This window comes from Jatropha curcas, chromosome 3 (genome assembly GCF_041381405.1).
Source record: "Jatropha curcas cultivar XTBG-Jc1 chromosome 3, XTBG_Jcur_1.0, whole genome shotgun sequence".
NCBI classification, from domain to species: Eukaryota; Viridiplantae; Streptophyta; class Magnoliopsida; order Malpighiales; family Euphorbiaceae; genus Jatropha; species Jatropha curcas.
In genome coordinates this window covers 28,364,607-28,586,070 of record NC_143153.1, presented here as the reverse complement: position 1 = coordinate 28,586,070, position 221,464 = coordinate 28,364,607, and the positions used below count along the sequence as shown (strand labels likewise).

Genomic DNA, 221,464 nt, shown 5'->3' with positions numbered 1-221,464 from the left:
CAGGATGCTGTTTTAATTCTACCTTGAGTAATGGGTTTTTCAGCATTATTCCCTGCTTTGATGATAAAATATTAATGGAACCAAAGATTTACCAACCGAAAGGCTGATTATTAAGGTAAAGGATTTTATTTGGATGGTATGAGCCTGTTGTGCCATGCACATCAACCTTTCTAATATGTTCATCCTTTTATCTTTTTTCCACGTTCTGCTCTCCTTCCAGCTCAATTGGATAATATTTTCCTTTGTTATTTTGTATTGGTAGGTTATTCTACATTGCCATGTTAAGCAACTCTGTTGTCAAAACAAAGGGGTAAAGATATATGTAAACTAAATAGAATGAGCAAATACATCACATTTTAAATTGCATATTGTCTTTTCTTGTAATGCCTTCTTGTTTTGGATTCTATATTTCTATGTCATCTTTGATTCTTTTGGCAATTACTTTGCAGCACTGTGATATCCCTTCTACTTTTCCTTTACTCTCTGCTGCCTATGTGTATGCCACAGGCATTAGTATCACTTATCTGCATACTGCTTCATTTTTAATTATCTAAAACTTAATACTTTCATCCGGAGTAGGTTTCGTAAGTTCTGAACCTTTCCTGCATCTGTTTTGTGGCTGTGTTCCTGTTTAGGTTTTACATTTGAAGCCAACAATGGAAGTCTTAAATCCTTGAACATTGGTTTCAGGAATCTGCAAATTGGATCCAGAAAAGGTAAAATAGCCTTAACCCCCTGTTTAGTGTAAATGATTTGAAATATAAAATTCATGTAGAAATAGTAATATTTGGTTCAGTTAAAATTGAACTCCATGAAGTTGAATTGATGAGAATGAAATGTGCTTCTTTTTAATTCATAAAAGTTCTGAAAACATGAAATTTCAAATGAATTACACATATTTTCGGAATTCACTTATACCAACATACTACCATATTTTCAAGGGTAGCTGAATTTTTCTTCTTGTATTAATACTTCCAATACTTGTGACTGTATTGTGATACAAAATTAGCATCGCTTGCAGGCCAAAGCTGCAAATTGCTGTTCCTGCACCAAAATTGGTCAGAAGGTGCTACTGGACAGGGGCAGATCCCACTGAAAGGAATTCTACGAACATCATCAGGTTCTTGTATAAAAAAAATAAAAAAAAAGGAAAAATATAGGTTAGCGATGAATTTATGAATGAGCTTTTCAGTTTATTTTTCATGTACAGTGGTTATCTATCTATAATATATATAAAAGTACGAATGGGGACATTGGATTCTTAAAATGTCCTGTGAACTTTTAATTTTATTAGTTGATTAAAAATGTAATTAAGGATAATTTAGTCCTATTCTAATTAAGAAATTTTAATTTTATTGTATTTTATTAATTGATTTAGTTTCATTTTAATTAGAAAACTTTTAATTTATTGATTTATACATTATATTAAAAATATCGTTTAGTCTTATTCTAATTAGGAAATTTTTAATTTCATTGACTAAAAAATTAAAATAAGATATAATAATATAAAATAATTTTTAGATGTTTAAATAGACTAATACCTACACGTATTAGTACACTAGAAAACGAAAAAATAAAAAATAAAAATCTTTTAATTCACTTGTATTGATCCTAATTGTTAAATTATACAAGAAACGGAAAAAAAAGAAGAAGTTATTATTATTTCTTTTAAAGAAAATCATTAAGAAATATTAAATATCAACTAAATATATAGGAATATTAAATCAATTAGGAATCTTAATATTAATCTAATTGACCTAAAATCTCATTATAAATAGGCCCTTTAGAGCTGATTGAGAGAACAAATGTTGAGAGAAAGCAAACATTACCTCAGAGGATCAAATGACTGTGATTTTCTCAAAATAGTTGGAATTTTCAGTTAATAAATTTGAATAATGTAAGTGTATTTCGTCTCTTGGAATTCTAATGATTCACTATTTTTTATTTCTTTTATTTTATTTTATTAATTGATTTTCTTCTTCAATTTTTCACATTATAAATTTGTTATTGTTTGTGAAAAAGTTTAGAATATTTGTTATTATTTTATTTTATTAACTATAGGTACGCATATTAATAGCTTGGAATAATTCTATTAATGTGTTTATGCATATTAATTTAAAATTGACTAATTTAATATAAACTACACTTCAAAAATAAAGATATAATGAAACACACTATTATTTACTATTATTTGTTAAGTAACATATTATAAGATTTATTTATTGTTTGATGAAATAATATACAATAAGTTCAAAATGAAAATATTTTTTCCTGGATAGTAAATATTAAAAAAGGAAAATTCCAACATGACACACACTGTATAAAAAAATAAAACTTTTTTTTTTTTTTAATCATTCATTTATATTCATAATCAAATATCTTTCTATTGGACATAACACATTCAGAAGATTGCATTTTGTAAAAATTTCTCAATCCTTAAGGTGGAAATATAAAAATCCACAAAAATTAGCCTTAAATAAAAAAGCATTTTTATTTATTTTGTAAGCAAAAACTAACACAAGATATACCAATTTACATAAGAAAAGCCCTAAATTTTCAATATTTTTAGGCCAGAAATATGAAAACCGTTAAAATGAAGGAAATATGCAGTCTCAATTTCTAAAGTTCACATATACAATCAACATTCAACCATCAAAATTAGAGTTGAATTCTCCAATTAAGAACTGCACAGGTAGAAAAAATAAGTAAACATAGATTTATATATAGCAATCCATAGATTCTAACCAGAAAAAAAACAAAAGAATAAGAACAAAGAAGATAAGTTACAAATAATTTTACAAGGATCGGTTCCAATAATGTTATTAATAATAAAGTTTATTATACATTTTACTTTTTTAGAATAATATATCAATTTTAATAATATATCTTGTTGTTTTTTCTTAAAAAGTTATAGAATTATTGAATTTTTTGCTATTAAAAACTAATTATTATGAATTATTTAAAATCTAAATTTATAAATTTACCCTAAATTGTTTTATCACATTATAAATTTAGAACCTATTGTGCTCTTAACTTCAAAGTTATTATCTATCTCACATCCTCTCAATTTCAAAATGATATGGGTGCTTATAAGTCCATATTCATGGACGGATACATTGATTTTGCTAATTCAAATCGAACGGTGATGTAAAACCAGACTATTTTGCATACAAAGTGAAGAATAGAAAATTAAAGTATTATTTTAATTATTAAATACTATTCCAATCCATAAATATAAATTATTAAAAATAATTTTTTTTAAATTATAAAAATAATTCATTAATTTAATTAAATTATTTTTAAAAATAATTGAAATTAATTATCATATCTTTTAAGGGTAAAATTGAAAAATTTTATTAATTACTGTTAAATTTTTCACAACCAAATCGTATTTGTAGAAACAAAATTATTATATTATGGAGACATGAGGTAATAAAATAATCCTCCTCCAGACTGGGCTTTTTGGATGCTGATCACGTCGAGGTCATTTGGCCCAGTGTTGTATAATGTGTAATTCCCTCCTTTTTAAAAGAAAAAAACAAAATACTAACATTTAATAATTCAAGTGCCCACGATCCAAAATGCAGGAGCACCGCACCGCCGCCGAGGTTGTCGTATCATATCGATCGTGACACATCACATCATTTGATTGAGATGAAAAACTTAAATATAAAATTAAATATTACAAATCATATCACAGGACCTTGGCTCGCTGGGTTCCTCGTTAGTTCTACTTCTACATATGACACGATACGAAGCTATGAGATACAGGGTAACACCAATAATCCGCCATGACTGAACCTAAAAGGCTTCATGTAGCTTTCTTTCCATGGCTAGCATTCGGCCATATGATCCCATTCCTCGAACTCGCCAAACGCATAGCCCAGAAGGGTCACAAAATCTCTTTTCTATCTACTCCTAGAAACATTCAACGTTTGCCAAAAATCCCTCCAAATTTATCATCCAATATAAATTTCATAAGCCTTCCCTTACCTCAGGTTGACAATCTCCCCCCTGACTTAGTAAAATTGGTTATGGTTGAGGAGGAAGGAAAATTGTATAGAGAGAATGCAAAAGAGATGTCGAAGTTATTTGCACATAAAGAACTACATGACCGTTATATTGACCAATTCGTTGAGCTTCTACAAACTCACCGAGTTGGGTGTACTGAGTCCCCGGTTTTCGAATTATTCCGGTGAATTGGGAGGGGCAATATGTGCTTGTATTTAGTGTGCAAGAGTCAATAATAATGAGAAACATATGCCGCAAGGAATTGGATTAATATAAATTGTTTTAATTAATAAAGTAAAGATAAAATAATTGATTGTTTTTCTTTTTTTTTAAAAGAAAAAAGAGGAAAAAAATGAATTGTTTAGCAATAAAATCAAATTTTCCCAGACTCCCAGATTGGTAGGTTTGTGCAAAATAATAGTTTTTAGTAATTTAGTGCTTTAAATTGATTCTTTTACTTTTCCACAGGTTGGTCTCTAAATTATCCTCCAACTGGCAAAGTTTCATTTTGCAAAGATTTGTCCCTACCTTCAATTAAAACAAGGCCATTTTAGTATTTTCAATCTGCTAAAGGATATTTTTTGATACAATATCAACCGCGACTAGACCAAAGTTTTGCTTATCATGATTTTCATTTTTCGATATAAGGATTTTCTACAAGCAGCTTGTAGGCTTCTACATTTGTCCTCTGTTCACCATGAATGAACCTAAAAAGCTCCATATTGTTCTGTTTCCATGGCTAGCGTTTGGTCATATAATCCCATTCCTCGAGCTCGCCAAGCTTTTAGCCAAAAGAGGTCACAAAATCTCCTTTATTTCTACCCCTAAAAACATCCAGCGTTTGCCCAAAATCCCTCCAAATTTAGCAAACCTTGTCCATTTAGTAACCCTCACTTTACCTTCTGAAGACCATCTCCCTCCTAATTCAGAGGCCACCACTGACATTCCCACGCACAAGGTTCCATACCTCAAGAAAGCCTACGATAACCTGCAATGCCCTCTGCTTCAGTTTCTAGAAACTTCTACTCCTGATTGGATTATTTACGACTTCGCACCTTTCTGGTTACCTCGTATTACGGCCGATCTCGGAATCTCAAGTGCCTTTTTCAGTATTTATGGTGGTTGGTCTCTAACCTTTTTTGGATCATCATCGGCCATGATTAACGGTGATGATCTACGGACTCAGCCAGAGGACTTCACCGTTCCACCTAAGTGGGTTCCGTTTCCCTCAAAAGTCGCGTTTCGGTTACATGAGGCAAAGAAAGCGTTGAGTCATGTTCAGGTGAATGATTCGGGTTGCTCCGATATGTTTCGTTTGGGTTCAGTAATGGCAGGTTGTGATGTTATAGCTATACGGAGCTGCTTCGAGTTGGAGGGTGACTTTTTAAGGCTTGTCGAACAGCTTCACGGCAAGCCTACGCTTCCAACAGGTCTGTTACCACCTTCAGATCCCGATGTCAATGGTGAAGAAGACGAGACGTGGCGTATAATCAGTCAATGGTTAAACAGTCAAAACAAAGGATCTGTTGTTTACATAGCATTCGGGAGCGAGGTGGAAGTGAGTCAACAGGAATTAACTGAGTTGGCATTTGGTTTAGAGTTATCAGGACTTCCCTTCTTTTGGACTTTAAGGATAAAAGATAACTCACTCGGACTGCCGAATGAATTTGAGGAGCGAGTCCAGGGACGTGGGCTAGTGTGGAAAACTTGGGTACCTCAACTCAGAATTCTGAGTCATGAATCGGTTGGTGGGATTTTGACTCACTGTGGTTATAGTTCAATTATAGAAGCACTCTATTTTGGACGAGCTTTGATTATGCTGCCCATTGCTCTGGACCAAGGGTTAATTGCTAGAGTTTTTGAAGAAAAGAAGGTTGGTGTAGAAATAACCAGAGATGAGCAAGATGGGTCTTTTACAAGGGACTCGGTGGCTGAGTCATTGAGGTTGGTTATGGTTGATAAGGAAGGAAAAGAATACAGAGATGCTGCAAAGGAGATGAGGGAGTTATTAGCAGATAAAGATCTCCATGACAGATACGTAGATCGTTTTGTTGAGTTGCTGCAACATCATCGAGTTACTTGTAATTTAAATTGACTCAGTTCTTTGAACGATTTCTTCATGACTCAGCAGTAAACAGGGGCTTCATGGTCGAATACTGTACCAGTCTATAATGTGGATTTTTTTTGGTAGAAAAAAAAATTATTTAGTTCCTATGGTTTGCAACAATTGCACGAATTGTTTGTTGTATTATTTATGCTAAAAAGCAAAAGTTTTTTTTTAATAACATGATTAATGTATTTATGCTTTTAACATATTATTTTTTTATTCCCGTGAAATTAATTATTTATATTATCAATAAAATTACTTTTAACATAAATAAGTATAGTGGGAAAGGAAAAATGATTTTTTTTACTATAGAGAATAAGACGATGGACTTGAATTTCAAAATACCATTATATGGTGAAAAAAAATTCTCTTTTACGACTTCTTCCATACAATTAAGACATTCTACCACTAAACCATTTCAAATATTTATTATTTAAGAGGCATATATATATATATATATATATATATATATTATTTTATAACAATATCTTTATTTCTAAATTTCAATACAATAAATTTTACTTGTTGGCTCTCAAATTTATTTAAAAACTGTATTTGGTATTTGTAATAATAATACTTGAACAATTTCAAAAACAAAAATATTGTTCTATCTTAAATATATCGATTTATAAGGTGTAATGCATAATTTTGGTGGTAAAGTATCATCGTTTCTCCTATAGCCTGAACTTTACTGGAGTTACATCAAGATTCTGTAATAACAAATCCTTTATGCCCCTCCCCAAAATGTAAAAAAGAGGAAAAACACACGCGCCATGACGTGGATCGATCAATAACACATCTAATCCACGTAAGATGAAAACTAATGACCGAATAAAAAAATAAAAATAAAATTTACAAAATGATGACTGAAAAAAAAAAAAAAAAAGATGTTGTTTTTGTTAATCTGCTTTCTTTCCAGAGATCGTTCATCAATCTACTTTCTTTCATTGTGCATAAAGAGCAACATAGAACTGGTGAGGCAACGGTTAGAAGCAATCGGAAATTTAGAGTGACCAGATAACTCATTGCAGCAAGTTAGGAGAAAAAAAGATTTCCTCCTTTCACTATTGGTTCTTTCACACATTTCATCAAACATCTTCCTTGCATTAGAAATTTTTTGTTGCAAGAACCTTAAAAATGAAAAATCCTTATTTATATAAACATCACAATCCAAACCATACTTCACAATCTTTAGCTCAAGAAATTGATTAAAAGAAGAAAATAGAAAATAAAAAAATATATATGAGAGAAGAAAATCACAATATGTAGAGTCCAAAAGAGATGAGAATCTACAGTTTGACAAAATCTGAGACTCTCCGTTTGTTTTGGTTTCTTCAACCAATAACTTTCTATTTTATTCTTCTTTTTCATCTCTCTCTTTCAGTCTCTACTTCCTCCGTAATTTTCTATTTCTAATATTGATGTTTTTTGCTTATATTTCTAATAAAACTTGAACCTGAAACACAGAACTCTGACTTATCATAATCATAAGCCAACAGTTGCTCAAGCTTCTGAATCCCTTCACATTTGTTGCCATTTTCGAATCGATTTTAGTTGGAGAAACAAAATCAGTTGAGAGAGAGAGAGGGATTGACGTCGTTCCTGGGTTTGATTTTGAAGAGAGAAAATTGGTAAAGAAACTCCTTAAGCTATTTGACAATAACAACTGTTGATCTCGCCACGTTGGACATTCATTGACTGAGAAAATTAGTCCTTACTGTCCCAAACGCTACGCTCTTCTTATTCTACGCGAGGGGCATGGTTACTAAGAATTCGTTAGTATAGGGTAGAGGTGGTCCAAATCTGGTTTTTGAAACCAGAACCCCGAACAGGTCGGAATCGATGAGAATTGGAACTGGAACCTGAATCGGGTCGAATTGAAATTTGAATCGGTCCGAACCGATTCGATTCTGGTTCCACTAGCTTTGGAACCGTGAACCGAGGTTCTAGTTCCATCTAAAATCGGCCAGAACCGTAGGAAAATCGGCCAGACAATCGTCGATTTTGGAACCGTTGAGGAACTAAAACCAGAATTAGAACTATTCGGTTCCAAACCATAACTGAAACCATTAATTTTTTTGTTCGATTCAGGAACCGTGACTACCCTTAGCATAGGGTCGCTACGATAGAATCCCGCAAAGTTCAGGAGGCTACTAAGAGAAACGGTGATAGTTTAGAAGTAAAATTATGCGTTAAGCCTGATTTATAATATTTCTTAAAGCTTCTTTGGTGGAGGATGGAGATAAAAAAGAAGTAGCTAAGTAAATTGATATGTATCTAGATAAACGAAAAAAAAATATATATTTACTAGATTATATATTTTTAAAATTTAAATTTTTCAGTATGGATATCTTTTTAAATTATAAATTTAAGCTTATCTCGATGAAAATTTTGTCCAAAATTTACCACGTATCCCTCCATAAAAATTAAATGTAAATTTTATTTATTTACTTTAATGCAATGCCTAAAGGCCTCAATAAATATTTTATATTTGAATTATTAATTCATGTAATTATAATACATTATTATATTTGCTCCATAATTTGAGCAAACTATTACTTGGTCTATAAATAATCTCACATTTGTGAAAGTTCTAGTGTTATATTTATAGATTTTTTTAGATATAATAAGTTTTTTCTCAATTTTAATCTTTATAAATGATAAACACTAATTGCTATAATTTTTAAAAATCTCTCACTTTATTACAAATAAGGATAATATATTAATTTATTTAATAATTTATTATAAATTTATACAAATTAAATGGTTTGTTGAAGGGACGAAAAAAGCAGATGAGAGAGTATTTAATGAACATTACTACAAAAAGTTGTCCTTTCTTGAAGTAGGCCATACTGGACTATGATTTTGATCGTTGTACTTTCTTTTTTTGAAAAGTACAATAGGATTTTTGTAATTACCAAATACAGTTAATTTATCTTTATCTTTTTTTTTTAACAGAGTAAAATATTTTTATGATTTATTTCTGTTAAATTATAAAATTTTTCATTTAATTTTTATATTTTTTCTATAATATAAAATAACAAAATATATATATTTTTTAAAAACACGGGATATTATAGTTTTATTTTTCGAATCATAAAGTTGTCATTTCTTAAAGTATTTAAATATTTTTTTCTGTTAAGTACAATAATATTTCTTATTAACTTAATAGAAAAGATGAAAAAATGGACAAAAATACCTAACAATATAACGGAAGTAAAATACAGAGATAAATTGATATATATTTTGAAAAAGATAAGGACAAATAATTTATTTCGTAAACCACGAGTAACGTAACGTAATTTTCCCTTTTTTTTTTTTTTTGGTAAAAGTTTAGATTATTATAATTATAAAACATGTCATTATTGTTTTTCTTTTCATATTTGGTAATTGATACTAACCAATCAATTTTAATTGCTTTTATAATTATTATTTGATTTTAAGTTTGATAATTAGGCCATATTCTGCGACAGCATTTAAAGTAGTATTAATTTTTGATAGGATTAAAATATTATCTTAATTAATTATGACATTCAATAATACAATATCTGCACTGGAGTTTAGAGTATAAAACGTTATCTTCATTAACGTTTAACGTTTTATAATTTCTTTATGACACTTATACATATTACTCGTCTTTACCTTATTCCTTGCTTTCCTATCATTTTTTATCATTTTATATTAAACAACTAATCAAGTAGTTATTTGTACCGAGCGCTTTTATTTCTAATCCCCTATATAATCATTAACCTCTGAGAACTAATATTTAGCAATTAACTACTAATAAAACAGCTGACAGCTATCAAAACAGTTAATAACTATTAAAACATTTAAATTTATCGACCATTAATTTGAATCCGCGCACTCAACATAGTTGAATCAAATTCAAAATTGACCCATTGCAACTTTGCTCTAATATAGACATAACAGCCTCTTTTAGGGTTATTACTTGACGATAATGATTTTGTCAATATCAATATAAATTATTTTTCCCATCAATTTCAAAACGTGAAAAAAATATAATTATAAAATATATTTTATAGGTAAATTATTAACCACTCCACTCCAATTAAAATTTATATTAAATTCATATGTGTGAACGCACTAATATTCCGCTAATATTTTATAGTATTAAATTTGGAGAAAATCAAATGCTACATCCTCAACAAGTTTTCGGAGTTATTACGTGTTTTGTTTATCATCGTGTAGCAATAATTTAAACTTAAATATATATTTGCTTTTAATATTTTTTTTAAACGCAGTCTCTCTCTCTCTCTTTTGCCGTTCAAATTAGAACATCTAAATTTATCGACCATTAATTTGAATCCGCGCACTCAACATAGTTGAATCAAATTCAAAATTGACCCATTGCAACTTTGCTCTAATATAGACATAACAGCCTCTTTTAGGGTCATTACTTGATGATAATGATTTTTTCAATATCAGTATAAATTATTTTTCCCATCAATTTCAAAACGTGAAAAAATATAATTATAAAATATATTTTATAGGTAAATTATTAACCACTCCACTCCAATTAAAATTTATATTAAATTCATGTGTGTGAGCGCACTAATATTCTGCTAATATTTTATAGTATTAAATTTGGAGAAAATCAAATGCTACATCATCAACAAGTTTTCGGAGTTATTATGTATTTGGTTTATCATCGTGTAGCAATAATTTAAACTTAAATATATATTTGCTTTTAATAATTTTTTTTAACCGCAGCCTCTCTCTCCCTTTCGCCATTAAAATTTTTTTCCTTCTCTCTATTAAAACACAAAATCAAGCGTGTAGATGTGAGGATGGGCTTATTCTTGTCTCTTGTGATAACTAGTCCTCAAATTTTAGGACTCTTTAGTTTTGTTATAACTTTTTATATTTTTTTTAAATAAATTACAGATATATGACTATTCTGGCACAGATTCATGTTATTTATGTTTCTGCTATTGCTTGTGTTTTATCTCCATTTTGTGTGGAGTTTATGATCTCTCTATTTTATATAGAGTTTTGTTTTGTTGTTGGCATTTGTTTGGTTTATTTGGATTGGTTTCAATTTGTGGAGAATTTTTCATTTATATGATGATCTCGTCTTTTGGAACTTGGTTGTGTGGCTTGTTCCTCTATTGAATTTAATGGTTTAAATCCTCTATGCTTGTCATAACCAACTAATTCATAGATAATTATGCCATGTACAGAAGATTCGGAGAGTTCATCTAATCAATCACTTTTGAAGATCTATTTATTTTCTTCAAGTTCATCTTCTATTTTTTTATTAGAATTTCTTATTAGATCAGTAAACAATAATTATTTTATAGTTTTTATTTTATATCTGGTTTTCAAGAGAAGGGTCATGTCTTCCCTTTAATATTTGTATTAATACTAATATTATCTTCAATAAATACATATATATTTGCTTTTGCTAAACAAAAAGAAAAACAATATTTGTTAATTCTCTTGTTTGTTTACAAAAAGGGAGTGTTATTTTCAGTGTAGAAAATTATTAATATTAAGAGTTAAATTTATCATTTGAACAAAATTTCCGATTTTTATTTATTTTTCTCATCTCATTTTATCTTTTTGTTCTTTTTAGGGCAATACTATTGCAATTAGACTCAATTTGACCCAGTCCATCCTAATAAATTTAAAAATATAATGAATTGAGTTACATCAATCATCTTTATAATTTAAGATGATTGAATTGGATTATGAATTCCCAAGCTAATGAATTTTAAAGACTTGTCTCTTTATCTTCCAAGTTCATACATATTTTAAACAAGGCAATAGTGATGACTTTCCTCTTTCTCAAAGTCATTAGATCATATAGACCAGCGCGATAATTAGAGATGTGCAATCAATCGATTTTATTTGATTTTAATCAAACCTATAAATCTAGAATTGAAATAATTATTCTAAAATGTATTAAAATCAAGCTATGTATAAAAATCAAATTGAATTGATTGTTTTAGTCGACCTAATTTGAATTTTGGATAAAATAAATTTATTTTCTATAATCAAAATGAAAACTAAATAAGAAATCATGACCAAATCATAGTGGTTATTCTGATAACCGAATTGGAAAACTAAACAAGATCGATTGAATCAGAACCTATGTGGTATTAGAATTTGTTAGGATATCGACTCTGATACCAGTTGTTGGGCATCAGCTCTGATACCACTTGTTAGGATATCGACTCTGATACCAATTTGTTGGGCATCAGTTCTGATACCACTTATTGGGCCCTTTCAACCAATTAAGAGAAAATAATTACGGCAGCGGAATAATAGAAATGGGACACACAGAAATTTACGTGGTTCACCCTCAACTCTTTTAGGGCTACGTCCACGGGACAAACTCCGAATCATTCTTCCACTATTAAAAATAGTAGGTACACAAAGAGAATAATACAAAAATAGTGACACTCAAAGTGTTTCCCAAAAACACCCCAAAATAATCCTCACTATTTTTCTCTCCCAGTTTTAGGAAACTCATCCTAAAACTATAACACTCTCGTTTGCTACATTTTCTCTTTCTTTCTTCTGTGTGTGTTGTGCGTTCTGCCTCTACCTCTATTTATAGGCAGGTTAACGCGTAGGAATGCCGTGTACAACTCTTTCAAGTTGCACCGCCCATGTGCAGCAATTCAAAACCATCACTGTTGAACTAGCTGCTCCTATTTTTTTTCTTACTTTCACACATGTGGATCCCATTTAAGTGGGCACACCACAACAATTCTCCCCCTGCACACTTAAGTGGGAACATTAGCCATATTCTCCATCATCCCTGCAGCTATCCGACAGTATTCAAACTTTTCCTTTGAAAGAATCTTCGTCAACATGACTGATCCATTTTCTCCTGTATGGATCTTCTCAAGCTGTAACAGCTTCATCTCCAACACATCCCTGATCTAGTGATAGAATGGAAGGAGGAATTCTTTCCAAGGTGAATTGAGCTTTGACTGTCACGACACGGCTCCCCCTGCAGCTATAATCTATTAGATCTGCCCACCATCTTGTACCGCCGCTACAACTTTGCGGGACACGCCGCCCGATCTCCTTTTGTCGGGAAGACTTTCGACACAAGGCACCACCTGCAGATCTTTTTTCGATACAGCCACCATTTCTTCCTTCTCTCCATCCGTAGAAGGGCATTCTCCTGTGACAACCATAATTTCTTGGCTCTTCGATCTTTATACCAAGAATCTCCTTTGCTGGTCCCAAGTCTCTCATGCAAAGACTTACTAGATTTTTTCTTCAAGCTAGAATTCCGACCAACAGTCACCATATCAAACACATAGAGCAAAAACAATGTAGTCATCATCAGAGAATAAAAACACAGTGATCTGAAGTAGTCTTTCTGTAGCCATGCTCCCCCATAATAGACTCAAATTTCTTGTACCACTGTCTCAGTGCCTGCTTCAAGCCGTACAAGCTCTTCTTCAGTTTGCAAACACAATCCTCTTTTTCTACGAAATCCTCTGGCAGCTCCATGTATATTTCTTCTTCCAAATCTCCATTTAGGAAGGTAGTCTTTCCATCCATTTGCTCGATTTCCAGTTCAAAACTGGTGGCCATTCCGAGCACTGTCTGAATGGATGTCATTTTCACAACCAGTCTAGCTTTGACTCGTGGTTGGGAGCTGTGTTCTTCCTGCTTGATCCTGAACACCCACTTGTTCTTCAAAGCTTTCTTGCCTTTAGGCAACTTCACCAGCTCAAATGTTTCATCCTCATGCAAGGACCTCATTTCATCTTGCATGGCTTCAATCCAGTTCCTCTTGTGTTCATTTTCTATAGCTTCTTCAAAGCTTTCAGGTTCTCCCCCGTCAGTCGTCAGTACATACTCATTGACTGGATATCTAGTAGATGGTTGTCAGACTGTACTAGATCTTCTTAATGTTTGAGAACCTTCTGGAGCTGGTGGCTGAACATGAACACCACAATCTTCATCTGGTTCATTTTCATTAGGAACTTCTGGATTTTCTAACTCTGACACTTGTTCTTATGGAACTTTTTCTTCATCTCCAATTTGTTTGCGTTCTATTGGAGGGACTCTCTGTATGTCTGTTGAGTCTTCATCAGATCTATTGGCACTCTGCTTCAATATCTTCAATAGTCTGATATTCAACAAATACAGTATCACGATTTCTTATAATCATCTTCTGGATTAGGTCATAAAACTTTATAGCCAAATTGGTCTTGGCCATAAGCAATGAATACACACTGTCTAGTCTTAACATCAAGTTTAGACCGTTCATCCTTCGGGATATGCACGAAGGCTTTGCAACCAAACACCCGCAAATGATCATAGGAAACATCCTTTCCTGATCATACTCTTTCTGGAGTATCATACTGTAGAGGGAAACAGAGTGAACGGCGAACTACTGTGAGTAACGCTTCACCCTAAATTTTTAGACAACTTTGCATGTGAGAGTAAACATCTGACTCTCTCCATCAAAGTTCTGTTCATCCTCTCAGCCACACTCTTTAGTTGAGGCATCTTGGGAGGTGTCGTTTGATGTCGAATGCCATGCTCTTTGCAGAAAGCATCAAATGGCCCAGTGTATTCTCCACCATTATCTGTCCTGATACACTTCAGCTTCTTACCTGTCTGTCTCTCAACCAGGTTTAGAAGACTTCAATGTGTATACCCAAGTCTTCCTAGAATGGTAATCGATAAATATCACAAAATATCGATTTCCACCATATGACATTGTCAATGGTCCACACAAATATGAATAAATCAGATCTAATACATTCTTCATTCTAGAAGGAGGGGTAATCTTGAAAGCTACTCTGTTTTGCTTTCCCGCCATACAATCAGGACACTTGTCTAGGTGAACTTCATCCAATCCAGGTAGTACATTCTTTCTTGCCAGAGTTTTCTTACTCATGTGGCGTAGTCGTTTTATGCCATAATTCAACTGTACTGTCATTCTCTGCTACACTCAAAGTGTCTTGGGAGAGTTTCGCATGCATCACGTACAGCTTTCGGTCTTTAGCTACCACAAATGAACCTTTTGTGAGCTTCCACTGACCATTTCCGAAGGTGCTACAGAAACCTTCATCATCAAATCTGCCAACCGAGATTTGGACGCATGCTTAAAAGCCCATTCCTCATCAGTCTTGTCTTCCGGTTTAGTTCAACTAAACACGGGCAAATGCATTCTGATTACTATAAGGAGATCTCTCATTTCTCCATATACGCCATTTAGACTGATCATTTTGCTTGTCCATTTTGACTTGTGCAGAATATCATCACCAACATAAATCGTATACGTGAACAGTAGTATACGTGAATAGTGACCATGAATAGTAACAGTATACTCGAATAGTAACTGTATGCATGAATAGTAACTGTACACGTGAATAGTACTATGCGTAAATAGTACTGGGCTTAATAGTGACAGGCTCAGCAACAGTAACGCCAATAGTAACTATTCACCATCAACCACGAGTTACTATTTTACTATTCATTACTAAGTCGATTCTGCAACGTCTTTCCGAGCGGACAGCACCAACAGACTCGTCGTAATTTTCTCTTCATCGTGGTATATTTATTTTCAAAATATATCCACGGATCCGGTACAGCTATCTGACCAGCTAGACCTGCCGAAACCTTCGGCTCTGATACCACTTTGTTAGGATATCGACTCTGATACCAGTTGTTGGGCATCAGCTCTGATACCACTTGTTAGGATATCGACTCTGAAACCAATTTGTTGGGCATCAGTTCTGATACCACTTATTGGGCCCTTTCAACCAATTAAGAGAAAATAATTACGGCAGCGGAATAATAGAAATGGGACACACAGAAATTTACGTGGTTCACCCTCAACTCTTTTAGGGCTACGTCCACGGGACAAACTCCGAATCATTCTTCCACTATTAAAAATAGTAGGTACACAAAGAGAATAATACAAAAATAGTGACACTCAAAGTGTTTCCCAAAAACACCCCAAAATAATCCTCACTATTTTTCTCTCCCAGTTTTAGGAAACTCATCCTAAAACTATAACACTCTCGTTTGCTACATTTTCTCTTTCTTTCTTCTGTGTGTGTTGTGCGTTCTGCCTCTGCCTCTATTTATAGGCAGGTTAACGCGTAGGAATGCCGCGTACAACTCTTTCAAGTTGCACCGCCCATGTGCAGCAATTCAAAACCATCACTGTTGAACTAGCTGCTCCTATTTTTTTTCTTACTTTCACACATGTGGATCCCATTTAAGTGGGCACACCACAACAGAATTTGAGTGAAAGAACAAAAAAAGGTGAGAAAAGAAAGGGAAAATAAATGAAAAGAGCAATTTTGATATAAATAAAATAGATTTGAGAAATTAGGTGAGCTAATGGGAAAGTTTAGTAAAATTAAGAAATATTTTATTATATTTTAGATGATTTAATTATATTTTTAATACTATGGAAAAATCATAAACAACAAATAAAAGTTGATAGATGAATAATAAATTTATTAATTCTTGCATTGGTGATACTTACCATAAGAGGATATTCTAGAATTAGTTGATGTATTCATAATTAATCTATAAAATGTTCTAAAATAAATTTATCATTGCAATCAAAATTGACAAGACGAGCATATCAAAATATAGTCTAGTGATAAGTGCATATACGATCCAGTAATAAATTTGAATTTGAATTCATCTCCCTCGATGTTAAAAAAAAAAAGTTAGTAACGCGAAAGAAATCCATGTCTTTATCAAATGGATTTATTCTATTAAATTATGTTTAGCAAATCTTTGATAGATTAAACTTATAGATAAAGTTAATTAAAAAAAATAAAATAAAACAATCACACTTCACTTCTTTTCATATAGAAAAACTCATCAAATCTTAAAAGTAATATCAAACCCACTCATATTATAGAGGTGTATGACATATGACTTCCACCCACTCATATTAATTAATTTCTTAATTTTCTTTTTCGTATGTCTTAAATTATTCGTTCACGATTGCAGGCTCTTTCAATCCTGGCTAGCGGGTCTTATTTTCTTTTTTATAAGTAAATAATATTTAAAATTTATTATTTTATTATTGTTTAATATGTTTCTTTTTCAATAATATGTTAGTTAAACTACTAGTTTATCACTAATAAAATCTTGATTTAAAAAATTAATATATTAACGTTTGATCTTCCACTTATACCTTAGCTAATTGTCTTGTTTATTCGATAAATAACTTGTAATTTTGTTAATACTTTGGTCTTTTGATCAAAATTGTCTCTATTAACTATCAATTGACTGAGAAATTGATCTCTAATTTATATTCTTGCTAACTATGAAGTCCCTAATTTATTGTTTTCATTAACACTTTGGTTCCTATGTCTTGCACTTTTTGTTTTAATTTTGCTATAATTTCAAAATTGGAATGAATTGAAAAAATAAAAACATTAATTATGAGACCCAATCCTGCTACATGAATTAATTTAATGCACATAATAAAAATAATTTAAAAAAAACACTGTGTTTGCATAAAAATCCTATAGTTGACATTCTCGCTTCTTCTTTGTTGGATCTATTCAAAGATTTTGGTACCAAAGGTGAGTATTCACTCTTCTATAAACATAATACCAAAATGTGATTAGAATTTCGCTTCTAGAATTTTATGCAACTTATCATTTAATATTATCTGAAAAATAATCATATAATATTTAATGAAGATTAAAAAAAAAATTCAATATGTTCCCAAGAAAATATCATCTGACAATTTTTCATGTTTTCCTTCTTATTTTAGGTTAATATGGCCTTGATGCAGCAAAAGAAAGGGTTGATGCAGCAAAAACGTTTGGAGCGAGATTAGTCTTGGAAGCAGCAACTAGGAAATGGGAAAACCAAAGCAATCAATGTGGAGGCTTTCTCTCGTACACTTCCTGTGTATTTAAGCTCACTGTCTAGGATAATTTTATAATGGTGTATTTTGTTTGGTGAGGACTGATGTGGGAGGAGGGGATGAAAGTATTCAGCGTTACCTTCAAAAGCTTGTCTACAATTGAGGAGGAAAATGAAGGGAATATAAAAGAAAGAAAAATTTATAACATAGTTGTGTTGGACTGCAAAGTTTTCCTTAGATAAGGTGCAAGTTATAGTGTAAGATAAACTCATTTAAGTTTTAATAGTTTTCTGATCTGATCTTTGTGATTATTCTCATTTGCTTCTTCACAGGATGCTGTTTTAATTCTACCTTGAGTAATGGGTTTTTCAGCATTATTCCCTGCTTTGATGATAAAATATTAATGGAACCAAAGATTTACCAACCTAAAGGCTGATTATTAAGGTAAAGGATTTTATTTGGATGGTATGAGCCTGTTGTGCCATGCACATCAACCTTTCTAATATGTTCATCCTTTTATCTTTTTTCCACGTTCTGCTCTCCTTCCAGCTCAATTGGATAATATTTTCCTTTGTTATTTTGTATTGGTAGGTTATTCTACATTGCCATGTTAAGCAACTCTGTTGTCAAAACAAAGGGGTAAAGATATATGTAAACTAAATAGAATGAGCAAATACATCACATTTTAAATTGCATATTGTCTTTTCTTGTAATGCCTTCTTGTTTTGGATTCTATATTTCTATGTCATCTTTGATTCTTTTGGCAATTACTTTGCAGCACCGTGATATCCCTTCTACTTTTCCTTTACTCTCTGCTGCCTATGTGTATGCCACAGGCATTAGTATCACTTATCTGCATACTGCTTCATTTTTAATTATCTAAAACTTAATACTTTCATCCGGAGTAGGTTTCGTAAGTTCTGAACCTTTCCTGCATCTGTTTTGTGGCTGTGTTCCTGTTTAGGTTTTACATTTGAAGCCAACAATGGAAGTCTTAAATCCTTGAACATTGGTTTCAGGAATCTGCAAATTGGATCCAGAAAAGGTAAAATAGCCTTAACCCTCTGTTTAGTGTAAATGATTTGAAATATAAAATTCATGTAGAAATAGTAATATTTGGTTCAGTTAAAATTGAACTCCATGAAGTTGAATTGATGAGAATGAGATGTGCTTCTTTTTAATTCATAAAAGTCCTGAAAACATGAAATTTCAAATGAATTACACATATTTTCGGAATTCACTTATACCAACATACTACCATATTTTCAAGGGTAACTGAATTTTTCTTCTTGTATTAATACTTCCAATACTTGTGACTGTATTGTGATACAAAATTAGCATCGCTTGCAGGCCAAAGCTGCAAATTGCTGTTCCTGCACCAAAATTGGTCAGAAGGTGCTACTGGACAGGGGCAGATCCCACTGAAAGGAATTCTACGAACATCATCAGGTTCTTGTATAAAAAAAATAAAAAAAAAAAAGGAAAAATATAGGTTAGCGATGAATTTATGAATGAGCTGTTCAGTTTATTTTTCATGTATAGTGGTTATCTATCTATAATATATATAAAAGTACGAATGGGGACATTGGATTCTTAAAATGTCCTGTGGACTTTTAATTTTATTAGTTGATTAAAAATGTAATTAAGGATAATTTAGTCCTATTCTAATTAAGAAATTTTAATTTTATTGTATTTTATTAATTGATTTAGTTTCATTTTAATTAGAAAACTTTTAATTTATTGATTTATACATTATATTAAAAATATCGTTTAGTCTTATTCTAATTAGGAAATTTTTAATTTCATTGACTAAAAAATTAAAATAAGATATAATAATATAAAATAATTTTTAGATGTTTAAATAGACTAATACCTACACGTATTAGTACACTAGAAAACGAAAAAATAAAAAATAAAAATCTTTTAATTCACTTGTATTGATCCTAATTGTTAAATTATACAAGAAACGGAAAAAAAAGAAGAAGTTATTATTATTTCTTTTAAAGAAAATCATTAAGAAATATTAAATATCAACTAAATATATAGGAATATTAAATCAATTAGGAATCTTAATATTAATCTAATTGACCTAAAATCTCATTATAAATAGGCCCTTTAGAGCTGATTGAGAGAACAAATGTTGAGAGAAAGCAAACATTACCTCAGAGGATCAAATGACTGTGATTTTCTCAAAATAGTTGGAATTTTCAGTTAATAAATTTGAATAATGTAAGTGTATTTCGTCTCTTGGAATTCTAATGATTCACTATTTTTTATTTCTTTTATTTTATTTTATTAATTGATTTTCTTCTTCAATTTTTCACATTATAAATTTGTTATTTTTTGTGAAAAAGTTTAGAATTAGGTTTAACTATAGGTATGTTGAGAGAATTTTAATAGTTTGGAATAATTCTATTAATGTGTTTATGCATATTAATTTAAAACTGACTAATTTAATATAAACTACACTTCAAAAATAATGAAACACACTATTATTTACTATTATTTGTTAAGTAACATATTATAAGATTTATTGTTTGATGAAATAATATACAATAATCTTATTAATTAAAAATATTAATTCTGATTAGGAATTAGATTTCAAACTAAATTACCATTGATATATTGAATTGAACTCTTAACACTAGGCTCTGCGGATGTCCATGTACATACAAGACATGTTGAATTTTTGAGTTTTTTTTTTTTTTTTTAAGTTCAATATTCATCGTAATCGCGGAGGTATTAATTATTTTACTCTTAATATTCTAATTAAATTTTATTGTTTAGTAATAAATATAAGTTTGTTTGTTTTTTATAGATTATATTTAGTTCTTGTAACTTTTTTTTCTCAAGTTTTTACATATTTTTGAATTAGACGACCTAATTATTATTATTTTTTAGTTTTAGCATTGCAATCGTGTTTTGGTACCTTTTAGATTCATAAAGGACAAATATTAAAGAATAAAAAAAATTAATTTAAGCATATAAAATAAATGTACCTTGTTTCATATATTCTATTTAACATTTTAATTAATTAAGTTTATTTAATATTTTAATTAATTAAGCTTCTAGATTGACAAAAATATCATTAAGAGCTTTAATTTTATTGGTTGAAAAATAAAAACAGTTTAATTTTGATTGGTTATGTCAATTTTCTATTTAAATCTAAATTCTATTAAGGAGAATGGGGGAGAGAAACACTGGGTTCCTAAACATCCCTATCAAGTTTATGTATTAACAAAAGTATCATTAAAAACTTTAATTTTATTGGTGGAAAAATAAAGGTAGTTTAATTTTAATTGTTTATATTAATTTATTAAAGTTTCATAAAGAAATATTATAAACAACCTTATTTGATTTATAATATTTTATTATTATTATTATTATTATGTTATTTTTCATCAACATTAAACTGATAACAATCAGTATTATAGGGAGTAAACTTAGATGTTGCAAATCAAATCATATAAAACAAAATCATAAAGCAAAAAGATAATGTAGCTTTCAAGATTTGGGTCCGCCGTCCGGATCATGATTTTCCTTTATTTTTTACAACAAATACACATAAATTCAAAATGAAAATACTTTTTCCTAGATAGTAAATATTAAAAAAGGAAAATTTTAACATGACACACTGTATGAAAAAAATAATTTTTTAAAAATCACTCATTTATATTCACAATCAAATATCTTTCTATTTAAAACACATCTAGAAGATTGTATTCAGTAAAAATTTCTCAATCCTTAAGGTAGGAATATAAAAATCGACAAAAATTAGCCTTAAATAAGAAAGCATTTTTATTTATTTTGTAAGCAAAAACTAACACAAGATATACCAATTTACATAAGAAAAACCCTAAATTTTCAATATTTTTAGGCTAAAAATATGAAAACCGATAAAAATTAGATAAAAATAAAAGAAATATGCAGTCTCAATTTCGAAAGTTCACATATATACAATCAACATTCAACCATCAAAATTAGAGTTGAATTCTCCAATTAAGAACTGCACAGGTAGAAAAAATAAGTAAACATAGATTTATATATAGCAATCTATAGATTCTAACCAGAAAAAAACAAAAGAATAAGAACAAAGAAGATAAGTTACAAATAATTTTACAAGGATCGGTCCCAATAATGTTATTAATAATAATTTTTATTATACATTTTACTTTTTTTATAATAATATATCAATTTTAATAATATATCTTGTTGTTTTTTCTTAAAAAGTTATATAATTATTGAATTTTTGGCTATTAAAAACTAATTATTATGAATTATTTAAAATCTAAATTTATAAAATTACCCTAAATTGTTTTGGTCACATTATAAATTTAGGACCTGTTGTGCTCTTAACGTCAAAGTTTATTATCTATATCACATCCTCTCAATTTCAAAATGATATGGGTGCTTATAAGTCCATATTCATGGACGGAGACATTGATTTTACTAATTCAAATCTGATATAAAACCTGTCTATTTTGCATACAAAGTGAAGAATAGAAAATTAAAGTATTATTTTAATTATTAAATACTCTTTCGATCCATAAATATAAATTATTAAAATAATTTTTTAAAATTATAAAAATAATTCATTAATTTAATTAAATTATTTTTTAAAAAATTGAAATTAATTATCATATCTTTTACGGGTAAAATTGAAAAATTTTATTAATTACTGTTAGATTTTTCACAACCAATCGTATTTGTAGAAACAAAATTATTATATTATGGAGACATGAAGTAATAAAATAATCCTCCTCCAGACTAGGCTTTTTGGATGCTGATCACGTCGAGGTCATTTGGTCCAGTGTTATACAATATGTAATTCCCTCCTTTTTAAAAGAAAAAATAAAATACTAACATTTAATAATTCAAGGGCCCACGATCCAAAATGCAGGAGCACCGCACCGCCACCGAGGTTGTTGTATGATGTATCATAGTCGATCATGACACATCACATCATTTGATTGAGATGAAAGACTTAAATATAAAATTAAATATTACAAATTATATCACAGGACTTTGGCTCGCTGGGTTCCTCGTTAGTCCTACTTCTATATATGACACGGTACGAAGCTATGAAATGCAGAGTAACACCAATAATCCGCCATGACTGAACCTAAAAGGCTTCATGTAGCTTTCTTTCCATGGCTAGCATTCGGCCATATGATCCCATTCCTCGAACTCGCCAAACGCATAGCCCAGAAGGGTCACAAAATCTCTTTTCTATCTACTCCTAGAAACATTCAACGTTTGCCAAAAATCCCTCCAAATTTATCATCCAATATAAATTTCATAAGCCTTCCCTTACCTCAGGTTGACAATCTCCCCCCTGATGCAGAGGCCACCATAGACTTACCCTTCGATAAAATTCGATACCTTAGAATGGCCTATGATAGCCTAAAAGACCCTCTGGTTCAATTTTTAGAAACTTCCACTCCAAATTGGGTGATTTACGACTGTTTCCCTTACTGGTTACCTCCTATTCTGGCCGATCTTGGGATCTCCAGTGCCTTTTTTTAGTATTTTCGGTGGTTGGACTTTAACTTTCTGGGCATCACCGTCATTGGCCATGATTGACGGCGATGATTCAAGATTTCATCCAGAAGACTTCACTGTCCCTCCTAAATGGATCCCGTTTCCCTCGAAAGTCGCATATCGACTCCATGAAGCAAAGAGAATTCCCCATCGTTTCGAGGTAGACAAGTCAGGTATTCCCAAACACATATTTCGATCATCAGTTAGTTCAGTAATGGCGAGTAGTGATATTATAGCTCTTCGGAGCTGTTTCGAGCTAGAAGCTGATTTTTTAAGACTTGTTAGAGAGCTTCATGGTAAGCCTGTGTTTCCAGTAGGTCTACTGCCACCTTTAACTCTAGATGGCAATGGTGATGAAGATGATACGTGGCTTAAAATCCGAGATTGGCTAGACAAGCAAGAAAAAGGGTCTGTAGTATACATAGCATTTGGAAGCGAAGTGGATTTGAGTCAGAACGAGTTCACTGAGTTGGCACTCGGCTTAGAGCTATCAGGTTTGCCATTCTTTTGGGCTTCAAGGAAACGGAACGATTACTCGGCGGAGTTGCCAGATGGGTTCGAGGAGCGAGTTGAAGGACGTGGAATGTTTTGGACGAGTTGGGTACCTCAACCAAGAATCCTGAGTCATGAATCTGTTGGAGGGTTTTTGACTCATTGTGGTTTTAGTTCAATTATAGATGCTCTATATTCTGGACGTGCTTTGATTATGTTGCCTATTACTTTTGACCACGGTTTAATTGCTAGGGTTTTTGAAGACAAGAAAGTCGGTGTAGAGATAACAAGAGATGAGGAAGATGGGTCTTATACAAGGGACTCGGTGGCTGACTCAGTGAAATTGGTTATGGTTGAGGAGGAAGGAAAATTGTATAGAGAGAATGCAAAACAGATGTCGAAGTTATTTGCAAATGAAGAACTACATGATCGTTATATTGACCAATTCGTTGAGCTTCTACAAACTCACCGAGTTGGGTGCACTGAGTCCCCGGTTTTCTAATTATTCCGGTGAATTGGGAGGGGCAGCATGTGCCTGTATTTAGTGTGCAAGAGTCGATAATAATGAGATACATATGCTGCTAGGAACTGTATTAATATAAATTGTTTTAATTAATAAAGTAAATATAAAATAATTTGATTGTTTTTCTTTTAAAAAAAAAGGAGGAAAAAAATTAATTGCTTAGCAATTAAATCAAATTTTCCCAGACTCCCAGATTGGTAGGTTTGTGCAAAATAATGGTTTTTACTAATATAGTGCTTTAAGTACTAATTGTTTTTTTAATTGAAAAATAGATTTGGTTCAAACACTCTTAATTGATTCTCATACTTTTCCACAGGTTGGTCTCTAAATTATCCTCCAACTGGTAAAGTTTCATTTTGCAAAGTTTTGTCCCTACCTTCAATTAAAACAAGGCCATTTTAGTATTTTCACTCCTGCTAAAGGATATTTTTTGATACAATATCAGCCACGATTAGCCCAAGGTTTTGCTCATCATGATTTTCATTTTTCAATATAGGGATTTTCTACAAGCAGCTTGTAGGCTTCTACATTGGTCCTCTGTTAACCATGAATGAACATAAAAAGCTCCATATTGCTCTGTTTCCATGGTTAGCGTTTGGTCATATAATCCCATTCCTCGAGCTCGCCAAGCTTTTAGCCAAAAGAGGTCACAAAATCTCCTTTATTTCTACCCCTAAAAACATCCATCGTTTGCCCAAAATCCCTCCAAATTTAGCAAACCTTGTCCATTTAGTGACCCTCACTTTACCTTCTGAGGACCATCTCCCCCCTAATTCAGAGGCCACCACTGACATTCCCACGCACAAGGTTCCATACCTCAAGAAAGCCTACGATAACCTGCAATGCCCTCTGCTTCAGTTTCTAGAAACTTCTACTCCTGATTGGATTATTTACGACTTCGCACCTTTCTGGCTACCTCGTATTACGGCCGATCTCGGAATCTCAAGTGCCTTTTTCAGTATTTATGGTGGTTGGACTCTAACATTTTTTGGATCATCTTCGGCCATGATTAACGGTGATGATCTACGGACTCAGCCAGAGGACTTCACCGTTCCACCTAAGTGGGTTCCGTTTCCCTCAAAAGTCGCTTTTCGGTTACATGAGGCAAAGAAAGCGTTGAGTCATGTTCAGGTGAATGATTCGGGTTGCTCCGATATGTTTCGTTCGGGTTCAGTAATGGCAGGTTGTGATGTTATAGCTATACGGAGCTGCTTCGAGTTGGAGGGTGACTTTTTAAGGCTTGTCGAACAGCTTAACGGCAAGCCTACGCTTCCAATAGGTCTGTTACCACCTTCAGATCCGGATGTCAATGGTGAAGAAGACGAGACGTGGCGTATAATCAGTCAATGGTTAAACAGTCAAAACAAAGGATCTGTGGTTTACATAGCATTCGGGAGCGAGGTGGAAGTGAGTCAACAAGAATTAACTGAGTTGGCATTTGGTTTAGAGTTATCAGGACTTCCCTTCTTTTGGACTTTAAGGATAAAGATAACTCACTCGGACTGCCGAATGAATTTGAGGAGCGAGTCCAGGGACGTGGGCTAGTGTGGAAAACTTGGGTACCTCAACTCAGAATTCTGAGTCATGAATCGGTTGGTGGGATTTTGACTCACTGTGGTTATAGTTCAATTCTAGAAGCACTCTATTTTGGACGAGCTTTGATTATGCTGCCCATTGCTCTGGACCAAGGGTTAATTGCTAGAGTTTTTGAAGAAAAGAAGGTTGGTGTAGAAATAACCAGAGATGAGCAAGATGGGTCTTTTACAAGGGACTCGGTAGCTGAGTCATTGAGGTTGGTTATGGTTGATAAGGAAGGAAAAGAATACAGAGATGCTGCAAAGGAGATGAGGGAGTTATTAGCAGATAAAGATCTCCATGACAGATACGTAGATCGTTTTGTTGAGTTGCTGCAACATCATCGAGTTACTTGTAATTTAAATTGACTCAATTCTTGGAACGATTTCTTCATGACTCAGCAGTAAACAGGGGCTTCATGGTCGAATACTGTACCAGTCTATAATGTGGATTTTTTTTGGTAGAAAAAAAAATTATTTAGTTCCTATGGTTTGCAACAATTGCACGAATTGTTTGTTGTATTATTTATGCTAAAAAGCAAAAGTTTTTTTTTAATAACATGATTAATGTATTTATGCTTTTAACATATTATTTTTTTATTCCCGTGAAATTAATTATTTATATTACCAATAAAATTACTTTTAACATAAATAAGTATAATGGGAAAGGGAAAATGATTTTTTTCACTAGAGAAAATAAGAGGATGGACTTGAATTTCAAAATACCATTACATCGTGAAAAAAAAAAAAAAGTCTTTCATGATTTCTTCGTACAATTAAGACATTCTACCACTAAATCATTTCAAATATTTATTATTTAAAAGGCATATATATATATATATAATTAAATAAATTTATAAATTATAAATAAATAAAATAAAAATATTGTTAGATAGATATATAAAACCATATTTATAAGGAAAAATTATGGTAAATAAGTGTATTGGAGTAAATATTTTTATAATTATTATTTTGATATAGTTAACTATGTAATTTTCTAGGGCTCATGTCTGGAATAATTAACTCAGGTTGACAGTTTGTTCCCATTAGTGATTTTATCAGAGATTGAACTCTTATCCTTAAAAAGATGGTATCAGCTGTCGATTCTTCATAAGTAAAAAAAAAAACATTCCCTTTTTAGTTTCATTACAAAATAACAGTGCAGAGGGCAGCAATCTAGTTATGAGAATGTGAGCTGTCAATCATTTTCAAGGTCCATCGATCCGAATTTGAATATCAGTACATAAACCTAAGGGGACCTTTCTCTTCTTTTTGAAATGAACATACGGTGCTATCTCTGCTCATTAATAACACAAGATCATCGACTTGCTCGCTAATAAGCCAACTGTATAGATAAGGCTTAATAGTTACATTCTGTTATATTTTGATATGTATTTAGCTGTGCTTTCATTTATTTCTTGTAACAGAATTATAAAGAGATAATTGTGTATAAATATTAAACATAATGGAACAGTAAAGTATCTTTCTGCTTCCTATCTTTGTGCCACACTTTTATGGTATCAGAGCCAAAAACCTATTAGGTTTTTATTTTAGATCTCCACTTATTTTTCTCTTCAATGGCTTCCCCTTCAAACTTGCCAAATATTGTTCATTCCTCTGGAAGAACACTTGTGTCCTTTAATTCAACTCAATTTCCTCTGAAATTGACTCAGCAAAATTACCCTACCTGGCGTGCTCAAGTCATGCCTGTTTTCAAGGGTTATAATCTGATGGGATATGTTGATGGTTCTTTCCCATGTCCTGCTTGAATCATACGTCAAGGTGAAAAGGATGAGGTTAATACTGATCATGATTTTTGGGTCTGTCAAGATCAATTAATCTTGGCTGCAATTATTGCATCAACAAGCTTTACAGCAATGCATCTTGTATCCTCTGCTTCCACATCTGCTGATGCGTGGGAGAAAATTCGAGTCTCTTGTGCAAACCGTAATGCAACACGTACGGATATTATCCCTTCGTGATACACTTTCTACTTTCAAAAGAGAGTCAAGACCTGTGGCTGAGTATTTACAGACTGTGAAGGCCATCTCTGAAGATCTTTCTTTGTCTGGAAGTCCAGTTTTTGATATTGATCTGGTCATACATGTATTGAATGGAGTTGGACCAGAATTCCGTGATATTTCAGTAGCGGTAAGAGCTCGTGATTCTATTATCTCTTTCGTAGAGTTACAGGAAAAGTTAATGGCTCATGAACTTTATTTGAAGAAAATTGATTCTTCATATGTTACGATGCCAATCACTGCACATAATGTTAGGCGAGGGCCATACTCTAGACAGAATGTTCAAACATCATAGGGCTTTTCGAATGATAGGTTTGCTACTTCAGGTGGTTCTCGGTTCTTGACTGAGACAAATTCACGGTCTACAAAGGGAGCTGGTAATTCGAAAATATTGTGTCAAATTTGTGAACGGCCTGGTCACATTGCCAAACAATGCTTGCGAGCAAAAGATTTTTTCAAGGATCATTTTCCACAACCAAAGGCAAACAATGTTGTTGCCAATGATAGACAAAGCTGGGTCATGGATACAGGAGCTAAGCATCATGTCACTAATGATTTGCAAAATCTCTCACTTCATGCTCCCTACGAAGGCCTTGATGAACTTCATTTAACAGATGGTACAGGTTTGAGAATTACACATGTTGGGTCTAAATCATTATCTTTTCCTTCGAAAACTTGTTCCTTAATTGAAGTTATATTTGTTCCTCGTTCAAAAGAGAATTTAATTTCTATCTCTGCTTTTTGTCTAGCCAATAATTTTTCAATTGAATTCTTTTTTGATTGTTTCCTTGTCAAGGATCTGTCCACGGGGGAGATAATCACAAAGGGATGCATTAAGGATTCTCTATATCGTCTCTCATCCATTTCGAAAGGTCAATCATCATTTCCATTTGCAGCTCAGTCTTCTGTTCGTGAGTCTTCTTTTGTTTGGCATCAGCGTCTTGGTCATCCAGCTACCAGAATTAGTCATTATGTTTTGTCTCAATTTCGTTTATCTGAGTCATTTAACAGCGTTGATTGTCATTCCTGTTTATGTAATAAAAGTCACAGACTTGCCTTTGGTGTTTCATCGCTTAAAAGTTCAAAACCATTAGAATTGTTATATTCTAATTTGTGGGGACCTGCCCCTGTGCAATCCTTTGATGGATTTAAGTATTATTTGATTTTTGTCGACCATTTTTCAAAGTATATTTGGTTTTATCCTCTTAAGGCTAAATCGAATGTTGCTTCAGTGTTTCCAACTTTCCAAAAGCTTGTTGAAAATATGTTTGGTACTAAAATTATATCTATTTATACAGATGGGGGGGGGGGGGAGAGTATATTGCCTTAAGGAAAATGTTTCAAAACCATGGAATTTCTCATTTACAAACGCCTCCTCATACACCTCAGCATAATGGAGCTGCTGAGCGTCGTCATAGGCATGTAGTAGAAACTGGATTAACATTGTTGCAGTCCGCTTCTTTATCATTTGAATTTTGGACTTATGCTTTTCAAGTTGCTGTTTATCTCATAAATAGGCTGCCAACACCAGTGCTTAACATGTCTTCTCCTTTCTTTAAGCTTTTTCAATAGCAACCTAATTATACTAAGCTTAGAATATTTGGCTGCCTCTGTTACCTGTATTTAAGGCCATATACTCGCAATAAATTTGAAGCTAAATCACAACTGTAACGCCCTGATTTTTCTGTGTCTAAAATAATAGTTTTACCGGTCTGTGAATAGTACCACCGGTCTGTGAATAGTACCATCAGCCCGGGAATAAGTATTATTTTGGTCCGGAAAAATTACTATTTATGTTTTATATTTTATTTAACATTTTTGGAGCATGTATGCATGGTTTTTATGGATAGAAAGTAAGTAAGGAATATTTTTGGAGAATTTAGATAATTAGTGAATAGTGAATTATAGTGTTATATTAAGTAAGGAAATTTGAGCAATTATTTTTATGGAGGAAATTTGAGAAATTATTTTTATGGAATAAATTAGAGAGTTTTGTGGAGATAAATAATATTTTGAAGGAATTTAATTGGAGAATATTTGGAGCAAAGACCAAAACACCCTCCAATTTTGGGAAAAGACCAAAATACCCTTTAGTTGCTTTATATGTCAACTCCTCAATTATTGAGCAACACTTTCTCTTCTTCTTCTCCTCCATTTCCAACGCCAACTTCCTCTCTTCTTCTTCTCTTTGTTTTTCTTCACTTCCTACTCACTAAATCCACCAAATCTTTTCCACCCAACTTGATTTAAGTTATTAATCCTAGAGATTAAAGCTTGAGAAGTGATTTTTGGTGAATTATTTCAAGAAATTTGGAGATTCTCTACTTGAGCCAAAGGTTGGAGAAACCTCTACCATGGAGTTAAGGCAAGTTAGGGCTTAGAAAGCTTTCATTTAAGCTTGCTAAAGCTTATTTTTAAGGTTAGTGTTCATAAACACACTTACCTTACTCAAATTTTTGATTTTGTGCCTTTATGCAATCATGTGTATATTTTGGGATTTTGTATGAAATAATTGATTTGTTGAATTTTGGTTGCAATAATATGCTCTTGGGTGATGTTTGATGAGTACTTATTATGTGGTAGACATTGCTACCTTGTACCTTTGTTGTTCATGTTCTTTTCATGGTTGAAGAAAACTGAAGTTGGGAAAAACGGGTTATTGAGTGAGATTAAGGACCATTTTTCGATCCTTTCTAGTTTCCATTGGTGTCTGAGTCCTTCATGAAAGTTGTAGGTCTACTTCTTAGCTTTCCAACCCATCCTCTTGTGTCCAATTTGGATATATATAGCTCAACTTATGGCTAAAACACCTAAACTGACTCTGTTATGACGGGCTACATGCATCACTGACTTGATTGCCCATTTTGACCACTATAATGGCAAGATTGTGTTCTGAGTTCTTCATGAGAGTTGTTGCCCTGTGTCTTGAGACTTCTCCGGTTTTGGATTGAATTAATTTGAGTGTTTGGTTAAGGAGTAATTCAATAAACATTGGACTTGGTTCTGCTGAATCAGGTCTGGACTGTTGGTCTGTGTTCCTAGCTTTTGTTTGCTACCTTGCAGATTGATCTGGGCTATGATCCCTTCATAACATTTGTATAATTTTGTCTTAGCTTTCTAATGAATCTGATTTCGTTCCATTTGGAGACCTATAATTCATGTTATGTCTTAAAAACCCTGCAAAGGTCAAGGTTATTTTAATGCTGGAAATTTCCTATGTCTTAAATCATAGGTTTATTTGGATAAGGGTATGTATGAAGCATGTGTGATGAAGTTCTCTTGATTATTTGTATATTTTAGGATTTATTTGACAAAACTAAGACAAGTTTGACTAGTGTTATTATGGATATGTTTAAATGGATATAAATGGGTTGGAAATTTCGGGAAAGAGTGTGGAATTGGCTTAGATAATGCATGATGAGGGTTGAAATGAATACTTTGGTGCATAAGAGTTATCTTAGCATGCTTGATTGGAGAAGGAAATTCCTCCCCTTGGTTTTCATTAAGAGGTCAAACCACCTTAGGGTAATAATGTTTACTTAATTGTTTTATATATGTGAAATATGTATGAATATTTTGATAACTTTCATATGTTTAGAGTTTTAAAAAAATGGGTATTTAAGGTGTAGGTGCTTTGAATTTTGAATAAGGAAAGTATGATTTTATATGATAAGAAATTTCTTATGATAAATTTTATTATGATTTTAAGAAAGTTTTAAAAGAAAAGGAATTTATGAGAAATTTCCTTTATTAAGTAATTACGTATAAGTATGAAATTTTTATGAGTTAAGTTCTAAAGTAAGCTTACATTATGAATTTAAGAAGACTAAAGAATAAGACAAGTTTTATGAGAAGTGTTATGAATTAAGAATTAAAACAAGGATTTTGGGCTCTAATATACTTGGTGTGAATTTGATGCGTGATTTGAATTTATGTATGATGAGCATGCTCGGCATCTGATGCCATTATGATAAGAAGTTATGATCATATGCTAGGCACGTGGGTGTCTTATGTTAGGGCGGACGCGCTCTATATGTTATGAAAAGGTTGGCGACCTAAGGCCATTATGAATAAGTTATGAAAACCTATCTGCTTCTCTTTCTCCTAAGTGTATGCGAGCCCTTGAAAAATATTTTTAAGGCACTTGAATGAATGAGAGTATATTATTTCAACAAACCTTAGTTTGGAAATTTATGATTATGTTATCAAATGAATTTTCAAAGCATAATATTTCGGTACATGGTTTTAAAAATAAATAGTATATGTATTGATATAATAAATGTTTAAGTAAAGGATTTATGGTATAAAAGAATTAAATTATATATGTTATTCATTAGAAGTTTATTTGATATTTCTTTTTCTATAAATGTAAATGTATGCTCTTTTGATGAAAATTTATATTTTAAGTGTGTTGCCAGTGCAACATTGGTAAGTTTGTCATTTATGAGCACCACTGAGTTTTATACTCAGCGCGTTGATTTTTATCACGCGCAGGTTTGTCACGACCCATTTCCATGGACCGGACCGACACTAGGACCTGGGTGGGCTTAAGGCCCCCGAAGCCCGTAGTAAGCCTATATTATGCAAATCTCATTTACTATTCATAACTGTGGATACAGGCCCAATAATTTATTTCAATTATGTATCACTAGTACAGTTCATCTACAACCCACTAGAATACAATTGCGGAACTCTACCTGAACATTTACATCATCATTTATTTATCGTTTACAGTCTTCTATACTTATGTCTCAACTCCATAGGATTTTTCTTTCTTCTATTACCTGGAAAAAACAAAAAAAAAGGTAGGCAGGGGTGAGCGCCAAACTCAATGAGTAGGGTTAGATAACCCTCTCACCCCACACAATCATACAGATGCTAAAATATTTTTATTTGTTTATCGATTAAATTTATGATCATGCAGTGTCACACAAATGGCAATACAATAGCAACCACAATTATTATCACCTTCATATAATCACATCACGTGGAAATTAGTCAGTGGCACCACCTAAAACCCCAACGAGCCGTCCTCACACATGGCTCGCCCTCTCATACATGTGCACCAGGGAGCCGACCCCCATACGGCCAACTGGTCTAATCCTCCCTGACCAGTCCTCTCATTGTTTTTCCATTCTCTCTCTCTCTCTTTTTTTTTTTTTTTTAAAAAAAAAATGCCAACAAGAGTAAACCCGGTGGTCTCCATCCAATCTAGATTATCAAGTGCTCACAACAGGAGGCCACCCTGCGGGCCACAATCAAATCTAGATCATCAAGTGCGCAACAACAAGAAGCCATCTTGTGGTTTTCTATATAATCCATATCATCAGGTGCACACGGGGGCGCCGATCTCCCATTTACCCGGCTGACGGTCAAATTCATATCATATCATATTCAGGATCCATATCACATAGACCGTCCTCACAAACCCATGGTGGTCCACTTCATCCCAATTCCACACAAACAAGGCACAGCAATATCACATTACAGGTAATCAAGCATTATTTAATATCAACAAATAGTGCATCACAATATAGCAATAATGCATGATAACATTTAGCCGTGAATGCATGAATGCAGGCGGATGACGCGAATTATCTAACACTACTCACAGTTCTTTATTGTCCTTTAAAGGACTGTCTTTATAGCCACATGCTTCCAGCTTTTGTCCTCACATTTTGGTATTCTATAAACCTTTAAAATAAACAAGAAAATTCTAAATAAGAATTTTAATTCAAAAACTTATATTTCACATTCATTTATTTATTTCGGTTACCGGTCATTTAATTCACTTGTTATATACGCATATATATATCTGGGTCTTCTCATTCTAAATTTTTTTTACGTAATCTACTCTCGATATTAATTTCAATTTTTATTTTTTTCTACCGAACTCTATTTTACTTTCTACCGAAATTTATTTTATTTTTCTACCGAAATTTATTTTATTTTTCTACCGAAATTTCGGCAGCATCTCCCCTAAAAATTGGACTATTCACCTGTTAAAATATCAACAGTTCATCAAATATTTCAAACCACACAGCCCATCCATCGGGCAATCAATCAAGTTAATTTTTTCCCATCCTCCATATTTTCCATATCAACATAAATTTATAAATGTTTCTTTAATTCTATATATCATCATTTCCTAACAATTTATTTATTACACGAATTTAATTTTAATTATTCAAGTAATTTTTATTAATCAATGGATCAACACTAAATTAAATTAATTTAGTAGATCTAACCAAGTTAAATTCATTTAACTAATCAAAATTGCTAAATCAAATTAATTAAGCAAGATTACTAAAATCGATTTAATTCACTTAAATTACTAAAATCAAATTAATCAACTAAATTATTAAAATTAAACTAACATGACTAAATTTAATTAACTACCATGAATAAAATTAAATTAATTAACGAAAATGCATTTAAATTAATTTATACCCCAAATATAATTTTTTTGTCGAATTTCTGCTAGATCGGAAATTTCCACGCGTGCTGGATCGGAGAGCAGTGGCTGTTGGTGGTCGGAGGCGCGCTGGAGCGGCGGCTAGGCGGTGGCGATGGCGCGACGCTTGCCCGACCGAAGGCAGAGGGAGGTTGGGTCTGCTCGTGCCGCGCGATCTGACCCAGGAAGCTGGCGGAGGTGCTGCGACGTGGAGTGACTGGACGTGGCGCTGGAGCTGCATGCGGTGGCGCTCGGTGGTCGATCGCCTCTGCTGGAGCGACTGGAACACAACGCCGACGCATATCCAAGGAAGAAGAAAGGAAAAGGAAAGAGAGAAGAGAAAGAAGAAGAAGAAGAAGAAGAAGAAGAAGAAGGAGGGAGGGGAGGTGGAGGAGGAGCGGCGCTGCTCCTTGCATGCGCGAAGAAGAAGAGAGAAAAAAATAAAAAGAAAGGGAGTGATTCTAGAGGTTTCAAGGCCATTCCGGTTCGATTCGAACCGGTTTGGTCCAACTCAATGATTTAGCTCGATTCTTATTTGATTTGTAGGTTTTTCACTTGGTTTTCAGATTATCCGTGTGGTTTTCGAAAAATCGCTTTGATTCCCGAGTTTGGTTTGATTTAATTTAATTATTTAGTTAGGTTAGAAAACATTCCCTTCATTTACTCAATAATAATAAAAATAGTAACAGTAATAATATTTGATTTTAGTTTATATACCAATTACATACATAATCGTATATTTAAAATCAATTACTAATTTGTATCCTATTTTACTTCATCAAAATTTTAAGCATTGTCCAATCGAAAATCCCGAATAATCCGTTTTGGGCTTGGGCCCAATTCAAATTTGGACTCAAAGTTAAAATTGCTCGATCGTAACAACCCATACTATCAAAAATTCAGATTTTTGATTTAATAAAAATTCCAAAGTTTTGAAAATAAAAATTCGGGGTATTTCAATCTCCCCCCCTTAAGACAATTCGTCCTCGAATTGAATCTAGTGGGAAAGAATAAGAATGGATGCATGGGAAATTTTAAAGTTGCAAGAAGTTGCTTCCAATACCAAAGAGACAGCTCAAAAGCGAAAATACATATCGAGAAAACAAAGTGAGTGGGGGTATTCTGATTGTACTTCTACCGCCAATTATTATATTTAGAATAAAATTTCGTTCAAGCTACATAGTACCACCTAGTTAAAGCTTATTTATTTTCATTTGAAAATTAATTTATTGCGCATTCTTTTACGAAAACCAATTATGTAATTTACACAAGGCAAAACAATTTGACATTCGATTTATTTATAAGAAGAATTGATTCATTTAATTTACATATGTTATGACTAAATCGTTTACTAATTAAGGTTGAAAAATTGTTATTTTAATCCAAAATTTTAAAAAAAATTCTCTTGTAATGTTCGTTGTCTATAATATCGCAGGGTTATTCGAACTCACTTTATCAGTTCTTTTTATACAAGTTCTATTCTTATAATATTTTTATGGTACACTAGTGCAATTATTTAAATAGTTCATTTACTAAGGACATCCCTGCACTATTAGTTTTCTTACTCTATATGGATTCCCACATTTTTTTTATTTAACCGACCGTCCCTCCGTCTAATGCTTATTCCTTAAATTATCTTCACATTTATCATTAAAAGTTGACTTTTATAATAACCTCTAATTTCACTTATGTTGCTTATTAATTCATCCCAAGGATATTGAAGCATACTTGTTAAGTATTCCATCCAATTAGTTTCTTTATACTACGAATCATGATTTTTTCACAACGTATCCTATTACTATTGTTTCAATCTAATCTTTATTATTTTCTTAAGTCCCGATCTAACGCTTTCTTACAATTTCGACATCACACCAATTAAGAAAACATCAATAACTCAATTTCTTTCACCCAACTCTGCGTCAACTAAATAATTTATTTGTTTCCATATGAAAGTTCAGTGTATACTTTATTTATGAAATAATAGCAAGGTCCTACTCCACATTTATAATACATAAGCTAATTGTTAAATTGTCCATCCAAGTTTTAAAATATAGTATCAATTTATCTATCTCATCTTTTGTTATTTATGTCTAGCAAGGTATTTACAACTTCCTTAAATTTATCCATTTAACCTTACCATTTCTAGTTTCTCAGGTTAGCACACTGCCACCTGTTGTTATCATCTCAACCTCAACTAATAACTGTACATTTCACTAATTTAACCTCTTGAAGTTTAATTGTTTAATCCATTAATGGGTTGTTTACATCTACTACTGTTATCATTTTCAGATAGCCCCCTAATCAATTTAAGTCAAAGCATTGTCTCATAGAAGAGTCAACTTCGAATATTCTTTTTCTTTACCGACAACCATCCTGTCAGGATTTAAATTAATTAATTTTAATATTTATCGAAGACTTCGGAGAAATTAATTTCCTCATGTTTCAATTGTACTTTATTAACATGTCTTTTAACTCCAAAACATCCCCTAAAGTTGCATAATTTTCTTATGATCTAGCAACTACCCAAAACTTCAAATTTAAATATCATGACTCTCTAGTTCTGATTTGTCACAAGTCATTATAGTCTAAAAGGCATAATACTAAAAATTACAGTTCTTAACGTATTTATCTTTAAATTTTTATTGATTTCTATTTCTTATTTTGAGAAAATTTCTGCCTCATCAGATTCACTTGTACTAATAGTCTACAATACTAGCTATCTCTTGTGCATTTCATCGAATGTGTGTACCAACTAAGGAGTTTTGAGTAATTTAAGAATCCTCATTTATTAATACTCCCACTATACATTGTTTCACTGACAGATTAATCGTTTATTCAAAATTCGACTAATGAGTTGACGACTACACTCTAGGTCGACCATCCTATGGGTAACTGACCATTACAGACAATTTCAAAATAATTTTCCTTTTCCACTGTTAAAAATATCGGCATGTCGCTCATATATAACTTTGAAATTCTTATAATAGAAATTTGCATTTCACTTTTATTTCCTTCAAAAACCAGTATCAATGGTAATATAAAATATTTTCGAAAAGTTTGAAAATCAACACCCATTGTATTTTCTAAAATCTTTTTGTATTTAACACAAAAATGAATTGTCTATCTCCACGAGGACAGTCCTCAACTCATCTAGTTCCAGTCTACTATTACATATTTCATCCCTAAATAATCCTCTTAAACCAAAAATATTCTAATCTCCATTATTACTATTCCTTTCTCTATTATTAGTCTGTCAAATAGACTGGTCCACACCTTAAATTTTTTCCAAAAGTTATTTTCATTAGTGATTTATTATTTATATTTATATTTTATTATAATTATTATTATTATTATCTTATCTTTATTTATTTAGTCATTTATTTTAGCATCATTTTTTTTTCTTATGCATATTTCTTACATCTGAATTTTGCTTCTTTCCCAATTTGTTTCTAATTATTTATTCTAGTATTTCACAGTAGATAAATTAATTGACCATATTATCATCATCGATTTTACTACCATTTAGCATCCCTTAGTTTTATCCAAGTTCTTTAGATTTTTTTTTCTTTTATCCTCCATATCTTCTTAGTGTACCCAATCTCATTTAAGTCTTATCGTAAAAGAGCTTAATTATGGGTACATGAATCGTAAAACCAGCATTCTACACGAAATGGAATTCCATCCTAGGGTCATTGCTTCTTAAATGTCCTTAGTCTAATTCTTCAATCTCTACTTCAGTATGAGTTATCTTTGACCTTTATCCCTTTCCAAATGTTATTAAATCTTTATTTCATTCTATTTAGCACCTCGATCTAATTTTCGTCCTTAATTCTTTAAAGTAGATTTTATATAAGTTTTCTTATAAGTAACTTAGATTAATAAATGATATTAGTCCTTTCTACAGAACTCTCTACCTAGATACATCCAATTACCTTAATTTATTAAGTTTGTTTTCCTATAGCATGCATGTTTCTTTCCATTTGAATTTTATGTATTGTTTATTTATTTTTTATATATATACTCCGATTAATTCATTCCGGATTTATAATTTAAAGTTATTCATCATCTTCTACATTCCTTTTATTATAATAGATTCACGAACTTAGTCTAGCACATTAAGTATCCTACATGTGCTAGGATCTTAATTAGATAATGTCTAATAAATTTCTTACAAACTAAACTTTCACCTTATAAATTTTTTTTTTTTTTTCTACCAACTATCCCTTACATACACACTAGTTACATAAGTCTATTAACGATTCAATCTAATTGCTCATTTTATTATAATAGATTCATAATTATTTTATAGCTTATAATTATTTCTATTAACTATTAGCCCATCCTTTCCATTTAAAATAAGTTTTTTTTTTTTTTTTTTAAATTCAAACTTTTGCCCAATTATTCACTAGCCACTTTTGATTTTACTTAAAAGTACTACAATCTTACCCGTCGTACTAATTTCTCCAAAGGAAATTTTTACATGCTTCTTTATTATGTCCAGTTATTCTGCCTCACCTCAATATGACATATCCAGTTAACATTATTTTCTTTCACATAATTAATTCACCTTTTTCTCTTTTATATTGTTTTAATTATTCCATCTAAATTCTACATGTCAACATCCACCTCAATCAATACCTTTAATTATCCTTAGACACAATTTATCGTTTCTACATCTGATTCTTTTTAATTATGCCTCTAGGTCTCTATTCTCCTTAATGTTATACTTTAAATAATTTACAAATTTTCTCTTTTTACATCCTTAAATTTCGCCTCAGTTAATTGAGGATTTCTTGTCTAGTATGATTATTTGTCCTAAATCCTCCTTTTCTAACCCTTAATTTAATTTAAATTACAATTTCCACTTTTTATTACCTAACCGTAACATTTCTAGAATTTAATCTATATCTTAATTGAAATTTTCATTCAAATTCATATTCTATACCATTTATTATTAATTTATCAGTATCAATTTCTGTATGCCTAATTTAGTCCTCGGGATAGACAATAAAATAAATCAAACATGTAATCCTTGTAAATCATTTAAATTCTAAAATCAAACAAATTTTGACATGCCGACAGAATAATAAAACCAAGCAATTAATTGAAACTTCACAATAAAAACGAGTTCCAATACGCAAATAATCAAACATTTTTTTTTTCTCAAATCATATTTTAAATAAACTCACGTTCTTATTGTCTTTAAAACTCCCAATTCTTTTCTAAACAATTTCAAATAATTTTTGAAGCAGTGTCTTTTGTCGAATCAAGGTGTACTGGGTGATCAGGCCATTACACCAATTTCCAACTGATCTTCTGCTTCAAAATAGATGGAGGGGATTTAGCAAAACTCAAAGTATTTATTTTATAAACGTCAGTTACCCAGACCTATTTATAATTTCCTATTATTTATGTCCCTTTAGTTCTCATCCTAAATTTCATACAGATTTCCTTCCATTCTCGTGCACGATGCGTCCACCGGCACTAAAATGGAATTCAATCCAGACTACAGCTCCTTTGTTGGTTACGGCCGATCCCAACATAGGAGTCCTATACTTCTTTTCCTATGTTCCGCAATTGATTCCTAAGGCCTAACTTATGCTCTGATACCAACTTTGTCACGACCCATTTCCATGGACCGGACCGGCACTAGGACTTGGGTGGGCTTAAGGCCCCCAAAGCCCGTAGTAAGCCTATATTATGCAAATCTCATTTACTATTCATAACTGTGGATACAGGCCCAATAATTTATTTCAATTATGTATCACTAGTACAGTTCATCTACAACCCACTAGAATACAATTGCGGAACTCTACCTGTACATTTACATCATCATTTATTTATCGTTTACAGTCTTCTATATTTATGTCTCAACTCCATAGGATTTTTCTTTCTTCTATTACCTGGAAAAAAAAAATAGGTAGGCAGGGGTGAGCGCCAAACTCAATGAGTAGGGTTAGATAACCCTCTCACCCCACACAATCATACAGATGCTAAAATATTTTTATTTGTTTATCGATTAAATTTATGATCATGCAGTGTCACACAAATGGCAATACAACAGCAACCATAATTATTATCACCTTCATATAATCACATCACGTGGAAATTAGTCAGTGGCACCACCTAAAACCCCAACGAGCCGTCCTCACACATGGCTCGCCCTCTCATACATGTGCACCAGGGAGCCGACCCCCATACGGCCAACTGGTCTAATCCTCCCTAACCAGTCCTCTCATTGTTTTTTCATTCTCTCTCTCTCTCTCTTTTTTTTTTTTTTTAAAAAAAAAATGCCAACAGGAGGCAACCCGGTGGTCTCCATCCAATCTAGATCATCAAGTGCTCACAACAGGAGGCCACCCTGCGGGCCACAATCAAATCTAGATCATCAGGTGCGCAACAACAAAAAGTCATCCTGTGGTTTTCTATATAATCCATATCATCAGGTGCACACGGGGGCGCCGATCTCCCATTTACCCGGCTGACGGTCAAATTCATATCATATCATATTCAGGATCCATATCACATAGACCGTCCTCACAAACCCATGGTGGTCCACTTCATCCCAATTCCACACAAACAAGGCACAGCAATATCACATCACAGGTAATCAAGCATTATTTAATATCAACAAATAGTGCATCACAATATAGCAATAATGCATGATAACATTTAGCCGTGAATGCATGAATGCAGGCGGATGACGCGAATTATCTAACACTACTCACAGTTCTTTATTGTCCTTTAAAGGACTGTCTTTATAGCCACATGCTTCCAGCTTTTGTCCTTGCATTTTGGTATTCTATAAACCTTTAAAATAAACAAGAAAATTCTAAATAAGAATTTTAATTCAAAAACTTATATTTCACATTCATTTATTTATTTCGGTTACCGGTCATTTAATTCACTTGTTATATACGCATATATATATCTGGGTCTTCTCATTCTAAATTTTTTTTACGTAATCTACTCTCGATATTAATTTCAATTTTTATTTTTTTTCTACCGAACTCTATTTTACTTTCTACCGAAATTTATTTTATTTTTCTACCGAAATTTATTTTATTTTTCTACCGAAATTTCGGCAGCATCTCCCCTAAAAATTGGACTATTCACCTGTTAAAATATCAACAGTTCATCAAATATTTCAAACCACACAGCCCATCCATCGGGCAATCAATCAAGTCAATTTTTTCCCATCCTCCATATTTTCCATATCAACATAAATTTATAAATGTTTCTTTAATTCTATATATCATCATTTCCTAACAATTTATTTATTACACGAATTTAATTTTAATTATTCAAGTAATTTTTATTAATCAATGGATCAACACTAAATTAAATTAATTTAGTAGATCTAACCAAATTAAATTCATTTAACTAATCAAAATTGCTAAATCAAATTAATTAAGCAAGATTACTAAAATCGATTTAATTCACTAAAATTACTAAAATCAAATTAATCAACTAAATTATTAAAATTAAACTAACATGACTAAATTTAATTAACTACCATGAATAAAATTAAATTAATTAACGAAAATGCATTTAAATTAATTTATACCCCAAATATAATTTTTTTGTCAAATTTCTGCTAGATCGGAAATTTCCACGCGTGCCGGATCGGAGAGCAGTGGCTGTTGGTGGTCGGAGGCGCGCTGGAGCGGCGGCTAGGCAGTGGCGATGGCGCGACGCTTGCCCGACCGAAGGCAGAGGGAGGTTGGGTCTGCTCGTGCCGCGCGATCTGACCCAGGAAGTTGGCGGAGGCGCTGCGACGTGGAGCGACTGGACGTGGCGCTGGAGCTGCGTGCGGTGGCGCTCGGTGGTTGATCGCCTCTGCTGGAGCGGCTGGAACACAACGCCGACGCATATCCAAGGAAGAAGAAAGGAAAAGGAAAGAAAGAAGAGAAAGAAGAAGAAGAAGAAGAAGAAGAAGAAGAAAAAGGAGGGAGGGGAGGTGGAGGAGGAGCGGCGTTGCTCCTTGCATGCGCGAAGAAGAAGAGAGAAAAAAATAAAAAGAAAGGGAGTGATTCTAGAGGTTTCAAGGCCATTCCGGTTCGATTCGAACCGGTTTGGTCCAACTCAATGATTTAGCTCGATTCTTATTTGATTTGTAGGTTTTTCACTTGGTTTTCAAATTATCCGTGTGGTTTTCGAAAAATCGCTTTGATTCCCGAGTTTGGTTTGATTTAATTTAATTATTTAGTTAGGTTAGAAAACATTCCCTTCATTTACTCAATAATAATAAAAATAGTAACAGTAATAATATTTGATTTTAGTTTATATACCAATTACATACATAATCGTATATTTAAAATCAATTACTAATTTGTATCCTATTTTACTTCATCAAAATTTTAAGCATTGTCCAATCGAAAATCCCGAATAATCCGTTTTGGGCTTGGGCCCAATTCAAATTTGGACTCAAAGTTAAAATTGCTCGATCGTAACAACCCATACTATCAAAAATTCAGATTTTTGATTTAATAAAAATTCCAAAGTTTTGAAAATAAAAATTCGGGGTATTTCAAGGTTGAAGTCCGTGGTTGCTATTTGAAGATCAGAAGAGTAGCTTCAGACCAGAAGCGACTATTTTAGTAGTGGTAGAATTAGTTTGATGTACTTAAGAATCATGGCATGTATAATTATTACATTTTCGAATATTATGCTATTTGAATTATAACTTAAGCATGTAATAATAAATTATTTTGGTGTATATATTTGGAGATAAGCATGAGATTTTATTTAATGTTTGGATATAAAATATGTTTAAGATAGTTGGTATGATTACGAACATAAGGACTTGATATATATATATATATATATATATATATAATGAATGCATTTAATTGATGATCATTAAAATGCTATTGAGGGTTTCTATAGTTATGAAAGTATAGAAGTGTTGTTGTGTTGCTATGGTGATTACTGGAGTTTGCTGGGGGTTTAGAGTTTAAAATTGGGAGTGTTTTGTATTCACATGTTTGGCGAGCTCGGTTTTTAAAGGGAAACTCTTGTAGTTTTGCTGTAGGATTTTTCCTAAATTGTTTTTATAAGTTATATATATATATTTCAAAAAACAAATTGAAAAAAAAAAATTACTCGCTAAACTTGTCAATACTTAATCACTTCTAATTCATAATCTAATTTTATGATTTATGTTAGGACGGTGTCTCCGGCACCGAATGTGGCATCCGCCGTCGGGTCTTTTAGGATTGGGTGGCGGGTGTTACAACAACCATGTATATTTTTGGGTTATTCTCTACACCAAAGTGCTTACCTATGTTATGAACCACAAAGTTAGAAAGTTTATGTGTCTAGGCATGTTGTTTTTGTAGAAGGGAAATTTCCAGGTGAGCATTTTAAGAAGGAGAGTTTAGATATCAATACTTGGTATAATGTTCATGGGTCTTCTGTTGCTATTAACAATGAGAATTCTGGGTTTGTAGGTGATAAAACGGAAGGGTCAGACGGTTCTAATTTTATCCCTTTCCAACTGGCAGCATTTCAGCCTAGGGTTTCAAATGAAATATCACTTCAAAATTCCTCTGCTTCATCATTCTCTAGTCCCTCAGTGTCTATTTCGACAAATTTGCAATTAGTCCAAACTGCGTCTTCGTTATCTCCTTCTTCTATTGAGTCCACAGAATCAATCAAAAGATCATCTTCATCTTTTCCCATTGTTTCTGATCAATCAACTCCAAATGTTTCTGAGTCTCCTATTTGAACTCATCCTATGGTCACTAGGTCCCAGGACAATATTTTCAAACCAAAACGCCTAAACTCTGTTACAAATTATCCTCTTCCTCTATCTATAGAACCAACATGTGTATCTCAGGCACCGAAGATTCTAGAATGGCAGCAGGCAATGTCTTCTGAGTTTGATGCTTTAATGACTAACGGGACTTGGATCCTTGTTCCCCCTTGCAGTGGTCAGAATTTAATAGGATGCAAATGGGTTTTTCGTGTCAAGAAGAATCCGGATGGGTCGATTTCAAAGTACAAAGCGAGACTGGTGGCTAAAGGATATAATCAGTGTCTAGGAGTAGATTTCGATGAAACATTCAGTCCAGTTTCAAAGCCTGCCACAATTCGAATAATTTTGGCCCTTGCAGTCTCGAACAATTGGAGCATTTGTCAATTGGACGTTAACAATGCGTTCCTTCATGGACCTCTGCAAGAAACGGTATTTATGAAACAACCCTCTGGCTTTGTTAATCCTGAAAAACCTACTTATATATGCAAACTGGTGAAGGCCTTGTATGGGCTTCGTCAAGCTCCACGAGCCTGGTATTAAGCTTTGAAAGAATGTGCAATTCATTTTGGTTTTGAGCAGTCAAAGAGTGATAATTCTCTGTTTATTTTTCGAGGAGGGAAAGATATTTGTTATTTTTTGGTTTATGTGGATGATTTATTGTTAACTGGAAATTACTCCAAGGTCATCCAGTTGTTTATTCAGAAATTGGCTACGCGATTCTCATTGAAGGAACTGCAGCAGTTAAGTTTGTTCTTGGGAATTGATATTCAGAAAACATCAGCTGGGTTGTTCCTTTCTCAGCACCATTATATCTGCAAGTTATTAACGGAAGCAAACATGGAAGGTTCCAAGCCAATATCCACACCATTTGCAACTTCAACTGTTTAGTCCAAAAATACTTCCAAATCTCGGGAGGTCAATCCATCTGAATACAGAAAGGTGATAGGAGCTCTACAATATCTAACTTGGACAAGACCAGATATTTACTTCTGTGTTAATCGTTTGTCTCAGTTCATGCAAAGTCCAACTGAACATCACTGGGATGCTCTTAAGAGGTTGCTATGTTATCTCAAAGCTACATTCGATTATGGAATATTAATAAGGCCTCAGTCTTCATTTGTATTTCATGCCTTCTCCGATATGGATTGGGCTGGTGATTCCTCTGATAGGATCTCAACAACAGGTTACATATTATACCTTGAAACAGTTCCAATTTCGTGGACTTCTAGGAAGCAAAAAGCAGTAGCTCGCTCGTCGACGGAAGTTGAATATCGAGCTGTTGCATCCGCAGCTTCAGAGGTAATTTGGACTAGTTCGTTATTGTCTGAGATGGGAATTAATGTTCCACAGCCAGTGCTTTATTGTGATAATATATCAACTACGTATCCTTGTCATAATCCTGTTTATCACTCTCGGATGAAGCATATTGAGATTGATTTACATTTTGTCAGAGATCTTGTGCAAAAGAAACAATTATGAATTGCTCATGTTTCGTCAAAAGATCAGTCAGCTGATCTTCTGACAAAACCTTTATCAAAGACTGTATTTATCAAAAACCGGTTCAAGATTGGTGTTTGTAATCGAACCCCAATCTTGCGGGAGAGTAATAAGCCAACTGTATAGATAAGGCTTAGTAGTTGCATTCTGTTATACTTTGATATGTATTTAGCTGTGCTTTCATTTATCTCTTGTAACAGAATTATAGAGAGATAGTTGTGTATAAATATTAAACATAATGGAACAGTAAAGTATCTTTCTGCTTCTATCTTTGTGCCACACTTTTACTCGCAAGTTAAATTGACTCATAATTTCCATGAATGAATAGGACCATACAGCCATGCACCACAAAGTTTTCAGCAGAGCTGGGTTATACATATGAACTCTGTACTTTATTTTATCAATAATTACATATTAGAAAATTATGTGTGTCTTGTTACCAGTTCAAATATGATCCCGACATCTCAGATTCTTAGGTAACATAGGCTAAGTTGAAATTGAATGATAATTCTGTTAGTATTAACAAACTAGAAATTAATGTATATTCATAATTTAGGGCAACCTGTTGGTTCCTTATCATGAGCTTGTAATAAGTACTCATAACCCATCTCCAATGAGAAAAAGAAAATAAGTATCACAGCACATGAAACCAATGAAAATTTAATCCTATATGCTATCTTAATAACCTTCCATATCTCCTTTTCAAAGCAATCTTAAAATCTTTAAATTAATTTCATAACACTATGACTAGATTTGGTGAACATAATATAATTAAATAAATTTGTAATATGGGATTTCGAACCAGCATCAAATGAACGCCATCGTCTTACTTATCTAGTTTCCGAAGGGTAGTCAAATATGGGTTTCCATTGCCATCAGTCACCGCCACCACTTGCTTGAGTCGTCAACATGGGGCTATCGTTTCTCTGTTGAGAAGATGAGCTGTTGAAATCCTTCTCTTGTGTAAATAAATATCAAATCATCACCATTAAATTCATCTTTGTTATTACTTTCTTTTGATCAACAAAATGAGAAGAAAGAGACAGAGAAAAATGCTATTCTAAAAAATAAAATTATAAACGGAGAACAAAAACCGTAACACAAGATCTTTTTTGGCAGGCAAGAACCAAAAAGATAACATATGGTCTGATTGTGGAGAGTGGATTTGAACCCACGCCCTTTCGGACCAGAACCTTAATCTGGCGCCTTAGACCAACTCGGCCATCTCCACATAAACATCAAATGGTCTTTTTTATAGCGGTCCAAAAAATATAATCTGTAATACAAGTCAAAACCCCATAATTTATAAAGGCGTGTCCAGATATAGACCTCACTGTTACGCGCAGAATCGCTGTACATACCAGCATAACTAATTGCAGTTTTTGAAACCACATAGTAGGGCACTATTATATCACTAAACTCTAGTTGCTTTCCAAGGAGCTACGATGCACAGACACGCAAACGGTAAAACGGAAAAATACGGAAACCAACACGGAAAACGGTATTTTAAAAAAATATAAGAAAAGGAAATATGGGAAAACTTATAAATATAAAAAAATATAGAGTTTATTTATAAAATTTAAAATGTAGGAATAAATATAAAAATAATTTAGAAAGAGTATATTTATAATTTTTAAAAGACAATCAATTTATAAGTTCCATGCTCAATAAGGAAAAAAGAAAACAAAATATTTAAATATCAAAATGGAAAAAAACAATGAAATTCTGCTAAATTTTTGAATTTAAAATCTGATTTTTTTAATACAAAAAACGTTTTAGAGAGAGAAAACGGACATTCAATTTTCAGTATTTATGAAAATGGACCCGACACGATTCTAAACCGTTTTCAGATATTTTCATTTCGAAAGCGTGGAAACGTCAAGTTTCTCCCCTTTCCGTGCATAACAGCCAAGGAGTGAGAGATTGGCAAAACTAGTAAATTTTTATTATTTTGTAAATAATTATTTTATAGAAAATAATTAGTTTTTACGGAATATTAAAAATATTATAAATTATTATATATTTAAAAATAAATTTACCATTAAAATTTAATTGTCTTGATTTTCCTTCTTCAGAGGCCTTGCCTCGAATTATAAATATTTTTTCCGTCTAAAAATAAAATTAAAAGATTAAAACATTTAATATATCCAGATTGACTCGTCTAAATCGATCAAATAAAATTAATAAAAAATAAATTTTTAATAAAATGAATATATTTCTCACCTATTTTAAAATAAAATAAAATAATGACAATATTTAGAATTATTTATTTTTATTAATAATCCATGGAATAATCCATAGACGGAATCTAAACAAACCCAATCTAAATTTATCATCATCCCTACTCGAGTAGTTTTATCTTCGATCTCGCCACTTGTACTTTCCTAAATAAAATATGGTGTTAGCTGCTTAGTGCTACGTGTAAGTGCAAGAGAAAATGGATCCATGCATGAGCAATTGCACGTGATTACGTTGGCTTGGAAGTTTCTCAATAGAGGCTGAGCTTCCACCTATTACTTCATTTGCCGTTACCTCTAGCTACTTCTATATATGTATTGATAGGATACAAAGCAATGACTGCAAAGTAACACCAACAATCCACTATGACTGAACCTAAAAAGCTTCATGTAGCTTTCTTTCCATGGCTAGCATTCGGCCATATGATCCCATTCCTTGAACTCGCCAAACACATAGCTCAAAAGGGTCACAAAGTCTCTTTCATATCTACTCCTGGAAATATTCAACGCTTGCCAAAAATCCCTCCAAATTTAACATCCAATATGAATTTCATAAGCCTTTCCTTACCTCAGGTAGACAATCTTCCCCCTGATGCAGAGGCCACCATAGACTTACCTTTCAGTCAAGTTCCATACCTTAAATTGGCCTATGATAGCCTAAAAGATCCTTTGCTTCACTTTTTAAAAACTTCTACTCCAAATTGGGTGATTTACGACTTTTTCCCTTACTGGTTACCTTCTATTTTGGCCGATCTCGGGATCTCCGGTGCATTTTTTAGTATTGCTGGTGGTTGGACTATAACTTCCTTTGCTTCACCGTTATCAGCCATGATTAACTGCCGTGATTCAAGAACTCGGCCAGAAGATTAATTTCACTGTCCCTCCTAAATGGATCCCATTTCCCTCGAAAGTCGCGTATCGACTCTATGAAGCGAAGAGAACTCTCCGTCATTACGAGGTTGACAATTCAGGTACTTCCGATGGATTTCGAGTAAGTACGGTGATGGCGGGTTGTGATATTGTAGCTATTCGAAGTTGTTTCGAGCTAGAAGCTGATTTTTTAGGGCTTGTCGGAGAGCTTCATGGTAAGCCTGTGTTTCCAGTGGGTCTACTGCCACAGTTAACTCTAGATGGCAATGGTGATGAAGATGATACGTGGCTTAAAATCAGAGATTGGCTTGACGAGCAAAAAAAAGGGCCTGTCGTATACATAGCATTTGGAAGCGAAGTTGATTTGAATCAGCGCGAGTTCACTGAGTTGGCACTCGGCTTAGAGTTATCAGGGTTGCCATTCTTTTGGGCCATAAGGAAACGGGACGATAACAAGGTCGAGTTACCAGATGGGTTCGAGGAGCGAGTTAAAGGACGTGGACTGGTTTGGACGAGTTGGGTACCTCAACCAAGAATTCTGAGTCATGAATCGATTGGAGGGTTTTTGACTCATTGTGGTTATAGTTCAATTATAGATGCGCTTTATTTTGGATGTGCCTTGATTATGTTGCCTATTGCTTTTGACCATGGACTAATTGCTAGAGTTTTTAAAGATAAGAAAGTCGGTGTAGAAGTAACGAGACAGGAGGATGATGGGTCTTTTACCAGGGACTCGGTGGCTGACTCAGTGAGATTGATTATGGTTGACGAGGAAGGAAAATTGTACAGAGAGAACGCAAAAGAGATGAGCAAGTTATTTGCAGATAAAGAATTACAAGACCGTTATATTAATAAATTTGTTGAGTTTCTACAAACTCAGCGAGTTGGGCGGTCCGACTCACCACTTTCTGAATGATTTTTTTTTTTTTTTTGAACGGTAAAAATTCAGTTTTTGAATGATTTCGGTGCGTAGGAAACGTTTATGATAAATGTGTGTGTATTTATTTTCCAAAAAAAAAAAAAAAAGAAGTGTGTATTTAGTATTTAGTGTGGAAGAGTCGACAATAATGAAATATACATGTAATGTACATGATACCAGTGGTGAAGCTATGGCACTTAAATGAAAAATTCAATCAATCATTCACCTTTAGCCACGTCACCAAATCTTGAGATCAATATTTTTAAAATCAATTGGATTATATAATTTAATTCTTCAACTTTGTTTATAGTTTCTTAAATTTTAAAGTCAGATTTTAATTTTTGGACACTTTCAACTTTGATATTTGTAATAACCTCACACTTCTTTACATAATTAATAATAATTTTTAAAATTTTTAGCTTTTTTATGTACAATATTGCTTTGTAATATAGTTAATATAGCTTTAATATAATAATTTTTATATTTTTGACATCAAATATCAAATAATTTGCTTATAATGGTGCATAAATGGTGACATTCATCAAACCAATTAAAAAAATTTTAAAATATTATTGTTTATTTTCTTTCTTGGTATATAATCATAAATATTTTTGTTTAAACTAAATCTATTTATGATACATAAATTTTAATTAGGTGGCAAATTAAAGCTATCTAAATAAAATAACAAAAACAAATGTGCAAATAAAATTAAAAAGAAAAATTTTCCTTAAGCATATCTGTAAAGAAATAAAGCAAATGTACTATATAGGCTAGAAGTCTGTATTTTCAATTACTGTGAACTCTATTTTCTTGATTTATGTAGGATTCTATCAAGATTTCACTTATGTAACTATATATATGTAGCTGCTTCTCATCAATAATATATACACTCTTGTATTATCTCTTTATTCTTCATTTATTTTTCTATCTAATTTTATATTATTTTATAACAATATCTTTATTTCTAAATTTCAATACAATAAATTTTAGCTCTCAAATTTATTTAAAAACCGTATTTGGTATTGATAATAATAATACTTGAACAATTTCAAAAATAAAAATATTGTTCTATCTTAAATATATTGATTTATAAGGTCTAATGCATAATTTTGCTTTTGAATTATCATCGTTTCTCCTACTAGCCTCCGAATTTTACAGTGATTCTATTACGATTACGAAATAACAATTCCTTTACACTCGTCCCCAAAATGTAAAAAAAAAGGAAAAACATGCGCGGGATGACGTGTACTGATCAATAATAACACATCTAATCCACGTGGATGAAAAATAATGACTGAATAAAAAAATAAAAATAAAATTAACAAAATGATGACTGAAAAAAAAAAAAAAAAAAAAAGCTGAACATCATTTGGATGTGCCGAGGCTATATTATATGGGCTTAGGCCTTTTGATGGCTGTCATTTTCTGGGCTATTTGGATAGACTCAGATCTTTTCATGTAGGAGATGGATGGGCTCGGATCCTTTGCATTCTTTCATGTGAGGAGCCAACTTTAACGGGCTTTGAATTTGGATATATCCTGTGGGACTTCTTGCATTTGGGCTTGCTTTGATGATGGGTAGGCTTGTTGTGCTTTGGCCCTTCTGTGGGCTTTCATCCAAACAGGCCCGAGTCTTCATTTTTAGAACTTTCTTTGTGATGGTTCATGTAGGCTTGGGTCTTTCATTCGGGCCCTATTGGGGCACCCTGTGGGCCAGCGCATATAAGCTTGGGCTTTCTTAACGTGGCTCATCGGACGACTCAGTACATGGATGTCACGAGTCTATTAAAAATAAATGTTGTTTTTGTTAATCTGCTTTCTTTCCAGAGATCGTTCATCAATCTACTTTCTTTCATTGTGCATAAAGAGCAACATAGAACTGGTGAGGCAACGGTTAGAAGCAATGGGAAAGTTAGAGTGACCAGATAACTCATTGCAGCAAAGTAGGAGAAAAAAAGATTTCCTCTAGAAATTTTTTGTTGCAGGAACCGTAAAAACGAAAAATCCTTATTTATATAAACATTACAATCCAAACCATACTTTACAATCTTTAGCTCAAGAAATTGATTAAAAGAAGAAAATAGAAAATAAAAAATATATATATGAGAGAAGAAAATCACAATATGTAGAGTCCAAAAGAGACGAGAATCTACAGTTTGACAAAATCTGAGACTCTCCGTTTGTTTTGGTTTCTTCAACCAATAGCTTTTTATTTTCTTCTTCTTTTTCATCTCTCTCTTTCAGTCTCTACTTCCTCCGTAATTTTCTATCTCTAATATTGATGTTTTTTGCTTATATTTCTAATAAGACTTGAACCAGAAACACAAAACTCTGACTTATCATAATCATAAGCCAACAGTTGCTCAAGCTTCTTAATCCCTTCGCATTTGTTGCCATTTTCGAATCCATTTTAGTTGGAGAAACAAAATCAGTTGAGAGAGAGAGAGGGATTGACGTCGTTCCTGGGTTTGATTTTGAAGAGAGAAAATTGATAAAGAAACTCCTTAAGCTATTTGACAATAACAACTGTTGATCTCGCCACGTTGGACATTCATTGACTGAGAAAATTAGTCCTTACTCTCCCGAACGCAATTGACGTTCTTCTTATTCTACGCCAGGGGCATGGTTAGTGAAAAATTTGTTAGTATAGGGTAGGGGTGGTCCAAATCTGGTTTTTGGAACTAGAACTGTCAGTTCCGAACAGGTCGGAATTGATGGCAACTGAAATTGGAACCTGAATCGATCCTAATCGAAATCAGAACCGATTCGAACTAGTTCTGTTCTGGTTCCACCAGTTTTGGAACCGTGAACCGGGGTTCCAGTTCCAGTCGGAACCAAAGGTTCTAGTTTCGCCTAAAATCGGTCGGAACCGTCTGAAACAGGCTGGAGAACCGGCCACAATCGTCGATTTTGGAACCGTTGAGGAACCAGAACCGGAACTAGAACTGTTCGGTTCCAAACCGTAACTGAAACCGTTAATTTTTTGTTCAATTCTGGAACCGTGGCCACCCTTAGTATAGGGTCACTACGATAGAATCCCGCAAAGTTCAGGAGGCTACTTGGAGAAACGATGATAGTTTAGGAGTAAAATTATGCATTAAGCCTGATTTATAATATCTCTTAAACCTTCTTTGGTGGAGGATGGAGATAAAAAAGACGTAGCTAAGTAAAATGATGTGTATGTAGATAAATGAAAAAAAAAAGTATATTTACTAGATTATATATTTTTAAATTTTTAAATTTTCAGTATGGATATCTTTTAAAATTATAAATTTAAGCTTATCTCAGATGAAAATTTTGTCCAAAATTTACCACATATCCCTCCATAAAAATTAAATGTAAATTTTATTTATTTACTTTAATGCTATGCCTAAAGCCTCAATAAATATTTTATATTTGAAATATTAATTCATGTAATTATAAACTAGCAAAATACTAAACACGTGCCATGTTCTTTTAGTTCATATAATTATGAATAGCAAATGCTAACCACGAATTATCTTTCTATATATGAAATCAGACAACAATATCACATTTTAGGTTTCATAAAATCCATGAAAAAATTTTATTTCAGGATGAGCATGCCCCATGTGCTGCATGCATGCGGCTCCGCCCGTGTGTTTAAAGTCTTTCCCACCACACTTGCTGCTGTCATTAAACTAAAAAGTGTACCTGCCGCCCCGTCATTTGGCCCTTATAATATAATATAATAAATATAGAGGGTCCCACAATTTCATTTTAACAATTTCATTTTTCTCTCTCTTCTCAACATAAACACCCTGCAATAAATATAGAAAAAGACCATAAATTTAATTTCATAAAAATATGAAAAAGTAAACAGATTTGAGAATTGAAATGAACATCAGTTTGATTTAGAAAGCCTCATAAAAATCAACATCTTCTAAAAATCCATCTCCTTCATCACCTGCTCAGTTCTCATGAAAACAAAAGGCATAAGTGATAAAATAGAAAATCGATTCTGATTATTAAAATCACTCAAGTGCTATCATTTGTGTCTTCTTCGCCATTCTAGCAACTGGTATTGCTCAGGATTTCTCTTTCTTCTTCCTCCGACTGCTCCGTCATATTGGGCATTTCCTGTCTTCTATTTGCGTCATAGTTCATGTATTAAATCTCATATTTACCCTCTAATTTGAATTGTATTACAAATGAAGTGTGTATTATACTACATGGAGTATATCTAACACAACTGACTTTGGGGCGCACAGAAATTATAAACAATAGTTCGCCCCTGACATTTGCTTTGGTACACACAGATGTATAATAAATAAAGTCTATTTAAACGCTGAGGGTTGCGAAGTACATGAAAACCAAGAAATTCACCATGACTGAAACTAAAAAGCTTCATGTTGCTTTATTTCCATGGCTAGCATTTGGCCATATAATCCCTTATCTTAAGGTAGCCAAACACATAGCCCAGAAGGGTCACAAAATCTCCTTTATATCTACTCCTAGAAATATTCAACGTTTGCCAAAAATCCCTCCAAATTTATCATCCGATATACATTTCATAAGCCTTCCCTTACCTCAGGTAGACAATCTTCCCCCTCATGCAGAGGCCACCATGGATATACCTACCAACAAAACTCCTTACCTTAAAATAGCTTATGATGGGCTAAAAGAACCCTTGTTTCAGTTTTTAAAAACTTCTGCTCCAGATTGGATCATTTACGATTTTGCCGCTCACTGGCTACCTCCGATCACTTCAGATCTTGGCATTTCTAGTGCCTATTTAAGTATTTTCTCCGCTTGGACAATAACTTTCCTGGCATCGTCATCGTCGGCCTTGATTAACGGTGATGATGAACGGACTCGACCGGAGGGTTTCACTGTCCCTCCTAAGTGGGTACCATTTCCCTCCAAAGTTGCGTATCGGATTCATGAGGCAAAAAGAGCTTTTGAACATTTCGAAGTAAATGATTCGGGTTTATCCGATATGTATCGTCTAGGTACAGTAATGGCGGCAGTCGATGTACTTGCTGTAAGGAGCTGCTTCGAGCTAGAAGCTGATCATTTAAAGCTTTTTGAACAACTTCACGGTAAGCCTGTGCTTCCAATTGGCCTACTTCCGCCGTCAGATCTGGATGTTACAGGTGGCGATGATGAAACGTGGCTTAAAATCTGTGGCTGGCTAGACAAGCAAAACAAAGGATCTGTCATATACATAGCATTTGGAAGTGAGTCGGAAGTGAATCAAAAAGATCTGAATGAATTGGCACTTGGATTAGAGCTATCAGGATTGCCATTCTTTTGGACTCTAAGGAAGCAAGGTAACTCGTTCGAGTTACCGGACGGATTTGAAGAGAGAGTGAAAGGACGTGGAATAGTGTGGACGAGTTGGGTACCTCAACTCAGAATTCTAGGGCATGAGTCGGTTGGCGGGTTTTTGACTCACTGCGGCTTCAGTTCAATTATAGAGGCACTTAATTTTGGACTCGCATTGATTTTGTTTCCCGTCTCAATTGACCAAGGGTTAAATGCCAGGGTTTTGGAAGAGAAGAAGTTGGGGGTAGAAGTAAAAAGAAATGAGCAAGACGGATCGTTTACAAAGGAATCGTTGGCCGAGTCACTGATGCTGGTTATGGATAACGAGAAAGGAAAATTATATAGAGAAAGTGCTAACGAGATGAGGAAGTTAATTACAAATAGAGATGTTCATAATGGATGCATAGACCAGTTTATTGAGTTTCTACAAACTCACCGAGTTGGGAGTAGGGAGTAACTTGGTGATACATTCTCACGCGGACAGTTGGTGTCCTTGGTGTATGAATTCACACATGTGCTAATTTCGAAACCAAGAATCGTTATGTATGTAAGAGCATATCGATTGCTAACGAGTTGTGAAATAAAAGCGGCTGTAGCTGACGTGTTGTGAAATAAAAGGTAAAAATAATAACGTAGTTGATTATCTATTTATAAATAATAATTTTAAAAAAAATTATTCTGATGCATTAGTTTTAAAATTATTATCTTTTTTTCTCACTTTTCTGAGTTTAAAATTTAATATGTAACTAATCATCAAAAAACAATAAATATTAATATTGCATAAAAGACTCTCTAAAAATAAAAAGTATAATATACAATGTTTATTAATCTTTCCAAGCTTGATATTAGTTCCTGATTGTTTTTTGTAATTACCGGTTGGCAGTAGGCTATTTAAAGACTAACAGCTTTGTTGAATAAACACCAGTTCAGTTGTCTTCTACTTCTTTTCTAGGGTCTTCTCTTTGTCTAAACATACTGGGCTTTTTGTAACAGGAATCCCGTATATGTCCTTTTCTACTGAGCTGCATACGTAGAGTAATGGCCCCAGTATTTTATTGGTTAAAAAATAAAAATAATTTAATTTTAATTGGCTATGTCAATTTTCTATTTGAATTTAAATTCTATTAAGAAGAATGGGGAAGAGAAAACAATGAGTTCCTAAACATCCCTATCAAGTTTATGTATTAAAAAAAAAACCATTAAAAACTTTAACTTTATTGGTGGAAAAATAAATATAGTTTAATTTTAATTGGTTATGTTAATTTATTAAATTTTCATAAAGAAATATTATAAACAATCGTATTCCATTTATGATATTTTATTATTATTATTATTATTATTATTATTTTGTTATTTTTTATCAACATTAACTGATAGCAATCAGTATTATAGGGAGTAAACTTAGATGTTGCAAATCAAATCATATAAAACAAAATCATAAAGCAAAAAGATAATGTATCTTTCAAGATTTGGGTCCGCTGTCTGGATCATGATTTTACTTTATTTTTTACAATAAATATACATTATTTTTTACAACAAATACACATAAGTTCAAAATGAAAATACTTTTTCCTGGATAGTAAATATTAAAAAAGGAAAATTCCAACATGACACACACTGTATGAAAAAAAATAAAACTTTGTTTAATCACTCATTTATATTCATAATCAAATATCTTTCTATTGGATATAACACACCCAAAAGATTGCATTTAGTAAAAATTTCTCGATCCTTAAGGTAGTAATATAAAAATCAACAAAAATTAGCCTTAAATAAAAAAAGCATTTTTATTTATTTTGTAAGCAAAAACTAATATAAGATATACCAATTTACATAAGAAAAGCCCTAAATTTTCAATATTTTTAGGCCAGAAATATGAAAACCGATAAAAATAAAAGAAATATGCAGTCTCAATTTCGAAAGTTCACATATATACAATCAACATTCAACCATCAAAATTAGAGTTAAATTCTCCAATTAAGAACTGCACAGGTAGAAAAAATAAGTAAACATAGATTTATATATAGCAAAACTATAGATTCTAGAGTTTGGGGTTCTAACAAGAAAAAACAAAAGAATAAGAACAAAGAAGATAAGTTACAAATAATTTTATAAGGATCGGTCCCAATAATATTATTAATAATAATTTTTATTATACATTTTACTTTTTTAGAATAATATATCAATTTTAATAATGTATCTTGTTGTTTTTTTCTTAAAAAGTTATATAATTATTGAATTTTTGGCTATTAAAAACTAATTATTATGAATTATTTAAAATCTAAATTTATAAATTTACCCTAAATTGTTTTGTCATATTATAAATATAGGACCTATTGTGCTCATAACGTCAAAGTTTATTATCTATCTCACATCCTCTCAATTTCAAAATGATATGGGTGCTTATAAGTCCATATTCATGGACGGAGACATTGATTTTACTAATTCAAATCCAACGGTGATGTAAAACCAGTCTATTTTGCATACAAAGTGAAGAATAGAAAATTAAAGTATTATTTTAATTATTAAATACTCTTTCAATCCATAAATATAAATTATTAAAATAATTTTTTAAAATTATAAAAATAATTCATTAATTTAATTAAATTATTTTTTAAAAAATTGAAATTAATTATCATATCTTTTACGGGTAAAATTGAAAAATTTTATTAATTACTGTTAGATTTTTCACAACCAATCGTATTTGTAGAAACAAAATTATTATATTATGGAGACATGAAGTAATAAAATAATCCTCCTCCAGACTAGGCTTTTTGGATGCTGATCACGTCGAGGTCATTTGGTCCAGTGTTATACAATATGTAATTCCCTCCTTTTTAAAAGAAAAAATAAAATACTAACATTTAATAATTCAAGGGCCCACGATCCAAAATGCAGGAGCACCGCACCGCCACCGAGGTTGTTGTATGATGTATCATAGTCGATCATGACACATCACATCATTTGATTGAGATGAAAGACTTAAATATAAAATTAAATATTACAAATTATATCACAGGACTTTGGCTCGCTGGGTTCCTCGTTAGTCCTACTTCTATATATGACACGGTACGAAGCTATGAAATGCAGAGTAACACCAATAATCCGCCATGACTGAACCTAAAAGGCTTCATGTAGCTTTCTTTCCATGGCTAGCATTCGGCCATATGATCCCATTCCTCGAACTCGCCAAACGCATAGCCCAGAAGGGTCACAAAATCTCTTTTCTATCTACTCCTAGAAACATTCAACGTTTGCCAAAAATCCCTCCAAATTTATCATCCAATATAAATTTCATAAGCCTTCCCTTACCTCAGGTTGACAATCTCCCCCCTGATGCAGAGGCCACCATAGACTTACCCTTCGATAAAATTCGATACCTTAGAATGGCCTATGATAGCCTAAAAGACCCTCTGGTTCAATTTTTAGAAACTTCCACTCCAAATTGGGTGATTTACGACTGTTTCCCTTACTGGTTACCTCCTATTCTGGCCGATCTTGGGATCTCCAGTGCCTTTTTTTAGTATTTTCGGTGGTTGGACTTTAACTTTCTGGGCATCACCGTCATTGGCCATGATTGACGGCGATGATTCAAGATTTCATCCAGAAGACTTCACTGTCCCTCCTAAATGGATCCCGTTTCCCTCGAAAGTCGCATATCGACTCCATGAAGCAAAGAGAATTCCCCATCGTTTCGAGGTAGACAATTCAGGTATTCTCAAACACATATTTGGATCATTAGTTCGTTCAGTAATGGCGAGTAGTGATATTATAGCTATTAGGAGCTGTTTCGAGCTAGAAGCTGATTTTTTAAGACTTGTTAGAGAGCTTCATGGTAAGCCTGTGTTTCCAGTAGGTCTACTGCCACCTTTAACTCTAGATGGCAATGGTGATGAAGATGATACGTGGCTTAAAATCCGAGATTGGCTAGACAAGCAAGAAAAAGGGTCTGTAGTATACATAGCATTTGGAAGCGAAGTGGATTTGAGTCAGAACGAGTTCACTGAGTTGTAAGCTCAGTAAAAGAGTTTACAAGGGACTCGGTGGCTGACTCGGTGAAATTGGTTATGGTTGAGGAGGAAGGAAAATTGTATAGAGAGAATGCAAAAGAGATGTCGAAGTTATTTGCAAATAAAGAACTACATGACCGTTATATTGACCAATTCGTTGAGCTTCTACAAACTCACCGAGTTGGGTGCACCGAGTCCCCGGTTATCGAATGATTCCGGTGAATTGGGAGCCGCAATATGAGCTTGTATTCAGTGTGCAAGAGTCAATAATAATGAGATACATATGCTGCTAGGAATTGTATTAATATAAATTGTTTTAATTAATAAAGTAAATATAAAATAATTTGATTGTTTTTCTTTTAAAAAAAAAAAAAAAAAAAAAAGAGGAGGAAAAAAATTAATTGTTTAGCAATTAAATCAAAATTTCCCAGATTCCCAGATTGGTAGGTTTGTGCAAAATAGTAGTTTTGTGCATCATGACAATTTTTCTTTAAGTACTAATTGATTTTTTAATTGAAAAATAGATTTGGTTCAACCACTCTTAATTGATTCTTTTACTTTTCCACAGGTTGGTCTCTAAATTATCCTCCAACTGGTAAAGTTTCATTTTGCTAAGATTTGTCCCTACCTTCAATTAAAACAAGGCCATTTTAGTATTTTCACTCCTGCTAAAGCATATTTTTTGATACAATGTCAACCGCGATTAGCCCAAAGTTTTGCTTATCATGATTTTCATTTTTCAATATAGGGATTTTCTACAAGCAGCTTGTAGGCTTCTTCATTAGTCCTCTGTTCACCATGAATGAACATAAAAAGCTCCATATTGCTCTGTTTCCATGGCTAGCGTTTGGTCATATAATCCCATTCCTCGAGCTCGCCAAGCTTTTAGCCAAAAGAGGTCACAAAATCTCCTTTATTTCTACCCCTAAAAACATCCAGCGTTTGCCCAAAATCCCTCCAAATTTAGCAAACCTTGTCCATTTAGTAACCCTCACTTTACCTTCTGAAGACCATCTCCCCCCTAATTCAGAGGCTACCACTGACATTCCCACGCACAAGGTTCCATACCTCAAGAAAGCCTACGATAACCTGCAATGCCCTCTGCTTCAGTTTCTAGAAACTTCTACTCCTGATTGGATTATTTACGACTTCGCACCTTTCTGGTTACCTCGTATTACGGCCGATCTCGGAATCTCAAGTGCCTTTTTCAGTATTTATGGTGGTTGGAGTCTAACCTTTTTTGGATCATCATCGGCCATGATTAACGGTGATGATCTACGGACTCAGCCAGAGGACTTCACCGTTCCACCTAAGTGGGTTCCGTTTCCCTCAAAAGTCGCGTTTCGGTTACATGAGGCAAAGAAAGCGTTGAGTCATGTTCAGGTGAATGATTCGGGTTGCTCCGATATGTCTCGTTTGGGTTCAGTAATGGCAGGTTGTGATGTTATAGCTATACGGAGCTGCTTCGAGTTGGAGGGTGACTTTTTAAGGCTTGTCGAACAGCTTCACGGCAAGCCTACGCTTCCAATAGGTCTGTTACCACCTTCAGATCCGGATGTCAATGGTGAAGAAGACGAGACGTGGCGTATAATCAGTCAATGGTTAAACAGTCAAAACAAAGGATCTGTGGTTTACATAGCATTCGGGAGCGAGGTGGAAGTGAGTCAACAGGAATTAACTGAGTTGGCATTTGGTTTAGAGTTATCAGGACTTCCCTTCTTTTGGACTTTAAGGATAAAAGATAACTCACTCCGACTGCCAAATGAATTTGAGGAGCGAGTCCAGGGACGTGGGCTAGTGTGGAAAACTTGGGTACCTCAACTCAGAATTCTGAGTCATGAATCGGTTGGTGGGATTTTGACTCACTGTGGTTATAGTTCAATTATAGAAGCACTCTATTTTGGACGAGCTTTGATTATGCTGCCCATTGCTCTGGACCAAGGGTTAATTGCTAGAGTTTTTGAAGAAAAGAAGGTTGGTGTAGAAATAACCAGAGATGAGCAAGATGGGTCTTTTACAAGGGACTCGGTGGCTGAGTCATTGAGGTTGGTTATGGTTGATAAGGAAGGAAAAGAATACAGAGATGCTGCAAAGGAGATGAGGGAGTTATTAGCAGATAAAGATCTCCATGACAGATACGTAGATCGTTTTGTTGAGTTGCTGCAACATCATCGAGTTACTTGTAATTTAAATTGACTCAGTTCTTTGAACGATTTCTTCATGACTCAGCAGTAAACTGGGGCTTCATGGTCGAATAGTGTACCAGTCTATAATGTGGATTTTTTTTTTGCTAGAAAAAAAATTATTTAGTTCCTATGGTTTGCAATAATTGCACAATTTGTTTGTTGTATTATTTATGCTAAAAAGCAAAAGTTTTTTTTTTTTAATAATATGATTAATGTATTTATGCTTTTAACATATTATTTTTTTATTCCCGTGAAATTAATTATTTATATTATCAATAAAATTAATTTTAACATAAATAAGTATAATGGGAAAGGGAAAATGATTTTTTTTTTACTAGAGAATAAGATGATGACTTAAATTTCAAAATACCATTACATCGTGAAAAAGAAATTGTCTTTAATGACTTCTTGCGTACAATTAAGACATTTTACCACTAAACCACTTCAAACATTTATTATTTAAAAGGTATATATATATATATATAAAATTAAATTAATTTATAAATTATAAATAAATGAAATAAAAATATTGTTCGATAGATATATAAAACCATATTTATAAGAAAAAATTATGGTAAATAAGTGTATTGGAGTAAATATTTTTATAATTATTATTTTGATATAGTTAACTATGTAATTGTCTAGGGCTGATGTCTGGAATAATTAACTCAGGTTGACAGTTTGTTCCCATGAGTGTTGTTATCAGAGATTGAACTCTTATCCTTAAAAAGATGGTATCAGCTGTCAATTCTTCATAACTTAAAAAAACAAACATTCCCTTTTTAGTTTCATTACAAAATAACAGTGCAGAGGGCAGCAATCTAGTTATGAGAATGTGAGTTGTCAATCATTTTCAAGGTCCATTGCTCTGAATCTGAATATAAGTACGTAAACCTAAGGGGACCTTTCTCTTCTTGTTGAAATAAATATACGGTGCTATCTCTGCTCATTAATAACACAAGATCATCGACTTGCTCGCAAGTTGAATTGACTCATAATTTCCATGAATGAATAGGACCATACAGCCATGCGCCACAAAGTTTTCAGCAGAGCAGGGTCATACATATGAACTCTTTACTTTATTTTATCAATAATTATATATTAGAAAATTATGTGTGTCTTATTAACAGTTCAAATATGATTCCGACATCTCAGATTCTTAGGTAACATAGGCTAAGTTGAAATAGAATGATAATTCTGTTAGTATTAACAAACTAGAAATTAATGTATGTTCATAATTTAGGGCAATCTGTTGGTTCCTTATCATGAGCTTGTAATAAGTACTCATAAACCATCTCCAATGAGAAAAAGAAAATAAGTATCGCAGCACATGAAACCAATGAAAATTTAATCCTATATGCTATCTTAATAATCTTCCATATCTCCTTTTCAAAGCAATCTTAAAATCTTAAAATTAATTTCACAACACTATGAGTAGATTTGGTGAACATAATATAATTAAAGAAACTTGTAATATGGGATCTCGAGCCAGCATCAAATGAACGCCATCGTCTTGCTTCTCTAGTTTCCGAAGGGTATTCAAATATGGGTTTCCATTGCCATCAGTCACCGCCACCACTTGCTCAATTCGTCAACATGGGGCTACCGTTTCTCTGTTGAGAAGATGAGCTGTTGAAATCCTTCTCTTGTGTAAATAAATATCAAAGCATCACCATTAAATTCATCTTTGTTATTACTTTCTTTTGATCAACAAAATGAGAAGCGAAAGAGACAGAGAAAAATGCGATTCTAAAAAATGAAAGTATAAAGGAAGACAGAAAATTGGTAAACAAAATCAGTTGAGAGAGAGAGAGAGGGATTGACGTCGTTCCTGGGTTTGATTTTGAAGACAGAAAATTGGTAAAGAAACTCCTTAAGCTATTTGACAATAACAACGGTTGATCTCGCCACGTTGGACATTCATTGACTGAGAAAATTAGTCCTTACTCTCCCAAACGCGATTGACGCTCTTCTTGCGAGGGACATGGTCACTAAAGAATTTATTATTACTGAAGAACTGGGGTTCTAGTTTCAGTCGGACCCAACGGTTTTAGTTTCGTATAGGGTCAATACGATAGAACTGTTAATTTTTGGTTTCAAACCGAAATTAGAATTGTTCAATTTCAAACCGTAACCGGAACTGTTAATTTTTAGTTCGATTTCGAAACCGTTGGTTTTGGAACCGTGGCCACCCTTAATATAAGGTCACTACGATAGAATCCCACAAAGTTCAAGAGGCTACCAGGAGAAATGGTAATAGTTTAAAAGTAAAATTACGCGTTAAGCCTGATTTATAATATTTATTAAAGCTTCTTTGGTGGAGGATGGAGATAGAAAAGAGGTAGCTAAGTAAAATGATGTGTATCTGGATAAATGAAAAATATATATATATATATATATATATATTTACTAGATTATATATTTTTAAATTTTAAATTTTTCAATATGGATATCTTTTAAAATTATAATTTTAAGCTTATCTTGATGAAAATTTTGTCCAAAATTTACCACATATCCCTCCACAAAAATTAAATGTAAAATTTATTTATTTACTTTAATGCTATGCTTAAAGCCTCAATAAATATTTTATATTTGAATCATAAACGAGCAAAATAGTAAACACGTGCCATGTTCTTTTAGTCCATATAATTATGAATAGCAAATGCTAACCACGAATTATCTTTCTATATATGGAATCAGAGAACAATATCATTTTAGGCTTCATCAAATCCATGAAAATTTTTTATTTCGGGATGAGCATGCCCTATGTGCTGCATGCGGCTCCGCCCGTGTGTTTAAAGTCTTTCCCACCACACTTGTGGCTGTGATTAAACTAAAAAGTGTTTCTGCCTTGATACGAAACACAAGATGAATTTTTTAAAGGGCTTGTGTAAATATAATATAATATCAAAAATATAGAGGGTCCCACAAGTAAAAAAGGTCGGCAATCAATCGTATTGCCAATCATCTCATGCCTGGTCCACATGTGCAGTGTCCACTGCTGACTTATCCACCGCAGGAGCATAATCATCTCCGCCAATCATGCCCTCTGAAACATCTTTATCTCCTGTCTTATTCGAATTTTGAAAGCTTCTGCCATTAGTGGCTTTTCCAAAACCGTCACCATGAGCAGGTTTTGAGTCGCCTTAAAAGTCTTTCCCGCCACACTTGATAAGCGGTTGTGATTAAACTAAAAAGTGTACCTGCCTTATACGAAACACAAGATGAATTTTTTAAAGGGCAGTGATACACAGTTCGAGTCGCCCGGTCATTTGGTCCTTATAATATAATATAATAAATATAGAGGGTCCCACAAGTAAAAAAGGTCGGCAATCAATCGTATTGAAGTGAAAAGGGTAATAGTGTAAATATAATCCATAGCATCTCATATACCCCTGTTTCAGACTTCCACAATCTCCAGCTTCCTTCTATGTGTGTTCATATTGATCTGCAGCATCTCTAACTTCTGTTTTTCTATCTCAAATACCTCTTCCTCCGATCCATGTATGTGACAATTTTCTTAATTCTTAATTGATGTTATTATAATTATTATTTCAAGTTTAATAGAAGAAAAAGAAGTTTTTATATTTTGAGAGACCTTTGAACCTTTAATCTTTTCCATCTATGGTTCCAGTCTATCTTAACATGCAGCATCTCTTCCTTCTTTTAACAATTTCATTTTCTCTCTCTTGTCAAACATAAACACCCTGCAATAGATATAGAAAAGACCATAAATTTAATTTCATAAAAATATGAAAAAGTAAAGAGATTTGAGAATTGAAATGAACATCAGTTTGATTTAGAAAGCCTCGTAAAAATCAACGTCTTCTAAAAATCCATCTCCTTCATCGCCTGCTCAGTTCTCATGAAAACAAAAGGCATAAGTGATAAAATAGAAAATCGACTCTGATTATTAAAATCACTCAAGTGCTATCATTTGTGTCTTCTTCGCCATTCTAGCAACTGGTATTGCTCAGGATTTCTCTTTCTTCTTCCTCCGACTGCTCCGTCATATTGGGCATTTCCAGTCTTCTATTTGCGTCAAAGTTCATGTATTAAATCTCATATTTGCCCTCTAATTTGAATTGTATTACAAATGAAGTGTGTATTATACTACATGGAGTATATCTAACACAACTGACTTTGGGGCCCACAGAAATTATAAACAATAGCTCGCCCCTGACATTTGCTTTGGTACACACAGATGAATAATAAACAATGTCTATTTAAACGCTGAGGGTTGCAAAGTAGATGAACACCAAGAAATTCACCATGACTGAAACTAAAAAGCTTCATGTTGCTTTATTTCCATGGCTCGCATTTGGCCATACAATCCCTTATCTTAAGGTAGCCAAACACATAGCCCAGAAGGGTCACAAAATCTCCTTTATATCTACTCCTAGGAATATTCAACGTTTGCCAAAAATCCCTCCAAATTTATCATCCAAAATACATTTCATAAGCCTTCCCTTACCTCAGGTAGACAATCTTCCCCCTGATGCAGAGGCCACCATGGATATACCTACCAACAAAATTCCTTACCTTAAAATAGCTTATGATGGGCTAAAAGAACCCTTGTTTCAGTTTTTAAAAACTTCTGCTCCAGATTGGATCATTTACGATTTTGCCGCTTACTGGCTACCTCCGATCACTTCAGATCTTGGCATTTCTAGTGCCTTTTTCAGTATTTTCTCTGCTTGGACAATGGCTTTCCTGGCATCGTCATCGTCGGCCATGATTAACGGTGATGATGAACGGACTCGACCGGAGGATTTCACTGTCCCTCCTAAGTGGGTACCATTTCCCTCCAAAGTTGCGTATCGGATTCATGAGGCAAAAAGAGCTTTTGAACATTTCGAAGTAAATGATTCGGGTTTATCCGATATGTATCGTCTAGGTACAGTAATGGCGGCAGTCGATGTACTTGCTGTAAGGAGCTGCTTCGAGTTAGAAGCTGATCATTTAAAGCTTTTTGAACAACTTCACGGTAAGCCTGTGCTTCCAATTGGCCTACTTCCGCCGTCAGATCTGGATGTTACAGGTGGCGATGATGAAACGTGGCTTAAAATCTGTGGCTGGCTAGACAAGCAAAACAAAGGATCTGTCGTATACATAGCATTCGGAAGTGAGTTGGAAGTGAGTCAAAAAGATCTGAATGATTTGGCACTTGGATTAGAGCTATCAGGATTGCCATTCTTTTGGACTCTAAGGAAGCAAGGTAACTCGTTCGAGTTACCGGACGGATTTGAAGAGAGAGTGAAAGGACGTGGAATAGTGTGGACGAGTTGGGTACCTCAACTCAGAATTCTAGGGCATGAGTCGGTTGGCGGGTTTTTGACTCACTGCGGTTTGAGTTCAGTTGTAGAGGCACTTAATTTTGGACTCGCATTGATTTTGTTTCCCGTCTCAATTGACCAAGGGTTAAATGCCAGGGTTTTTGAAGAGAAGAAGTTGGGGGTAGAAGTAAAAAGAAATGAGCAAGACGGATCGTTTACAAAGGAATCGTTGGCCGAGTCACTGATGCTGGCTATGGATAACGAGAAAGGAAAATTATATAGAGAGAGTACTAACGAGATGAGGAAGTTAATTACAAATAGAGAAGTTCATAATGGATGCATCGACCAGTTTGTTGAGTTTCTACAAACTCACCGAGTTGGGAGTAGGGAGTAACTCGGTGATACATTCTCCCGCGGACACTTGGTGTCCTTGGTGTATGAATTCACACATGTGCTAATTTCTAAACCAAGATTCATTGTTACGTGTGTAAGAGCATATCCATTGTTCAGTTGTCTTCTACTTCTTTTCTTGGGTCTTCTCTTTGTCTAAACATACTGGGCTTTTTGTAACTGGAATCCCATATATGTCCTTTTCTACTGAGCTGCATACGTAGAGTAATGGCCCCAGTATTTACTCATCTAATGTTATTACGCTCTACCTGAAATAACAATAATATGAGCAAACTATTACTTCCTCGGTCTATAAATAATCTCACATTTGTGAAAGTTTAGTGTTATATTTATAGATTTTTTTTTAGATATAATAAATTTTTTTTCTCAATTTTACTCTTTATAAATGATAAACATTAATTGCTGTAATTTTTAAAAATCTCTCACTTTAATACAAATAAGGATAATATATTAATTTATTTAATAATTTATTATAAACTTATACAAATTAAATGGTTTTTTGAAGGTACGAAAAGAGTAGATGAGAGAGTATTTAATGAACATTACTACAAAAAGTTGTCCTTTCTTGGAGTAGGCCATACTGGACTATGATTTTGATCGTTGTACTTTCTTTTTTGGGAAAAGTACAATGGGATTTTTGTAATTACGAAATACAGTTAATTTATCCTTTTTTTTTAACAGAGTAAAGTATTTTTATGATTTACTTCCATTAAATTATAAAATTTTTCGTTTAATTTTTATATGTTTTCTATATTATAAAATAACAAAATATTCTTTTTTTTTTTTTAAAACACAGGAATATTATAGCTGTATTTTTCAAACCATAAAGTTGTCATTTCTTGAAGTATTTAGAAATGATAACATCGGGATATTATACTATTGCATCTTTTTCTGTTAAGTACGATAGTATTTCTTATTGTCTTAACAGAAAAGATACAAAAGATGGAGAAAAAGATCTAATAATATAACGGAAGTAAAATTCAGAAATAAATTTATATATTTTAAAAAAGATAAAGACAAAATAATTTATTTCGCAAACCACGAGTAACGTAACATACTTTTCTTTTTTTTTTTTTTTTTTTTGGGTAAAAGTTTAGATTATTACAATTATAAAACATGTCATTATTGTTTTTCTTTTCATATTTGGTAATTGATACTGACCAATCAATTTTAATTGCTTTTATAATTATTATTTGATTTTAAGTTTGATAATTAGGCCATATTCTGCATTTAAAGTAGTATTAATTTTTGATAGGATTAAAATATTATTTTAATTAATTATAACATTCGATAATACAATATCTGCACTAGCATTTAGAGTTTGAGAAGTTTTTTATAAAACGTTATCTTCATTAACGTTTAACGTTTTGTAATTTCTTTATAGCACTTATACACATTACTCGTCTTTTCTTATTCCTTACTTTCATACCATTTTTTATCATTTTATATTAAATAACTAATCAAGTAGTTATTTATATTAATATATATTTGCTTTTAATATTTTTTTTAAACGCAGCCTCTCTCTCCCTTTCGCCATTAAAATTAGAACTTCTAAATTTGCTAACCATTAATTTGAATCCGCGCACTCAACATAGTTGAATCAAATTAAAAATTAACCCATTGCAACTTTGCTCTAATATAGACACAACAGCCTCTTTTAGGTTCATTACTTAACGATAATGATTTTTTCAATTATCAGTATAAATTATTTTTCCCATCAATTTCAAAACGTAAAAAATATATAATTATAAAATATATTTTATAGGTAAATTATTAACCACTCCACTCCAATTAAAATTTATATTAAATTCATGTGTGTGAGCGCACTAATATTCCGCTAATATTTTATAGTATTAAATTTGGAGAAAATCAAATGCTACATTCTCAACATGTTTTCGGAGTTATTACGTGTTTTGTTTATCATCGTATAGCAATAATTTAAACTTAAATATATATTTGCTTTTAATATTTTTTTTAAACGCAGCCTCTGTCTCCCTTTCGCCATTAAAATTAGAACATCTAAATTTACCGACCATTAATTTGAATCCGCACACTCAACATAGTTGAATCAAATTCCAAATTGGACCATTGCAACTTTGCTCTAATACAGACATAACAGCCTCTTATAGGGTCATTACTTGACGATAATGATTTTGTCAATATCAGTATAAATTATTTTTCCCATCAAGTTCAAAACGTAAAAAAAAATATAATTATAAAATATATTTTATAGGTAAAATATTAACCACTCCACTCCAATTAAAATTTATATTAAATTCATGTGTGTGAGCGCACTAATATTTCGCTAATATTCTATAATATTAAATTTGGAGAAAATCAAATACTACATCCTCAATATGTTTTCGGAGTTATTATGTGTTTTGTTTATCATCGTGTAGCAATAATTTAAACTTAAATATATATTTGCTTTTAATATTTTTTTTAAACGCAGCCTCTCTCTCCTTTTCGCCATTAAAATTAGAACATCTAAATTTACCTACCATTAATTTGAATCCGCGCACTCAATATAGTTGAATCAAATTCAAAATTGACCCATTGCAACTTTGCTCTAATGTAGACATAACAGCCTCTTTTAGGGTCATTACTTGACGATAATGATTTTGTCAGTATTAGTATAAATTATTTTTCCCATCAATTTCAAAACGTAAAAAAAATATAATTATAAAATATATTTTATAGGTAAATTATTACCCACTCCATTCCAATTAAAATTTATATTAAATTCATGTGTGTGAGCACACTAATATTCCGCTAATATTTTATAGTATTAAATTTGGGGAAAATCAAATGCTACATCCTCAACAAGTTTTCGGAGTTATTACGTGTTTAGTTTATCATCGTGTGGCAATAATTTAAAATTAAATATATCTTTGCTTTTAATATTTTTTTAACCGCATCCTTAAATTTTAGTACTCTTTAGTCTTGTTATAGATTTTTATATATTTTTTAAATAAATTACAAATATATGATTATTCTGATATAGATTCATGTTATTTATGTTTCTGCTACTACTTGTGTTTTATCTCCATCTTGTGTGGAGTTTATGATCTCTCTATTTTATATAGAGTTTTGTTTTGTTGTTGGCATTTGTTTGGTTTATTTGGATTGGTTGCAATTTGTGGAGAATTTTTCATTTATACGATGATCTCGTCTTTTGAAACTTGGTAGTGTGGTTTGTTCCTCTATTGAATTTAATGGTTTAAATCCTCTGTGTTTGTCATAAGTAATTAATTCATAGATAATTATGCCATGTATAGAAGATTCGGAGAGTTCATCTAATCAATCACTTTTGAAGATCTATTTGTTTTCTTCAAGTTCACTTTCTATTTTTTATTAGAATTTTTTATTAGATCAATGAACAATAATTATTTTATAGTTTTTATTCTATATCTGGTTTTCAAGAGAAGGGTCATGTCCTTCCTGTAATATTTGTATTAATACTAATATTATCTTCAATAAATACACATATATTTGCTTTTGCTAAACAAAAAGAAAAACAATATTTGTTAATTCTATTGTTTGTTTATATAAAGGGAGTGTTATTTTCAGTGTAGAAAATTATTAATATTAAGAGTTAAATTTATCATTTGAACAAAATTTCAGATTTTTATTTATTTTTCTCATCTCATTTTATCTTTTTGTTCTTTTCAGGGCAATACTATTGCAATTAGACTCAATTTGACCCAATCCATCCTAATAAATTTAAAAATATAATGAATTGAGTTACATCAATCATCTTTATAATTTAAGATGATTGAATTGGATTATGAATTCCCCAGCCACTACAAAAAAAACGCTAAATTGCGACCAATTTTTGCGACCGACAAATATCGGTCGCAAATTTGCGACAGATTTACTACAGAAGAAAAAACCGTCGCAAATTTTAGCGCTAAAAATTCCCGCGATCTTGTTTCTCAGTTTGTGACTCATATGCGACGGATTTGCGACCGCAGGTACTCCTCCCGGCGATCCGACATCGGATCCTGCAGATGAGCAGCAACATAGATTTGATTTTGGACTTTTTTAGTTTTTCATTTGTATTTTGATATTTTAATTTGTTTAGTACAATAAAAATTATATTTTTATATTGTTCTTGAATTGCGTGTGTGATATATATGTATATATGTTAATTTTCACAGGTGCGGAAAAATTTTGGTTTCATAATAATATTTAATTTTTTTTTCAATTTTGCGACCGATTTGCGACCGATTTGATACCAAAAAATAAAATTTTAAATTAACACTTTGCGACCGATTTAAAAAATTTGCGACAGATTTTTCTGCGACTGAATTTGCGACTGAATTTCCAATTAAACCACGACCAACAATTGCGACTGCTTATTCAAATTTGCGACCGATATTATCGGTCGCAAATTAGCGACCGATGACATCATCGGTCGCAGAAATTTTTTGCGACCAGACATTTTGCGACCGATCTCTGTCGGTCGCAGATCGGTCGCTAAGTGAATTTAGCGACCGATATTAGCCATTTTGCGACCGATTTGTCGGTCGCAAAATGGCGTTTTTTTTGTAGTGAGCTAATGGATTTTAAAGACTTTTCTCTTTATCTTCCAAGTTCATACATATTTTAAATAAGGCAATAGTGATGACTTTCCTCTTTCTCAAAGTCATTAGATAATATAGACAGGAGCGATAATTAGAGATGTGCAATCGATCGGTTTTATTCTAAACTGAATTAAAATCAAGCTATGTATAAAATCAAATTGAATTGATTGTTTTAGCCGACCTAATTTGAATTTTGGATAAAATAAATTTATTTTCTATAATCAAAATGAAAACTAAATAAGAAATTATGACCAAATCATACTGGTTATTCTTATAACCGAATTGGAAAACTAAACAAGCTTGATTTAATCAGAACCTATGTGGTATTAGAATTTGAGTGAAAGAACAAAAAAGGATGAGAAAAGAAAAGGAAAATAAATGAAAAGAGCAATTTTGACAAAAAAAAAATAGATTTGAGAAATTAGGTGAGATAATGGGAAAGTATAGTAAAATTAAGAAATATTTTATTATATTTTAGATGATTTAATTATATTTTTAATACTATGTAAAAATCATAAACAACAAATAAAAGTTGATAGATGAATAATAAATTTATTAATTCTTGCATTGGTGACACTTACCATAAGAGGATATTCTAGAATTAGTTGATGTATTCATAATTAATCTATAAAATGTTCTAAAATAAATTTATCATTGCAATCAAAAATTGACAAGACGAACATATCAAAATATAATCTAGTGATAAGTGTATATACGATCCAGTAATAAATTTGAATTTAAATTCCTCTCCCTCAATATTAAAAAAAAAAAAAAAATAACGCGAAAGAAATCCGCGTCTTTATCAAATGGATTTATTCTATTAAATTATATTTAGCGAATCTTTGATACATTAAACTTATAGATAAAGTTAATTAAATAAAATAAAATAAAACAATCACACTTCACTTCTTTTCATATAGAAAAACTCATCAAATCTTAAAAGTAATATCAAACCCACTCGTATTATAGAGGTGTATGACATATGACTTCCACCCACTCATATTAATTATTAATTTCTTAATTTTCTTTTTCGTATGTCTTAAATTATTCGTCCACGATAGCAAGCTCTTTCAATCCTGGCTAGCCGTACTTTTTTTCTTTTTTATAAATAAATAATATTTAAATTTTATTATTTTATTATTGTTTAATATGTTTCTTTATCAATAATATGTTAAGTAAACTACTAATTTATCACCAATAAAATCTTGATTTAAAAAAATTAATATATTAACGTTTGATCTTCCACTTATACCTTAGCTAATTGTCTTGTTTATTGGATAAATAACTTGTAATTTTGTTAATATTTTGGTCTTTCTGTTCAAAATTGTCTCCTTTACCTATCAATTGATTGAAAATTTGATCTCTAGTTTATATTCTTGTTAACTATGAAGTTCCTAATTTATTATTTTCATTATCACTTTGGTTCCTCTGTCTTGCACTTTTTATTTTAATTTTGCTATAATTTCAAAATTGGAATGAATTGAAAATTTTAAAACATTAATTATGCGACCCAATCCTGCTACATGAATTAATTTAATGCATCATAATAAAAATAATTAAAAAAACACTGTATTTACATAAAAATCTTATAATTGACATTCTCGCTTCTTCTTTGTTGGATCTAGTTCAAAGATTTTGGTACCAAAGGTGAGTATTCACTCTTCTATAAACATAATACCAAAATGTGATTAGGATTTCGCTTCTAGAATTTTATGCAACTTATCATTTAATATTATCTGAAAAATAATCATATAATATTTAATGAAGATTAAAAAAAAAAATTCAATATGTTCCCAAGAAAATATCTTCTAACAATTTTTCATGTTTTCCTTCTTATTTTAGGTTAATATGGCCTTGATGCAGCAAAAACGTTTGGAGCGAGATTAGTCTTGGAAGCAGCAACTAGGAAATGGGAAAACCAAAGCAATCAATGTGGAGGCTTTCTCTCGTACACTTCCTGTGTATTTAAGCTCACTGTCTAGGATAATTTTATAATGGTGTATTGTGTTTGGTGAGGACTGATGTGGGAGGAGGGGATGAAAGTGTTCAGCGTTGCCTTCAAAAGCTTGTCTACAATTTAGGAGGAAAATGAAGGGAATATAAAAGAAAGAAAATTTTATAACATAGTTGTGTTGTACTGCAAAGTTTTCCTTAGATAAGGTGCAAGTTATAGTGTAAGATAAACTCATTTAAGTTTTAATAGTTTTCTGATCTGATCTTTGTGATTATTCTCATTTGCTTCTTCACAGGATGCTGTTTTAATTCTACCTTGAGTAATGGGTTTTTCAGCATTATTCCCTGCTTTGATGATAAAATATTAATGGAACCAAAGATTTACCAACCTAAAGGCTGATTATTAAGGTAAAGGATTTTATTTGGATGGTATGAGCCTGTTGTGCCATGCACATCAACCTTTCTAATATGTTCATCCTTTTATCTTTTTTCCACGTTCTGCTCTCCTTCCAGCTCAATTGGATAATATTTTCCTTTGTTATTTTGTATTGGTAGGTTATTCTACATTGCCATGTTAAGCAACTCTGTTGTCAAAACAAAGGGGTAAAGATATATGTAAACTAAATAGAATGAGAAAATACATCACATTTTAAATTGCATATTGTCTTTTCTTGTAATGCCTTCTTGTTTTGTTTTCTATATTTCTATGTCATCTTTGATTCTTTTGGCAATTACTTTGCAGCACTGTGATATCCCTTCTACTTTCCGTTACTCTCTGCTAACTATGTGTATGCCACAGGCATTAGTATCACTTATCTGCATACTGCTTCATTTTTAATTATCTAAACCTTAATACTTTCATCCGGAGTAGGTTTCGTAAGTTCTGAACCTTTCCTGCATCCGTTTTGTTGCTGTGTTCCTGTTTAGGTTTTACATTTGAAGCCAACAATGGAAGTCTTAAATCCTTGAACATTGGTTTCAGGAATCTGCAAATTGGATCCAGAAAAGGTAAGATAGCCTTAACCCCCTGTTTAGTGTAAATGATTTGAAGTATAAAATTCATGTAGAAATAGTAATATTTAGTTCAGTTAAAATTGAACTCCATGAAGTTGAATTGATGAGAATGAAATGTCCTTTTTTTTAATTCATAAAAGTCCTGAAAACATGAAATTTCAAATGAATTACACAAATTTTCGGAATTCACTTGTACCCACATACTACCATATTTTCAAGGGTAACTGAATTTTTCTTCTTGTATTAATACATCTAACATTTGTGACTGTATTGTGATACAAAATTAGCATTACTTGCAGGCCAAAGCTGCAAATTGCTGTTCCTGCACCGAAATTGGTCAGAAGGTACTACGGGACAGGGGCAGATCCCACTGAAAGGAATTCTACGAACATCATCAGGTTCTTGTATAAAAAAAATAAAAAAAAAAAAGGAAAAATATAGGCTAGCGATGAATTTATGAATGAGCTGTCCAGTTTATTTTTCATGTATAGTGGTTATCTATTTATAATATATATAAAAGTACGAATGGGAGATATTGGGTTCTTAAAATGCCCTACGGACTTTTAATTTTATTAGTTGATTAAAAATGTAATTAAGGATAATTTAGTCCTATTCTAATTAAGAAATTTTAATTTTATTGTATTTTATTAATTGATTTAGTCTCATTTTAATTAGAAAACTTTTAATTTATTGATTTATACATTATATTAAAAATATCTTTTAGTTTTATTCTAATTAGGAAATTTTTAATTTTATTGCCTAAAAAATTAAAATAAGATATTATAATATAAAATAATTTTTAGATGTTTAAATAGACTAATACCTACACGTATTAGTACCACTAGAAAACGAAAAAATAAAAAATAAAAATCTTTTAATTCATTTATATTGATCCTAATTGTTAAATTATATAAGAAATTATTAGTTGATTATAAATTATTTCTATTAAAGAAAATCATTAAGAAATATTAAATATCAACTAAATATATAGGAATATTAAATCAATTAGGAATCTTAATATTAATCTAATTGACCTAAAGTCTCACTATAAATAGGCCTTTTAGAGCTAATTGAGAGAAAACAAATGTTGAGAGAAAGCAAACATTACCTCAGAGGATCAAATGATAGTGTGATTTTCTCAAAATAGTTGGAATTTTCAGTTAATAAATTTCAATAATGTAAGTGTATTTCATCTCTTGGAATTCTAATGATTCACAATTTTTTATTTGTTTTATTTTATTTTATTAATTGATTTTCTTCTTCAATTTTTCACATTATAAATTTGTTAATGTTTGTGAAAAAGTTTAGAATTAGGTTCAACTATAGGTAAGTTGAGAGAATTTTAATAGTTTGAAATAATTCTATTAATGTGTTTATGCATATTAATTTAAAACTGACTAATTTAATATAAACTACACTTCAAAAATAATGAAGCACACTATTATTTACTATTTATTTGTTAAGTAACATATTATAAGATTTATTGTTTGATGAAATAATATACAATAATCTTATTAATTAAAAATATTAATTCTGATTAGGAATTAGATTTCAAACTAATTTAATATACAATAATCTACCAAGAAAAAACAAAAGAATAAGAGCAAAGATCGGTCCCAATAATGTTATTAATAATAATTTTTATTATACATTTTACTTTTTTAGAATAATATATCAATTTTAATAATATATCTTGTTGCTTTTTCTTAAAAAGTTATATAATTATTGAATTTTTGGCTATTAAAAACTAATTATTATGAATTATTTAAAATCTAAATTTATAAAATTACCCTAAATTGTTTTGTCACATTATAAATTTAGGACCTATTGTGCTCTTAACGTCAAAGTTTATTATCTATCTCACATCATCTCAATTTCAAAATGATATGGAGACATGAAGTAATTATTGAAAAATTTTATTAATTACTGTTAGATTTTTCACAACCAATCGTATTTGTAGAAACAAAATTATTATATTATGGAGACATGAAGTAATAAAATAATCCTCCTCCAGACTAGGCTTTTTGGATGCTGATCACGTAGAGGTCATTCGGCCCAGTGTTGTATAATATGTAATTCCCTCCTTTTTAAAAGAAAAAATAAAATACTAACATTCAATAATTCAAGGGCCTACGATCCAAAATGCAGGAGCACCGCATCGCCACCGAGGTTGTTGTATCATAGTCGATCGTGACACGTCACATAATTTGATTGAGATGAAAAACTTAAATATAAAATTAAATATTTCAAATCATATCACAGGACTTTGGCTCGCTGGGTTCCTCGTTAGTTCTACTTCTACATATGACACGATACGAAGCTAAGAAATGCAGAGTAACACCAATAATCCACCATGACTGAACCTAAAAGGCTTCATGTAGCTTTCTTTCCATGGCTAGCATTCGGCCATATGATCCCATTCCTCGAACTCGCCAAACGCATAGCCCAGAAGGGTCACAAAATCTCTTTTCTATCTACTCCTAGAAACATTCAACGTTTGCCAAAAATCCCTCCAAATTTATCATGCAATATAAATTTCATAAGCCTTCCCTTACCTCAGGTTGACAATCTCCCCCCTGATGCAGAGGCCACCATAGACTTACCCTTCGATAAAATTCGATACCTTAGAATGGCCTATGATAGCCTAAAAGACCCTCTGGTTCAATTTTTAGAAACTTCCGCTCCAAATTGGGTGATTTACGACTGTTTCCCTTACTGGTTACCTCCTATTCTGGCCGATCTTGGGATCTCCAGTGCCTTCTTTAGTATTTTCGGTGGTTGGACTTTAACTTTCTGGGCATCACCGTCATTGGCCACGATTGACGGCGATGATTCAAGATTTCATCCAGAAGACTTCACTGTCCCTCCTAAATGGATCCCGTTTCCCTCGAAAGTCGCATATCGACTCCATGAAGCAAAGAGAATTCCCCATCGTTTCGAGGTAGACAATTCAGGTATTCCCAAACACATATTTGGATCATTAGTTCGTTCAGTAATGGCGAGTAGTGATATTATAGCTATTAGGAGCTGTTTCGAGCTAGAAGCTGATTTTTTAAGACTTGTTAGAGAGCTTCATGGTAAGCCTGTGTTTCCATTAGGTCTACTGCCACCTTTAACTCTAGATGGCAATGGTGATGAAGATGATACGTGGCTTAAAATCCGAGATTGGCTAGACAAGCAAGAAAAAGGGTCTGTAGTATACATAGCATTTGGAAGCGAAGTGGATTTGAGTCAGAACGAGTTCACTGAGTTGGCACTCGGGTTAGAGCTATCAGGTTTGCCATTCTTTTGGGCTTCAAGGAAACGGAACGATTACTCGGCGGAGTTGCCAGATGGGTTCGAGGAGCGAGTTGAAGGACGTGGAATGTTTTGGACGAGTTGGGTACCTCAACCAAGAATCCTGAGTCATGAATCGGTTGGAGGGTTTTTGACTCATTGTGGTTTTAGTTCAATTATAGATGCTCTATATTCTGGACGTGCTTTGATTATGTTGCCTATTACTTTTGACCACGGTTTAATTGCTAGGGTTTTTGAAGACAAGAAAGTCGGTGTAGAGATAACAAGAGATGAGGAAGATGGGTCTTATACAAGGGACTCGGTGGCTGACTCAGTGAAATTGGTTATGGTTGAGGAGGAAGGAAAATTGTATAGAGAGAATGCAAAAGAGATGTCGAAGTTATTTGCAAATGAAGAACTACATGACCGTTATATTGACCAATTCGTTGAGCTTCTACAAACTCACCGAGTTGGGTGCACCGAGTCCCCGGTTATCGAATGATTCCGGTGAATTGGGAGGGGCAATATGTGCTTGTATTTAGTGTGCCAGAGTCAATAATAATGAGATACATATGCCGCAAGGAATTGTATTAATATAAATTGTTTTAATTAATAAAGTAAATATAAAATAATTTGATTTTTTTTCTTTTAAAAAAAAGGGGGAAAAAAATTAATTGTTTAGCAATTAAATCAAAATTTCCCAGACTGCCAGATTGGTAGGTTTGAGCAAAATAATAGTTTTGTGCATCATGACAATTTTTCTACAAGTACTAATTGATTTTTTAATTGAAAAATAGATTTGGTTCAGCCACTCTTAATTGATTCTTTTACTTTTCCACGAGTTGGTAAAGTTTCATTTTGCAAAGTTTTGTCCCTACCTTCAATTAAAACAAGGCCATTTTAGTATTTTCACTCCTGCTAAAGGATATTTTTTGATACAATATCAACCACGATTAGCCCAAAGTTTTGCTTATCATGATTTTCATTTTTCAATATAGGGATTTTCTACAAGCAGCTTGTAGGCTTCTACATTAGTCCTCTGTTCACCATGAATGAACATAAAAAGCTCCATATTGCTCTGTTTCCATGGCTAGCGTTTGGTCATATAATCCCATTCCTCGAGCTCGCCAAGCTTTTAGCCAAAAGAGGTCACAAAATCTTCTTTATTTCTACCCCTAAAAACATCCAGCGTTTGCCCAAAATCCCTCCAAATTTAGCAAACCTTGTCCATTTAGTAACCCTCACTTTACCTTCTGAAGACCATCTCCCCCCTAATTCAGAGGCCACCACTGACATTCCCACGCACAAGGTTCCATACCTCAAGAAAGCCTACGATAACCTGCAATGCCCTCTGCTTCAGTTTCTAGAAACTTCTACTCCTGATTGGATTATTTACGACTTCTCACCTTTCTGGTTACCTCGTATTACGGCCGATCTCGGAATCTCAAGTGCCTTTTTCAGTATCTTTGGTGGTTGGACTCTAACATTTTTTGGATCATCATCGGCCATGATTAACGGTGATGATCTACGGACTCAGGCAGTGGACTTCACCGTTCCACCTAAGTGGGTTCCTTTTCCCTCAAAAGTCGCGTTTCGGTTACACGAGGCAAAGAAACTGTTGAGTCATGTTCAGGTGAATGATTCGGATAGCTCCGATGGGTTTCTTTTGGGTTCAGTAATGGCAGGTTGTGATGTTATAGCTATACGGAGCTGCTTCGAGTTGGAGGGTGACTTCTTAAGGCTTGTCGAACAGCTTCACGGCAAGCCTACGCTTCCAATAGGTCTGTTACCACCTTCAGATCCGGATGTCAATGGTGAAGAAGACGAGACGTGGCGTATAATCAGTCAATGGTTAAACAGTCAAAACAAAGGATCTGTGGTTTACATAGCATTCGGGAGCGAGGTGGAAGTGAGTCAACAGGAATTAACTGAGTTGGCATTCGGTTTAGAGTTATCAGGACTTCCCTTCTTTTGGACTTTAAGGATAAAAGATAACTCACTCGGACTGCCGAATGAATTTGAGGAGCGAGTCCAGGGACGTGGGCTAGTGTGGAAAACTTGGGTACCTCAACTCAGAATTCTGAGTCATGAATCGGTTGGTGGGATTTTGACTCACTGTGGTTATAGTTCAATTATAGAAGCACTATATTTTGGACGAGCTTTGATTATGCTGCCCATTGCTCTGGACCAAGGGTTAATTGCTAGAGTTTTTGAAGAAAAGAAGGTTGGTGTAGAAATAACCAGAGATGAGCAAGATGGGTCTTTTACAAGGGACTCGGTAGCTGAGTCATTGAGGTTGGTTATGGTTGATAAGGAAGGAAAAGAATACAGAGATGCTGCAAAGGAGATGAGGGAGTTATTAGCAGATAAAGATCTCCATGACAGATACGTAGATCGTTTTGTTGAGTTGCTGCAACATCATCGAGTTACTTGTAATTTAAATTGACTCAGTTCTTTGAACGATTTCTTCATGACTCAGCAGTAAACAGGGGCTTCATGGTCGAATACTGTACCAGTCTATAATGTGGATTTTTTTTTGGTAGAAAAAAAATTATTTAGTTCCTATGGTTTGCAACAATTGCACGAATTGTTTGTTGTATTATTTATGCTAAAAAGCAAAAGTTCTTTTTAATAATATGATTAATGTATTTATGCTTTTAACATATTATTTTTTTATTCCCGTGAAATTAATTATTTATATTATCAATAAAATTACTTTTAACATAAATAAGTATAATGGGAAAGGGAAAATGATTTTTTTTTACTAGAGAGAATAAGACGATGGACTTGAATTTCAAAATACCATTATACCGTGAAAAAAAACTGTTTTTGGTGACTTCTTCCATACAATTAAGACATTCTATCACTAAATCACTTCAAACATTTATTATTCAAAAGATATATATATAAAATTTATAAATTATAAATAAATGAAATAAAAATATTGTTAGATAGATACATAAAACCATATTTATAAGGAAAAATTATGGTAAATAAGTGTAATGGAGTAAATATTTTTATAATTATTATTTTGATATAGTTAACTATGTAATTTTCTAGGGCTCATGTCTGGAATAATTAACTCAGGTTGACAGTTTGTTCGCATGAGTTTTTTTATCAGAGATTGAACTCTTATCTTTAAAAAGATGGTATCAGCTGTCAATTCTTCATAAGTTAAAAAAGAAAAAAGAACATCCCCTTTTTAGTTTCATTACAAAATAACAGTGCAGAGGGCAGCAATCTAGTTATGAGAATGTGAGCTGTCAATCATTTTCAAGGTCCATTGCTCTGAATCTGAATGTCAGTACGTAAACCTAAGGGGACCTTTCTCTTCTTGTTGAAATAAATATTCGGTGCTATCTCTGCTCATTAATAACACAAGATCATCGACTTGCTCGCAAGTTAAATTGACTCATAATTTCCATGAATGAATAGGAACATACAGCCATGCACCACAAAGTTTTCAGCAGAGCAGGGTTATACATATGAACTCTGCACTTTATTTTATGAATAATTATATATTAGAAAATTATGTGTGTCTTGTTACCAGTTCAAATATGATTCCGACGTCTCAGATTCTTAGGTAACATAGGCTAAGTTGAAATAGAAGGATAATTCTGTTAGTATTAACAAACTAGAAATTAATGTATATTCATAATTTAGGGCAACCTGTTGGTTCCTTATCATGAGCTTGTAAAAAGTACTCATAACTAAGGGTGGTCACGGTTTCAGAACCGGCGGTTTCGGTTCCAAAAAAATTGGAATCGGAACTGAACCAAAAATTTTCGGTTCCGGTTCTAGTTCTGGTTTGGAACCGAACGGCTCCGGTTCCGGTACGGTGTCAAAACCGACGGTTCCGATCGGTTTTTCGACCGATTTTTCGGTAAATCGCATAATTTTAAATTTTAAATTTTGAAGACCGATTTTCAAAATTTAATAAATTTGTGAAAGTTATTTGTAAAAAAAATACACCTAAAAAATTAAAAAATGCTTCAATTAAATTTATTTTTTTAAAGACTTGAACTTAATTATTTTTTTAAAAAAAATTCTTCAACTGAATTTATTTTTTGTTTAAAAAATTTTGAACATAATTAAAAAAAAAAAGGGCTTGAACTTAATTTTTTTTTTTTTTTAAAAAAGAGCTTGAACTTAATTTTTTTTTTTTAAAAAAAATAAATTAAGTTGCCTACGTATCCTCTTGGGGTTTAGAGGAATCAAAGCCCACGTAGTTCTTACTTACCTTATACCAATTTAACCCATTTTACCTTATTCGCTATTTGCACCGCCGGTTGATGTTCCCGTTGAGGACCCATCGTATAAATCATATAAATCTTCATTTTCTTTTAAATTTTCTTGTGCTCTTAGTTCGGCCTTGCTCCAATCATCCACGCATGATTGTGTTCTAAAGAATCGGGTGTCATATGAGATCGTGTTTCATCAAGTATGTTTCCTCCTTGACTAAAAGCTTGTTCAACCGCAACAGTGGAGACCGGAGCTGCTAAAACTTGTTTTGCAATTAAAGAAAGTATTGGCGTGACGACTCCACTAATCTAAAATTGGAAAATTAGTATCTGCATAATCATCACCAAACTCAAAAGAAGTGGTTAGATAATTATCAAATTTAGGAAAAGAACTGGATTCCCTTGGTCTTTTTTGTCTTTGTAGTAAAATCTATTCAGCAACACCAACACCACTTACCCTTTGTGTTGGAAATTGTTGAATATTAGATTGAGAAGAATTAGAAGTAGATGAACTAGAAAATTGAACAAATTCACTATATAATTGCATAATATTTTGTTTAACTTCGTGCAATACTACATTTATATTAACATTATCTCCTATATCAAGATTTAATACTTCATAATAAATAGTCAAATATTCACATAAACATCAATTTTACATCTAGGATCAAATACAATAGCAACAAGATAAATGAGTGATATATTTTTAAAATAAGATAACCATTTTTTTTCATTGAAAAAATACAATCTTTTAATATACAATCATTTTCAAATTCTTGGAGTGCACTAACAATATTAATACACATAGGTAAAAATAAATGAGATGTGGGATAATAAACCCCATTAAATTTATAGGTAGCATCATTAAAAATTTTTTAAATATCTAAAATTTTTGCACAAATATCCAAATTTTATAGATATAAATTAATATTTTCCATATTATTAGTAACAAAAAAGCATAATAATTCTTTATAAGAAAAAGACTCGTTTAGTAATTCATATGTTGAATTCCAACGAGTTGGGACATCCCTTGAAAAACATTTTGGTCTTTTATTATTTTCCTTACAAAATTTAGCCCAACTTTTCATCACTCGGGGATGTTCCCATAAATATGAAATAACTTTTTTAATTAGAGAAATAAAAGATTCAAGAATTTTTAAACCATCTTGTACACATAAATTTAAAACATGGTATGCACATCTTATATGAAAAAATTTTCCACCAATATTTGGTTCACAAATATTTTTAAGTTCAATAATTGATTTAGTGTTAGTAGAAGCATTATCAAATGAAATTGAAAAAATTTTTTTTATCTATATTCATCTAAAATTGAAACAATTATTCTATAAATATTATTTGCAGTATGTTTATCATCAAAAACACGAAATGCAATAATTCTTTTTTGAATTTTCCAATCATCATCAATCCAATGACATGTAATGCCCATATAAGAATGCATTTGCCAATGATCACTCCAAATATCACAACAAATTGAAACACGAATTTTCATTTGAGAAAATAAAAGCTCTAACTCTTTTTTTCTTTTATTATATAAAGAAATAATAGCTCGTTTTACAGTATTTCTTAGCACTCTTTTAGCAGAAGGATTTAAAGCTTTTTGATAATAATTATTAAAACCTACTTTTTCACCAAAACTAAAGATAAATGTTCCATAGAAATCATTTTTGCTAATTCTTCTTTTTGTATTTTTTCAGAATATTGAAATAAAGAAAGGGTAGAAGATGCGTACCCGGAAATTTGTGTTTGAGACCGATCAACTCCTATTTTTGTTGGATGTTTTGTCTCCAAATGCTTCCAAAATGATCCATAGCCGTCCGCTTGTTTAAATTTATAAGATTTTCCACAATAATTGCAAATTACATCGTACATTTTCTCACTTTGAATTTTTTCGTGAAATGGATGGTGAATATGTCAGAACTTTGTCTTGCTCTTCCAACAATTTGTGCTCGTTGCTCTTGCTCTTGCTCTTTCTCTTCTTGTAATTGCTCATTATTAAATTCAGATTCTTGAGTTGAAATTTCCAAATTTTCATTTGGATATCTCTCAAAATTAAATTGGTTGGGAGTGAAATCAAAGATGTCGTTTGTAGGGATAAAAGAATATTGTGTTTCTCCAATCTTTCCCTTGCCCTTACCAGAATTTGAATTTCCTCCACTTGCCATTATATGATAATAAGATATAATTTGAAAATTTGAATAAAAAAAATTAGAGAGAATAATAACTTAATATGAAAGATTGTAAAGTAGAGAAGAATAATATAGAGTAGAGTATAGTATAGTGTAGTATATTGTAGAGAGAGTATAGATTTTTTTGTGATGAATTTGTAAATGAAATGAGGTATTTATAATAAATCCAAAAAATTATTTTTTCAAAAATACCCTTGAAACTAGCCGTTATGTAGCCGTTTATGGTTGTTGGGAGGGATAATTAAGAGATTTCACAATAAAATTTAAAAAAAAAAACAAAAAACAAAAAACTGACAATTTCTAACAACTAGAACCGGTTAGAACCGCAGTTCTAACCGGCCGGAGAACTAGAGGTTCCATCCGGTTTGATGGAACCGCCGGTTGCAGTTCCAATGAAACTGGAACCGGAACCGAATCGAAAATCTCCGGTTCCGATTCCGGTTACGGTTTGGGACCGGTTCGAACCGATGGTTCCGATTCCCGAAACCGTAATATGGCCACCCCTACTCATAACCCATCTCCAATGAGAAAAAGAAAATAAGTATCACAGAACATGAAACCAATGAAAATTTAATCCTATATGCTATCTTAATAATCTTCCATATATGCTTTTCAAAGCAATCTTAAAATCTTTAAATTAATTTCATAACACTATGACTAGATTTGGTGAACATAATATAATTAAATAAATTTGTAATATGGGATTTCGAACTAGCATCAAATGAACGCCATCGTCTTGCTTATCTAGTTTCCGAAGGGTAGTCAAATATGGGTTTCCATTGCCATTAGTCACCGCCACCACTTGCTTGAGTCGTCAACATGGGGCTATCGTTTCTCTGTTGAGAAGATGAGCTGTTGAAATCCTTCTCTTGTGTAAATAAATATCAAATCATCACCATTAAATTCATCTTTGTTATTACTTTCTTTTGATCAACAAAATGAGAAGCGAAAGAGACAGAGAAAAATGCTATTCTGAAAAATAAAATTATAAACGGAGAACAAAAATCGTAACACAAGATCTTTTTTGACAGGCAAAAACCAAAAAGACAACATCTGGTCTGATTGTGGAGAGTGGGATTTGAACCTGATACGGATCAAGGAAGCAAGGTGAAGGATCCTCTAGCTCTACCCGTGGGGCCAATCACAAGAGCTCGTGCAACCAAGCTACGAACAGCCTTGAATGCATTTGCTCAAGAACAAATCACACTGGAGCTTCAAGATCATAATTATGCAAGATGTGAGATTGAACTTGAAGAAGCACCAAAGCTTGTTATGATGCTTGAGGCGTGCAATGAGGCTGCCATTTGATGCATTTTACATGATTCTATACTTAGGCAAATTTAGGAGGTTGTTATCTTATTATGAGCTTAAGTATGGGTTGTGTAGGGCCTTCGGCCCATTTGCCCTATTTTGTTTAAATTCTTTTAGTGGACTTAATTAATTAAGTGTAAGGTTGGTTGGGCTTATTTTCTAGAGTAGGGCCAGCCTAAGTTAGTTAATGTTTAAGTCAGGATTGTTTTAAGTAGTTAGCTTGGACTTGTATTTAATTAAGCCCATTTGGGCCACATTAGGGTTAGCTTAGGTTACTTATATTGTTGTAAGAGTTGCACAACAGCCACCATTGAATTGAAATCAAAAAAAAACAAAACGTTTTCTTCTTGTTCTTTCAAGAATAGATTGTGTTCTTCATAGAACCAAAATATCCTTAGTAGTTAAGCTTGTGAGTTCTACAAGATTAATTGCACCAAGAATTTCAGAATTGTTTTCAAGAGTACTTGAAGGTAAGTTTCTGATTCTTGTTCTAAATTCCTTGCTTTCTCTCTTCAAGAGTACTTGGGGGTTAAAGGGATTGTCGGGTACTTCCGAGATTGCATGCTTTCCGCTAGATGTTCCTTGTTGATTTGCAAGAGTACTTGTTAATTGGCTAGGGTCGTATTATCTGGTATCAGAGCACTGTGGTTGTGGATTTCAATCTATCCTAGGGTTAGGGACTTAAAAAAAAAAAAAAAAAAAAAATTCTTTAAATATTGTTCGATCTAGACATTATCTCTTTAGATCTTGTTGGGTCTAGACAATTTCTCATTAGATCTTCTTGGATCTAGAATTTTCTTGTTAAATCTTCTTGAATCTAGTTTTCTCTTTGTATCTTCTTATTGTTTGCATCATTTTCTAGTTACCCTTTTGACTAATTCAAGATCTATCTTTGAATATTCTTGTTGTTTGCTTATTTCTTGATAAAAAAAAAAAAAAAATCTGGATCTGAATTGGTTGTTAAAGACATTACCTACCTAAAAAAAAAAAAAAAAAAAAAAAAAAATTTGAATTGGGAGACACAAAAGTCATTGTTGGACTAAGTCATTACCTACCTAAATTGAATTGGGAGACACAAACCATCCACTTATACCTTGTTTAGCCCTTACCCTACCTAAATTGGGTCACATTTGTAGGTTAAGTGAGGATATAAATCAAAAACGTTGTGCTACAGTAACTTGCTACAGTAACTCAGAAGCAAACTTGCTACAGTACCTTAAAACGTTTGCTACAGTAACTTGCTACAGGAACTCAGAAGCAAACTTGCTACAGTACCTTTAAAAAAAAAAAAAATTTTTTTTTGGGTTTTCTTTGTTTGCTTGCTTTGATTGGGTAGAATTAATTAGGTCCATATTTGGTTTGCTTTGTAGTGAACTAAATTCATACACTATATCCCTAAATCGTCTTTTAAATTCTAGTTTCAATTTCTTGTTTGTGTGCTATCTTTGCTTCATTTAACATTGCTAAAGTGTTATTTGCTTGTTCCTACACTTTAGTTTATTGATTTCTAGCAATACACCTTTCTTATTCTTGTATTGCCATTCAAACATTGTGATTTCTTGATAGAGTTTGTGCATTACTTAATTATATTCTTTGTTTTCCTAACTTTCTCTTGACTTTTGTAGCAACTTTGGGATTCTGAAGTGCAATTATTCAAGTGGAAAGAGTGGTAAAAGGCTGGAGTGAAACCCACATATTGTGAAAAAAGCCAAATAAAGAGAGAAACACGTGAGGGAGTGATAAACTAACCATTTCCTTTAGTTTTGTGTTTGTATTCTATTTCAGGATGTCTGATTCATCTAGAGATAAGAATGACAGCCCTCTCAAAGTTGAAGATCCAAAACTACAAGCCTTTCTAGATGCCTTCTCTGGAGAGATGGGACGAATCACTAGGCTTATGGAGAGTTTTAATGATAGACTGGAACTTCAGGAACAAAGGACAGAAAGACATGACCCTAATGCCACAAGGAGGGGTGCAACCACTTCCAAAGAGCACTCTAGACAACCTTGGCATGAAGAGTATGAAGAAGAGGATGATGAATGGCATAGAGAGCCTATGTGGGCAAGAGGAGGTAGAAATAATAGAGGAAGAGGAAGAGGGATTGGTAGAGGCCGTGTTTACAGAAATGAAACTTACTATGGAGAGGATGACGAAGAGGTTGACACACCATTAGATGGTAACTTGGGTAACATCAAACTCAAGGTGCCACCTTTCAAAGGCCGAAACAATGCAGACGAATACTTGGAATGGGAGAGGAAGGTCGAGATGATCTTTGAATGCAACAGGTATACTGAAGAAAAAAAGGTGAAAATTGCAGCCTTAGAGTTCCAAGACTATGCTCTATTTTGGTGGGATCAACTTAATCAGAGTCGAAGAAAAGTGGGAAGACGACCTATCCACAATTGGGAAGACATGAAGGAGGTAATGAGAAAACGTTTTCTTCTTGAGCATTATTTCAGGGAGTTGCATCAGAAGCTTCATAGACTCGTCCAAGGAGCCAAATCAGTAGAAGACTATCATAAGGATATGGAGATGTGCATGGCTAGAGCACACATTGAGGAAAATGAGGAGGTGACCATGGCTAGATTCCTAGGTGGCCTTAATAAAGACATAGCTGATGCATTAGAGATGTACAAGTATGATTCCATGGAGGAGATGCTGAATATGGCTATGAAGTTAGAGAAGCAGAGAAAAGGGAAGAGCACCACATCATATAGGGCTGCCAACAACAACAGCAATTCTTGGGGTGCTAGATGGCCTAAAAGGGAGGAGAAAAAGGAGTTTCAAAGCTCTACACAAAAGGGGACAGATTCAGTGCCTAAGGCATTCACGCCTAATGTGCCAACTTATTCAAAGGGTTCAAGTTCCAATACTCCTAGTAGAGACATCAAATGTTTCAAGTGTCTTGGGAAGGGCCATATATCTTCTCAATGCCCTAATAAGAGAGTAATAGTGATTAGGGATGGATACACCTATTCTGAATCTGAGGATGAAGAAAACCCAATGCCACCACTTGAAGACTGCCATGATGATGATGAGGTTGATGATGAAGTTTTACAACCTGAGATGGGACAATTACTAGTTACTAGGCGAGTTCTCAACTTGCAAGTTCAAGAGGAGAGCTTAGTACAAAGAGAGAATATTTTCCATACTAGGTGCTTGGTACTTGACAAGGTATGTCTTTTGATTATTGATAGTGGAAGTTGCACTAATGTAGCTAGTTTGAGCATGGTGCAGAAATTGGGTTTGACATGTGTGCAGCACCCAAGGCCATATAAGCTTCAATGGCTAAATGATATGGGTTCTGTAAGAGTAAACAAGCAGGTGAAGGTGCCATTTTCCATTGGAAGGTACAAGGATGAGGTCACTTGTGATGTAGTACCTATGCTAGCTGGGCATATTCTTCTAGGCCGCCCATGGCAATTTGACAGGCGAGTCCAGCATGACGGGTACACCAACCGGTTCTCCCTAGCCTATTTGGGTAAAAATGTGGTTCTAGCTCCTTTAACACCACAAGAGGTCTATTTGGACCAAAAGAGGATATTAGAAAGTGAGGGGCAGAATTGTATTCAGGGGGAGGGAGAAAATAAAGATAAAGAAAAAAGGGATAAAGAGGCCAAGAGTGAAAAGAAACAATTGAATGGCCCATTGGTGAGTGAAACACCAAGAGAGGGAAGAAAGAAACAAAACATGTATGTAAGAGAGAGAGAGATCCGTAGCAGTGTTGGTGAGGGTAGACCAATCTTAATGATTCGGTTTAAGGAAACTTTGCTTAATTTGACTGACATTGACATGTCTTCTTTGCCTCCTAGTTTTGTTTCTTTGTTGCAGGAGTTTTCTGATGTGTTTCCTGATGAAATGCCTAGCGGACTACCACCCCTAAGAGGCATTGAGCATCGGATTGACTTCGTGCCCGGAGCCACAATTCCTAATAGGCCAGCGTATAGGAGCAACCCCATGGAGACTAAGGAGTTGCAGCGCCAAGTTGATGACCTGTTGTCTAAGGGATTTGTGAGGGAGAGTATGAGCCCATGTGCAGTGCCTGTATTACTTGTGCCTAAGAAGGACGGTTCTTGGAGGATGTGTGTTGACTGCCGAGCTGTCAACAAAATCACAGTTAAGTATCGCCATCCAATTCCTAGGCTAGATGATATGTTAGATGAACTGCATGGTAGTAAATACTTTTCGAAAATTGATTTAATGAGTGGATATCATCAAATTAGAATGAAGTTAGGTGATGAATGGAAAACTGCCTTTAAGACTAAATATGGTTTATATGAGTGGATGGTTATGCCATTTGGACTAACAAATGCACCTAGTACTTTCATGAGATTAATGAACCATATCTTACGTGCTTTTCTAGGCAAATTTGTTGTGGTTTATTTTGATGATATACTGATTTATAGCCAATCTATTGATGAGCATATTGAGCATGTTAGGTTAGTATTGATAACTTTGAGAGCTGAAAAGTTATATGCTAAACTACAGAAATGCACTTTTTGCATAGATAGGCTTGTTTTTCTTGGTTTTGTTGTGAGTGCACAGGGGATTGAAGTCGATGAGGAGAAGGTTAAAGCAATTCGAGAATGGCCAACTCCTAAATCTATATCTGAGGTGAGGAGTTTCCATGGCTTGGCAAGCTTCTACCGGAGGTTTGTGAAGGACTTCTCTACTATAGCAGCCCCACTCACAGAGGTGGTAAAGAAGGAAGTTGGGTTCAAATGGGGGGAAGCGCAACAAAGGGCATTTGATACTTCAAAATCCATTCTTTGTTCTGCTCCTATTTTAGTTTTACCTGACTTTGATAAAACATTTGAGATTGAGTGTGACGCTTCTGGTGTAGGTATTGGTGCAGTGTTGATGCAGGAGAGAAAGCCTATTGCCTATTTCAGCGAGAAACTCAATGGAGCGCAACTCAATTATTCAACCTATGACAAGGAGCTATATGCTCTAGTGAGAGCATTGGAGGTATGGCAACATTACCTTCTACCCAAAGAATTTGTCATACACACTGACCATGAGTCTTTAAAGCACCTCAAGGGACAAGGTAAGTTGAACAAGAGACATGGTAAGTGGGTTGAATTCATTGAACAGTTTCCTTTTGTGATTAAATACAAGCAAGGGAAAGAAAATATTGTGGCTGATGCACTTTCTAGGAGGTATGCTTTAATTACTACTCTTAATGCTAAGTTGTTAGGATTTGAGCATATAAAATCCTTGTATGTTGATGATGATGACTTCGGTCTTATTTGGAGTGCATGTGAACATGGGGCATTTAATAAGTTCTTTAGGCATGAGGGGTTTTTATTTAAGGGAAATAAACTTTGTATACCCAAATGTTCTATGCGTGAATTGCTTGTATTAGAATCGCATTGTGGAGGACTTATGGGGCATTTTGGTGTTCTTAAAACATATGATATACTTGCTGAACATTTCTTTTGGCCACATATGCGTAGGGATGTAGAGAAACTGTGTGGTGTGTGCATAGCATGTAAGCAAGCTAAGTCTAAATCTATGCCTCATGGCCTTTATATGCCTTTACCTGTACCTACTTTGCCTTGGACTGATGTTTCTATGGATTTTGTACTTGGATTGCCCAGAACAAAGCGTGGTAGGGATAGTATTTTTGTTGTTGTGGACAGGTTTAGTAAGATGGCACATTTCATTGCATGCCATAAGAGTGATGATGCTATCCATATTGCTGAGTTGTTTTTCAGGGAGGTTGTGAGATTGCATGGGGTGCCACGCACCATAGTCTCAGACCGTGATGCCAAATTCCTTTCTCACTTTTGGCGTGTTTTATGGGGTAAGCTTGGTACAAAGTTGCTGTACTCTACTACTTGTCATCCCCAAACGGATGGACAGACTGAGGTAGTTAACAGAACTCTAGGTACTTTACTTAGAGCGGTGGTTGGTAAGAATCTGAAAACCTGGGAGGATTGTTTACCTTTCATTGAATTTGCTTATAATAGGTCTATACATTCTTCTAGTGGTTATAGTCCATTTGAGCTTGTGTATGGTTTTAATCCTTTAACTGTACTTGATTTATCTCCTTTGCCTTTAAGTGAAATTGCTAACTTAGATGGTGAAAAGAAGGCTGAATTGATCCGGGAGATACATGCTAAAGCTCGGGCTCATATAGACATGAAGAACAAAAGCTATGCTGACCGTGCCAACAAGGGAAGGAGGCGTGTGATATTTCAATCTGGAGATTGGGTTTGGGTGCACATGAGGAAGGAAAGATTTCCAAACCAAAGGAAAGGAAAGCTTGCGGCCCGAGGTGATGGGCCTTTTCAAGTGTTGGAGAGGATCAATGACAATGCGTACAAGATTGATCTACCAGGTGAGTATGGCGTGTCTGCTACCTTTAATGTTTCTGACCTTTCTCCATTTGATTATGATTCAGATTTGAGGACAAATCTTTTTGAGGAGGGAGGGAATGATACGGATCAAGGAAGCAAGGTGAAGGATCCTCTAGCTCTACCCGTGGGGCCAATCACAAGAGCTCGTGCAACCAAGCTACGAACAGCCTTGAATGCATTTGCTCAAGAACAAATCACACTGGAGCTTCAAGATCATAATTATGCAAGATGTGAGATTGAACTTGAAGAAGCACCAAAGCTTGTTATGATGCTTGAGGCGTGCAATGAGGCTGCCATTTGATGCATTTTACATGATTCTATACTTAGGCAAATTTAGGAGGTTGTTATCTTATTATGAGCTTAAGTATGGGTTGTGTAGGGCCTTCGGCCCATTTGCCCTATTTTGTTTAAATTCTTTTAGTGGACTTAATTAATTAAGTGTAAGGTTGGTTGGGCTTATTTTCTAGAGTAGGGCCAGCCTAAGTTAGTTAATGTTTAAGTCAGGATTGTTTTAAGTAGTTAGCTTGGACTTGTATTTAATTAAGCCCATTTGGGCCACATTAGGGTTAGCTTAGGTTACTTATATTGTTGTAAGAGTTGCACAACAGCCACCATTGAATTGAAATCAAAAAAAAACAAAACGTTTTCTTCTTGTTCTTTCAAGAATAGATTGTGTTCTTCATAGAACCAAAATATCCTTAGTAGTTAAGCTTGTGAGTTCTACAAGATTAATTGCACCAAGAATTTCAGAATTGTTTTCAAGAGTACTTGAAGGTAAGTTTCTGATTCTTGTTCTAAATTCCTTGCTTTCTCTCTTCAAGAGTACTTGGGGGTTAAAGGGATTGTCGGGTACTTCCGAGATTGCATGCTTTCCGCTAGATGTTCCTTGTTGATTTGCAAGAGTACTTGTTAATTGGCTAGGGTCGTATTAGAACCCACGCCCTTTCGGACCAGAACCTTAATCTGGCGCCTTAGACCAACTGGGTCATCTCCACAAAAACATCTAATGGTGTTTTTTGTAGCGGTCCAAAAAATATAATCTATAATACAAATCAAAACCCCATAATTTATAAAGGCGTGTCCAGATATAGACCTCACTGTTACACGCAGAATCACTGCACATACCAGCATAACTAATTGCAGTTTTTGAAACCACATAGTAGGGCACTATTATATCACTAAACTCTGGTTGCTTTCCAAGGAGCTACGATGCACAGACACGCAAACGGTAAAACGGAAAAATACGGAAACCAACACGGGAAAATGGTATTTTAAAAAAATATGAAAAAAGAAAATATGGGAAAACTTATAAATATAAAAAAATATAGGGTTTATTTATAAAATTTAAAATGTAGGAATAAATATAAAAATAATTTAAAAAGATTATATTTATAATTTTTAAAAGACAATCAATTTATAAGTTCCATGCTCAATAAGGAAAAAAGAAAACAAAATATTTAAATATCAAAATGGAAAAAAACAATGAAATTCTGCTAAATTTTTGAATTTGTAATTTGATTTTTTTTAATGCAAAAAACATTTTGAAGAGAGAAAATGAGCATTTAATTTTCAGTATTTACAGAAATGGACCCAACACGATTCCAAGCCGCTTTCAGATATTTTCATTTTGGAAGCGTGGAAACGTCAAGTCTCTCCCCTTTCCGTGCATCACAGCTAAGGAGTGAGAGATTGGCAAAACTAGCAAATTTTTATTATTTTGTAAATAATTATTTTATAGAAAATAATTAGTTTTTACGGAATATTAAAAATATTATAAATTATTATATATTTAAAAATAAATTTACCATTAAAGTTTAATTATCTTGATTTTCCTTCTTCAGAGGTCTTGCCTCGAATTATAAATTTTTTTTCCGTCTAAAAATAAAATTAAAAGATTAAAACATTTAATATATCCAGATTGACTCGTCTAAATGGATCAAATAAAATTAATAAAAAATAAATTTCTAATAAAATGAATATATTTCTAACATTTATGAAAATAAATAAAATAATGACAATATTTAGAGTTATTTATTTTTTATTAATAATCCATGGAATAATCCATAGACGGAATCTAAACAAACCCAATCTAAATTTATCATCAGCCCTACTCGAGTAGTTTTATCTGGATTTCGCCGCTTGTACTTTCCTAAATAAAATATGGTGTTAGCTGCTTAGTGCTACGTGTAAGTGCAAGAGAAAATGGATCCATGCATGAGCAATTGCACGTGATTACGTTGGCTTGGAAGTTTCTCAATAGAGGGTGAGCTTCCACATGCAAAGAGAGAATTTAAACAAAAAAAAAAAGGCTTAAGTGTGGGATCCACCTATTACTTCATTTGTCGTTAGTTCTATCTACTTCTATATATGTATTGATAGAATACAAAGCAATGACTGCAAAGTAACACCAATAATCCACTATGACTGAACCTAAAAAGCTTCATGTAGCTTTCTTTCCATGGCTAGCATTCGGCCATATGATCCCATTCCTTGAACTCGCCAAACACATAGCCCAGAAGGGTCACAAAATCTCTTTCATATCTACTCCTAGAAACATTCGACGCTTGCCAATAATCCCTCCAAATTTAACATCCAATATAAATTTCATAAGCCTTTCCTTACCTCAGGTAGACAATCTTCCCCCTGATGCAGAGGCCACCATAGACTTACCTTTCAGTCAAGTTCCATACCTTAAATTGGCCTATGATAGCCTAAAAGATCCTTTGCTTCACTTTTTAAAAACTTCTACTCCAAATTGGGTGATTTACGACTTTTTCCCTTACTGGTTACCTTCTATTTTGGCCGATCTCGGGATCTCCGGTGCATTTTTTAGTATTGCTGGTGGTTGGACTATAACTTCCTTTGCTTCACCGTTATCGGCCATGATTAACGGTCGTGATTCAAGAACTCGGCCAGAAGATTTCACTGTCCCTCCTAAATGGATCCCATTTCCCTCGAAAGTCGCATATCGACTCTATGAAGCGAAGAAAACTCTCCGTCATCACGAGGTAGACAATTCAGGTACTTCCGATGGATTTCGAGTAAGTACGGTGATGGCGGGTTGTGATATTGTAGCTATTCGAAGTTGTTTCGAACTAGAAGCTGATTTTTTAAGGCTTGTTGGAGAGCTTCATGGTAAGCCTGTGTTTCCAGTAGGTCTACTGCCACAGTTAACTCTAGATGGCAATGGTGATGAAGATGATACGTGGCTTAAAATCAGAGATTGGCTTGACGAGCAAAAAAAAGGGTCTGTCGTATACATAGCATTTGGAAGCGAAGTAGATTTGAGTCAGCAGGAGTTCACTGAGTTGGCACTCGGCTTAGAGTTATCAGGGTTGCCATTCTTTTGGGCCATAAGGAAACGGGACGATAACAAGGTCGACTTACCAGATGGGTTCGAGGTGCGAGTTAAAGGACGTGGACTGGTTTGGACGAGTTGGGTACCTCAACCAAGAATTCTGAGTCATGAATCGATTGGAGGTTTTTTGACTCATTGTGGTTACAGTTCAATTATAGATGCGCTTTATTTTGGATGCGCTTTGATTATGTTGCCTATTGCTTTTGACCATGGACTAATTGCTAGAGTTTTTGAAGATAAGAAAGTCGGTGTAGAAGTAACGAGACATGAGGATGATGGGTCTTTTACCAGGGACTTGGTGGCTGACTCAGTGAGATTGGTTATGGTTGACGAGGAAGGAAAATTGTACAGAGAGAACGCAAAAGAGATGAGTAAGTTATTTGCAGATAAAGAATTACAAGACCGTTATATTAATAAATTTGTTGAGTTTCTACAAACTCAGCGAGTTGGGCGGTCCGACTCACCAGTTTCTGAATGAACTTTTTTTTTTTTTTTTTTTTTTTTTGTAAAAATTCAGTTTTTGAATGATTTTGGTGAGTAGGAAACGTTTATGATAAAAGTGTGTATTTATTTTCCAAAAAAAAAAAAGTGTGTATTTAGTATTTAGTGTGGAAGAGTCGAGTGTCGACAATAATGATATATACATGTACTGTACATGATACCAACGGTGAAGCTATGGCACCACCTCCACCGGTGCGTGTTTATATATTAAATAATGAAATATACGAGGAAGGCTATTTTGAAAACACTTAAATGAAAAATTCAATCAATCATTCACCTTTAGCCACGTCACCAAATCTTGAGATCAATATTTTTAAAATCAATTGGATTATATAATTTAATTCTTCAACTTTGTTTATAGTTTCTTAAATTTTAAAGTCAGATTTTAATTTTTGGACACTTTCAACTTTGATATATGTAATAACCTCACTGTCACGACCCGTTTCCATGGGCCGGACCAGCACTAAGGCCCAGGTAAGCTTAAGGCCCCTGAGGCCCGTAGTAAGCCTAACTAAAAACAAATTCAATTATATCCATGTAAATTCTAAGTATTAAGCCCATATTGCCATGCGAAAATAAACCTCATATCCATATTATAATTCAGCCCCAAATTTAACATCTTAAACATCTCACAGATCGAACCCAATTTACAATACATCACATTTATACTATGGGCTCACAGAATTATTTCATCCATAATAATAAACGACTAAAAGTATACAAATCCTACAACTGCGGAGTCACTAACTCTTTGATATACATAGCTTTTTATACATACAGTTACATAGTAAAATAATTATGGAACTAGGGAAAATTTTTTTAGTGCCCTGCGTCGAAGAAACATAGCCTAAATCGAATTAAAGAGAAACTTACTTCCTGAAAAATTAAACAAGACATGTGAGTTTTCTTAAGGAGTAATAATTATTGCACAACACACGCATTCACACAACTATGTAAATATATCAATCTAGTCATCCGACTAGTTATATGCTCACACAGTGAGTCACACAAATGGCATATCACCAGCACTCACAATTATTAGCATCTTCATATAATCACATCATGTGGAAATTAGTCAGTGGCGTCACCGAAACCCCCGACAAGCCGTACTCTCACCTGGCCCATCCTCTCAAACATGTGCACCCGGGGAGCCAATCCCCCATACCTGGCCGACCGGTCTAATCCTCACACGACCAGTCCTCTCATTATTTTTACATTCTCTCTTTTCTTTTCCATACCAACAGGAGGCAACCCGGTGGTCTCCATCCAATCTAGATCATCAGGCGCTCACAACAGGAGGCCACCCTGCGGGCTGCGATCAAATCTAGACTATCAGGTGCGCAACGACGAGAGCCCATCCTGTGGTTTCTATATAATCCATGGTATTAGGTGCACACGGGGGCGCCGATCTCCCATTTTCCTGGCCGACGGTCCAATTTCATAATTCATCATAATCAGGATCCATGCTTTATCGACCGTCCTCACAAACCCATAGTGACCTACTTCATCCCAATTCCACACAAACAAAGCATAGCATTATCACAACACAATTAATCAAGTATTGCAATTAAATGCAGACATATTGATCAGTTAAACATCGTAATGCAATGCACAATTAGACATCCATACTTAAATGCAAATAAATAAATAAATAATATTAACAATAAACAACAACGATAAAATAAATAATAATAATAATAAACAATAATAATGAAAATAAATAAATAATTGAATAATTAAATGAATAATAATAATAATAATAAAATAATTAGAGCACTATATTTATTATGTATTAAGTTATAGAATTAATCTAAATCAATTTATAATTATGTTATTAATTAAAACTAATCTAGGTTCTATCGAAATTTCGGCAGCATTTTCCCTAAAAATTGGACTATCCATCTGTTTAGATATCACAATATTATTATATATTTCTCAATCAATACACACAGCCCATCCGTCGAGCAATCAATCAGCTTAATTCCCATCCTCCTTTCAAAACAACCATGTCAACATGCACCAATTAATTTACAAATTATAATCACCTCCAAGCATGTTTCAACGATATTATTACTTGTTCTCTAACTAATTATCAAATAAATGTACAATTTATAAACAAAACTTGTATCAATTAAGTTAAATTCAGCCATTAAGAACAAATGCTTCAATTAAACTAAAATTTAATGAATACATCTACTAAGTAATCCAACTCGCCCTTATATATATATATATATCAATTCCTATGATTAGTTTATCTAAATGTCCTCAATTATTCAAATAGTAGTTGTTCGTCAAAATAAATAGGTCCTTCTCAACCTAGCTCATATATAATATATGAATTAATTAATTCAAATTCAATTTAATTAACTAATGATTACTAAGTTTAGAATTTATACCGAAAATAGGAAATTGGTCTTAGAACGTACCAATTGAAATTTGGGCGACGATTCCACAATCCTCGTGAAGAGAGGAAAATTATGTCCCTTGATGCCTTGCCGGAGGCTCGCCGGTCGGTCACCGGAACGCCGTCGCCGCCGCCGTCTACGGTGGCCGGAAGATTAATAATGCCCAGAAATTCGCCACGATCATACCATTCGACTCGAAATTCACCAAGGATTCCATTTCCGGTGTTAGTTTAGTGAGACCAACCCTCTAGTTGGTCGAAATAAGCTTGACAGCCGCCCCTCACCGCCGTTCATGGTGGTCCCAGTTCCTTCCACCAAAACCGTCGTTTCTTGGATGGAAATTGTTCACACAAGACGGAGGAATCAATCGAAGCTCACCTTGAAGCTTCACGTTGCCAGAATCGCCTGGTATTGCCGGAGATCAAAGAACGAGAACTGTCGATGGGGATAGTCTCGTTCGCGCCGCTGGAGGCTCTGCTAGTGGGAAAGGAGGCCGAAAAATGGACCAGAGACTCCAGGGAAGGCGATCGCCACCTCGCTCTCGTCGAGCGGTGGTTGGAAATGAGAAGGAAAGGGAGGAGGAGGAGACTGTCGCGCGCGCAGAAGAAGAAGAAGAGAGGAAGAAAAGAAGAAACTAAGTCGGTTTCTAGATCATTTCGGTTCGATTCGAATCGATTTGGTCTGATTTAATGATTTGGCTCGATTTTGCTCGGTTTGCAGGTTTTTCATTTGATTTTCAGGTTATTCGTGTGGTTTTCGAAAAATCAATTTGATTTCCGGGTCCGGTTCCATTTATTTCGATTGTTTTAGTTAGATTTCGTAACTTTTTCTCCATTTACTCAATAATAATAAAAATATTAATAGTAATGATATTTGATTTTAGAATAATTAATTTATATATTCATAATAGACTAAATTGCTGAAGTTTCATATTATTTCTAGAAAATTTTAACTGTTCTTAAATCGAAAATTCCGATGATATATTTGGGCTTAGGCCCAACTCGCAAACTCGGGTTCGAATTGAGATTTTATTATTCTTGCAGCCCACACGATCAAAATTTCTGATTTTTGATTTAATAAAAATTCAAAGGTTTCGAAAATAAAAATTCAGGGTGTTTCACTCACGCTTCTTTACATAATTAATAATAATTTTTAAAATTTTTAGCTTTTTTATGTACAATATTGCTTTGTAATATAGTTAATATAGCTTTAATATAATAATTTTTATATTTTTGATTATCAAATATCAAATAATTTGCTTCTAATGGCACATAAATGGTGACATTCATCAAACCAATTAAAAAAAATTTAAAAAATATTACTGTTTATTTTCTTTCTTGGTATATAATCATAAATATTTTTGTTTAAACTAAATCTATTTATGATACATAAATTGTAATTAGGTGGGCAAATTAAAGCTAACTAAATAAAATAACAAAAACAAATGTGCAAATAAAATTAAAAAGAAAATTTTTCCTTAAGCATATCTGTAAAGAAATAAAGCAGATGTACTATATAGGCTAGAAGTCTACTATATGGGCTAGAAGTCTACTATATGGGCTAGAAGTCTGTATTTTCAATTACTGTGAACTCTATTTTCTTGATTTATGTAGGATTCTATCAAGATTCCACTTATGTAACTATATATATGTGGCTGCTTCTCATCAATAATATATACACTCTTGTATTCTCTCTTTATTCTTTATTTATTTCTCTCCCTAATTTTATATTATTTTATAACAATATCTTTATTTCTAAATTTCAATACAATAAATTTTACTTGTTGGCTCTCAAATTTATTTAAAACCGTATTTGGTATTGATAATAATAATACTTGAACAATTTCAAAAACAAAAATATTGTTCTATCTTAAATATATTGATTTATAAGGTTTAATGCATAATTTTGCTCTTGAATTATCATCGTTTCTCCTAGTGGTGCCCAAACTTTACAGGGATTCTATTATGATCACGTAATGTCAATTCCATTACACTCCTCCCCCAAAATGTAAAAAAAGAGGAAAAACATGCGCGGGATGACGTGTACTGATCAATAATAACACATCTAATCCACGTAGATGAAAAATAATGACTGAAAAAAAAATAAAAATAAAATTAACAAAATGATGACTGAAAAAAAAAAAAAAAGCTGAACATCATTTGGATGTGCCGAGGCTATATTATATGGGCTTAGGCCTTTTGATGGCTGTCATTTTCTGGGCTATTTGGATAGACTCAGATCCTTTCATGTAGGAGATGGATGGGCTCGGATCCTTTGCATTCTTTCATGTGAGGAGCCAACTTTGACGGGCTTTGAATTTGGATAGATCCTGTGGGACTTCTTGCATTTGGGCTTGCTTTGATGATGGGTAGGCTTGTTGTGCTTTGGCCCTTCTGTGGGCTTTCATCGAAACAGGCCCGAGTCTTCATTTTTAGGACTTTCTTTGTGATGGTTCATGTAGGCTTGGGTCTTTCATTCGGGCCCTATTGGGGCACCCTGTGGGCCAATGCATATAAGCTTGGGCTTTCTTAACGTGGCTCATTTGACGACTCAGTACATGGATGTCACGAGTCTATTAAAAATAAATGTTGTTTTTGTTAATCTGCTTTCTTTCCAGAGATCGTTCATCAATCTACTTTCTTTCATTGTGCATAAAGAGCAACATAGAACTGGTGAGGCAACGGTTAGAAGCAATGGGAAAGTTAGAGTGACCAGATAACTCATTGCAGCAAAGTAGGAGAAAAAAAGATTTCCTCTAGAAATTTTTTGTTGCAGGAACCGTAAAAACGAAAAATCCTTATTTATATAAACATTACAATCCAAACCATACTTTACAATCTTTAGCTCAAGAAATTGATTAAAAGAAGAAAATAGAAAATAAAAAAAATATATATGAGAGAAGAAAATCACAATATGTAGAGTCCAAAAGAGACGAGAATCTACAGTTTGACAAAATCTGAGACTCTCCGTTTGTTTTGGTTTCTTCAACCAATAACTTTCTATTTTCTTCTTCTTTTTCATCTCTCTCTTTCAGTCTCTACTTCCTCCGTAATTTTCTATTTCTAATATTGATGTTTTTTGCTTATATTTCTAATAAAACTTGAACCAGAAACACAAAACTCTGACTTATCATAATCATAAGCCAACAGTTGCTCAAGCTTCTTAATCCCTTCACATTTGTTGCCATTTTCGAATCGATTTTAGTTGGAGAAACAAAATCAGTTGAGAGAGAGAGAGAGGGATTGACGTCGTTCCTGAGTTTGATTTTGAAGAGAGAAAATTGGTAAAGAAACTCCTTAAGCTATTTGACAATAACAACTGTTGATCTCGCCACGTTGGACATTCATTGACTGAGAAAATTAGTCCTTACTCTCCCAAACGCGATTGACGCTCTTCTTACTCTACGCGAGGGGCATGGTTTCTGAAGAATTTATTAGTTTTGGGTAGGGGTGGTCCAAATCTGGTTTTTAGAATCAGAACCGTCAGCTCCGAATAGGTCGGAATCGATGGAAACCGAAATTGGAATCTGAATCGGTTCGAATCGAAATTAGAACCGGTCTGAACTAGTTCGGTTCTGGTTTCACCAGTTTTGAAATCGTGAACCGGGGTTCCAGTTTCAGTTGGAACTAACGGTTCTAGTTCCGTCTAAAATCGTCCGGAACCGTCTGAAACCGGCTAGAACAGTCAAAAAATCGGCCGGAGAACTGGCCATAATTGTCGATTTTGGAACCGTTGAGGAATCAGAACCGGAACTAGAACTGTTCGGTTTCAAACCGTAACCGGAACCGTTAATTTTTTATTCGATTCCGAAACCGTGGCCACCCTTAGTATAGGGTCACTACGATAGAATCCTGCAAAGTTCAGAAGGCTACTAGGAGAAACAGCGATAGTGTAGGAGTAAAATTATGCATTAGGCCTAATTTATAATATCTCTTAAAGCTTCTTTGGTGGAGGACGGAGACAAAGAAGACATAGCTAAGTAAAATGATGTGTATCTAGATAAATGAAAAAAAAAAAAAGTATATTTGCTAGATTATATATTTTTAAATTTTAAAATTTTCAGTTTGGATATCTTTTTAAATTATAAATTTAAACTTATCTCGATGAAAATTTTGTCCAAAATTTACCACATATCCCTCCATAAAAATTAAATGTAAATTTTATTTTTGTACTTTTATGCTATGCCTAAAGCCTCAATAAGTATTTTATATTTGAAATATTAGTTCATGTAATTATAAACGAGCAAAATACTAAACACGTGCCATGTTCTTTTAGTTCATATAATTATGAATAGCAAATGCTAACCACGAATTATCTTTCTATATATGGAATGAGAGAACAATGTCATTTTAGGTTTCATCAAATCCATGAAAACTTTTTATTTCGGGATGAACATGCCCCATCCCCATGTGCTGCATGCGGCTCCGCCCGTGTGTTTAAAGTCTTTCCCACCACACTTTTGGCTGTGATGAATTTTTTAAAGGCAGTGATACACAGTTCAAGTCGCCCGGCATTCGGCCCTTATAATATAATATCAAAAATATAGAGGGTCCCACAAGTAAAAAAAGGTCGGCAATCAATCGCATTGAAGTGAAAAGGGTAATAGTGTAAATATAATCCATAGCATCTCATATACCTCTGTTTCAGACTTCCACAATCTCCAGCTTCCTTCTATGTGTGTTCATATTGATCTGCAGCATCTCTAACTTCTGTTTTTCTATCTCAAATACCTCTTCCTCCGATCCATGTATGTGACAATTTTCTTAATTCTTAATTGATGTTATTATAATTATTATTTCAAGTTTAATAGAAGAAAAAGAAGTTTTTATATTTTGAGAGACCTTTGAACCTTTAATCTTTTCCATCTATGGTTCCAGTCTATCTTAACATGCAGCATCTCTTCCTTCTTTTAACAATTTCATTTTCTCTCTCTTCTCAAACATAAACACCCTGCAATAGATATAGAAAAGACCATAAATTTAATTTCATAAAAATATGAAAAAGTAAAGAGATTTGAGAATTGAAATGAACATCAGTTTGATTTAGAAAGCCTCGTAAAAATCAACGTCTTCTAAAAATCCATCTCCTTCATCACCTGCTCAGTTCTCATGAAAACAAAAGGCATAAGTGATAAAATAGAAAATCGACTCTGATTATTAAAATCACTCAAGTGCTATCATTTGTGTCTTCTTCGCCACTTTAGCAACTAGTATTGCTCAGGATTTCTCTTTCTTCTTCCTCCGACTGCTCCGTCATATTGGGCATTTCCAGTCTTCTATTTGCGTCAAAGTTCATGTATTAAATCTCATATTTGCCCTCTAATTTGAATTTTATTACAAATGAAGTGTGTATTATACTACATGGAGTATATCTAACACAACTGACTTTGGGGCCCACAGAAATTATAAACAATAGCTCGTCCCTGACATTTGCTTTGGTACACACAGATGTATAATAAACAATGTCTATTTAAACGCTGAGGGTTGCAAAGTAGATGAACACCAAGAAATTCACCATGACTGAAACTAAAAAGCTTCATGTTGCTTTATTTCCATGGCTGGCATTTGGCCATATAATCCCTTATCTTAAGGTAGCCAAACACATAGCCCAGAAGGGTCACAAAATCTCCTTTATGTCTACTCCTAGGAATATTCAACGTTTGCCAAAAATCCCTCCAAATTTATCATCCAATATACATTTCATAAGCCTTCCCTTACCTCAGGTAGACAATCTTCCCCCTGATGCAGAGGCCACCATGGATATACCTACCAACAAAATTCCTTACCTTAAAATAGCTTATGATGGGCTAAAAGAACCCTTGTTTCAGTTTTTAAAAACTTCTGCTCCAGATTGGATCATTTACGATTTTGCCGCTTACTGGCTACCTCCGATCACTTCAGATCTTGGCATTTCTAGTGCCTTTTTCAGTATTTTCTCTGCTTGGACAATGGCTTTCCTGGCATCGTCATCGTCGGCCATGATTAACGGTGATGATGAACGGACTCGACCGGAGGATTTCACTGTCCCTCCTAAGTGGGTACCATTTCCCTCCAAAGTTGCGTATCGGATTCATGAGGCAAAAAGAGCTTTTGAACATTTCGAAGTAAATGATTCGGGTTTATCCGATATGTATCGTCTAGGTACAGTAATGGCGGCAGTCGATGTACTTGCTGTAAGGAGCTGCTTCGAGTTAGAAGCTGATCATTTAAAGCTTTTTGAACAACTTCACGGTAAGCCTGTGCTTCCAATTGGCCTACTTCCGCCGTCAGATCTGGATGTTACAGGTGGCGATGATGAAACGTGGCTTAAAATCTGTGGCTGGCTAGACAAGCAAAACAAAGGATCTGTCGTATACATAGCATTCGGAAGTGAGTTGGAAGTGAGTCAAAAAGATCTGAATGATTTGGCACTTGGATTAGAGCTATCAGGATTGCCATTCTTTTGGACTCTAAGGAAGCAAGGTAACTCGTTCGAGTTACCGGACGGATTTGAAGAGAGAGTGAAAGGACGTGGAATAGTGTGGACGAGTTGGGTACCTCAACTCAGAATTCTAGGGCATGAGTCGGTTGGCGGGTTTTTGACTCACTGCGGTTTGAGTTCAGTTGTAGAGGCACTTAATTTTGGACTCGCATTGATTTTGTTTCCCGTCTCAATTGACCAAGGGTTAAATGCCAGGGTTTTTGAAGAGAAGAAGTTGGGGGTAGAAGTAAAAAGAAATGAGCAAGACGGATCGTTTACAAAGGAATCGTTGGCCGAGTCACTGATGCTGGCTATGGATAACGAGAAAGGAAAATTATATAGAGAGAGTACTAACGAGATGAGGAAGTTAATTACAAATAGAGAAGTTCATAATGGATGCATCGACCAGTTTGTTGAGTTTCTACAAACTCACCGAGTTGGGAGTAGGGAGTAACTCGGTGATACATTCTCCCGCGGACACTTGGTGTCCTTGGTGTATGAATTCACACATGTGCTAATTTCTAAACCAAGATTCATTGTTACGTGTGTAAGAGCATATCCATTGTTCAGTTGTCTTCTACTTCTTTTCTTGGGTCTTCTCTTTGTCTAAACATACTGGGCTTTTTGTAACTGGAATCCCATATATGTCCTTTTCTACTGAGCTGCATACGTAGAGTAATGGCCCCAGTATTTACTCATCTAATGTTATTACGCTCTACCTGAAATAACAATAATATGAGCAAACTATTACTTCCTCGGTCTATAAATAATCTCACATTTGTGAAAGTTCTAGTGTTATATTTATAGATTTTTTTAGATATAATAAAATTTTTCTCAATTTTACTCTTTATAAATGATAAACATTAATTTCTATAATTTTTAAAAATCTCTCACTTTAATACAAATAAGGATAATATATTAATTTATTTAATAATTTATTATAAACTTATACAAATTAAATGGTTTGTTGAAGGGACGAGAGAGTTACCTGCCACCGAGAAAGTATTGAATGAACATTACTACAAAAAGTTCTCCTTTCTTGAAGTAGGCCATACTGGACTATGATTTTGATCGTTGTACTTTCTTTTTTGGGAAAAGTACAGTAGGATTTTTGTAATTACGAAATACAGATAATAATTATTAGAACATCTAAATCTATCCACCATTACTTTGAATCCGCGTATCAACATAGTTGAATCAAATTCAAAATTGACCCATTGCAACTTTGCTCTAATATAGACATAACAGCCTCTTTTAGGGTCATTACTTGATGACAATGATTTTGTCAATATTAGTATAAATTATTTTTCCCATCAATTTCAAAACGTAAAAAAATATAATTATAAAATATATTTTATAGGTAAATTATTAACAACTCCACTCTAATTAAAATTTATATTAAATTCATGTGTGTGAGCGCACTAATATCCCGTCAATATTTTATAGTATTAAATTTGGAGAAAATCAAATGCTACATCCTCAAAAAGTTTTCGGAGTATTACGTGTTTGGTTTATTATCGTGCAGCAATAATTTAAACTTAAATATATATTTGCTTTTAATATTTTTGTTAACCGCAGCCTCTCTCTCCCTTTAGCCATTAAAATTTTTTTCCTTCTCTCTATTAAAACACAAAATCAAGTATGTAGATATGAGGATGGTCTGATTCTTGTCTCTTGTGATAACCCGTCCTTAAATTTTAGTACTCTTTAGTTTTGTTATAAATTTTTATATTTTTTAAAAATAAATTACAGATATATAACTATTCCGGTATAGATTCATGTTGTTTATATTTCTGCTACTGCTTGTGTTTTATCTCCATTTTGTGTGGAGTTTATGATATCTCTATTTTATATAGAGTTTTGTTTTGTTGTTGCCATTTGTTTGGTTTATTTGGATTGGTTGCAATTTGTGGAGAATTTTTCATTTATATGATGATCTCGTCTTTTGGAACTTGGTAATGTGGCTTATTCCTCTATTGAATTTAATGGTTTAAATTCTCTGTGTTTGTCATAAGCAACTAATTCATAGATAATTATGCCATGTATAGAAGATTCGGAGAGTTCATCTAATCAATCACTTTTGAAGATCTATTTGTTTTCTTCAAGTTCACCTTCTATTTTTTATTAGAATTTCTTATTAGATCAGTAAACACATAATTATTTTATAGTTTTATTCTATATATGGTTTTCAAGAGAAGGGTCATGTCCTCCCTGTAATATTTGTATTAATACTAATATTATCTTCAATAAATACACATATATTTGCTTTTGCTAAACAAAAAGAAAAACAATATTTGTTAATTCTATTGTTTGTTTATATAAAGGGAGTGTTATTTTTAGTGTAGAAAATTATTAATATTAAGAGTTAAATTTATCATTTGAACAAAATTTCCGATTTTTATTTATTTTTCTCATCTCATTGTATCTTTTTGTTCTTTTCAGGGCAATACTATTGCAATTAGACTCAATTTGACCCAATCCATCCTAACAAATTTAAAAATATAATGAATTGAGTTACATCAATCATCTTTGTAATTTAAGATGATTGAATTGGATTATGAATTCCCCAGCTAATGGATTTTAAAGACCTGTCTCTTTTTCTTCCAAGTTCATACATATTTTAAACAAGGCAATAGTGATGAATTTCCTCTTTCTCAAAGTCATTAGATCATATAGATCAGCGCGATAATTAGAGATGTGCAATCGATCGATTTTATTTGATTTTAAACAAACCCATAAATCTAGAATTGAAATAAGTATTCTAAACTGAATTAAAATCAAGCTATGTATAAAAATCAAATTGAATTGATTGTTTTAGTCGACCTAATTTGAATTTTGGATAAAATAAATTTATTTTCTATAATCAAAATGAAAACTAAATAAGAAATCATGACCAAATCATACTGGTTATTCTGATAACCGAATTGGAAAACTAAACAAGATTGATTTAATCAGAACCTATGTGGTATTAGAATTTGAGTGAAAGAACAAAAAAGGGTGAGAAAAGAAAAAGAAAATAAATGAAAAGAGCAATTTTGATAATAAAAAAATAGATTTGAGAAATTAGGTGAGATAATGGGAAAGTATAGTAAAATTAAGAAATATTTTATTATATTTTAGATGATTTAATTATATTTTTAATACTATGTAAAAATCATAAACAACAAATAAAAGTTGATGGATGAATAATAAATTTATTAATTCTTGCATTGGTGATACTTACCATAAGAGGATATTCTAGAATTAGTTGATGTATTCATAATTAATCTATAAAATGTTCTAAAATAAATTTATCATCGCAATCAAAAATTGACAAGATGAGCATATCAAAATATAATCTAATAATAAGTGTATATACGATTCAGTAATAGATTTGAATTTAAATTCCTCTCCCTTAGTGCTAAAAAAAAAAAAATAACGACAAAGAAATCCACGTCTTTATCAAATGGATTTATTCTATTAAATTATATTTAGCGAATCTTTGATACATTAAACTTATAAATAAAGTTAAATAAATAAAATAAAATAAAACAATCACACTTCACTTCTTTTCATATAGAAAAACTCATCAAATCTTAAAAGTAATATCAAGCCCACTCATATTATAGAGGTGTATGACATATGACTTCCACCCACTCATATTAATTAATTTCTTAATTTTCTTTTTCGTATGTCTTAAATTATTCGTCCACAACAGCAGGCTCTTTCGATCCTGGCTAGCCGGTCTTATTTTCTTTTTTATAAGTAAATAATATTTAAAATTTATTATTTTATTATTGTTTAATATGTTTCTTTATCAATAATATGTTAGTTAAACTACTAGTTTATCACTAATAAAATCTTGATTTAAAAAAATTACTATATTAACGTTTGCTCTTCCACTTATACCTTAGCTAATTGTTTTGTTTGTTCGATAAATAACTTGTAATTTTGTTAATACTTTGGTCTTTTCGTTCAAAATTGTCTCCATTAACTATCAATTGACTAAGAAATTGATCTGTAATTTATATTCTTGCTAACTATGAAGTTTCTAACTTATTATTTTCATTAACACTTTGGTTCCTCTGTCTTGCACTTTTTGTTTTAATTTTGCTATAATTTCAAAATTGGAATGAATTGAAAAATTAAAAACATTAATTATGAGACCCAATCCTGCTACATGAATTAATTTAATGCATCATAATAAAAATAATTAAAAAAAAACACTGTGTTTGCATAAAAATCCTATAATTGACATTCTCGCTTCTTCTTTGTTGGATCTAGTTCAAAGATTTTGGTACCAAAGGTGAGTATTCACTCTTCTATAAACATAATACGAAAATGTGATTAGAATTTCGCTTCTAGAATTTTATGCAACTTATCATTTAATATTATCTGAATAATAATCATATAATATTTAATGAAGATTAAAAAAAAAAAACAATTCAATATGTTCCCAAGAAAATATCTTCTGACAATTTTTCATGTTTTCCTTCTTATTTTGGGTTAATATGGCCTTGATGCAGCAAAAGAAAGGGTTGATGGAGGAGACACAATATCAATTATGCTTTGATTATTTTAATAATGTGAATTAACTTAAACCTGTGCCACAAAGATGAGTCTCATAATTAATGTTTTTGATTATTCAATTTAGTCAAATTTTAAAATTATGGTGAATTAAAATAGAAAGTGCAATTTGAGGATTACGGTGAAATTTTTTTTTTTTTTTTTTTTTTTGAAAGTAAATGAGATCATATATTTATAATAAATCATGAGAAATAAGATCTGCAATACATTGGGGAGTCGAGTCCCATAGACGGAAACAAGGATGTAAACATGCCATACGAGCAAGAGCATGTGCAGGCTTGTTACCTTGCCTCCTAACCCAAACCAATTCACTAGATGGTATTTGAGAAAGCAGTTGTTTAATCTCTTCTAGCACTGGTGTCCAATCGGACTAAGGATTAAAACCAGTAGTTACAGCTTGAAACAGTCGTAGGCAATCTATTTCCACTAGAACCCTACCAATAGGTCTCGTGAGCAACCAAGATAAAACCTCCCTAAGGCCGATGGCCTTTGCGATGTGAGGTTTTAGCACCCCCGCAAAATGACCCGTGCAAGCTACTAAGAACTGTCCAGCTTCATTTCGGACAAGGCCAGCATACGATGAACGACCCTCAGTCATATGGATAGTTGCATCAACGTTACACTTTACAACCCCAGTCGGAGGAGGAACCCATGTCGGAACTGAAACCGACGATACAGAGGAATTGCTTCGATCAATCTGCGCGTTCTTCCATTCTCTAAGAAAGCTAGTAGCTGCCATGACAATGTTGTAAGGAGCAATATTAGTTTGTTGCCAAACCCGCCGGTTTCTGTCAAACCAAATAAAGTAGCACAACACACCGAATAACAAGCAGTGATCATCACTGCTCCGATCAATAAACCCTAATAGAGTATCACTAAAACTAGTGGCTGATCCATCCAACGGAATCCCTGTTAATGTTCAACACAGTTGAGCTTTCTCACAAAGGAATAGCATGTGCATTGTTGTCTCGATTTCGCCGCAAAAAGGGCAATGGTCATCCTCTGTAATTCGCTTGCCAAATAGTATAGATTTCGTTGGTAGAATATTACGACACGCTCGCCACAGCCAGTGCTTAACCTTCGGTGGGGAATCTAATTGCCATAATTTAGCCCAAATTGGCGAAGTTGCATTTGCTTCAGGTTCCACGAAATTAGGCAGGACAAGTTTGTAGCCTGATTTAACAAGAAATTCCCCTGAAGTAGAGAAGTTCCATATTAGTGTATCTGCCTGGGTAGCCCGAGTAAACGGGATGGATAGAACCTGTGACACCTCCTCTGGAAGGAATAGTCCGGCAATTAAATCCACATTCCAACCATTAAACATCCTTAGATTTCCAATTGACATGTTCTCAGAACCAGGGACAACAAGGCTACGTGCGTAGAAATCATTATCATTTTGTAACCACGGGCCATTCCAAATGTTAACACTTGAACCGTTGCCAATTCTCCATCTATACCCTCTTTTGAGAAGTGACTTAGCCGAGACCATGCTCCTCCATATAAGGCTGGAATTATGCCCTAGGGGCGCATCCAAAACATTCCCCCCGAAAAATATTTTGCTCTGAGAGTATTTGGCTCAGTGACAAGTCGCCAAATCTGTTTACCAACTAGGGCAATGTTAAAGGAGTAGAGATGTCGGAAGCCAAGGCCGCCAATAGGCTTTCCCACGCACATTCGGTCCCAACAGAGCCAATGAATTCCTTTACCGCTTGGACCCTGTGTACCCCACCAAAAAGAATTCATGATTCTTTGCAGTTCGTCACAGAAGGAAGTAGGAAGAAGGAAAGTACTCATACAGTAGGATGGAATCGCTTGAGCTACAGTTTTAATCATTACTTCCTTTCCCACCTTAGAAAGGAGTCTATGGCTCCATCGAGAAATGGTCTTTCTCAATCTATCTCGAAGAAAGGAGAAGACCGCCTTCTTGTTTCGTCCAACTAGGGAAGGAAGTCCTAGGTATCTGCCATGGTTTAAGGGTTGAGAGACTTGCAAAATATTGATAATCTGCTCTTTAATCGAGACTTCCACATTAGAGCTGAAAAAACCCCCGATTTTTGCAAATTCACACCCTGTCCTGATGCTGCTTCGTACTGTTTTAAGATATGTGCAACCGTTGTAGCTTCTTCTGCTTTAGCTTTAAAGAAAAACAGACTATCGTCAGCAAATAAAAGATGAGACAACCTCGGAGCAGCTCGACAAATACGACCCCCATGGATTGACCCTACTGCCTCTGCATGCATAAATAAAGTCGAAAGCCCCTCAGAACATAGCAGAAACAAGTACGGAGATAGAGGGCACCCTTGTCTCAACCCACGAGATGGAGTAATAGGACCAACCCTTTCACCATTAACAAGTACATGATACCTGACCGATGTAACACAAATCATAATCAACTGAATGAACTCGGAACAGAACCCAAGTCTTGTCATTATAGCTTCTAAATAGGACCATTCAACTCGATCATATGCCTTACTAATATCAATCTTCAGAGCCGCTGTTTGTTCTTGAATCCTCCCACGGTTTTTCATAGAATGTATTGTTTCAAAGGCAAGAATTACATTGTCCGTAATTAGCCTCTAGGTACAAAAGCGGACTGAGATGGGGAGACAATTTTCCTCAGGACATGCTTCATTCGATTAGCTAAGACCTTTGCCACAATCTTATATAATACATTACATAGGGAAATTGGCCACAGATCTTTCATAAATTCAAGTTTATCAATTTTTGGAATTAGCACAATGTTGGTCTCATTCACCAGATTAAGCAAAGAGCCGTGTGCAATCCACCGTTTACACTGAACCCACAACTGACCAAAATTTCTGAAAGAAACATGGATTGAACCCATCAGGGCCAGGACTCTTGTCCGAGTGCACTTGAAATACCGCCGATCGAAACTCCTCATCAAGAAAAGGGACCATAAGACTGTCATTATCAGATTCAGTGACCCGAGAATTAGCATGTTCAAGAACAGGACTACACTGGACAGGTGTGGCCGTAAATAGTGTAGTGAAGTATTCTAGAAACACAGTATGCATATCCCTCGGTTCTTCCTTCCAGTCACCTCTCGAGTCCCGGATACCTGGAATATAGTTTAATTTTTTACGTGAGGAAGCTGAGGAGTGAAAGTACCTAGTATTTTTGTCCCCATGCGCAAGCCAAAATATTTTTTATCACTGTTTCCAATACTGCTCTTCTTTAAGAAGCAAATCACCAAGCTATTAAAAAGTACTCCTCTGAACTGTCACTGCGCTGGTGGACTCGAAAGCCATTAAATCGGGTTTTAAGCAATTTAATTTCTTTAAGGAACTTGCTACGTAAGTCACGTCCCCAAATTCGCAACCCAGCTCTGCATGCTTATAGTTTACCCATTACATCACCGTGGGCTCCTCGGGCCCAATTATGAGTAACAGTCTCATCAAGGTTAGGCTCCCCAATCCATGCATTTTCAAACTTGAAGCTAACTTGTCTTTTAGTCCTTAGGTCAGTGCCCAATAAAAGCAATAATGGAGAATGGTCCGATGTGCCACTAATTAAGTTGTGAACCGAAGCATTCGGGAAAAAGCAAGACCATGTATCTGAAGCCACCATTCGGTCCAATCTTTCCTCAATTTTGTTACGTCCCCTACCAGACCGCCATGTGAACGGATACCCTACCATACCAAGATCAGAGACCCGACACACCTCCAGCGCTTCTCGAAATCCCTCAAGATTACGTAGCTCATAAGGATGGCCCCCTATCTTCTCGTCATCTGCAAGTAGATTATTAAAGTCGCCCATTAGAAGCCAAGGAAGGTTGTGCTGACTAGCTAGAGTTTTAAGGAGAGTCCAGGTGTCTGGCTTCCTATGATGTTCAGGGAACCCATATACACACGTCATTCGCCAAGTATGCGGTCCATAAGTTATTTGCATATCAATGTGATTTGGGGAGTAGGAATAAAAATCAACTTTCAAATTATTATTCTAGAAAACAGCTAAACCACCACTTCGACCAAGACAATCAACTAAAAAAGAAGAGGAGAAACCACACTGCAGACTTAAGTTTTTAACATAAGAGGAAGCTACTTTTGTCTCCATAAGAAAGCAGAACATGGGCTTATTGGCACGAACAAGATCCTTTAGAGCACTCACTGCTCGAGGGTTGCCCATCCCTCGGCAGTTCCAACATAGGAACGTCATGGCTCTCTGCGGCCTTGAGTACTAGGGCTCGCCGCTTTAACTGAGGTGCTAAGTAAAAATGCTCCATCACTGCTGCGTATGTTTGCATTAATTTGCATGGCTAAAGTAGAAGGTGGTAAGGAATCAATACCGTTGTGGGTTTGAGTTGTTGGTAGAAAAGAGAGTGCTGAGTGTCATAATTGCGCTCATGCAATTGCAAGAAGTTCAACATGCATAGCGCAAAAGTATTTTAGAGGGGTATATTTATTTGAATTGAGTCAAAGGACAAGTACAGTGTTCGAGACAGCTGGGCTGGACATAGGGACGAGGTCGCACTTTGATGCTCTCCATCATTCAGTATTTCTTTATGTTTTTAATTGACCGACACAAACGAAGAAAGGATTCTCAAAAATGGGCCCGCAAGGAAGGCTAGTCGTTGCAATTGTGTAATCGAGACAGCAGGACACAGTGTCGGGGTCAAGCGTTGATGCTCTCCATCATTCCTTATTTCCTTTTTCTCCCTTTTTTTTCCTCTTTTTTTTTTTTAATGATTGACCGACACAAAAAAGAAAGGAAAGTCCCAATATGGGCCCACCATGAAGATGAGTCGTTGCAGTGGAGCTTTATCCGGCGTTAGTTGGATCTGCCGGAAGACGACGTGGTCTTGCTTGAATGTGGACTGCCAACAGGGAGCTTGGAACATAACAAGAGATAGGCTGCAATATCAAGATGCAGGTTGTTGTTTTGTATCACTTCGAACCCTCTTAAGCCTAGGTTCCCTTTTGCACTTCTCTCACCACCTTCTAGCGAGAGTGACCCATCACAACCAGCGCTAGTTCAACCGTTGAAGACTTCAGTTTGAGCAGAGCTTGTCAGTTATAGAGCGAGAAACAAGCGAAGCAAAAAAAGGAGATGGTTATAATCGAAGAATGGAATGGCTCTTCTTCAACCCATCTCTCTAAAACTGCAAGAACTCGACGACATTGTTGTGTCCTATAAAGGAGACTGATATTGAAAGCGATGAATAATAATTCTGTGTTGAGAGATTTTGAAGACTCAATTACAGGTATTCTAACAATCTCTCGATCTTCCTTATCTTCCTTGCAACTCTACTTCAATCATCATTGTCCTACGCTTCAACTACCCAAGACCCTTCACTAATTGCTTCCCATCGGAGCTTATTGGCTGCACAAAGAAACGCCCAACAGCAGATCCCTGCTTAGATCTTCAGCAAGGAGAGAGCTTCAACAAGACCACTAGTTCTCATTTATTCAAAAAATTAAAAGAAAAAAACACGAAGGAGAAGTTTAGTATCCATGTTGCATGAAACGGTTCTTCCAAAACAGTAGACTCAATCAACTTCTCAGCTTCTCCAAGTTTAATCTGTTTCTTTTTTTATGGTGAAATTAAAACAACTCGAACTTGAAGAGATAAAGTAAAAAATATCTGTATGTTAATGCCCCGGCAATAAAATTACGTAGTGGAAAAATAAAAATGTGACACACAGAAATTTAATGTGATTCACCCTTAACTGTTTAGGGCTATGTCCACGGGATCAATTCCGAATAATTCTTCTACTATTAAAAATAGTAAGCTTACAAAGAGAGTAATAAAAATATAGTGGCACTCAAAGTGTTTTCCAAAAATACCCCATAATAATTTTCTTACTGTTTTTCTCCTTTTTAATTTTAGAAAATCCTTCCCAAACTAAATAACTCTCTCTTTATATTTTTTTTTTTTTTCTTTCTTTCTGCTGTGTGTGGTTTGAGCTGCAAACTTCTCCTATTTCTAGGAGAAGAGGACGCGTAATTGATTCGTCCACCGTCTAATGTGTAATTAACGTATCCGTTAATTAATGCATCAATTTAAATTGGCTATGGATCCCACTTAAGTGGCACCAACACAACACTGTAACCGTACGCAAACATTAATAAATTTTGAATTATTAACTGATGTAATTTCTATCATTAATAAATTTTTTAACATGCATTGTGAAGTCCCTTTTACGGGTTTGAAATTTTTAACTGGACATGCCCTTTAATGCATTAGCATTGTACATAAAACTAATTTTGATAAACAATTTTTTTTTAGTATCGACAAAAGGATTTGAATCTAAATATATTATCAAATCATTTGAATACTTATTATTAGAATATATCTTGGTGTATAATTTTGATAAATTTTAATTATAATTTCATTTTTCTGATTTGATAAATATATTAATCAACACACAAAATTTACCTACGTTGAACTATTTAGTTCTTTGTCCAAAAAAAAGTCATTTTAAAATCCCATGCCTATCGGTATTGAAGCGGGAATAAAATACATTATCTCTGTATTACGCGATGTTTTTTTTAGAATAAAGTGTTAAATATTCCGAGCTGCCTAATTGGAACTTTTCAAATGTCAGTATTGGCATTTTACAGGTTCTATCTTCTGTATAAGTTGACTAGTAAACTTGCTTGAAAACCTAATCTCTAATCTCCTAATTCTGCATCAATGGCGGAGTACAATTCTAAGCTGCATATTGCTCTGTTTCCATGGCTAGCCTTTGGTCACTTTATTCCATATTTGGAGTTAGCCAAACTCATAGCACAAAAAGGTCACAAAATCTCCTTTCTGTCCACTCCTCAAAACATCCATCGCCTTCCAAAACTCCCTCCTAATTTATCCTCTTCAATAACTTTCATCAAACTTCCTTTGCCTTCCGTCGACGGTTTACCGGAAAACGCAGAGGCCACTGCCGATGTCCCATTAGACAAAGTGCAATACCTAAAAAAGGCTTTCGATGGTCTTAAACAACCCATAACCTCATTTCTTCAAATTTCAAAACCTGATTGGCTTATTTACGATTTTGCCCCTTATTGGCTCCCGACTGTAGCTTCCAATCTTTGTATTTCTCATGGATTCTTTAGTATATTCTTGGGGGCATTATTGGGAATTGCAAAACCTAAATCAGTAATTAATGATGATCGCGTTAAACCGGAAGATTTCACCGTCCCGCCCCAATGGATTACCTTTCCGACAAATGTCGCGTTTCGGCATTTCGAGATAGTCAAAATCTTCGAATCCGTGACCGGAGATGCTTCCGAAGTTTCCGACATGTTTCGCTTGGAAGAGGTGCTTAACGGCTGTGAAATGATATCGGTGAGGAGTTGCAGTGATTTTGAACCGGAATGGTTGAACTTATTACAGGATATTCACCGGAAACCTTGTATTCCGGTTGGAATGCTTCCGACGACGCAGTATGAGAACGAAGATGAAACTGACACGTGGAGGACAATCAAAGAATGGCTAGACAAGCAAAAGAAAGGTTATGTAGTGTACGTAGCATTTGGCAGCGAGGCGAAACCGAGTCAGGTTGAAATCAACGAGATAGCTCTTGGGTTAGAGTTATCCGAGTTGCCATTCTTTTGGGTTTTGAGAAAGCGTCGCGGGTTAACTGACACTGAGGTTGTTGAGTTACCAGATGGGTTTGAGGAGCGAACCAAGGATCGTGGTCTGGTGTGCACGAGTTGGGCTCCTCAACTCAAGATTTTAGCTCATGACTCGGTTGGCGGGTTCTTAACTCACTCCGGGTGGAGCTCGGTCGTGGAGGCGAGTCAAAATGAGAGACCACTTATTCTTTTGACATTTTTGGCTGATCAAGGGATCAATGCTAGAGTTTTGGAAGGGAAGAAAATGGGATACCCAATACCGAGAAATGAGTTGGATGGGTCTTTCACTAGGGACTCAGTAGCTGAGTCATTGAGATTGGTAATAGTGAAAGAAGAGGGTGAAGTTTATAGAGAAAAAGCTAAAGAGATGAGGATTTTATTTGGAGATAGAAGTAAACAGGAGAGGTACTTAGACAAATTTCTGGATTTTCTTCATGCGCATAAGCGTTCCAATAATTTATGAGATAAATATAATAAGAATTATTGTAAGTTTTTTTTTACACGTGTCTCTGCCCTCGAATTGAGAATTATTTTAAGCATATAAATACAGTAAAAAAAATTATTATATCCATGTTCTTGATCTTATTTATTCATGGGATTTTCTACTATGTCCTGAGATTATCTATACTCCCAACTTAATTGAAAAGTCCAAACGCATTACATATTCTAATAACTACAAAAAGATTTTTTTTTTTTTTTTTTTATGGTTAACCTTGATCATTAGTACTAATTTGATTTGTAGTTAGATCAAATAACCTATAATTTCAAACAATATCAAGAAAGTTTTAACCTTTTTTTTTTGGAAAAAAATAATTTTGAAAGTTACAATAGAATTTATGAAGTGTAATGTATTATATATTACTCAATTTTTAAAAATTAAAATTCTTAAGTTAAGATAATTAAGAGGTTAATATTTTTTCTAACCAATTTTAAGGTTATCGTTAAAGTGTTTGTATCCTAATTGGATTTGGCTTTGTAAACTTTGTCTTTTGCACAAAATATTGACTAGCCAATTGAATATTTTTATTGGGTTCGTAGATGGATAAACAATGTTGTAGATGTTCTGGACTTACTACGGATCAATGGCTTAAAGCTACCTAGACTCTAATACGGTTCCGGCCTATGAAAATAGAACGTGACATAACTGTTTAAAAAACAACAGATTTAAACTTGGGCTCAAATTATTATTTTTTTTTTTCAAAAAAAAAAAAGCTCCGTACCTGACATGTTTACATTTAACACGATTTTGTATAATTGGACAAATAAAGTGAATATGTGATTTACAACCTAGAGAAGATTGAGCAACACAAGTAAATTGTGGGTCAACTGAAGAACGACCCTAAACATAACTGGTATAGAAGAGTTTGAACTCTGTTGTCAAAACTACATATGCCGTGGAAAAGCATAAATTAGCATATATACAGGTTGAGAATTCCTTAAACTAACATCAGTCAAAGGCTAAAGCAATTAGCGGAGCTATTTACTTGGAGAGGTTAGCTTATTTTCCTCAGAATCATGTTTTAATGAAGCATCTCCACCCATTAATTCCTGAAAACCTTCAACCTTTACTGGTGGAGCCCTAACAATGCCCATATTCCTGCACCGTCAAGACATGTTTTAGAAGTTCAACGACTGCTGTAAATCAACCAAGTTAATTTGATCAGTGAAATTTTTCCTTACGGTGTCTGCATTTGAGGAACTTGCACGGAAGTCAACTGCCTAAACTGACTGCTAGATTGAGCTTGGAGATTTGACATTGCAGCAAGTTGTTGCTGCCGGTACTGCATTTGAGGATGCCTGGAGTGCATGGGATTGAAGGAATTTCCATCCATTGGCAATTCTGGTGGATTTTCTAGCTTCACTTGTACCAATGGTCTGTCCTTATCCATATCCATCACAGGGCGAGGAGCAGATTGTTGGCGCCTACGCACTCTCTCCAACTGCTGCTGCTGCTGCTGAAAAGTCAAAGTTTGGGGATGAACCATCTGCTGCATCTGTGGATGCATTTGTCTTGGAATCTGCATCTTCAGGATAATCATGCTAGACTTTAATCCAGCAATTTCCATAATATTTAAAGGACAAAATGAAAGTATTTGTGATTAAAGGGCTATCTAGACATGAAGACATCACTCCTATTTTTCACTCCAAGAAGCAATTCCCACTCCCTGATTAAAGCTTGCTTCTGAGACAAATTACCTAAACAACCAGACCTTAACTGCTGGTTTAATGCCAGATGAAAACCATTTTGGAATTGGAAATATAAAAGCAACATGACCATCACATAGAATAGCTAGTTAATAGAGTAAATACAATTACAAGAATGCTGGGAAGTGCCAATCAAAAGAAAACTGGAAAGCAATATAAAGAACAGCTATCTCAAGGAACAACCAGCATTGAAGTTTTTTCTTTGCCTGGCTGTTCTGGTGTTGAATAGAGCACCATTTTCATTTAACACGCTAAAATAGCAGGTTTTTGTTATCCTTGCAAAGAGGACAATTTGAACCTAATTCTTATTTGGAATTAAATACTCTCCGAAACAACAAGCATAATGGAAAGTCAAACTGGAAATCAATATAAAGAAACCAATGTAGATCACATACTTGCTGGGGTAGCCGAATTGTACTCTGATGCTGAGGCTGTAATTGAGACTGGATTCCATGTATTTGCTGCTGAGTTGGTTGCACAACATTCCTTGTACCATCCTTAACAAGCTCCATCAAAATGCCAAGATTACTTGCAAACGAAATAGAAGCATCTCAGATAGACATAAAAGGAAAAAAATTTTCACTTATTACTCAGAATCAGAAGAAATACAAAAAACTTGTTCAGAGATGAATTGATGATGCTACTTGCATTGTCCACATAAAGTTACCAAGAAAAAAAATAGTAACAATTTCATAGAAATTTCCATTACATGCGCCAAGTTATACTTCAATTGTTAAGTGCTTCAGCTTTATCAATCATTAAAATAATAAAGGAATAAAACAACTCTAATCGTAACAGAAATAATACTAATGAGTGAACCACATTAGATATCAACTTGTTTATCGCATCAAGATTATAGCATCAGTCTGACATATAACTCGCACCAAGTTATCATATCAACTCCACTGCAAGTATGTTCTTCAAGCAAATGAATTCCCCTACCAAGCATAGTTCCGCTTCATCCTATTGACCAAGCATTTAACAATTTTAGGTCAGCTTGTTATATTCTTTGTGGTTCAGTTTTATTCACTTTTTCTGTTGGCCATTAGTTGTTCAACAGCATACGATTCATTGGTAAAGGTGAATGGAAGCTGCATACTCACCATTCAAAAATAAAGGAAAAAAGATTATGTGAAGACAGGCAAAGGAAGATATGAAGGGAAACTAAACCAATGAAATGGTTCACAATTTAACTCTTTGGCTAATATAATTTGTTTCTTCGTTTCATAAACTGTTAATAAAAACCTGAGTTTTCCCTGTCACAAGTTATTGGGAATTAGCTAAAAACCCAGATATTAGCTCATATTAACATGATCAAGTGAATCTAGGGAACAACTTAAAGCAGAAATTCAAGAAATTAATAGTTCATTAACAATAAAGTTCAAGCTCAATAAAGGTGCATCACCATAGCAAAAATGTCCTATAACTATAACCAGTGCATGACTATTTTTGGGTTAAAATACACCTTGGAAAGGTAGGAGCTTGAAAATGATGGTGAAAAACATTTAACAAATGTGATAAGGATATCAATCTCACCTATATCCCACTTTTTGAAGAAACATCTTAAGAAGGTCGATTGCTGAACATTGTTTCCGATAACTATCAGCAAAAACTTTCAAAATGCTGCCTAGTTTACTGATATGACACCTCAGAAGTTGAGATAAGACTTCCACTGGAACTTCAGTAGCACTCTCAAAACCTACCTTTTCCAACATACGAGCCACTACCTTTTGAGACAAATGTGATGCTTGCTCTTGGCCAAGAAGTTTCCTATTTCCTTCGGACCCATTTTTCACACGATGTAAACTTCCTCCTTGTTCCACACTAATACCGAGCCTCTCTATCACAACAGAACTCCTGGTCTGAGGTAATGTATCAAGAACCCCATGGAACTCAATTTTCTCTTTGCCTTGCTGTCTGATTATCAGTGGAAGCGCACTATCAGGTACACAATTTGACATAAACATTGTTTCTGGGAAAAAGGAGATATCATCATCAATGGAATTACTACCATCTAAACCAGAACTAGGATGCATACTCGGTGTAAAGGCAACACGCCTTCTCTTATGTTTATCAATAAGTTTAAGATAAGTACACATTTCCTCAGGTGAACGTTTCTCTGACTCCCTGTCCGCAAATGACAACCTGTATGGTCGACTAGCTTTATGCTTTTCTATAAACTGATTATACCATGTTTCAGGAAACTCTTCAACCCTGAATCTCTGGGATACACTATCCATTTCGGAATCACCATATCTTGACCCAGTACCAAAAGCAGATTTGGAATGGCTCTGCAAACACAGTTAATGCTGTAAGGCACCCAAAAAAAGCAAAAACAAGGAACAATACACAAAAACCCGTTTATATATTATAACCAAATAAGGTAATTTGACATATTAGCACCGGTGCATAAAAAAATGCTTATTGTATTGTTCAACATACATCTACTGTCGATCTACCCACTTACAGGATTTAAAAGATGTTTTTGTATCACAATCCCATTACAGAGATTGATAGTTGAATACTTCGATTATGTACATTCTAGCGGAAGTTTGATTTTTCACAAGTACTAAATTAAAAGAACGGGGAAGGAAATATCGAAATTGCATACCAGAAAGAATCAGTACAAAAAAGAAAATCTTCTCATCGTGCATCAAGTTTAAATAGCAACAGGGAGTTAATAATTCTAAAATTTTCAATCTCCATAAATTCATTGAACTAGCTATAATCAATAATAAATTCAAATTATGAGTAACTAGTAACTTGTAAATGAACTTCATTTGCAATTGCACAATCCATTATTACCAATTAAAATTCAAAAATGAAAAGGGAATTATACAAGTGATATCAAACCTTAGACGGTGCCGCATTAGACCCAACACCACCGCCACCACCTTCCCGCCGTTGATCTCCGTCTTCTAGAGTGAAGTACACGTCATCACCATGCAACTGCAAATCTAAAAATAAAAAAAATAAAAAAGAATTCACACTTTGAAACTAATAATCAATAAAAGGAAACTTGACCTTGAAGACTCACAATATGGATTAAGCTTCGAAACCGCGACAGAAGAAGATGAAGCAGAGGAATTATTAGACGAGACAAAGAGAGAGACGCTAGCTTTGTCAAACAAGAGAGCTCGGACACGGAGCTGGAGTTGGATCCGAGGCCTGGATTTGGAGTCGTCGGTCCGCATGAAGGAATCCCACGAGGAAGGAGAGGAGAGGAAGTGAATAAAGGTTGAGTAAAGAGAGTCACCAAGCCAAGCCCGCCATACGCCAAGCGTCTCCAGCTTCCGGGCTAGCTCAAAGCCGCGGCCATCGTCACCGAGCAGAGACATTTTTATTAGGTGGAGATTTGTTAATTTTCGCCGTTAGAAAAATGAAAAAGCTCCGAGTGGGAATTGGGGGTTTCGATTTTGGAGTTCTGATTGGGTGTGCGACGGCACAATATAATCTTTTTTTTAGCCAATAAATATTAGGGAAAAAAATAAATTGGTATTTGAATTATAATCAAATTATCAGTACATGAAAATTTTTATTTTTAAAAACTAAAAAAAGGTCTTATTTCATTATTTTTTTCAACACATTAATCCTTGTATACAAAATATAGCTTTTAATTGACTAACAAATGAGTTCTTAAATTATAGTCAAACTAATAACGGGATTACTAGCTGTATAATTTATGATTTCAATTAACACGATGATTTCGTTTTTTTTAAGAAATGACCAAACTATTAATAAAATTATCATTTAATTTAATGCTTTCATAGTTAATTTTAAAAAATAGAAGTTTTCATACGTCAATTTCACTGTAATTCAGGGAGCAATATATATTTTCCCTGAAATATATTGTTTAGACCATTATAATTACAAATTACAGGATTGGAGTTGGAGGATTCTAGCTTGACACTGCCAATCTTAGCTATTGGATTAAAACATAAATAGCTTATTGTCCCGATTGTGATGCTGGGTTGGGCTTTGAAAACTCTTTGGCCCAGAGTTATTAGCTCTTTGGCCCAGAGTTATTAACTCTTCATTTGATTAATTTAAATTTCTTTTCCTCCAAAGATTTAAGTTTATGAATTTTATGTACATAATAAAAACACAAAAGTTGATTAATTTTAGTTTGATCTTTCCAATGGTATCTCATATTAAGTCTTTAGGCCTTTGGATGGTTGTCTAATTCAAATAATTGTTTAAAATTTATCCTTTTTTTTTTTTTTTTTTAGCCTGTGTTTGGAATAATTTTGACTTCACTTGTGAGGGAACCAATAGGTGGAATTAAGTAATATCAATGAACACTAAAATGTGGGTAGTTTTATACTTTTGTGAATTAATGAAATTGCAAGAAAATGATAGCTTACCAAAATTTAGGGCTCTTGATTGAAAGGAACAGTATAGCAGAAGAAGCATAGTGCCAATGTATGCATATATCTTCCTATTTCCCCCCAACTTTTCAATTGGTTTCTCAATTGCATCAATACGGTTTGGAGCTATCTAGCCTACCAAATTATTGAAATTAATTAATTAGCTACCCCTTGATGAATATGCGACAACTACCTCATTTAGCAACGACTTATTGAAACAACAAACAAGCAATGGCTTATCGTTAACAATATAATTGCAATTTATTTATGAAAATATTTAAAAAATATCTTCAAATATGATATTCATTTGCCCGCTCTTTTTACCGGTTGGATAAGATTAAAGATAAAGTCAGCATCTTTTATAATTTGGAATAATATTAATTTTATTTTATATTAAGAGTAATTTTCTTATTATGTAACTTATTGAATTGTATTACCAAATTTAATTTAACTGATTAATTTGTATTTAATCTTTCCCCTTCTTCTTGTGGTTGAAGAAACATATATAGATATTCTGGTACGTTATTGTTGCTTCTTTATGCTTCAAGGAATAAGGAAAGTTTATCCTATAGGGACCTTAGCCATATTTCTCACACAGACACACATTTAAAATTATGTTCATTATAATTTGAAATTAATTTATTAATAATAATATGAATTAATTTATATTATTTTACTATAATATATTTTTTATTTCGAGAGGCTTCAACTCAATGTTACCCCTAGGTAATTAAAAAATCTAAGTTTAATTATTTTATTTAAAAATATAATTAATAAAAATAAAAAAGAGCTTATGCTGACATGGATTCTTTTATTGAAAAGATGCGACCCCTCTCGTCTCTTACACTAAACGAAAGTTAGTCAAAAAAGAGAATTGCATATCTTTTAGACACAAAATAAAAAAAGGACGTAAGAGAATTCAGTTAAACGCACTTCTCTAACTGAAAGGACTTTGGTGTGGTTGTTGAGTTTTGTTTTGGGTTTTGGATTTGAAAGATGGATTTAAAAGTCTCATTAACGGGATTAGTTCACCCACTTAATCATATGATTATGGACCATCACCTCTTCTTCCACTTTGCATTTCTTTTTTTTCTTTTTTTTTTTTTTTTTTTTGCAATTATTATTCTCAATTGCCATGCTTTCAATAGTGATTTAGTTCTACATTTTTAGATCCATGAATCACTTGCATTTGCATATTTCAATATTTAGTTTTACATCAACATTTCACTTAATTACGAAATTTAAGACTTTGGGTTACTTAAATAATGAGTAATTCATCTTAATTTATATAATTTGAGATATAAATATCCAACGTATCATAAACAATAGAATTCAAATTTAAATTCAAGTTTTTTTCACCACAAAATTTTTTATTATTTATTATTCAAAAGAACGTTTAATAAAGAAAAACAAAATATCAAAGTTTAAACATTTTATCTGCTCCTTTCGACCACGGGTTTTCTCCAATTTGATGAGTAAAGGAAAAAAAAATTCCTCTGTTGCAGAACACCTCATGTTTTTTTTTTTTTTTTTTCGCGCATTTTATCTCCTAAATTGCAAATTTTATACACTTAAGTTTTTCAATTCAATACACAGGATACATCGAGTGAAAAGGTAGCTACTTAGTTTTTTTAATTTGGCTGACAAAGATTGATTCCTAATAGGCAGAAAATATCAGGCAGCAAAACCCTTTAGTCTCATGCCAAACAAATATATACATAAAAAAAAATTTTGACATACAAGACATTATGTATTATTTTTATAATATACTTATTATTCTGTTGGCCTAAACAACTTATTATAGATTGGGTCATCTAAAGCCAACTGCTTGTCTTATATACCACATCCTCTTCAACCTTAGGGTTCTAATTGTTTGTTCCTATTGGGTTTTGATGATTAGGTCAAAATTAATTAACCACTTTTTGTTTAATCTGTTTTAGTTGGGTAATTAGCTTCTTTTGTCAATTGGAAGCCTACGTTTTGTTTGTGCATAATCACATCATTAACTATATATGATGATTATTAATAAAGTTGTTTGAGTTGTGTAATTAATAATTATTCTAGGTTCTGAAAAGGAGAAGGCAAAAACATACCATGTGTTTGAAAGTTGAAACTGAGGTCTGCAAAGGACTTAACATTGTGGACCAAAATTATAATGAGCCTGCAATTTAAGGGACTCCATTATTGCACTCACTCTCTTCTTACATGTGAATTTTAGAGTATACTACTTTCTAAAATTTCTAGTAGTATTTTTTAAATTAATTAATATTCCTAATTTTGCAAAAAAAAATAAAAATAAAAAATAAAGAGAATAATTTCGGTTAGCCCTTAAGGTCTTAATCAATGTTGTTAATTTCTTTTAAGGTTATGACAATTAAACTTCTCAACATTGTTAGGATTTATAATTAAATATTGAAATATTTGATTTGATTAAACTATAGAACATTTAGAGTTGGTGTGAGATGTTGATGCAGCCAAAATAAATTATAAATAGCCATCATGGAAATTTAGCAATAGCCTTAATTGAGTCTTTATCATTTGTTTATTATAAGTTTTTTTTTTGCTTATATATAATATCATCATTCTTCTGAACATCTAAAACTACACCAACTTCATAAAAAAAAATAATAAATTCGAGTTTATTCGTTGAGTCAAGAGGAGAGCTATCTTCAATTGTATAATCCATTGTATTATTATGGTCCATTGAGTCTCTTAATTAAAAAAAACTTAACACCAACTCCGTAAATTGATTGACCTTAATTTACTAATGCAATCACTTATCTATGCGAATTCAAAAGTTTATTTTAAGCATTAGTGAGTGAAATTTAGTAATTTAGTAGCCAAATTGTGAGTTTGTAAAATGAAATATTTATAGTTTAATGTATTATGGGATGTGTGAAAAATGGGTTAATATAAATAATTATATATGATGCTATTTGATTGTGATATATAAAAAAAATAACTTATGGCCAACCAATTACTTCAAAATTAAAACATTACAAGATGTTTCTTCATTTGTTGAACTTCAAATGCTTCTCCTCTAAGAATATTACCTAATAAAGAAATTAAATCGTCAGTTCTAGGTCTCAAAAGTTTAGAATTAAAATTAGCTTAAACTTATTGATTTCCATTTTCAATCAGTTATGTTAAGATTATAATTTTGATATAATTATGATCTTTTTTTATTTTATTTTCTTTTTTTTTTATTGGTACCAGCCAATTTCACAATTCTCTATCAGTTTCAATTTCAAAAGTTATAGTGAAAACCAATTTGAAATTTTGTAATTTTGGTCTAATTTAAAATTCGAATTGCCTGAACTAATTTCAATCTAAGCTCTTTTTGATCCCTAATTCTAATTTGATTTCGATTCAAAGCCGACTGGTTACCAGTTCTGTATCTCAACATAATTACCAAAAAAGAGTCAAAAGGAAGAGCTAATTTCCCACCATCTTGGTCTCTCATAACTGCTGCCTGATGAAACAGAATATCTATCATTTTTATTATTTTAATAAATAAAAATATTCAACTTAACCGAAATTCCATTGTTTTTTTTTTTTTTTTTTGGTCAATAAGTGAACTATTTAATTTTAATTTTATTTCCCTTCAGAATTTCATTTTCTACATTAAAAACAGGTGATTAATATTTAGTAAGACTACAAAATAACCGTCAGCCTCAAACTTCTTTACAGGCTTCGTACGGTAATGGCATGTCAGCAAGCAGCCTTGTCCGAAATCCAAATCCCAATATTAAAATAATAATTATTTATTACGCACGCCACATTAAAAGACATTATTTTCTACATTACCCAAAACACCCTCAAAACCCCTACATATTTACATCTTTTACGAATGGGTTTGTTGCTTAATGATTATGTCCCTCCGTTGTTCTTTTCAAGCGTTAGTCGCGGCAAAAATCGCGAGCCTAAAATAAACGGCCAAGATTTAATCTGGAAACAAAACAAATAACTTTTTGTTTAATTACATAATTCTATTTGTATTTTTGAAAACAAAAAATACATAATTTAGGTTAATTTAATATAATACACACCTGAATGGAGAAAGTAACAGAAAGGTGTATAAATATAGGAAATATTCCAAATTGTTCTGAAGCTGGTTTTAGCTTCTCTGTTTATTTCTTTTCAAGAATAACCAACTCCTAAAGATATACCATTCTTGCTTATTATAAGTGTCTCTGCATTTATCTGCTTCTTTTCATTTTCTTTCTTTCTTGGTTAAGCTCTTTGAAAACTATGCAAGAGCTTGGATTCTCTGGTTTCTTGTTAGTTTCTGGGTAATTGCGATAAAAAAAAGTAATTATTGCTTTCATACAAGATAAAGAAACCAAAGACCAAGAAATTTTGGAGAATGGCTATGGAAGGTAAGCTCCTCTTTTCCTTTTCTTTTGCTTTTTCTCATTTTATGTTCGGTTTCTGAGGAAATGAAGGAAAAAGAAAAAGAAAGGAAAAACTTTAATTTCGTATTTTGATGGTTCAACTCTGCCTATTTGCAATTACCGTTTTTCTTTTGCTTTTGCTTTGTTTTGTTAAAAACAAAACAATAAGTTCCAGGTGAAAAACAAAAGTCCTCTGTTTTCTTAGGTACCAAAGAAGATCCTGTGATTTTATTTTACATCACTTAAAATAGCATTGTTATCATGATAAGAGCAAAAAGTGAAAGGGAAAATGGAAAAGAAAACAATTTTCATATATAATAGTTCAAATTACCATTTTTCTTCCCCTATATTTTTTTCGCTTTGACTCTGTTTTCTTAGGCACTAAACAAGAAACCATGGCGGTTTTGAGCTTTTCCTTTATTAAATGAATTGTTATTGGTTATAGAAGGAGAAACCCAACAAATCCCAGAAATGGAATCACCAATTGAATTGAAAAAGGGAGATTTAATTATTGATGAACCATCACCAAGATGTGTATTGGAGATTCCAATTTTAGGAGGAGAATATGATCAAAGCAGAAGCAGTAGCAGCACAAGCAGCAGCGCAGGTTCTACAGAAAAAATAATTCAAGAAAGAATAGCTAATCGAGACGCAACAAATTTGTCACAATGGAAAACTATGCTTGATTCTTTTAAGAAGAAATCCATGAAGAGGTTTTCTGTCATTCCATTACTTACTAACTATGATCTTATTGCTAGAAAGAGTTTGAAAAGGAAATTAACTAGAATTCAAAATTCCCCTGATATGATGATTGAATGGGGAGGCATGTCCATTCCTAAACCATCCTGGAGAAACTTTGACTATGCAGAACTTGAAGCTGCTACTGATAATTTCAGTTTTGGTAAGAAATTATCACTTCAAACTTCTTTTTTTTAAATATTATCAGATTTTACTTTTTTTCTTTTTTCTTTTAATTCTATCTAATTTTGACTTAGTTATTTTGGTTGTTTCTGCACTAGTTTGCTGATTTCTGCATTTCTGTATTTCTGTTAGAACACCTTTTTTAATATATGGAGGTCACTTTCATAGTTTAATGGCTTGTCTCAATTAAGTTGCCAACCACATGTTTGAATTTTTGCGGGAGAGAACTTTAAAACCCTAGCAGTCACTGCCGCCTACAAGTGAGACCTAATTGGAGTTAGGAGGAGACTATTATTTTGACTAATGAAATTTAGGAGGAATGAGAAAAGTAATGGCGTGGGTCCAAAGTCATTGACCACTGAACCTGGCATGAAAGCCCATTCACTTTGAGTAGTAAGGTCTTCTTCTTGATGACTATGGCACTGAGTTAATATATATTGATTGGGGTAGTTAGGTTAGGGCAGTTAAGGATGGATATTTATGTAAACCTACTGATGTTTTCTTAGTTTGTTAATTTTGTATGTTCATAGTTTTGAACTTGAATTTTATTTTTATATATAACCTCTCAACACTATCTATGATAAGTTTGACAATATTAAGGTTGAAATTGTTTTTCTATATAAGGAATATTTTATCTCGATAACAAATTTTAACAACTTCAAAAAGCAAATAGCTTGAACTCCTGCAAGTGGTTTAACCTAACAACTAAGCTTCAAGTATGGTTTATGAATTTATGATTGTTGAACATCTTCAAGGCTTATTATCAGAAACTCATATAATAATTACATATGCTTGAAATTCTGGTAGAGAACTTGATTGGTGAAGGGGGGCATGCACAAGTGTACAAAGGGATATTACCTGATGGTCAAGTTGTAGCTGTTAAGAAAATAATCAAGGTTGAAGGGGAAGAAGTGAGTAGCATCGGCGATTTTCTATCTGAGCTTGGGATTATTGCACACATAAACCATGCAAATGCTGCCAAATTGCTTGGTTTTAGTGTTGATTGTGGTTTGCATCTCATCCTCGAATTTTTACCACATGGTAGCCTTGCTTCCATGCTCCATGGTATTGTCTAACTTCCAGTTTTATTCATTTCTTTAACTGCAATTTACAAATTTTATTTTTGACAAGGACATTTAAAGTCTTAGGTGAAGGAAACTGTCTTGACTGGAAAAAGAGATTTAAGGTAGCTGTAGGAATAGCAGAAGGATTGCGGTATCTCCATCATGATTGTCAAAGGCGTATTATCCACAGAGATATCAAAGCCTCAAACATATTGCTTGGAGAAGATTATGAAGCTCAGGTGATTTTTTGTTTTCGTTTTCTTTTTTCAATTTAAAGAATGTTAGTTTAATGTACCATCCACATTCAGTAGTACTGGATTCATCTCCAGAATTGTGATGAGAGTACGAGTTCAAATTTGATTTATCGCTTGCAGATTTCTGATTTTGGATTGGCTAAGTGGCTTCCAGAAAATTGGGTTCACCACATCGTCTTTCCCATCGAGGGAACTTTCGGGTTAGTAATTTGTAATTATCATTTCTGTTTTCAAAAAGCTGTTGCATATTTTGGACTTACTGAAAATAAAATTGGTTTTCAGATATTTAGCTCCAGAATATTTTATGCATGGGATTGTCGACGAAAAGACAGATGTATTTGCATATGGAGTTCTATTACTTGAGATAATAACAGGTCGTCATGCAGTTGATGCGAATAGACAAAGCCTCGCTATGTGGGTAAGATCTGCTTATGCTAAGAGATAAAAGTTTTGTTCATGAAAATATCAGAAAAAACTTGTTAATGCCTGGTTTTGCACAGGCAAAACCTTTGTTACGAGAAAACAATGTTAAAGAAATAGTTGATCCTCGATTGGGAGACGATTATGATCCTACAGAAATGCAACGCGCAATGTTGACAGCTTCAATGTGCATTCAGCACCTACCAACTGATCGTCCACATATGAAACGGGTATGGAATTTATTCACTCCATGTGTTTATGTTTCCCATTAATAAGAAGCAGAGTCTACTGCTAATAGAATCTTATTCTAAGTCCATTAATTAATTATATTCAATTAAGCAAACACGACTTAAAAATAATGTTCGAACATTCAGGTTGTGCAGCTATTGACGGGCGAAGAAGCACCTGCAGAACCAAAGCAAAAGACTAACATAGGGATACCAGTGATCCTGGATGGGTGTGATTTGCAAGATTATACTTGTACAAGCTACCTCGATGACCTTAATCGTCATATGGAACTTGTTATGGATGTTTAATACACTTAAAGAGGAGCTATTCTTGCTGTTACTGTTACTGCTGCTGCTGTTGTTTTGATCTTCCAACTTGTCTATATACAAAGGTCTAAAAAGTTGCCATTTCTTTGTACTGAGAAGGGGAAATCAACATTTTTCTCCTCCTCCTGTCTTTTTTTTACAGGATTTTATCCCCAAAGAGATGTTTGATGTAAAATCCATAGAGAAAAAGTCATCAAGTGGCAATTACAATATACATGTATAGGGAAAAAAAAACAAAAGTCTCAAGAAAAACAACAAAATAGAATATACCAATGATTAGTGTGTGGGTGTAATTTTGATCACCTAAAAGATTCACTTCACTTCCATTCCATTTCAGCTATACATTTCTTGTTTGAAAATGGAATTTTCTTGCAGATGAAAGGCAGTCACTCAATTTTTTTTTTTTTATATTAAATGAACATAATACATGTATTAGCAAAATGGTCTTTGGAATCATCTTCTTTGATAGGGAAAAGCATAGCAAAAGAAATTATAGGAGACAAATAGTCAAATAAGGACTAAAGTTACCTTAAAATTCGGTTCATAATGTTTTATTTTAATTTGGCATGGCAGAAAAACCAAGACCAGTACACTAAATTGAATAGAATAATGTTCATATTTTTTGTTTTCTCCTACCAATGCTTGTAAAGATTAAATAAATATAATAATTATGTTAAATTATCTTAAAAGCTGCTGCAATTAAGTTCTTTTTTATGGTCCTCAAATGGGTGAGAGTGAGAGTTATGATCCCTATTTTGTCATTATGTTTTCTCTTAGATTTTAGCAAGCTTGCCACACTCCATCCCATGACACTTTTGCCTTCTTTTGCTTTTGAAGCAGATGAAAAATGTTTGGGATATATAAAATAATTTCAAAAAAGAAAAAAAGAAAAAAAGTTAAAAATAAAGAGTATGGGAAGCCTTTCCTGATCTGTGCAAGTCAAAAGTAACTTTTTAGAATTTGAACAGAACTCCTCAAAAAGAACAAATTTCTCTTGAAAATAAGTAAATCCTATACATTCTCTCTCCTATTGTCTACAGTTATCAGATGAATTGTTTATTTATTCTTCAGCAAAATTACGTACAAAATAATAATTCTGATTATTAATATTTTATAATATCTCGTAATAATTTGTAAATGAGTAAAAAAAAAATGTTGGGCCAGATCAAACCTAATGTAAATTGTAAAACCAGCCAGATCCGGCCCAATGAAAAATAGGTATCTAATGTCTGTTTGTCCAAAGTACCACAAACTGAAGTCCTGAATTACCATTTTCTTACACCACGAAGATCAGACATGGCGGCGACGGATGTTGCAATACAAGTGGCCATTCTCTTATTAGCCTTTGCCATGTTTATAGCCATCCAATATTTTCCCAAACAAGCCCTAAACAAACTCCGGGCTAAAAACCGAACCTCCATTCAATCCAATCGCCATTTCATTCAAGGAACTCACTTCCTAGCCCGCGCCAAATCCACACCAAACAAATCCCAATCGCAAACCCTAGCCAAAAACGCACTCATCGAAGCCGAAACGGCAATCTCTCTATCTCCTAGAGACGCCGCTCCTCTGATTCTCAAAGCACTAGCTCTCGATCTGCTTGGCCACAAAGCATCTGCCTTGAAAGCACTTGATTCGGCACTTTCTTCGCCGCGGGAGAAATCGCTTGAACGTAGAGATCGTGGAGATGCGCTTGTGAAAAGAGCTGAGTTGAAAATGGCTGTCAATCGGAGAAGGCGAGTTGACTCGGCTATTGAGGATTTAAAATGTGCTGTCGAGCTGAGTCGCGAAGGTGAGAAAGCATTTTGTTTGTTGGGTCAGTGCTATGAGTGGAAAGGGATGGGAGATGAGGCTAAATGGGCTTTTGAAGAGGCCTTGAGGGTTCAACCCGGGTCCGCTGGGGCTCGTGATGGCTTGGTCCGGTTGGGCTCGTAATGGCACTAGAAATGTACCAACACGGTCCTCGTGTTTGATGTGAACTTTGTTTATATATTTATGTAATTCTATTGCTAAAGTTTTCAAGATTTGAAAGATTAGAATTTTATACTATAACATAATCTTTTTGCGTTTCCACGCAGCAGAAGAAAACGCAAAAAAATGGTATTTTCGTAAAATTAAATTAACATGTCACGAAAATACCAAAAGTGGCAAAACTGTGGTATTTTCCACGCAGCAGAAGTTATTTTCATACAATCCATCTCATCTAATTTGTTTCAAGAAAATTAACTTAATGATTGTCACTAATTTTTCAGTAACTCATTACCTTGTGGAATTAGTCAAATAACAAGAAATAGAAAGAAAGGGGAGAGAATGAATTGGATACTGCATAACCCCATTTTGCCATGGATTGGGAAACAGAGAGAAATGGAATGGAATAGCCAATTCCTCTAACATGTTTGATCTGTGAAGATTGAGCAACTCCAAGGCTGGTAAATTGGAAGACAATGAACCTTTCCGCAACTAAATGCCCCTATCATTCAACATGTCTCATCTAGACAACATATTAAGAGAAGTTACTTACAAAATCCAGCATCCTACTGTAACTTGCACCTTAGCCGTCCATTAAACGCCAAAAAGGAAAACAATAAAACATAAAAACTTCCTGTCTTGTCTTTCCTACTACTGCCATGGTTAATTAAGAGCTACATTAAAGGTAAGACAGTCAGCAATGTTTTCCAGCCAGAAGATGGCTGCTTTCGCTACATGTTAGCCAAATTTCTTTAGTCAAAACTGCTTTGGTCAATAAGATTGGTGAGGCCATATAAAAAACTCAGCTGTTTGAGGCAATGTAGTCATTGGAATCCCCATCGATGAGGTGGAGCCAGAAGAATCGGTTCCACCCAAGTTATTACCGGATGGAAGGTAGTGGAAGAGGTTGTGATGATAGAGTGCTGTTGTGTTATCAAAAGGGATACCACAAGGAATAGCTGAGACTGGTGGAATAGAAGCAAAACTGATATTGTTGCTGCTATTGCTGCTGCCTTGAGGTTGTTCATGGTGGTTCAGTGTTGGTTTCTGGTCTGCTTCTAGTGAGAGCTTTAAGCGCTTCGCGGCCCCACCTATGGGGAGAGCACTTTTCATGATAGCTTCAACATCATACCGGCTCATCTCAAAATTGGTCACTGCATTCATACCCCGAAACTTTATGGCTGCTATGTCATATGCCTCAGCCGCTTCTTCCTCAGTGGCTGCGTTGATGAAGACAATTTCATCTCAGAAACGTTTGAAATTAATCAAGCAAATTAATTATCAATCCAGAATGACTAAGAAAACAATCAGCTGAACATGTCTACCGAGTTCATGCCCCGAAACAGAAAGTACAACTAATAGACGAGCATAATTTTTAGTCTGCTTTCAGTAAAGGCATAGTATGAAACACCCCCAATTTACAGCTAAAAGGAATCATATCCTTACCAAATGTGCCAAGGTAAAGGTCTTTGTTTCCAGCAACACGACCGATTCTAGCTTGCCAACGTCCTTGTTGATGATGTCTGCAACATTTGAATCACTTATGTATCTAAATTGTAATTCATATGTAAGTAATAAAGAATTCAAAAGTGAACGCAAACCTTGTAACACCTCTGTATATAGAGGCTCCCCTTGAAAACCCACTACTCTTCCTATCATTTTCACAATGAATACAATTAGTGGATCGATGAATAAAGAATTAAAAAATGGGAAAATTACAGTCTCAAATTTGAACATTTACCTCCTCAGTGAAGCTATGAATTCTTGTTTGGACACATATTTCATCTCTTCCAATTCTTTGGTATAATTACTAACCTAAGAAAGGCATATACCGCCAGCTTTAATTAGTTAAAAGTCTAATCGACCTAGCTTCTCATGCAAAATACAAAGATCAACACACACACACACACACACACATATATATATCTATATATAAAGAAAAGGATCAAGAAGTTAAGCTGTATATATTACAGGGAAGTTGGTAGTTGCAGTGGGGCCCCAATATTTCATAGCTGCTAAATCATAAGCTCTGGCTGCCTTTTCTTCCTTATCATATCCACCTATATGTATGTATAGATATATACAATTAAACAAAGATTCTTCGACATTCTTTATTTAGCGCGAAAAGAAATTACAGCTTGAAACAAATATCAAGAATCAAAATAAAGGTAAGCAGCTTACCTAGGTATACTGTAGAAGAGCCAAATATCCACAAGTTCCCAATTTTCGTGCAAAAGCAAAGAAAAAAAATGTCAGTATGAGAAACAAAGGTGGTCAAAAATTTCAGCCTGAGTTCATCACTCCAATTTGAGTTAAAAACAAAAAATATACGAAGAAAACCATGTGATTGACATGTGCTAGTCTATGAATAAAGAGATAAGGTATTTCATTATATTTTCAACAACCCAGTACTAAAGCAATCTAAATTTATTTAAACTTGACAGAAATTCCACTGCATCAAGAACTTCACCATATTAGAATCTCAACTCTAATCAAAAAATTATCAGAAATTAGAAAAACTCTTTTTTTAATGTTATAATACTTTTCCATAAGGTACTATGTGTGAAAGGACCTGCAGTTTTAGGCCATAATGCCAGCAAAAATGTCAGCAAGTTTCGGCAATAATAGTGGGCTACGAACCCTTTTTATTAAAGACATTGATATATATTAGAGTTGAATATGGGTGGTTTGGTCAAACATTGACACACTGCAGAGAAATGGCTGAAAGGAAAGAAAAGCAAAGCAAAAGTGAAAAAAGCCATAGCTGAGAGAGGAAACATCAGAGTTTTTTCATTGATGTCTGTAACGTCTGAGGCATGGGGTAATGGTTGCGGGAAATGGCCAGTGGGTCGTGTCAAACAAAACCTTGCAGTTGAGATGGGGGACCCAGGTGAGAGAAGAAAGAGAGAGAGCCAAAAATCAACAAAATGGCGGCACAGCTGATCAAATCAATCACATAATATAATTGAATGAAAGAAAATAAAAATAAATAAATACTAATATATGTATCTGTATATACCATCGTCTATCAGTCTATCAATCATCACAAAAGACTCAAGATATAGCTATCAGAAATATAGATCCCTTTCTTCTCTTCTCCATTAGTTAATGCCCTTTCAATGCATGCAAGTTTCTTTTCAGTGGCACAGTACATAAATCTTTTTAACACAAAATAACAAAATTTTTATGCATTTTTTCATTTTAATATGCAGAGAGTCAAAGATTGAGAAAGAGAGAGAGAGATGAGAGGACCTTGACGCCCTTTTCTGGCCTGACCCTCTCTTCTACAGCTGTTATCCCATAGATGCGCTTCATATCTACCTGTCCATCTGTGTCTGTATCAAATTTATTGAGGAAAGAAAAGAAAATAAAATAAAATGTTAGGAATTAATTCTACCCAACTGATTTTTACACGTTAATGTGTAAATTTTTAATTTCATTTTATGCATTCTCCATTTGAAAAACGTTTAAGCAAAAGAAAAAGACTAGTAATGGAAGATATTGCCATAAACCAATAAAATCAAAACTCAATGAAGTAATTAACAAAACAAGAAAACCCCACGAGGCAAAAATTGTGTTACCTAGTAACTCCTCTGTAAATTGAAGTTCTTTGGCCAAAAGTATCAGCAATCTTTTTAGGGCAATCAGATTCAACAGGAACAATAGATTTCTCTGCAGAGCTCTGATTATTATTATTATTAACCGCGAGTGACAAAGCATTATTTGCACCAGTGCAACTAGAGAAACCCAACTCGTTTCCAGACGATTCAATTGAGTGGCCCACAAACTCACCGCCACCAAGCTGAGTCCGGGCCATTGAGGCCGAGTCATCAACCTCCGAACCCGAGTTGGTTGAAAAAGCTTGAATCCCAGCAATCACTTTAAGATCTTGTTGCTCATTGAAGTAAGCAGCAGGGCCCTGATCATAGATGTGAGTCAAAGTTGAGTCCTGAGTCTCTGTTTGGCTATTATCTGAGTAGCGAACTATGGATGATGAATCGCCAAGAAAGTCCTCAAGTTTAGGCGCATGATGGTGTTGGGTTTCTGGGTCTATAAAGCTTGTGAGAATGGAAGTCTCCGCCATTGTTGTTGCTACTTGTGCTTCCTTCGAGTTTCCCCAGCCTGTAAATAATTGTTATAGCGAGTTAACTCAGTGATTCCGTGAAAGCTATCAAATTAAGCATTTAAGGTTACATAAAGATTGGTTGCATACATATAGACACATATGTACTGATAAAACGCCTCAAAGAAATGGGACTTCAGATTTTACGCTTAGATTTAAGGATATTCCGCGGAGTATCATTGGAAACCAAAACTTAATGAAAGCCTCCGAATCTATTAGGAGTTTATACTTTACCTCCCATTAATTCATTACGTTTTCTTAGCAACCAAACAGAAAAGTGAGCTCGGAACTTGCTTGTTTATAGTCAGATTTTGAGTCGGTTAATTACACTTATCTGGTGCAACTGTAAGCTTCAACTAGTTAATACCAAACATTAAAGTTCCATTCGATTGCTTAAAAAAAATGAGCTTTCTCATCATATATTTATCTTTCCAGTACTTTCTCGGACACCAAACAGAAGTTTAGCCTTTTCAATACTGGTATAAGCAAACAAAAATAAAGAGAAAAAGGGAGATAATCAATTAGAGTAAGTTATTACCGTTAGCATAGAAGTTATCGATCAAATAGTGAGGAGAAGCAGTAGAAGAGCCTTCATAAGACATGAACTGAGATTCAGATGACCTCAACATTTCCATTGGAGATAGTGAAAAGGAAAGCCAGTTAGTAGCTGGTGCCATATCGTTTCTTTTACCCTTTTTTTTAAAAAACAAAAATCCTGAAGAACCAAACAAAACCCAATATTAAAAATAAAATTTTCTCGCGAAACAAACAAATACAAACCAAAAATAAAATACTTTCCCAACAACCTTACCCAGTAAAACCCGAAACTGAAATTTTACCTTAATCCGTTACTCAAAAACTTCCCATTCCAAATATGAAACGATAATCACGAAGTCGAGAAGAAAATCCCAAATATTTATTGAAGTAAAAACAAAAATCAGAGATTTGAAGAGCTGCTTAAGTAGGAAGTTTTATTTTAGAAATACAAATGCATGCAAACCCATTTGGGATTTTGATTTTGAGGTGAAAAAGAACATTCAAAACTATTCAATGCAAACAAATGAGTCGGAGAGAGAGAGAGAGGATGAAGCAAGAAAGAATCTAGTTCAGAGATAAAGAGAAACTGAAGTCTGGGTTCAGAGAAAAAAGAGAGAAAATGAAAGTAGCAGGAGGTGCAGGCTATATATAATGAGATAGCTGGAGCGGTTTCATCTGCCAACCGGCGTAAAACCAGAGACGTTTTCCAACAATTTTAAATAAATCAAAATTTACTGTAAATCACTTCTACTTGTATTATTTTGACTGTAATTAATTAATAATCAATTAATAAAGTACTACGGCACATGTTCAATAATAATTAAAATAGCATATCACTATATTTAAAATTAGTGATGATGAAATAGTTAGTATTGTAAATTTTATGTTGACGGATTAATAGAAGTGAATTATGTAAAATAAATATGAAATATAATTTTAGCAAGGAAGGAATTTTTTTTTTTTTTTTCAGATACTGAATTATTTTTATCTGCGGTTAGAAAAATACGTGCAATGAAAATAAAAAAATTATAATAAATTTAAAAATAAAATAATAAATATAATATGTTTATCATTAAGGAAAAAGTTGTAGAGAGAGAGAGAGAGAGGGGCAGTGACTTTTTAGCACTGCGGGGAAGAAAATATGTCTGAAACAACGTCGCGAAAGATCCGGACGGGCGGAAATTTGAGAAATTTATGTTAGGGTTCTACACTTTCAGGTTTTGTGTTGAAATTACTAAATTAACCTTACTGTTTTTTTTTTGGATAATTATTTTTTTGTCTTATTATCTGAGATTTACACACTTGTCCTTCATGCAGCTTTACACTTCTCATGCAATTGGACGGTAGTCTGGGTCGGATCTTGGGTACTATCCAAATCCAATCTTTGTATCGTAGTTATTTTAGCATAACTGAACAGCTTTGTCTTAGTTGTAATTTGACTGTAATGAGTTTGAAAAAATCAACTGGTTATTTGTTAATTAATTCTTGTAAATGTAATATGAGATTGACAGAGGAATACATCCATTTTTAACTTTTATGTTTCAGTTACTTTCTAATTTTTTACATATTGAAAAGGTAAAGTAGATTATTAGAATGTCAGTAAAAAAAATTAAACTATAAGACAAGGAGTAGTTAAACCTAGAGCTGAGCACGGTTTGGTTTGGTTTGGTACGGTTTGAAAAAATTTTTCGAATCAACCATAAATTACTGTTTATAGATTTTTTAATCTAAATGAAACCATTTAATCAATGAAATCAAACTAAATCAAACCGTAAAAAACAGTTTGATACGGTCTGATTTGAAGTTTGATGCCATTATTTAATTTTTTTAATTATAATTAAACAACATAATGAATTCAGATACGATATGTAATGTAATGTATAATATAATATAAGAAAAAAATTTATAACTAGCAAGAGAGTGATTAGTTGTTTGATAACATATAAAATATCAATTTTGGCAATTTAAATTTACAAAAACAATAAAATTATATGTAATTGATATTCATGATCTACCAAAGTGTAACCGACCAATAAGAACTGTTTATAAAACAAATAAATTTCTTTCAATACTACAGCATTTTGAACATAAGAAATGACATCAAAAAAGAATTGTCCTGTTCACAAATTAAATGTATTTTTAAAGTTTCAAATTAGATAAAGCATATAACGATTAAATTAATAACACGATGTTATGTTTTGAAAGCAGTCTATAAAATTATAAACCAAACCAAACTATTTAAAACTAATGGTTTGATTTTGCAGTTTAAACCATAATGATCTAGAAATAAAAGAAAGGTTTCCAAAATTAGAGTTTGAAGGATTTATTAGATGTAGTATTTTAAAGGATTTATTAAAAAAAAAAAAAAAAAAAAAAAAAAAAAAAAAAAAAACTCATATATAACTCTACTATATAAGGCTTGTTCCAAATGTTAATAATGAATTCATTTATTTTATTTTTTAACCATTCATCTATTTACATTCAATTGGTAATATCATTACTTTAAAAAATTAAGATATAAACTATAATGGTATTTATATAATTTGACTAGAGGTGTAATATAATTAAATTAAATTTGTCTAGCATCAAATTTAATTAACATAACTTGCACCACTTAATATATATATATATATATATATATATATATATATAATTCTTGCAAATTTTAGTTTTTCGAAAATATAAGTAAATTGTTTATCATTCCCAATATAGATCGATCAACATGCTATATATAGAGACCCAAAAAGAAAACCATAATAATACTTTTAATTTATTAACACGTAACTATAGATGTAATTAACAAAATATAAGGACGTGATTAAATTTACAAACGTATATTGGAATATAAATATATAAGTATAACTAAATGTAAGAAACATCGTATTAGAGCATATGATTCCATTTTGTTATATATATGATATTAGGACATTCAAAACTAATAAGAGACAGGAAGCTAAACATCGCATTTACTCTATATACTCCCTTTAGTAACATTTTTTAAGGTAGCTAATATCTATTATTTATATTATACTCTGGTATTATATTAATCTTAGTTGTAAATATAAAAAGGTTTAACGTATCCGCTGTACCAATGTTGGATATCAGCACTTTTCGGACGCCTCAAATACTTTAAAAAATTCACTTAATTATATTTTCAATTTTATTAATTTTACACAATTATGAGATATTTCTAGTACATTCAAGAGCATTGGCTATAGATATACCTTTAAAAAATTTTGTGAACTTTTAAATAAATTTATTAATAAAAATTTTAAATCGAGATCTTAAATATAAATTAAACAATTATATAATTTTGACAATAAAAAAATAAAACATATATAAAGAAGAGAAAGACCAGAAGTGGTTATTGAATTAGGATATAATTTGAGAATTTAATTAATGATCTTGAAATAGAATTTAATTATTGTAACTTAGATACTAGTATTTAAAAATTGAGGGACTATATTATAAAAAGTCACCCTTAATATTTAGCTACTAGAGCCGGTGAAACAACGAACAATTAATATTGCCGAATAAATTTCAATAATTTTACTAGAATCGTTAATATTACTCAAAAAAGTTTAACAATTTTTTGGTATTATCCCAATATGAGATTTTTTAACTCTAGTATGACACGTAAATATTTTATCATTTTACTAGGGTTACACGCATAAATATAAACTTAACTCAATCTATCATAATTAATTAGATAATCTCTTATTACACTAATTAAAATATTAACCCATAAATAGATTAAATGATAATTAAAGATGTATAAATAAAAGTCGTGGATCCAGCAGTAGAATTAGTAGCTAGGTCAAGGGAAGAAGCAAGGAGTGCGAGACCAGAGAGCGAGAATACCGGAAACAGTGAGGCCGACCATCCGGTTCAGGTTTCTTTCCTCTGTTAAATCGAAGCAATAAACCCAGCTTTTAAGGTTATAGAGTTATAGTGTGTGATTTTTTGGCAATTTTTGTATAAAGTAGTGCCTACAAATTTGTATCCCTACTTCTAAGACCAGCAATAGCAAAGCATGCAACCCCCTAATCCTATGCACCTAATCTTCTATAGTAAAATTTTTTTGAGCCATCCAACGTTAACCGTTTTGTTTTTACTTCATTTATTAATTTTAATTTCAGCTAAAAAATTATTATAAACCCTAAAAATAACAAATTTAATTAATGAGTACACCTTACAAATATTCAAATTTTAATTGTTTTCCATCTTTTTAGTAGACTGTATTTTTAACCGGATTTTTATTTATAAATATAAGATGAAGTTTTAATCTTTAACATTACCATTTTTGAGAGAATTTTATTTAAATATAATCTCCGCTCGATATTGAAAATACGGTGTAAATGAAGATTTTTCAAAAGGAAAAGCGTGTATAAGAAATACCATTATATTCATGGACTAAAATGAAATTCGGATGGAATAAATTTAATTTTTTTATTCATTTAAGTCCTGATTATTATCACTGGAAAATAATAAATTTGATAATTGAGTGGTAAGTAAATTCAATCTCTTACGAGTGAATTCAATATCCACGAAAATACATTTATTGAATGGACAAAAATATTGTTGCTTCCTTAAAAAATTTGATAAATCAAGCAAAACTAAAAAATATTTTGAGCTTAATGTTAAGCATGAATTTAAGTCGAACTCAACACACTAGATACGAACCGTGCATTGTATGGAAAAATATTATGTAAAAAAAAAAAAAAGGATTAAATAATAATAATATTTTTTTTAATTTAAAAGACAGAAAGTGGCACACATGAGGAGTGATATATGCAAATGCAAAACCCACGTAGTGCTGTATTATTTGCTGGAAATTCGGTGCCTTAATTAGCTGAAGTCACTGCCTGAAAGCAAATTCTTTTTTTTTTTTTTTTTTTTTTTGCTTTTCTTTTCTTTAATTGTAGTGTCATGGGTCCCATCTGATCTGATTTTGTGAATGACGTGGCCGAAAGTGACACCTGGATGTGGAGTTTGAGTTTCTTTTGGCCAAAGAAGTCGTTTGTCTGCTTCTTTGCAATTACCACAGTCTTTTCATTTTTGCGGCTAAAATATAAAAAATGGAGAACTTGCCTTCTCTTTTATGTATTTTTTTTATTTATTTATTTTAAAATATAAATTGTATTTAATTATTTCTCTTTGATTCAAAAACTAAAATTATTTCAAATTTGAATTATAATTGTTATATAATTGCTTTGAAAAAATAAAATTAATTTTTATTTATTTATTTACTTTTGTTGTTTTGATGAATGGTGTACGGTGATAAACCGTTAAAATTTATAAACAAATCCCAATAATTTTTCTATTTTTTATCTTATAGAAATTAAAAGGAGTAAAAAATTATTATCAATTTGATTAATATTATTCAAAGAGAAAATTGATCTTTTGTTATGTAATCCACAATATTATCATATTGATGGCAGAGGTACATACAGTCGAGAGGGGTGCACATGCATATTTTGACTTATAAATTTTTTCTAAGTAACTAATAATATATTTATAAAATGAACCTCTTAAATCGTTAAATTTATAATCTGTAGACCTCTTAAAATATATTATACATGGGTGTCTTTTATGACTCCAGGATCCTAATTCAGGTACCGTGACATATACATATATTAAAAAGTATCGGTCATTATTTGGTTTGTTTCTGATAACACTAAATATATAATGTAAAATAAGTATATGATATTCATTTTATCTACCAATAATTAATTTATTATAGGAGAAAAATTATATACTGAATTACGTCATTAATATTATATCATACTTATCTTTTTTTCTTTAAAAAAAAAAAAGAAAAAAATGTGGGTACTTATCCATGGCTTGTGAAACCTGCAACTTGCTTACATGAGATGGTGCATCTTTAACGGCATGTGACATCACACGTGCTATCGGTCTACCCATGCGGATGAAATGTGAATGCTTTGTTTAAATCCCGCCCCAATCAATCCTTTACTTAAAAAAAATAAAGATACAAATTTAAGTTTCTTTATTTTTAATAATAAAATTGTTTTAATTTTAATAATTAAAGGTTGTATTTTTTGTATTAAAATAAAATGATATTACATTTATATATGTATGTAGGTTGATGCTGTTTGTATTTATAAATGATTTTATAATGATAATTTTATACTATTAATTAATTTTATTCACTTAATTATAAATTCATTCTTCAAATATTTAGCAATTAAATTAACTTAGATAAATCAAAAATAATAATAAGAAGAAGATGTGTGTAAATTTTTAATTGCACGTCATGTGCATGTGTATATTTTTCTTTATTGATAAAAAGAAAAAGAAAATAAAGAATAGTAAGCTCCCAATCCATGGAATAGATCCTAATCATCAATCTTATCTTTGGCTTCTTCCTCTTCTTCTTTTTCCCCCCCAAAAAAAAAAAAAAAAAAAAAGAACAGTAACTCTTTATTATTATTATTATTATGATTAAGGTCCAAAAGACTCGTGCAATCGCTGCTTTTGACCTTTGACTGAGAGGCACGTGCACAGCATCTTTCCTATTCAAAATTCCCCTCCTCGGTGATTTCGATTTCGGTGGCGCACGTGCATTCCCTGTCCCCGACATATATTAACATAATCATGTCTTTAATTGTATTCTTCTTCTTCCCCTTTCTTTATTTTTCATTTTTCTCCTATACTTTTCTTTTCTTTGTATTATTAGTATTTTTTTTTTTTAATTTAATCAAAGTCAAATAAATTAATAGTTCATATCAAATTGATAACCAATTTTATAATTATCAGTGTGAATTCAAAATGACTTGAAAATTATTTGATTAATATAATATCTATCCGTCCATTTTGTTAGCATAATTCGACAAAATATAAATATTAAAAATTTAATCAATATAAATTATTTTATTCTTTTTTTATCATTAACTCATTAAAATATTAATAAAAACTATTCATTTAATGAAAGGATACAAAAGTTATCATGGAAAAAGTTAATTATTTACATATATAAATTTTGAAATCTTCCAAACATTTTAGGACATCCAAAAAATGCATAATGAACAAACAAAATGAGAGGAGAGTGTAGTTAAATCTTAGTAATTAATATCAACAATATAAAATACCTGGAAAATGACAATATGTAATTCTTAATCATTATCAATTAAAGACAAATCACCAAAATTTATTTAATTTCTTTCATATAAGAAATTAGTTACTAATTATAGCAATTATAAAAGAATGTGTGAATATATTTTCTGATGTAACAAAACAAAAGGAATGTTTGAAATTCAATAGACAAATCTAATCAATCTATAATATGATTCTAGTTCTATGCTATCCTAATTAGTGTGTCCAATAAAAAATTAACTTAGCCGTTAAAGCTGAAGTTACAGAATTCAGAAGTTGCAAATTGGATTATTATTCGTATGGATTTTGATAGGATTATATACGATTTACGAGCTAAACTATAAAAGTACAACTAGAAGGTTTGATATATTGGTATTAAAGAAGAGTCTAAAAATTTTGTTGAGCATATACTTTGATCTTAAGTTTCGGGTGATTAATTTTAATTAATCTCATCTTATAAATACATGTGGGAGTGGAATCATATTTTGTGACATAAAAAAATAACATACTTGGATCTTAAGTTTCAACTGCAGATTTGGTAAAATCTAAAAAATGCTATTCTAATATATATATATATATATATATTTATATATTTCCCAATTGATTTGTTTCCTCCATGGTTTTTTTTTTTTTTTAAAAAAAAAAAAACGATTTGAACTTGCAGTATTTCCATTCCCAAGGACGGTCAATATTGTTAAACCAAATTATTGGTATTGGTATTTACTGTTTCGGAAGTTATGGGCTTTTCATCATGTAGGGCCTTGTAAATTGTAATGCGGGTAGGATGGCCCATCTAAGACAAAGAAAGAAAAACATGCTTTTGGATATTATGGGCTTTCATCAAACAAAAATGTCGGGGCTTTTAATGCGAGTAGGATGGCCCATATAATAAGAAAAAAAGAGGAAAAATAGTTGGAGGTGCGGGGAATCGAACCCCGTGCCTCTCGCATGCGAAGCGAGCGCTCTACCATATGAGCTACACCCCCTTGTTGTTTTATGGCTCAATGTATAAATTATTCATATACAATGTTTGGAAGACTTTTAATGTCAATCTTTTCAATGTTAAATGCTCGCCTAAGCATTTGTTTTATGCCACCTAAACAGCATTCAGAAATTTGTGATGTTATATTTGCTTTATGTTGTTGATAGTTGTTGTTTAATAATGAAAAATTATATACTATATATGAATTAAAAAATAAGTACTATTTTTGTTTTTAAAAAATATTTTATATTTTTTACTACTATGCATCATCTATTTCTTATAATTAGACTTCTTTTCAGTCCTAATTAGTTTGTCCAAATTCCTCACATCTTTTGCGAAACTAATCTTTGCATTGTATGTACATACACTTTGCTATTATAATATAATTGGATCTTCATATTTTTTATTCTCTTTCTGATAGTATTTAATATACTTGGACGTTATGGTATGAATAGTTTTTTCTTATATATATATATATATATATATATAATTGATAAAATTATTTTTATTATCAATAAAATAAATTTATAAATACAATTTTGTGTAGCAATTGAAAACAAAATTTGATAACAAAAAAAAAAAAAAAAAAAAAAAGAAAAGAAAAGAAAAAAGAAAACGCGGCATATGTATACATACATAGACTGCTTTTCAGAGTTGGAATTGAAATGTGGCAGATGTCACTTTTCTATATGCAGGAAAAAAGGATGGTTGAAATAATGGTAAAAAAAAAAAAAGTGCTTTTCTGATTTCGTTCTATTTTAAAAAAAGAACAGCGTTGATGAATGATGTGTAATTTTATTTCCTAATCATGTGTTGGCAATGTGTTCAATGTCAAAAAAAAAAAAAAAAAAAAAAAAATGTGTTGGCAATGTGCGTCGCGTGACACATGACATGTTCCAATGGTCAAGCTTTTATAAGATTATACCAAAACATAAAGTCATGCAATTGATTTGTCGCGACAAGAAGATAAATTTGTCGTTTAGTCAGGTAATAATAATACATTTAAATTTTAATTAAATAACATGTAAGTATCTAAGTTTATTCCAATTTAAATTCTACGATCTAGTAGTTTAATCCCAAGTAGATATGCTTCTCTAATTGCATAGGTTTTGTACAATTGTCTTAATGTGCTATTTTTTCCCCTTAATTAAATTTCGATTAGGAGATGATTATCTATGCTATGAAACTAAAAAATTCATAACTGCTTAAATGGATGAAATGTGAAATTTATAAAATGTAGAATTCATGAATTGTGAAATCAATAAAATTTCATATTTCATGGTTAAGTGAAACATAATATCCATAAACTTGAATTTTACTTTAAAATAAAATAAATGAATTAGATAAATTATTAATAGAAAACAATTAAAATTTGGAAAATCTTGAGTTTCCTCTCTTTTAAGTTTGGAATTGACCCATAATGAAATTTATTAGTTATGCAGATAATGATTTATTTTTCTTAATTAAGCATAATATTGTTAGGAATTCAAATAAATAATTTTTTACATGTGTTTTTCAACTAGGAAGGATCATAGAAATGGTATAAATTCCAATTATAATTTCAACTCTTAAATGCCAAATGGTTGAAAAATTTAGAACATTGAAAATGACCCATCGTCCGCTAATTGGCTATCTTACATACAGAAAAATCCAAGTTATGATCCATATAAGGTTACATAGATACTACCTCCCAAGATGTCTTTTCTGAATATCACAAAGTCTTTGCAAATATCACAACCTCTTTCCTTTTCATTACTAATTTTTCAGTTTTTCCTTTAACACGGTTTATATCTGCCTGCCTTGTGTGTTTTCTTTTTCTTTGATGGGGTTGGTCTCAACTAGTTAAATTTCAATTTTTGGTTGATCAAGAAATTAAGGGCCAAAGCTGAGTGATTGGAGTTCAAGAATGAATGATCATGTGGAGAAGGTTTATGTTATTCTTGGAAATGATTTACAAGATGGATTCAAAACTTTGGATTGGACAATTAGGAAATGGAAACCTAATCCAATCTCCATAGTCATTCTCCACCTTTCTTCCAACAACATTTCCAAGGACTTTGTTTATACCCCATGTGAGTTTCATTATCAAAATTTGAGTTCTTTGTCTTGTTCTTCGTTAGAACTTAGAAGTTATTATTGTCGTTATTATTATGTTTTAATTTTGTTAGAACAAATTTCAGTTGGGAAACTCCCTGCAAGTTCTGTGAGTGAAGAGAAACTGCAAGTTCTCAGGAAGTACGAGCAAGAAAAGATAGAAAAGTTACTTTCCAAGTTCATAACTTTTTGTGGAAAGGTTTGATTTCTTTGCTTTCTTGGATTGGATAATTCTTAGAATTCAATTCTTTCATTTTCTTGACTTTGTGGTGTCTTTGCTTTCTTGGATTGAATAATTGTTAGAATGCGCGCAATTGCTTCATTTTCAGGAATTTGGTTTGGATTGTTTCTTGATTTTCAGGTAAAAGCTGAAATCTTGAAAGTTGAAAAATCTGATGAACCCATTCACAGAGTCATAATTGATTTAATCTCAAGACACAAGATTACCAAATTGGTTCTGGGATTAACATTCTTGAGGTCTTCATCATGGTATGAATTATATTCTTTCAGTTTTTTTTTTTCTTATTTTCAAGAAATTTCTCTTCTTTGCTGTTCTTTTATTATTTTCTCTTTCTATAGGAGATCAAAGAATGCCATTAGTGGATCATTCTATGTCCATCAACATAAACCGAATTTCTGCGAATTGTTCATAATTTGTGGAGGCAAATTGGTATTTCTCAGAAGAGAAAATGAAGAAGCTGTAATGGAGGATGATCAAGGAAGCAATGTTACAAAAAAGGGTAACATAAAAAGTTGGCTAGGAAAAATTTTGCCTGATCATAACTCTCTAGGAAGACATTCTCGAATGTCTGCCTCTTCGAAAGGATTTGATTCGCCGAATTTGCGAACTCAATGGGAAAATTGTGTTCTAGAGATTCAAAATTATTATGAGCATTTGTTGTCTTTGAACTCAGATGAAGAAGGTCGTGAGAAAGAAAGTGATGATATTCTTCTACAGGTTGGTCCATTGGAGAGAGGAGTAACGGAACCTACTAATTCTATAATGGTAAGCAAATTGTTTTTATTATTTTTTTAAAATTTTAAGAAGTTTTGTTTGTTGCAAGCTTAAAAAGTCATCTTAAGGAAAGTTTTCTTCCTAATCCTTATTTTACAACTAAAATACGTATGTGATGAATCTTTTTTGCATATGTGGTTGCAATTATTGTTGTTTATTAGGTAGTAATTAGAGGTTTAGGTTCAATAGTCCACTTTGGCTACCAAACACTTTTCTTTCTTATCTTTCCGCTTTGACTCTATTGCATTTGTCATGATACTCTTGGAAGTTTCATGACAATGACGAGTCAAATGAGTCTAGGTAGGCATGTGCACCCGTTTGATTGGAACTAAAAATAAACTGTATTGTATTGAATCAATACTATTGAAGCCGCGTTGATTCAAAATTTTGAATCAGAATGACCGATTCACGAATCATTTAAAATCTATTTTTATATTAAAAAATGAGTTTAAATTATTTAGAACTAATGGTTTAACCGTGGTTTGATTTGATTTGTATCAAAATTTCTATTTTTCTTTTAAAATTTTTTAATCACTTAGTCTGTACTATACCTAGCTGAAGTCTAAAAAATTCTGCTACTACATGAAACATTAAATAAAAAACTAAAAACCAGAAAAGTGAAAATAGAAAAAAAAAAAAAAAGTGAAATACTTAATGTAATATCATATTGTTAGGTACATATGGGAATTTAACGAATTTTTTCCTTTCAAATTTTTTTACATAGTTAAAAATTACAATGTTTAAAATATTATTTTCCTTTCAAATTTTCTAACATTTAGTCAAAATAAAATCATAATTTATTTGATCATTTTGTATTTATTTACAAAGTTAATGAATTTTATTTTTTATATGGGTATGAGTATAGTAAGGCTGTTTAAAATAAACTTTATTAATATTTTTTCAATTTCACATTAATTTTTTTCAAAAAACAAAAACATAATCCTCTTTTCAAAAAAAAAACATAATTCTGTATTCGAATTTTCATTTTTTTTAAAAAAATAATGTGTACTATTGGAATAGTGTCAGAATCATGAACCATCGGTTCATTGGAATCTTGCGAGAACTAGTTGGAGTCGGACTAGAACTTGCAGTACAAAGATAATTTAACTTGCGGTACAAAAATAGTTTAAATTCAACATTTTGAAAATTTTCAACAGACAAGTTGAATGAATCGAAACCGGCCATTCAATGAAAATTTGCCAATGTTATTATCACAACTAGTCTATTCTTGGATTACCCTTCTATTGACAACATAATATCGACTTTGTAATATTTCAAATTAACGATAATTTTCTTTCTTATTTATGCTAAAATTTTATACAGAGGAGTAAAATAAACGAAGCAAAGAAAATAATCCGGTTGAAAAAGGAAGAGGCCAAGGCAAATGCAGAAAGGTCTGCAAAAGCCGAATGGGCTATCAGTTTATGCAATAGCAGGGTAAGAAAATAAAGTTACATAAAGCTTCTCATTCTTGTTTCAGAAAACTTATTCTATAATATTTTATAGGTGGAGGAACTTGAAGATAGGATAAAAGAAGAGGTTACGAGTCAAATAGAGATAAAGAAAAGATTGGATAATGAGAAAGAAGACATTCAAGAAATAATAAGTGATATTGCAGAAAACAAGAACAGGCTAAAGTCAATTCTTGAACTCCAGTCAGAGCTTTCTAGCAAGCTTCAATTATCAAGTATAGCAAGATCAAATGCAGAAACTCAATTAGAGAAGGCAGTGACTATAAGGGCAGAAATGGTGAGAGAGATTGAAGAGTTAAGGCGACAAAGAGATGTCCTTCAAAGAAGAATTGAGTTTTGTAAAGAAAAAGATGCAATTGGAATGGTGAAAAAGTTGAATGCGTTAAGTTGTGGTTACAGAGAATATAGTGCAGAAGATATCAGATTGGCTACCGACAGTTTTTCTGACAATCTCAGATTAAAGTCCGGCGGCGACTGGACTAATGTGTACAGAGGGCGTCTTCATAATTCAACTGTTGCAATCAAATTGCTTAATTCTGACAGAGGATTGTCCCAGGAAGATTTTCTAACTAAGGTACTGTAACCCAACAACAAAAGTTTAGACCTTTTGTCTCAGTTTTTAAGGCCTTCTTCGATATCTTTTAGCTTTTTGACTGATATTTTTTTCGGTATTACAGTGCTGCAATCAGATTTTAGAGGATAAAATAACATTTTTTAAAATATTAGTTTTCATAATGTATAGCTTTTAGCGTTTTATAAAAAATTAATTAAACATCTAAATATTATTAAAATAATTAATAGCTATCAAAAAATTAATTTTGCTGAACATGTTGTAAGCAACGTGATTATAGTTTCTGTTTTCCTTATGGCATGCAGGTGAAGTTCCTTAACAACATTAGACACCCACATTTGGTTGCCTTGTTGGGGTTCTGCACTGAGCAAAAATGTATAATTTTCGAATACATGCACAATGGAAGTTTAAGGGAAATTTTGTTTTCCTCCCAAAGGAACCTCAGAAAAGTTAAAAGGGCCATTGGGTGGCATGATCGTATCAGAATAGCCCATGAGGTATGTTCAGGCCTGGTCTATCTGCATATGGCTAAGCCCAGGCCCATTGTTCATGGTCGCTTGGCCGTTTCTAACGTTCTTTTGGACCGTAACCTAGTTGCTAAGATAAGTGGGTTTGGGTCAAGACAATATCAAAGTGAAAGTGACACACGGTCGGATATTCGGGCTTTTGGAGTTCTATTATTGCATTTATTGACTGGGAGAAATTGGGCTGGGCTTGTTGAGGAGGCAATAAAAATGGACCGGACAGCCCTTGCTCGGGTTTTGGATGAGTTGGCAGGACAATGGCCATTGGACTTGGCTGAGCAACTTGTTGTGATAGCAATGAAGTGCATGTCCATTAACTATGGGCCCAATACAGATTTCAGTGTAGCAACTGTATTGGAAGAACTTGATGGGGTGAGGAAAAAGGCTAATGAGATGGTTGCCAAAGGTGTACCTGAGGGTATTGTTAAAGAAAGTGTCGGTCAAGAGGAGCGTAGTGAAGTGCCTGGCATTTTTCTTTGCCCTATATTTAAGGTACGTTGGCATCTTTTTTTTTGTTTTAACCATCTAAGTGTTATTGACTCAATTAATCTAAATTCATATTGAGTAGGCCCACGAAGGGAGTAAAAGCGCTCCCTCTCTAGTGTTTAAAGAGACTTACCTGGACTCAAATTTAAGACCTTTGATTAAAGGAAAAGAGATTACTGCCATCCCATCTCAGCCCTTTTTTGCCCTCAATTTCATATCCAGACTCCCAAAGGAAAACAGAGATTCTATGCTCTGTTTAACACAAAATGTTATTTAAAGATTTTTTTTTTGACTGTTTTAATTACCTATTAAAGTGCATTATACTGAATTAGTAATGAAACGGTGTGCAGGATGTGATGAAAAATCCACATTTAGCTGCAGATGGGTTTTCTTACGAATTGGAAGCCATAGAAGAATGGCTAAAGATGGGACATGATACTTCACCTATGACAAATTTAAGGCTTAAGCACAAATTCCTCACCCCTAATCACACCCTTCGTTTCCTCATCCAAGAATGGCATAACAATAAATCCAATGTAACCTCATAATATTATGATTTATGCATTCATTTTGTACATTACAATTATAAATCAGAATAATAAGCATAATAATTCTTTTGTTTCTTCTTGACATGGCAAGAGCAAGATAGGGTTTAGGGTTACAGAGCTCAAGTTTTTGGTTTGACCAATGTTTTGACTATTGACAAAATGTGAATTCAACAATGTTTCTTTCTGTTACAAAATATAATATCACTAATTCAGTGATGTATGAAATTTCTAAATTTCGTGCAGTATGATAACGTATAGATTACTAACATCATACTTAGTAGCTGTATTATCTGCAACCCAAATATATCTCAGCCTAGGCACTCCATAACTACATGTAAGCACAGACTGCAGTCTGCTAAAGATCATGCAAAAAAAAATGTCCTGAAAAAACTGTATATCACGTATGCGAACATCTTGACCAGCAGAAAAACCGAGAAACTTTCTGGGGAAGTGAATAATCTGCATGTAAAGATGGATCAGTAACTAAGTCTTCAGGATGTGACCATATATACACTCCTCTTTCTTGTCGGGTACCAGGGACCGTGTTATCAAGTACAAATGCTATCAAGAATGTCACCACCATGTTTAAGGACATGAGGGCATTTATTGCAAAGTCAAACTGATGGACAGAAACAGAAGAAGAAGAAGAAGAAAAAAAAGAATGATCAGCTTTTCAATGTCAGAAAGATAAAAAACAGAACTCAAGATGCAAAACCAGAAAATAGGGTTAATGCTCATAAAAATTACTACGCATATGATTACTGATGAGAAAAGAATGTTGTCAGGGGCATACTTGTTTACTGCTAGTGTGCACTGGTCCATTTGATGCTGCCGCAAATGGGACAAAATAGCTTGGTAGTATCAAGCTAGATTCAGGTTGATACTGCTGAAAATAGGCAGGAATTGACAGACCGAGGAACAATGAAACACCTACTATTGCAATATTTCTAAAACTCGCTGTTTGACTGTACTGCAAAGTTGAGAGACCCAATGCCACAATAAGTCCCCACATGAAGCAAAGTACTGAAGCAGCTAATGCCAGTGGTATAGAAGCAAGAATGGCACCCACTTTTCCTATTAAACACAAACAAGTTATTAATGCAATAACTTGCCACATAAAGTACTCATGCACTCAATACAGTATAGCTTGTTTGAAGAAAGGATTAAATGTGTAACCAATCTGACGCTCCTGGGATGTATCTTCGTATAAAAACATGCATCAAATTTTTTATTTGGATTTTATATTTTGAATCAACAAGGAAAGAGGTAGCACATCAAATAAATGAACTAGCATGTAGAACGTGGGCTTGGGCTTGTGAAGAGGTTCCATTGCCAAAATGACTAGAACTAGTCACTTCGAATATTCTAACAACATGCAGAGTAGTTGTAATATTTTCCTTCATACTTGGATAAACAAATTATGAGCAAAATCATAACTTGGGGAGACGCAGGGGTCTAGGGCCTTTTATGTGCATGTAGAAATTAGATTTTTTAGAATATAATCAAACAGGAAGCCATATATTTCTCAACAGTCTTTTAATTCTTTCCAACCTCAGAAGGCAAAAAATAGTTATAACATTCACTTGGATGCCTAACCTGACCTTTCGGTATGCATCCTAATAAAACATGTGGCTAGATCTAAGGGTAAACCATTTCCAGAACTCACCTTGTGACTACTCTCCTTAATTCATAAAGAAAGACCATGTTTGACAAGTTCAAGGTGTTTACCTACAAAGGAGAAGAGAATCAAGAAAACTGCTCCAAGAACTACAGCCCTTCGACTAGCCACCTTTGTTATATTGATGGTATGAACATTTTCTGTTAAGGTAGTTGAACCGGTACCGGAACCCCAAAGTCCAGCCAATAGACTACAGAATCCCTCCAATGCAATTCCTCTGCTGACAATTCCTGGAGTTGGAGGCTTTGAATTAACTAGGAAGGATGTAGAATGATATGTTCCAACCTGTAAGCCATTTGCATTGAAGTCATAATCATACTTTTTACTAATTCAGTTCTCTCATTTTGAGTATGATAAAAATGTCCTAGAAAAAAACAATCAGTTTGAGTTCTCTACTGTAGTTGCAGTCAAACGATTTGCATTATTTATTTGTTGGTTTGTTTTCTATTATGTGGCTGTGTGCAAATAATACATTATTTTCATGAAAGCAGGAGGTAAATCCAACTTATGCTATCATAATTTGGACAAGCTACAAGATGATAGGCATCTTAGAGATGCATTTGATTTTTTTCTTTTTTTCTTCTGCAGCTCATTTCCCCACAGATTTTCCCTTTAACATGAAGTGATGGAAGCACCCTTCTGCACCATCATGTGGTACTTTCTCACTTACTAACAGTAGGGACTATAATATGAAGTTTGAGGATAAATGAATGTAGTGAAAGCTACTAACCGAATCCACTGATGCGACTAGTGACACAATTATCATGATCAAGGAAGTCCTTAGATGGAAGATGGGAATACCCCATTGTAAGGGGTAGGGAATTCTGACCCATGCAGAAGTTCTCAATGCATTAGAAACATCAGTCCTGCAATGCTGCATGGTGTATGCATGTCTTCTACATGCATCAACTAAAATATTTGAACTCGGTATGTCAGGACTGCAGCCCTTGTAATTATATGCTCCACCAGCGGTTAGAAAGAATGCATATGTCCAGATAATCATTACACTCAGGGGGACCTGCACCAGCAGAAAATGTCAGCAATCTTTGTATTTATTGGTGAAGGGATGAAGGTTGTGAAACAAAATAGAGAGCTAGAAAACATACAGCATAAACTCGGAATAAGCGATGTCCAAATATAGATAATCCTCGAAGATACTGTCAAAGAAGCATAAACAACACAAAAATTAAATGTTTTGTACTCTTTTCAGAACAAATAAATGAACTAAGAAGACAAATGAGTATAAGTTAGTTATGCAATGAAAATAGGAATATCGCATGCTTTGACCTTCCTATTAAAAATGAAAAATGTCATATATTCAGATTACTTCATTTTCAAGGAATATCATTTACCAGAGAGAATACAAGAACCAATAATATCAGAGGTATGCTAATTTCCACACAACTACCCGCTTGCGGAAAACCATAGCTAAAAAATGCTAAACCTACTGCAGCAACAGTTGGTGCAACCACAACTGGATTAATCAATCTGCAAGATATTTTCATACCAGGAAAAGAATTATTAGATGGGTTTCCAAAATTATATAGCTTTAGACAATAAAGCATTCAATTCCATTAAAAGAAAAAGAGTTATCAACAGAGCAATGTAACAGAATTTATGCATATAATATTGACAAAAGCCATTTATAAACCCCTCAACGTTTTGAAATTTGTCTATGTAAAACCCTGTTCTTCAATTGTTATTGAGTCGACAAACATTTGAGTTTAAGGACATCACAAACTCATTTAATAGCAAAAGCAGAACAAATACGAATTCATTAGCAGCAAGTTACTTTTTTTACCACAGGAATTATTAAAATTATAGAAAAGGAAAAAACTCATTTGTGCTTCAGAACTTTTTGAAGCAATTTTGTGAATTTCTTAAATTGCTGTTAGCAAATGTCTGATCAATTCTCATTTTCTATATTTCTATCATTAAACAAGTCCTCAGTGCCCAATCTGTGGGCTCAATAGCACATGCTTGTAAACTAGTGGGCTCAACAGGCAAAACTCAAAAAGTTCAGAGGCCCAAAAGTGCTTTTTTCCTTTAATCTTTTCCATTTAGCATAAAGAAATAACATCAGACATGGAAAAGCAGTTTTTAGTCAGTGCTACATTATGCAGCCAGAACTGAATGAGAAAAGAGATCGTTGCAAATAGTATCAAGATAGAAAAGGATGGGAGCAATCTAGATTAATGTAATGGACACCAAGATAAGCATTAAAATCTTGGAGAAGAAACTAGAAAGGCATTATATGCACTTCTCTTGCTTAATGGACACCAAGATAAGCATTAAAATCTTGTAGAAGAAACTAGAAAGGCATTATATGCACTTTCTTTGCTTACCTTAGAAGAAGAGACATTAAACCAGTGAATCCCAAGATGACTTGGAATATTGAACCAACAATTATAGCCCCCTGGAGCTCCCTCATTATGTGTCTGAATTTCTACAATTAAAGTGAAAATGAATCAACTGCAAAGTTAGAGCACCAAAGGAAAAATGCAAAGTGTTCATGGATGCAAATCTTCCTGATGCTTGGAACAAGCATAAAAGGGCAAGAACTATTACTAGAATTTTCTCATAACTCAAAATCAGAAGTTTAACAATGTATACAATGTATGATCTTTCGGTTCCCCAGTTTTTGGTTGAAAAGTTGTACGTTTGAGATGCAAAAGGTCTACTAGGAAATTCATATCGTAAAATGCTTTTTTGGTAAAGCTAAACAAGTTTAAAGCTGCCAGGTATTTGACTTCAAAGATTTCTCCTAGCAATATAAACATACATTTTCTGAAAGATTCCGATACTCCCGTGCATTCATAATAACTAATGCTGGTGCCAAATAGATAAATGAACTCCCTTGAACTAATGGAAGCCGGGTACCGAAATAGGAATGCAATATTGTTGTAATGCCAGAAATCAGCAACATTGTAGAAATCACTGTAGCAGTGTCCTTCTGTCATCATTTATACAAAGAAAGACACATCTGTTATAAAGCTCTGTTAACTCCCTTTCTAAACTGTACTTAAAATGAAGATATCCATGATAATCAAAACTTACATCTGTTCCTCCCATGGCTGGTACAATGATCAAGGGAATGAAAATCAGTGACCCAGCCAATGATAAATAGTGCTGCAGGCCATAATACATAAGTGGTACTGCAGTTAAAGACGAAAAGATCAGGGAAAAGAAGCGATTTCTGGGAAAGTTATGTGAATACAAAAGGAATAAGCATCAAAAAGACTGAAAACCCAATAATCCTGTCAAATGATTTGCAGCTTTGCAACATTTCATAGGCTCTAAAAGATGAAGTCCTTGCATCATTTGATATTTAGTTAAATTTTTGGAACTTTGAACACCGATCCTGGAAGTGTACAAATTGCATAATTCCCTTAGAAGCCATAAGGCAAAATGAAGTCCGGTTCAAAAGAGAGAGAGTAAAAGATCTGACAACTTCAAAGATCTAGAAGCCTGGTTCATATTGAATGCTCAGGACTACTATGAACAAGGGAAATTATATGCACTATAAGAAATAACTTCTTTGTCTCACAAAATGAATAAATAACACTTTGCAAATTGCCAAAAAAATTAGAGAAGAACACTGATGGATACGAATGTTGACTGCCAAGTCAACAAGAGGTGAATTCCTAAAACTGCAGTTTCTTTCCTCTATGACACGTTCGCTTTCTTTCATGTATTGACTTGGCTGTTAATCCATGTCTACTGCATTTCTGACAGAGAGATATTGCTGCAATTACACTAAACCTGATTGATAAGTTTAGTGTGTGGCTTCATCCGATAAATAACTAGACACATAGAAATTGTTAGCTAATGGTAGCTCTTCCAACTTCCAGTCAGAAAAACACTTAAACACAACAAGTAAACTTCTGTCTGCTAACAAATTTACATCCGATCATATTGCTAACAAACAGAGGTTTCATTTCCAATTTAATAAACAAATCAAATGAGAATAAAGAAACACCAATTACAAAAGGAAAAAAAGTGAAAAAAAAGAAGTAAAAGATACTAACCAAAACCAGGATTATCTCTCAAACCGAATTTCATTCCACTCCGTCTGTGCCACCCACCACTAGCAGAATCATCCCCATCTTGATAAATCTCAAATCCAGTATCAGTTAAAGCATTTTCTTCTTCTTTCTTTGGCTCCAGAGCTGGAATAGCTGCTGGAACTTCATTTCCAGTCCCATTTACACTCCCATTCCTGTTGCCATTCCCATTCACATTCCCATTTCCATCTAAGCCAAATTTCCTTTCTTCACCTTTAACTCCCAAAACAGACTCATCTCCAATTCTCCTCCTCTTGTTCTCATCTCTCAGTCCCAAACTCCTGTCATTCCCATTCCTTAACCCATTACCTGTCCTAGAAGCTGAACCCGAATCCGCTTCAATTTCTGAACCTCTAGCAGTTCTAGTCCGACCCAGAACTGGGTCGATCTCGATTTTTGGGGACGAACCACCATTCTTGTGATGGTGAACACCCTTCTCCAAATCAAAACCAGTACTACTATCAAACTTTCCACTGTTACTTGTAGTGGTTTCACTAGAAAAAGTGGATATAAAACCAGTTCTCTTAGCCCAAGATCTCAACTCTCTTGGATTATGGTCAGTTCTTGCCACAAATGGCTCGATCTTCGGCAACATAGAGCCTAAATTCGTATTAGTCTTAGCTCTTTCTCTTTGCGTCCCTGACTTGTCCACAGGATTTGAGCTTGACCCAGTTTCCATTGCGGCTTTTTCTCAAAAGGATAATGAATAATGAAGAAAATAGTCCACAAAATGGAGCACAAACCCAAAAATTAAATTAAAAAAAGAACTCAAAACTATAGAGTAGAAGCAAAGAAAACGGAAAGAAAAAATTGGTGAGAGAGAGGCATCGATCAGCAAGAAAATAATAAGTAAAAGAAAATGATTATGGCTTTTAATCTGAACATTACTATGTTTGTTTGTTTTTGTTAATGGTAAGTTCTATAAATGCCTGAGTATCGAGTGAGAGTTTATTGTTAACTAAAACGAAGAACTTTTTTTGGTGTCTCTCTCTCTCTCAAAAAAAAAACCGCTCGCTAGTTGCTGTCAGTTGTTGTTTTCAGGCCGTGAGAAATGACCATAACGCCCCCATTACTGGCCGTTGATGAGCAAAGTAACGGCTCAGCTCAGTGGGACAATGTGTGGAAAATGTGTCACTATACGAACAGAGAAGGAGAAGACGAAGAAGAAAAAGAAACAAAGGAATCGTCTTTTTATTATGTTATCCGTTAAAAAATTTAATTTTTAATTTTTTCACTTTAATTAAAAAGGTTCCCTTTTTGTTTCGAGCTGCCATTAATCTTACGGATTCCTTGCATTTGAAGTCTCTTCTTTCTTACCCTCGCCCAATACTCCAATAAAAAGTAAAGGTGAAATCTTTTTTGATCCACTTGCTGTATGATACAAAATGACAAAAAAAAAAAAAAAAAAAAAAAAAAAAAAAAATTGAATCAACTAAAAAATTAATGTGGCAATTTTAGGTTTTGTCCTGCCTCAGAATTGAACTATAGGTTTTGTAGTGTAGCGACCCTAACAAGTTATTGGTGATTAGTGGTGAGAAATAATTAGAAAGGTTGATGGGTCCTTAAAGCAATTAATTAGATGAAGAAAGTTTCTCAAAGTCAGGGCCATATTGTGTTCCATCCATTTTGGCCCTTGCACCTTGTAATGGTAAATATACATAAATATATATATATATATATATAACTTGATAATATATTTAGGTATTCAAATTTTTTTTTTAGTATTAAAAAAAAAATTTGTTCTCTTTGTTTCTAAATGCTTATCACATTTGAGTTTTCACATCCTTAAAAATAATCATTCAATTTGTCTAAATTATAAAAAATTATTAAATAATTGACTATATTATCCTTAATTTATTTAAATTATAATAAATTATTGAGAAAGTGAAACAATCACGGTTGGACATATACAAAGAGTAAAAATGAAACAATAATTTATGTTTTATGAAATTATAAATGTGACCAATATTTAAAAATATAATATTTTTTCAAATGTAAGGGATGGAGCATTTGTTTTTGTTTTGAAAAATTATGTGATTTACCGTATAAAGAAAGAAAAAAAAAAATGTTATCTCTTAGTGTCCAATCCACCCTTTAGATTAAAAAAAAGAAACTTGCGAATCAAAGAAATGGTGAAAGCAAAGAAAACGTTGAAAAGGAGAGTGGAAAGGCACTTGTTTGTAACATTATGTGGGGAAAATTATTATTTTTGTCTCTATATAATGTTCATTTATTTATTTATTTAAACAGAATGAAATAAATTTTCATTGAAAAGGTCTATTGGCAATCAAAATATGATATTTCTATCAAATTTTAAATGTTACAATAGATATAGTATTACTCAAAGAACGCTAAAATTAATTAAGGTAGTGTTTTGATCCAATCAAAACACTAAACACGATTTCAAATACTGTTATGTTACCAAACATGTCCCTACAAGTGCTCCAATTGTAAATTCCTCCGGGGCTAATCATTAATAAGGCCACTAATTAATTATGTTTCGTGAATATGAAGGATCAATGATTAAAATCAGCAACGTCTGGTAACTGAAATTTAAAGAGGAAGTGGATCCACAGCTTATAGCCAAATACACTTTGGAGATAAATGAAAGTTTCTCCAAAAAGGAAAAAAAAAAAAAAAAAAAAAAATTAAATGTGCTACGCACCAAAACTCCCAACTTCAAAGTGGCCATTTCGTGTGCACAAATTGAGAGTTAGAGGTTGTTCTTTTTTCCTGTTTTTGAGAATAGAGTTAGAGGTTGTTTTAAGTTATAAGTTCGGTGTATCTACTTTTAAATAATGTTATTTAGTTTGACTTGTAAGTTAAAATAATTAATGCTTCTTTCATTTGATAGACTTATTTTTAAGTCACATGAATTAAGAAAAAATAATTAACAATGCATTTTTTTCCTAACGTAGTTTTATTAGTATTAGATGTCACTCTCAATAAAAAATTACTAATAACAACATGTATTAAATAGGTATATAATGAAAAATAATGAAAATAAAAAAGGCAAGCAAATCCATCTTTGTAGGACGAGGGAATGATAATTTGTTTGTTAATAACTCCTTAACCAAGTTTCTTTTTTCCTAAATCAAACCAAAATATGTTCAAAACCAAACCAAACTAAACCGGGTTCAATTCTAATTTTTTTGATTTTAACCGGTGTGTGCTCACTACTACACCTAAGTAGCCAAACCAAAGCGTTGCATGGAGAATAGATAGGAATCAATAAAAGGGACATCAATTTGAATCCTGGATTTTCAAATTGAGAGAGATGTATTCAAGCTCATTTGAGAATGAGACCTTATTTCCGGTTTGAACAAAACGAAAAAAGAAATCACAATATAATAATTAAAAGTACTATGAATCAAATTCCAGCTACAGTATACTAATTTTTCCAATCCTATCCAGAACGACGTAGCCTTCCAAAATACTTCATGTTCTAGTTCAATTTGGTTATACTTATACAGGCTCAAGATCCAGAATGGTTATGCTTCATTGCTTTAACTTTTGCTTTGGCTTCACAATCTTCATAAAACACCCACACTATGCCATGAAACTTACAGTATAATTTTTGTTGAAAATTGTAGAGTCTGCTAGTATTTTCCTAAAGAATATATGATGGGGTGATTTCTCTACAAATCTGATAAAGATGCACAAAAGTCTCAAACAACTAAGTGAGGGCGAGGAAGAGCCTTCGGTGCGATGGGAGAGAGATGGTAACAAAGGACAATCTCCAAACACAAACATGAAATACCCACGGAAATTATAAAAATCCCTATGCTTATACCGGGAATTGATTTAACTATCATACATTCTAGCGGACGTTATATAAAACAATGTTGTCAACAAATCATACACAAAATGCATCATAATCTAATATTATGCATCAATCCAATATTTTAAACAAGAAGATAGCAATTACAAGCTAATATTTGCATTGCAACATAGATATCAGTAATTGCAACGAGGTATACAAATAACAAATTTGAAATTTCATGTTTTGGTATGAAAGATAATATTCAATTCACTCATATAAATTCACTTTTAAAGAAGTCAACATAATTAAACAAAATTCTATTATCTATCATTTATAAATGAATCAAATTAAACGGGAGGTAAAACCCATTTTTCTAATCTGAAACCCTGCAACTTGAAATTGGTAAAATTTCCTTAACCATCTGAAGTTCATAGTTCATTTGAACTTCAAGAGAGAGAGAGAGAGAGAGAGAGAGAGAGAGAGGGCAGTACCTCTAATGATAAGGCACCCAAAAACTAATAAGTCCTAGATGGTTTTTAGTTGGCAGGGGGTGATATGAAAAATCTTGAATTCATTTCCAACGCAATGATACTTGTGTAACACTTCCTACAGAATTCATGAGCTGATATTCCAGTGAAGCTAAAGATAAACTTAAACACAAGCGCAAATGCAAACAATTCTGTCACTACACTAAAATCCTTTTCCTTTTCCTCAAAATGAAGCATTTTTTTTTGCTCTTCTTATATCATCATGTTTGATGAACTATGATTCTACCCAATCTAATATTCCACCACAGTTCCTTTTAAAGGAAGAAAAAACAAGAGTTTTAACTTCAAATTCTCTCCTTGTATACCCCTACAAGAAGATTTTTGAATCAAACCATAGATAAATACACAATCCTGGTCAATTTGTTTTTTCTAATAGTAGGAAAGTGCAAGTGGGTTCATTAAAATCAAGCTCTAACCAGCAAAAATCTTTTAGTTCACATTCAAAAATCATGTTAGATAATAAATTCCCAACAAAGTTTATCCAGCATTGAGAAATGTCAACACAGGAAGATGAAGATGAACTCAAATTTTGATGCCAATAAAACATAAACACAGAGAGACTAAGAATGAGAGTAGTAAATTCAATGCATTTCCCTTTCAAAAAATCTAAGGGCAATTTACAGGATAATAATTTCACTTCAAAAGCTAGTAAAATCACTACAAGTTCCTACAAACAGAAATAGAGAAGAAAACCAATACCCTAGGAACCACAAAAATCAGATAGACGCACAAAAAAGAAAATCTAAATCTATTCATTCTTATATTTGATAGTAACCATTTTCATAAAACTATCAAACACAGCACAAAATCACACCACGGATTCACAGGGGCAAAATCCCCAATTTTTTTTCCACCAAGAAAAGAAAAAGAAAATATAAACAAGAGCAGAGTATCAGTTAAAATCACCGACAGTCATTAAGTGCATTTAGCTGGTACAGAAGAGAATAGGCGAGCGACGTGTTCTTGCTGCTCGCGAAACCTTCGCTTGAGGTATGATTCAAGGATCTCCATAACGGAGACGAATCGCTTCATTTCCTCAAGCCGGCGACTGAGCTCAGCTTCTCGAGCCCTAGCTCGCTCCAGCCGAGCCTCAGTTTCGGCGAGCCGGCCGCGAAGATCTTCTACTACAGATGTGTTGTCGTTTTCGGATCGGCGGTTTCGTGAAGGGATTAGGTCGTCTGGTGATAAGGAACGTTGGTGACCGTAACACATCGCTGGAATGGTGATGAGATTCAGTGGGTGATGCAGAGTCGATGGCGCGCGAGAAAGATGATATGGGAACTTTCCCTATCTGTATCAGAGGATCAAAGATCAGCAGCTAACAGTTTTTGCTAAGGGGTGGTTAATCTAAGTTAGAGCAATGGATGAGACGAGTAGATGACAGACTTTTGTTGTTGCCGTGTGTTTTTTTCTTTTAATTTCGATGTCGTTTTTGCACGGCTTACTTAAAATCGACGTGTCGTTTTGAAAATAAAAACTACTACTACTCCAGAAGTTAACTGTATCCACCCGAACCGAATTTTCAGTCAGGGTTACAAATCGAAATTTGAAGTTGTGAGTCACGGCTATTATAAGGAAGTTCCATTTGCATTCCATTCTTATTGCTAGTATGGAAACACATTTATTAAAGAAAAAAAAATTACATTTTCACTAAGACTAAGTTTTCCCAACAAATTGGATTTAAACTGATTGAATGGCAATCAAATTAGTTTGAAACTAGATGGAAACATTGCACCAAGGAAAGTAAAAGAAAAAAGAATTAGAATTGTTTGGAACTAGTTCAGTCAAAATTGAAATGCAGAAAGTTGGTTCGTCCAAATTAAAAATTGAAATTAGAATTGACGATTTTAATTTCGATTTTAGTCTTGGTTGTGGTTTAGTTTAAAATCTCACTAAGACTATCTATAAATTTTTTAAGTTTCCCTTGAACTAATAACTCGTTAGCACTATAATATTTTTCGAGATAATGTTATTTTTGACATTTGAATTTTTAAAATTTTATGTTTTAGTGTTTGCACAAGAAAATACTGTTCTTTGAATATTTAAATTTTATAAATTTTACAATTAGATGATCGATGTTAAGATGAACAAGCAAAAGTATGACTGAAACAATGTGAGTATTGATTTTGCTTTTTTTTTTTTTTTTATTACAGTATAAAAGAAAATACTTATCTCGAAAGGCGGATAGAGCAAACATCAGTCCAAAAAATCAAGGGCTATCGATTTTGCTTTGCTGGCGTCCAATGTGGCTAACTTGCTGTGATATTAGCACAATATGTGGTTTTCCACGTGGATCTATTTATGATTTTCGAGTTTATCCTTCATTTCATACAGCCATTTAGATTAAATACCAAATAAATAATATCCTTCTTTCTATGTTGCCAAGTGCCAATGACTTCTCTATTTCATTAAAAAATTTAAGTATTAAACCCCTCTAAATTAAACTTTCATTAAAAAATTTAAGCATGAACTAGAAGTCAGCATGCGAAAATTATTTTTTAAAAAAAAAAAGCGAAAATTCAAATCTAGCAATTTAATGATTTATATAAACTATTTAGCATTTTCATGTTGTTATATATATAGTAATATTCGCACTGATCTGTGTTTCCTTTTTCTATTCCCTTAATTCAAAATTTTAATTAAGGTATCAACTACCAAATATCACAAACACAAACACAAAGCCAAAGCTAGTTTGAGGTCGTCGTTAACTATGAAGTCCCAATTCAATTCCAAATATTCAGGTTTTGAAATTTTTTAATCCAATAAACGCATCGACAAGCCTGAAGCGTATAGCCGTTGGGCCAAATTCACGAAAACTTGAAGCCGTTTCGTAATACATATTCCAGTTAAACGCCAAACGTTTTACATGAACCAGCGACGAGGCGTCTACACTAGTGACTATCTCACTCGAGACCTCAGGAACATTCACGAGGCGCCGTCACAAGCAACAACAGTAAGTAACGGAGTATAAATAAACCGTCGCCACCAACAGCAGCCTGAGTACCAAACCGGAGTGAACACAGCCATGACGTGGCAGCCACCGTCTGACGCCGATCCCTTCACCTCCATCTTTTCCCAGACTCACTCCCGTATACCAGAAGACACTGTGTTCTACGCTATCTTCCCGGATTCTTCCCTTTCCGATTCATTCTCTTCCTCTTCTGCTCCTTCACTCTCCCTCCAATCTCTTCACCTTGAAATCCTTAACTTTCTCTCTCCTTATACTTCTTCTTACATATGGCAACACGAACCTTTCTCTCTTTCTATTTCTTCTTTCTCTTCGCCTTCTTGTCTCTGCACTTCTACATCTCCTTTACCTCATCTCCACGGCAAGCTTCGTTTCGGCGACAACATAGAGGATGAATGGTTCGTCGTCTTCCTCCTCTTCCTTATCTCCGGCCAATTCCCTTCCCTCTCTATACGTGTATGGGACAACGACGGCGAGTTCCTTCTCATTGAAGCTGCTTTTCATCTCCCTCGTTGGATTGACCCGGAAACCAGTAGTAATCGTGTCTTTATTCGCCGTGGCGATCTACATATTGTTCCGAGAAGCCGGTTAGCTAACCCGAGTTTAATTGACTCGTTGAAATATTTGGTGCATTATGAAAACGAATCGATAGCAGCTGAGCCTGTCCAAAAAGCCGTGAAGCATCGAATTTCGGATTATCCGGAAAGAGCCAGACGGAATATTCATCAGGTTAGGATTAGGGTTCCAACATCAGTGGCACAAGTCCTCAAGCACGAGCCTTGTTTGATCTCATTAGCAGTGGAGGGGTTTTACGATAGAGATATTGATACAATGAAGTATGCAGCGAAAATGGAAAAGTTTCTTAGTAGAGGGAGAGAGGAGGAGCTGGTATGTATTACGGTTAAGATGTCCAGAGCTATGTATGCCCAGTTAATGCAGCAGAAATTTCAGGCGCCCAAGTGCTATCCTATGCCAATTCGAGGAGATGATATGGGCGCCTACTCGGAGGCGGAGTTGGGAATGAAAATTGCTTGTGGGTTCGAAATGATGTATCAACTGAGGAGGAAGGAGGGAAAGGAAGGGAAAGGGAGTACCTGGAACAAGTACAAGGAAACCTTGGAGACGAGTGGCTATTTTGAAGGATTTTTGCCGGGCTCAAAGGAGTATAAGAGGTTGATGGAGAAGGCCGAGGAGTATTACTGGAACAGTAGTTTATTTTCAAGAACAAGGTATGTTGTTTTTGCAAGTTTTTCTTCGCCCCCCTTCCTTTTCCAGCACACTAAATTTATGTGCTTTTTTTTTTGTGCTCCCTTTTTTATTCTTGATGATGGATAAAACAACTTGCTTTTTGTAGTTAGTTTAATGGAGTAATGAATTGGCAATACTGTTTAAGGTGCAAAATCGATTGGGACTTCTTGGTAGACATTGGGGGAAATTGAAAGAGTGAATTCTATTGTAGAGCCGTATTTGCTTGCTGTGTGAAGGCAAACGGGAAATGGGAATTTGTTGGAGTTCCCAGAAATGGATTACTTCCAGAATCAAATTACATATCGATAATTGATTTCTGATTTTTTCAAATATGGAATTTAGATGTTGTTCCCCCTTCCCGGCTTCCCCACATTAGTGGAGTGCGATTTGAAAGTTGAAATCATAAAATGCTATTTAGGGGCTTACCCTATGCTCTGTCAATCTTACAAAAATGATTTATGAAACATTTTCCTTGAGTATATTTAACATAAGATGAATATATTTGGTGTTGTTACATTGGGCTGTTTTCAGTGTATGTGTCTTTCCTAGTTTTTCATTGTTTGGCAGTGGAAATAATCATGCTAATATTGCAGTGAAATGATGAATGCGCCGGTGAGACGAATTGATGAGATTCTTGCTATACCATACTCAGCTGATGATTTCCGGAACCAGGAGCTTCCTCCTTCTGATGATGATTCTTGGCTTTACAATGGAGAGGATGAGTTAAACACTGCTCTTGAAGAAAGACAAAAAGAGATGGATCTTTATAATGCTAAACATAAGAAGAAACAGAAGTTGAAAGATGCACAGGACGCTGGTCCTTCATCTGATGCCAACTTTGATGATTTTGATCTTGGTGATATTGCAAAAACTATGCAGGCTTTTGTGGACAAGGTGTCAAGCTACAAGGGAGCAGAGGTTCCAGAAAACAGGTTTGTGAATAATCAATTTAGGTCAAGGTTACTCCACCTGTAAAATGAATTCTAATTTAATTGTTAATCTGGCTATTAAAGCATGTCTGTTTCATTAAATCTTACGCTTGCAAGTTTGTTCGCGCATGGCTGGACCAGTATTGAGTTCTGGTCCTCAATAGCTTAAACTTTTGATTCTTTTCTCTTATTTTGGATGTGCAAATAGGGTTCTCATTATTGTGTGGAATTGTTGCTTGACTTTAGAAAGCACTATTCTTAGGTACTTGCTACAAGCTTGACCACTTAAACTAAGTGGTAGTAGAGTCACTTTGACTAAAACGTCTAGATTTTGAATCCTAGGCTCTGTGACATTATTAAATATACAACACAAGATAGATGTGTGTCAATGTTTATCTGCACTTCGACCCCCATTGGATTTCTGCATGTGGGGTAAAAGAGATGTAAAACCTATTCTTGAGTCATTTCATTGGAGCTTGAGCTTGTATGATTAAGTGATTATTTAATAGTGACTTTTACTTTAGACTCTAATTTACTTCAGTCTTAGCATATTCGATATTTTTGTGCTTGTATTTTTCTCTTGAAAAATTCAAATGATACTAGATCAGCTTACTGATCATATAGCCTAGACTATTTTGATTCTAAATTTTGTCAATGCATATTTAAGATGCTGCTTATGAAAGCAAGATGAAGTTTACTGTGCATATAGCCTAGAATATTTTGATTCTAAATTTTGTCAATGCATATTTAAGATGCTGCTTATGAAAGAAACATGAAGTTTACTGTGCATGTACTTTGGACGAATGCATGAGCTAGAATTGACATTTCTATAGTTAGTTACTAAAGATCTGTTATTATCTTTATATGCTTATTGGCTCATTACATTCATGATTATTGGTTGGAGCTGGCACTTATTAACTCATAGCAGTTTTTTTATCAGTAAACTCTTGTGAGTTAAGATCCTTCTATGGTAAATTTGATTAAGGGTATTCTAGCAGCAGGAGATATTTGCATTCTACAAATGTTTGTTTTTTCATTCTCCTCTTATATCTTTTTAATTGGGTCTCACCTCGTGGGTTCCAATCAGTGGAATGTGTTTTTTTCCTATTGATATTAGTCGGACAAGTAACTGATCTTTATGTACTTTGTCACTGTTAAAGGAACCTTAAAGAAGTGGACCTTGATGTTGACCGCTTCTTAAAGGACATGGAATCAGTGATCAAACGTCATAGCCCTCAAGATAAAGCTAGTGATGTTGATACCGAAGAAGCATCGTCATCAGACATGGAATTTGGTAAGAGAATTTTTTTTTTTTCCCGTTCTTTAGTTTGTTAAGTACAGTGCTACTTAGAATTTGAGAATAATTTTTATCCTTGTTTACATTTTCTGGAAGTCTCTACTGCACCTGGAAATTTTAATTACAGTCTGTACTTTGTATATAACTTGTCATGGATTTAATAGCTTTGTTCTGAAGGCATTATTTTTTTTCATTGACATCTATACTTCTTCTCCTATGTAGATATTCTGATAAAAGTAAAATATTCTTTCCACATTGATGACATTTATCACTCTCTCACACACATCACTGTAGCAAATGCACACTTTGCTACTGTTGACAAATTTGAAATTGAAACTTTGTTTGTGTATGCTGAAGGCGTGATTCTGATGATGGTCTTCTGTCCTCTTTTTTTAACCTTCTTAAATATGGTCTTTCTCTGTTGGGCTTTTGGTGGTTTTAGTGTTCTTTTTTTTTTTTTTGAAATTTTTTCATCTTATTAAACATGACCATGCTATGAACATAAAAAAGGCATGGCTCTTCCCCATTTTTGTATTTGTTCTTGTAAATTTATTCTCAATGTTTCCAGATGAATCAGAAGATGGGAGTGATAATATGGAACCGTATGTGGAGAACGATGATGGAGAGGATACTTTCATGCATACCTATACAGATGCTATGAATGAGGAACTGAAGAATACCACTCTTGAGAAGAGCTTTATTCGTGCAAATGATCACTCCAATAAAAAGGAGGTAATTTTTTCATCTCGTTATATAGGGCCATGCAACCACAAGTATTAAGCATTTCTGTTTCTTGGTGAGGGCAATATGTACATGTACTTATGTCAACAAGCATCGGCACCATTTACATCTGATTTCCTACATGCTATTTAATTTTATCAAACTATGTAATGCTTGAATCATATCCATTCAGGGGACATCAAATGCTCCGGAAGCCATGGATGAAGAATTCACACCTGTAGATGTGGATGTTAACCTGGTGAAGAGCTTGCTAGATTCATTTTCTTCCCAACAAGGACATGCTGGTCCAGCTTCCAATCTACTTGGGCTCATGGGTCTACAGCTCCCACAAGATGCGAACAAAAGCAAATGAAAAATACATCTGGTGTTGTCGAATCTCTGTATTTTTTGTGCAAGAAGGTTTAATGCCATTGATATTGTAAGGTAGGTGACCCACGCGCGCAACTTCAGTATCAACTGAATCTCTTAAATAGCATATAGCAGAGCAGCACCTGATACGCGAGCAACCCCATACCAAGGTTTTGAACAGTACAGTATGTTGTAAATAGCAGCTATATTTGTTTGATGTTGTTTTGGTTGAAGCGTTGGTCTTTATCCGTCATAGTGTCTTGGGCGCGCGAGCTTATGGTCTGTCTTTTGGATTCATTAAACGTTGTTATGTTAGGAAACATGTCAAGATAATTGTTTGATTTAGAGAAGGATGATCCTTATTTTTTCTGAAATGTATTGTAAAAATTTAACAAGAAAAAACAAAACCCCAGTTTTCGAAAGATTGAATATATGGTACTTTACCTAAAACAGGGAGGTGTGGTGGGACGTAGAGAACTTAATTTTAACAATAAAAGATACTCCAAGGCACGCAAAAGACTTGAGCCAGTAGTATCTCTTTACGCTGGAATCTAATCTTTGAACAGGACAGCCAAATTTGTAGAATCTGCTTTTTTGAGGTTTGTATTATCATATCATCTAGCTGTTTATATTATTTCAATTATTTTATACATGCTTTACTATTATATTAATGTTATTTGTAGTATCTTAAAGGAAAAACAAATTGTAGTTGTGTTTCAATTATTAACAAATGAGAGTTTCAAGTATTAACAAGAATTATAATCAATTGTATTTACCTGGATTATTTTGCCAAAAAATTAATATCAACTATTTTCCTTAATAGATGGTATTAAATTTAAATATTCATTCAACTCATTTAGCTTTTTTTCATTTTTTTATTATCTTATAAAAATTCATTTTAATGTTCTTTCAATTTCAAAATAATGTAACAAAAAAGAGAAAACAAATAACAAATGAATATAATAATCTAGGAAAATAACTTCTTTCTTGTGCCCAACACTAACATTGCTTTTAAAGATTTTTTTATGCAGGTAACACAAAATAATGAAACTCCTAAAATTGCTAAATTTGCTAATATTCTATGGGGTATTTGGCACATGAGAAACAAACGGCTTTGGGAAAATGTTCACTTAACTCCCATTTAAGTCTACACGCGAGCCATGCACTCCATGCAAGAATTCACTACAGCTCAGAGGCATATTCAAGTGGGTTTGATACATCAGCCCAATCCTAGTGACAATTTAAAGTTCGAAGGGTCAAATAGTGCAGTAATGATTCACCTTCTTTCTGCATCAGCTTTGTCTACACCAACATTAGTACAAGTCCCCACCACTCTCCAAAGCCCAAGTCTAGTCATCAATTTGCAAGATCCTACTCACGCAAAAAATTGGCATGGACATACAGATGGCGCCATTTTTGCTGCATCAAAAGTGTCTGGATATGGTGTTACATTTGAAGATGATGAAGGTATTTTTTTGAAAGCTATTTCAGGTTACTATGAAGGTACACCGCACTCGGCCATCGTTGAGGCGATTGCTCTTCGTCAAGGCCTATTTTTTGCTGTGAACTTCTTCCATAATTCAGGATGTTTTTATGTGGACTCGCAACTTGTTATTTTTGCGCTCAACTCTAGTGCTCCAGATTTCTCTTTTTTTGGTCTTATAATTTCGGATTGTCTCTATTTACTAGGACTTCACCCTGATTTTGAGGTCCGTTGGGTTCGTAGGCAAGCTAATATAGGAGCTCATACTCTAGCTAGAGCTGTCTATCGTCATGCTTGCCATGTTATTTGGGATAGTACTCCCCATTTTATGTTGGGTTTTTTCTCTTAAATAATGAGATTTTAATCTTTTCAAAAAAAAAAAAAAGCTCCCAATTGAAAAATAAATCATTAATTTGGATAATTATAAAATTTTCATGTTCAAAGATCAGAAATTTTTTTTTTTTTAAAAACACGTTAGACACCAGAAATGAAACCGTTATTTTCGTTTTCAATGCTGTTTTAATATATCTTCTTCGAGAGAACAGTTAAAAAAAAAAAAACCATCTTGGTGCTCTCTCTTCTCTCCTTTATTTCATTAACTTTTTTTTTTAATTCTTATGTTCTTATATAAATTATAAAATATAAATCTGTTTTGTTTGACACAAATCCATATTATTTAGGAACAAGTGTGCAATTAATGGAGAATTTCTTACGTAGATGATTATATTTGCTATTTGTAATAGGTAGTGTTGTTAATTTATGGGATTTAGAGATTTAATTTTTTTGAAAGTCACTTTCTATCTTTTAATTAGAATTCTTTATTAGATCCGGTTAAGGAATCCTGTCCTCTTTTATTATTTATATTCTTTTGAAATTGTCAATGAAATTTTAATATATTATATTAAAATAAAATAAAAAGTATCTTCTTCGGAGTGGGTGTGGGGAAAATAAAAGTCTTAGTCAACCCCGGAGTGGACGGAGGACTGCTTGGTATCGCTTTTTATTATTTTATGTTTAATTAAATAAATAGTTTATTTTTTAGAAAGACAATACGATGATAAAATAAGAAAAAAAATTATGATTTTTCATTTTTTGAATCCAAAAACATACTGATTGGTCACTTTCCTCTTGAATTCAACCAATGCATACAATTGCAGACTTCTCTCCCCGTAAAGAAAATATATTTACTTGCACAAAGATTCGCAAATCACTGGAAAGAAGAGGAGACAATGATGTCCAGCCCCAACTCAATTGAATTGTTAAAGCAGGAGCTTCCGGTTGAACAAGGTTCTTTGCTTCTCAATGCCGATGTTAAGGCTGGTCTTGTTCTCGTCGACATCGTTAATGGCTTCTGTACCGTCGGTGCTGGCAATTTGGTATTCTTTTCTTTCTTTGTTCTTTTTTTTAAATCACAATATTTTTTGTTTTAAAATTTTTAATTATTTTTTGTCCTACAGGCCCCAAAACAGCCTGACAAGCAAATTTCTACAATGGTAGAAGAGTCTGTGAAGCTTGCTAGAGCTTTCTGTGACAAGAAATGGCCTGTTTTTGCTTTTATTGATTCCCATCATCCTGACATACCAGAACACCCTTACCCTCCTCATTGTATTGCTGGAACAGATGAGGCAAGGCTTGTTCCAGGTACCACTCCGTTGTTTTTATTTTGTTATGATATAAATTTATATAACTTGATTGGTTTATGGTTTTTGTTTTTTTTTTCTTTTTGTACTTTTGTTTTTTATGATTTGTAGAATTGCAGTGGTTGGAAAATGAAAGTAATGTCACACTTAGGTGTAAGGATTGTATTGATGGGTTTTTAGGTTCTATTGAAAAAGATGGGTCAAATCTGTTTGTGGAATGGATCAAAACTAATCAGATCAAATTTGTAAGTGTTTTATATTTACTCTCTTCACTAATTACTCCAGCAAGTTTCTCTCTAAAGGTGGACAATAATATATATTATCTACTGTTAAAGATACTTGTGGTAGGAATCTGCACGGATATATGCGTTCTGGATTTTGTTTGTTCAACACTATCTGCTAGGAATCGCGGTTTTCTTTCTCCTCTAGAGGATGTGTTTGTGTATTCTCAAGCTTGTGCAACATTTGACCTTCCAGTTCATGTTGCCAGAACTATCAAGGATGTTACAGCACATCCGCAGGTATTGTAAATCATTTAACCTTGCATTTTCTTGTACTTGCTCATTTTCCAGCCTATTTTCATAAGAAAATTGTCCCTTGTGTTTGGATTAGAATAGGCTATTTGAAATGGTCAATTAATTGTTGCATGGAGCTATAAGTTATGTTGCCAAAGTTCAAATGGACCTGAAAATTCGAAAAGGAGCCTTTTTTTTTTCTGCTGTTTTTCCTCACTGAAGAATATGTCAAAATGAGGTTTACCTAATGCAAAACATTTTTTTATATCCTTAAGTTTTCTTTTTTATATCGTTGCACTTGTTAGGTTTACTGTGATCTTAAAATTCTATTAGAAGTGGTACCACACGGTACCACCACACACCATGTAGGTTGGTTCTTAAGTTGGAGTTTGGCCCTACAAAGCAATTACCTGGAGGTCAAGTGCTTGCCTCATAGTGTAGGCACTAAGAGGTTAACGATTCAAACCCTTATACCTCTCTCCCATTAAATATTTCCAGTGTACCAAAAGAATAGGAAGTAATTGTTTTATTTTATTCCTTATTGTTTTTACTATTCAAGGTTCCGGGCTCATACTAATATGGTATTTAGATAACGTTAGATATATTACTGATACTCTGGTGTATACAACAATACTATATCTGGTTTCTTCTGTTCGAGCTCCTATTGGTCATATCAGTAAAGATATTCAGATGAAGGAAATGACTGATTGTCAACTATGTCTTACACTGTACAACAATAACTAGGAAAGCTGTCTAGGAAAAGAGTTGAATTTGCAATAGCTACACGTTTCACAACTCATGCATCAGTCGAATGTTTTTTATTTTTCCCATTTTCCGTGCTCTTTGGAATTCAAGGTTAGAATGCTTACCGCAAGATTTTCTTTCGAGCTAAGCCTGTGTTGTGCTGCTTCCTATTTTATTGTTATTGTTCTCAGATAATGTGATTAGTTTAGAGGCTAATTTTGCTACTATTGAGAGATGCTTTATGCAAATTCTTTAGATAAGTAGCATTTTGACACAGGCTGAATATGAATGTGGACTTAAAGGACCAAGCCTGGATAGGAAGCCGTTGTGTGATCTGATGGTTTTAGATTGCCTATCAATGCAATCCTGAAAATCCCATGGAAAAGTTGCTAACTTGCTTTACGAGGGCTTAGAAATCAGAGGAACAATACAAAGGATCTTCATTTTTGTTTTTTATTTTCATTTTGGATTATTACAGGAAATTCTTAAAACTTTTGTTTCCTTTCAGTGTGATGGCATAATGTAAATTCCGAAGTTTGAAGTTATCACTTATGTGTTTTAGACAATGCTGATTTGTTTGAGGGCCAGCATCGGCTGCAAAACACACACGTGCACGCTTAGACAAACACAAGGGAAAGATTTCTTGCTAATATTTTTTTCTTTATTATTATTATTATTGTATTTTGTTTTTCTTGTCACAGGAGCTGATGCATCACATAGGTCTTTACATGGCCAAGGGGAGGGGAGCCAAGGTTGTCTCAGAGGTTTCTTTTAGTGCACTGCAATAATTATGATCTTCATTTATCCAAAAATGCTGGCAGGGAAGCTTTCTAATACATGGAGAAATGTTATAATATATGTGTATATACGTGGAGAGAGTAAATTTTACTTAGCAAGGCCAGGTTAGGGTCAGAGGTGGGAATTTGTGGTAAATAACTAGTTTGCTGATATAAGGTACTGTCAAATTCTGTTCACAATTTGTGATGGAAAATTGTGTTTCAAGCTATTCTTATTCTTATTATTTGTTTATTTGTTTTGTGAACTACGGACATGATCATGCTAACAAGATTTGGAAAAAAAAAAAAAAAGAAATATCTGTTTATACTTATAGATTATTTTTAATACAATGTGTACCAGCACCTAAAGCTGAGCGAGCGTATGGTTGATTCATAAATGAATTGAGCTTAAACTAAGCAAAAATTTGGCTTTGCCCAGATTCACGAGTGCCTCTTTACCAGCTCCTGAGTCAGTTTTTATATAATTTAATTGTGGATATATGAGATATATGTATTTTTGTTTATAGTTTCTACGCATAGATATTTTTTTTTAAAAAAATTACTACAAATAATTTTCAATAGTATAATAATTAAAATTTAGTAAATATATTTTAATTTTTGATAAATTTATGAATTATTGAATTTATAACATAAATTGGTAATTTTTTAAAAGATCAAGCTCGTGTAGATGAGGCTGACGATATTCGACTCAGCTTGGCTCGTTTGCATACTCATGTGCAACACAGATTCAATGAGCTGAATAAATAAAAAAGGTGGTATTTGAATATGCTGAAATATTCCTGTTGTATTCATTAACTATGAACATCTACATTACAGAAAACAAGCCCTGTAAAAATGAAGGTAAAGCTTCCGCTTCTTAAAAATAAAAATAGAAAAAGACAGTGAGAAAAAATTCATGAAAACAAAATTACTAATGTAGTAAACCACACACAGAATCCATTTACACATTAACCCCTGATTTCAAACCATTGTATTTCCTCTGCAGTACAGGGTGGACGCAGGAGAAGATTGAATGCTTTTGCTTTTTTGGTTTGACACCGAAGATAAATGACCTCAAAGGAACTCGACCTCGGCTGTCCGAATGATCGAGCTGGATAGTAGTTGTAGAGTTCTTTGATCCACCAAGCTTGAACTCATCATTCAACTTTCCCAAAGTTCTCTCAACTTCTAACTGGAGTGTTGTAACATGGTCCAAGCCAGCCTGCAACTCATCAGCAACCTTGTGGTTTTCTTGTTTCATGTTCAAAACCTCACCTTGGAATTTTGCAGCTTGGTAGCTTGTGAACTTGAAGTCATCGTCTTCAGCACTCTCATTCAAAGCAGCTGTTATTTCTTCTTGGATGTCACATAAAGATGAGAATCTGCTTTTCAATTCATCTTTCAGTTGCACACTTTTTTCTAGCCAGACTGATAATTCAGTATGAATCTCTCGAAGGTGCTTGTATAATGGCTTTGCATCTGATTTCAAACAATATTTTGCACTAGTGCTACCATCTAGCTTCTTTTGTTTTTCCTGTAGTTTTAACAGCTCAGACTGTAAATCTTTGATTTCAGTTTGAAATTTCTGGATTTGACCGAAGTTAGAACTGAACCTCAACCAGAAATCCAAATTTTCCTCTAGTAGTTCATCAATGCTCATCCTGAATTTCTTTTCAATCGCTGAGATCTCTGGCTCTTCCATCATCATCATCATTCTGACATCATATATTACTTCTATCTCTGTATGTGGGGAATCAGTCAAGGATGATTGGTCTGGTTCATTGTCGTCACCTAAGCCCATTTGGAGAAGGTTCAGCTTCTCACGTAAGAGTTTAATCTGTTCATCCCTCTTTGCAATAGCATTCTGCAGTTCTCTTAATTGGACCATTGTATCAAAGAGACCATCCTCATTTTTATTTCTATTTTCTGCCTCATTGAGCTTCTTCTTGACCTCCTTATAATTCCGAAGAACTGTAGTATATTCAGTTAATAAAGTTATTTCTCTATTTGCCATTCCATTCGTGAACAACTGCTTCCAGTCCGGTTCATCTTCTTGCTGTCTTGCCTGCTCTTGTTCTTCAACTGGAAGGACATCGTCCGCATCCTTGGTTGAAGCTTGCTTGTCAACATTTTCCTCCAATTTTATGTCACCTGATTTCTCTAGATGAGTATCTAGATCATTTTTTGTCTTCAATAGATTCACATTTTCTCTGTCATTTCTATTAGTGGTGCTGGGGTCGAGTTTTTTTTTCTCTTTGTGTCTGTTCTTCAGATCTTTAGCCTTTCCTTTCTTTGAAAATCCTGAGACCTGTATTTCCTCATATGGCTTCACATGTTGTTGCTTGTCAAGACTGGCATCAGGGTCTCTTGTACTCTCTTGTCTGCTAGATTCTTCATGGGATCTACCTGAAACATTGAGATTCTCAGTGTTTAGTTTTTCATCTTGTTTTTCCAACTCTCCGTGCAAATTGACTTCAGCAGAAAATGCCTTCTCTTTCGTTAAAGGGTCTGAAACTTTATGCTTCTCAGTGTTGAGTTCTTCTTGCTTCTTCAAGTCTGCCTGCAAATTGATTTCAGCAGAATATTCCCCCTTTGTCTGTGAAGAGACTGAAACTTTTTGCTCCTCAATGTTAATATCTTTTCCTTGTTTTTCCAACTTTTCCCGTGAATTGACTTCAGTGGAAACTTCCTCCTCTTTCTTTGAAGATTCTGAAACTTTGAGATCATCCATATTAATTTTTCCTTCTTGTTGTGTCAACTCTGTCTGCAAATTGACTTCAGTGGAAATTTCCTCCTCTTTCTTTGAAGAGTCTGAAACTTTGAGCTCCTCCAAATTAATTTTCTCTTCTTGTTGTTTCAGCTCTGCCTGGGTATAGACTTCAGCAGAAATTTTGTTCTCATTCTGAGAAGGGCACAAAACCTTCAGTGCTTCGCTATCAAGTTTTTCTCCTAGTGTTTTTGGCTCTGCCTGTGAACCGACTTCAGCAGAAATTTCCTTTTCTTTCTTTTCTCCTTGTGCTTTCAACTCTGCCTGAGAATTGACTTCAGCAGAAACTTCCTTCTCTTTCTGTGAGGTGCCCGAAACCTTCATTGCTTCACTATTAAGTTTTTCTCCTTGCGCTTTCAACTCTGCCTGAGAATTGACTTCCGCAGAAATTTCCTTCTCTTTCTGTGAAGTGCCCGAAACCTTCATTGCTTCACTATTAAGTTTTTCTCCTTGTGCTTGTAACTCTGCCTGAGAATTGACTTCAGCAGAAACTTCCTTCTCTTTCGGTGAAGTGCTTGAAACCTTCATTGCTTCACTATTGAGTTTTTCTTTTTGTGCCTTCAACTCTGCCTGAGAATTGACATCAGCAGAAACTTCCTTCTCTTTCTGTGAAGTGCTCGAAACCTTCATTGCTTCACTATTGAGTTTTTCTCCTTGTGCTTTCAACTCTGCCTGAGAATTGACTTCTGCAGAAACTTCCTTCTCTTTCTGTGAAGTGCCCGAAACCTTCATTACTTCACTATTAAGTTTTTCTCCTAGTGCTTTCAGATCTGCCTGAGAATTGACTTCAGCAGAAACTTCCTTCTCTTTCTGTGAAGTGCCCGAAACCTTCATGGCTTCACTATTAAGTTTTTCTCCTTGTGCTTTCAACTCTGCCTGAGAATTGACTTCAGCACAAACTTCCTTCTCTTTCTGTGAAGTGCCCAAAACCTTCAATGCTTCACTATTAAGTTTTCCTCCCTTTGCTTTCAACTCAGCCTCTGAATCGACTTTAGCAGGTTTCTCTATTGGCAAAGAGCTTGAAACCTGTAGTGCCTCATGCTGCTTCACCTTCTGTAATACATTAGAATTGCTATTAGGCTTTCTTCTGACTCCTTCATGTGCTTTACCTAAACCCTTCTGCTTCTCTTTTGACCTCTTAGTATTGGACTTCTTCTGACGTGATTCAACTTCAATTACATATCCGTTTCCTGTTTGCTTTGTGGCCTCAAGCTCCTCATCTGGCTTCACATTATGCATTTTCTCCGAAAGCGTATCAAGGTTACAATGTGCTTCAGTAAAATGTATTTGAAGATTGGTACTCTCGTCTTCAACATTTTGGTCCAGTTCCTGGAGTCCAAGCAACTTTTCCTCCATATCTCTCAGCTTCTCTGTCAAATCATTTTTCCCACTAGTCAGCGTTGCCTTATCATCCTCCAAGATTCCAATTTGTGTTTGAAGTTCATCAGTTTCAGTTCTCAATCTCAGTATAAGAGCTGTTTGAGATGAAACTGCAGCTTCTAAGCTAATCACAGTGTTCACAATCTCATCAATCTTTTCTGCAAGTTCTGTCACAGTGAGAGATTCATTTGATCCAACTTCAAGTTGTCCTCTAATTTTTTCACGTAACTTCTCCAAATCATGTTTCTCTTTCATGTTACTACTGTTAGATTCTTTGTCCGACTTCTGCCCTTCAACTGTTATTCTTGATTTATTGTTGGCTACTGGTTTTTCTTGATTGATCTCACCATGCATAAACTCATCCTTGAGAGATTTCAACTTCTCTCGGGCATCATTTATCCTTTCGCGCTCAGCATTTGCTTCTTCTGCAGATTTCTCTTGTTTCTTTTGCAACTGAGCTAATGTATCCTGGCATGATTTTAAGGCAGTTGATGCCATCAATGTCCGAGCCTCGTCATCTTCAATGACTGTACCTGCACCAAATTCATCTTGCAAACTACAAACCTTCTCCTGCTTACTGGTGATTGTCTGCTCAATATCCCAATACTTTTTTAGCCCGCTCTCATAAGAACTCTTAACAAACTCTTTCTCAGTTTGTAATGACAAAATTTCTTTTTGAATCCGGCCAATCTCTTTAAGTCCCTCAGACTTGCTCAAACCAGATTTTGCAACACTAGAATTATTTGTTTTTTCCATTGGCTTCTTAGCTTGCATTTTCTTTGTTGCTGAGCTAAAGATACGCTTCAAATCTTTTGGAGCCTTTGGAACTTTTGGGATATTTCCTTTTGAAGGGTCCATAACCTTCCTTGGGAATCTAGGCATCTCATCATCATCATCATCCATTTCAAATTGGACTTGTTCTGGGAAAACAGAAGCAATAGTATTGTTGGCATTCTGTAGCTCTGTTGATATGTGATCATAACGTTCTGCTAAGGCTCGGTATGCTCGATAAGATTCTTCCACAAAATGTATAAGCTCTGGCCTCTTTTTGTAGTACATTTCTGCTCTCCTGGCAAAGGAATCTCCATCCTCCTCGATAAGTTTGAGCACAGTTTGTACTTTCTCTTCCATATCTGTGAATTCACATTTGTATTGTCAGTAGTTTTCTAGCAAATTAAGACAAAGATTGAGTTTTTATCTGTGGAAAAGACTCAAAACCTTTTTTTTATAGGCAGGAAAGAAAATATAATTCTGGAATTTGTTAATAAAAGTAATTCATCAGAAGAAAATTGGATATCATTTACTTTGAAATTTATTCGAAATTAACGAGAAATTCCGAAAACTTATTTGATATTTCATGATCAAGGATGTAATAAAATTTGTACTGTAGTGATTCTTATATATATTATATTAATAAAACTATCACTTGAAAGAAAAAATCTCTATTTGTTGGAAGAAACCCCCCGATTGCTACTTGTGAATGGCATATTTTAACTACCATTGGCAAGATCACCAATGTAATAAGGAAAATTATGTTCTTTTTCTTCTTTTTCTCCTCCAATACTTTTCTATATCATTGGAACAAAGTTCTCCAGAAATTAGATTTAATACACATAATGCTGCATTATAATGTCTTCAATAATCCAGATTATTGTAAAAATCTGCGAAACAATTTACACTGTCAATTATCTCTACAACGTCAGTGATATTTCTGCATGTCCCACCAAAAAGAACCTAAAAACTTTGAGATTGCTATCAAAATTTTCTATATACAAATAATCAAGAAAAATAAAAGAACCCATCTAGCCTTAAGAAACACCCAGTTGTTGAAAGAATGAAAAAAGAAAAGTTGTTACCTTGAAGATTTTGCTCCAGCCATTTTGATTGTTTTGTTCTGATATGGCTTGCCCACCACCATGAATAAGCATTGCTTGCAGCTCTCTGCAACATTTTCTCTCTCTTCGATTTTCACTTCCTTTTCTCTTGTTTATGTAAGAAATATAGAGCTTTCTTTGAGTAGGCCAAAATACATGGAACCCTCTCTTTTTTCTCTCTCTTTAACAACAAGGATACAAGACATGGAACCCAATACCCTATAGTTTTGAGAGAGAGAGAGAGAGAGGGAGAGTTTTTTTTTAATTTTTAATTGTTTTTCAAAAAAAGATAAAAGTAATGAAAGGCTTCAATTTGAAAGAAACATAAAGACTTTGACAAGAAATTTGCAACAAACAAAAGAAAGAAAGGAATGTGAAAATGTGTTTGTGTATAAGTTTTTAAGACACTCTAATTATGAGATCATGGAGGAGAGCAATTTTCGCCTGAATTTCCTGTTTATACCTTAATTTTCTTTTAAATAAATAAATAAATAAAAAGGAAAAAAATTAAAATTAAAATCAAAATAGAAAGACTATGGTTTTGCCTTTCCAGGGTGTACAAGGCACCTACTCTTTTCTTTTTTTTTTTTTTTTTTTTTGGCTTTAAACTTTTCTGGAAAAATCAAACCATAGTTTTTATTAGAAATAAAAGCTGATTACCTAATTTTTGACAATATAGTGTAAATCGTGCACCTATTTTAAATTGCTTTTATTATTTTTCTTTACATGGGATAATTTTCATTCTCGAACCAGAACGATATTGAAATAAAATTTGTCAGGTTTCGATTCCTGATTTTTGGATTTAAAGTTGTCCGAAATGTAAAATATTGTTTGTGAAAATTCATGAAGACGCTGACGCGGATCTTTGCCAGACCAAATCAAAAGAGAATGATCCCTGTCTCTGGACTGGACTGGACCGGACCTACCCATCGCCATATTAAAAAAGTCTGCTTTCCTTTTTCTTCCTTTTTTTTTTTTTGTTAAAAAATTAATAAATTGATTAAAAATGATTTTATTGTTAAATATATGATAATAATTAAATATCCTCATACATTCCCCTAAAAAAAAAAAATCCTCATACATCAGCAAAATTATCGCTTTTTTCATGGTCTATCTTCTTAAAAATCCTCTTAAAGAGACAAGTAAAACAAATGGTCATGGCTATATGAGAATATTCTAGAGGTTTTAGGATTTTTTATTGGGTGAAATCGAAGATAATTAATATTTTTGTTGATATTGATGATTTTTTTTTTAATTTTTTATGTATTTGTTTGTTAAAATCACTTTAATTTGCATGGAGAAACTAAATAATATGACAAAATATAGCTTTAAAAACTAAATAATATATTTTGGAAAGTGCTTACTAATTGTATTTGGTTAAACTTCAAGGGATAAATAATAATTTACCAAAAATAAGAATTATAACAAAAGTAATAATAACTTTTGGATAAAAAAAAAATTGTGGCATGACTTTATTTATACTCCAATAATATCTTCCATTGTTTTCTTAAAATGATCTATATAGTTAATAATTTAATGTTAATTGTTATCAAACTTTAAGATAATTATATTTTAATATTATATATATTTATTTTATTAATGAACTCATCAACTTGTTGCCAACAATACAAGTTATTACAGCTGCTAAGGTAGGAAAAGGGTTGAGAGGGATTTGCTTAGATCTCAAATTATTACTAGTTTGGATAGAAGCTTCTATAATAGAAGTTAAAGTTTGGGCAAAGATAAGACACTAGAGATAGAAAGGGGATATGCTAAGAATATAAGCTTTTAGCCTATTGTTAGGAGGTTGTTTTGAGTCAAAATAATTCTAAATTGCAAAATTTAGATAATTCGTCAAAACTCATTTTTTATTTTCGTTGAACTGAACACGAACTTGTTAATCTAATAAATGAGTAAAATTCTTATAAAAAGACAAATTTAAATTGAGTTCGAGCTGAATAAACTTTTAACTGAGTAAAGTTGGAGTTCAATAAAATTCAACTCAGTTAGACTCGATCGCATATCCCAAGGGGGGTAATATTTGAATCTTGATGCCTACTGACGACAGCAAAATTTGCCTCAGGATAAGAAAGACGGTGGGGGTGGACATACAGTCCTAGAACCTCTGAAGAATCACTATCTGCCAACAACTGCCGAATCCTCTCGTGTCATGTGATCTCTGCAGGCATTTCTTTCGAAGCTTCACCCTTTTTATGCGTCAACTGCTCAACAGTAACGTGGTCCAATAAGCCCAAACTACTTACTGCCTCTTTTTAACAATGAACAATTCCCTTCCCAGGAAATAGATAAATAAATAAATAAATAAATAAAAGGTAAGGAAAAAGATGGGAAAATCAAAGTAGTCATGGTCAAAATTTACGGTTCTAGTCCCTGGAATGTATTATCATCTTCAGTATTTCATGATTCAGCAAAGAAATGACAAAAAATAGTAAACAACAAGCTTGCACCATTGGATCAATGAAAATAGTCCAATAATTTACATGAAGAGAATTCAAATTAACATTGGCCAACTGATAGTGTTGAAATCTCTAGAGAATTTCACATTCAAATCCCATCGTGACACAGATTGTTGTCATAAAACAGAGGCTCTGTTTTGTAAAAATGAAACAAGATCAAGGAAAAGCACATAAAAGCGTTCTAACAAAAAGAAATCAAAAACAGGTGCAAGATTATAAGCTTTATATATTTTTTATATTGCCATTGATGAACAGGGAAAGATGAGAATTATTTACAAGTACTAGTGGTAGATGCATGGAAGCACTAGTAAGCTCAAAGCATATATCTTACAAAAGCAGCAGTATTTACACAAAAGAAAAAAAAAAAAAAATTCCCATCTCGTCTCATATTTTCCCTTTCAACCAGTATCAGCACCTAATCGTTGAAATATCACTAGCATGGCATTAACTGAGAAACATCTTTCTTCTTCTAAGTCTTCCCTAAATTAAACATATTTAACATGTTTTCTAAACTAAGAGCCTTTACCCTCAACTTGAATGGATGTTTGATCCTTAGCACTTCAGCTCAAGAAGCTCTTGCAGATATAATCTGAAGTCACAGGCTATGTTATTGAAAGTATCACCGGATGCAATAGTCATTAGCTGCCAGCCAACTCTAGACTTCAGAAATTCTGAACAGCAGATAGCAACTCCATGTATTTCTTTCCCTCTGCACATTCAATGAAAATATAACTAGGCATGCATGTTAAATTTCAGAATCATATGAAAGAGAGAGGCTGTTCTGCAATGAATCAAAAAAAATAAATAAATAAAGGAAACACACCAGACACACAAACAAATTTACAAGGTGACCTTAACAGCAGCTGATTTAGAAAATTTTTTTCTGGGTCCATATAAATTTTTAAAAAGAAAAGAGAGGTCAACTAAGTAAAAATTAAATTTAATTGTGTAAGTTTGAACAAATATATTAATATATATAAAGAAGATGAAAAAATAAAAATAAAAAAGAGGGTCAATCTCATTTTATAATGTAGATCTGCCACTGGATCTTTCAGCCAAAAATTAACAATCCATCGAGACTCCACAAGTTTCTCCATGAACTAAACCTTTCAAGACTCAAATACACACAACAGAACTTGCAGATGGCATGGTGGACCTCCCTCCTGCCAACCCAATCCGTGCAGTTCAACATTATTATCAACAAAGTTGACAGTCAGTTCAATGAGCAAGATGTCACATGCCTCCAGAGGGTTATTCAGTAAGCAGCCAACTATTTCATGCCTATAATAGGTGGTGACATGACAATAATCATGTTCCTCTTAGTCATGTGTCATGTACACCTATGCCACATTCCAAATTAAAAAATTCAGGACAGGCATGGCAATGCTTTTAAATGGGCACGCCAAACTCAACAGCTTGTTAATAGGTTGCAAGGTTTGATCATGAAATAGCCATAATCAGTTCACTTAAACCTCTGGAAAATGTCGCCTTCAATAGAATGGAATAAACAATTTTTTGACAGAAGCGTATTCATGGTTGAGGTTTGGTGTATATAGAATCTACAGAGTTTCTCCTAGGCACCTATTCTTGAACTGTAACAGAGCATTTATTCTCCTAATTTTAATAGTGATTTCTTTGCATCCAATATTTGGGCACCAAGAAATGCATTTTACATCTTTTCCCTTAATCATCACCGTTCAATTACATGTCTTCTAAAAGGATCTAAGAAGCCTTTCAAAAGACAATTAGTGACACTATTAGCTGCAGTGCCACCTACTCAAATATCTATGCAATTACCAATCCAAATGATAATAAAAGTAACAGATAATTTCGTTCAGATCAAAATAAAAATCAAAATAGTTCTATAGATGACAAGAACCATCAACAATTGACCGCCCAACAATAGATAGAAGTCAATAACTTAAATGGTTCAACAACTACTAATTTTTACACTTCAAACTCAATCAAAACAGCTTAAAAAGCACAAGAAAAGAAACGACATACAACTAATACAACTAAAAGAAAATATACATAAAAGGAAATATAACTTACCGGAAGAGAATTCATTTGGTAAATTCTTGATGGCACTTAAAAGCTGGTTATTTGAATTGTCCACTAATTCCTTACAACCAGGCCTATAACAAGGAACCAGCACTGCAAAGCCATCGTCATTTTCTTCGTCACTTCTAAAATCAGGACCATGAGGCTCAACCCACCCGATGGACCAATCTGGGCCATCAGATTCTGAACCTGATAAGCAAACCCCACCATCTGATGGCACCACAACAGCATCACCATAATGCTTATCAACTTTCCTTTCTTCCCTACTATGCCATTTCCTCCTAACTTTTCTCGGTGATGCCAAATTCTTTGTGGGGAATTTAAAAGAATCAAGCTCTCTCAATCCAGAAACCAAGTAATCAGTAGATGAACTCAAAGAAGAGCCATTTGAGACTGGTTCTTTCTCCTTACCACTCCACAACCACCATGAAAAACGGGTCAAAGAAACAGCCATCTTCGCGCCCTCAACTCTTGAAAAAGAATTGGATTTGTAAGTAGCTTCTGCCTTTTGCAGCAACAAAATGATTAACAAGTGGTCTACTCCATTTTAACGAAACTAAAAAACATATAATCAAATTTCAGTCCATCAAACCCATTAATATATCTCTCTCAAATTATGGCAATTATGAAAAGCCAAATCCTGCCAGAAAGTGCTAAAGCAGAAGTTATAGTAAAAAAGAAAAGGGTCTTCTCAAGAATTGCTAAAAAATATCATCCCTACTAAACTAGTGAATTAGTGGATCATTATCTAAAGAACAAGAATATGGAAACCCATAAAATTAAAGAAGGAAAATCCTTCAGAGGTAGCTAGTTCAAACCAATAAAACAAAGAACACTTAATTGTTTAACACCAAAAATTATCAGTCGAGAACAATGGAAATGGAAACGAACCCAGAAGCCAAAATTGCTTTTATCGTTTCGAAAAAATACCCGTTAAAAGAGCAAAACTTTTTCCAATCTCCACCCCAGAAATCGCACTAATCGAGATTAAAAAAACATCAATTTTCGCCTAGTCTTCAATAAATTTAAAAATGAAATAACCAAATATGTGTTCCAAATGAAAAAACAACCTTTAAGCAAAACCGGAAATTTCCCTCATCTCAGAGGATCCAATCATGTATAGTCCCCAAGGCATCTCCCCGAAACGTTATGCCAGAAAATCCCAAAACCTTTTCGAAAACTGAAAACGTTTCGCCGATTGAAAAAAAAAAAAAAAAAAAACCTTATCAGAAGGGAATTTCAATTTCTCTTCACCAGAAGGAAGAACTATCGGTAAATTCTTCACCAAAACTTAATTTTTTTTTAAGAAAAAAGGAAAGGGGGAAATTGGTCCCAAAAAAAATCACTGCCATAGCCATCTCTCTCTGGTCTTCATATTCCCCACCCTCTCTCTATCTATCTCCACTTTCTCTCTCAAGTTTCTCACTCTACTGTGAAACCAACTGACAAAGCTGTCTTCTGAATTTATAAGAATTAGATTTTGGTAATATGTTCCATTTCGAGTTTACCGACGCGGATCCAGCGGCTGAGATCTGATAGAAGTTGATCCAATCAGATAATAATGAATTAAAACCACTGATTGGACCACTATTCAAATTACTACTCCTGATTACAAGTACTAGTTTATGTTTAATGATTTGATCGGAAAGGACAGTAATCTACCGTTGATTCGTTGACAAGTGGGCATTGGGTACCGTCCAAATTAGCTGACACGATAGATATATATATCCAATCATTGTGTGTGAGAGAGGTTAAAGTAAGTGACACGTGTAAATCAGTCAGCCTCTGGTTTTTTAATTCCAAAGAATCTTAATGAAATGGTTTATTTCTAAGAGACAATTACTTTGTACTGTAGCTTTGGTGAACTCTTGGAAATATAAGTTTTCTACATAAATTAAAGCATTAATTATTTATTATTAATAGTGTTTATATTTATATTTATCTTGAAACGCGTCATTTATAGAGAAAAAAAAAATCAAAGAGATAAAATTAAAAAAGAAAATTAAAATCTCTGATTTATATTTATATTGAAATGGTATTTCATAATAATATACAATTAATGTTTAATTATATAGTAAAAACTTAAGTTTAGAGAGCAATTATGTCTTTCCTCCAAGGCTCCAACTCATAATGAAGTTCATCACGCAACATAAAAGGAAAAAATTACAGTAAAATGGTTAATTAATTACTAATTAAAGAGAGGACATAAAAAAAGAAACTTCAAATAGGTATTTATATTTCTTATTACAATTATTTTATAAATAAAAGAGAATAATCAAAATCCATAATAGTCAATAGATAAAGAATTGAGAAGTAATTGATGAGAGAAGCTGAAAGAGATTGAAAAAGAGACTCAAAATCAAAACCATGAAACACGTAGTTTAGTTGAGATCCAGTTTCTAATATTGCTCCTGATTTGCGTGTCAAAAAATTTTCTTCTTCTGCATTTTCTAACGTGTCTCTTCTAATTCTTTTGCGTAACAATTTGACTAATTTGCACCGTCAGGATTTTAATGTTGAATTCTTATTTTCACACCTTTTTTTATCCAACTTTTTCGGACATCATCACGCTTGAAACATTTTTAAGGTTTTTGGCTTTTTATATGTAAACTTTTAATTTGGTATGTGATTAGTATAATTTTTATAATAATAATTTTTATATTTTTAATAATCGAATAAGTATTTAATTGATCTTATTTTATAAATTGAAGTATTCAATAGGTCAAAATAAAATTTAAGAATTTGAACTAAAATAAATTTATAAGCTATTTAACTGATTTAAAATTATATATTCAAATTTTTATGAATTAAACTAAAATAAATAATAATTTGCTGAGAATTTGAACTCATGAACAAGCTTATTAATGAGTAGTTGAGTCTCTTATTTTATTAACAAAATTTTTAATTAATAATTTATCATACTTTTCATTGGAATAAAGTTTAAATTAAAATATTAATTAAAAGAAAAGAAGAAAATGGTTTAGCCAAATGTTGATTGCAAGCATTTAGATCATATTCATTGCTATTGGGTCAATACTTTAATAGTAAAAGTATTAATTTTTGATTATTTATTTAAGAAAAACATATTAATTTTATAATTTCATGAACATATTCTTTGCCACTAAATAATATTCCATTTCAAATTAACAATCCCTATATTATAAACAAAAAAGAAAAAAAATTTGGAAAAGAAATATGTAAAAGGTGTAAAGACCCATCTTGATGTTTAAGTAAGTGGACATTAATTTATTCATCTCTACATTTGCACTTCAGACCTTGGCTTTTGCATTTGTAGGTCTACTAAGGAGATTTTGGTTTCAACACAAAGAAAGTTCCATGATTTTTCTATTTCATTTTTTTTTTAATTTTTAATTTTTACCCATTAATAATATTAAAACCCCCTTCTAATTAATTAATTAATTAATGTAATTTTCCTATTGGGATTGTTGATTATTCATACAAAATTAGAACTTTCATGCAATTTGGTCAAGGTAATGTTGCCATTATTTGTTTATGTATTGAAAAAAGTGGCTTTTAAAATGATGAGAAAGTTAAATAGCAAAGAATACTTGTGTTCCCAAATTACTCACTTTTTATATATTTCTTTTTTTTTTCTATCAAATTTTACCTTAAAAAATATAATATTTTATCACCAAATATGTAAAAAAATATTTATATATTTTCAATTTGCATAAATTTAACTCTAAACCCCTAAAAGTACTCTTTAGTCTTGAGGGTAAGACAATCAAGTTTGTATAAAGATAGACAAAGAAAAATGAAATATGCCCACTTGTGAAAGACTATGATAAGAATCAAGAGAGGCCAAAAGTAAGGTCTTGCCCACTTGCCCACATGCACCATTGGAGCTTAGCTTACTGAACTTTTCTTCCATGTGCCATTTACTAACTATTCCCTTCTAGTTTTGGCAACCTTGCCAAATCATTTTTGTTTGGAAAATAAACTAACTAGTAAAAAGCCATTGAGGAGCTCTTGTTTCCACTAAAGAAAAATCCAAGCAAATCCTCGTTTGATGTTAAATTCTACTAATAGAAAGGTAAAACTGTCAAAATTGGAGTTTATTATTATTGATAATTTAACGTGGCTTTAAAGTTCATTGTCTGTTTATTTAAAATATATATTCTTTTTATAATAATTGATCAGATATAACTTAATTTATAAGATCAGAATTCAATTCTTAATATTTATTTATTCAAAAACTAAGTTTATATTATGAATTTATTTTATAAATTTAATTGATACGTAACTTTGCTTATTGATCTAATTGAGAAAGTAGTTTTTTTTTTTTTTTTTTTTTTTTTGGGGAAGAAGAAAGTTAGGTCACTAAATCTCTATATCTGTTGTGTAATCCACAATATTATTCTGATTCATTGAGTCTACTACTCGTTTATAAAAAAAAAAATTCATCAATTCAGGTTTTTTTATTAGTCAATAAAAAATTAAAATAAAAAAAATGCTATGGAAGTTATTGTATTTTTACTAAATTATCCTTGAGTTCTAGCCAGGCAAAAAATAGCATTTTATTGAGAAAAAAGTATGTTATCTTGTTTGATAAAATGGATCACAATAGAATTTGGATGGCCCCACTGGGCCTTTGATAAAAAATAATTACAATTTACATCTTTCCTCTTTATTGGAAGGTGGTGCTTTGCTGATTAGAGGCCATTAATGAAAGTAGTAATATCATTTCTTTGATCCGAGTCTACTTCACTAAATTAAGGATAAAATTGATACTTCAACATAAAATAAATAAATTCTTCCAAAAAATTATACATAAAAAAATATTAATTAATTTTAAAAATACCCAGAATATAATATTTCAAACTTTAAATTTTCTTCGTTTCAAGACTTTTCACTAATTTAATATGTATTATTAATTCGCCACGGTATTTTAACTTTTTCGTCTTTTAAGAACAGAATGTCTTAAATTTTAAATTTTCTTCATCACTTTTTATTAATTTAATATATATTATTAATCTACCATATTGTTTTGACTTTTAAAAAATTACAAAGAAAAGTAATAATTCATTTTATTTGGAGTGAGATTAAGATTGGTTAATTAAATTAGTCCCTCATGTTTATCTTTACATAATCATTCTTTTTTTTTTTTGTCCTTTTCACTCTGAAAAAAGGTAAAATTTTTATTTTATTTGTATTATATATCTATCTATACTATATATAAATGTGGGAATAAAAGAAATAATGAGATTTTCGATATCGACCTTAATGAAATTTGAAATATTCTAAAATAGTTTTAGGCGTAACCAATTCGAAAATTACATTTTATACCAATGAGTGGTTCGGCATTCTTCTCCTTAAGTAAGGTCGAGGGTTTGATCCTTATGTGTAGAGCACTTTATCCTTTCTTGAGCCAACCTGGAGTGAGCAGAATTTAGTTCTACCCAGTGGACTTCAGATACATGTGGTTAAGATTAAAAAAAATAAAAATTACATTTCATTATTTAATTAGATATAATTTTTAAAAATTATTTTTTAAATAAATACATATAGATAATAAAAAATAAAAAATTATACTCTTATTTTTTTGTATAGTTGAAGGAAAGTTGAAGATTTATTTGGCGATGATATAGTGTTTCTTTTATGTAATTTTTTTTATTAATTAATTAACTTATTTATTTATTTATTTTAAATTTGTAACTTAGAAAAATAGAGAAACAAAATTAGATCATAACATTATTTGCTTTGTAATTTTCATTTATTGACTTGGCTATAATCTTTTTTTTTTTTCTATCAACATCAAATTTCATTAAATTACAACATTTTCAGTTAAAGAATGGTTGATTTTTGAATTCAAATTGATAGCTTTTTCAATATAATTCGTTTCTTGTTATTTGTTGAGTTCCGAAAAAAGTTATATTTTAATAACAATTTTTTAATTTTTTATTTTCTTTTTCATTACTAAATTAATTTGTAAATACTATCACTTTAATTTAGTATGAGATTTATATCTTCCTTACAATAAATAGATGATCTCTTGATAATTAAACATTTTTAATTTTCTTAATATTTTTTTATTATATTCTAAATTTGTTTGACTTGAAAGAAAATAATATTTATAAAATTGGAAAAACACTAGAACTATATATTTCTGTATTAGGTCACTTTTCGCGGTTTCAAGAATTTGTGTGTATGTGCATATATTCCTTTCTCTAATGACTGAGTAAATAATACTGTCGCTATAATCAACAGATCATCTACTCATTTCTTCTCTTTACCAAATTGTAAAAAATAATTTATTACTATTTTTCATTATAGTTGTATATAGATATTGATTTGATTTGGGGTTGAGGGCAAGAGGTTGAAGATTGAGTGTTGACTTGATTTTCTTTTTGGGCACTTATTAAGATTTTAAGAATCTACATTTATAAATTAGAGGCTGAAATATTAGGTTTAGGGATTGAGTTGAATTTTATTTTGAGGCCACTTCATTATAAATAAAATAGAATTAACTACATAAGAAGTAGTATTACAAGTAGTTTGTAGGACAAAATCCAATACAAATTAAGCAATTATATTTAATTTAATTTAAACAAAAACTTATATGTTAATATTATATAGATAAAAAAATAAAAAAAATATAAATATATAATGAGCATATTCATCGTGCAAGTCATGTCATAAAAAAGACCGGTTAAGTTAAAGGGGAGTGGAATATGGGTTTGACAAAGACTACAAAGATAAAATTGAATACATCAATAAAATTAAAACTATTTTCTCCAACTCATTTACCTGATAATTACAAAGAGTTGTTTGTCCTATTTTGATTTGGCCATTATGATGTCAGGAGTGGGATTAAAGAGTTCTTTCAACCATGATTCTTTGTTTTAATAATTAGGTTTTTCTCCTATTTCTGAGTGATATTTCATTATTAAAACAATAGCCTAAATTCAATAAAAACAATTCATAGAAGTTTATAAATATTTATAATTGTATTCGCAATACTATTGTACTAAAATCACCCTCATGATATAATAAAAAATTACTAGTCCAATGAATTAAAAAAGTGTAAATAAAGAGACAAAGAGTTTGTTCGGTAAAATTAGCTATTTTGATAACTGTTAGTTATTTTAATAGTAATAATTAGTTATTAGATCTTTGAGTATCTTTTTATAAAACGCTAAAATCTAAATATTATACAGATAAACTTTTTATAAAATATTAAATTTGAATACTATAAAAAATTTTATCTTTTTTGCCATTTAGGATCACAAAACATGCGCCTAACAAGAACAAAAGAGCGACTAGTATCACAAACACAACCCAAGGCACAAACAAAATGTGTGCATTGGCACGTAGTAATGTAATGATAGAGAGAGAGAGAGAGAGAGAGATTTGAGACTTGAGACTTGGAAATCCTGATCTAAAACAAACGAGGCAGGAGAGGTAAGGACACATGTGGCATCCAGATCACACACACAGGTAATGTAATGGAAGATGCAATCAATACAAAAGTTAGAATTGGATATCATATATATGAGTACGAACACCATGTGGTCTGCAATCTCCTAAGGACCTAGGCCATGCAAGTGGCATGTCAATTACAACAAACCAACCTAGTATATAGTAAAAGCCAAATCAAAATTATGCTCTGATTTGATTTGAAATAAAGTCGATATCTTACTAGTTACTACACTGCAAGAAAGCTAACTTAAGCATACACTCTAAAGAAACAAATCAAACACCAAGTTCCACTCCATAAAATATACTCAAACTTTGAGTCTAATTCGTTTCAAAATAATTAAACTTGAGTTTGACTCCATGGCTTGAAATCTACTAAATAACTGCAAACATTAATCAAACCAAAATAATGTTGTAAGTGCAATTAACTTTGACTTGTTGAGCTACATCTCGAGCTACCAAAAGCTAACGAGTTTAACTCGAGCTTAGCTCATTTATTAAATGGGCTCAATAACTCAATTCGATAGCTTATTGAATGAGCTTGAACAAAGTCTCAAGCAACTCAAGCGATTGGACTCATTTACAGCTTTCTTGAACTTTGTCTTCTAAAATGACGTTGTGTTATTAATTCATTAGAAGACCAAATGAGTCAAAATAATATTATAAATATAGCATCAGTCATTAAGGATGAACAAAACTTCAAAAAAATTGAAACAGCAAATCGATTTATTTCATTATTTGGTTTTTGGTTTACATAACCTCGTTTTTCATTTTTGGTTTATGATAAAATAAGTAATTACTAGGAGATCAAATAACATGAAATAACATTATGAGTTACAGAATATGGATAATCAAGTGTGAATAAAATTAAAAAAAAAAAATCAAAATCGAATGAATTTAGCATATTTGGTTTATAATATTATACAACCTCAATTTTGTTTTTTGGTTCAATTTTAGCAAAAAAAAAAAAAAAAGTAATGTTTGTTTAAACGAACTAATCTATATTTGGTTAAGTTTTCAAATTTACTCCAAGACGGTTTGGTTTCAATAAAAATCAAAGTTCAATTTGTTTCAAAACCGAAATGCTAATATTGTGTGTTGGCTATACAATAGGAGGTAGTCTTCTATTTTGAACAACATTCGACAAATTAGTGATAATATTTGTGGTAGAGAGGACTCAAATTTGAGACCTAACACACCTCACATCTTAATCAAACCCTACCTGATTGATATTAATGATATTAATATTTTTTTTGAGAAAATAATATTAATGCTAGATATAGCAAAAAATCTACAAAAATTTTACATTTATGCTATTCAATTTTTTGAAGATATAATTTGGAAGCTTGACCCAACCAAGCCCACATAAACTTGAACAACTAAGCCCAACCCAAATCAAACCCCTAACGGCTAATAATATAACCATTTTCAAATTAAAAACCAAATATGGAAATTGGAATATCCCCATCTCGTTAACGACGTTAAACTGTACATGTTCACGTCGTCAGTCTCGCCCATTCAATTTCAAATCAACAACAAACCTCCCACTTCTCCCAACGGCTCTCTCCTTCCGAAACAAACTTTTCTGATTTTTCTTTATCTCTTTATCCCATTTCTGCCATTTTCTTTAACAGGGGAAGCAACATCTTTCACAAGCTCTATTACATGGCGAATCTGTAAACCTGTTGCCAGGTACGTTTCTGGGTCTCTCTTCTTTCACATTTTTGCTGTTTGATTACTAAGATTGCAGGAGCTCGCCCATATCCCCTTTATCCTTCTAAAGCCCTTCGCTCCACTCATTTTAGCATTTCTAATCAGACCTGGCTGAACTGGGAACGACATAGATCAAAGGGTCGTTCATTAGCCCTACTAGTAAAGCACAGGAAAAAGCCGGAGAAGGAAATTCTGGATACCTGTTTTTTTCCCTTTTCTCGAAAATCGAAACGCATAGAATTTTAGTTGTTATGAAATATTTCGTTTTCATGGGCTATGCAGTAAAGTTAATTCTTTCTTTACGCATTACATGCTTTTGGTTTGGGGCTTTTGTTGCTATACTTATACATTGTATTTTTCAAGTTTGAGCTCGCTTTAACTGGCTTTGAAAATTAGGGAAACATAAGAAACTGAGATCTTTTATTCTTCTTTAGCTAATTGTCCTTTCCTCTTTACCCCCTAAATTTTCTCAGCAACCAAACAGTTTGTGTAGTTAGTGTGAAACGGTATTTGTTGTACAACGGCAAATCCTGTGTTAGTTGGGATTTGTTTTGTGATTAATGGTCTTAAGGTTTTTATAATATCAGCACCAAGAAATTAGAATGAACAAACGATTACGATATTTCAACAGATTACCATCTGCAATTTTCAGTAATGTCTACAACTATTAATTTATTTTTTTTAAACGTCCTCCAAAATTTTGGAAGAGTTACCAGCTGCTGTAGGTTCAATAACAGGAATTTGATATGTTATGCTTGAGAGCATAGTTTCCAAAAATGCAATCCTTAGGGAAATTAAAACTTAATAGAGTTCATTATTTTCTTAATTATTGATGCTTTGGGTGGTTGTAGAAAGTTTGAAAAATCAGTTACATATCTTGGCTTTGAAATTTAAGACATTGTCTTTCCAGCCAGTACTGTTTCAGCCTTACTGAAAGTGGCTTAGAGTCATAGGTCGCATTTTGTTCTTATCTTCAGTCTATAGCACTTTCGACTAATAACATTCTAACTATAATCTTCTATTTTTTATCTAAAAAGTTCTTTCTTTATTTTTTTTAATGCAAACAGGTACCTTTGTTTTTGGAAAAGTTTAAAAGAATAAAATGGACAAGGTGTGTGAAGAGTTAGATGAAGCTAAAGCTGAGATTGAGAAGCTGAAGGTAGAATTAAAATCTAAAGCAGAGCTGTCCGATTATTTGAAGAAAGCTCATCATGAACAAATCGTTCAAATTCAACAAGCAAATTCAAAAATTGAGAAGCAAACCCAAGAACTCAATGAAAAGGCAGAATACTTGTCATTAGCAAGACAAATGTGTGAAGATCTTCAATGCGGTTTGAATGAAAAGGAGGCCATCATTAGACATCTGAGCTCCTCGAATGATAAGCTTAGAATGGATTGCGATGAAAACCGCCGAAAATGGGAAGAGGAAAAACGAGGGATATTGTTGGCTTTAGATGAGGCAAACGAGAAGAATATAGATCAAGAACAGAAAATTCATGTATTTATGGCAGAGATTGAGGGTCTTAAAGGGCTTCTATCAACTTCACAGAAGAAATGTTTGGAAGCAGAGAAAAAAGCCAAAGCATCCAGAGAATTAAGAGAAAGAGATGATATGCTATTCAAGTTAGAGGAGGAGAATAGTAGACTTGAAGATCAACTAAAATGGAAGAAAGAGCAGTTCAAGCATCTAGAAGAAGCACATGAGAAGCTCCGAAACCAGTTCAAGGAAAGCAAGAAAGAGTGGGAGCTTGAGAAGTCCGCATTAGTTGATGAAGTATGTTCACTGCAAACAAACTTAGATTCTCAGACAAGAATCTCAGAAGATCTTCAAAACCGGTTGAAGATGTGCAACCAAGCCCTAGCTCATGAAGAAAGCAGGAGAAAGTATCTGGAAGTGGAAATTTCTGAATTTAAGGCTCGCTTTGACAATGTTTTCACTGAGTGCCAAGATGCAAAGTCAAAACTGGAATGCTTGACCACTAAGAGAGATAAAGAAATTGCAGCTTTGAGACATTCATTGGGCACAAAAGAGACATTTTACAAAGAAGTTGAGTACCGAGCTGGGAAATTAGAGCAAGAAAATCAGGAGTTACTATTATCCCTTAAGGAACTTCGAGAAGCTCAAATTCAGGAAGTTGGAAATTCTTCTTCTCTGGCAAAACTGCGAAACAAACTCAGAAGTGTGGAGCAGCTGCACCGAGATTGTTCTGCGAATCTCAGAGCTAAAGAAGCTGAATGGGGCTCTGAACTGGAAAAATTGTCTGGGGAGCTGAATAGTTATCGGTCTGCATTAGAGAATAAAGAAACAGCAGCAAAAGAGCTTAAGACAGAATTGGAAAAATGTAACTCTGCAATAATGCAGCTGGAGTTGCAAAATGAGGCAGCGTCAGTAATGTTGCTGGTGCTGAAATCAGTTATAAATGAGGCTCAACTAAACCATAGAAATGTGGAGGCTGAGATGAATCTCCTTGAAAAAGAAAGAGACGAGAATGTATCTCTCTTGATGGGGCAGCTGGAGATGAAGAATGCTGCTTTGGCTAAAGCATTAAAGGATAAAGAAGAAGAAAGCCAGAAGGCTGCTGCTTTATTGAGGAGAGTTGAATCTTTGAACCTTGTTGAAGAGCAGCGACTCCTTATACAGAAAGAGCTTGAAAGGTGTAAGGAAATGGTTCAAGATTCATCCAGGTCTCAACTTCACTTCAAGGAGCAAGCTGTACAAACAGAAAGAGAGCTAAAGGAGAAACTTAGAGAACTTTGTGATGACTTAGACACGGCAAATTCAGAATTGGCTGCAGAGCGTGAGAAAGCAGCATCTTTATCAAGGAAGGCTGCATCCTCAGATATTGTTGAGGAGAAGTGGCAAATGATGCAGAAAGAGCTTGAGAGGTACAAAGAAATGCTTGAGGAATCATCCAGGCAGCAGCTTCATTTTGAAGAGCAAGCTTTACAAATGGAAACTGACTTCAGAGAGAAACTTAGAGAAGTTAGTGATGCATTGGACACTGCAAATTGTGAATTGTTTGAAGAGCGTGAGAAGGCAGCATCTTTGCAGAAGAGGATTGAGTCATTTAGTCTTACCGAAGTGCAGCAGCAGTTGACGCAAAAAGAACTCGAGAGGTATAAGAAAATGCTTGAGCAATCGACCAGGTGTCAACTTCGCTTACAGAAGCAAGCTTTGCAGAAGGAAAATGGTATTCAAGAGAAACTTAAAGAAGTATGTGATGCTTTAGACAAAGCAAACTCTGAACTGGCTTCCAAAATTTGTGAAGGACATGCACTTGAATTCGAATTGTGGATATGGAAATCTATTGCTCAGCGATTAAACGATGACCTTGATGAAAATCAGGCATTGCGTAAAGAATTAGAAGCTTCTCTTCTTGCACAAGTAGAAGTTGCAGAAACCTTCAAGCAGGAGAAAGATGGCATTGCCTATATGCTAGAAGTGAAAGACAGCAGAATAGATAATCTCCAGCAGCAGATTGCATTGATTGAGCAAGCTGTCACTTCTGCCAGAATGGAGACACTCACGTCGTTTGAGTTGGATAAAGAAACTTTCCTTCGAACAATGAGAGAAAAGGACCAGATTTTGGAGGATCTCCAGAAAGAGATCAAGTGGCTGGAGGAAGAATCATTAAGAAGAGAACTTGAAGGGGCAGTTGTCACTCAAATAGGAGCAGAAAGAATATTTGAGCATGAAAAAGAGAATCTTATCCAGCTTTTGGAAGAGAAGGATTATAGAATAAATGAACTCTTGAACTTTTTAGAGTCATTGGGGAAAAAATTGAATTGCTCATTAGTCTCTTTTTCTTCAGAGATTGCTAATAAGCAGACTGAAATTTGCCTTATCCGTGAAGCTTGGGAGAAGATAGCTGCTGCTGATATTCTAGCCCAGGTGGAAATTGAAGAGAAGAAGTTGACGATTGCTGAGCTAGAAGATGACATCTGTTCTATACAGCAGAAACTGGAAGCACAGGAAAAATCTTTATCTTCTTCAAAAGATCGAGCAGTGGAGATTGAAGCTGAACTTGAAGCAAAACAGGTGGAAATGAAAAGGTTAATGAATTTAATGGAAACAAAGATTAGAAATTCAGAAGCCATAGTTGATGAACTGAAGAGTGAAAAAAGAAATTTGGCTGAAGATGTTATGAAGCTGTCAATGGAAAGGGAAAATTTGCTGGGTTTCATTATGGGACTTGGTCATAGGATTAGTCAGTTCTCTAATGAAGATGTGCAGCTGGTTGGAACCTTGGAAAAGATAGTGCAGTCTCTTGATGATAGTGAATCTCATTTGGCTTTAAAGTGCGATACTGAGGTTTTAAAGTCTGTGAAAGTGATTGTGAATATGAACCCTTCACCTACGACAAATAAATTCCAGGCTGTCATTGGAGAGAGATCACCATTTAGAGAGCTAAACTAGAAACTGAAGAGATAGGCTATTTACTATATAGCTTGTCTGTCTCACCCTTCCTTGAACATGTCTTTAGTTTTTTTACCTTTTTCTTTTCCTTTTTCTTTGTGGTTATTATCATGCAATTTTTAAGCATGAATTTGTTGTCTTAGTTTGTATATGATTCACGTGCAATCTGTTTCTATAATGAGATTTGCCACAAATTCAGATTGATTAATTATTATCTTCTTGGTTCAGTTAATAACCTAATTCAAAAGGTCCTATAACAGCTCTATGACTTAAATAATCTCTCTAGTATTGATATAATAGCAGCTCTTTAGTTTTTTTACCTTTTTCTTTTCCTTTTTCTTTGTGGTTATTATCATGCAATTTTTAAGCATGAATTTGTTGTCTTAGTTTGTATATGATTCACGTGCAATCTGTTTCTATAATGAGATTTGCCACAAATTCAGATTGATTAATTATTATCTTCTTGGTTCAGTTAATAACCTAATTCAAAAGGTCCTATAACAGCTCTATGACTTAAATAATCTCTCTAGTATTGATATAATAGCAGTTCTCATTTATTATGTTGCAAAGCAAAGAGACCAGATCTAAGGCTTAGGCAGCATATTTGCAGTATAATAAGCTGTTCTTAGGCTTCATCCGGTGATTTGTAATAAAATGTAATGTAATTTATTAAGATGCATTTCTAGTGTAATGTTTACATTGAAGTGCATTTGATTATATTACATTATATTCCATTATTGCTAATCAAACAAAATCTAAAAATATATTTGACAACATTGTAATACATTGAGCTGATTACGCATAGTCCAACTGCTTTGGCAGAAAAAAACATTCAAAATAGTCACTAAAAGTGATTATTGTAAGAAAATCTTAAAATCATCAACGAATCATATTACCCCCTCAGAATATCCAGTTTGCTTCTTAAGTTCTAAACATCATAGCAACAAAATCTCCTTCACAGCATTATTTATTGAAAATTGTAAGAAATTAAAATTTGAGATCAATGAATAACTTGGTATGATAAGCTTAAAATATCCAGTTTGCTTCCTAAGTTAATATCAACACAAACTCCATCAATCAATCTGATTCAAAACTAGAACAGGGTATATTTCTCTAATCAACAAAAAACAAACCCTTCTAACTTCTGCTAGACGATCCGGACTTTCTAGAAAATTCTGATAGTCCTTGCCTCAAAGCTCCAAGATTCACCCCATTGCCAACTAAGATACTAGTTACACCCATTTTTGATGTCTGTAAAAACCAATATCTGAATTAGACAAAGCACACAAAATTTTGTGCCCAGCAACAGAACCAGAAGGTATAAATCCTCAACTAGATGAGCTTTCACAATCTACATTATTCTTAATTGCTATAACTCAAAAGCAGAACAGACAATTAAAAATGAGGATTTGGAGATGGAGAAACTTTACAGCTTGGATGTTCCTATCCTCATCATCAAAGAAGAGCATTGAACTGAAAGGCACTCCAGTCTTCCTATGGATCCTCTGAAAATGTTCAGTTTTATGAGTCCAGCTGGAGAAAATTTCCTGCATAACAAACCAATAATGCATTCACTTGGATGATAAAAGAGATTGTTTTAACAGAAACAACTAATGTATCAAAAGACTTCATAATTATGACTTTGAGAGCCAACAACTTCTGATCACCAAATTCTAGACAGCATTTTGAATTACACAGTTTTAGAAGTTATGTAAATTCATGCTAGGAAATAAATTTTCCTTTCTAAAAGCAAGAAAGAGGTCCTCATTGGCTGACCTGAGCTACAAACATGGAGTTAATTCCCAATTTGGCAAGAAACGATTTGGCAATCTGAGAAGTTGGCGATCTTGAAGCAATAGCAACCTCAATACCTTTCTCCTTCAACGCTTCTAATATACCTTTAGCTTGTGGATACAGATATGGCGTATCGTCTTCATAGTAGCAGTCACTGACCAAATTAATAATAACAAGCACATCAATTTCTTAAATTTGCCATTACAATGCTTCTAATTCTAACACGAAAAGAAAGATTTTGTAAAATCAAACCAGTAAAAAGGCCATAGAGTGTAATCGAGATCGAAGACGACCAAGCGAGGCAAGTCCTCGTATTGCCCGATTATCTGCAACGCGTCGTTTTTCACCTTCTCGTCGCCTTCCATCTCTCCCCTCCAATGTTTCTCCGACAGGTGGAGAATAAGAAGCGATTCGACGATTTTTTGGAGGACGAGGAGGAAAGAATATATACGTAAACGGCAGAGAGTCATGCGTTTTAACAGTCGCCGCACATTTTTGGGAAATGATTTTCTCCAAATGGAAGGTAAAAGGAAAGAAAAGAACAGCCGTCGCGAAATATCTGACGTGGCAACACGTGGCTTTATAGGAGCCGGAAATGGAATTTTTGGAATGAAACGCACCGTATTAAACGAAGCAGAATCAAAACCAAGGCCAGGAGGAACAGAGAAAGGGATATGTATCATTTTCAAAGCTGAAATTCTTCTTCTTCGTTGTCAAAGCTTGTTGTCCATAACCATAACGCAGAAGGTAATTTTACTAATTATTATTGCATTAGCTTCTTAGAATTCCCAATTTTGAAGTGATTCGATTTTGATTTTAATCCTTTGCGTTCCTGTTTCGATGAGATTCGGTGAGTAATTTCTTTTATAATTTTATTTGATTTTCGATTGAAATAGTACAGCTTCTTTTTCTTGTTGTTCTATGATTAATTCTGTGTTAGATGATTAGGGTTTTTGTTACTGTGATGGGATTGCATAACCCATTTTTGTCGTCTTTAGATTTTTTTTCTTTTCGAGAAAACAGAAAGTTAATGCAGTCTTTTGAACTTAAATGTTGAGGGCTTTTAAAATGCATCTCAAAGGCATAGTTCGTTATTGGTTATGACGTTATTTCTATACCAACGTTAGTTAGTTTATTTATTGGTTTGGTTATGTCTCATGGTTTAGGTTATTGATGTTTTCTGTGACCCTAAATTTTCGGGCTTTCACGTAAAGCTGAAAACTTTACTTTGTAAATTGAATTTGTAAAGTTTTGAGTTTCCAACACTTAATGAATGGACTGCTTTGTAGAGATTGAGTGAATCTTTTTTTGTTTTCCTTCATTCTCAAGATGATGATTGTTTCTTCAAGTGTGCCCAATGATTGAATTATTTACGTTGGATAATGCAACTCTGGGAAAGGAATATAATCAATTTTTATTGCATAAAATCTTTAGTGTATTTGTTATAAAATTCAGAAATACGGATGTGGCTCTGTTTGATTCTTGTTCGAGCTAGATGAAATCCCCACGTATTTTTTGGAAATTCAGTTCAAGGTTAACTGACATTAATATTATTGTTGGCAAGGCTTGTTAGTTTTGCTTTCAGGTTGACAGCCTTTACAGTAACACAATGTCAGTTCTTTCTGAATATTTTGATCTTCTATAGCAGGTGGCAGATTTGTCGAGGTGCCGGAATCTGTTTGGTTTTTCAATATCACCTTGGTAATTTGGAGTCTTAAGTGTTTCTTAGTGGTGAATCTTGCATGAATATTGGTGCTTTCTAGCATCTGAATTTCAGTTTGGCAATGACTGTTTCTGGTTCGTTGCAATTGTCCCATGATTTGGGACTTTGCAAGAACCAGGGGTACAAGAAACAATTTAAGGTATAATTTTATCTCTCTCTCCCTCTATTTTTTTTCTTGAAATTTCTTCATCTTTTTGACTTATAATCTTAAGTAATATGTTTGTTTCAGCCAATATTGACAAGGGGCAAGCTACTGTTACTGAGTACCACACTCTCATCATGTGCTTCGGTAACTTTTATATTCATTGTTAGAACAACTTTTGTACTTGTTGGTTTCTTGAAAACACATTCTAGCTTAGTGATACAGCTAGAACATGAGATTATCCTCTGTACTTATACCTAACAGTGTGTTTCCACAGGCATACACTTGCACATGTGCATGCAGTTTGGTCAGCTTGAGTGATACGTTCATTTGGACCAAGCCTGAAGTTTAATTTTTAACTTGCATGTAAATGTTATGGTTTCCAGAAAACTATCAGGCTTTCATTCATTTACTTGCCATTCAAATTACCATTTTATATCATTGTTTTCAAGTGGCTATGTCCTTGTTCCTAGCTTAATTACTTCATTACTTGATACCTTTGACTATTTTCATGTTGGTTACATAAACACTTGTATGTTATAGACCTCTCCACCTACTATCGTAAATATTTAGTTGCATGATAAATGGATTGGAGCCTTTTCCTTTTGTTGCATTTGTTTGTCTAAGCTGCTTAGTAGTTGTTGCTATTGTCAATCAAGCATGTGGTGGCTTTGTCCTGTTTTTTATAATTTTGGTTTCTTATAAAGCTTGATTTGGTAGTGCATAGCACATAGGCTTTTCCGTCATCCACTCTTAAGCTTTTATGTTGGATGATCTAATGATGTATCGGACATTTCCGTACCCACTTCTACATATGTTGCACCTAATTGAGTAGAATGAAGGGGAAAAAATGCATATTTCCAACACCAAATAGAGGGATTTAAACCCAGTTACATTTGGAAATGGCATGTGTTCTTAGTTGTCAGAAACCTCCTTGTTATCTAACTGATAACCAGTATTGGAGAGAGCATCTTTAATAAGCAACATTTAATGCAATATGAAATTTGATCAGGCTGGGTTAATGTTACGAGTATTAGGAGATCCCACAAAGAAGGGGAACAACTCTTATGAAAGACTCTTATTCAAGAGAAACATATACAATGAAAACCCACAAAAAAAAAAAAAAAAAAAAAACCAGATTACACTAAAAGGAGAACTAAAGAAATTGAGGTGAAAAAAATATCTTGCTTTATTGGAAAAATAGAGAAAATTTTTACTGTTGGAAAAAAGGACAGGCTACAGCATCAAAACAGCCAAAAAGTGGATATTTGTTGGGGGGGGGGGGGGGGGGGGGGTGGGGAGAGAGAGAGAGGAAAAACAGCTAGGGCATATGGTAAAAACAATTGTGACTCATTTGATTTTATTTGTGCTGATATTTTATTCTATGTGTATAAAAATTTTCCTTGTGTGGTAAATTAATTGATAATTAAAATTGTTATGAAACTTCATCAAGTTAGTAATGAAGTTTGAGAATATCAATTTTGGTTTCAGTTTCGGCAATGGGATTCTTGGAGTTTCCGTCTATCGACCAATTTGTACAGACCTGTGTTCCCTGTATCATATAGAAGTAATGTTTTTAGGTGTCATTCTTTTCTAGTTCCAGGCCAAGCATTTGAACTTCCTGGCCTGAAAGCCCCTTCTACAGCATTGATAAGGTATTTTTCTTTCTTTGATTTAGCAACTGTGTATTTGACCCTTTTCTTTCCTGAAAGTTGGAAAATTGAACTGTCTTTTTATGAAATGGCAGATGACATTGATTACCTTGTTCTATCTTGGTTGTTCTATATCATTTGTTAACAATTTTACTATTATGGTGTCTTAGTGTTCAATCTGCAAGTGACAATGCATTATGCATAAATTTTACTCAACCAAGTTCTAAATTTAGTATGTGTTATCTCCATTATGCAGATCATATAATGCTTTGCAAGGCACTCCTGTCATATTTAAGTTGGCTCCTGCAATTGGCATTATCATATTTGCTGTCTGGGGTCTTGGACCAGTCCTGCGTCAAAGCAGAAATTTACTACTTCATGTACATGAAATTCTCCTTTGTTTCTATCTATTTGTTGGGCATGAAATTGTATTGGGCTAATGCACTTTTGCAACTCTGTTTACCACATTTGATAATATCCTGCAGAAGAATGATAATAATTGGAAAAAAAGTCGTACATATTATGTCATGACCTCCTATATTCAACCTTTGCTGCTGTGGACTTCTGCAACACTTATATGCAGGTTTGATATCATGATTTTGTTAAATCATAAAGACTTTCAGACATAGAGCCTTAAGGCATAACCTGTTACTTAGTTACTGAAATAATATGTTGATCACTTGTAGAGTGCTAGATCCTGTAGTTCTGCCCACAGAAGCTAGTCAGGTTGTGAAGCAGAGGCTTTTGCACTTTGTAAGGTCATTGTCAACTGTGCTGGCCTTCGCTTATTGTTTATCAAGGTAAATGTATTTCCTGTCTCCTTACCAGGGTCCTTGGGTATTTATTTTGCTCAGGCTGTTTTGTTTGTCCTCATTTCTTTTAGTTGTCATAATAAATTCCACTGCCCCTATAAATTAGATATGCATTATGAATTTTTTGTTATTGTTCCTTTGAAAATTATGATATGATCAAGTGATAATGTTTTGGTTCTTCAATCTCGAGGGCAGTCTCCAAGTTAAAGTGCTCATTGATGGTTACATATTTTTGATGCAGTGTGATTCAACAAGCTCAGAAGTTCTTCATGGAATCTAATGAGCCCAGTGATACGAGAAATGTATGTGCCAGTGTTCTAACTAAAGAACTTGCTTTGACAATTTCTTTTTATATCTTAGTGCACCGGTTTTTGGATTCATTGCCATTGATATCAATCTGCCTTTTTTTTTTCCTGATGTTTATGTTATACAAGTTACTATTTCTGCAAACATCTAAACAAATTTTCAACTATTGTTGTTATCTTTTTCGGCATATACCATATGGATTAGTAAAGAAATATTATCAATCTGGTCTATTTAATGGTGAAGTGCTCAATCTGATGATGTATGCAATAGCTATGATTCCTTGCCTTGTTAAGAAGGACTAATCAAGATCCCTTCATCTCACATTTCTCTTTTGCTTATCTTTATTGTTTTGGTCAGATATTTATAGACAGAATTTTAAATGAGTTCCTAGTGACAAACAAATTTTTTTTCCTGGACAGATGGGTTTCCAGTTTGCTGGGAAGGCTGTATATTCTGCAGTGTGGGTAGCTGCTGTTTCACTTTTCATGGAGTTGCTGGGTTTCTCTACCCAGAAGTGGCTCACTGCTGGTGGTCTTGGGACAGTATTGCTGACCCTTGCTGGCCGTGAGGTGCAACTGAGTTTCTTTGTCATATTATTTTCACACATTCCTTTTTCTCACTAGGAACGACCCCTTTCACACCTTTTTATTTGCTTTTTCTTAACAAATACCAAATGGATCCATTTTCTTCCCATTTGACACTTGTGTTGTTTATTGTTTTAGATATTCACGAATTTCCTCTCAAGTGCAATGATTCATGCGACACGACCTTTTGTTGTGAATGAGTGGATTCAAACAAAGATTGAAGGCTACGAAGTTTCTGGTACTGTTGAGGTATCTATTTTGAGAATATATCCCTCTGAAGTTTGAGAAGTTCCATGTTATGGTCCCAAATTAGGATCTAGTTATGGGTCTTTGAATTAGGGGAATCAGGTTTGAGATGGGTATCTTAGAAGGAGTTTTCTTCCCTCTATCAGTGGTGACAGACTTAGAGAGAATCTGCAATCTCCTAGAGCTCGTTAAGAGAGAACTCTACAATCTCTGAGTTTTAGGAACTCAAAACCTTTTCATAAAATTCTGCTTACATTTTTCCTGATATAACAGCCTTTTAAACAACTAAATGTAAAGCTAAAACTACCCACTACCCACTAATAATTACCCATTACAATAAGTTACTTGCTTAACCACCCCACTAATAGCCACTAACAAAGAAACTGATAATAACATGATAAACACTGAATAACTAAATAAAAACACCGTAAACAGCAGTAAAACTACCCTAAGTCAAGCAGCGCCATAACATTCCAATGGAAGGAATGATATGTAGATGTGAAGATGGTTTCAGAATTTACAAATCCATAGAAAGCTTTGTGTTACATTACTGTGACTATGAAATATATTTAATATATATTCTTTTTCTGGACAATTAATAACAGTTTTTCACTGATATGGGAAGCATTCTTAAAGACAACTTTACTGATGTGCATCTTGTTCTTTCTTATTTTCTGTAGCATGTGGGTTGGTGGTCACCAACAATCGTAAGAGGTGAAGATCGTGAAGCAGTTCATATTCCAAACCACAAGTTCACTGTGAATGTTGTGAGAAATCTTAGTCAAAAAACTCATTGGCGTATTAAAACCCACCTAGCCATTAGTCACTTGGATGCCCATAAGATTAATGTGAGGAGCAATTAGTTCATCATGCTTTCTATGATTTACTTTTCAGCTATTGAATTTCTGTATGATATTTCCTGTGTGGTAAAGTGATGGACAACTTATCTGTGTACAGAATATTGTTGCTGATATGCGCAAAGTGTTGGCCAAGAATCCGCAAGTTGAGCAGCAACGATTGCATAGAAGGGTTTTTTTGGATAATGTCAATCCTGAAAATCAGGCTCTCCTGGTTAGTGCTCCTTCTTACCAAGGATAATTCATGTTGATCTTACTCGCTCCCCTTTTCCCCTTAATTATATTGCATACCTGTATTTTGGCACATCCCAAAATCTCACTCCATTCCATGTCTCAAAATGTTAACTTTGCTAGTTTATATAGAACATCCTTCACCCCAACTGTAATTTTACTTCGAAATTGATTTAAAAGGAAGTTGAAGAATTGATAAATGATCAGTCTGAACAATGCTTTTGCTGCATTATCTTAAAATTTACCTTTTTTAAAGTGAAACGGGAATTTTGCCAGCTTTCTTATAGATTGTGCTGGTAATTTCCTGTTATTATGAGTATACAATATACCATTGACCACACAATCTTGTTTTTGATTTATCAAATTTCTTTAGGAAATTATATCTTCTTCCTTCCACTGATTGCATCTATATCGCCCAACTAGGTCTTCAACTTTAAACAAATTATATCTTGTTCAACTTTGTATTTTTTATTTTTTAAAACAAATTATGGAATTTAAACATCTATTTGTTTGGTATATTAATTTCATATAGTGCTTAATTTTATTAGCTGCATCCACATTGAAAGTTGTTCCACACCTCAAATTCCTAAAGCAGTTAACATATTCTCAGTAAAATGGCATTTTGAATTTTAACTTTGAAATGAAAACTCTCATGACACCTTTGATTATATAAGTTCTTAGCAGAGAAACTTGGGTATGCCTATATCCAGTTTGTTTTCCTGCCAACTATGCTGAAACTTTGACAAGAAATTTTATATAATGTGCATTCCTTATAATTTGCAGATTTTGGTATCCTGTTTTGTGAAGACCTCTCATCATGAAGAATATTTGTGTGTAAAGGTAAGGAGATATTTTCTACTGCTACTATTCTTTTTCCTTAGGACTACAGCTTTTGTTATGAATTTCATTCCCCAAAAATAGGATTTCTCTTTGTATAGATGCATTATAAAGTATTAGAAGTAGCAAAACTCAAATGTTATTCATGGTCTATGAAATAAAACATAACTAATACAAATTCAGTCAAAGCAGATGGAATTTCCAAATGAATTTTACAAGACTAATAAAACAAATTTTTTGAACAAAAAATGTCCATATAACCTCATTCTTTTCTCTCTCTTTCTGTTCTCCTCTTCTGTTCTCCTTTGTTTCTTCTCTCTCCTCTTATTCTCTCATTATTATGTCTTCTGCGTGTCTTTCTTTCCTCTCTCAACTAAATTGTTCTAAAACATTGTGGAAGCTAAATATTGATTATAAACATGAGTTTTATATATATATATATATACTGTGTAAAAAAACTTTTTGCTACAAGTTGATACACTAAAGATCTCCTATGAAACAAGGACAAAAACAATTCAATTTTATATTTGTTTTAGATGTAAAAATATAGAATTCAATTGAATTCCACATCTAATTATGTGTTCCCCTTCTCTAAAAGAAAAAAAAAAGTTGCTATCCCAATAATGAGAATTCATTATGACATATGAATTCTATAATTCTGATTCATTTATTCCAAAAGAGCTGTTAGTTTTCGAGTGTTCAAGACCACTTATTTTAGTTTCAATGTTATGCAATGAAACAGGAAGCTATATTATTGGATCTTCTAAGAGTCATCAGCCATCACCGTGCTCGACTTGCTACACCAATCCGAACAGTGCAGAAAATATATAGTGATGCTGATTTGGATAATATTCCATTTGCAGATTCTATCTACAACTGCGGTGGAGTAGCATCTAACCGTCCTTTATTGCTGATCGAACCCTCTTACAAAATCAATGGAGAAGATAAAACAAAATCCCAAACTCGTCCAGGACGTGGAGCTGGTGACCAGGAAAATAAGGGTATGTCACGGTCAACATCTGAAAGCAAAGGAAATATCACAAAGTCAGATGCCAAGGCCAAAGAAGCACCAAAGTGTGACACTAAGGCGGATGCTAAAAATGGTGAAACACCAAATTTTTATGCCAAGGGGAATACAAAAACTGGAACACCATCCGTGTCTGATCCAAAGGTAGGTGATAAAATGGCTGTAAAATCGTCATCCAAGACTTCAAACTCTGCAGAAGCAACAACTTTTGAATCCAAAGCAGCAGGATCTGTTTCTGATGCCACACAAAACAAAAACGTCTCTGATAATAAGCAGAAGAGTGTGAATCCTGGGAATATAAGACAAAATAGTCAGTTTGATAATCCTAAAGTTTCCTTATCAGAAGCTGGTACAGACAAAGCAAGAGGATTGCAAGAACCTTCCCAATTCAAACAGGGTGCTGAAAGACAGTCAGTTGCACAGCCATCATCACGACCTGCATTGGAAGAAAATATAGTTCTTGGTGTTGCTTTGGAGGGTTCAAAGAGAACTCTTCCCATCGAGGATGACTTGGATTCTCATTCAGGTTTGGGAGAGGTGAAGGAAATGGCTGGTGCACGTAGAAATGGAACTGGGACTCCAACGGGTGAGAAAGATGGGAAGGATGGCCAAGCTCCAATGCCACCACCTAGTGCATCATCCGGCGAACAGGGGAAATCATCTTAAATTGATCTTAGGAGATTTCCTAAATGTTTGCTCTGAGCTAACTGAATATACTGAGTTCAGGTTACATTTGTCTCAGAAGTGCACTCCAGTTATACTGAGTTTCACCTCATTATTTATGCATCATATACAAATATACAATTCCCAAGAGTATTACATTGTCAAATTGGTCAGTTGATGATTTGATGGGTGCTCAAGTCTTGCCCCCTGTGATTTGTGGCTTGCAAATTAGCTTTTACACAGTTTTGAATGTTTGGTCAAATTTCTGCGACTGTCATTTTCATTTTGACCGATGAACAGGCCAAGACATTTGCACTATACAATCGAGTTGAATGTTCAATTTCACTTATAAACTACACATTATTTTGTAATACTTGCTAGTGCCATAATTTATTATAAAGGGGAGATGACTTTGTAGTCCTTCGAATTTGTTAATTTCTGAATTTTAAAATCAAATGAAATACAGTGAAAACATTTAATCCGATTTTGGAAACAAATAGATGCAGTCAACGCAACATACTTTTTCAATGTCAAAAGATAAAAACTAATTTTAAAATTTGATAAATTTATTACAATATTATACATATATAGTGATTAATGAATTAGGTAGAAACTGTCATAATTTACCTACAACTGTCATAATTTACTATTCTTAGAAACTTTTCATATTTAACCACTAGAAAATAAATTATTTAAAGAATATTTTCCAAAAAAGAAAAATAATTTTAAAAAATAAGTTTTTTTCTAGATACATCAAATAATTTTAAAGGGAGAATAACATCAAAAATCAAATACTCATATATATTCGACTAGTTACAAAGAACCAAAGATTGATATCCAATGTAACACATAAAGTCAGTTTCACAAACAGGAGTGGTACAGAATACAGCTGTGACCTAATGAATTATACATCACAATATTTTCTTCTGGTCTACAAACATGGTCCACAATAATCCATAAGTTGACAAATACATAATCACTATCTAAATCACTCTCTCCTATAAAGACCCCATATTCTCTCACTAAATTACTCTGTTCTCTCTCTTTCATGGAAGAAGAAATGGAATTCCTCTTTATTTATGATACCAACCAATATTGCAAGCCACAAACAATAGCTGTGGTGCCAAATAACTAGAGTAAAGATCATAACTTCACATCCTTCAGTATTTTTAGATAAATCACCTCTAAGCTTGGCACATGCAATCAGGAGCAGGATATGTGTAGATGGACTTTTTTGGTTTCCTAAGCCTGATTTCCCCTTGTCTGTTTTCATGCCCTTCAAGAACTGCTTGCTGGAAATCTGACCAACTAATGTTTTTGTTCAGGAACAGTTGGCCTAATAATGCCATGTTTGGCCTTATGGTCTTCAGGTTCTTATAAGTTCGATGTCCCACCTGTTGATGCATACCATTATAAATTGCCACCCAAGCTTAATAAGCAATCCATTTCAGTCTATCAATAGAGAGAGAAGAAAAAAATGCTAGAGTACCAATAGATCATTTATCGATTTCCAATTTGTACTTCATGTCCTTGAAAATTCACATTTAATTGGAGATTTTGGGTAATTGTCAAATTCATAGCCAAATGTGGTATGGCCATGTGATAAGGTTGCTTTCCAAGAATCTGATACGAGCAATATTGGGTAATGGTCCCTAATGAGTACCAAAACTGTGTTCATTCATTTGTGATTCGTAGTTGTAGATGAAGATGGACTCTCTGACTTTGGAAAAAAAATGTGCAAAAAGCTCAACAAGAAATTTTTTGATGGGTCACAATTTCAGGAATGAACTAAAGCAGCAAGGATAAGGGTAGAACATCCAACAAGTTTACAATGATGATCATATAAATTTTACCACCTCGTTGGATTCGACCATAGTTAATGTTGCATGAAAATAAGCCAGAAATACTCACCAATGCGTTGTGCATATTTCCTGGAGAAGCAGAGATGAAGATGTCGCTGTGTAAACCAACATAGTAATCAACTGCAGCTAACAAGGAAGCCTTTCCTTTAATCTGTGCTCGTTCCTCTGACGATGCAAGACTCTTTTTGTCTTCCATCAGTGGAAACAATGTTCTTAAAGTTGAAATCCTAGCTTCTCCGCCGTAAACCTGAAAAGCATGGTCAATATTCATTCCTAATTAATTTCGCACAACCATAATCATAAATTGGTAAACCTGGAAAACATGGTCACATTTTCAACATTTATAACTCAAGTTAGTCGGAAAAAAAGACCTTGTGGGAAGCAAGGTATAGACGAGTACTGTTATCAAAGCCCAAGGCTGCAAGAAGTAATCCAATCTCTTCAGGAGTCAATGGGCAACGGCCCTGACTCCTCAATTCTTCATCAGTGAACTGTGAATTAAGAACCCTTCCCTGCCAAATTACTTGTCGGTACTTGGCCAGAGCCAATTTCTCAGCTTTGCCCCCACCAAAATCACAGGCTGAATGGGCAGCCATATCCTGCAACGACACGAGATTAGTGAAGGGCGGATGAAGGCGCAAGCATTCATGTGTGTGGACATGCCAAACTACAATTGCTAGAATGTGGTGTATCAATCACATTTCAAACAGATAGATACTCAAAACAAAAATACAGACTAAATTAAATTGCTGAGCTCACCCATACCTTGTCAAAACGAAGGTGTATCACAACAAACTTTCTCGCTTTGTTTCCATCAATCTTATCTGTAGTCTCCCGCAAGGAATTAGTACTAAATGGTTCAGGTTCTTCAGAAGGATACCTGAGGCGATTTACAAGAGCATCTCCCAGTGCTCTAATGTGGTGTACAAAAATCAATGCTTGAAAATTGACTTTACAACGCAAACGTTGGATGTCCATTGGCAAGTTATCGAAAGTCAGACGGTGAGAGAATGGGGAAATGGCAGCAATCCCATAACTGCACCACACACAACAGATCACTGATTTCAGAAATCAGCAAGTCAAAAAAACAAGAACATAATTTTTCAAGCAAGAAAAGAGAGCTTAAGTACATATGCATGTTCCAATCCTCCAAACTCCATCATTATTGAAGAGACCTGACTAGGTAGTATCAAATTCTATGCACAAAAAATTTGAAAGACCAACATAACCACCAACCTCTGCAGTACAGGCAATACGTTGTCCAGATACCAATTAGCTGAAGCATGAACAGGTGCCATCTTAATTCTTGTAGCTCTTATAGCAGTGGCATAGTACTCCCTTGTGCTCCAGGAGAATTCCTCAGGCAGCTCTTTAACTATAGAAATGTCATCCTTCAACACATCAATAAAGTGATCAATATCAAATATATCCATGAATGAGCTGCAAGAGAAACAATAAACAAAATCAGAATAAAGCCTTCTTGAGATGCATGAACAAGGAAACTTGTACAAACTTAAAATTCAGTATTTTAGCAATTCACATTCATAAAACAATACCTTGAATCTCGCCAAACAGGATTGACTTCAAAATGTGGGATGACAAGTGTTGCATTCAGTATTTTAGCTACCGCTACAGCATCACATATCTATCAATAAACAAATCGTCAAATGAGACATTGCTGATACATAAGGACAAGCATGTGATTGCCAGACTCAAATAAATAACCCTCAGATAAGGACAAGCATGCCACTATTAGATAGTTTAGCTACTTGGAAATCTTGGGAACCTTCAAGTACCTACCCCCATTCTCTGCTGGTTCAAACCTCCATCAAGAAATATTTGAAGATAACCCTCAGATTTTTCTGGTAATGCTGCCAACAACAAAGCTAAGTCAATATAAAATGCAAGAACATGAATGTTAACTAATGCATAGCTTCCAGTCACATTCTGAATACAGGGCTTGTTAGACTCGAAAAATAAAAAACCCTCATATGCTGTATTTCTTATCACTCACAAGGGGCATTTGTAGATTCAGCACACGTCCTCCATCCTTGATCAGCCAAAGGAACCCAGAGATCAGACTGCTTTTCCTGTGACTAACCAAAAGCATATTCAAGTGAATTGCTTATCAAGCATCTAAAACAAGAACTTCATGAGAATATTGTCATACCCAGTGAATGGACACTTACAGTCTCATGCTGCAAAGCACTATTCAGTAAAGGTAAATGCCTAGGTTTTGGAACATGCGATTCCTGCATAAAACATACAATCATTACCATACCCCTGTAGAGTGATTCTATAGATGTAGTATCATCTTAAAAATAGTTAAGAGTCAATATAAAAATACAGGCATGTTGTCAGTGTGCAAAACTTACTTCATTCTCAGAATTAACACTTCAGAGCATGTAAACCCGAAAACAAATTTCAAGAAAACAAATTTCAAGACACGATATATTATATTTACAAAAGTGATAATATAAACCCACATGCCTATCAAGAAGTAAGATGCTACAAAATAATGACACTGACACCGACACTCACTTTCATAACAAAGGTAACATCATGAATAAATTTCCCCTGATTCAAATCCAAATGGATGAGGCTTCAATCTGAGTCAATTTAATGAATTCAAATTGCAGATGTCAATTAGGTTTATCCAGTTAAATTAGTTTCAAGCTGATAGTCAAAATACCCAAACAATAAAAGTTATTTTACTGAATCTGCCTTCAGTTTCCATCTTCCTGTTGTTTTGCCATCTATAAATAGCATATGAGCACCAAATCCAACCTGAAAGATAACTCAAGAAACCCCCCAGAAGTACCATATCCTTTAGGCCCAAAAGTCCTAGCCCTAGTTAAGAGCAAAGGGTCTTCCACCATCTGAACTGAACTCAACAACTCATTCGTAGGTTCAATTCCTACTCGATGCACGCCAAATCTATGGAAAGAGAAATTTATTGAACCCAATACATTAACCAGTCAACGGTTTCGGTTAGAATAAACTTAATATATTTGCTTATATGGCACTAAAAACCAGTGGCATACGCCACTCCATTATTTCCTTTGACATTTTGCTGTATATGCACCCAAGTCATTCAATTCCTTATCCTCCTTGCCACTTTTAGTAACCTCTTGTACCTAGAGTTCTCATTTCCATTTCCATCAAACAGCAACCAAACCAGAATTTGCACTAAAATTCTGGTAACAGATCATAGAGCAAACAAACAAAAACACTGGACTAAAACTATTCACACAAAAAATTAGTTTTAGAAAATAAAAAAAGATATTGTCATTAGAAAATAGCCGTTAGCATAAACAGTTGATAATTAATAAATGAAAATGTCAATCCAAAGAAAATTAAAATTCAATCCAGGAAATTATAAACATACCGAGAAGGTAGAAAGAGAGGCATGGCTCAATGGACTAAACAAACCAAGCAAAAGAAGAGGCAAAACCAGCACCGAAAGACCAGAAAGAGCTCCTCTTCTTTGAAGAAGCTCCATAAAAACAACAAACTAAAAACAATGCAATCAGATCTTAAAATCTTTGATTTCTTGGTTTCTTGCTTCTGGGTCTTATCTCTTCTTACTGTTCTTGGTCCGTGAAATTAGCAAAGAATAGAAAAGTACATTAATGGAGGAAAGGAAACAGATGAAGGAGAAGCAGCTCTTGCCACATGTGAAAGATACAAATATATATAAATAAGAATCACTTTCTTTTTTTATTTTTTTCCCTTGAGGTCTGTGAAAGAAAGGGAGAGTTAAAGCATCTCACATGGACATCTGTACAAAGAAAGCTGTGACTTGATTATGGAGGGTGATGTCTCTTTCAACGCTCAAGGGCCCATAAAAAAAAAAAAAAAAAAAAAAAAGCAATGTTTTTTAGAGCGTTGATTGCTGTATTTTGTACGTTTAACCTGGTTTTGGTGATGGGTTTTTCTTTTTCTTGATGATTATTCTAAGCATTTGCTGCTAAAGTACTCTTTTTGGAGTGTACCGTTAGGTTCTTTGATTACCCTCTTTATCCCTCGGCCACCTGCGTGTGAGCACCGACACTATAGTCACATTCGGTGTCTTTGTCGTAGCATCGGACGAGTAACGATCTACTATCCTACTATAGACAAATAGGAGTAGGTAAATTACTATTTAATCCCTTAAATTCAATAATAATTATGATTTGATCACTCTTATTTAATAAATATACTAATTAATCCTAAAGTATAGCTCTACCAAATTATTTAGTCTTATTTTGAAAAAAGTATAGATTTATTATTAAATAAGAGACTAAATAGAAACGGTAGCATTGGTATGATATCTTGTCCAGTTCATCCAATAAGATTGATATCCAGAGGTGGCCAAAATCCGGTTTTCGGAACTAGAACCGTCGATTCCGAACCGGTGGGAACCAAAATCGAAATCGGTAAGAACAGGAACCGGTCCGAACTAGAACCGATTCGAACAGATTTGGTTCTGGTTCCACTAGTTTTAGAACTGTGAACCAACGGTTCTAGTTTCAGTCGAAACCGACGGTTCTAATTCCATCTGAAACCAGCCGAAATCGTCCAAAATCGTTCGAAACCGGCCGGAACCGTCGAAAAACCAGCCTGAGAAACGGCCAGAACTGTTGATTGGAACCGTTGAGGAACCAGAACCGAATCTGGAACCGTTCGGTTCCAAACCGTAACCGAAACTGTTAATTTTCAGTTCGATTTCGGTTCCAAATTTTTTGGAATCGAAACAGTCGGTTTCGATTCCGATAGAACTTGGCCTCACAATACATGCCAAAGTTCAAAATATCAACAATTTAGCTAAATTTAAAATGAGTTTAGATAAAAAAAAATTAAAATTTATTTTAGCCTAGCCGGGTTTAGGCTTAATGAAAAAATTTTTGACCTAACTAACCCTAACTTAAACCCAACCTAAACTTGAACCGTAAAGATCAAATAGTAAAATATTATGAGATATTTAATCCATGAAATTGTATTTTATGACCAAATAGTTAACATGACTAAGTTTTAGAACTTAATTAGCATATTTACTGAGTAGGAGGAAATTATAATTATAGTAGGAATGAATCGTTATCTATTAGTAGAATTATAATGAAAAGAAGAAGAAAAGGGATATGTAATAAATGTCATATTTTTTAAATTTTATTTTAAAAATTTGTGAGTTTGAACTTAAATATTAAAATAATATCATTTTCGTTACTCATTTACTATTTTTTCATTTTATTGTCACATTTGTTGTCACTGTTGCTACTACCGTCACCATAGTCGTCGCCGTCGACATTTACCATAATCGCTCATTCTATTGTTGTGGTTGCTTTTGTCGTCGTCAACTATATCATTATTATTGTTACTTTCATTACCATCGCCGATCATCGTAATTGAATCACATAAATTATATATGGATAGTTTAGAGATTATTAACTTATTTTTTACCAATATTAATTTTCTCTTAAATTTTACACCTTTTAACATTTTATTTATATAGAAACTTAATTTCTGATATTTATAAGTTGCCCAAAAGAAAATTGTATTTTGTGGAAGTGATGAGACATAATTTGTATTATTAAAGTCCCATATGTTTAGGATACTCTTGCAATGGACCAAAATTAAAATGTGTTCTCAACTATTTTTGGATCTATATTTTCACCTACCAAGAGAATTTAAGTGGCCCTTCAATATATTTTTGATTGGTGTGCTTTTCCATCCTCCATTAATTTTCATGTCTCAGATCTTTGTATCTAAATATAAAATATGTGGGTTCGTGAATACTATCTTTCAATGTTGTATTCATATTTAGCATACAGAATGATATCAGCATGACAGGACATAAGTTCAATTAGATTGTAGCGTCTCGACTCGGTTCATTCGGGTTAATGAGAGGACCGAAAAGGGATGTCACGAGAATGTTAAATATAAATTTTTTATTTAAAATTCTTAATTTTTATTTCGAAAGGTATTAGTTTTTTCTTAAAATAATGTCGGTCTTTGAAAAATATAAGAAAAAATCCTTAAATAAAAGAATAAATTGACCGACAATTTATTTTGACATAAATATTTTAACGGTTTTAAAATATAAAATCTTTACCTCTTAATACTCCTATCTTATAAATAAATCAATTAAACTACACTCGGTTAATCAAAATCATTAATTTTTTATTCTTTACTTTCCTAATAAATAAATATATATTTATGTTACTTTCATTTATTGTTATATCTCTTTTTTACCCAATAACAAGTAGACACGTGTAACACTTATTTTATTTGTCTAACAAAACATTCCAAAAGAGTATATTTAATTTTAAGAGTAATAGAATAAAAATATATATATATATATATATATTTTTATGAAGTATCTACTTGTTAACTTCCGATGCTGACATGGTATATCGACAGGCAAACAGAAGTCACCCGATGCCCTACACGTAAGGAAGTAAAGAACTAAAGATGCTTTTTGATAATAATTAAAAAAAAAAAAGAAAAGAAAAGAAAAGAACCAAGTCAGTAATTTTATTTCATACAATTATTCTCATATCTCAATCATTCCAAAATATGCCAACCTACATATGGATATAGATGCGACAAAAATAATGCTCATACTTTTATTTTATTATTAATTGAATATATATTAATTGTTAATATTATTTATAAAACATTATTACTTACTTTTTTTTTTTTTTTTTAGATCTTATCATCATTAATATTTGATTTATTAATTTCATTATTAATTGCACTAATTTCTCAAATCTTCCAATTGAGATAAACATGTAGCTTAATTTTTAAAGGAAAAACAATTTCTATAATCTTCCAATTGATTTCCAATATCAATTCTGTAATGTAAATTATTGAAATATAACATTTTTCTCAGCTTCTGTAGAGTCAATACAAAATGGTTGCTAGACTTGCAGAATATCTGAACTGCTAAAAGAAGCAGGGATTGAGATTTGAGAGACAAAATGAAACAAATCCTAATGATGGGCTACCTAGATAGATGTGATAAAATGGGGCCATGGGCCTTAGAAAAGGCTGTGGCCCATGGCTGAGATTTGGTGCTGGTGCAAAACTGATTAATATAGTTTTTCAATTACACTCAAACTATGCTAAATAACGCTAAATCATTTTGGATACCCCAACTTTAACAGTTGTAATAATGATATCCCACGTAAAATTGGTCGAAATTAGCTTTTAAAAGTAACAAATGAGGATCCCACGTAAGTTAGGTAACCCACCTTGAGTTAGCCAACACAAACATGCACCGTTTTGCTTGCTTTAAGCCATATGCTCTGTAACAGTTAGCTAAACCATGGACTCTCGTCTCCTTCTCCTGTCACTTGCCGTCGTAGCCGCCACTACCACAAACACAAGAAAGCCTTCCAACCATCTTTCATATCTACTCCCAGAAACATTCTACGTTTGCTAAAAAATCCCAATAATTTTATCATCAAACATAAATTTCATATGTAAATGCTTTTGATAGTTGAGCTTATGCACTTAAAAGAGGTAAAAAATTTTTTTTTTTAAAAATCAATTTTCTTCACCTTTCCTTCGTTTTTTCAGGAATCAAATAAGGTAGACAAGAGGAGTAAAGCAACTTGACAAAAGAAAAAAAGCGAAAAGGATAAAAAAATTAACTAAGAAAAAAACCTCAATCATCGGTGGAAAGAAAACCCACCTACAAGCTAAAACAAGCCAATGGACATACTTAAACTACAAATAAAAATTCACAAGAAACCCAATAAAAATCAGTGGAATGTATAAACAAGGAGAGTCAGAGACATAACGAATATTATAAAAAAAAAAAAAGGAAAAAAGAGAAGAAGATCCGACATCAGTGAGCAAGAGAAATTCAAGTGAATTTTCGAAAATGAAAAGCTTAAAACCGCTAAAGATGGTGATCCCAAGCTTATCATTATCACTATAGAGTTCGGAGTTGCTAAACTCAACCAAAAAAGCTAAAATGACAAAACTACAAATTCCTTTAAAGCTTCAGTTCTCGAAAATGGAAGCTTGGTTGACTGAATCATGACTGGCTATAAACTTATAATGGCCGGAGAAGTTGTTTGCCACCTCATTTTTGCTGAATGGTGGTCGAATCGTGAAAGGGAGAGGAGAGGCAGTAGCCTCTTTGCAAGTCGATGAGAAGACCCTCCCATTTTGATGTCTATAAAACAATGCATTTGGCAAAGCCAATCCAAGGTGGGTTAGCTATAACTTATGCGGAACCCACGTTTATTATTTTTTTAAAGCTAATTTTGATCAATTTTGAGATTGGGGTGCAATTATGTCAAAAATTTAAATTAGGGTGTCTCGGGTATTAAGCTCATTTTAGGATACAATTATTACAACCCAGAATGGTTTCTCTAATCAACATTCTTATTTTAACAATTTAATTAAATGTTTCATTAATTTTATCTTTGTTGGATTATTTAATTCTTTTATAAAATTCACGAGTAGTCAAATAATTTTTTTTCTGAAAATTTGACTATTTATTAATAATAAATAGGGAGAATTACTATTTAGTCTCTCAGATATGGTCAAATACACTACATTTTCCTTACTTCTTTTCAAACATTATTACATCCTTAACTTTTGTATGTGTCTAAATCTTTAGTCATTCTGTCTATTTTTTTATTATTTTACCCTGTGTCAGAAGAATTAAAATGCAATCAAAGGATATAAAGAGTTCTTTACCCTTAATCATTCATCCTCCATTCTCTTCGCTCTCAACCCTTTCTCACATGAATTCATCTTCTTCAGCCTTTTTCTATCTTCTTTGTTTGCTCATCTTCCTCGGCCTCCACTTTTTCATCTCCTAACATCATTGTCATGCATTCTCCTAACTTCATCTTCCTTAGTTTTTGCCTTTCACCCTTACTATGTCATCCTGGACTGCCAAAACAATCCTAAGAGGGCAGGTAGAGCAAAACTCATGGCTAACTTCTAGGATGGCAAGCTAATTATGAGTAGTGGAATGCGGCACATATAAATGAATCAAATCGTATATCGAAAAGGGGAAACTAATCATTATATGCGTCTTTTGATGGGATGGCTTGGAAAGTTGGAAGAAGTCCAGAATTAAGCAAGAAATCCTAGGATGGATAGCCTCCTGGAAAGTTTTTCATTTCACCTACGGGACAAAACCGTGTGGGTCTTGCCAATCCAATATGAGATGAAATTATCTTGATCCAGAGCGGACAATTTGTAACAGCCCAGCCCATGGTAGATATTGTCCGCTTTGGGTGCCAAACCTGGCCTGAACCCTCAGGGTTTTTGTTTTTGGGCCAGGGAAAACCTCCGCTCTGCCAGCCCAAAATGCGTCTACCATGTTTAAGGTTGCCACCCTTTATGTATAGGACTTCCACCTTGTGCGTAGCCGATGTGGGATTC

The 221,464-nt window shown here is 33.3% G+C and overlaps 24 protein-coding genes, 2 long non-coding RNA genes, 2 other non-coding genes and 5 pseudogenes across 41 annotated transcripts in view; 22 read left to right on the top strand and 11 right to left on the bottom strand.

Moving 5' to 3' along the window:
• Positions 1-1,360, top strand: part of LOC105641706 (Pentatricopeptide repeat (PPR) superfamily protein) — a 6,333-nt gene extending 4,973 nt beyond the window's left edge. For 4 of the 7 annotated variants that reach the window (XM_089719101.1, XM_089719103.1, XM_089719105.1 and 1 more), the window contains 3 exons: positions 4-115; positions 636-716; positions 1,022-1,360. The gene's annotated coding sequence lies outside the window, so the exon portion shown is untranslated. Of the gene's footprint in view, positions 1-3; positions 116-262; positions 717-1,021 lie in introns of all 7 variants that reach the window. The other 3 variants (XM_089719102.1, XM_089719107.1, XM_089719106.1) reach the window with 2 other exon arrangements.
• Positions 1,361-4,612: 3,252 nt separating this feature from the next.
• LOC149497854 (putative UDP-rhamnose:rhamnosyltransferase 1 pseudogene) lies at positions 4,613-6,322 on the top strand (annotated as a pseudogene).
• A 16,657-nt stretch (positions 6,323-22,979) lies between these two features.
• LOC105641747 (putative UDP-rhamnose:rhamnosyltransferase 1 pseudogene) lies at positions 22,980-24,634 on the top strand (annotated as a pseudogene).
• Positions 24,635-24,776: 142 nt separating this feature from the next.
• LOC149497853 (putative UDP-rhamnose:rhamnosyltransferase 1 pseudogene) lies at positions 24,777-26,681 on the top strand (annotated as a pseudogene).
• A 6,015-nt stretch (positions 26,682-32,696) lies between these two features.
• Positions 32,697-33,889, bottom strand: LOC149497852 (uncharacterized). Its single transcript, XR_016320153.1, has 2 exons — positions 33,730-33,889; positions 32,697-32,901 (listed from the first exon to the last, which is right to left on the bottom strand). It is a non-coding gene; the product is annotated as an uncharacterized LOC149497852 (long non-coding RNA).
• Positions 33,890-46,979: 13,090 nt separating this feature from the next.
• On the bottom strand, positions 46,980-47,059 carry TRNAL-AAG (transfer RNA leucine (anticodon AAG)). Its single transcript has one exon. It is a non-coding gene; the product is annotated as a tRNA-Leu (tRNA).
• A 1,318-nt stretch (positions 47,060-48,377) lies between these two features.
• LOC149497850 (putative UDP-rhamnose:rhamnosyltransferase 1 pseudogene) lies at positions 48,378-50,089 on the top strand (annotated as a pseudogene).
• Positions 50,090-54,099: 4,010 nt separating this feature from the next.
• On the top strand, positions 54,100-55,838 carry LOC105641701 (putative UDP-rhamnose:rhamnosyltransferase 1). The gene has a single exon (XM_012226296.4). It carries the CDS (start codon positions 54,179-54,181, stop codon positions 55,595-55,597), a length of 1,419 nt encoding a protein of 472 aa, XP_012081686.2. The 5' UTR covers positions 54,100-54,178; the 3' UTR covers positions 55,598-55,838.
• A 2,312-nt stretch (positions 55,839-58,150) lies between these two features.
• Positions 58,151-61,568, top strand: LOC119370114 (putative UDP-rhamnose:rhamnosyltransferase 1). Of its 2 annotated transcripts, XM_089719602.1 has the most exons (3): positions 58,151-58,852; positions 59,719-59,745; positions 59,899-61,568. In XM_089719602.1, the coding sequence occupies exons 1-3, from the start codon at positions 58,714-58,716 to the stop codon at positions 61,344-61,346; spliced, it is 1,614 nt and encodes a 537-aa protein (XP_089575728.1). In that variant the 5' UTR covers positions 58,151-58,713; the 3' UTR covers positions 61,347-61,568. The 2 variants fall into 2 exon arrangements, with proteins under 2 accessions (XP_089575728.1, XP_089575729.1); XM_089719603.1 differs by lacking the exon at positions 59,719-59,745.
• A 3,960-nt stretch (positions 61,569-65,528) lies between these two features.
• Positions 65,529-67,322, top strand: LOC105641702 (putative UDP-rhamnose:rhamnosyltransferase 1). The gene has a single exon (XM_012226297.4). The coding sequence runs from the start codon at positions 65,588-65,590 to the stop codon at positions 67,004-67,006; it is 1,419 nt and encodes a 472-aa protein (XP_012081687.3). The 5' UTR covers positions 65,529-65,587; the 3' UTR covers positions 67,007-67,322.
• Positions 67,323-73,752: 6,430 nt separating this feature from the next.
• Positions 73,753-74,994, top strand: LOC149497849 (uncharacterized). The gene is made up of 3 exons (XR_016320206.1): positions 73,753-74,165; positions 74,490-74,570; positions 74,876-74,994. It is a non-coding gene; the product is annotated as an uncharacterized LOC149497849 (long non-coding RNA).
• Positions 74,995-76,829: 1,835 nt separating this feature from the next.
• LOC149497848 (putative UDP-rhamnose:rhamnosyltransferase 1) lies at positions 76,830-78,484 on the top strand. Its single transcript, XM_089719691.1, has 2 exons — positions 76,830-77,530; positions 77,675-78,484. The coding sequence occupies exons 1-2, from the start codon at positions 76,930-76,932 to the stop codon at positions 78,352-78,354; spliced, it is 1,281 nt and encodes a 426-aa protein (XP_089575817.1). The 5' UTR covers positions 76,830-76,929; the 3' UTR covers positions 78,355-78,484.
• A 325-nt stretch (positions 78,485-78,809) lies between these two features.
• LOC105641707 (putative UDP-rhamnose:rhamnosyltransferase 1) lies at positions 78,810-80,513 on the top strand. The gene has a single exon (XM_089719692.1). The coding sequence runs from the start codon at positions 78,901-78,903 to the stop codon at positions 80,296-80,298; it is 1,398 nt and encodes a 465-aa protein (XP_089575818.1). The 5' UTR covers positions 78,810-78,900; the 3' UTR covers positions 80,299-80,513.
• Positions 80,514-87,667: 7,154 nt separating this feature from the next.
• LOC149497847 (uncharacterized) lies at positions 87,668-92,906 on the top strand. Its single transcript, XM_089719298.1, has 6 exons — positions 87,668-89,047; positions 89,444-89,694; positions 90,124-90,771; positions 90,904-91,676; positions 91,824-91,955; positions 92,896-92,906. Exons 1-6 carry the CDS (start codon positions 87,668-87,670, stop codon positions 92,904-92,906), a joined length of 3,195 nt encoding a protein of 1,064 aa, XP_089575424.1.
• Positions 92,907-94,354: 1,448 nt separating this feature from the next.
• On the top strand, positions 94,355-96,080 carry LOC149497846 (putative UDP-rhamnose:rhamnosyltransferase 1 pseudogene; annotated as a pseudogene).
• A 7,220-nt stretch (positions 96,081-103,300) lies between these two features.
• LOC149497845 (putative UDP-rhamnose:rhamnosyltransferase 1) lies at positions 103,301-105,467 on the top strand. The gene has a single exon (XM_089719738.1). The coding sequence runs from the start codon at positions 103,733-103,735 to the stop codon at positions 105,149-105,151; it is 1,419 nt and encodes a 472-aa protein (XP_089575864.1). The 5' UTR covers positions 103,301-103,732; the 3' UTR covers positions 105,152-105,467.
• Positions 105,468-115,861: 10,394 nt separating this feature from the next.
• On the top strand, positions 115,862-117,426 carry LOC105641700 (UDP-glycosyltransferase 91A1). Its single transcript, XM_012226295.4, has one exon. The coding sequence runs from the start codon at positions 115,918-115,920 to the stop codon at positions 117,316-117,318; it is 1,401 nt and encodes a 466-aa protein (XP_012081685.1). The 5' UTR covers positions 115,862-115,917; the 3' UTR covers positions 117,319-117,426.
• A 744-nt stretch (positions 117,427-118,170) lies between these two features.
• On the bottom strand, positions 118,171-122,475 carry LOC105641698 (transcription initiation factor TFIID subunit). 2 transcript variants are annotated; one of them, XM_012226294.4, is made up of 6 exons: positions 122,098-122,475; positions 121,914-122,017; positions 120,597-121,351; positions 119,456-119,588; positions 118,536-118,873; positions 118,171-118,452 (listed from the first exon to the last, which is right to left on the bottom strand). In XM_012226294.4, exons 1-6 carry the CDS (start codon positions 122,396-122,398, stop codon positions 118,332-118,334), a joined length of 1,752 nt encoding a protein of 583 aa, XP_012081684.1. In that variant the 5' UTR covers positions 122,399-122,475; the 3' UTR covers positions 118,171-118,331. The 2 variants fall into 2 exon arrangements, with proteins under 2 accessions (XP_012081684.1, XP_012081683.1); XM_012226293.4 differs by having other exon boundaries at positions 118,536-118,879; positions 122,098-122,474.
• A 5,034-nt stretch (positions 122,476-127,509) lies between these two features.
• Positions 127,510-131,370, top strand: LOC105641697 (Protein kinase superfamily protein). Of its 2 annotated transcripts, none has more exons than XM_012226292.4 (8): positions 127,510-127,806; positions 128,267-128,722; positions 129,550-129,807; positions 129,891-130,045; positions 130,181-130,260; positions 130,343-130,478; positions 130,561-130,710; positions 130,855-131,370. In XM_012226292.4, the coding sequence occupies exons 1-8, from the start codon at positions 127,794-127,796 to the stop codon at positions 131,014-131,016; spliced, it is 1,410 nt and encodes a 469-aa protein (XP_012081682.1). In that variant the 5' UTR covers positions 127,510-127,793; the 3' UTR covers positions 131,017-131,370. The 2 variants fall into 2 exon arrangements, with proteins under 2 accessions (XP_012081682.1, XP_012081681.1); XM_012226291.4 differs by having other exon boundaries at positions 127,511-127,806; positions 129,885-130,045.
• A 917-nt stretch (positions 131,371-132,287) lies between these two features.
• LOC105641696 (Tetratricopeptide repeat (TPR)-like superfamily protein) lies at positions 132,288-133,065 on the top strand. The gene has a single exon (XM_012226289.4). It carries the CDS (start codon positions 132,331-132,333, stop codon positions 132,967-132,969), a length of 639 nt encoding a protein of 212 aa, XP_012081679.1. The 5' UTR covers positions 132,288-132,330; the 3' UTR covers positions 132,970-133,065.
• Positions 133,066-133,354: 289 nt separating this feature from the next.
• On the bottom strand, positions 133,355-138,300 carry AIL7 (AINTEGUMENTA-like 7). The gene is made up of 10 exons (XM_012226288.4): positions 137,965-138,300; positions 137,664-137,840; positions 136,584-137,124; positions 136,255-136,337; positions 135,184-135,192; positions 134,974-135,062; positions 134,744-134,817; positions 134,604-134,654; positions 134,449-134,525; positions 133,355-134,222 (listed from the first exon to the last, which is right to left on the bottom strand). Exons 2-10 carry the CDS (start codon positions 137,800-137,802, stop codon positions 133,774-133,776), a joined length of 1,512 nt encoding a protein of 503 aa, XP_012081678.1. The 5' UTR covers positions 137,803-137,840; positions 137,965-138,300; the 3' UTR covers positions 133,355-133,773.
• A 7,391-nt stretch (positions 138,301-145,691) lies between these two features.
• TRNAA-CGC (transfer RNA alanine (anticodon CGC)) lies at positions 145,692-145,764 on the bottom strand. Its single transcript has one exon. It is a non-coding gene; the product is annotated as a tRNA-Ala (tRNA).
• Positions 145,765-147,456: 1,692 nt separating this feature from the next.
• On the top strand, positions 147,457-152,554 carry LOC105641693 (U-box domain-containing protein kinase family protein). Its single transcript, XM_012226284.4, has 8 exons — positions 147,457-147,832; positions 147,941-148,053; positions 148,216-148,343; positions 148,434-148,860; positions 150,193-150,306; positions 150,376-150,915; positions 151,218-151,928; positions 152,273-152,554. The coding sequence occupies exons 1-8, from the start codon at positions 147,667-147,669 to the stop codon at positions 152,468-152,470; spliced, it is 2,397 nt and encodes a 798-aa protein (XP_012081674.1). The 5' UTR covers positions 147,457-147,666; the 3' UTR covers positions 152,471-152,554.
• LOC105641694 (Xanthine/uracil permease family protein) lies at positions 152,460-159,352 on the bottom strand. 2 transcript variants are annotated; one of them, XM_012226286.4, is made up of 10 exons: positions 158,177-159,349; positions 157,206-157,303; positions 156,931-157,101; positions 156,494-156,594; positions 155,501-155,636; positions 155,255-155,305; positions 154,879-155,166; positions 154,199-154,433; positions 153,264-153,544; positions 152,460-153,089 (listed from the first exon to the last, which is right to left on the bottom strand). In XM_012226286.4, exons 1-10 carry the CDS (start codon positions 158,889-158,891, stop codon positions 152,868-152,870), a joined length of 2,298 nt encoding a protein of 765 aa, XP_012081676.1. In that variant the 5' UTR covers positions 158,892-159,349; the 3' UTR covers positions 152,460-152,867. The 2 variants fall into 2 exon arrangements, with proteins under 2 accessions (XP_012081676.1, XP_037497692.1); XM_037641764.2 differs by lacking the exon at positions 155,501-155,636 and having other exon boundaries at positions 157,029-157,101; positions 158,177-159,352.
• A 3,738-nt stretch (positions 159,353-163,090) lies between these two features.
• On the bottom strand, positions 163,091-163,897 carry LOC105641692 (protein SKIP34). Its single transcript, XM_012226283.3, has one exon. It carries the CDS (start codon positions 163,733-163,735, stop codon positions 163,439-163,441), a length of 297 nt encoding a protein of 98 aa, XP_012081673.1. The 5' UTR covers positions 163,736-163,897; the 3' UTR covers positions 163,091-163,438.
• A 1,286-nt stretch (positions 163,898-165,183) lies between these two features.
• On the top strand, positions 165,184-170,476 carry LOC105641691 (suppressor-like protein). Its single transcript, XM_012226282.4, has 5 exons — positions 165,184-166,720; positions 167,333-167,671; positions 168,829-168,962; positions 169,534-169,697; positions 169,879-170,476. Exons 1-5 carry the CDS (start codon positions 165,549-165,551, stop codon positions 170,056-170,058), a joined length of 1,989 nt encoding a protein of 662 aa, XP_012081672.1. The 5' UTR covers positions 165,184-165,548; the 3' UTR covers positions 170,059-170,476.
• Positions 170,477-172,568: 2,092 nt separating this feature from the next.
• Positions 172,569-175,465, top strand: LOC105641689 (nicotinamidase 1). 2 transcript variants are annotated; one of them, XM_012226281.4, is made up of 5 exons: positions 172,569-172,913; positions 172,995-173,178; positions 173,358-173,422; positions 173,513-173,698; positions 175,138-175,465. In XM_012226281.4, the coding sequence occupies exons 1-5, from the start codon at positions 172,767-172,769 to the stop codon at positions 175,222-175,224; spliced, it is 669 nt and encodes a 222-aa protein (XP_012081671.1). In that variant the 5' UTR covers positions 172,569-172,766; the 3' UTR covers positions 175,225-175,465. The 2 variants fall into 2 exon arrangements, with proteins under 2 accessions (XP_012081671.1, XP_012081670.1); XM_012226280.4 differs by having other exon boundaries at positions 172,571-172,913; positions 173,289-173,422.
• A 534-nt stretch (positions 175,466-175,999) lies between these two features.
• On the bottom strand, positions 176,000-181,630 carry LOC105641688 (protein NETWORKED 2D). Its single transcript, XM_012226278.4, has 2 exons — positions 181,216-181,630; positions 176,000-180,492 (listed from the first exon to the last, which is right to left on the bottom strand). The coding sequence occupies exons 1-2, from the start codon at positions 181,307-181,309 to the stop codon at positions 176,174-176,176; spliced, it is 4,413 nt and encodes a 1,470-aa protein (XP_012081668.2). The 5' UTR covers positions 181,310-181,630; the 3' UTR covers positions 176,000-176,173.
• Positions 181,631-183,923: 2,293 nt separating this feature from the next.
• LOC105641687 (uncharacterized) lies at positions 183,924-186,358 on the bottom strand. The gene is made up of 2 exons (XM_012226277.4): positions 185,763-186,358; positions 183,924-184,419 (listed from the first exon to the last, which is right to left on the bottom strand). Exons 1-2 carry the CDS (start codon positions 186,223-186,225, stop codon positions 184,373-184,375), a joined length of 510 nt encoding a protein of 169 aa, XP_012081667.1. The 5' UTR covers positions 186,226-186,358; the 3' UTR covers positions 183,924-184,372.
• An 8,386-nt stretch (positions 186,359-194,744) lies between these two features.
• On the top strand, positions 194,745-199,546 carry LOC105641686 (basic helix loop helix (bHLH) DNA-binding superfamily protein). Its single transcript, XM_012226276.4, has 2 exons — positions 194,745-194,900; positions 195,989-199,546. The coding sequence occupies exon 2, from the start codon at positions 196,024-196,026 to the stop codon at positions 199,336-199,338; it is 3,315 nt and encodes a 1,104-aa protein (XP_012081666.1). The 5' UTR covers positions 194,745-194,900; positions 195,989-196,023; the 3' UTR covers positions 199,339-199,546.
• Positions 199,547-200,276: 730 nt separating this feature from the next.
• Positions 200,277-201,658, bottom strand: LOC105641685 (uncharacterized). The gene is made up of 4 exons (XM_012226275.3): positions 201,385-201,658; positions 201,115-201,286; positions 200,769-200,885; positions 200,277-200,589 (listed from the first exon to the last, which is right to left on the bottom strand). The coding sequence occupies exons 1-4, from the start codon at positions 201,600-201,602 to the stop codon at positions 200,476-200,478; spliced, it is 621 nt and encodes a 206-aa protein (XP_012081665.1). The 5' UTR covers positions 201,603-201,658; the 3' UTR covers positions 200,277-200,475.
• An 86-nt stretch (positions 201,659-201,744) lies between these two features.
• Positions 201,745-210,585, top strand: MSL2 (MSCS-like 2). Of its 2 annotated transcripts, none has more exons than XM_012226274.4 (14): positions 201,745-201,879; positions 202,781-202,994; positions 203,085-203,144; positions 204,489-204,652; positions 204,906-205,029; positions 205,135-205,232; positions 205,336-205,449; positions 205,703-205,763; positions 206,187-206,336; positions 206,490-206,600; positions 207,278-207,445; positions 207,555-207,668; positions 208,469-208,525; positions 209,265-210,585. In XM_012226274.4, the coding sequence occupies exons 2-14, from the start codon at positions 202,917-202,919 to the stop codon at positions 210,213-210,215; spliced, it is 2,250 nt and encodes a 749-aa protein (XP_012081664.1). In that variant the 5' UTR covers positions 201,745-201,879; positions 202,781-202,916; the 3' UTR covers positions 210,216-210,585. The 2 variants fall into 2 exon arrangements, with proteins under 2 accessions (XP_012081664.1, XP_012081663.1); XM_012226273.4 differs by having other exon boundaries at positions 201,751-201,879; positions 202,778-202,994.
• Positions 210,586-210,987: 402 nt separating this feature from the next.
• Positions 210,988-215,868, bottom strand: LOC105641683 (O-fucosyltransferase family protein). Of its 2 annotated transcripts, none has more exons than XM_012226271.3 (10): positions 215,463-215,868; positions 214,264-214,326; positions 214,089-214,170; positions 213,875-213,945; positions 213,631-213,719; positions 213,311-213,514; positions 212,840-213,110; positions 212,446-212,673; positions 212,124-212,321; positions 210,988-211,606 (listed from the first exon to the last, which is right to left on the bottom strand). In XM_012226271.3, the coding sequence occupies exons 1-10, from the start codon at positions 215,574-215,576 to the stop codon at positions 211,397-211,399; spliced, it is 1,530 nt and encodes a 509-aa protein (XP_012081661.1). In that variant the 5' UTR covers positions 215,577-215,868; the 3' UTR covers positions 210,988-211,396. The 2 variants fall into 2 exon arrangements, with proteins under 2 accessions (XP_012081661.1, XP_012081662.1); XM_012226272.4 differs by having other exon boundaries at positions 214,089-214,164; positions 215,463-215,853.
• Between the last annotated feature and the right edge of the window lie 5,596 nt (positions 215,869-221,464).

What these genes read in the sequence shown, in the direction of transcription:
- LOC105641701 (XM_012226296.4), top strand. Translation starts at nt 54,179, where the DNA reads ATGAAAACCAAGAAATTCACCATGACTGAAACTAAAAAGCTTCATGTT.
- LOC119370114 (XM_089719602.1), top strand. Translation starts at nt 58,714, where the DNA reads ATGATTGACGGCGATGATTCAAGATTTCATCCAGAAGACTTCACTGTC. An exon ending in TTTCGAGGTAGACAATTCAG is followed by an intron (nt 58,853 to 59,718) that starts GTATTCTCAAAC and finishes ACTTTTCCACAG; the next exon opens with GTTGGTCTCTAAATTATCCT. An exon ending in TCTAAATTATCCTCCAACTG is followed by an intron (nt 59,746 to 59,898) that starts GTAAAGTTTCAT and finishes TTTTCAATATAG; the next exon opens with GGATTTTCTACAAGCAGCTT.
- LOC105641702 (XM_012226297.4), top strand. Translation starts at nt 65,588, where the DNA reads ATGAACACCAAGAAATTCACCATGACTGAAACTAAAAAGCTTCATGTT.
- LOC149497848 (XM_089719691.1), top strand. Translation starts at nt 76,930, where the DNA reads ATGACTGAACCTAAAAGGCTTCATGTAGCTTTCTTTCCATGGCTAGCA. An exon ending in TTTCGAGGTAGACAATTCAG is followed by an intron (nt 77,531 to 77,674) that starts GTATTCCCAAAC and finishes TGTTTCCATTAG; the next exon opens with GTCTACTGCCACCTTTAACT.
- LOC105641707 (XM_089719692.1), top strand. Translation starts at nt 78,901, where the DNA reads ATGAATGAACATAAAAAGCTCCATATTGCTCTGTTTCCATGGCTAGCG.
- LOC149497847 (XM_089719298.1), top strand. Translation starts at nt 87,668, where the DNA reads ATGTGGGCAAGAGGAGGTAGAAATAATAGAGGAAGAGGAAGAGGGATT. An exon ending in AAGGACGGTTCTTGGAGGAT is followed by an intron (nt 89,695 to 90,123) that starts GTGTGTTGACTG and finishes TTGCATAGATAG; the next exon opens with GCTTGTTTTTCTTGGTTTTG. An exon ending in GCTGATGCACTTTCTAGGAG is followed by an intron (nt 90,772 to 90,903) that starts GTATGCTTTAAT and finishes TAAGTTCTTTAG; the next exon opens with GCATGAGGGGTTTTTATTTA.
- LOC149497845 (XM_089719738.1), top strand. Translation starts at nt 103,733, where the DNA reads ATGAACACCAAGAAATTCACCATGACTGAAACTAAAAAGCTTCATGTT.
- LOC105641700 (XM_012226295.4), top strand. Translation starts at nt 115,918, where the DNA reads ATGGCGGAGTACAATTCTAAGCTGCATATTGCTCTGTTTCCATGGCTA.
- LOC105641698 (XM_012226293.4), bottom strand. Translation starts at nt 122,398, where the DNA reads ATGTCTCTGCTCGGTGACGATGGCCGCGGCTTTGAGCTAGCCCGGAAG. An exon ending in TTCGAAGCTTAATCCATATT is followed by an intron (nt 122,018 to 122,097) that starts GTGAGTCTTCAA and finishes TTTTATTTTTAG; the next exon opens with ATTTGCAGTTGCATGGTGAT. An exon ending in GTTCCTCAAATGCAGACACC is followed by an intron (nt 118,453 to 118,535) that starts GTAAGGAAAAAT and finishes TTGACGGTGCAG; the next exon opens with GAATATGGGCATTGTTAGGG.
- LOC105641697 (XM_012226291.4), top strand. An exon ending in GACAAAGCCTCGCTATGTGG is followed by an intron (nt 130,479 to 130,560) that starts GTAAGATCTGCT and finishes GGTTTTGCACAG; the next exon opens with GCAAAACCTTTGTTACGAGA. An exon ending in ATCGTCCACATATGAAACGG is followed by an intron (nt 130,711 to 130,854) that starts GTATGGAATTTA and finishes TCGAACATTCAG; the next exon opens with GTTGTGCAGCTATTGACGGG.
- LOC105641696 (XM_012226289.4), top strand. Translation starts at nt 132,331, where the DNA reads ATGGCGGCGACGGATGTTGCAATACAAGTGGCCATTCTCTTATTAGCC.
- AIL7 (XM_012226288.4), bottom strand. Translation starts at nt 137,802, where the DNA reads ATGGCACCAGCTACTAACTGGCTTTCCTTTTCACTATCTCCAATGGAA. An exon ending in ATTTACAGAGGAGTTACTAG is followed by an intron (nt 136,338 to 136,583) that starts GTAACACAATTT and finishes AATTTGATACAG; the next exon opens with ACACAGATGGACAGGTAGAT. An exon ending in CCTTTACCTTGGCACATTTG is followed by an intron (nt 134,223 to 134,448) that starts GTAAGGATATGA and finishes TCATCAACGCAG; the next exon opens with CCACTGAGGAAGAAGCGGCT.
- LOC105641693 (XM_012226284.4), top strand. Translation starts at nt 147,667, where the DNA reads ATGAATGATCATGTGGAGAAGGTTTATGTTATTCTTGGAAATGATTTA. An exon ending in TTCTTGAGGTCTTCATCATG is followed by an intron (nt 148,344 to 148,433) that starts GTATGAATTATA and finishes CTCTTTCTATAG; the next exon opens with GAGATCAAAGAATGCCATTA. An exon ending in AACCTACTAATTCTATAATG is followed by an intron (nt 148,861 to 150,192) that starts GTAAGCAAATTG and finishes AATTTTATACAG; the next exon opens with AGGAGTAAAATAAACGAAGC.
- LOC105641694 (XM_012226286.4), bottom strand. Translation starts at nt 158,891, where the DNA reads ATGGAAACTGGGTCAAGCTCAAATCCTGTGGACAAGTCAGGGACGCAA. An exon ending in TAGTCGCATCAGTGGATTCG is followed by an intron (nt 154,434 to 154,878) that starts GTTAGTAGCTTT and finishes AATGGCTTACAG; the next exon opens with GTTGGAACATATCATTCTAC. An exon ending in TGCACACTAGCAGTAAACAA is followed by an intron (nt 153,090 to 153,263) that starts GTATGCCCCTGA and finishes TCTGTCCATCAG; the next exon opens with TTTGACTTTGCAATAAATGC.
- LOC105641692 (XM_012226283.3), bottom strand. Translation starts at nt 163,735, where the DNA reads ATGTGTTACGGTCACCAACGTTCCTTATCACCAGACGACCTAATCCCT.
- LOC105641691 (XM_012226282.4), top strand. Translation starts at nt 165,549, where the DNA reads ATGACGTGGCAGCCACCGTCTGACGCCGATCCCTTCACCTCCATCTTT. An exon ending in AGTTTATTTTCAAGAACAAG is followed by an intron (nt 166,721 to 167,332) that starts GTATGTTGTTTT and finishes CTAATATTGCAG; the next exon opens with TGAAATGATGAATGCGCCGG. An exon ending in ATCACTCCAATAAAAAGGAG is followed by an intron (nt 169,698 to 169,878) that starts GTAATTTTTTCA and finishes ATATCCATTCAG; the next exon opens with GGGACATCAAATGCTCCGGA.
- LOC105641689 (XM_012226280.4), top strand. Translation starts at nt 172,767, where the DNA reads ATGATGTCCAGCCCCAACTCAATTGAATTGTTAAAGCAGGAGCTTCCG. An exon ending in CCGTCGGTGCTGGCAATTTG is followed by an intron (nt 172,914 to 172,994) that starts GTATTCTTTTCT and finishes TTTGTCCTACAG; the next exon opens with GCCCCAAAACAGCCTGACAA. An exon ending in AAACTAATCAGATCAAATTT is followed by an intron (nt 173,423 to 173,512) that starts GTAAGTGTTTTA and finishes CTACTGTTAAAG; the next exon opens with ATACTTGTGGTAGGAATCTG.
- LOC105641688 (XM_012226278.4), bottom strand. Translation starts at nt 181,309, where the DNA reads ATGTTGCAGAGAGCTGCAAGCAATGCTTATTCATGGTGGTGGGCAAGC. An exon ending in GCTGGAGCAAAATCTTCAAG is followed by an intron (nt 180,493 to 181,215) that starts GTAACAACTTTT and finishes GTGAATTCACAG; the next exon opens with ATATGGAAGAGAAAGTACAA.
- LOC105641687 (XM_012226277.4), bottom strand. Translation starts at nt 186,225, where the DNA reads ATGGCTGTTTCTTTGACCCGTTTTTCATGGTGGTTGTGGAGTGGTAAG. An exon ending in ACCAAATGAATTCTCTTCCG is followed by an intron (nt 184,420 to 185,762) that starts GTAAGTTATATT and finishes TTGAATGTGCAG; the next exon opens with AGGGAAAGAAATACATGGAG.
- LOC105641686 (XM_012226276.4), top strand. Translation starts at nt 196,024, where the DNA reads ATGGACAAGGTGTGTGAAGAGTTAGATGAAGCTAAAGCTGAGATTGAG.
- LOC105641685 (XM_012226275.3), bottom strand. Translation starts at nt 201,602, where the DNA reads ATGACTCTCTGCCGTTTACGTATATATTCTTTCCTCCTCGTCCTCCAA. An exon ending in ACTCCATGTTTGTAGCTCAG is followed by an intron (nt 200,886 to 201,114) that starts GTCAGCCAATGA and finishes TTTGTTATGCAG; the next exon opens with GAAATTTTCTCCAGCTGGAC. An exon ending in AGGATAGGAACATCCAAGCT is followed by an intron (nt 200,590 to 200,768) that starts GTAAAGTTTCTC and finishes TGGTTTTTACAG; the next exon opens with ACATCAAAAATGGGTGTAAC.
- MSL2 (XM_012226274.4), top strand. Translation starts at nt 202,917, where the DNA reads ATGACTGTTTCTGGTTCGTTGCAATTGTCCCATGATTTGGGACTTTGC. An exon ending in TCTGCAACACTTATATGCAG is followed by an intron (nt 205,233 to 205,335) that starts GTTTGATATCAT and finishes GATCACTTGTAG; the next exon opens with AGTGCTAGATCCTGTAGTTC. An exon ending in AAGTTTCTGGTACTGTTGAG is followed by an intron (nt 206,601 to 207,277) that starts GTATCTATTTTG and finishes TATTTTCTGTAG; the next exon opens with CATGTGGGTTGGTGGTCACC.
- LOC105641683 (XM_012226271.3), bottom strand. Translation starts at nt 215,576, where the DNA reads ATGGAGCTTCTTCAAAGAAGAGGAGCTCTTTCTGGTCTTTCGGTGCTG. An exon ending in GTGCTTTGCAGCATGAGACT is followed by an intron (nt 214,171 to 214,263) that starts GTAAGTGTCCAT and finishes GCTTTTGGTTAG; the next exon opens with TCACAGGAAAAGCAGTCTGA. An exon ending in TGAACCAGCAGAGAATGGGG is followed by an intron (nt 213,720 to 213,874) that starts GTAGGTACTTGA and finishes GTTTATTGATAG; the next exon opens with ATATGTGATGCTGTAGCGGT.